Source organism: Moschus berezovskii, chromosome 15 (assembly GCF_049115385.1).
Source record: "Moschus berezovskii isolate FMDL1 chromosome 15, NW_MosBer_1.0, whole genome shotgun sequence".
Lineage (NCBI taxonomy): Eukaryota > Metazoa > Chordata > Mammalia > Artiodactyla > Moschidae > Moschus > Moschus berezovskii.
In genome coordinates, this window is record NC_142474.1 from 32,016,849 (window position 1) to 32,284,412 (window position 267,564).

Below are 267,564 nucleotides of genomic sequence, written 5' to 3' on the forward strand. Positions count from 1 at the left end.
ATCTCTTTAACCCAAATCCCTAGCCTGGGTCCCCTAGCCGAAAACCCAGAGACAACAAGGGCAGAGCTCCTGAGAACCCTGGAGAAGGAAAGGCCCAATCTCATGAGCTTCATTGTCCCCGATTGCTGTCCTAATCCTAGTCTATTATTCCATTCTTCCTAAGGTAAAGAGCTGTGTTTTGTGAGGTTCTGTCAGCCCACTTTGGACAAGTCATTTTCTGCGGTGCAAACGTCTCTATTACCTTTCAGATAGATATTTTCTTCTTAAAAATAAAAGAATTTAAGAGGTGTAGCTTTTACCATATTTTCTGGCCTGTGTCTTCAAATGTCTAACCAAAATATTTTTTAAAACTGATATGTGATAATGTATACTTAAAAATATTTGTAACATATATGAGAGTTGTAAAGCCCTCTAAGCCCAAAGATACCACATCCAGCTAAAAGCCAGAAATAAGAGGATAGAACCTCTTTCTTCATGTTCATCTTCTGATTTGTACCAGCCAGAATTCCCAGACAATGACATATGGAAATGCTGCTCACTGGTACCTTTGACTTGATCCTGATTTTGAAAGAACTGCTTCTAAGTTTCCACCATTGAGAATTACTGTCAAGTTTTGATAGTTCACCTTTATCCAGTCAAATTCCTTTCTATTCCTAGTTTGCTAGCAGTTTTGATCATGAGTGGAGGTTGAATGATAAAAATTTTTTGCTTCTACTACAAGGACTATTTTGTTCAAAATTCTCCAAGCCAGGCTTCAACAGTACGTGAACCATGAACTTCCAGATGTTCAAGCTGGATTTAGAAAAGGCAGAAGAACCAGAGATCAAATTGCCAATATCCATTGGATCACTGAAAAAGCAAGAGTTCCAGAAAAACATCTTCTTCTGCTTTATTGACTACGCCAAAGCCTTTGACTGTGTGGATCACCATAAACTGTGGAAAATTCTGAAAGAGATGGGAATATCAGACCACCTGACCTGCCTCCTGAGAAATCTGTATGCAGGTCAAGAAGCAACAGTTAGAGCCAGACATGGAACAACAGACTGGTTCCAAATAGGGAAAGGAGTATGTCAAGGCGTGTATACTGTCACCCTATTTAACTTACATGCAGAGTACATCATGCAAAATGCCAGGCACAGGCTGGACTCAAGATTGCTGGGAGAAATATCAATAACCTCAGATATGCAGATGACACCAGCTTTATGGTAGAAAGTGAAGAACTAAAGAGTCTCTTGATGAAAGTGAGAGAGTGAAAAAGTTGGCTTAAAACTCAACATTCAGAAAACGAAGATCATGGCATCCAGTCCCATCACTCCATGGCAAATAGATGGGGAAACAGTGACAGACTTCATTTTTGGGGGCTCCAAATCACTGCAGATGGTCGCTGCAGCCATGAAATTAAAAGATGCTTGCTCCTTGGAAGAATAGCTATGACCAACCTAGACAGCATACTAAAAAACAGGGACATTACTTTCCCAACAAATGTCTAGTCAAGGCTATGGTTTTTCCAGTAGTCATGCATGGATGTGAAAGTTGGACTATAAAGAAAGCTGAGCAGCGAAGAATTGATGCTTTTGAACTGTGGTGTTGGAGAAGACTCTTGAGAGTCCCTTGCACTGCAAGGAGATCCAACCAGTCCATCCTAAAGGAAATCAGTCCTGAATATTCATTGGAAGTACTGATGCTGAAGCTGAAACTCCAATATTTTGGCCACCTGATGTGAAGAACCGACTCATTGGAAAAGACCCTGATGCTGGGAAAGATTGAAGGTGGACGGAAAAGTGATGACAAAGGATGAGATCACCAACTCATCACCAACTCAATGGACATGAGTTTGAGCAAGCTCCAGGAGCTGGTGATGGACAGGGAAGCCTGGCGTGCTGCAATCCATGGGGTCACAAAGAGTCAGACGTGACTGAGTGACTGAACTAAACTGACAAGGACTGTTTATTCTGCTTTATTCTGTTTATGTGGTGAATTAAATACTGTTAAACCACTACTGGAAAGAAGCACATCCTGTTTTTCTTGTTTGTTTGTTTTTTGGCTGCACTGCATTACTTTCGTGATCTCCTGACCAGGGATTGAACCCAGGCCATAACAGTGAAAGCCCAGAATCCTAACCACTAGTCCACCAGCCACCAGTGAACTACCCTAGCTCCCTTTTAGCTTGCATATAATTCATACATTTTACATACAAATAAATGCACAAGTATTGAGGGTATGGTTCAGTAAATTTTTACATATTTGTCTGTCTGTGTGTGCGCCCAGGTAACTACCACCCAGATAGAACTTTCCCATTGTTCCAGAGAGTTCCATCATGCCCTTTCCCAATCAGTATCTCCCTCAAAAGGTAATCATGATTCTGATTTCTATCAGCATAGATTGTTGAAACCTATGCAGAATCTATGCAGCCTATTGTTGAAATTGTGCAGAATAAAATTATACAAAATGTACTCTAGTGTCTGACTTCTTTCAGGATTACATCTGTGAGATTTACCCATATCTTTGCATCTATCAGTATTTTGTTTTCCTTTATATCAATCTCATTGTATGGGAAAACTATTTACTCTTGTTGATGGACATTTGGCTTGTTTCCAAGTTTTGGATACTAGAAAAAACATTCTATGAATATTCTTGTGCAAGTTTTTTGGTAGATCTATCTAGATGTACAGATCTCTTGAAGTGAAATTGTCAAATCACAGAGAATGTAAATGTTCAACTTTAGTAAATGCTCCCCAATAATTTCCAAAGTGAGTTGTACCATGCAATGGTTCCACTGCTTTTTTTCAGCCTATCCAGCTAATTCATATGGTATTTACATTTCTGTTCCTTTTTTTCATTTTTGCTTGGGTGATTTCTGAGAGAAGGAAATAGGATCTTTACTTTATCACCTTCAGACTGTACAATTTCTTTTTTTTCTTTTTAGTGGCACAGCATACGGGATCTTAGTTCCCCAACTGGGGATGGAATCTATGCCCCCTGCAGTGGAAGCTTGGAGCCTTAACCACTGGACTGCTAGGGAAGTCCCTCTCTTTCATTTTTAAAGCCAAGAATGCGTGATTGGTTTAACATTCAAATATAATCAATGGACTTCACCATATTATCAAACTGAAAAGCATACATGATTATTTCCATAGACATAGAAAAGACATTTGGCAAAATACAATATCCATTCCTGATTTAAAATAAAAACAAAACCTCTTAGCAAATTGGCAGTAGAAGGAAACTTCCTCAACTTTATAGAGGGCATCTATGATAAACCTACAGTTAATCTCATACTTAATGGTGAAAAACTGAGTATTTTTTCCTCTGAGGTCAAGAACAAGACAAGTATGTCTGTTCTCACCATTTCTATTTAACATTGTACTGGATGTCCTAGCCAGGACAATAAGGCAAGAAATATAAGTAAAAAGCATGCAGATTGGAAAGCAAGAAGTGTCTTTATTCACAGACAACAAAATTGTGTAAGTAGAGAATCCTATGGAGTCCATCAAAAAGCTACTAGAATAACCAAATGTAGCAAAGTAATATGTACATGATCGTAGTTATGTCACAAGGTCAAAATACAAAATCAATTGTATTTTTCTGTACTAGCAGTGAATGATCAGAAAACGATACTTTATTTTTTTTAAGATTTTAATTGCACAATGCCAAAAACATTAACAGTTAAAATTTCACCAAATGAAAAAATACTATAGAATACACAGTTGTAAAAAGCTACATTATTTTACAACTGCCTCAAGCTGCAAAAAGAAAAAAACCCCAATACCATACCTAAGTTATCCCTTTCTCAAAGTAATGCCATTTATGTTGTAAACCATGAGCACCCCATCAAAAGACGGGAACTGCTTTTGTTATTTCATATATATATATATATGACTGTATCACTTTGCTATACACCTGAAACAAACACAACACTGTAAATAAAATACAGAAAAAGATACTTTAAAATCTCTCACAATAAAATAATGTGGGACTTGGGGGTATCTGACAAAAGATATGACAGATCTATACATGGATAACAACAACATATTGCTGAGAGTAATTAAAGAAGACAAATAAATGGAGAGAGATATCTTGCTTATTGGGTTGGATGACTCAATATCAGTAAGATCTCAAGTGTTCCCAAATTGATCTATGTGTTCAATACAATCGCAAAATCTCAGAATTTGTGTAGAAATTAATAAGCTGATTTTAAAACTCATTTGGAAATGTAAAGGTCCTAGAATAGTCAGAATAATTTTGATAAAGAAAAACAAATTTGAAAGACTAACACTACCTGACTCCAAGACTTATCATAAAGCTATAGAAATCAAGGGAGCTGGTACTGGCATTAAGTTAGACAAATATTAATAGATAAATGAAACATAAAATCCAGAAATAGATCTACATGTCATACATACATGATTTTTTACAACAATGTTAACAGAATTTAGTGGAGAAATATCAGTCTTCAACAAATGGGCTGGAACCATTAGATAATCATATGCAAAAAAATGAATTTCAATTCATACCTTATACCATGTACAAAAATTAATTCAAAACATATCATAGACTTAAATGTAAAACCTATAACTATAAACCTTCTAGAAGCAAGCAGAGGAAAATAGCCATGACATTGGATTAGGTAGAGATTTCTTAGATATGACACCAAAAATATAATCCATAAAAGAAAAATTGAATAAGCTGTCCTTGACTAAAATTTCTGTTCTTCAAAAGACAAGCCACACTCTGGGAGAAAGTATTTGCAAAATATATACCTGATAACAGACTTGGATCCAAAGTAAAGAACTCTCAAAGCCCAGTAATGTTTTTAAAAGGGGGCATGGTGATGAAGAACAAAAATTTAAACAGAAACTTTACCAAAAAAGACATATAGATTGCAAATAAGTACAAGAAAATGTTCAATATTGTTAGTCATTATGTAAATGCAAATTAAAACCATACCTTCCCCCTATTAGAATGGCTAATATTAAAGAGATAACTGATACCAAGTGTTGTCAAGAGTGTGGAAGAACTTCAATCCTCAGACACTGTCAGTGCGAATGTAAAATGGGACAACCACTTTGGAAAATCATTTGGTAGTTTCTTAGAAAATTAAACATATATCTTCCAGACATTTTATTCCTAGATATTTCCCCAAGAGAAATGAAAGCATATGTCCATACAAAGATTTATACAGAAATGTTCATAGCAGTTTTATTTGTAGAATCAAAAACTGAAAATAACTCGTGTCCCTCAATAGGTAAATGGATAAACATAGATATCGCATTAAATGGAATGCTGCTCAGCTATAAAAAGGAATGAACTACTAATGCATACAACATGGAGGAATTTCCATGAATTAATTCATTGGGCTGAGTGAAAGTGGCCAGATGAAAAGAGTATCTACTGAATGACTCCATTTATTAAAGCTCCAGGAAATACAAATTAATCCATACTAACAGAAAGCAGATCAGTTAGTACAAGTTGCCTATGGATGCGAATGTGAAGATGTAGGAGGTTGTGAGGAAGGGCTTCAGGGAAGGATTATTAAGTGTAAGTTTGATTGTGATGCCAGTTTCATGTTGTATATATGTCAAAATTATATTGTGCATTTGAAATATGTGCAGTTTATTGTCATACTTCAATGAAGCAGTTTAAAAAAGTTTAGATCCATTTCCTTGCAATCAAAAAGTTTATCTTTCACCAATGTATATGGTAGATGTACTTAAACACTAAAATGAACTCAACACACAGTGCATGCAAATTAACTGGAGAATGTGACAGAAAACAAGTTACCTGCTTTTGTTAGGAGAACTCTAATTGGGTTAAACTTGTTGTTGTTTTTAGGTTTTGGCCACACTGAGAGGCATGTGGGATCTTAGTTCCTTGACCAGGTATCAAACCTGGACCCCCTGCATTGGAAGGCAGGGTTCTAACCACTGGACCACCAGGGAAGTCCCTGGGTTAAAGTTTTTTGAAAAAAACAATCTTCCAAATTTCTTAAGACTTTTCTCCCCTGAAAAATAAAGGCTTGTGTCACATGTTGTGCTGGTGCATCTTTTAACCCTTTCAGAAATAACTTGTTTTGGCAAAGAAAAGAATAATGGAGTCACTTCTAAAAATCCAAGATTCCATGAATGAGAGGAAGTCTAGGTACACTTTTCTTCTTAAACGATTTGTCAGTGAAGTTTGAGTTCTGTCATGCTTGACTAGTCTACATACTATGTGCCTACATACTGGAGAAATAGAAGATTTTGTTTTTACAATCTCAAAACAAAATTCAGGAAACCATTTAAATTCATGTAATGACTTGTATGCAGCTATTTTTGAAGTTTCTTGTTTCCCAGTCACAACTTAATAAAAAAACTGTTAATAGAGGAGTCAAGTGTACTATGTGCTTACATGACAGCAAACTAAAAATAATTTATCCCCATTTTATCCTTACAATAGATTTCAAATCTACATTGGGATGCTGAGGAAAAGGTTATAAAACCTCACTGTGAGCCATGGGAGCCACATAGCAAGATGGGGTGCAAATGAGAAACACAGAGGTAGATCGACAGGGATATGGAGCACACTGGACAGTCTCAAAGTGCTTACAGTGCAAGAGAGACAGATTGGGATGGGGTTGGGAGGGAAAGGAAAAGCCTAGACAGAGGAGCCTGGCAGGCTACAGTTCTCGAAAAGAATTGGACACGACTGAAATGACTTAGCACGCACACAAGGTTTTCTTAGAGAACAGGATGGCAAGCAACAGAGAGGGCTCCGTGAAGCGGGGTAACTCATATTACTTTCTTCCACAAACCAGTTTAGGAGTACAATTTTCCACGGCAACACTGAGAAGCCCCAGTTTCAGAGGTGCAAAGAAAAGGGTTTTGTGTCAAGGAATAAATGACTGAACAAGAGATTTGCCAAACTGATGAAAACAAAACAAAAAGCTTTTGCAATAAAAATTATCTAAAATTTATCTTCCTAATAAGAGGCTTTCTTTCACTTATGTATGTTCCCATACACTTTCTGTCTAACCAAAGAAAACCAAGCTCATTTCAAGCACTCTCATAAAGTCTCAGCAGCCCTGATGATATTACTCTCTAAAGGGTTTTATTAACTCATGTTGTCTGTACCAGTTTCCCCAGCACCAGTGTGTGTTAATTTAGGAGAATCCTTTCATTTGCACTTAGTAGTTACCCACCAAGGATCAACACTTCTTTGGTCCGCTATTTCCATTTATGTAAGGTGTTACATCCTTTGACAAAGTAAAATTTCAATAAAAAGTAAGGAAAGATAATGCAGTAATTCTGCATCCTCTTCTCCAGCCTATTCTACTTAAGGTTTAGTGGGTCTCTGTGTCTCCTTATTTTTCTGCTTCACGTCACGTATCAGTGTACTGCGTTTCAGCCCCGACCTCATACTACACCCAACCCAGTGTCAAGATCATTTGTCAAAGCTGAGAGGCTATACTTTTTAAAAATTAATTAATTTGGCTGTGCCAGGTCTGAGTTGCATGTGGGATGCAGGATCTTTAGTTGCAGCATGAAGTATCTAGTTCCCTGACCACAAACTGAACCCGGGCCTCTGCGTGCGTTGGGAGCATGGAGTCTTAGTCACTACCATCAGGGAAGTCCCTGAATTCTTTTAACTTTCTTAAGTTTGGTACAGCTTCCTACTCCCTACTCCCAACCTTGGAATTCTCTCTCTGGTCCTCTTCTACTGCCCACCCACGAAATAGGTTTGTGTTCACTTTGCTACTACTGCATATTGTATCTATTAAGTAATGGTTTTCTAATCAGTCTCCCACTTGAGAGACTGGGAACTTCTTGTTTAGTTCCAACCACTTTTGAGTATCTACCATGAGCCAAGAAATTGTGCAAGGCAAGGCTGGTATATCTCCAGGAGTAGGTGAACACTGAACACACATATGAATGGGTGAGACTAGTACAGGTGAGAACTAGCCAGATTCCAAACTCCATATAAAATATTGACAGTTTCTATTACAAGTCAGCCTTTGACATTTCCCAATCCCAAAGAGCTGCTGACAATGGGCAACCCCTCCAGGGTCTTTGTTAAGTACACATGTGTTCTGGTAGGAGTATAACTGAGTGTGTGAGACAGTATGAAAGATGCAGTCAATGATTTCTAAACAGTGTGAACTGAAAGGTCCAAGGCTGGACAGAACCCAGAGGTAGCCTCCCCAACTCCTAAGATCACAGTTTTAGAGACTCACTCCCTTTCACAAAAAGATGTCACTCTGTTTTTCCATGCCTTTATTGGTGACAACAATGGACAACAACAATGGCAGGCATAGTAGGTGCCACACCAACACCTGGCGTGGCAAACAGGCACTGCAGGGCCACTGGCACACACAGCCAAAACACAAGAACCAGTCTACCCCGGCCATGTACCCGAATGGGCATGAGGCTGTCTATCCAGTTTGTATGTGTGGATCAGCCTGTCTGAGTGTCTTGGACGCTGCCTGCAGGGTGCCCCCATCCTTGGCACATGGTAAGGACTGTTGTGAACACAGCGTGACATCCCCCGGTGGACAGCCAAGCCCCGATGCTGACCATGGGGGACAGGGCTGGGGACTGGAGGAGGCAGGGGGCCAGGCACAAAGTTCTCTCCAGGGCCACATCCTACAAAAGAACCAGCCATTATCAGAGTGGGCTTCTGGCCATGGTGAGCGCAACTCTGCCTCAGGCAGTTCTGGTTCTTGAGGGTGACTTTTTCTGGCCTTCAATTTCCCCATTTACAAAATGGCAATACCACTTCCTGCACTGCCAAGTCAGGAAACTGACAATCAGTGAGCTAATGTCTACTGATGCTGTTCCAGACTTGTGACAGAACCCAATCCCAGGGGGGCACACGGAGTCCCTGACTTCTCTCAGCCCATCTGGACACAGGAGACTAGGTTGAGGGAGGTTCAAGAAGAGGCTGGAAAAGGTGTGCTGGGAAGCTGTGGGGGCACATACCTAAGTGGGGTGGTATCGAGAAGTCTTCCATTGGATTAAAATTGAAGAATTCACAGGGTGGGAAGGGCTGGCCTGGGAAAAAAGGGGGTTCCTGGGGCAGGGGTGGAAACAGAGGAGGTAGGGAAGGCTGAGGAAGAGGGTAGGGAAAAGGCATGGGAGGAGGTAAGGGAGAGGGTGGGGGCAAGGCTGGCTGCTCGCCGAAGTCTGAAGGCTGCCCCTGGCTCCCCTGGAAGAGATGATCCGGCTCTGGCCAGTCTTTAATCCATGGGTCTAGAAACAGGATGGTTGTTTTAGATAGGCCTGGGAAGCCAGGTCGCCCTGAACTCTGGCAGCCTACTCTTCTAAACCTTTACTTCCTCCTCCTGGAGAACACAACACCTTCTACTTCCTACTCAGGTTTCCTCATCCCCTCTCATTTCAGGCCAAGCCCAAGCTACGCTCCTTCTTCCCTGTGTCTCAGTAGTCAGTGGATCTTTGTTCATGATCCCCTCCAGTCTGACCTCATGATCCCTTCCAGTCTTCTCCCTCTATTGCCCTGCTTGTCTATCTCTCCTCTCCTAGCTCTTCCTCAAATAACTAAGTTCAGTAAAGTTCTGTTAAAAACAAAGATCCTATCACTTCCTTTTCCCAGCAGGTTCGGGTTCCTTTCACACTTTCTCCCACAAAGAGTATTTTTACCCAGACACCATTCCCTTTTCAACTGTTCACTGTCTCTTTTAACCCTACTCCACTCCTTCAATACTTTTCCTACAAAAATGTAACCACTTCCTCACTTTCTAACCATCACATGACATGGCCAAAAGTCTCTCCCCTCCCTGAAAGTGCCTCTATCCTTATCTCCTTTTCTTTCCTCCATCAGTCTCTCTTCTCTTCCATCTCTCAAACACGGCCACTGTTTTGCTCTTTCTGTCACTGTTCACATTCATGCCCTTAGCGGCCATCTCCCTGTTGGGCACCACTGACTCCAAATCTACTCAACATTTCCATAGTACTTCAAAGAGATCTACCCTCATCAAACTCACCAACTCATCCTTCCACCTAACTCTTTCTTTTGATGTCGCTATTTCTGGGGCCCCAAATTGGGTTCAGAAGACCTGAAACACAACAAGCTAGCCTTACAACCTTTAGAGCATCCCTTTCTCTGTTAGGGATCAGTTCTCCAACTGATTTAGATGAGCTTTGTGTGCGAGTTGCTCAGTCGTGTCCGACTCTTTGAAACCCTATGCACTGTAGCCCACTAGGATCCTCTGTCCATGGGATTCTCCAGGCAAGAATACTGGAGTGGGTTGCCATGCCCTGCTCCAGGGGATCTTCCCAACCCAGGATTGAACCCATGTCTCCTGCAGTGCAGGCCAATTCTTTACCATCTGAGCCACCAAGGAAGATGAGATTTAGTTCTCACCTAAAAAAACAAAGAAATTGGACCATTTTATGATCAAGGTCCTAATTCACTTTCCTGATACTCCAACTCCAGGCTAAAAGTGACATTCTTGGCCATTCTGCCATCACATCCTCCAGTGCTACTACAGCCTTCTAATATGACTCACGTCTCCAAATCAATAAACACCATCCTGCAGGTACTATATACAAAACAATTGTGCTAAATACTGGGGCTGAAACGGATGAATTATCAACAAGTGAGGAAGGCACTTTACCCTTGCAGGACATGATCCAGGGCAGAAGCAGACATGGAACAATCACCCATGATGTCCCCTTTAAAAGCAGGCAGAACTGAGGGTTTAACAGTCCCTGCCAAGGGGCTTTGTTGCTTCTACCACTCTACCTGAATTACCTTTCCTCCGCTTCTGCTTTTCCACACCCCACATCCACTCCTATCTAAAAGTACTCCCATTCTTTTCCTGTTTATCTGTAGCATATGGGTCTTTTGACATATTGCCTTATGTACTCAATACTCATTCGTGTACGCAGAGGTGACTAGACTACACTCATTCATGTACGCAGGGCTAGACCAGGGGAAGGAAGGCACACTCAGGATTCACAATGGTCCTTCAAGGGGCTCTACTCCCCTTGAGGATCTCTGTCCTGCTGCAGACCTATGCTCTGAGGGCCCTCTTTGCATCACTACCCTCCCCACCTGTGATAGGGCTCACCACGGGGATAGTCCCGCTTGGGCAGCTCCACACCCCAGGCATCAGCCACATGGGTCAGAAGCAAATGTGAGAGGTGGCGGTGGGCATGCTGGTCCCAGTGAACACCATCCCGGTGACGGTGCCGTACTGCATGCCGAAAGTGAAAATGGAGGTCCAAGACATCGAAGCAGTGGTTCCCAGCCAGAGTAGCACTGTAGAAGTTCCCTTCAACCACATCCCGCCGCAGAGAGCCTGCCAGGGGCTGGAGCTGAGTGAGAAAATGTAGCATCTAAGAGCCACTGAATGACGCAGAATCGGGAGGGAGGGTCCTCTATCTACCAATTGGCTGCCCCATCTTCTACCCTGAGGTGCTCCAGTCACTTGCCTCAGGCAGGAGGAAACCCCCAGTGACACGCTCTCCTAGGGGCATTGCCATGTTCCACACCAGCAGGCAGGAATCTGGCAACACCTGGTCCATGCGCACGAACACTCGCTCCAGGTTCTCTCGGTAGCTCTCCATTGAGCAGCGGCCATACCTGTTGGGTAGCAAAAAGGGTGGGCAAGAACACAGGGGTGGGTGGCCTCTGAGCCATACCTCCACCCCCAATCAGTATTTCCCTCTCCCCCCGCCCCAACCTGGAGAGATCCCAGAGGCAGGAGTTGATGATCACCAGGTCCGGGGCAGGCCCATATGTCAGCTCCTCCAGGACTTCCTCGAGGTACTCGGAGTAAACGCGGGTGAGGAAGTAGAAGCGTACAAGGTGGTGGCCAGAACCCGAGCAGAACTGGCGGACCTCCCGGTACTGTGTCCCGTTGTGCAGCTCGCCCAGCTGACCCCCAGCGACCAGCTGGTCCTGTTCAAAGCTCAGCTCCCCCTACCCACCCCCCCCACCCAGCTGGTCAGACCCAAGCCAGGGAGGAGGCCCCTACCAGGCCAGAGTCTGTGCCCGCCCATCACTGGCATGGCCACCAAGCTTCCCTCACCTTGGCTTTCAGCTGGGCAGCTGTGAGCAGTGAGTCTTTCTGGAGCAGGAGCACCAGGTCTTTATACACAGCCCGCTGGACTGAAGGGAGACAGAGATCCTGAGGCTGAGGCAGGCCTTACTCCACCCCCAGCTTTCAAATCCTAGGCCTCTTGCTGAGGTGGCCCAGCACCACCTTTGTGGAGTATTGACTTAGAGGTATGAGAAAAGGTGAAGTTAAAAAGTCCTGGCACTGACTTTGTTCCTTCCAGGTGTATACCTTTGAGGTGTACACAGCGACCTGGCAGAAGTTGGCCAAGTCACCCAAGAAACAGACAACACAATACACTGCTTCCTGAGGATACTGTGGGGGACTGTCAGGAAGAAAAATGCTGAGCAAGGTGGGGGTGAAAAGCCTGACAGGCTACATCTGTCAGGACACCTATGGAAGGCGTTAGGGAAATAAACCTTCTGTACTGGAACGGACTGGGGATCAGGAAAGAGGTTTGAGATGGAGACAAAACGTCCAGACACAGAAAACAGACTGCAGGTGCGGGACCATAAAGTGTGATTCTAGAAGGGCACTCACTTGAGTCCCCCAAGATGACCACGAACTTGTTGTGTAGCAGCTGCTGGACTTCCGAGGCCTGGAAATGGACCATGTTGCTTCGCTGCGGGCGGCACGGCTCCTCGTTCTCCAGACAGAACACCATGCTGCCGCCAACAACGACAGGCTGCAGGGAAAGGCCACTGAGCTGCACGAGGGAGGGAACTCAACTAGCTCCAGGGCCCACTTTGGGATAAAGGAAACCTGCGCTGGCCCCTTTCAAGCTGCTCAGGGATACAGGTATCAGGTGGCGGCAGCAGAGTGGGGTCCATGGTGGTACCAGCCTCTGTTACACTTGGCACAGTGAGCCAAGGCCTTCTAACCTCCGGCATACCAGGCCGCTTCCCACGCGGTGCAGCCCTGCGCCCCGCCACGTGCCCGTCGCCGCCCCGCGCATGCGCGCGCTCGCTCGCGCCAATTACCGAGTCCCGGGGCTCCGCGCTGTTCACCAGTGACTGGGGCAGGCCCGCACGCTGCGCGCGTTGCCTGCAGCGGGCGCCAGGCCTAGCCTCATGTTCCCGTGCCCGAAGAGCTGGTCGCTTCAGCACTGCTCCTGCCTCGCAGAGCTTGTGCGTCCCGGTTAGTGGTCGGTGCGCAGCCCGTCGCCCAGCTCTCTCCATGCGCGAGTCGCGGAGGCCCGACGACGCCTCGGGCCTCCCCGCCCCGGGCGACAACGCTCACAACTCCCACTTCCGGTCACTCATGTCCTGCCCTGCCCGACCCCACAACGTCCGAGGGGACAAGAAGGCAGCGCCGGTGGCCGCCGTAGGGAGCAGGAGCCAGGGCCGAGCCCGCCCCCGTGTGGGCGGGGGCACAGCGACGGCCAAGTACAGCCGCCCACAGCGGTGAAGGCCGGTGGCCGCGGCCTCATCACGTGACCCGGCCGGGCGGAAGCGGAAGTGCCTGCCTGGAGCCCAAGCTGGGCGGGTGTACCTGGCGCTGGCAAGCACCGGCTTGAACCAGCCATGGACTGCTACACCGCGAACTGGAACCCACTCGGGGACTCTGCTTTTTACCGGTGAGCCGCCCAGCCCTCCTGCCCACGGCCTGGTTACCCGGCTAGCCCGCGGAGCCGGCGGCGCGAGACCCCGCTGCTACGGGCGGTGAGTCTGCCCCTCGCTCGCTCGCCGGCTCTCGCCCTGCTTAAGGCGCAGCCTCCTAGGGGCGGGCCTTCCCCTGCTGCGGAGAAGGAAAATGAGGCAAACCTGGTGGTCACACAAGTAGGGGCACAGCTCAACTCAACGCCAGGGCTGTCACCCCCTGGAAGAATGCTGACATCACACTGTGGGTGGCCCCCCTCTGGAGACAGTGAGCGCTTTATCTCTTGTCGGGAAGTGCTGCTGAAGTCAGACCACTGGATGCTCCTGGGGGGCGGGGTTGCACAGCTTGCAGGTGACATTACTGACCAAGGCTAGGAGAAAGCGAACGGTCAATAAATCAGACGGCGAGTGATCTCTCCCTGCTAAGGTCAGCCCTCTCATGGGAGTTGTGGAGTCCTTAAACCACTAATATTTCTAAATGTAGACTAGTCATATCATTACCCTAATTAGAATTTTTTGCAATACTTTCCCTTATAAGATAAAGTACAAACTCTTTATCATGTTATATCTGTAAACCGGCCCCATTTGTCTTTTCAGCTTCCTCATCTGTCACCCAAAGCTGTGTTCAGTTGGGCAGAACAATATCTCGACACACCATGATGTTTCCTGGCTCCCTGTGTTTGCACCAGCCTGCAGTTCCTTCTGTGTGCACTGCCATTTCCCTCTATACTTCACAGGAGAATTCTAGCTCATCCTTCTGGGTTTAGTTTAGGGTTTTTTTTCTGAAACCTTCCCTGATCCAATCCCAATAGAGTGACTTTGAGCTGACTTTCCTTTGGGTCTCAGTGCTAAGGTGTTACTTATGACACATTAGGGCAATATTTGTATAGATTTCTTCTGCTGGACCAAATTCCTTGAGGGCTGAGTGCATATGTCTTGCATCCCTTTGTCTCAATTATGTATTTAGAACAGTGCCTGCTGTGTGCATGCATGCTGCGTGCTGAGTTGCTTCAGTCGTGTCTGACTCTTTGTGGACTGTAGCCCTCCAGGCTCCTCTGTCCATGGGATTCTCCAGGCAAGAATACTGGAGTGGGTTGCCATGCCCTTCTCCAGGGGATCTTCCCAATCCAGGGACTGAACCCTTGCCTTCTGTGTCTCCTGCTTTGGCAGGCAGGTTCTTTACCATTAGTGCCATAAAGTTTTTTAAAAAATACTTTATTGATTGCAACTGAAGATCACAAAGAAATCACATTGGAGTCTTATTTCAATAGAAGACAGCTGTTCATGGTAGTGAAACCATGTACCATTGCTGTTCACATATTAAAACTTTTCAGTGTAATTTTTGATGCATGAAATGTGAGCACTTAACACTTCTGAAATGGACAAATCCCTTGATGGAATTTTTAGAGATCTGTTGCATTTGTCTTTTGTTTCTAATTCTTATAAATATGCCTGTACGTTGTGAAAAAAAAAAAAGACAAAAATTTGGTGTGAAGTCAGTAGGAAATAACAGTGATTTAAACCATTTTTGTGGAGAATGGATGTCACTTGACATGGGTTGCCATGTAATTTAGTATTTACAACACAGAATATACTTTTAAAAGTATTGATTTGTATTACTTTTGAAAATATGTGTTGCATACACAGGCTTGTTATAGTACTGAAAATGATGACCTCATTACCATAGAACTTCTGTTTATCATATGAAGTCTTAGCTTTGTTTATACACTCATAAAATTTTAAATGACTGTAAGTGTTGAGTGCATGCTATAGACATGACCACTGTTGCTAGCCTACCCTAGCCTACCCTGTACTTGCAGAAAGGAGTAGAAGTGTTAGCCCTGCTATAGAAGGTGTATTATTCTTGGTAATGGGTGTTGAGCCTTTCTGTGTACTCGACAGACAGACGGAAGTATGCTCAGTCGTGTCAGACTCTTTGGGGACCCCATGGACTGTAACCCACCAGGCTCCTCTGTCCATGGAATTTTCCAGGCAAGAATACTGGAGCAGGTTGCCATTTCCTACCCCAGGGGATCTTCCTGACACAGGGATCGAACCCTGGGTATATCTCTTGCATATTCTGCCTTGGCAGGTGGAGTCTTTACCACTATGCCACCTGGGAAGCCCTTATAGGTTCTCTACCGGAGTAAACAAAAATTTAAAGTTTAGGTGCAGATACTTGGTTTTATTTGTATTTGTGCATAGTCTTATATCAGGACTTAAATGTTCAAATAAGTGAATGAATGATAAACAGGTGGCACATATTTCAAGTTCTGTCTACAGGATAGGATTCTTTTGCACTGGAAGTGGTGTTCTGGAAAAATGACTAATTTGGGAGGTCAAGGAGAGGGAATGGTGTTGATTCTTGTGAGACTCCAGAATTTTAGCCACTTTTATCCTAAAAACCCAATTTGGGATAATACCATTAAATAATTTTGCCCAACCCATTGCCAGGCAGAATGTATATTGGGTCAATAAAAAGACATGGGCCCTTTCTGCTCTTAGATCTTACAGCCAGTATGGAGACAGTTGGTAACCGCTAATCATTTTATTTGGGGCTTCCTTGGTGGCTCGGTCAGTAAAGAATCTGCCTGTGATACAGGAGACCAGGGTTCAATCCCTGAGTCAGGAAGATCCCCTGGAGAAAGAAAGGGCAACCCACTCCAGTATCTTGCCTAGAAAAACCCATGGACAGAGGGCCATGGCGGGCAACAGTCCATGGGGTCACAAAAGTTGGACATGACTTAGCAACTAAGCCACTACCACTAATGACTCTATTTGGGCTTCCCTGATGGCTCAGTGGTAAAGAATCCACCTGCAATGCAGGACACATGGGTTTGATCCCTGGGTTGGGAAGATCCCCTGGAAGAGGAAATGGCAACCCACTCTAGTATTCTTGCCTGGAGAATCCCATGGACAGAGGAGCCTGACAAGCTAGAGTCCATATTGTCACAGAGAGTTGGACATGACTGACTAACGTTTTTCACACTTTACACTGAGGTAAAAGGTTATGTAGGACCCTCAGAAAGCATATAACAGTTTGGTAAGTGAGAGGTAAAGAAGACTTTCTGAAGTAGACAATACCCCATCCAGAAGATAGGAAGATTTAAATGCAGGGAATGGGATCCAAGAATATATACAAAAGTCCTGAGGAGGAGGAGATAGGGACACTCTCAGTGACCTAAATAGAGCCAGTGTGGCCACAGTGTCACACTGTTGGATTTGCGCTTTGTTTCTAATTCTTATTAATATGCCTGTACATTGTGGGGAAAATTGCCAAAATGTTAAGTCAGTGAAGTCAGTGGGAAGTAACAGTGTTTTAAACTATTTTTGTGGAAAAGGGATATAACTTGACATGGGTTACCATGTACTTTAGTGTTTTCAACACAACATATACTTTAAAAAATATTGACTTGTATTAATTTTGAAAATATGTGTTTTTCAAAAGGCAAGGGGCCAGGACAAGAGACAGGTAAATGTCGTCTTCTCCCAGCAGCCATACCCCGCAGGGCCTTATAGACCATTTTTATTTGAAGAACAATGGGAAGCCTAAATGAAAGGATTAATGTGATTGCATTTGCCTCTGTGTGTCTGTGTGTTTGTGTTTTAAATTCATTCTGGAGGCAATGGGAGTAAGCAAGAATAGAGCCAAGGGAGACTGGATTGTTGTCTTAGGTTAGGCGGCTCCTGGACTAGACCAGGGAGAAGTTGATGGTGGTGAGCACTAGAGATGGAGAGAAGGGGGCGGTCTGACCGATGGTAAGGGCGGAAAAGTGAAGGAGACTGTGGTGAGTTGCACTTGATAGGGAGGAGGAAGAGCAGTGAATCTCGGGATGACTTATATTTGAGTCTTAAAAATAATGAGAAAGGAAGCGTGAATTTGTTGGGGAAGAGAATGAGCTTGGTACTGAATACAGTGTTTCAGGTACTTCAGAAACGTCTATATGGTGAAAGAAAGGAGACTGAAGATACTACATTCGTACTTTTCATAGAAGAAAGGTTATCTATTTTAGTAGGTTTTACGGGTTGGTATGTTTGTTTTGCATGTATAAACATGAACTGTTAAAAAAACTGTGGTTAAATACACATAATATAAAATTTACTATATTACTCATTATAAAATATGATCTAGGAGTGTTAAGTATATTCACATTGTTGTGTAGCCAATCTCCAGAACTTTCTCATCTTGCAAAATTGATACATTAAATACTAACTCCTCATTCTCCCCTTGCCCCAGCCCTGTCAACCACCATTCTGCTTTGTGTTTCCATAAATTTGACTAGATAGCTTGTGTAAGTGAAATCATAACAGTATTTGCTTTCTTATGGCTGGCTTATTTCATTTAGCATACTGTCCTCAAGATTCATCCTTGTTGTATAATATATCAGAAGTACCTTTTTAAGACTGAATAATATTCTAATGTATGTATACACCACATTTTATTTGTTCATTCATCTGTCAGTGGACGCTTGGGTTACTTCCGCCTTGTGGCTATTGTGAATAATGCTGCTATGAACAATGGTGTGTGAATATCTCTTTGAGATCCTATTTTGATCCAGAAATGGAATTTCTGGATCATATGGTAATTCTGTGTTTAATGTTTTGAGGAACTATTCTACTGTTTTCCATGACAGCTGCACCATTTTACTTTCCAGAAACAATGCACGAGGATACTGTAGCCGTTTTTTTTTTGTCTTTTAAATTGTTTATTTTTGGTATGCTAGGTCTTTGTTGCTGTGCATGGGCTTTCTATAGTTGCAGCAAGCAGGGGCTGCTCTTTGTTGTGACACACAGGCTTCTCAATGCGGTGGCTTTTCTTGTTGCAGAGCACAGGTCTAGGGCACTTGGGCTCAGGGTAGTTGTGATGCACAGGCTTAGTTGCTCTGTGGCATGTGGAGTCTTCCCAGACCAGGGATCAAACCCATGTACCCTCCATTGGTAGGTGGGTTCCTATCCCACTGGACCACCAGGAAAGTCCAGTAGTATTTCTTTTGAAGGCAGTCTGGAATCAAGGGGTTATAAAGAATCCATCCGCCTGTCAGTGCAGGAGACGTGCTTCAGTCCCTGGGTCAGGAAAATCCTTTGGAGAAGGAAATCGCAACCCACTCCAGTATTCCCAGTATTTTTGGGAAATCCCATGGACACAGGAGCCTGGCAGGTTACAGTCTATGGGGTTGCAAAGAGTCAGGCATGACTTAGCAACTGAACAACAACGAAGGGGGTCTTTCTTCAGGGCCTGGGCATTTTGGAATTGATGGACTATTCCCCACGCTAGAGTTAACGTGTTTCTTCCTCCTCAGTGTTCCGATAGCCCAGTCTGAACAGGCCGAGGTCATGTTTTCACACAGCTCTTCTCTTACTGCAGTGAGTCATGCTTTTCCAGCAGTTCAGCTGCACTGCAGCAGGGATTCTGTCAGTGCTTCACGGAGCGGCTGGGATTGAAACCTGCCCTGCTGGCAGAGGTCGTCTAGTCAAAGCTGTGGTTTTTCCAGTAGTCATGTACAGATGTGAGAGTTGAACCATAAAGAAGGTTGAGCGCTGAAGAATTGATGCTTCTGAACTGAGGTATTGGAGAAGACTCTTGAGAGTCCCTTGGACTGCAAAGAGATCAAACCAGTCAATCCTAAAGGAAATCAACCCTGAATATTCATTGGAAGCACTGATGCTGAAGCTGAAGCTCCAGTACTTTGACCACCTGATGCAAAGAGCTGACTCGTTGGAAAAGACGTGACGCTGGGAAAGATTAAAGGCAAAGGAGAAGGGGGCAGCAGAGGATGCGATGGTTAGATAGCATAAGCAGCTCAATGACCATGAATTCGAGCAAACTCTGGGAGATAGTGAAGGACAGGGAAGCCTGGCATGCTGCAGTCCATGGGGTCACAAAGAGTTGGACACAACATAGTGACTGAACAACAACAGGACCTGCTTCAGTGATTTTCTGGTATTCAAATCCAGGCTTCGTTTACTGCTACTATGGGAATTTCCACTTCCAGGACCTGCAGGTAGAAGAGAAATATGTAGCTGGCCTTCCTCACTGAAGATATGACCTATCCTTACAAAATTCTCACTTCTAGACTTTTCTGAGATGCTGCTGTCTCTGCTGCTCTCAGTCTGCCCATCTGTACCCCATGCCAAACTTATGGCATAGCTTGAGTCACCTCACTGTCCCTGAGAAGCCTTCTTTACCTTGAAGGCTTGAGGAGGTGGCCTGTGCTTTGTTCCTCTTCGCTCCCTGAACCTTACTCCTGCACTCCTCGCCTCTTTCCCACTCCACTCTATGTCAGGGCTAATGTCCTGGACTGCAGCCGAAGGCTCCTTGATCCTGCCTCCCAATTGCTGACTTCACCTCGTGCTTCCCAGAGAGCTGGAAGCCTTGGCCTAGAAGGGCCTAGGCTTCCCTGACAAAATCTGCCTGTTGTGTTCCCAGCCTGCTGAGGAGATATGCCCCCATTTCTCTGTCTTCTGAGAAACCATGCGCCATCTACCCACTGTCATGTCACCTCAGCTTTCTCTAGCCATTCTTGTATAGGACTCACTGCGTTAAGGTCACCCAAGGTGCTGCTGCATGTAGCTTCCTAGGGCAGATCTCTGTTGTCTCTGGCATGGGTCCTTTGATTTTGATCTGTATTTTAATAAGCAGCCAGGTGTTTTTTCAGTGTAGAAGACCTCTATATTGTTTTCCACCATCCCTACCCTCAAGGGCTCCCTATCAGGTCTCAACTACTGTATTCAAATCTCCCCAGCCTAACAGAAAATAAAGTTCCTATTCAAAAAATCAACAAATCCCTTTTCACCTCACCAAGGGTCTGGAAACTGCCATCTTTACTCGCTTCCATTTTCTTTCTTCCCACCAACCACTCACTCAGATAATCATTCACCTAGAGCCAGACATCCTGGAATGTGAAGTCAAGTGGGCCTTAGGAAGCATCACTGTGAACAAAGCTAGTGGAGGTGATGGAATTTCAGTTGAGTTATTTCAAATCCTAAAAGACAATGCTGTGAAAGTGCCGCACTCAGTATGCCAGCAAATTTGCAAAACTCAGCAGTGGCCACAGGACTGGAAAAGGTCAGTTTTCATTTCAGTCCCTAAGAAAGGCAATGCCAAAGAATGCTCAGAGTACTGCACAGTTACACTCATCTCACATGCTAGTAAAGTAATGCTCAAAATTCTCTAAGCCAAGTTCAACAGTGCGTGAACTGTGAACGTGCAGATGTTTAAGCTGGTTTTAGAAAAGGCAGAGGAACCAGAGATCAAATTGCCAACATTCGCTGGATCATCGAAAAAGCAAAAAAGTTCCAGAAAAACATCTATTTCTGCTTCATTGACTATGCCAAAGCCTTTGACTGTGTGGATCATGATAAACTGTGGAAAATTCTGAAAGAGATGGGAATAACAGACCACCTGACCTGCCTCTTGAGAAACCTGTATGCAGGTCAGGAAGCAACAGTTAGAACTGGACATGGAACAACAGACTGGTTCCAGATAGGAAAAGGAGTACGTCAAGGCTATATATTGTCACCCTGCTTATTTAACTTACATGCAGAGTACATCATGAGAAACGCTGGGCTAGATGAAGCACAAGCTGGAATCATGATTGCCGGGAGAAATATCAGTAACCTCAGATGTGCAGATGATACCACCCTTATGGCAGAAAATGAAGAATTAAAGAGCCTCTTGATGAAAGTGAAAGAGGAGAGAAAAAGTTGGCCTAACATTCAGAAAACTAAGATCATGGCATCCAGTTCCATCACTTCATGGCAATTAGATGGGGAAACAGTGGAAGCAGTGTCAGACTTTATTTTTTTGGGCTCCAAAATCACTGCAGATGGTGACTGCGGCCATGAAATTAAAAGACGCTTACTCCTTGGCAGGAAAGTTATGGCCAACCTAGACAGCATATTCGGAGAAGGCAATGGCAAGCCACTCCAGTACTATTTCCTAGAAAATCCCATGGATGGAGGAGCCTGGTAGGCTGCAGTCCGTGGGGGTCGCTAAGGGTTGGACACAACTGAGCGACTTCACTTTCCCTTTTCACTTTCACACATTGGAGAAGGGAATGGCAACCCACTCCAGTGTTCTTGTCTGGAGAATCCCAGGAATGGGGTAGTCTGGTGGGCTTCCGTCTATGGGGTCACACAGAGTCGGACACAACTGAAGTGACTTAGCAGCAGCTTAGCAGACAGCATATTAAAAAGAGACATTACTTTGCCAACAAAGGTGCATCTAGTCAAGGCTATGGTTTTTCCAGTGGTCATGTATGTATGTGAGAGTTGGACTATAAAGAAAGCTTATTGCTGAAGAATCGATGCTTTTGAATTGTGGTGTTAGAGAAGACTCTTGAGAGTCCCTTGGACTGTAAGGAGATCAAACTAGTCCATCCTAAAGGAGATCAGTCCTGAATATTCATTGGAAAGACTGATGCTGAAACTCCTATATTTGGCCACCTGAGGCGAAGAACTGACTCATTGGAACAGTCCCTGATGCTGGGAAAGATTAAAGGCAGGAGGAGAAGGGGACAACAGAGGATGAGATGGTTGGATGGCATCACTAACTTGATGGACATGAGTTTGAGTACGCTCCGGGAGTTGGTGATGGACAGGGAAGCCTGGCATGCTGAAGTCCACGGGGTTGCAAAGAGTTGGACACGACTGAGTGACTGAACTGAACTGAACTGTGTGGTGTTCATGCTGCATCACAGCTATAGGCCATTGTATCAGGTTGTCTGTTACGAGGGAAGGGAAGTTGAGATTGGCAAGTGTTCTGAGGCTGATGGCCTCATCCTCCGCCGTATATTTGTGTTTCCCCCTTGTGACAAGCAAGTAGGCTGTGAAATGTGACACTGGTAATATTTCTGTGATTCTGGTTAGGAGATACCATATGGTGACTACATAGGGGAAGTTTAACATAAAGAACTATTAAATTATGATAGCAAAGTAGCCATAAGATAAAACTGTCCTATCCTGGGGGCTGAGGATAAAGGAAGGAGAAGTTGGAAGTGGGGTGCCCTCCCCAAGCAAGGTTCTGACCTTGCTGGAGAAGGTATAGTTGCAGCACACTGAATGGTGGGAGAGTTGCTGGTTTGCCAGGCCAGAGCTGGTCCACAGTCACTGGATAGGCAGGCAGCAGCCCTCTTGGGCATCGATAGGGCACAGGTGAGCATAGCTGGTGGCCAGGGAGCACCAGGCTGAGCAGGAGACCTAGAGCCTGCAGCATCTTGTGTAGAGAACCACAGGAAGGTGGATGGCCAGTCCAGGCCAAGGTTGTGAGGGACTGTGTGCTCTGGGTGCATGGATGGGTCAGAGTGTCCCCAGATACCCTCATGCCCAGACTGCTGACTGATCTTTCAGCTGCTGGAAACAGCCAGAGGCCCCCTTCCTCCTACAAAGACCCTTTTCTACAGGGCCAGCTACTGAGAAAGCTTAACATCTAGCTCGCTGTGGAGCACATGTTGAAGGTTGAATTTGGATCTGGGAGGTAATAAATTGATAACTAGCAGGGTCCTTTCTCTGACTGATCAGCTTCAACGAGCACCCTCTACTCACTTTTCAACTCCCTCACAATAACCAAACAGCTCTGTATTTCTGCTTCACGGGATACTACCATCCTTCTTACAAGTATACTACTCTTTCCCCAAATGAGGAGACATACAGTCTTAAGTCATTGTATCAATCACTATATTAGTTACTCCTCAAAATGAATTACAATCTTACTGAATATTCTGTTACCTAAAAATTGAATTTAAAAATTAACCTTCAGTAATTTGCGTATAAAATAAAAATGGCAAGGAGAGAAGATAATGGCTCGTATATACATATGAACACAAGGACATAACAAGCACAGAGAAAATGCACGAAGTGGCTACAGTCTTCATTTCTGTAGCTATTCACAAGAGCACAGTTAATACCTATGGCTTCCTTCTACAGCTGCCTTTGCCCTTGGCCAGAACCTTCACTGCTCTGTTCTTTACGTAGTGAAGTGACCCATACCTCAGTCATTCTGCTTTCTTTTGATTGCTGAGGTTTTTCACTAACCTTTCCCATTAGACATGGAGGTACCAAGAGGTGCCCCAGAAAGAAGATCCCCTGGGTTTTAGACAAAGTTCTCCTTGCCTCCATTATGTAGTAGCAACTTGATTTCCCCTTGGCCCTCAGGATAATTACTTCAGCCAGTGGATTAACCCCATTTTCTTGCCTGTTGCTTCAGTGGCATAAGGAGCCCCAAATGGCAAGGTTGCACTCTTACCTTCCAGTTCAGTGAATCCATTGTTTTTATCCCCTGGTGGAAACATTCTTCCCTTGGTGACTAAGCTTTATAAATCAATAGGTCTCAAAGTTAGTGAAACTTGAAGCAGCATTTAAAAATTTTGTTACAAACATTGCTAGCTGCCCTGGGTCCTCATTGCTGTGTGAGGCTCTCTCTGGTTGTGGTGCACGGGCTCAGCAGTTGAGGCTCAGTCTCTAGAGTGTGGGCTGAGTAGCTGTGGTGCACAGGCTTATTAGTTGCCTCATGGAATGTGGAATCATCGAGGACCAGGGATCGAACCCATGTTCCCTTCATAGAGGGACGGGAAGTCCTAGAAGCAGTGTTTTAATAAGAGAGTCATTAGATTTGTAGTAGTGAGAGGAGCCACTCGCACTTTCACCCCTTGATTCCCAATCCCCAATATTGTCTGTCGAGTTAATCCCATGTGATGGTCTTTGATGCAAAGCCTAGACTTGCATCCTGTAAGACAGAGCCCCATATTTTTAGGTTACTGTCTCCCAGTTGGTCCTATTATTGAGTCATCAGTACCTTTAGACCAGTCACTTCTGGGTAATGGAATGTAAGGTAAGACTAGTTGATTCCATGTACCTAGCCCACTGCTGCACTTCCTTTGCTGTGCAATGAGATCCTTGATTAATTGCAAGGCTTTGCAGACTGCTGCAGTGGTAGATGAGACATTCCTTAAGTACATAGATGATGGAAGTTTGCTAGTGCAAAGGCATTAAAGGTAAAGACAAATCTACATTCAGAATATGTATTCCAATGAAGACAGATCTTTGGCTCCTCCATGATGGAGGAAGTCCAGTGTAATCGACTTGCAGGCTTCTCCCCCAGGAACAGTGCCATACTGGGGCAACGTATTGATCTCTGCTCTTAGCTGGTAAAGAATATACTTGCAATGCGGGAGACCTGGGTTTGATCCCTGGGTTGGGATGATCCTGGAGAAGGGAAAGGCTACCCACTCCAGTATTCTGGCCTGGAGAATTCCATGGACTATACAGTCCATGGGGTCCCTAAGAGTCAGACATGACTGAGCGTCTTTCACTTAGCTGATAACCACTCAGCAGTAGTGTTAGCCAGGTCAGCCGTGGAGAGGGAGGCTCCCAAGATATCTGCCTCAAGTGAAGTCATCACAGGGTTTTCAAGCAGAGGAAGGCTAGTCTTCTCAACACAGGAGGGCAAGCTGCTTCCACTGGTGAGGAAGACCCACGATGACTTGAGGGGTTCAAGACTGGCAGCTTCTTCTAGGTCTAACCAGTTCTGTTCCTTCCATGTTTCAAATTAGTGCCTTAACTTTCACATGAGAGATGGTGTGCTGTAGAATTTAACTGTTATTGTTTAACAACCCATACAGTTAAACTGTCTTTGAGTCTCAGCAGTAGCAGCTGTGTGACTACAAGAAATAAGAGATTCTTTTAGGCTGTTATAGAAGTTTTCTGCTTCTCAGACCATGACTTGAGCTGAAAGTTAATGGACCTAACCATGTCATTTTCTTTTTGTAAATGTTCAAGTGCACTCAAAATAACTCATCTATACCATGGCCCTTATAATCATCATTACTGCCATACAATCAAGCACAGAAGTCATTCCCAAAGCATGTGTTTGACTTGGCATTTTGCCACATTGAACTGAAGGTTTGATTAATTGTGATGCTGCTGCATGCAGTGGGTTACTATGCTAGCATCCGTTTCTCATCAGTAGAGAACAGCACTGCACCCAAGCCTAAGCACATGACCGTACCAATCCTCAAATTCCATCTTTAGAGTCAGGAAGATCCCCTGGAGAAGGAAATGGCAACCCACTCCAGTATTCTTGCCTGGAAAGTCCCATGGACAGGGGAGCCTGGCAGGCTACAGTCCATGGGGTTGCAAGAGTCAGACATGACTTAGCAGCTAGACTACCACCACTACCACTCCTGGGGCCACTCCCTGCACCAGTTAGTCTGGGTCCAGTGAGGAGCTGTAAACTGGGAAATTTTAATAAATATAAGGGATTATTACACTATGATAAAGATTAACTATATGAGAAAGTTTATATGGTAGCTTAGGACTAAGGGAGAGTACTCAAGGAACAACAAACTTGGGAGGGAGTCCCTTCCCCAGCTGAACCACAGCAGTTGCAGGCCACTGGATGGCCATGAAGTTTACTAGTTTCCCTGGGCCAGAGCTTCCCTGATAGCTCATTTGGTAAAGAATCCAGCTGCAATGCTGCTGCTGTTGCTGCTAAGTCGCTTCAGTCGTGTCCGACTCTGTGCGACCTGGGATTCTCCAAGCAAGAACATGAGTGGGTTGCCATTTCCTTCTCCAGCCTGCAATGCAGGAGACCCCAGTTCAATTCCTGGGTCAGGAAGGTTGTCTGGAGAAGGGATTGGCTACCCACTGTAGTATTCTTGGGCTTCCCTTGTAGCTCGGCTGATAAAGAATCCACCTGCAATGTGAGAGACCTGGGTTTGATCCCTGGGTTGGAAGATCCCTGGAGAAGGGAAAGGCTACCCACTCCAGTTTTCTGGCCTGGAGAATTCCATGGACTCTCTAGTCTGTCGGGTCACAAAGAGTCAGACATGAGTGACTTTCACTTTTCACTTCACTAGGCCAGAGCTGGTCCACAGTTGATTGGCAAGCAAGAAGCAGCCCTCTGGGTTTCAGAGGATGGGGGGCACAGGGGAACTACAACTGGGGGTCACTGGTGTGGTCGTGTAGAGAGTTGGGGACCTGATGCTGGTAGCCTGGAGCATACAGTATCTGTAAGGCAAGCCACAACTAGTGACTTGGGTGCATGGTTGTGCAGAGAGAGTCAGTGGAAATGCTCGAGGGCATGGGCAGGGGAGCCAGTGGCCAGGCATTGTGGCATGCAGAGGAAGTAGGCCCTGGTGGAGGCAAGAAGCCAGAAATGCTATGTCTGTCCAGGGAGTCAGTCTGGGTGAGCCTTGGAGGTTGCTGCATGGCGGGGTCAGAGCATCACCAGATGTCCTTACAGCCTGGCTGCTAGCCAGCTGCCGGGCTGGAATCAGCAGGAGAACTTGTTCCTCATGCAGTGTTCCTCCAGCACCCTCTGCTGAGAAGGCTCAACATCATGCTGTGAAGGAGAAATGCTTAAAAGAATACCATCTGTTATCACAGAACACATATGGAAGGGAGCATCAGTGAATTGATAACTGGCATGCTAAGGTCTGTTTAAATATCTCTATCTTTTCATCAGATTTCATCTAAGGATTTTAGTAACAAAATGTCAGAAGAAATGCATATGTGGTATAAAAGTTCAAATAAATAACAAAATTATATGGGTAAAGCAGTAAAGAATCTGCCTGCCACTGCAGGAGATGTGGGTTTGATCCCTGGGTTGAGAAGATACCTGAAGAAGAAAATGGCAACCCACTCTAGTATTCTTGCCTGGAAAACTATGGACAGAAGAGCCTGGTGGACCATAGTTCCTGGGGTCGCAGAGTCAGACATGACCTAGTGATAAAGACCAGATATAGCCTATATAGCCAAACTGTCCGTCTTTTTATTCCCCTCCCCCATTTACCACCCTCTCCAGAGGCAACCACTGTCTCTCCACACTGGCTTAGTATGGCGGCCTATGAGAGTTTTTCTTTGTATTGACACACATACAAGTGAGTATATATAAATATGTCTGTAAAAATGTATGCTGTTTTTTTATTGCATAAGTGGATTCATGTGGTTCAAAATACTACACTGTATTTTGTCTTTTTTTTCCTTAATATATTTTCAAGGTCACTTCATGTCAATATACATTGATCACTTTGTTAACGGGCGCAAAATATTCCCCAGAATGGGCACACAATAGTTTATTTAACCAGTCTTGTTTGAATGGGCATTTAAGGAGATTTTTTTCCAGGATTTGTTTTTTTGGAACTATTTTGAACAGTGCTGCAGTGTATTCATACTTTTGTGTACTTGTGCAAGTAGTTTTATAGGTTAGATTTTTGAAAGGAAATTGCTAAATTAGAGTGTGTACACATTTAAAAGTTGGATACATAGTGCTTCATTTTCTTCCCTAAGGGTTGAACCATTTTACACTCCCAATATGTGAGAAAGTTTTCATTTTTCCATACCTTCAGCAATATTGCATGTTATTTATTAACCTCTTAATTTTTCCTATTCAGATGGCCAAAACATCAAAATAACTTTTAAATTCATATTTACCTAGTTGTTAAGTATGTCTGTTCATATCCTTTGTTTATTTTTCTGTTGTGTTGTTTCTGTTGATTTGTAAAGGAGCTCTTTACATATTCTCCATAATAACTCTTTGTTACAAATTTTCTCACTGTGGTCACTTGACTTTTATGTATCAATTTTTATGGAGTGCTCATTTTATTTAACCTGTGCTCATTTCAAAGTGAAAGTTTCTCAGTTGTGTCCGACTCTTTGCGACCCCATGGACTATATAGTCCATGGAATTCTCCAGGCTAGAATATTGGAGTGGGTAGCCTTTCCCTTCTCCAGGGGATCTTCCCAACCCAGGGATCGAACCCAGGTCTCCCATATTGCAGGTGGATTCTTTACCAGCTGAGCCACAAGGAAAGCATGTGTATTAATTTTTAACATACATATGTTAAAAGTCCATGTTATAAAGTCTATCAGTCTTTTTCCTTTGTAATTTCTGGGTTTTGTGTCTTGTGCTGAAAGAATTTTCCATGGTTCACATTATAAAAAGATCAGCTTTTATAGTCTCAAGTTTTTTATGTTTCATTTTAAAATATTTTCACAAAAAAAAAATATTTTCACATAGTTATGATACAACCTTTGATCATTTTTCTTTTCATTTTTTTTTACAATTAATTAGAGCCTTTTGTATTTTAAAGAACAGCAATCCTTTTTCACATGTGTTACATTTTTTCATTTTTTTCCCCTTCTCATAGTTTGTCTTCCTAGTTTATTTTTGATAGATTTCTTTAGCATATAAATTTTTTTTTTTTGGCTGTGCTACATGGCATGTGGGATCTTAGTTCCCCCAACAAGGGCTGAATTGTGGAGTCTTAACCACTGAACCGCCAGGGAAGTCCCTATAAAAAATTTTTAATGTTAATTATTTTAATAAATAACTGTGACTGTAGTTTAAAAGCTCAGTCTCATTCCCATCTCTTCTCTTCTTCAACTGATTCCACCCCTCACCTGCAAGTAACCACAGTTATTCTTAGAACCTTTTCCAGAGTCTCTTTTTTCAAGTAGAAGTAAGTATAAATATGTATTGTTTTTACACCTTTTACATACAAGTATACAGAAGGTCTTAATTTTTATTTAGAAGCACTTGTTATTTCTCTTAGTGACTTCCAGACTTTATATCATGTTTAGGAAATTTTTTTTCTACTTCGAGATTATAAAAATAAACAAGATTTTGTTCTGATATGGCTTTATTTTTTAACATTTAAATCTTGAATTTTATCTAGAAAATTTTATTATAGAGATTAAGTAATGAAATAGCATTTGTTGTGATTCTTCCTATATGGCCCATTGTCTGATTGCAAGTATCAATTTGCCCCAGTTTGAAATGCCATCTTTATTATTGGGATGGCCAAAAGGCTCCTTCAGTTTTTTCTGTAAGATGGTTCTAGTAGCACTTAGTTGTCTTTAACTTCATTTGAAATAAGTTTGTTAGATTGTATTGTGACAGCTGTCATATCAGTGTTCATTTTTTAAAAAAAACAATGAAAATTGGTGAATTTTTGTGTAACCATTTTAATACGGATCATGGAAGAAAAAGCAACATTTTCAGCATGTTATAATTTATTATTTCAAGAAAAGTGTGAATGCATCTGAAACACACAAAAAAAGGTTTGTACAACATATGGAAATGGTGCTGTGATTGATTGAACGTATCAAAAATAGTTTGTGAAATTTTGTGCTGGAGATTTCTCACTGTATGATGCTCCATGGTCCCGTAGACCAGTTGAAGTTGATGGCGATCAAATCAAGACATTCATTGAGAATAATCAATGTTACACCATGAGGGAGATAGCCAGAATATTAAAAACATCCAAATCAAGCATTGAAAATCATTTGCATCAGCTTGGTTATGTTTTGTTTTGGCTGCATTGGGTCTCAGTTGTGTTTCATTGCGTCGTATGGGATCTTGTGTTGTGACACATGGACTGTATCATTGTGGTTCTCGGGTTCAGTTGCTCTGTGGCATGAGGGATCTTAGTTCCCTGACCAGGGATCAAACCTGTGTCCCTTGCATTGCAAGGCCGATTCTTAACCACTGGACCACCAGGAAAGTCCCCAGCTTGGTAATGTTAATTGCTTTAATGTTTGGGTTCCCATAAGTTAAGTGAAGAAAAACCTTCTTGACTGAAGAAAAACCTTCTTGACCGAAGAAAAACCTTCTTGACCATATTTCCACATGTGATTCTCTCCTGAAATTTAATGAAAATGTTTCGTTTTTAAAACAAATTGTGACAGATGATGAAAATTGGATACTGTGTAGTGATGTGGAACAGAAGTGATCATGGGGCAAGCGAAATGAACTATCACCAACTACAGCAAAGGCTGGTCTTCATCTAAAAGGTGATGATGTGTATTTGGTGGGTTGGAAGGGAGTCCTTTATTTCAAGTTCCTTCCAGAAAAATGATTAATTCCAAGTACTGCTCCCAGTTAGACCAACTATACTCTGACAAAAAGCATCTGGAATTAGTCAGTAGGAAACACATAATCTTCTATCAGGATAACACAAGACCATGTATTTCTTTGATGACCAGGCAAAAACTGTTACAACTTGGCGGGAAGTTCTGAGGCATCCACTGTATTCAGCAGACATTGCACCTTTGGATGTCCATTTATTTTGATCTTTACAGAATTCTCTTACTGGGAAAAAATTTCAATTCCCTGGAAGGTAAAGGACACCTGGAACAGTTCTTTAGTCAAAGAGATAAGTTTTGGGAAGGACTTCCCTGGTGGTGCAGTGAATAAGAATCCACCTGCCAGTGTAGGAGACACGGGCTCGATCCCTGTTCTGGGTAGATCCTACATGTCTTGGAGCAGCCAAACCTGTGTGCCACAACTATAGAGCCCACTCTCTCCGGCCTGAGAGCCACAACCACTGAGCCCCTGTGCTGCAGCTACTGAAGCCTGCTCGCTTAGAACCAGTGCTCCCCAGGACAAGAGAGGCCCACCGCAGTGAAAAAACCAGGCACCGCAGTAAAGAGTAGCCCCCGCTCACTGCAACTGGAGAAAGCGCACACTCTGCAACGAAGACCTGCCACTGCCAAAAATAAATAAATACATTTTTAGAGTTTTGGGAAGATGAAATTATGAAGTTACCTGAAAAAAGGGAGAAGGTAGTGGAACATAATGGTAAATACATTGTTCAATAAAGTTGTTGGTGAAATTGAAAATTGTGTTTTTTATTTTTACTTAAAAAGCCAAAGGAACATTTTGACCAACTCGGTACAACCTCTGTCTAGTTTCAGGTCTTTTTCTGGACTGTCTTCTCTTCCATTGACCTGTTTGCTTATTCCTGTGCCAAAGCAAGTTTTAATTAACTTTAGCTTTTAAGTGTATTTGGTATCTGATGTATATCTGTTTTCATATTTTCAAATATTCTTAAATATTTTCTCTTCAGATGATCTTCCTCCTCCACCCCTCAAATGAACTATCGAATCAGTTTGTGCTGCCCTGCCCACCAAAAAGTTGGGCTGATTTTTATTGGAATTTCTTAACCATCTATCAGAGAAGGAAGTGGCACCCCACTCCAGTACTCTTGCCTGGAAAATCCCGTGGGCGGAGGAGCCTGGTGGGCTGCAGTCCATGGAGTCACTACGAGTCGAACACTACTGACTGACTTTACTTTCACTTTTCACTTTCATGCATTGGAGAAGGAAATGGCAACCCACTCCGGTGTTCTTGCCTGGAGAATCCCAGGGACAGGGGAGCCTGGTGGGCTGCCGTCTGTGGGGTCGCACAGAGTCAGACACGACTGAAGTGACTTAGCAGCAGCAGCAGCAGCAACCCATCTATAGATCCTTTAGAATATTTCCCCATGTCTTCTCTATCCTTGAGTAAAGCAATTTGATTTTGCTGAAAATTTTTATTAGGCTTATTCTTGGATATCTAATAGTTTTATTGATATCGCAGTTAGGGTCTTTTTAAAAGTTATGTTTCTAATTAGTTCTTGCTATGGTATAGAAAACTCATTGGTATAGAAAATATATTGATTTTTGTTCATTATTTACTGAGCTCGCTCTTCTCATTGTTTGCTTTGGATTTTCTAAGTAGGTAGTCTCATTATTTGTATTGATAAATAGTAGCAATCTCTTTCTTTCTTCAAAATGGAAGCCTGTTTCTTTTTTTTTTTTCTCTTAAATTATTTTGTCTAGAATGCCATTTTTCTCTTGAATTATTTTGGCTAGAATTCCAAGAACAATGTCAATAGAGATGATGGAGCCTCTCTTACCTTCTGAAATGACCCTACTCTCTGTAGAGTGTGTTGCTTTCTAAATAAATCCAATTCTTACCTATCCTAAAATAAAAGAGAGAGACGATGGGCATCTTCCTGATCTTTAATGGGAAGGCTCCTGAAATGATCCTAGCTGAAATACCTTCCTTCTTGAACTTTGTCTTCTCTTGTATTATGGAGTAGGTCCACTCATTCTCTGTACTCTTTTCTACAGCTCCAACCATCAAATTATGGCATTCCTCAAGCCTACTCTGTCTTCTCATGCAGCACATGTCTTGGTGATCCGTATACATACATAGTCATCTTGTGGCAGTTTGTAATTTCAGTTACCTCCTGTGAGTCAAGCATTCACAGATTGGCATCTGTAGCCCACGACTCTCTGAGCTCTGGGCTCACTAAGGAGCTCCTCTTGGATTTCTTTCAGGCAGTGTTCACTTAGTACCTCTAAAATTGAGTTCATTATCAACAGGCTGGAGCCCTGGGTATAAGGCCCATAACCAGATTCAGTGTTAAGAACCAGAAATATAAGAAAGGCTGCCTAAGCTGAGAGGCCCTCCTGCAGGGTCTTATTTTCTGCCAGTGGAGACCCAAGCCAACCCCCTCACCCTAGTCCCACATCACTCTGTGCTCTACATACTGACCACATAGCCTGCCCTCCCAACACCCTCTGCTTCCTCACCTGCTGTCCCTAGGATGTCCCTTGCAGTTTCTAATCATCACCCTCCTCCTTTCCCCTGAGGGGACCTATGGAGGACAGTTGGAAGCATTAGGGGACTCCTCTGGTGCTTACTCCATGTGGATGCAGGGTCATGACGAGACTGATCTCTGCTTGTCTCCTTGTGGGCAGGAAATATGAGCTGTATAGCATGGACTGGGACCTGAAGGAGGAACTGAGGGACTGCCTAGTGGCTGCTGCACCCTATGGGGGCCCCATTGGTAAGTCACCCCTCTGCCACTGCTTGCTTTGGGACCATGGGATGAACTCAGGGTCCTTGTTTCCTGGGGGCCTTGCTGTTGCGTGGTTCTTGCTGGCCTATGCTACCCATCCCTATCCCACCTTACTGAGATGTTTTTAGTTGTGAGGCCTGCCACATGTGGTGTGGGCCTTTGGAACTAGTTCATAGGCCTGCTTAGCATGGAGTGGGCCTGGGCAACTAGGACAGAAGGTTTCTGCTCAAACCACAGCACTGCTGAGGAACCCCTGGCGGAAGGAGAAGCCCGCCAGTGCCCGGCCGGTTCTCGAGATCTACTCAGCTTCTGGGGTGCCTCTGGCCAGTCTGTTGGTGAGCACCCTGCCTTCCCTGTGGCTGGGGGCTTTACAGGATTCTGCATCCTGAGGACAGCCTCTGGAGCCTCTCTCTCATCTACAGTGGAAGAGTGGGCCCGTGGTGTCCCTGGGCTGGTCAGCTGAGGAGGAGCTGCTCTGCGTGCAGGAGGACGGAGTTGTGCTGGTTTACGGGCTGCATGGTGACTTCCGGAGACACTTCAGCATGGGCAATGTAGGGGGCCCTGGGGGCTGGGGAAAAGGGATGGAGACTGGGACTCTCTCACTCCCTCAACCCACGACCCCTCTCTCCAGGAGGTGCTCCAGAACCGGGTTCTGGATGCCCGGATCTTTCATACTGAGTTTGGTTCTGGGGTGGCCATCCTCACAGGAGCCCACCGCTTCACCCTCAGTGCCAACGTGGGTGACCTCAAACTCCGCCGGATGCCAGAGGTGCCAGGTGAGCCCTGACACCCGTGGAGCAGCATTCACTGCCCACAAATGTGCCTCCTGTCCATGGGACCATCAGAGGCAGAAACTGTGGGCTCTGGGCAGTCTAAGGTTGTCCTTTTCCATGACCACAGGTCTGCAGAGTGCACCCTCATGCTGGACCACAGTGTGCCAGGACCGAGTGGCGCACATTCTCCTGGCTGTAGGACCTGATCTTTACCTCCTGGACCATGCAGCCTGCTCTGCTGTGGTGAGGAGCCTTGGTTGGGAGTGAACTGGAGGAACTGGGGGAGCCAGTGGGAGACCCTGAAAAGTCAGTCTGTCTGGTGTTCCCCCTGGCCCTGCCCCAGACACCCCCTGGCCTGGCCCCAGGAGTGAGCAGCTTCCTGCAGATGGCTGTCTCCTTCACCTACAGACACCTGGCGCTTTTCACAGACACTGGCTACATCTGGATGGGGACGGCATCTCTCAAGGTATAGCGCACATTTCTCAGGGCTCTATGCCTTGTCTGGGAAAGATGTGTGGGGCGTAGGGGAAGGACTTTCCAACCAGACTGGTGACAGCTGGGATAGAGCCATGACATTCCCTGCCCTCTTTCAGGAGAAGCTTTGTGAGTTCAACTGCAACATCCGGGCCCCCCCGAAGCAGATGGTCTGGTGAGGATGGGGAAGGGGTGTTGTTCTTATGGGAGTGGACGTGCACATAGCCTTGTCTCTTGGGACACATTGATTCATCCTGTCTACTGACCAGAACAAGCGGAGCTTGAATCTTGTCTTCCCTGCTAGTGCACGTTTGAGGGAAACCCCAGTTCCTGGTAGGCCCCAGGTGTGCCAAGAAGCTGATGGGCACAGGGAGAGAGGGAAGCAAATATGTCAGCCAGAGAAGTGAATAAAGGGCAGCAAACCTGTGCAGAATTCCCCAAGGCAAAGTGATATAGACAGCGATGTGGGAGACGTGACTGTGGGCCAGGCCTCCTGTGTATTAATCCCAGATGTGTGTATGTGTGCACACAGGTGCAGCCGTCCACGCAGCAAGGAGAGGGCCGTTGTGGTGGCCTGGGAGAGGCGGCTAATGGTGGTGGGCGACGCACCTGAGAGCATCCAATATCCTTGGAGGGCTGCCAGGGGATAGGGGAGGGTGGCCAACCCCGCCCCATCCCTGGTTACTTTTAGGAACCTTGACTGTGCTCAGGTTCGTGCTAGATGAGGACTCCTACTTGGTGCCTGAGTTGGATGGGGTCCGGGTCTTCTCCCGCAGTACCCATGAGTTCCTGCATGAGGTTCCAGGTGAGGCCCTCGTAAGAGCACTGAGTGACCAGGACAGGGGCTCCTCAGCACCACAGCTGCCAGACCAGTGCCCCAGAGCAGAAGCAGGGCACTGAGGCAGGGCTGAGGATTTCCTGACCCGCCCCCGTCTCTCACTCATGATTTTCCTCCCCCAGTGGCCAGTGAGGAGATCTTTAAAATAGCCTCGATGGCCCCTGGAGCGCTGTTGTTGGAGGCTCAGAAGGAATATGAGGTAAAGCCCTGGGCTTCTTCTGGGGCCCCAAGCCACTCGCCTTCCCCTTCCCCTAATTGACCCAGCTCCTGTTTTCTGCAGCCAAGTGCTACCTTTCATGATAGGGGTTCAGGCAGGACATGGGCTGGGCCGGGCTGGGCTAGAGAGAGCTGGCTCAGTTGGAGTGAAGGGACTCGGTGTCTTCTGTGTGGTGATAGGGAGGGTCAGGGAGCCCTTCCAGTCTAGTCACAAATCAGGGCTCTATTGAGAGATCTCAGGTCCTCATAGGCAACTGCGCTGATTGGGGGTGTGTGTGGATACCTTGGGTGGTGGGGCTGAGGGGATTTGGGCTCCGGCCTCTGCAACCTTCCAAACCTGCCACCACAGCCCAGTGGGTTGGGAGCCAGACATAGAGGTGTTCTCGGTCATGACACACTGTCTCTGGCACTTTCCGTCCACCCCAGAAAGAGAGCCAGAAGGCGGATGAGTACCTGCGGGAGATCCAGGAGCTGGGGCAGCTGCCCCAGGCTGTGCAGCAGTGCATCGAGGCTGCAGGACACGAGCACTGGCCAGATATGCAGAAGAGTCTGCTCAGGGTTGGCCTGGATGGCAGGGCTGGAGGGAGGACAGGGTTTGGCTGGCAGAAGGGAAAGCCCTCCATTGCTCTCTGGCTCTTTTCAGGCGGCCTCCTTTGGAAAGTGTTTCCTGGACAGATTTCCACCTGACAGCTTTGTGCGCATGTGTCAGGACCTTCGTGTACTCAATGCCGTTCGGGACTATCACATCGGAATCCCGCTCACCTATAGCCAGTATCCTCAAGTGTGCTGACAGGATGTTTACTTAGGGGTGGAAGGGCAAGGGGATGGAGATGCCACCTAAAGGTCCTTGGCAAATAGGACTTATCTCCCAGCTGGATCCTTAACTAAATGAAATACAGATACAAGCAGCTCACCATCCAGGTGTTGCTAGACAGGTACGGCAAGCCCAAGGGTGCTGGGCGGAGGACTGTGGGTGGGTGGACGTTACAGTGCCTGTTGGGCTCCTGTGGTCACTGCTCGTGATCCGTTTCCTTGGGATCAGGGAGGCTGGGGTTATAGGCTGGGGCCACTCCGTCCTCTTTCTGCCCTACTCTATCCCATGTGCCCTTTACCTCCCTTGTCTGCCAGGCTTGTGTTGCGGAGGCTTTACCCCCTGGCCATTCAGATATGTGAGTACCTGCGGCTTCCTGAAGTGCAGGGCGTCAGCAGAATCCTGGCCCACTGGGCCTGCTACAAGGTGAGGATATAGAACAGAGTCCAAGGGCCATTCAGGGTTTACAGGCCATGGTGAGGTGTAGGAAATAAGTGTAGAGCTGAAAGAGTGGGTCTTGATCAAGGCAGCGGGGGTCGGGATTAAGGGGTGAGAGCCAGGTTGGTGACACTTCCTTCCTTTTCCAGGTACAGCAGAAGGATGTGTCTGACGAGGATGTTGCTCGGGCCATTAATCAGAAGCTGGGGGACACGCCTGGTGTCTCCTACTCTGACATTGCTGCACGAGCCTATGGCTGTGGCCGCACGGAGCTGGCCATCAAGGTGTGGGCGCTTAGCCGTCCCTGGATGCTCTGATATGGGTGTTAGAGGCCCCCAGGCTAGCTCTTTCTCTCTGTGCCTTCCTCCTCGTCCCACAGCTGCTGGAATATGAGCCACGCTCCGGGGAGCAAGTTCCGCTTCTCCTGAAGATGAAGAGGAGCAAACTGGCACTGAGCAAGGCCATCGAGAGTGGGGACACTGATCTGGGTGAGCAGGGTTTGGGCGAGGACGAGGCTGGGGACCCTGGGCTCAGGAAGGGGCTGGGTTGGATCCCCGTCCCACCTTACCGTCCCACAGTGTTCACAGTGCTGCTGCACCTGAAGAATGAGCTGAACCGAGGAGATTTTTTCATGACGCTTCGGAACCAGCCTGTGGCCTTAAGTTTGTACCGCCAGGTGTGTGCAGGGGCAGTGTGGGGTGGAGCCTGCGGAGCCCCCGAGTTGGCCTTGCTGACTGCCCACCTGCTGCCCCCAGTTCTGTAAGCATCAGGAGCTGGAGACGCTGAAGGACCTTTACAACCAGGATGACAACCACCAGGAGCTGGGCAGCTTCCACATCCGAGCCAGCTACGCTGCAGAGGAGGTCTGAGGGCCACAGGGCAGGTGGGGCCCACAAACTGGGCCATCGGTCTGGCTGCTTCTCCAGGAGTCTAGGCCTTGAATGTGTCACACACCCCATTTGGTCCTCATTGTGGAGGGAGAGCTTGAGAAGACGTGAGGCACCACAAGTTGGCCCCAGAGGAGCTAGTCATTCCCATTAGGGGCACCGGCGCAGTGCTCCCATCGGGAGGAGCTGGCACTGGCGACCCTAGGCACAGGGACTGGGGAGAAAACTGCAGCATGAGTGGTGACGGCCGAGGTTCTTTGTGCTGTGAGCTCCCTTTTGGCCTTTGCAGCGAATTGAGGGGCGAGTCGCAGCTCTGCAGACGGCAGCCGACGCCTTCTACAAGGCCAAGAATGAGTTTGCAGCCAAGGTTTGGCCCATTCTTCTCTAAGAACCTCCTTTCCTCACTTCCCAGTCTTCCTTCCTTGTCCCTCTCATCCCCGTCCCACCATATCCCTGTTCCCAGGCTACAGAGGATCAGATGCGGCTCCTACGACTGCAGCGACGCCTCGAAGATGAGCTAGGGGGCCGGTTCTTAGACCTGTCTCTACATGACACGGTCACCACCCTCATTCTCAGTGGCCAAAACAAGCGCGCGGAGCAGCTGGCACGTGACTTTCGCATCCCTGACAAGAGGTAGATGAGGGCCTGATCTGCATGTAGGTCCTGGGACCCCCTGCCCCTCCTGCAATGCCTCCATGCCCAGCTTTCATACAGGCTCTGGTGGCTGAAGCTGACTGCCCTGGCAGATTTGGAAGACTGGGAGGAGCTAGAGAAGTTTTCTAAGAGCAAGAAATCACCCATTGGCTACCTGGTGAGGTGGGGCCCTCCCTCCAACCCATCTCCAGTAAGGCAGTGCTGGGGAGGCTGCCAGGCTCCAATGGTCTGTTCACACATCTGCTCAGCTATCCCACAGAACTGGTGGGCACATTTCTGAGTCAGGCACAGGGTAGGACTTGCCCAAGTCTGCCTGCAAATGTTGGAGGAAAGGAGACTGAGCTGCTTTTCCCCAAGGAGGACCACAGGGGACACTAGTGCCTGAAGGAAAGTCCTGTTGGCAGGGAGGAAGGGGCATAGGAAGAGTACATTTGCAAAGCAGTGGAGGATGTTGAGCGGTTTGTTTTCTGTAGCAAGCAGTTCAGAGGTGTGGTAGGTTAGGCAGCCATAAATTTCCCAAAACTCAGGCCCTGGGAAGGCGGGAAATGCCTGCTGTGAGGGGTAACAGTGGATGATTGTGTGGACGCATGGAAATAATTTATCTCAAAGCTCTAATAGAGTTTGGGGTAGGTTGTTTTCACCCAAAGAATTTTGAGATCACAGCTGTTGTGTGTGTGTGGGATAGGAATGGGGGGGAGGATTATACAGACAGAAGGGTATATAAGATACATTGGGATAATATATCCACTTGGCTTTGCTCATGGACAGAGGAGCTTTGAGAGCTATGGTCCATAGGGATGCAAAGAGTCAGATACAACTGATGTGACTTCACACACAGGCTTTGCTCATAAGAGAGAATAGGAGGGCTTTACCTGATCTCTTTCTACCCTCTTCTCCTAAGCCCTTTGTGGAGATCTGCATGAAGCAACACAATAAATATGAGGCCAAGAAGTATGCTTCCCGTGTGGGTCCTGAGCAGAAGGTCAAGGCCTTGCTTCTCGTTGGGTGCGTCAGCTGAGAACCCCGGGGTGCTGGGTGGCAGAGCCAGTGGGCTGACGAGAGGCACAGTTTGTGCCCTTGGGCAGCTCAGCACTATCTCCCCTCTTGCTCAAACTGCAGGGACGTGGCTCAGGCTGCGGACGTTGCCATTGAGCACCGGAATGAGGCTGAGATGAGCCTCGTGTTGTCCCACTGCACTGGAGCCACAGATGGGGCCACGGCCGACAAGATTCAGCGGGCCCGGGCACAAGCCCAGAAGAAATGAGGGGCCTACCTGCTCATCTTCCTGAGCCCTGGACCTGTCAGAAGTGTCCCTGCTCATCTAGCTCTTCCCACAGAGCAAAGCCCGAAAACCTGGGGTGGGAGCCAGGGTTCTGGTTGTAAATAAAGTTGAACCATTTTATAGCAGCAGTCCCCAACCTTTTTGGTACCAAGAACTGGTTTCGTGGAAGACAGTTTTTCTACAGACTGGGGGTGAGGGGATGTTTTCATGATGATTCAAGCGCATTACCTTTTCTTAAATTTATTTTTGGCTTCACTGAGTCTTCATTGCAGTGCGTGGGCTTTCTCTAGTTGCAGTGAGTGGGGGCTACTCTTCCTCGCAGTACTCGGGCTTCTCATTGTGGTGGTTTCTCTGTGGAGCATGGGCTCTAGAGCAAGGATTTCAATAGTTGTGGTACACGGGCTTAATTGCTCTGCAGAATGTGGGATCTTCCTGGACCAGGGATTGAATTTGTGTTCCCTGCATTGGTAGGCGGATCTTTAACCATTGGACCACCAGGGAAGTCCCTCAAACGAGTTACATTTACTGTGCACTTTACTTCTAATCTAATGCCGCTTCTGATCTTACAGGAGGTACCAGTCCATGGCCTGGAAGTTGGGGACCCCTGTTTTAGAGCACTTGTTTCATGCAGTCCAGTCTGAGCAAAAACAGCTTGGAGGCAGAACCATCCAGATACTTCAGCAAAGCTTCATGTGTTTGATTGTGGGGGTCTGGAGAGAGAGCTTCTCCAGTGATATTCACAGACCCCTCTCTACAGTTACCAGGCAAAGTCCTCTCAAACTCCCAGCCCCTGGGAAGATTATGGGGAGTGATAGCACACATGATAAGCACCACGCTGAAAGCATTACCCACACATGCACACATGATAGAAGCTCAACACTTTACCTCGCTTTCATTTATTCTGCAAGACAGCCCTATGAGAGGTAATACCGCCCCATCTTACAGAAGCAGATTGAGGACTGGGGAGCAACTAGGCGGCAAGACTGGGATTTGAGACCATATTGGACATTTGGAGAGTTTAGAGCTGCTCCTTGGCTTTGTGACAGCGGAGGGATGATTCAACCAGACCTGAAACCGGGCCCTTTGAGCAGAGGATCCTGAGGCAAGGCCCCTGGTTTGCCCTGCAGTGAGGATTGGAAGACGGATGAGAAGCATGTGGCCATTGGGTTGGAGGGATCGAGAAGGAGACTTTGGAAACCCTGCCCACTGAATAGTGGTGAGCAATTCCTGAATGGTCACTGGACTGAAGAGAAAAAGAATGGAATTCTCCCTTATGGCAATTCTGCCAAGGAAGAACTGCAAGCTGGAGATCCCTGGCTCCCCAGTCGGCTCAGTGGAGGCCTTCCCTACAGTCAGTGAGAATGCCTTCATGGCCCTCCAGGCTCCCTGCCTCTCTAGCCTCTGCACTCCAGTGTACTTTGTCTTCATACCCCAGCAGCGTTACCCAACACTGAGGGCATTACGTTTCTTCCTGTTGCCCTCATTAGTCTAGATGGAAGACAAAGGAGGAAACCAAAGCTGAGAGAAGGCAGACCTCTTTGACACCCCTAGGGCTGTGTTTAAAAAGAGCGAGAGATTCAAGCTTGATAAGATGTTTATGTAAGTTTGTGAAAATCCCACATGCACGCGTGCTAAGTCGCTTCAGTTGTGTCCGACTCTGCGACCCTTTGGACTATAGCCTGCCAGGCTCCTCTGTTGGCATTCTTGGGGATATAAATCAAATTATAAAAGAATCATTTGTTACGCTCACCACTTGGAGAATTTGAACAGGATAAAACAGGATGGTTTGTCTGCTCCACAATGTCTACGGCATTAGCTGGAAGACTGAAAGGTTGGGGGTGACTTGACAGCTAGGCACTGGAGTCTGAAGGCTTGGCAACTCACACGTCTGGCAGTTCAAGCTGGTTGTTGATTGGAACCTTACTTCTGTCAGCCAGAACACCTGCCTCAAACACCAGCAGCCAGGTCCCAAGGGCAGCATCTGAGAAGATCCAGATAGAGCTGTACTGCCTTCCCTAACGTGGTTTTAGAAGCCATAGTATCATGCCTGCCATATTCTGTTTGTCAAGGCAGTTATATGGGCCTACCTCACCCAATTTCAAGGGGAAATAGATTCTGCCTCTAGATAGAGGAGTAGCAAGGCTCTGGACCAGTATGTAAAACTGGAAATGTGGCCAGTTTGGGGAGTCACAATGCACAGAGTATCAGCCTTTTCAGAATCAGCAGACCCTTCTAGGGACAGGACAGGAGATTTCCAATACTGAGGTCATTCTGGGATTTTTGTTTTCTCCTCAGTCTTGGCACCACACTTCTTCCCTGCCCTGGTACCTCTTCACTGCTTTTTTTATCCATGCCACATAGCATGTGGGATTCGAACCTTTGCCCCCTCCGGTAGGAGCACAGAGTTCTAACCACTGGACAGCTGGGAATTCCCTTCAGTGCCTTTAACAAATGTTTTCTCCAGCTTTTCTAACTAGAAAAAGGGCTGGAACCATCCAACTCAGACCTCTTTTTCTGGGAAGGAGGCCCTGGGCAGTGCATTTAGAAGCTACACAATTAAAAGCCTATGTTAGGACTTTCCTGGCTGTCCAGTGGTCAAGAATCTGCCTTGCAATGCAAGGGATGAGGATTTGACCTCTGGTCAGGGAAATAAGATCCTCCATGCCGTGAAGCAACTAAGCCCATGCATCACAACTACTGAGCCCGCATGCTCTGGAGCCAGAGCATCACATCTAGGGTCTTTGCATAGCATGAAAGATCCCACATGACAAGGAAGGAAGATCCTGTGTGCCACAAATAAGACCCAATGCAGCCAAATAAAAATAAAACTCAGCCTGCATCAGAAAAAAGCCTACGTCTCCAAACATGCAGCATATTATTGTGCAGTGTGCAAACATTAAGCATTGTACACGTGAAGTTTTAGAAATACATGAGAAATAACAATGACTATAAACTGATTACGACTTTATAAAAAGTGTATGCATGTGGAGAAGCACAGGAATTGTGCATGAGGAGACGTGTTTGAAAATTCAAAGCAGTTTTGTATATTTTCTTATGAAGTTAAACGCTGATTCTCCCCCACCAACATTTTATCCTGAAAACTTTCAAACATACAGCTAAATTGAAAGAATTTACAGTGAACACCTGTATACCCACCACTTAGATTCTACAATTAACATTTTACTATGCTTAATTTTCATATATGTCTATTCCTCTATCCATTTTATTAATTCATGTTATTTTTGACACATTTCAAAGTTGTAGTCATTAGTTCAGTCGCTCAGTCATGTCTGACTCTCCGCGACCCCATGAATCATAGCACGCCAGGCCTCCCTGTCCATCACCAACTCCCGGAGTTCACTCAAACTCCTATCCACAGAGTCGGTGATGCCATCCAGCCATCTCGTTCTCTGTCGTCCCCTTCTCCTCCCGCCCCCAACCTTTCCTAGCATCAGACTCTTTTCCAGTGAGTCAACTTGTCGCGTGAGGTGGCCAAAGTATTGCAGTTTCAGCTTTAGCATCAGTCCTTCCAATGAACACCCAGGATTGATCTTTAGAATGGACTGGTTGGATCTCCTTGCAGTCCAAGGGACTCTCAAGAGTCTTCTCCAACACCACAATTCAATTCCCTCCAAATACTTCAGAATGCATTTTGTTAACTAGAGTTCATTATCTGTGCAATTTTTTTCTTTTCAGACTAAAAATATATCGTTTTCATCTCATAAATGTATATTTGCTGAGTTTTGACAAATCTATACACTTATGAATGGTTGTGGGGGGCGTCGTCAGCACACTGTTTGGCATGTGGAATCTTAGTTCCTTCAGCAGGGATCAAACCCACGCTCCCTTCCAGGGAAGTCTCTAAATAGTGATTTTTTCATTTAAAAAAAAACTAGTTCATGCCTCACCTGCAATACAAAAATAACTCGGACTCGTTTTTCAAATCTTGGTTTCTTAACTGTGCTTAGTGTAAAAATGCCTCCTCTACCCTGAGCAGTTTGAACCGCAGGCCTGGGCCTGACTCACAAGAAGAGTCATCTTGGCCAATGGATGGAACTAGAATTGAGCCTTGGACCAGGATTTGGGGCCTGAGGGTAGTGAATCTGGAAACATTTCTACTGCTTTAGGATATCAATGGCAGTCCTGAAGTGGAAATTGGGGCAAAGGCTCCTGTAAGCCACCTTCTCAGGGTGAGGGGGCTGCAGTTTCTTTAGGTACTGAGCTCCAGCAAATGATCCTTAGGAATAGAACAGTGAATGGCCTGGTAAGTCCCTAGGCTCTCATTTACTTCAACTTTCTGTCATACTGTCTTGCTTTATTTTCATTACTCCATTTAGGAAATTTTCTTGTGCACTTGTTTATTGTCTGTCTCCCCATCTAGATTGTAAGTTCCTAAGAGCAGAGACCTTTGCTATCTTACTCCCCTGCTGTGTCCAGCACACCGTCAGCACTCAGAAGTATTTGTTGAGAGAATGATTAATTGTTCCATTGACTAGATGGGGAAAGGAGGCCATGAGAGGAGTAGTGACTTGCTTGGGGAAACAGGAATCCTTTACTCCCGCCCTCCAGCTCTCCTTCTAGTCCAGTCCTCCTCTCATGAAACCTGTGACTTCTGGGGCACCTGTGTGGTGACTCACAAGTGCCTGCCACTAGGTGTGTGCTCCTGTGGGCTGGGATTAAATCAGTATCTGGAGCAGAAGGCTGCCTCCCTGCCCTCTCTCAGTTCTTCTCTTCTCTTTGAAGATAGCCCTTTGCCTTGTGATGATGGGGGGAGCTGTGGATACCCTTAGCATCAGGTAGGATGGGGAATATGGACAGGTCTCCGCAGCTGGGCAGCTGAGGATAGGACTCTGTCCTCTCTCATTGAAAATAGGGTATGTGTGGTCACCAAACTGAAATTTCCTTCTCAGGGTCTCCAGGATGGAATATGCAAGGCTCCTTGGTGTGAGGTCCTGTCACTTCTGCACACACCCCACACATGCTCTGACCCCACTGCAGCTGTCTCCTGGAGAGAAGGAACTGCATTTCCTAAGAATGGGCTACTTGCCAAGCCCTACATGCCTGTAATTCATGCAGCCTTGGGAGGTTCCCGGAGGAGTAGCAGAGGGGGACTCAGGTCAAGCAGCCAGTGGCAGGGCTTGAACTTCAGGGCTCACCCACAGCATTTTCCCAAGCGTGGTCAGATTGGGTGGGGATCTTTCAGATGATCCCAAGGATGAATGCTTTTTATTATAATAGCTATTTATTTCCATATAGATTAGGAAATATAAGTAGCACATCAAAGCCTTTTATGAGACTGTCCAGGTGTCTCCAGCACTCAATCATTATTTTTCCCAAGTTCAGGCTTTTTCACTTTTGCGTTCAGTTTGTGGATAGAGTGAGTTTTTCTACTTCCTGGGTAACTGATCGGTTGGTGTATAGAAGGTCCTGCCCTCATTGGCTGGCCTTAGGCTCTAACAGGCGGAGAAGGCAATGGCACCCCACTCCAGTAGTCTTGCCTGGAAAATCCCATGAGTGGAGCAGCCTGGTGGGCTGCAGTCCATGGGGTCGAGAAGAGTCGGACATGACTGAGAGACTTCACTTTCACTTTTCACTTTCATGCATTGGAGAAGGAAATGGCAACCCACTCCAGTGTTCTTGCCTGGAGAATCCCAGGGATGGTGGAGCCTGGTGGGCTGCCCTCTATGGGGTCGCACAGAGTTGGACACAACTGAAGCGACTTAGCAGCAGCAGCAGCAGGCTCTAACAGGAGAGACTTGGTGTGTGGGTCTTTCCGCTGTAGGATCTGTCCCTCAGAGACGTCTAGGATTCAGTCATTTCACACTTCTGGGTCAGCCCCGCTGAGAGGTAGTGGGAGATACACCTCCCTCTCAAGGAGGGACTTTCCAGTGATAGAGGGGATGCCTCGAAGGAGGCCCGCTGCACCCCGTATTCCCAGGCCGTGGCTCTGGTCAGCACACACTGATTCTACAAATATGGGTAGCGGGGTGCATACAGTCCCAAGTTGACGCCCCAACTGCTGGCGGTGGTACGAACTTTAGGTGCTAGAAGCACCAGCCCTGTGGAAATGGCAGCTCATGTGGGCTCCTTCTCCTTTGCTGAAATGTCCCCTCCAAGAAAAAGCATTACTACCAGGAACAGACCCTTCCCCTTGGGAGCGCTGAACGTGCGACTCTGCCCAGCCACGGATGGGAGAGGGAGGCTGGCCGCCGCTCACCCCTGGCAGCTCAGGCTGCGAGTCAGCAATGAAGGGTCTCCCAGCAAGCTGTGCTTGCACACTGCTGAGCAGCGTCTCCCGCCTACGGACTTATGGTCACTCCTGAGCCGGTCCGGCTGCGTCCAAGGGACCCTGCCTGAGGACTACAATCTGGGGTGTCTTACTAGCCACCCACCACGACTGTGTAATCGGCCTTCAGCGATTCCTTAAGTCCTGCCTGGGAAGCCACTTGCCGGGCATACCCACGGATGGCTTTGAGGTGCTCATGAGCGGCGGGGAGCGCTGGGGAGGAGGTCTGCGCCTCCCGCCAGGTCCCAGTCCTCGACCCCAGGGGGAGACGCGTCTCCAGGTCCGCTTGGAGCTTTGAGACTCTGCATCCCGGCCAGACCTGTCGCAAACACCCTCCGGAGAGCACCGTGTGTAGTGTTTCTACCCAGCTCGACGCGAGTCAGTCAGGCCTGGATACGCGCATCTGGAAAGCCGCGGAGATTTCCCTTGGGCTCGGGTGGGGATGGAGTGGGCTGACTTTTGTTAAGATGACAGCCACGGTGCTAGGCGTCTTCCAGGGGCTATGCACGTTCACCACCTTCAACACCGAGAGCCTCTGTCTTTTAAATACATTGCACAATTAAAAAAGCGGAGGGAGGGGGAGTTCTAGGGAACCCGAACCCGTTTGGAGAGAGTGGAAAGAAGATTTTTGAGCTCCAGGTCGCCCCGATCGCTACACACTGGTGTAACTTGTGTTTGGTCTCAGTTTTCGCATCTGTAAACTGGGAAGAAGACCTACGTCCAGGTGGGACCGTAGAGAAACGGAAGGTGTTGGTGCACAGTCGGCCGGTGCTCCCAGGGTCCTGTTTCCTCCAGGATTGGACCGCGGTGGGGGGACCGCCTCCCCGGCGGTCAGTGAGACGGTGAGACAGAGTGACCCTGGTCTGCGCCCCAGGCCCACAAGGAGTGAGGGTTCGGAGGCGCGTAAGGGCGGGGCCACGCGGGCCAGGGGAACGCCCGTTCGATCTGGGCCAACCAGCGCCCGTCTCTGAACCGCCAATGAGGAAGCTCCTTACAGCCAAGGCCGGCTCGGGAGCGAGGCTGCGGCGAGTGCGGCGCTGACAGAGACGCGCGCGCGCGACCCAGCTCGGACCCCGGACCGCCGCCACCATCGCCGCCGCCTGCCCAGTTAATCCTCAGCCGCTTCTCCTCGCCATGGAGGCGAGGCCGCCACCGCCGCCGCGGGGTTCCGAGCCGCGGGCCGGGCGGTGGCCCTGAGGGCGTGTGGCGGGCCGAGACGCCGTCGCGGCACCGAGGCGGAGCCGCAGTCCTCGACCCCAGCGGTCCCGCCCAACGCTGGACTCGGTGAGTGTTCACGGCCGCCGCCGCCCCGACGGGCTCCGGAGGTGGGGCGGCGGTTCCCGGGCGCGGGTGGGAGGGGGTCCCCGGCCTGAGCCCAAATCCCTCTTTTCCGGGCAGGATCCATCCGGCTTCTCCAGGGATTCCACATCCTTGCGCTGTCCGTGGGGCTGGGGCGGGGGAGGGGGAGAGTCCCCGGAAACGCGCCGGCCCAGGCGCCGACCCCTCTCCACAGCCCGGGAACTTTCGTGCATCCTCCTGGGGCCGGGTCGCTGCCATAGTTCATTCTGAAAGAAGAAATTTGGACAGTGAGAACAGAATTTGCTCAGGTCCATTTAATGGGAAGAAAGAGGACAACTCCTGGCATGAGAAAATTTGCTCTTGCAGTGACCAACTTTTCTTTCCCCGGTCCCTCTCTTTTCTGTCCACTCCCTGCAGTTGAGGCTGCTAAAGAAGGAAAACGGGCTCAGAGCTGCCCGGAATTCAAAATGAGCCAATTGGGAATGCATGCCCCCTCCTTTTTACTTTGGTGAATAACACAAAGAATATCGTTTCTTGAAAAATTAGTTCCTAATTGTATTTCCTTTAGATAAAAATAATAATGGCAGAGCTGAGCCCAGTGTTGAGCTTTTCTTTTTTTTCTTTTTTTGAGGTCAGTGAATGATGTTTGTAAGACAGGAAAAGAATAATATTCAAAATCTCTCTAGGAGGGTGAATGCCTTTAGAAGCCTTTGCTCAGGGATCCCTGCTTTAGAACCAGTCACATCTCCAGAAAGATCTCTTGCCACCTGCTTGCTGTTAGGCAACTCTAGAACCAGAAGATGGTAGGCGAGGAGAGGACTGATGGTGAAAGATGGATGAGCATCATGTCCTACTGTTTGTGACCCCATGGACTGTAGCCTGCCAGATTCCTCTGTCTGTGAAATTCTCCAGGCAGTAATGTTAGGGTAGGAGCCATTCCCTTTTCCAGGGGATCATCCCAACCCAGGGATAAAACCCAAGGATCGAACCCAGGTCTCTTGCTTTTGCAGGCAGATTCTTTACTGTCTGAGCCACTAGGGAAGCCCCTGGCCTGGCCACTCCTTTACAAAACACAGATCTGATGCTATCACTTGTTTACTTAAAACTCCCTTGCTTTCCTTTTGCCATAGGATGAATGAAGCCCCAAATGCCTTAACAAGTCATACAAGGCCCTTGAGAGCCTTACTTACTCTTTTATTTTTAGATTAATCCTTCAGTTCTCCTTCCCTTCATCCCCTTCTCTGTTCATTCAGAATTGCTTGCCTGCCTCTTTTCATATTTGGATGCTTTTACTTGCTCTTTCTTCCCCACCTTTACCTGCTGAGCTCCACCTCTTTCTTTAAAGCCCTTTTCAGTTGAGAGGCTTGATGAAGGTAGGAGCTGTGTCTTGTTTAGCTGTTCATCTCCCATGTTGAGAGCTTCTTCCTCCCAGTTGTCTTATAGGTCCTGTCCCATCTCTTCCCCTTATGTTTACTTCCAGGTACCCACTTCCTGAGAGAATCTTTCTTGAGTGTTTCCTGCTTGGCGTGCAGCCAGGCAGATGGTATGTTGAAGCCAGGACTTTTAGTACCTTGATTCCCCATCTACCCATGTCCGTCCCATCCAGCCCCATAAGTAATTAGCAGGTAGGAACTGACAGGTCTCATATCCCACTGGCCTTCAATCTGCTCCACTGTCCCTGAAATACCAAAAGCCCCACAGTCTCTTTTTCACCTTTGCCTATCTGAAATACCCTGGCTAACGTATGCTCTGAGGCAGAGTGCTATCTAGGAGGTTGTTCACTGGGTACTTTTTAGATGCTGATTTACCATCTAGGTGAAATCCAGAACCAGAAAAACCAATTTTCTGACTGAACTACATTCATGGCATTCTGTTTGCCAGAAGAAGTGTTTGGGATACAGAATAAAAGTGAAGAAGTCACATCTTTACCTTTGAGGGGCTCACAGCTTAAAGCAGGGCAGGTGGATACAAATACTTGTCACGGATACTGTGAGGGTGTGATAATACCTTTTATTTGCCTTGTGTTAGGCTAGATAATAAATGCTTTCCATGAATTATCTTGCTTACTCCTTTCTACCCTCTAATGGTGGCTAATTCCTACTGGACAAGGGTGGAAACTGAGCCCATACAATATGCTGATGAGGGGATAATCATTATCTGAATCTTGGCAGTCTAGTTCCAGAGTATCTACCTGGCTGTAAAGACAGCATTCCTTCTCTGGGTGGCCTGAGAAAACTTGACTGGGAGGAGGCCTTGGGTCATGAGGATGGATAGGAGTTTACGTGTGGTGGACAGAATACGGGAAAGAGGGAACAGCACATACAGGCTTGGAGGTGGAAGGAATCCGTTGCCCTTGGGGAACAGGAGAGATTGGGTAGAGAGAAGGGTGGGAGATGAGATTAGGTCAGCTTGAAGGGCTGTGAGTGCTGTGTTTAAGTTTGGGTGTGCATGCTCAGCTGTGTCCAACTCTTTGCAACCATCAGGCTTCTCTGTTTATGGAATTTTCCAGGCAAGAATATTGGAGTGGGATATCATTTCCTACTCCAAAGGATCTTCCTGACCCAGGGATTGAACCCACATCTCCTGCATTAGCAGGCGGGTTCTTTACCATTGAGCCACCTGGGAAGCCCCAAAATTTGGGCAGTGGAGACTTTAAAGGAGGATTTTAGAGGCGGTCAGGGACTTGGGCAAACCAGGCTTTGAAAAAGTCACTCGGGGGCAATGTGGGGACAGATGCTTATGCCCTTCCAATTCAAGAGGCAGTGGCCAGGCTGCACAGAGGGCGAATCATGGCCTCTTAAACCCAGAGTGAGGTCCAAAGAGAATACTGCGGAGTTTTGAGAAAAAGATAATACTTAGAAAAATTTCAGCTGTTTGAAAGTATGTAATAGAGAAATATCTTCTACCTGACCTCCCCAGAGATGGTTAAAGTTTAGAGTGCGTGCTAAGTTGCTTCAGTCATGCTTGACTCTTTGCGAACCTGTGGACTAGCCCACTAGACTCCTTTGACCATGGGATTCTCCAGGCAAGAATACTGGAGTGGGTTGCTGTGTCCCCCTCCAGGGGATCTTCCCGACCCAGGGATTGAACCTACGACTCCTGCCTTGCAGGTAGATTCTTAACCTCTGAGCCACCAGGGAAGCCCATTGTGCTTATTTATCCTCTCTCTAAAGATGTGAATGGAACTCAAATGAATCTTTATCAGGGTATATATCAGGATAGCCTGGGATGCTTTTCCACATGCTTTCCCTCACCTAACCTTCTCCCCCCATTTGATTTTATCCTGTTTCTTTCAATTTGCAGAGGGAGACATTGAGTCTCAGAAGGATAGAGTGACTTGTGTAAGATGGTGGGTGGTGGTGGTTTTTTTAAGCAGCCCTGTTATTTGTATTTGCCCAGCATCTTTCATTGGAAGTTCTCAGAGTTGATTTGTAAACATTACTGCATTGTTTTTCTCCACCTTCTTGTGGAAAAAATGAGGTCCATCCAGTGAAGCTTAAGTTTTAAGCAAGGATTTGGCCAAACGTAGAGCTTTGTCTTTTTACTTCTTAACAAATGCCAAATCCGAAGAAATTTTTTTAGTGACTCTGAATACAACGAAAGTAGCAATATTGTAACACTAGCAATATAATTGAGCAACAAACCCATAAATAACCCAACATTAAAATTTATTTTAATATATTCTGTATAGAAAAGAGAATCCATTAAATATGAAATTTTATGTACTTTAAATTCACATCTGTTTGTGTCATTGTATAGACATAGATTTTTTTTTATAGTTATTACCTTTTATCTGTATTTGGTAGGTAAAGTACATGCAGAATATGATTTTTATATTTTTTGTAATTTATTGATTTTTATTTTTGACTATTCTAGGTCTTTGTTGCTGAGTGTGGTCTTTCTCTAGTTGCAGAAAGTGGGGGCTGCTCTCTAGTTGCAGTGCACAAGCTTCCCGTAGTGGTTGCAGAGCATGGCTGTAGGGCGCGAGAGCTCAGTAGTTGCAACGGATTCTTAACCACTGGACCACCAGGGAAGCCCTGATTTTTGTATTTTTGAATACCATCAAACATTTTATCTTCACTCATTTTGTTTATTATTTAAAATCACAAAATAGCAGTCTGTGCATTGATAACTGTAGTTGGTACAATCGTTTTTATTTTCCTTTTTTCTCTCCTTTTTACTATTATAAATGGTACTTCTGAGCACCCCTGAAACACTTCTTTTGGATTATTTTCTTGGATTCTTTCCCTAAAATGGGTTCACTGTATCAGAATATGATTTCATTGCCGAATTGGTGTCTAGAAAGGTTGAACTAGTTTACAGCACTATTAACAATTTATGTGGCTCTGTATCCTTACAGTATAACCAGTGCTGTTAAATGTAACCTAAAAATCAGTTTTGCTAATTAAAAAAAAATGTAATAGTACTTTGAATTAGGTTTAATGTATGTTTCTTCAGAAAAACTTTAGAAAACTAAATGAGCTACTAAATGAGCTTTATTAGCTCATTTATATTTTGAATTAGCTATTGTGCTGTGATATATATCATATCCAAGAGTTATGTAGCTAAAGCCAACTTATTTTTGAAGGACATAGTTTATGACAGAAATATTGAGGAAATTTAGTATAAGATCATATTAGTATGAAATAGAAGACTGGGTGCTATTCAGTAGAAAATATCCAACATTGTGCTGTGAGTTAGGGATACCTCAGAGTAATATGGATGTGTTTCACCTGCTAGCAAGGTAATGCTCAAAATCCTTCAAACTAGGCTTCAACAGTATGTGAATCAAGAACTTCTATATGTATAAGCTGGATTTAGAAAAGGCAGAGGAACCAGAGATCAAATTTCCCACATCCATTGGATCATAGAAAAGGCAAGAGAATTCCAGGAAAACATCTACTTCTGCTTCATTGACTACACTAAAGCCCTTGTTGATCACAACAAACTGTAGAAAATTCTTAAGGAGATGGGAATACCAGACCATCTTACCTGCCTCCTGAGAAACCTGTATGCAGGTCAAGAAGCAACAGTTAGAACTGGACATGGAACAATGAACTGCTTCAAAATTGGGAAAGGTGTATGTCAAGGCTGTATATTGTCACCCTTGTTATTTAACTTATATGTAGAGTACATCATGAGAAGTGCCAAACTGGATGAATCACAAGCTGGAATCAAGATTGTCAGGAGAAATATCTATAACCTCAGATATGCAGATGACACTACCCTTACGGCAGAAAGTGAAGAGGAACTAAAGAGCCTCTGGATGGGGGTGAAAGAGAAGAGTAAAAAAGTTGGCTTAAAACTCAACATTCAAAACACTAAGATCATGGTATCCTATCCTGTCACTTCATGGCAAATAAGATGGGGAAACAATGGAAACAGTGGCAGACTATTTTCTTGAGCTCCAAAATCACTGCAGACAGTGACTGCAGCTGTGAAATTAAAAGACGCTTACTCCTTGAAAGGGAAGGTATGATACACCTAGACAGCATATTAAAGAGCAGAGACACCACTTTACTGACAAAGGTCCGTCTAGTCAAAGCTGTGGTTTTTTCAGTAGTCATATGGATGTGAGAGTTGGACCATAAAGAAGGCTGAGCGCTGAAGAATTGATGCTTTTGAACTGTGGTGTTAGAGAAGACTCCTGAGAGTCCCTTGGACAGCAAGGAGATCAAACCAGTCAATCCTAAAGGAAATCAGTCCTGAATATTAATTGGAAGGACTGATGCTGAAGCTGAGGTGGCAGTCCTTTGGCCACCTGATGTGAAGAGCTGACTCACTGGAGAAGATCCTGATGCTGGGAAAGATTGGGGGCAGGAGGAGAAGGGGGTGACAAAGGATCAGATGAATGGGTGGCATCATAGACTCAGTGGACATGAGTTTGAGGAAACTCCGGGAGATCGTGAAGGACAGGGAAGCCTGGTGTGCTGCAGTCCGTGGGGTTGCTGAGTTGGATACAACTGAGTGACCCAACAACAACAACCTGAATGTGATGTCTATCCTATGGACTAATTCAGTAGACAGACATTAATTACCTTATGGTAATTACAGATACGATCAGAGAGGAAGAATAGGATGTCTTGGGAGAGCCAGAGAAGTTCAGCAGGTAAACAACACTTGCAGATGAAACAACACAAAATCCTGAGCTAGGAAGGGGGTTGATACCTTAGGTACCTAACTTGAGAGTTCACATGAACCATCTTAGGGGTCTTGTTCAAATACCAAGTCTTGATTCAGCAGGTCTGAGGTGGGACTTGGGCTTCTCTGGTGGCTCAGTGGTAAAGAATTTGCCTGCCAGTGCAGGAGACGTGGGTTAGATCCCTGGGTGGGGAGGATACTCTGGAAAAGGAAATGGCAACCCTCTCCACTATCCTTGTCTGGAAAATCCCATGGACAGAGGAGCCTGGCAGCTACAGTCAATGGCCTCGCAAAGTTGGAAATGACTTAGCAGCTAAGCAACAAGGTGGGACTTGGGGTTCTGCATTACTAAGTGGCTCCCTGGTGAGGACGATGCTGGTGGTGGGTGGACCATACTTGAGTAGCAAAGCCTAATTAAGAGCTTGGTTAGCATCAAAAGCCGACTGACCATGGTGAGTAGTAGGAGGTAGTTCTCTATCCTGGCTGCACTTTGAGTTTACCTGGGGAACTTAAACAATCAGGGATGCAGATAGCCCACCCCCAGGAATTTTTATTACATAATAGTTTTGGCTAAGGGACTGAAAGAGTGTATATACATATATTTTTTTAACTCCCTGGGTGATTCTAATATGCAGCCAGAGTTGAGAACCATTGGATTAGAGAGAGGCAGGGACCAGAGTTCAAGGCCCTGTATGCCATGTAAGGATTTTGGACTTGATCCTTAAGGCAGAGCTTAGCCTTTGAGAGATTTCAAAGAGGAGTGAAATGATCTGATTTGCAGTTGTGAAAAGTTCACGATGGCTGCAGTCCAGAGCAGTAGTTTTCAGAGTGAGGTAGATAAGATGCTGGGATGCTGAATTTTTAATTATTTTTATCTAAAAATTAATAAAATATTACATTAGAGTCTGTCACTGGCATCTTCTTATGTCTATAGGTCAAACAACGTTAACATGTTAACTGCAGAACTTTAGATGTCCAGAAGTAAGAGAAGGGAGTTCTGCAGTGATCAAGCAGAGCTGTATAATACATTAATAACAGTTTATATTATCAAGTTTTATTAAACTGACTTTCACAATATGAACAAGTGGCTTAAAATGATCCCTGCCAAGAAACCAGTGATTGAAGAAAATATTAGTAATGCAAGCACAAGAAAACAAGCAAAATGGCACAGTTGACCTTTGTCTCGCTCTTATTATGAAGTCTTAGTGAGCTAATAAATCAGCTTGTATTACATTGGAAAGTATGAAGAACCCTATGGATTTACATCCTCTGTTATTATAAGAATCTTGCTTTAAGATTGTGTAGAATCTGAGATATAAAATAATAAAATATGAGGCCATTGCTAGTACCAAGCCATTTGAAAACTAAGCATCTGGAGCATAAAGAGAAGCTCTGCATTTTCTTTCTCCTAATGATTTTTTTTTTTTTAATTTATTTACTTTTTGGCTGTGTTGGTTGTTTGTTGTTGCGCTGGGATTAGTTGGCTGGGCGGGTGGGTTTGGGAGCAGGTGGGAGGTAGTTTTCATTGAGGTGCCCTGGCTTCTCATTGCAGTGGCTTCTCTTGTTGCAGAACATGGACTCCAGAGAATAGGCTCAGTAGTTGGAATGCACAGGCTTAGTTGCCCCACAGCATGTGAAATCTTTCTGGACCAGGGATCATATCCCCTGCATTGGCAGGTAGATTCTTAACCACTGTACCACCGGGGAAGTCCTCCCTCTATGATGTTTAAAGTCACTGGCTGGATAGTTCCCTGGCCGTCCAGTAGTTTGGACTCCATGCCTTCACTGCCCCGGCCCAGGTTCAATCCTGGGGGGTACTAGTTCCTACAAGGCCTGGCAGTGCAGCCAGAAAGAAAAGAAAGACATAGGCTATTCAATCAGATGCTGTAAATAATTTTACTAACCTAGTGATGAAAGTATCTATATTAGGGTTTTCTGTTCTTAGAAACAACAGAAGGGCACATACCATTGGCAGGTCTTCCTGTCTGCACTGGCGCCTCCCCCCCCCCAAAAAAAATGCTGATATTGTATGTGGAAAATATGTCAAGAAACTGAAATGTATTCCTTCTAACTCTTGTAAGATGCATAGAAAATATTGCTGAAGATTTAAACAAGCAATATTACAACAAATTTTTCAGTGTGGGAAGTTTGCTACATGGTTTTAAAAGTATAGAAGCTTGTAGCATGTCTTAGTATTTGCTAGATTCTCTTTATTGAAAGAAATCCAAAAAAAGTCACTTCTTTTGTGGGCTACTGGAGGAACATTATACTGGAGAAGACATTCTAAGAATAAATGACTGCCTTCATAACATTGCTGTATGGAATAATTGTTTAATGTCTTTCTTAGAAGTGTGCTATGGGATAATGTTTTCCTTGTAATTAAGAGAAAGCTTTATTGTGATATAATTTATATATTATAAACTTCACCCTTTTAAAGTGTACAGTTCGGTTCAGTGATTTTTAGTATATTTGTGGAGTTGTGCAAACCCTCACCATTGTCTAATTTCAGAACATTTTCATCACATCAAGGAGAAGTCCTGCAGCCATTACCTTCACTCCCCATTCCACCCTCCCTCCAGCCCCTGGCAGCCCCTAGTCTTTCTGTATTTGTGAATTTGCCTCTTCTATACAGTTTTATAAATTGAGTCATATAAAATGTAGTTTTCGTTGACTGACTTCTTTCAATTAGCATAATGTTTTGAAGGGGAGTTCATTCATGTTGTAGCATATATCAGTACTTCATTCCTTTTTATAGTTGAATAATATAATCCATTGTATGGATATATAGTTATTCATCAGTTAGTGAATTTTGGGGTTGTTTCCACTTTTTGGCTATTATGATTAATCTGCTGTGAACATATGTGTACAAGTACATGTGTGGACACATGTTTTCTTTTGGATACTGAGTGGAATTGCTGGGTTAAATGGTTCTGTTAAACTTCTGAGGGGGAATTGCCAAACTGTTTTCTAAAGCAACTGTGTCATTTTACATTCCCAGCAGCAGTGCGCAAGGGTTCCAGTTTTTCCACATCCTCACCCAACATTTGTTATGCCGTCTTTGACTATTAGTAGTGTTAAGTAATAGCTCATTGTAGTTTTGATTTGCATTTCCTCAGTGACTCATGATCTCATTGTGATTTTGTTGCAGCCATAAAAACTCTCACATTTTTACACATGAAGAACCTTGGAAACATAAATTTCTTACCTGATAGACATACTCAAATATATTTCTAAAAATTTTCCAGATGAGCTTCTAATGAAGTAAATGATCATCAGCTGCTATTAAAACCAGTTGGGAACTTTATAATAGAAGGATCAGACAGATAGTCTTCTAATCAGTCTTAACATCTCTAAAATGGGTACAACCAAACTTTGTTCCTCTGATGTGGTACAATAGGAAAAATATAACACCATTCATGAAATATTCTTTCTCTGCCAAACCTGACTCAAATTAAGCACCTAGATCTAACAGTCAGCTTACAGAATGTAAGTAGAAAATTCAGAGTGGGAGGGATCTGATAGGACAAATGAAGCCAGTTACCTCAAATAAATGGCAAGGGAAAAAGTGGAGAAATAGTACAGGTTAGAGAAGATTTGAGACATATTAACTAAATGTAATGTGGAGATCTTGATTAGCTCCTGTTTGATACAAACCAACTGAAAAATATTTATGAGACATTGGGAGTAATTTGAATACCACTTAGTATATTAAATGATTTTTAAACAATTGTTTTATTATCATATAGTCATTTTTTTATTTTCATAAAGAATTATGAAATTTTATTTTTTACTTTCATATTTTATTATCATAAAGGTATAATAGTATTATGTTAAAAGATTCCTTTTCCTTAGAGATAAGTTCTGAAGTATTTATGGATGAAATGATATGATGTCTGGGATTTGCTCTAAGATAACTCATTGTGTCTGAGGGTTGTAGATTATTTACCATTATTGATAAATCATTGACACTGGATACTTGGTATATAAGGGTTGGTTATCGAGTTTGCTCTTGCTTTTAGTTTTAGTGGGTTTCACATCCATTTGTTAGAAAAAGTAACATCTTTTGACTAGTTTTCAAGAGTAATTTTAAGAGCAGTTTCCTTTTCAAGGGAAGGTAGATACTTGCTAGCCAGATTTAAAGGGAAATGTTTGTATAATTAAATGGGTTGGAAAAATAAATATCATGATTTAGTAAGCACAGCCATAGTACTTCTTCCTTTTGGATCCATATTTCTTTTTGACTGTGATAGCTGTTAAAACCAACTATTGGGACTTCCCTGATGGTCCAGTGGTTAAGACTTTGTCTTCCAACGCAGGGAGTGTGGGTTTGATCCCTGATCTGGGCGCTAGGATGCCTCATGACCAAAAAAGCCAAAATATAAAACAGACAGTATTGTAACTGATTCAGTAAAGAGTTTACTGGTCCACATTTAAAAAAAAGTCAAATACTGGTTTGAAACCAGACTTGCAGATTGCTTTGTCACAAAATATTAAAATGAGATTTTTCAAGCATAATGAGAAATATTTGATCCTATGGATCACACTAAATATTTTTAAAACAAGTTTAATATCTTAGTAGTAGTAATAATGGTTGAACCATTATTGCGGTCATTATTTTATTGCATTTGGAAATGAATGAGTGTTTCTGTAGTATTTGTATATATTAGTACCTTTGTCATATTTATTGGGAAACATTTTGAGGATGTGCACATTGATTGATTGGCCAGTGTGCTGTCAAAGGTTTGTCCTTACTGTGGATAATGAATTGAACAGAGCATAGACACTTACTTGGTGATTGTATATTAAAAAGCAGAGACATTACTTTGCCAACAAAGGTCTGTCTAGTCAAGGCTATGGTTTTTCCCGTGGTCATATATGGATGTGAGAGTTGGACTGTGAAGAAGGCTGATAGCCAAAGAATTGATGCTTTTGAACTGTGGTGCTGGAGAAGACTCTTGAGAGTCCCTTGTACTGCAAGGAGATCCAACCGGTCCATTCTAAAGGAGATCAATCCTGGGTGTTCATTGGAAGTACTGATGCTAAAGCTGAAACTCCAATACTTTGGCCACCTCATGCGACGAGTTGACTCACTGGAAAGGACTCTGATGCTGGGAAAGGTTGGGGGCGGGAGGAGAAGGGGACGACAGAGAATGAGATGGCTGGATGGCATCACCGACTCGATGGACATGAGTTTGAGTGAACTCCGGGAGTTGGTGATGGACAGGGAAGCCTGGCGTGCTGTGCTTCATGGGGTCGCAGAGAGTCGGATACGACTGAGTGACTGAACTGAACTGAAAGCAAGTTTGGCTAGGGATGATGGTGTTCTGGATTGCACTTAGTTTTTCTTTAGTCTTGTTATTATAATTTTTGTAATTAGCGTTGCAGTTTTTGTAGCGAAATAAGACCAATAACTCTCACTTGCTCTTTGTTAATTCAGCTTAACTGATTAAATTCCTTCATACTCCTTTGTTAGTGAATTTAATTTTCTTAGATATTTAAAAAACTTTTATACTTTTAATCTGTCAAATACCACCAGTCCTTGACAAGTTAGAGTTATCACCTTAAGCAGAATCTCCTTAAGTACTTGAGCAGTACTAAGAAATTAAACTTAGAAATGTAGTAAAACAGATTCTTTTAAGATTTCCTGTGCTTTTCAATAGCTGAATCTAAATTTGTTATTATTGTTCAGTTGCTTATTCGAGTACAGCTCTTTGCAACCCTATGGATGGCAGCACACCAGACTTACCTGTCCTTCACTGTCTCCCAGAATTTTTTCAGACTCATGTCGATTGAGTTGATGATGCCATTCAACCATCTCATCTTCTGTCACCACCTTCTCCTGCCCTCAATATTTCTCAGCATCAGGGTCTTTTCCTGTGAGTTGGCTCTTTGTATCAGGTGGCCAAAGGATTGGTGCCTCAGCTCCAGCATCAGTCCTTCCAATGAATATTCAGGGTTGATTTCCTTTAGGATTGACTGGTTTGATCTCCTTGCTGTCCACGGGACTCTCTTGGACAACAAGGAGATCAAGCCCTCTCCAGCACCCGAATTACCAGCATTTAAAAAACACACATCCTAAACTTAACTCAGAAGAACTGTGAGTTTGATATACCTCATCTTGTTGCTAACACCTTTTTCTGCTGGAGTTGTAATGCCACTTACCCAATTAAGGAGGACAGCTTTACCATCTGTAAGAGAGCCTGAGTTACTAGATTGAAAATATAGAACCACAATGCAGTTAGCTATTGGTCAAAGGATCAAGACTGAGAAAACTAAAGGCTTTATGTTTCCAGGATAATTCTTAAGAGGTGCCCTTCCCTGTATTAGAGTTCTGAATTGGGCATCAATAGGGGAATCAGTGTTTGAGGTTTGTTTTACAACCCTCCATGTGTTTTATTTTGTATTTTTTCAAATTAACCTCTTAATATTTTTTTCTGAATCAGATTGGGCTTTGTTTCTTTCATTTTTCCTTGTCAGATCTTATAGTTATTTTTTTTATTTACTTTTAATTGGAGGATAGTTGCTTAACAATGTTGTGTTGGTTTCTGCCAAACAACACTGTGAATCACGCATAAGTATACACATACCTCCTCCGTCTTGAACCTCCCTCCCACCCCACACCCCCATCAGTTCAGTTCAGGTCAGTCGCTCAGTCATGTCCGACTCTCTGCGACCCCACGAATCACAGCACGCCAGGCCTCCCTGTCCATTACCAACTCCCGGAGTTCACTCAAACTCATGTCCATCGAGTCGGTGAGGCCATCCAGCCATCTCATTCTCTGTCGTCCCCGTCTCCTCCCGTCCCCAATCCCTCCCAGCATCAGAGTCTTTTCCAGTGAGTCAACTCGTCACATGAGGTGGCCAAAGTATTGGAGTTTCAGCTTTAGCATCAGTCCTTCCAATGAAACACCCAGGACTGATCTCCTTTAGAATGGACTGATTGGATCTCCTTGCAGTCCAAGGGACTCTCAAAAGTCTTCTCCAACACCACAGTTCAGAAGCATCAATTCTTCGGCGATCAGCTTTCTTCATAGTCCAACTCTCACATCCATACATGACCACTGGAAAAACCATAGCCTTGACTAGACGGACCTTTGTTGGCAAAGTAATGTCTCTGCTTTTTAATATGCTATCTAGGTTGGTCATAACTTTCCTTCCAAGGAGTAAGCGTCTTTTAATTTCCTGGCTGCAATCAGCATCTGCAGTGATTTTGGAGCCCAAAAAAATAAAGTCTGACACTGTTTCCCCATCTATTTCCCATGAATTGATGGGACCAGATGCCATGATTATTTTAATTTGGGGAGTTGAAAGTGACTAGAGTTCATGTCCTATACCTGATGCCAAAAACTTGAGTTAAGTAGAAAAGAGTAGCTTTATTACTTTGACAGGCAAAGGGGGCCACAATGAGCTAATGCCCTCAAAACTGTGTGTCCCCACTTGGGGAAGATAGTGAGAGGTTTTAAGGTAATTGTTCAAAGAGAGCATAATTGGTCCTTGGACATTCTTCTGAGTTAGTGGTAAGGTAAGTAGGAGTCAGCATCATCAGCCTTCAGGTAGATCCAATGGGTTTGGGCTCTTCATGCTTGTGGACAGATTACCATCTTTAACTTCTCCCACCTGGAGGGGGTTTCAGTGTCTGCAAAATAGCATAAAGATACTGTTATGCATATCTGTTGATGGGGAAACAGGACCCTGCCCAAAAGCTGCTTTTGACTGTTTCTCCCTGATCTCACATCTCCTCCCATCCCTAATTAACAACTGCCTGAATCTGCCCACTGAAACTGGAGCTGGAGACTGAATGAAAGCTATTGCCTATAATCAAAGAAATGGGGGAAACAGAAAGGCCTTGTGCCCAGGAGCCCTACAGGGCCCTGTGCCATACCATTACTTGCTGTTCTTTGTGAACATGGCCAAAATACTTAACCTTAATTTTCTGGGACTGTTTCCTCATCTAATATATGGGTTCAGCAGTAGTACTCTTTTACTGCATGTTTGTTTTAAGGATTAGATAGTGCACCCCAAGTGCTTAGCAGAGTTCTTTGTGTGTAGTAAACTTTGAGTAAATGTTTTACTGAAATAAAGTTTTCAGTATTATAATGATCTTGATTTTGTCTTTCCTCCCTAGTAGTTGATGAGGATACAGTGTTGCTCTAGCTTTATAGTTGATCACAGAGTAACCTTTATCTTGAAAGAGTTTCAGTGCTTTGTGGCAGGGATGGGAGAGGAAGAGACAAGAGAAGAATGGAGTAAATGAGATAAACTGTACAACATTTGCTCCCTGAACCATCTTCCCTGGAGTTCTGTGCTACACTTTGTTTTTCTCTTCCTTTCTTGCCACATGTCAGTTTCCTTAGGCCTCACTTTGACCACTCTTTGACTTAACAAAGAGTACCCTTGTGTTTTAAGCTACATGCCTATGCCTAGGGTTTCAGCTTCCAGTTCTTTGCTAATTAGGAGAAAATTCGTCCTTAGCACTGGATGATGACCATCAGCCTACTCTCATCATCATTGGACAGTTTCCCAGGAACCTGTAACAGGCTCAGAACTGACCCCATCTTCCCTTTAAATGTGTTATTTTTATATTCTCTATCCGGATGAGTGAAACAACCCAGTAAATCAAACCAGTAAACAACCCAATAAATCAAACTTGACATTGTTCTTCTAGTTGGTGATACAGTCCTGTCTGTTTTAACTTTAGTATTGCTCAGAGTTGCCTGCTTTCCCCACCTCTTCTACCGTCAGTTCTGGTTTTCTTCTCACTTAGATGAGTGCCCATTATTATTTCCTTATTCCAGATCATGTGTCACATTGCTGCCAAGAGTGATCTTTTTGACTTCCTTATCTAATCACAGCACTCCCCAGTTTGAAATACTCTGGATAAAATCCAAAGTCCTTATCAGAGCAAGTTTTTGTGACCAACCCCTCTTAACCTTTTAGCCTTAACCTTTCCCTGTATCCATGACTGTGCTGTGCTCTTTCAGACTCTCTGTCTTTGACTGACTGCTCATCTCCCTCTTTTTTACCTCACATAATTTCTTAGGTAAGGATCAGCTCCTCCAGTCAGCGTTGTCTGTCTGTCTCAAGACTGATCTAGGTATTTTGTTGTTTAGTTGCTAAGTCATGTCTCTCTCTTTGCGACCCCACGGACTGCAGCATGCCAGGCTCCCCTGTACTTCACAATCTCCTGGAGTTAGCTCAAGTTCATGTCCATTGAGTTGATGATGCCATGCAACCATCTTATCCTCTGCTGTCCCCTTCTCCTTTTGCCTTCAATCTTTCCCAGCATCAGGTTCCTTTCCAGTGAGTCAGTTCTTTGCATCAGGTGGTCAACGTATTGGAGCTTCAGCATCAGTCCTTCAATGAATATTCAGGGTTGATTTCCTTTAGGATTGACTGGTTTGGTCTCCATGCTGTCCAGGGGACTGTCAAGAGTCTTTTCCAGCACTGCAGTTGGAAAGCATCAGTTTTTCAGTGCTTTGACTATGGACCTTTGTTGCCAAAATGATATCTCTACTTTTGAATACTTTTGACTATGCTGTCTAGGTTTGTCATAGCTTTCCTTTCAAGGAGAAAGCATCTTTTATTTTTATGGCTGCAGTCATCATCTGCAGAGATTTTGGAGCCCAAGAAAAGAAAATCTGTCAACTGCTTCCACTTTTCCCCCTTCTATTTGACATGAAGTGATGGGACTGGATGCCATGATTTTAGTTTTTTGAATGTTGAGTTTTAAGGCAGCATTTTCACTCTTATCTTTCACCCTCATCAAGAGACTCTTTAGTTCCTTTTGGCTTTCTGCCATTAGGGTGGTATCATGTACATACCTGAGGTTGTTGATGTTTTCTCCTGGCAATCTTGATTCCAGCTTGTGATTCAACAAGCCTGGGATTTTGCATGATATACTCTGCATATAAGTTAAATAAGCAGTCTCGTCATACTGCTTTCCCGGTTTTTGAACCAGTGAGCTGTTTTATGTCCAGTTCTAATTGTTGCTTCTTCACCTACATATAGGTTTCTCGGGAGACAAATAAGGTGGTCTGGTATTCCCATTTCTTAAGAATTTTTCAGTTTGTTGTCATCTATATATTCAAATGCTTTAATGTAGTCAATGAAGCAAAATTAGATGTTTTTCTGGAATTCCCTTGCTTTCTCTATGATCCAACAAATGTTGACAGTTTGATTCTGGTTCTTCTGCCTTTTCTACACCCAGCTTTGACATCTGGAAATTCTTGGTTCACGTATTGCAAAAGCTTAGCTTGAAGGATTTTGAGCATAACCTTACTAGCATATGAAATGAGCACAATTGTGCGGTACTTTGAACATATTCTGGCATTGCCGTTCTTTGGGATTGGAATGAGAACTGACCTTTTCCAGGATGTCTGACTTCAGGTGAATGACTGCACCATCGAGGTTATCTCGGTCATTAAGATCTTTTCCGTATAGTTCTTCTGTGTATTCTTGCCACTTCTTAATTTCTTTTGCTTCTGTTAGGTCCTTACTGTTTCTGTCCTTTATCGTGCCTATCCTTGCATGAAATGTTCCCTTGATATCTCCAGTTTTCTTAAAGAGATCTCTAATCTTCCCCATACTGTTGTCTTCCTCTATTTCTTTGCATTGTTCATTTAAAAAGGCTTATCTCACCTTGGACTTCCCTGGTGACTCAGAGGTTAAAGTGTCTGCCTGCAATGTGGGAGACCTGGGTTCGATCCCTGGGTCGGGAAGATTCCCCTGGAGAAGGAAATGGCAACCCACTCCAGTATTCTTGCCTGGAGAATCCCATGGACGGAGGAGCCTGGTGGGCTACAGTTCACGGGGTCGCAAAGAGTCGGACACGACTGAGCGACTTCACTTTTCTCTCCTTAGTATTCTCTGGAACTCTGCGTTCAGTTGGGTGTATCTTTCCCTTTTTCCCTTGCCCTTCACTTCTCTTCTTTCCTCAGCTTTGTAAAGCCTCCTCAGACAACCACTTTGTTTTCTTGCATTTCTTTTTCTTTGGGATAGTTTTTGTCACTGCCTTCTGTATGGTGTTCAGAACCTTCTTCCATAGTTCTTCAGGCACTCTAACAGATGTAATCCCTTGAATCTATTTGTCACCTCCACTGTATAATCATAAGGGATTTTATTTGGATCATACCTGAATGGCCTAGTGATTTTCCCTACTTTCTTCAATTTAATCCTGAGTTTTGTAATAAGGAACTGATGATCTGATCCACAGTCAATTCCAGGTCTTGTTTTTGCTGACTGTATAGAGTTCTCTATCTTCAGCAGCAAAGAATATAATCAGTCTGATTTCAGTATAATGAATGTCCATATGTAGTCATCTCGTCTTGTTGGAAGAGGGTGTTTGCTATGACCAGTATGTTCTCTTGACAAAACTCTGGTAGCTTTTGCCCTGCTTCATTTTGTACTCCAAGGCCAAACTTGCTTGTTACTCCAGGTGTCTCTTGACTTCCTACTTTTGCATTCCAGCCCCCTCTGATGAAAAGAACATCTATTTTTGGTGTTAGTTCTAGAAGATCTTGTAGGTCTTCGTAGAACCAGTCAGTTTCAGCTTCTTTGACATTAGAATGGTTGAAGCAAAGATTTGGATTATCATGCTATTGAATGGTTTGCCTTGGAAATGAACTGAGATCATCCTGTCGTATTTGAGATTGTACCCAAGTACTACGTTTCAGATTCTATTATTGACTATGAGGGCTATTCCATTTCTTCTAAAAGATTCTTGCCAACTGTAGTAGATAACAGTGGTCATCTAAATTAAATTTGTCCATTCCTGTCCATTTTAGTTCCCTGATCCTAAGATGTTGATGTTCACTCTTGCTATCTCTTGCTTGACCACGTCCAAGTTGCCTTGATTAATGGGCCTAACATTCCAGGTTTCTATGCAGTCTTTTTCTTTATAGCGTTGGACTTTACTTTCACCACCAGACACATTCACAACTGACCATCATTTCTGCCTTGGCCCAACGGCTTCATTCTTTTTTTAACTATTAGTAATTGCCCTCCACTCTTCCCCAGTAGCATATTGTACACCTTCTGACCTGGGGGACTCATTTTCCAGTGTCTCATCTTTTTGCCTTTTCATGCTGTTCATGGGGTTCTGTAGGCAAGAGTACTGGAGTGGTTTGCCATTCCCTTCTCCAATGGGCCATGTTTTGGCATAACTCTTCACTATGACCTGTCCGCCTTGGGTGGCTCTGTACGGCATGGCTCATAGCTTCATTGAGTTACATTAGCCCCTTCTACAGGACCAGGCTGTGATCCATAAAGGGGGATCTAGTTATAGATCCTGTGCTTATTTCTGTCAAGTCAGTTAATCATATTGTGTGATAATCCAGACATTTATAATCTGTACGTTGACACTTGCAGATTAACAATTTTAGAAGGATCCTGGTGGTCCAGGATGTGTCGCAAATTTTGTTGGGCATGGATTCATATTACTTGGACTTTGAGTTTGATGGCAGCAGTTGAGTTCACTTAGTTCTTCAGTGAGCCTAACCTCACTCCGGATTTTAAGCTGTCTTTTTTTATTTCCTGCTTTTTCATGTTCGTTTTCTAGTTTTGTAGGTTTTATTTTCTGATTCCAAAATTCCAAAATTGGAAATAGAAAACTAAGTCCCTGTAATGACTTGAAAATCCAGGTGGTTTTTAAGATGTCTTTTTCTTCTCTCCTCTTTCTATCTCCCTTATCTTTGGCACTAAAGGGATACAAACTCAAATATGTCTTTGGAAGTCAGGCAGCTTATGTGAACGAGAAAGGTAAATCTGTTGGGTCTCGTGTTACACTGGAGTTTCTCCATGGCCTATCTAAAGGAGTTCATATTTAACATTTTTATTATACACTGTGCTGCCATTTTGAAACTTCAGTGTAATTGCTAAAGATTGTACCTATATGATTTAGTTTATCTTTATGAAACTAAACTCATTAAATAAATAAAAACTTAAGTAACCATACCACTACTTAGTCTTCTAGACCCAGCTGAAGTATTACCTACTAGTGAAGTCTCCTGAATTCTCCTAGGAATTGTTCTTTCCTCCTTTTGGGGTTGGAATAACAAGTATTGATCAAAATGTATTTTAATTACTCACTTTCATGTCTAATTTCCTGTTAGTTTATTGAAGACAATTATGTATTGAGGAACATCTTATTGATTCCATTAGGAGTTCAATACATTGGTATTTAACATTGAGCAAAGTGCTAGGATATAGTAAACAGACATATTTATCAATGAACAGATAGTGATTAAAACCGAAACGTGGGAGTCTATAACATTTCCTTCTCTTCTGATTCGAAGGGCTGTGTGGCTACACTAATTTCAGCTTTGTTTCTTGGAAATTACCAAGAATGTTAGTCATGATCGATATGTGTTGCTCTGTTTGGTGCAGACAGATCTGTGTACAGATGGTGACTAAACTTAATTCCAAATAATCAATGGTTCAGCCTCCTGAGAAAAGATCCTTACAAGGGGAACTTCCTGTTCTAATTTCATACAGTTAAGACTCATTAATCACCTGATAATTGTGGAAAATATAAAGAAATTTGAGTAGACCTTGCATAAAGAAAGGGTTTGGAATAAACAGACCTCAGTTCTATTTCTGGCAGTACTAATTAACATTGTGACTTCAGTCAAGTCTTTCCTGGTCACAGTTTCTTCCTCTGTAACGTGATAAGGGACTTGATGGTTTCAAATCTTTCCCTAAAATTATTTAATTCTGAAACACTCTAATTTCCAAAATATTAGGACCAATGAAGGAAATACTGTTCTTTCGAAGAATTTGAAGGAGTTTACTGAAGTTTGTATAATACCCATTGTGTATGTGTTTCTGGAGAGATTGTATTTAGGAGCTCTCTAGAAAGACAAGAAACTCAGTTCAGTTCAGTCGTGTCCGACTCTCCGCGACCCCATGAATCACAGCACGCCAGACCTCCCTGTCCATCACCAACTCCCAGAGTACACTCAAACCCACGTCCACAGAGTCGGTGATGCCATCCAGCCATCTCATTCTCGGTCGTCCCCTTCTCCTCCCGCCCCCAACCTTTCCCAGCATCAGAGTCTTTTCCAGTGAGTCAACTCGTTGCATGAGGTGGCCAAAGTATTGCAGTTTCAGCTTTAGCATCAGTCCTCCAATGAACATCCAGGATTGATCTCCTTTAGAATAGACTGGTTGGATCTCCTTGCAGTATAAGGGACTCTCAAGAGTCTTCTCCAGCACCACAGTTCAAAAACATCGATTCTTCGGCGATCAGCTTTCTTCACAGTCCAACTCTCACATCCATACATGACCACGGGAAAAACCATTGCCTTGACTAGACGGACCTTGGTTGGCAAAGTAATGTCTCTGCTTTTTAATATATTATCAAGGTTGGTCATAACTTTCCTTCCAAGGAGCAAGCGTCTTTTAATTTCATGGCTGCAGTCAGCATCTGCAGTGATTTTGGAGCCCAAAAAAATAAAGTCTGACACTGTTTCCACTGTTTTTCCATCTATTTCCCATGAAGTGATGGGACCAGATGCCATGATCTTTGTTTTCTGAATGTTGAGCTTCAAGCCAACCTTTTCACTCTCCTCTTTCACTTTCATCAAGAGGCTTTTGAGTTCCTCTTCACTTTCTGCCATAAGGGTAGTGTCATCTGCATATCTGAGGTTATTGATATTTCTCCCGGCAATCTTGATTCCAGCTTGTGCTTCTTCCAGCCCAGCGTTCCTCATGATGTACTCTGCATATAAGTTAAATAAGCAAGGTGACAATATACAACCTTGACGTACACCTTTTCCTATTTGGAACCAGTCTGTTGTTCCATGTCCAGTTCTAACTGTTGCTTCCTGACCTGCATACAGGTTTCTCAAGAGGCAGGTCAGGTGGTCTGGGATTCCCATCTCTTTCAGAATGTTCCACAGTTTATTGTGATCGACACAGTCAGAGGCTTTGGCATAGTCAATGAAGCATAAATAGATGTTTTTCTGGAATTCTCTTGCTTTCTCCATGATCCAGCGGATGTTGGCAATTTGATCTCTGGTGCCTCTGCCTTTTCTAAAACCTGCTTGAACATCTGGGACAAGAAACTAGTCAATAATAATCATTACTGAGACGTGGGGAACTGGATTACTGGTGGGAAGGATACATTCTATTTAGCATATTTTCTTTGATATTCTTTGACTTTATAGTGTGTGGTTCATTATCTACCCAATAAGGACAAATAAATTTTAATACGTAAATATCCACATAAACAAGTCAGAATAAAAGGAAAGTAAGGGTCTTATGGTAAGAGAGAGGCACGGGAATGATAGTGCAGTTCATTAGATCCTGTGCATTTATTTAAAGAAGACTATACATTGAGATGGAATTCCAGTTGAGCTATTTCAAGTCTTGAAAGATGATGCTGTGAAAGTGCTGCACTCAATATGCCAGCAGATTTGGAAAACTCAGCAGTGGCCACAGGACTGGAAGAGGTCAGTCTTCATTCCAATCCCAAAGAAAGGCAATGCCAAAGAATGCTCAAACTACCGCACAATTGCACTCATCTCACACGCTAGTAAAGTCATGCTCAAAATTCTCCAAGCCAGGCTTCAGCAGTATGTAAACCGTGAACTCCCAGATGTTCAAGCAGGTTTTAGAAAAGGCAGAGGCACCAGAGATCAAATTGCCAACATCCGCTGGATCATGGAGAAAGCAAGAGAGTTCCAGAAAAACATCTATTTCTGCTTCATTGACTATGCCAAAGCCTTTGACTGTGTGGATCACAATAAACTGTGGAACATTCTGAAAGAGATGGGAATCCCAGACCACCTGACCTGCCTCTTGAGAAACCTGTATGCAGGTCAGGAAGCAACAGTTAGAACCGGTCATGGAACAACAGACTGGTTCCAAATAGGAAAAGGTGTACGTCAAGGTTGTATATTGTCACCTTGCTTATTTAACTTATATGCAGAGTACATCATGAGGAACGCTGGGCTGGAAGAAGCACAAGCTGGAATCAAGATTGCTGGGAGAAATATCAATAACCTTAGATATGCAGATGACACTACCCTTATGGCAGAAAGTGAAGAGGAACTCAAAAGCCTCTTGATGAAAGTGAAAGAGGAGAGTGAAAAGGTTGGCTTGAAGCTCAACATTCAGAAAACAAAGATCATGGCATCTGGTCCCATCACTTCATGGGAAATAGATGGAAAAACAATGGAAACAGTGTCAGACTTTGTTTTTTTGGGCTCCAAAATCACTGCAGATGCTGATTGCAGCCATGAAATTAAAAGACGCTTGCTCCTTGGCAGGAAAGTTATGACCAACCTTGATAGTATATTAAAAAGCAGAGACATTACTTTGCCGACCAAGGTCCGTCTAGTCAAGGCAATGGTTTTTCCCGTGGTCATGTATGGATGTGAGAGTTGGACTGTGAAGAAAGCTGATCGCCGAAGAATCGATGCTTTTGAACTGTGGTGTTGGAGAAGACTCTTGAGAGTCCCTTATACTGCAAGGAGATCCAACCAGTCCATTCTAAAGGAGATCAATCCTGGATGTTCATTGGAGGGACTGATGCTAAAGCTGAAACTCCAATACTTTGGCCACCTCATGCGACGAGTTGACTCACTGGAAAAGACTCTGATGCTGGGAAAGGTTGGGGGCGGGAGGAGAAGGGGACGACGGAGAATGAGATGGCTGGATGGCATCACCGACTCTGTGGACATGAGTTTGAGTGTACTCCGGGAGTTGGTGATGGACAGGGAGGCCTGGCGTGCTGTGATTCATGGGGTCGCGGAGAGTCGGACACGACTGAGCGACTGAACTGAACTGAACTGAACTGATACATTGAGCTCTCAAGTTATAGTAGCCAAAGATTCCAAGATATTGACTTGACTTAGAAGATATAAACTATCATCAGCAGTGAAAAACAGCCTTTCCTGGCACTATGGTTTGAGGCATTTCCCTCTTAAAAGGGGTGTTGTGTGATACGGTGAATATTTTCAATAGTACCTCTGCAGTCATACTGTAGTGCAGTTTCTCAAATGGAAGGCCTTGGATATATTTTGAAGAGAAGTTTCTCTGAGTAGACTATAATAGTTTTCAAAGTTTCAGTAATTTGAACTATAAGCATGTAGATTGCTGACCTTGTAACTGAGTATTGCCACACACTTTCAGTACCCCTGTTCGTGTGTGCTTAGGATCAAGCTACATCTTTATTTGTAAGTAAGTAGTTTGTGGGACCAAGGGAAGGCCAAGTAGTGCTGGGCACAGTGGGCAACTTGCTTGTAGTTGTTTGAATGGGAAAGTGGTGGGAGAATTGGTATTATATGACATATGTGTTTAGGCTGCCAAGCTTAAACAAACACACAAAAACCTATAGTAGGTGATACAGTAGCTATGAGTGGTGATTTAATTTCAGCATTGAATTTATTATTATCTAGTAATATTGTTAATTTAAATCTTGTTGGTTTTATATTTATAAATTTGTTTTGGTTTTATAATTGTGTAATAGTACAGTGTTATGTTTATATTTAATCACTAATTAATTAGTGAAGTTGTGTTAAAAATTTTGCTTCATTTAAAAGGTAGTCCATATCTCTCAAATTTGAGAAATCCTGCAGTAGTGATTTTTTAAAATTATTTTTGACTATGCTGGGTCTTTGTTGCTGCTCGGGCTTTTCTGCGGTTACGACAGGGAAGGGCTACTCTATAGTTGCAGTGCTTGGGCTTCTCATTTTGGTGGCTACTTCTGTTATGAGGCACAGGCTCTAGGGTGTGTGGGCTCATTAGTTGTGGCTCCCGGGCTCTGGAACACAGGATCCACAGTTGTGGCTCCTCAACATGTAGGATCTTCCCAGATCAGGAATCGAACCTATGTCTCCTGCATTGGCAAGTGGATTCTTTAGCACTGAGTCACCAGGGAAGCTCTGCAGTAGTGATTTTGCCGTAACCTTATTACAGCTTTGCTTATTCTCAACAGAGTCCACAGGTGCCCAAATGAGAGGCAGTTTTCTAAATGTCGTTTCTCATAATTGAATTTTGTTGATTAGAAAAAGACTTTGAAATCATGAGTACAGTTGCTGATTAATGACAAATCCAACTTACTTTGAAAATAAAGAAGTCTGAAGATAATGGTGGTTTTCATAGATGGTGACTCCATCTATTTACATGAAACAACCATAGGAAAGGCTGAGATGGTTATCAGGAAAGTGTTCACCTGCTCTAACCCACAAATGAATGGATACACCAGGCTCCAACCCTCTCAATTGAAGAGAGCATGACTTGAATGAGTTTAGTCTGAAAAAATGTCAAAGTTGATGTACTTGGCTATTCATTTTAGCTATAGAAAGATATCAGTAATTACCTAATTTCAGGTAGCATAATTTTCTGGTGAGTCCTCTAATAAGGACAACTCTTTTGGAAAAGTTTTCTCTAGAAACAGAATTGGGCTTCCCTGGTAGCTTAGCTGGTGAAGAATCCGTCTGCAATGCAAGAGACCCGGGTTCAATTCCTGGGTGGGGAAAATCCCCTGGAGAAGGGATAGGCTACCCACTCCAGTATTTTGGGGCTTCACTGAAAGATTGAAGGCAGGAGAGTAATCCAAAGGCATTTGTCTTCAGACTGTGTCATCATCAGAAAGTTAAAAATTTCCAGATCTTACCTTGCAAGGATGATGGGCATACATTCTTCACCCTTGACAACGGGAACACCAAATTCTCTGACCTGATCCAGCTTGTTGACTTTTACCAGCTGAAAAAAGGGTTCTACCTTGCAGACTGAAGCACCACTGTATCCGAGTGACCTTATGACCTCAGATCTACCCTGGCTGCAGGCCGGTGGACGCTGACACTGGGCTGTGAAGAGGCCTGTGCATCGCTTAGAACACACGTCTGTCTGCACCTCCGGGCTGGAAGCAAGATGGTGTGTTCTGCGCTGGCCGACCACAATCGGCTAGTCTGTTGGATTTGATGGGGATTGGCTGCTGCAGATTCGGCAGGGCCACGCCTCTCTCGCTGTCCTCATGGGGAGGGCGGGAGAGAGCAAATTCGAGAATAAACTGGAATGATGGTCTTGGCTGGGCCACGGAGGAATGCAAGCCAGAGAGAAGTGATTGGAAGTGAACTCTTGCCCTGGAATAATTTTGACAATTAAAGCTGATATGTTTTAAAAAAAAAGATTGAAGGCAGGAAGAGAAGGGGATGACAGAGGTTGAGATGGTTGGGTGGCATCACCGACTCAGTGGACATGAGTTTGAGCAAGCTCTGGGATATGGTGAAGGACAGGAAAGCCTGGCATGCAGCAGTTCATGGGGTCACAAAGAGACACAACTGAGTGACTGAACAAGAAACAGAATTGTTCTGTTCTTTAGAATTGTTGGCTGTTGGGAGCTTCACAGGTGATCCAATGGCTAAGACTCCATGTTCACAATGTGGGGGGCCCAGGTTTGATTTCTAATCAGAGAACTATTAATAGACCCCACATGCTAAGACTAAGACCCAGTGCACACAAACAAATAAGTAAAAATAAATATTTAAAAATTGTTGGATTTTATTAAAATTAAATATTAAAAATTGCTGGATGCTCAAAATGGTTTTGATTTTAAAGTTGATCTGAACCCACTTTTTTTGTTAGTTGCTTAAAAGAATCACTTTTCTGTTAAGATACTTGTTCTTGACATCAAAACAGTATATATCAGCACAGAAGAGATAACTGTATTTTCTGTCTTTACATTTCAAATAATTCTAAAAGAATTTTAAGAGTGCAAGATTTTATATGCTATGCCACGTTATCTGATCTGGCATTAGTTTTTTGAATCTTACCCTATGCTTTTAGGGCAGTTTGGCTGTGGACATGGTCAGATTAAGGAACTTCCCATTTTTTCCTTGTAAAAAAGCTTTTAATCAATGGATGTTGAATTGTGTATCATGCTTTTTCTGCATCTCTTAATGTTCATATGATATTTCTTTAAATTGTCAATTACATTAATCAACTCTTCATGAGAAAATATGGTTTTATTTTTTATTTTAGACGCATGTAATTTTTATTGTAAAATATACATAACAAAATATACCATTTTTACTACAGTTTGGTGCACATTCATATTGATTGTTGTGATATCATCACCACCATTCATTTCCAGGACTTTTTCATCATTCCCAACTAGAACTCTATTCTTTTACCAGTATGTTCCTGATTCTCCCTCCCTCTAGCCCTTGGCAGCTATCTTCATTAATTAAAAAGGGAGTTTTTAAATGAAACACAATTTGATCATGGTGTCTACAGTAGTATCTTTTTATCTTATACATTGATGGCATCAGATTACTAGTATTTTGGTTGGAATTTTTTCAATTAACAGTTAAGGCTATTTTCTAATTTCCATTGTGGTTTTCTTCTTTGATCCATGGGTTATTTATAAGTGTGTCTTTTAATTTTCAACTGTGAGGTTTTTTAATATGGATTAATAAATTTAACTGCATTGTGGTAAAAGGATTAGTCCTTTAGTATTTGTTTGCTGTTTGGCTGAGTGTGTTCTCCACATTGTTAATGTTAAATTGTTAACATTTCACAATAATTGCCTTATCTTTGTCACTATATCCTTTTAGCTATACAAGTTTTCTGAATCATTTAAGAAATAAGTTGCAGACAAAAGGCTCTGTAACTTTTAAATCAGTGTATATATCTTAAAAACAAGGATACTCTTCTGTTTAACCACAGCACACTCTTTAAAATCAGGAAATAAATATTGATACAGTACTGTCTAATTCACAGACAGCTCTCAAATTTCACTGATTTTCCAATTATGTTTTTTACAGCAAAAACAAAAAAAAGCTAAAAGAGCAACCAAAAACCCAACTCGCCCTCCTAAAGGGCTTCTCAGGTGGTAAAGAATCCTCCTGCCAAGCAAAAGACCTGGGTTCGATCCCTGGGTTTTGAAGATCCCCTGGAGGAGGAAATGGCATCCCACTCCAGCATTCTTGCCTAGAAAATCCCACGGACAGAGGAACCAGGCAGCTACAGCCTGCGTTCTCTGGGTTGCAGAGAATCGGACACGACTTAGAAAAGAAACAGCAAGAGCAGCCCCTCTAGAAAGAAAACCAGGGAAAGCTCTTCCCTCCTCATGTTTCCAGTTCAGAGGCCGCCTGGGAACGTGCCTTGCATTTCGTTATCATCTCTCTTCAGTCAGTTACAGTTAGCTCAAAACTATTTTGCCTTTTCTAGTAAATAATATACATTTTTGTGAAATGATAACTTTGAGGCTGTATGAATAGTTCATTTCTCATCAACTTCTTACCTACTAGTTTTAGCACCCATTCATTGATGATCTGTGCCTAAGTTAGTTATTAATATAGTGGTTACCAGATGATAAAATTTATAAAATTTCATCACTCCTTTTGAGTTCATCATTTGGCATTTCACTGTAAGAAAAAGCTTTCTCTACCCCTCTCTTCTTTTTTTTATTTATATATTTACCATGCTGCCTGGCATGGGAGATCTTAGTTCCCTGACCAGGGATGGAACCCATGCCCCCTGCAATGGAGTCTTGACCACTGGACCACCAGGGACGTTTCTCTTTTCTCTTTTAAAATCATTTAGGAGCTTCCCTGGTGGCTCAGTGGTAAAGAATCTGCCTGCCAGTGCAGGAGATCACGGATTCGATCTCTGATCTGGGAAGATCCCACATGCTGCAGAGCAATTAGGTCCGTGCGCCACAACTCTTGAGCCTGCGCTCTAGAGCCTGCATGCTGCAGCTGCTGAAGCAGAGAAGTCACCACAATGAGAAGCTCTCGCACTGCAACTAGAGATTAGCCCCTACTCTCCACAACTAGAGAAAAGTCCAAGCAATAACACTTCGGCACAGCCAGAAAATAAATTTATTTTAAAAATCATTTAAACATATCAACATGAACTCCTGGATTCCTATGTTATTCATTTATCATTTATTTGATGCTCATATTGTGCTTGGTTTGGCCATAGACGCCCTTTCAGGCTGGCTCCTGTGGCCTTTTTTCATGTCCCCATCATTCTTTGATCACTTACTTTTCCTTTTACACAGTAAGATTTTCCATGCTCATCTTGTACTTTCACTGCCCCAGTCCTGGAATCAGCGATGTCTATCAGGGAGCTCTGGTTCCTTTTATTAGGAGATATATTTAGGAGATAAGATCTAAATACCAGATGTGTTCTTTGCTTCTGAGATGTCATTGCTCTTAGGCTCTGTTAGAGGTCAGAGATAGGATAGTGTTTTTAAATGTACCTAGGATTTAATTTATAAGTATGACTGAGTGATGGCATGAAGAGGTCAGTGCCATTGAAGGAAGTTCATTGCTCATAGTTCCCCAGAGGCAGCAGGCACCAAGCTATCATGCAGGGTTACATGGGAGAAGCACTAAGGTCAGTCAGGAGGCAGAAGCGTGAGGGGAAAATATGGATAAGTGCCTTTATCATTGTGGTGGTGAGAATTGTTAGGTAGAAATGACCCCTGTTGGGCAGAAAGTGAAACACAGATGTTGGGTTTGTGGTTGAAGGGTTTGTAGTGGTTTATGCATGTACATGCGTATCAGATGGTAAAGAATCTGCCTGCAATGCAGGAGACCCAGGTTCTGTCCCTGGGTTGGGAAGATCCCTTGGAGAAGGGAGTGGCTGCTACCCTCTCCAGTATTCTTCCCTGGAGAATCCCATGGATAGAGGAGCCTGGCGGACTGCAGTCCATAGTGTTGGAAAGAATCAGACATGACTGAGTGACCGACATTTTCACTTTGACATAATGTGTGTATACACAAACATACACAGACATCGATATCTGCCTGTGAATATTGAAAGCCATGATTTCACTTTGATACCTTTAGTTTTGTTTCAGTACCATGGATTTTTTCTAGTCTTTTTCTGAATTTGTACCTGCTTTCTCTGACATTTAGAATCTGGCATTCCAACTTGTTCCCTCCAGCACCATTGTGGGTAACAACCTCCTGACCACAAAGGCTATCTCATTGACCCCAGTCCCACTGAAAGTGCTGGCTGAGCACTATCTAGTGCCATGAGTCACTTTTATATACAGAAAATTCTCAATTTGCACAGTTCCCACATGCATGAATTTCTGTTACCGACCAGTCCCCAAATAACAGTTAATGTAACTAAAGATAACTTGTGATCAGAAATAACGTCTCCAAAAAATTAAAATTTGCTTTCACTCTGTAATAGCTGATTACTATCTCCCCTGAACAATATTCAGTTGAAGGTAGAGTGTTTTTGTTTTTTTTTTAATGGAAAATTGCAGTCTCTGCGTTGCTCTCAGCCGAACTTTACACAGCTCTGCATTTCCCTCTGTCAGTTCCTCTTGGAATGGTGGTGGGTAGAGAAGAGAGGATATGTACAAAAATGTATTTTTAGTTCTTTTGAACAGAGGGCTTGCTCCAGCCATTGCTGTTGATGACAGGAAGTATATTTATAGCTCCAGGGAAGAAGGGTCCTGGTTTTAAGAAAACCTGTGAGGCTGTACTTAATATAAAGCTCATTTGCACTTCGTAAGAAGTAAAGTTGAGATGAATGGACTTGTAGCATATGTTATGAAGTATAGTTATTTTCATAAATATATTCAGTCTGTTCCTGAATTTGGAAATAAAAAGCTTCCATTTTGAAGTTTCACAGTTTGTGACACCTAAAACAAAGGACCCTTCTAGAGTATATGGGATGTGTGTGGAGAGTTCAATGATAGTATGCAGTTGTGCACTTGAGGGTTACCAAATATGGCTCCCAGTTAGATATCATCTATGAAGTTCTTACTGGGGGAGCTTCTATTGTGATCTTTTTTTAAAGACTGAAACCAAAATAATTGTTTTTGGGTTATAAAATAATCTCTGTAAAATCAGTTTGGGGTTTTCCACTAACATCATATAATTTTCTCACAGATTTGAGTGGGACAGAACTTTTGCCATTGATTATCATGCACAGTGAACACATTAAACACAAGTTAAATTATTCTAAAGCCTTTTCGCTCTTTTTTTCCACTCCTTTTCTTAACTGAGGGAAGCAAAGAGTTGGTTTCCAAGGATACATCTTCTCTCTTAACACTGGTCTCAGATTGATGTAGTCCTGGAAACCAAGCAGTAAACTCATTCTTGGCAGCTGCCACCACTGGTCTGATCCTTTCTTTTAAAAGCATGAGATTCTTTAATAGTTCATTTTGGGAAGATTGAGGCCAAATGATTCCAGCTCATCCCAGAGAGGGGTTGAGAATGTTGTCAAATAGATGCAATTCAGTTAAGTACTAACTACCCATTCCCGTATTTTTGGGCTTCCCGTGTGGCTCAGCTGGTAAAGAATCTGCCTGCAGTTCGGGAGACCTGGGTTCGATCCCTGGTTTGGGAGGATCCCCTGGAGAAAGGAAAGGCCACCCACTGCAGTATTCTGGCCTGGAGAATTCCATGGACCGTATAGTCCATGAGGTCACAGACAGTCGAACACAACTAAGCAACTTTCACTTTAAGTATTAGCAAGTTGCTAAACAAAACTACAGTGATGATGAGAGATTTGTATGCCTAATTTAAGCAGGATTATAAAGTATAGAATTATTAATATTTAGTCCTTTTAAAAATAATTTTATTTATTTTTATCTGTGCTATGTCTTTGTTGCTACTCTGGCTTTTCTCTAGTTACAGCGAGCGGGGGCTACTCTCTAGTTGTGGTGCTTGGACTTCTCATTGCCATGGCTTTTCTTGTTGCAGAGCACGGGCTCTAGAGTGGGCTTCAGTAGTTGTGGCAGGTAGGCTTAGTAGTTGCGACTCTCCGACTCTAAAGCACAGATTCTATAGTTGTGGCCCACGGACTCTGCAGTATGTGGGATCTTCCTGGACTACATGCAGACAGGATCAAACCCCTGTCTCCTGCATTGGCAGGTGGATTCTTTACCACTAAGCCACCAGGGAAGCTCTGGTTAGTCCTTTTAAAGAATATTTTAAAACATTCCTAAGTATAATTTGAGAATTTTATTTTTTGCTTTTAGCTTTATGAATTTAAAATGTTAAGAGTTGTAGATATGCTGAACTTTTTTTTTTTAGCACAATGAAAGTTTTCAACTTAGGGTTTTCCTTGGTGGATCAGTGGATAAAGAATCCACCTGCAGTGCAGGAGATGCAGGTTTGATCCCTGGGTCAAGAAGATACCCTGGAGAAGAAAATGGCAACCCATTCCAGTATTCTTGCCTGAGAAATCCCATGGACAGAGGAGCCTGGCAGCTTATCCAAAGGGTCACAAAGTCAGACACGACTGAGCGACTGAGCACACACAAGATTTTCAACTTACCCACGTAACGCTGTTTACTCATGAAATAAAAATATGAAATAATGTGCTCTTTAAAATATTTCTGTGGATTCTGAAGCCATCTGCTAAGTTGATTAATCTCTCTGCCACAGTTTCCCCTCTGCAAAATGGGACATAATAATATCCACTTCATAGGGTTGTAGTGGGGAGTAAATGAGCTAAATTATGTAACATACCTAACTTATCAGAAGTATTAAACTAATATTGGCCATTCCATTTATACATAAAGAGTATAATTATCGATGAGATTGTAAAAGCTGAAAAATAACTAAATTCAAAGACGATTTGTACTGAGTTCATTTATGAAAGACCTTAAAGGGAACAATGATGCCTTTTGACATACGTACTACTTTTTAGGTTAACAAGGGTGATAGAGGATTTAGGAATCTCCTCCCTATCCCGAATGACTAAATCATCTGCTTTCTTCTCCCTTTTAAACATTTAGTAAGATATTTGTCAGTTTGGGAAATAGTCATTGATTGATTGCTACATACTAGGTAGGTGCTAAGATTTCAAAGGTGAATGAGACACATTCTGTTTGGAGGGGTGTGAATGGCAAAAGGTGAAGAAGTGAGAATGACCTATTCTTACAAAACTTCAGTTCAGTTCAGTCGCTCAGTCGTGTCCAACTCTTTGCGAACCCATGAACCACAGCACGCCAGGCCTCCCTGTCCATCACCAACTCCCGGAGTTCACGCAAACTCATGTCCATCGAGTCAGTGATGCCATCCAGCCATCTCATTCTCTGTCGTCCCCGACTCCTCCCACCCCCAATCCCTCCTAGCATCAGACTCTTTTCCAATGAGTCAACTCATCGCATGAGGTGGCCAAAGTATTGCAGTTTCAATTTTAACATCAGTCCTTCCAATGAACACCCAGGATCGATCTCCTTTAGAATGGACTGGTTGGATCTCCTTGCAGTCCAAGGGACTCTCAAGAGTCTTCTCCAACACCACAGTTCAAAAGCAGCAATTCTTCGGCGATCAGCTTTCTTCACAGTCCAATTCTCACATCCATACATGACCACAGGAAAAACCATAGCCTTTGACTAGACGGACCTTTGTTGGCAAAGTAATGTCTCTGCTTTTTAATATGGTATCTAGGTTTCCTTCCAAGGAGTAAGCATCTTTTAATTTCCTGGCTGCAGTCAGCATCTGCAGTGATTTTGGAGCCCCCAAAAATAAAGTCTGACACTGTTTCCACTGTTTCCCCATCTATTTCCCATGAAGTGATGGGACCAGATGCCATGATCTTTGTTTTCTGAATGTTGAGCTTCAAGCCAAACTTTTCACTCTCCTCTTTCACTTTCATCAAGAGGCCTTTGAGTTCCTCTTCACTTTCTGCCGTAAGGGTGGTGTCATCTGCATATCTGAGGTTATTGATATTTCTCCCGGCAATCTTGATTCCAGCTTGTGCTTCTTCCAGCCCAGTGTTCCTCATGATGTACTCTGCATATAAGTTAAATAAGCAGGGTGACAATATACAACCTTGACGTACTCCTTTTCCTATTTGGAACCAGTCTGTTGTTCCATGTCCAGTTCTAACTGTTGCTTCCTGACCTGCATACAGGTTTCTCAAGAGGCACTTAATTCTTTATAAACTGTGTTAAAGGGCTTCCCTGGTGGTTTAGTGGTAAAGAATCTGCCTGCCAGTACAGGAGATAAGGTTCTAGCCCTGATCCAGGAGGATCCCACATGCCAAGGAGCATCTAAGCCCTTGCACTACAACTACTCAGCCTGTACTCGAGAGCCTGGGAGCCGTAGCTGCTTAGCCTGCGTGCTGCCGCTACTGAAGCCCACTCTAGAGCCCATGCTCTGCTCTAGAGGCCACTGCAAGGAGAAGCCTGCACACTGTAACTAGAGTAGTCTCTAGTACTACTAGTAGTAGCTCGTCACAACTAGAGAAAAGCCCACACAGCAACGAAGACCTAGCACAGCCATTATTTTTAAAAATTGTGTTAAATGCTACACTAGTAGAATTTTAAATTTTAAAAAATTATGTGATGGGGAGAGTACAAATTAACTTAATAAAAACTATGTAAAATTAATGTGAAAAAATGAAGACTTTTTAAAAGAATGTAAAAGATTTTTTAAGAGATAAATAAGTTCAGTATTGGTGCTGTGTTCCTGAACGTGAGGGACTAATAAAGTATTATAAAGATATTATATCGATGTCAGTGCTCTCCAAGTTATTCTGCAGATTTAATGCAAATTTTTTGTAAGCAGTGGGGTGAGCCTTTTCTAGAGCTTAAAAAATTGCATGTATGGTTCATTTGGAAGGATGAATTCAGTAGTTGAAAAAAGTTTGAAAAACTTTGATAAAGAACAGTAGTTGGAGGTCGGTAGAAGTGGGAAGGCTATGTGACATTTGACCCTCCAGATAGTAACGTATCAGAAGGTTAAAGGTATTTAAGGGAGCATGGCATTTGTGTTAGAATAGACAAAACAAGTATTTAGAGCAGATCAGTAAGTTCAGAAACAGACCTGGGTATGTTGGGAATTTAGAATGTGATAAAAATAACATTTAAAAATCAAGGAGATGCCACAAATTGGGAGCCCACGCACTGTAACTGCTGGGCCTGTGCTCTGCAACAACAGAATCCTGTGCACTGCAGCTAGAGAAAAGCCTGCATGCTGCATCACAGAGCCCGTACACTACAATGAAGATCCAGTGCAGCCACAATAATAAATAAATAAAAATTTAAAAATCTGGATGAGAAGGATGGAGTATTCAATGAATGGTCCTGCAACAGTAGGCTATTTTGGAGGAAAATAGATAAAGATTGCTAATTTAGACTATGCTCAAATAATCATGAGATTATAGAGTATGCATCAGTTCAGTTCAGTTGCTCAGTTGTGTCCGACTCTTTGTGACCCGATGAGCTGCAGCACGCCAGGCCTCCCTGTCCAACACCAACTCCCGGAGCCTACCCAAACTCATGTCCATTGAGTCCGTGATGCCATCCAACCATCTCATCCTCTGTCGTCCTCTTCTCCTCTGGCCCTCAGTCTTTCCCAACATCAGGGTCTTTACAAATGAGTCAGCTCTTCACATCAGGTGGCCAAAGTTTGGAGTTTCAGCTTTAGCATCAGTCCTTCCAGTGAACACCCAGGACTGATCTCCTTTAGAATGAACTGGTTGGATCTCTTTGCAGTCCAAGGGACTCTCAAGAGTCTTCTCCAGCACCACAGTTCAAAAGCATCAATTCTTCAATGCTCAGCTTTCTTTATAGTCCAACTCTAACATCCATACGTGACTACTAGAAAAACCATAGCCTTCACTGGGTGGACCTTTGTTAGCAAAGTAATGTCTCTGCTTTTTAATGTGCTAAATTAGTATGCATAATACTGAATTAACTAGACTTTTTTGACTGTGCCACACAGCTTGCAGAGTCTTAGTTCCTCAACCATGTTATGACTTGTGCCCCCTATAGTGGACCACCAGGGAATTCCCAGTCACACTTTTCATTCTTTAGAATATACTGAGTGATTCTTAAAATAATCTGAACGCTCATGGCTGATAGACTACTCTGTAGTATACCTTGCCTTCTACAATCACTAGTTGAATTTATACTTGCAGCGATCAGTGTGTTCTAAACCTGCTAGTTACACTTATTGTAACCTAAGTAAATATTATATAAACCAATGAAATATATAAAGATAGTTGTTTTTAAGAAAGTTAAGTTGAAATCTGTAAAGAATTGGATAAATACAAGTCCCTTCCTCCCTTTTTCTTACTAGTCCCCCTCTTTCTTACTAGTTTTGGGCATTAATACTTTAAAAGATTAAGGGAAAGAACCATAAAAATATTAACTAATGCTTCTGTATTCAGTTGTCTCACAGATGTCTAAATTTTTGTTCCACTCTAAAGAAATTGCAATTTAAAATCATAGGTATGTATTAGGGACATGATGATCTATGCAGGAAAGAACATGTGAAGCATTAATTAGTATATCTGTACTTAAAGAAAATGCCATGTATGAAAGTAAATGGGTTTAAGTAAAAATCAAATATTTCAGTTACATATATACACATATATATATATATATTTATTTCCTGATTTTGTGTTTTTTCATGTAACCAACCAGGCCCGGGTCCTGTTTGTGTTGGATAAAAGTTTTTACCTGTCCCTGGAAGAAACAGAGGTAGTGCTTTTATATGCTTAGGCTAAAGAAAACCTTTCTCCAAAGCATGTTCATCAGACAATTTCTATGAAGAGCCAAAGACTAAACATTTTAGATTTTGCAGTCCAAAAAGCAAAATTGAGGCTCTTATGTAGGTACATAACAAGAGAGAAAATAAATTTCCACAAATTTATTACTGATGAAATTCAAATATGATAAAAATAATGATAATTACCGTTACTACTGAGTACACTTTTTGTAATATAAGTACACTAATGAGAAAAATGGTGATACGTTTTCCTTAATTGGGGTTCAGAGTTAGTGTTTCCTGTCATCAGAATTGATTGCAAATGTTCATCTGTTATTGTTGATCTGTAATGAGATTTTACAAATTTCATCTTTGGAAATATCTTCACAGAGATGTATAGCCAATTGATATCAGCCTACAGTTTTAAGCATATGATTTTAATTGGGCATATTAATCTGTTGGGAAGCATTTATAGAATTATATTGTAGTTTTCTCTTAGTATTTGCCTTTTAGTGTATCGTTACATTGTAGATTAATTACTTCCAATTGAAGGTTAGATGTCAGTGCCATAATTGCACTGTTAAATAGATTTTGAGACATGGAAATTTTCTTTGCACTTGCTTTTAAGTCTTAAAAATGCTTCCAGAATTATAATTTAATCTAAAAATATGTATTCACTGCAAATTTATTGAGAATTGAGATCTCACTTTTTGTTTTAACTTTTGACAGCATTGGAAGTGTATAAAACAGCTTGACATTACTTACAATTTAAATAATAGTTTTTGTCTAAATGAATTAACTACAGTTTAGATGTCACGTGTAGTTCTGCCCTATAATGTATATTAAATTTATTAAATATTATAAAACCTACAACAGATGCTAAGTTTCAAAGCCATCAGTGATAATAGTGACTGAAAGGGTCTTAGTGTCCTGAAACTGTAATCTCAGCCCTGAGCTTTAAAAAAATTTTATCACAGTAAGACTTTACAGTTGCTAAGCCATAAAACTCCTGCATGAGCAGGCAAGACAGGTTATTCTGCTTCTGTTGCTGACAGTGATTTAGCCCATGACAGCGAATTAAGTTCACCATTGACACTATTGGTTCATTCAGTAACATGATCAATTTAGATATTTTCCAGAGTACCTGCTGATGAAAAACAATAAATAACCACCTTACATCTTCACAAGCTTTCTAAGTTATCCAACTAAGCTTTTTCTACTCCATATATATTTTTACAAACATCAGTTATAACTCATCTTTCTACTTCAGCTTGTTGCAAATTAGTATTTCCTCATTTTCTCACCAGAGAAGGAAATGACAACCCACTCCAGTGTTCTTGCCTGGAGAATCCCAGGGACGGGGGAGCCTGGTGGGCTGCTGTCTATGGGGTCGCACAGAGTCAGACACGACTGAAGCGACTTAGCAGCAGCAGCAGCAGTTTCTCACCACACAGACTATTCATAGAAGCTAATTCTTCAAATACTTTAAACTTGGCATTAATTCCTTGAGGAAACAACAGCAACTGAGCTGTATTAGTAACATCTAACTTATCAACAGATAGGGTATCTACTTGAAATCATTTGCCTTAAAAAAAGATGACAAATTTTATTTCCATTGTCTTCAACCTTTGGAGCAGCTGGTTTTGCTGAAAGGCTAATAATAATCTCAAGCTTAGTTTCTCTGAATACATTTCTTGAGCTCCGGCAGTCAAGCATTATTTTATTTTGCTTTTATTTTTGGTCATGCCAGTTGGCTTTCTGAATCTTAGTTTCCCGACCAGGGATCGAATCAGGACCCCAGCAGTGGAAGCACAGAATCCTAACCACCAGACCGCCAGGGAACTCCTAGGTGCTTTTTACTAACTCACAGTTGGCAAATTACTTTCCTTGCTTGGCTAACAAATGAGCTGCTTGGAAATTTACTTTTGTTGCAGCTTAATTTTTTTTTTTTATATTCCTTCCCTTTCTTCCAGAAATTCTGCTGTGATGAGGTATGCTACTTCAGATTTTCTACTTTTTTTGACGATTGCTTTCCTGTGAATTGGGAATATTGAGATGACTACTTAGTCTGGTAATGTTTATATATATTGAATTCTTCTACCACAAGCTGTAGTGTCATTGCATAATAAACAATGTTTTCTCATCTGACTTAATAGCAAAATAATCCACACTGTCCACTGTGCATTAAAAAGAGCCCACTTTTTTCTTGTTTTAACTTGACAGCTACTGGTAATTAAAAAAAAAAAACAACTATCACAGTGTGCCAATATGTGTGTGGCACTCAAAATGCTGTTGACTTGTAACTTGGTCACTGTGACTGTGGTACACTGAACAGCAGTGTGAAGCTCTGAGCACCACATGTACAGGGAGCTACTTGATTCTGCTGTTGCAGTGATGAAGCTAGCCATACATAGCCAACATGTAAATAAATGAGTACAACTGTATTTGATATTATTTGTGGACACTGGAGTTTGAATTTCATATAGTTTTCATATCATGAAATAATACTTTATTTTTTCTAAACATTAAAAAATGTAAAAATGTTTCTTAACTTGCAGATCTTACTAAAATCAGATAGTTTACTCATCTTTATTTAAGGTAAAGCATTACACAAGGCCAAAATCAAGAAGGAAAAGGTTGCATATAATGTGACTGCTTAAAAAGATAATATTAAGCAAAATTAGATGATGAACTGCAAATTTTTGCATCAGTGTGTCAGGAAAGAGTTAATATCATCCTAGTATGAAAGAGTAGCCACAGAAAAGAAACAGACCAATACTGTATTAGAGAAATGGGCAAAGACAGTTTACCAAATAAATACAAATGTCAGTAACTGTGAACTATTGATCCAATACTGAACCAGGAAAGGCAAATGAAAACATGGCAGGCTTTCACTTTGCAATTAATACAACTTGAATATTGCTTGAGACTTTTAAAGGAAGCAAATACTACTACATTTGTCTGTGTTTAAAAACCAGCAAGCAAGTAAGCAAAAGTTTTCTTATAATTTTTGAATTGATGCTTGTTTTTCTGGTCCCTAAGTTTTCTTACTGGAGAAGGCAATGGCAAGCCACTCCAGTACTCTTGCCTAGAAAATCCCATGGATGGAGGAGCCTGGTAGGCTGCAGTCTGTGGGATCGCTAAGGGTCGGACACGACTGAGCGACTTCACTTTCACTTTTCACTTTCACACATTGGAGAAGGAAATGGCGACCCACTCCAGTGTTCTTGCCTGGAGAATCCCAGGGACGGGGGAGCCTGGTGGGCTTCCGTCTAGGGGGTCACACAGAGTCGGACACGACTGAAGTGACTCAGCAGCAGCAGCAGCAGGTTTTCTTAACATGAACAGCAGTGTTTACTAACAGTTACCGACCGCTTCCTGGGTTGCCAGGCATAGCACCAAACACTTCACGTATCAACTCTGTAATCTTCGATTCACCTAATGTGGGATAGATACTGTTAAGAGGATGGGAAAGAGGAGGCGGGGAAGGTTAAATAATTTGTTCAGAGCCAAACAGGGAGTGATGGAGGCAGGGTTGTGAACCCAACAGATCTGCCTACAGAGATACCTTCTTTACCACCAAGCCATGCTGATGGTGTCACTTGACTCTGCTGATAAGAAATCTCCACATTTGTAAACAACTGCATAGTATGTGGTATTAATTCTGTTCTATTTTCTCCGTAGTGATTATCATGCTCTGAAATTACCTTGCCCATCTACTACTTGTTTATTTGTTCATCACTTGAGTCTCATTTACCACACTATTAAAACAGAAGTTGCTTGTGATGGGTGCTGGGGAAACATCCATGATTAAAGCCCTGTAGTAAAAGAATATTTATACCTGTATCTGACACATAGTAGGAACTCCAGAAATATTTGTCTAACAAGTTAAGGAAAAATTGTGGCAACTGAAACTTCCCTTCTGTCCCTCAGAAAGTATTAACAAAGTTTACAAGTGAAAGCATATTTAACATCAGTTAATATTAAGGTATTGCATGGACCACAGCCTTGTCTAACTCAGTGAAACTGAGCCATGCCCTATAGGGCCGCCCAAGATGAATGGGTCATGGCGGACTGTTCTGACAAAATGTGGTCCACTGGAGAAGGGAATGGCAAACCACTGCAGTATTCCTGCCTTGAGAACCCCATGAACAGTATGAAAAGGCAAAAAGATAGGACACTGAAAGATGAACTCCCCAGGTCGGTAGGTGCTACTGGAGATCAGTGGAGAAATAACTCCAGAAAGAATGAAGAGACAGAGCCATAGCAAAAACAACACACAGTTGTGGATATGACTGGTGATGGACGCAAGGTCCAATGCTGTAAAGAGCAGCATTGCGTAGGAACCTGGAATGTTAGGTCCATGAATCAAGGCAAATTAGAATTGATCAAACAGGAGATGGCAAGAGTGAACGTCAACATTTTAGGAATCAGTGAACTAAAATGGACTGGAATGGGTGAATTTAACTCAGATAACCATTATATCTACTACTGTGGGCAAGAATCCCTTAAAAGAAATAGAATAGCCGTCATAGTCAACAAAAGAGTCCGAAATGCAGTCCTTGGATTCAGTCTCAAAAACAACAGAATGATCTCTGTTCATTTCCAAGGAAAACCGTTCAGTATCACGGTAATCCAAGTCTGTGCCCTGACCAGTAATGCTGAAGAAGCTGAAGTTGAACGGTTCTCTGAAGACCTACAAGACCTTCTAGAATTAACACCAAAAAAAGATGTCCTTTTCATTATAGAGGACTGGAATGCAAAAGTAGGAAGTCAAGAAACACCTGGAGTAACAGGCAGTTTTGGCCTTGGAGTAAAGGGCAAAGGCTAATAGAGTTTTGCCAAGAGAATGCACTGGTCATAGCAAACACCCTCTTCCAATAACACAAGAGAAGACTCTACACACGGACATCACCAGATGGTCAACACCGAAATCAAATTGATTATATTCTTTGTACTAAAGATGGAGAAGCTCTGTATAGTCAGCAAAAACAAGACCGGGAGCTGACTGTGGCTCAGATCATGAATTCCTTATTGCCAAATTCAGACTTAAATTGAAGAAAGTGGGGAAAACCACAAGACCATTCAGGTATGACTTAAATTCCTAACAATTGTACAGTGGAAGTGAGAAATAGATTTAAGGGACTAGACCTGATAGAGTGCCTGTTGAACTATAGAGGGAGGTTTGTGATGTTGTACAGGAGACAGGGAGCAAGACCATCCCCAAGAAAAAAAAATGCAATCAGGCAAAATGGCTGTCTGAGGAGGTCTTCCAAATAGCTGTGAAAAGAAGAGAAGCAAAAAGCAAAGGAGAAAAGGAAAGATATACCCATTTGACTGCGGAGTTCCAAAGAATAGCAAGGAGAGATAAGAAAACCTTCCTCAGTGATCAGTGCAAAGAAATAGAGGAAAACAATAGAATGGGAAAGACTAGAGATCTCTTCAAGAAAATTAGAGACATCAAGGGAACATTTCATGCACAGATGGGCTCAATAAAGGACAGAAATGGTATGGACCTAACAGAAGCAGAAGATATTAAGAAGATGTGGCAAGAAAACACAGAAGAACTCTACAAAAAAGATCTTCATGACCCAGATAATCACAATGGTGTGATCACTTACTTAGAGCCAGACGTCCTGGAATGTGAAGTTAAATGGACCTTAGGAAGCATCACTGTAAACAAAACTAGTGGAGGTGATGGAATGCCAGTTGAGCTATTTCAGATGCTGAAAGATGATGCTGTGAAAGTGCTGCACTCAATATGCCAGCACATTTGGAAAACTCAGCAGTGGCCACAGGACTGGAAAAGGTCAGTTTTCATTCCAATCCCAAAGAAAGGCAATTCCAAAGAATGCTTAAACTACCGCACAATTGCACTCATCTCACATGCTAGTAAAGTGATGCTTAAAATTCTCCAAGCCAGGCTCAGCAATACGTGAACTTCCAGATGTTCTAGCTGGTTTTACAAAAGGCAGAGGAATCAGAGATCAAATTGCCAATATCCGCTGGATCATCAAAAAAGCAAGAGAGTTCCAGAAAAACATCTATTTCTGCTTTATTGACTGTGCCAAAGCCTTTGACTGTGTCGATCACAATAAACTGTGGAACATTCTGAAAGAGTTAGGAATACCAGACCTCCTGACCTGCCCCCTGAGAAATCTGTATGCAGATCAGGCAGCAACAGTTAGAACTGGACATGGAACAACAGACTGGTTCTAAATAGGAAAAGGAGTACATCAAGGCTGTATATTGTCACCCTGCTTATTTAACTTATATGCCAAGTACATCATGAGAAACGCTGGGCTGGAAGAAGCACAAGCTGGAATCAAGATTGCCGGGAGAAATATCAGTAACCTCAGATAGGGAGATGACACCACCCTTATGGCAGAAAGTGAAGAAGAACTAAATGACCTCTTGATGAAAGTGAAAGAGGAGAGTGAAAAAGTTGGTCCCTTGGACTGCAAGGAGATCCAACCAGTCCATCCTAAAAGAGATCAGTCCTGGGTGTTCATTGGAAGAACTAATGTTGAAGCTGAAACTCAAATACTTTGGCCACCTGATGCGAGGAGCTGACTTATTTGAAAAACCATGATGCTGGGAAAGATTGAGGGCAGGAGGAGAAGGGGACGACAGAGGATGAGATGGTTGGACGGTATCACCGATTCAGTGGACATGGGTTTGGGTGGACTCCGGGAGTTGGTGATGGACAGGGAGGCCTGGCGTGCTGCAGTTCATGGGGTCACAAATAGTCCAATACGGCTGAGCGACCGAACTGAACTGAACTGAATGGTGTTTCTCAAAGAGCAGAAAGTTGTAATTTTGATAAAGTTCAAATTATCACTTGAAAAAATATCTATTTATTTATTTTGGTTGTGCTGGGTCTTCATTGCTGCACATTAGCTTTCTCTAGTTTCTGCGAACTAGGGCTACTCTAGTTGCCATGCAAGGGCTTCTCCTTGTGATGACTTCGGTTGTTGCAGAGCTTAGGCTCTAGGCATGCAGGCTTTAGTAGTTATGGTACATGGCTTCAGTAGTTGCTGCTTGTGGACTCCAGAGTACATGCTCATTAATTGTGGCACATGGGCTCAGTTGCCCCAAAGCATGTAGGATCTTCTCAGACCGGGGATCGAATCAGTGTCCTTGTATTGCAAGGTGAATGAATTCTTAACCACTGAACCACCAGGGAAGCCACAGATTACTTTTTTTTAATGATTCATGCTTTTTGTGTCCAATCTAAGAAGTCTTCGTCTGTCCTTGGTTGACAGAACCCGAAAATGACCCCCGATGACCCACACTTGTGTAGAATTTCCTTCTTTTGAATGTGGACTGGACCTGTGAATTTGCTGAAATTTTATTTCAGTGCTTAATGTTACATTACATTACAAAAGAGATATTAAAGATGCGATCATGTTACTAATAAAGTGACTTTGAGTCAATAAAAAGGGAGATTATGCAGAAAGGCCTAACAATCACATGGACCCTTAAAATTTGGGTCCAGAGTCAGAGCAAGAAAGAGTTGGGTGAGTTAAAACATGAGAAGAATTGAATTAGAGGGAGATTTTTCCATTGCTGACTTTGAAGATGAAAGAGTCCATATGACAAGAATTGCATATGACCTCTAGCAGCTGAGAATGGCCCTTGTGAGATAGGAGGGAAACGGGCAGGGCCCAATTGTTAAAGAATGACCCAGCCATTGAGCGTATGACAAAAACTAGTTTGGCCCAACTAAGCCCAAGATGGTGTAAGTTGTCCTAAAGTAGACCTTGAGCCTCATTATATGCTCATTGTAATGTATTATGCTAAATAACACACCCAACCAGCACCAGGACAGTTTGAAGGCTGGCCATAAAAGGCCAAAAAGTGGACAGTGGCCCAGTTCCTGGAAATCCCTACTCCTTCCCCCCAATAGTTGGAGTTACCTAGCCCATAAAAACTAACCACTCTTATCTCACCTTCTGAGATGGGCCACCTTCTGTCAATGGAATGTGTATCTCCTAGGACCCTGTAGCCTTCTGATACAAGCCCATATTCTATCTGTGGGGTGTGATTCTCCCTGAATAAATCTGTTTTCACTCTGCTTCCGACTTGCTGTTAAATTCTTCCCTGTACAAAGCCAAGGATTCTCACTTAGCGGCCTATCCCAGGGACTCTCCCCTAAGACCTAGGATGTGACCATTCTCTCATGCCCCCTTCTGCAACAGTTGAATAAGAAGTAACAAAGAAATAGGGCCCATTGTCCTACAGCTACAAGGAACTGAATTCTACCACAGTTGTGTGCACTTGAAAGAGGTTTATTTGAAGATAAAAAAAGATTGTGTGCTTTAAAGATTAAGTTTAATATACGGAAATATTGGGTGTCATCCAAAATATAAAATTGCTTTTACATATTCATTTATTAATTTTCAGTTTTAAATGGCAACTTCCTCTTTTAAAAAACGTCAGGAGCCTGATTTTCTTGTCTGTTTCCTGAGGAAGCAAAAAGGCAGAAACTTGGTGAATAGCAAGACTAGTGGTTGCTATGGTAAGCATGGAACTTCCTGACAGTGGCTCTATTAACAGTAGGAAATGGAACCATGGGAGTGTTCTAATTTGCCATAAGATTTTGTTTCCCATCTTTAGAGTAAGAAGTTCTGCTATACCAAGGAATTGACTCTTCCAGTTTATTTATTTAGTCAGACAGTGATTAGAAAGCCTCACTGTCCGTGTACATTGTACCATACTTAGGAGTTTTGTAATTATATGACAAGTATGATACATTTCAAATGGAGCTTTGAAACTTTCCTTCTGAAGGAAGCTTTTCCTCCAGTGGATATTGATGTACCTTGGTTATAGGCCCTATTCAACCAGTGGTGAGAGCATAGATTTTGGACTCATATGTGCCTGAGCTGGAGAAGGAAACCACAACCCACTCCAGTATTCTGCCTGGAAAATTCCGTGGACAGAGGAGCCTGGTGGGCTATATAGTCCATAGGATGACAGAGTCAGACATGACTTAGTGACTAAACCAGCATACCTCAGTTTGAATCTCAGTCTTGTCACCTACCAGTTGTTTGACTGTGGACAAGTTATTTAACTGTTCTGTGCCACGGTTTCTTCATCTGCAAAATGAAGCATCTATTTTCTGTGCTTGTTTTGAAGGTAGGTTAAATACCATGCATACTTTGATACAGTGCCTAACACATACTAAGCATTAGCAAATGGTTATTATTACGATCTTTGTTGAGCTGCTATTTTTTTAGCTATATCTGGTTATGTCTTTTTTTTTCCGTTTACTATGCCTTGTTTTTCTTTGTTTAATTGAATGACTTTGAAGATGTGATTATGGTTGAAGGTGCCACATAGAAAGGAGAGGTGTGTAGAAGGCATAAAGACTGCTCATAGACCCAACTGTAGTGGTAACCAGCCACTGTATTGGCATCTCAAATTCATTGTTTCAAGACCCATACAACATTTCAAGGCCTTGGAAAGCACAAAAAGCACCCAGAAAACAAATGGAGCAGTTACTGAAGCAATGAATAAAGATCATTATTATTTGTACTTAATAAATATGTTCCACGTTTGCCTGAGCCTTTAGACAATGCATTTTAAAATTTGCTGTGTTTTTCTTTTTCCTTTAAACATTACTGTTAAGTTCAAGAATGAGCCAAGCTAAAAAGAAACTGTCGTCTTAGAACAGACATATTTCTTACCTTCAAGGATCTTACTGTCAGTTGAAGGAGGCCATAAATACTTAGAATAGTGTGTGACAAGTACTTTACTAGAGGTAATGATTGACTCTCATGACTAAGGGAGAAGAAGGAATTGGGACACCTAGGATCTCTTGCTTTGGTAAGGGGGAAGACCAGAGCTGGCAAACTGATAGTTTTTGCACAACCCACAAACTGAGAGTTGTTTTAACATCCTTAAATGGTTGGAAAAAGTCAAATCAAAAGAAGAATGATATTTTATGACATACGGATATATGTAAAATTCAAATTTCAGTGTTCTGAAATGAAATTGGACTATAGCTACATTTGACCTTTTGTCTGTTGCAGCTTTTATGCTACAACAGCAGAGCTGAGTAACTGTGAAAGAAGCTGTATGACCTCCAAAGCCAAATGTTTACTGTGTGGCTTTTCACAGAAAAAGTGTGCTGATTCCTGGGATAGATGGTTTTTATCCACTATTGTTCAGTCACTAAGTTGTGTGCAACTCTTACGACACCATGGACTACAGCACACAAGTCTTTCCTGTCCTTCACTATGTCCCCAGAATTTGCTCAAGTTCATGTCCATTGAGGTGGTGATGCCATCCAGCCATCTCATCCTCTGTCACCCCCTTCTCCTCTTGCCCTTAGTCTTTCTCAGCGTCAGGGTCTTTTCCAGTGAGTCGGCTTTTCACATCAGGTGGCCAAAGTATCGGAGCTCCAGCGTCGGTCCTTCCAATAAATGTTCAGGGTTGATTTCCTTTAGTATTGACTGGTTTGATCTCCATGCTGTCTAGGGAACTGTCAAGAGTCTTTTCCAGCACCACAGTTTGAAAGCATCGATTTTTCAGTGCTTAGCCTTTATAGTCCAACTCTCACATCCATACATGACTACTGGAAAAACCATAGCTTTAATTATACGGACCTTTGTTGGCAAATTGATGTCTCTGCTTTAAAATATGCTTAGGCTGGGTTTGTCATAGCTTTTCTTCCAAGGAGTAAACATCACCATGATCTTAGTTTTTTAAATGTTGAATTCAGCACCATGATCTACGTTTTTGGAATGTTGAATTTTAAGCCAGTCTTTTCATTCTCCTCTTTCACGAACTTCATCAAGAGGCTCTTTAGTTCCTCTTTGCTTTCTGCCATTAGGGTGGTATATCTGAGCTGCTTGATATTTCTCCCAGTAATGTTGATTCCAGCTTGTTGATTCTGGTTGAGTGATGATGGGACTCGTGGCAGTGGTCAAATTCACAATTTGGTGGTATAAATAAGGATTGTGAATCTTCTTTGAAGATTGTTGTTGACTGTTTATCAAGAGGAGTTCCTGTGGAGACAAAGTGAGAGTGTATGTCAAAGGGTATGAAGTAGAGGCGGAGAGGCACTAACTGTGCTGTTGAGACGATTGGCAGGAAAGGAAAAGGGAGAAAGTGATGGCTGGGAATGGAAGGCATTAGAGATTTCGTTTGAAAGGTTAAGATGATAAAGGCTTGTGTCTGTTCATGCACTGAAGGAGTCAGCACTTGGTAACTGCCTGGAATAGTGGTACAGAGAGATACATTTTGAACAGTTCTTGGGATAATCTTTACCCTTTTTGGAATTGTATGTTTAATGTGCTTCCTACATTTAGACATATTACCCCTTTAGCTGGAAAGAGAAATGGACATAGGCATTGAGAAACAAGGCCAACAAATGTTTTTCCCTCATCCTATCTGGGGCATTGATCTCATCTATAAAAACATGACGGTGAATGAACAGGCTCCATTGTCTCTTCTGAAAGGCTTTGTAAACAAACGAGGAACCCTATGAAAAGTCTGTGAAGCCCAATGCCTGATCTTTCAGTTCCTTGGTACCTGGGCATATGCTTTTTTTTTTAAGAACACCAGCAATTTGTTTATGACTCACTCCTTAGTGAATTTTTGGACACAGTGTGTACAAACTATACCAATTTCTCCTACCATTAGAGTATTTCCTTAGGAGCAGAATTTAGTATAGCACTTCTAATGGTTTTTATTATTATGTATAAGTAACAGATGGTGGTTACCAGTCCATCCTAAAGGAGACCAGTCCTGGGTGTTCATTGGAAGGACGGATGCTGAGGCTGAAACTCCAATACTTTGGCCACCTCATGCGAAGAGTTGACTCACTGGAAAAGACTCTGATGCTAGGAGAGATTGGGGGCAGGAGGAGAAGGGGATGACAGAGGATGAGATGGCTGGATGGCATCACTGACTCAATGCACAGGAGTTGGTGATGGACAGGGAGGCCTGGCATGCTGTGATTCGTGGGATCGCAAAGAGTCAGACATGACTGAGCAACTGAACTAAACTGAAGGAATATTTCCCTGCTGAAGAATCTGCCTGCAGTGCAGGAGACCCAGTTCAATCCCTGGGTTGGGAAGATCCCCTGGATCTGCAGTATTCTTGCCTGGAGAATTCCATAGACAGAGGAACTTGGCGGGCTACAGTCCATGGGGTCACACAGAGTTGGACATGACTGAGCAACTAACACTAATAAGGAATACTTAAATCGTACAGAGGTCCCACCATTGCTAACAGTTTATTTAATTGGGAGTCTTATTTTTCCCCAATGGTTTTTGTTACTCCATCAGTGTAAATAGTACACTTAATATATGTGCCAATTGTGTTCTCCGGGAATTAGATTGAGATGGAGTAGGAGAGTAAAGGGCTTTTTGAGGAGTGATGCCGGTGAAGTAGCAGAACAGATTAGGTTGGGCATGGGAGGCCATCAGACTGCAATGCACACCTGACAAAATCTCTGTCAGCCCAGATCGCCAAATTGCCTCACTGGTTGGAAAGGTCTAGGCCATTGTACCACCCAACATTGTCCACTTGTTGGCTAGGGGCAGTCCTGAAGAAAGCATACCCTCTATTTGAAAACTAAGGTGAATTCTAAAGGGATTAACAGAAGGAAACTGTCAGCTAACCAGTCTCCACAGCTAAATAAAAAGTCCCTTCTTGAAGAGGGTTCTGAGCAGTAAAGCTTTGTGTCTGCTAGGACATAAAGTGATTGTCCTGCTCACATCAGTAGGGTGGCTACTGTCAAACAAAGCAGAGGACAAGTGTTGGTGAGGATGTGGGGAAATCAGAACATTGTGCACTGTTGGTGGGAATGTCAAGTGGTATCGAGCAGCTGTGGGAAACGGTTTGGAGATATTTTAAAAACTAAACATATAATTACCACATGATTCAGCAATTCTGCTTCTGGTGTATGCCCAAAAGAATTGAAAGTGATCCCAAAAGCTCTCTGTACACTGGTGCTGAAATTTTGGGTGATATAGAAAATGGTAGCTTTATTACTTTGTCAGGGAAAGGGGCCCATAGTGGACCATGTGTCCCAACTCGAGGAAGATAGTGAGAAGTTTTATAGTAATTGTTTAAAGAGGGCGTGGTTAGCTTGTGGACATTCTTCTGATGGGTTCAGTCAGTTCAGCTCAGTCATGTCCAACTCTGCAACCGCATGGACTGAAGCACGCCAGGCCTCCCTGTCCTATCACCAACTCCCAGAGTTTACTCAAACTCATGGCCATTGAGTCAGTGATGCCATCCAGCCATCTCATCCTCTGCTCTCCCCTTCTCTTGCCTTCAGCCTTTCCCAGCATCAGGGTCTTTTCCAGTGAGTCAGTTCTTTGCATCACGTGGCCAAAGTATTGGCGTTTCAGCTTCAGCATCAGTCCTTCCAATGAATATTCGGGACTGATTTCCTTTAGGATGGACTGGTTGGATCTCCTTGCAGTCCACGGGGCTCTCAAGAGTCTTTTCCAACACCACAGTTCAAAAACATCAGTTCTTTGGCGCTCAGCTTTCTTTATAGTCCAAATGTCACATCCAAACATGACTAGTGGAAAAACCATAGCTTTGACTAGACAGACCTTTGTTGGCAAAGTAATGTTTCTGCTTTTTAATATGCTGTCTAGGTTGGTCATAGCTTTTCTTCCTAAGAGCAGGCGTCTTTTAATTTCACAGGTCCAATAACCATCTGCAGTGATTTTGGAGCCCAAAAAAATAAAGTATCTTACTGTTTCCATTGTTACCTCATCTGTTTGCCATGAAGTGATGGGACTGTATGCCATGATCTTAGTTTTCTGAATGTTGAGCCTCAAGCCAACTTTTTTGCTTTTCTCTTTGACTTTCATCAAGAGGCTCTTAAGTTCTTCTTCACTTCCTGCCATAAGGGTGGTGTCATCTGCATGTCTGAGGTTGTTGATATTTCTCTCGACAGTCTTAGAGTCGGACATGACTGAGCGTCTGAACTGAACTGATCTTGATCCCAGCTTGTGCTTCATCCAGCCTGGCATTTCTCATGATATACTCTGCATATAAGTTAAATCAGCAGGGTGACAATATGTAGCCTTGATATACTCCTTTCCCTGTTTGAAAACAGTCTTTAGTTCCACATACAGTTCTAACTGTTGCTTCTTGACCTGCATACACATTTCTCAGGATGCAGATAAGGTGGTCTGGTATTCCTATCTCTTTAAGAATTTTCCACACAGTCAAAGGCTTTGGCATAGTCAGCAAAGCAGAAGTAGATGTTTTTCTGGAACTCTCTTGCGTTTTCAATGATCCAACAGATGTTTTCAATTTGATCTCTGGTTCCTCTGGAAAAGGTCAGTTTTCATTCCTATCCCAAAGAAGGGCAATGCCAAAGAATGTTCAGGCTACTGCACAATTGCAGTCAACTCACACGCTAGCAAAGTAATGCTCAAAATTCTCCAAGCCAGGCCTCAATAGTACATGAACTGTGAACTTCCATATGTTCAAGCTGGAGTTAGAAAAGGCAGAGAATATTGAATGCAGACTGTGTAGTCTTTTTCCAAGGGAGAAAACTGAGGCTTAAGGAGGTTTATAGATGTGGGCTGGGACAGTTAGCTAGACACTTAGTTTGCAGAGGTTGGATCCGAGGGTGTTTTTGACCAATGCTGGGGTTTTCAGCTTTGGCCTGTGGGGATAATTCTTTGTTTTGGAAGGGCCATCCTGTGATTTGTTAATCAAAACTGTCTTCAGACATTGCCAAATGTCCCCTATGGGAACATTATGGTACATAAATACCCCTACCATGGAATAGTCCAGGTTTTTGGACAAGGGAGGAGTGTTCCGTCCTATCTCCTCCAGTAAGGACCTAATATATTGTTGAATTCATTTCTCATGAGCTCGTCAGTGATCTGAATTAACTATTTAAGATGAAGTCTTGTGCTGTGGCTCCTGGAATGTTCATTACAACTCTGTGAGATATCTTGGTAGAGTGTACCCCTCTCCCCCAGAACAACCGGTGCTCTTTAAATAGGGCTGTTTCATCTTTCTAAAGGTTTTTTTTTCTTTAGTTGCAGGTGGCACAACTGAGAAAAAAATTAATGGAATTCCAATGAGTGTTGATGGATGATGCAGTTCAAGTAGCTAAAGAGGTAAAACCTGAAGTACAAGGAAACATTTGTCACCCAAGTTATTGTCTTCACAAAATATAGCTAAAATCAGATTTTCCAAGCTATAAGAGTAGTTTTTTTTTTTTTTAACAGAATATTTATTTTTATTTATTTGTTTGGCTGTGTCAAGTCTTACTTGCGGCATGCAGGATCTTGAGTTGCAGCATGAGAACGCCTAGTTGTGGCCTGTGGGATCTAGCTTCTCCAGTAGGGATCGAACCTAGGCCCCTGCTTGGAAACACAGAGTCTTAGCTGCTGGATTACCGGGGAAATCCCAAGAGTAGGCTGGGTTTTTTTTTAATGCTTAAGAATGTTATAATTATCATTGGTTAAGACACTGGTTCTCAACCTGGTCATGAATCAGGATCACTTAAAGAGCTTTAAGAAATAAATGACCAAAGTCTGTACCCTGCTGTCCTGCCCTTGTTGAATCAAAGTTTCTGTGGGTAGAGCAGAGATGATCCTGATGTCAACTACAAATTGGCACTTGCCATTTGCCTCTGCAAGCATCAAATTACAAGTTGCGACCGTTGACCTTCAACCCCACCCTGAAAGGATTGAGGGTGGAGATCAGGAATGAGGCACTCTGTGCTCTGGGTAAAACTGGCAGAACGGGCCTTCAGATAGTTAGATATTTTCAGGAGAAGATTTTATGAGCCCACTTCTTGCATCTCCTCATATCTAGAAAAACACTGAAATCTTTCATGGTGACATGTGCTCCTCGTGACTAGCAGTCACCTTTACGAGACTGGCAGCAACATTCTGCAGAAATGTGTGCCTGATTGCATGTGTTCTGCCTTCACCAAAATCACATAATAGACTGACCTTCCTACCACCTCTTCAGAAGGGTTTCTCAGAGCTGTCTGAATTGCTGCCTCCTAGGTTATAGTTGTCATTTTGCTCCAAATAAAACTTAACTCACAACTCACATTGTGCATTTTTTTTTTAGTTTACACTGAAGAGTTGATGCACTGAGTTTCAAAGAATTCAGTACTCAGTCTGTGTAGCATTAAACAACAACTTGTATTAAAAAGGAAAAGCAGATTTTCATTATCAACTTACCCATCATTCTAAGTTTTAAACAGCATTGTAAACCAGCACTACAGTTTTGGAAAATCATTGAGTATTTTCTACAAGCTAAACATTAGTTCAGTTCAGTTCAATTGCTCGGTCGTGTCCGACTCTTTGCAACCCCATAAATTGCAGCACGCCAGGCCTCCCTGTCCATCACCAACTCCCAGAGTTCACCCAAACTCATGTGCATTGAGTTGGTGATGCCATCCAGCCATCTCATCCTCTGTCGTCCCCTTCTCCTCCTGCCCCCAATCCCTCCCAGCATCAGGGTCTTTTCCAATGAGTCAACTCTGCGTGAGGTGGCCAAAATATTGGAGTTTCAGCCTCAGCATCAGTCCTTCCAATGAATACCCAGGACTGGTCTCCTTTAGGATGGACTGGTTGGATCTCCTTGCAGTCCAAGGGACTCGCAAGAGTCTTCTCCAGCACCACAGTTCAAAAACATCAATTCTTTGGCACTCAGTTTTCTTCACAGTCCAACACTCACATCCATACATGACCACTGGAAAAACCATAACCTTGACTAGACAGACCTTTGTTGGCAAAGTCCTCTGCTTTTTAATATATGTATCCAATAATCCAGAAATTCTACCCCTAGGTATTTACCCTTGAGAGATGAAAATATATGTCTACATAAAGACTTGTATGTAAATATTCACTGTAGCTTTATTTATAATAGCAAAAAAGAAAAAAAAAGGAAATAATCAAATGTCTAAAAACGGGTGAAAAGATGAATAAATTGTGATACATTCATACAATGGAATTGTACTCAGCAATAGAGAGGAATGAACTACTGTGCAACAATATGGATGAATCTCACAGATATATATAAGAAGCCAGACACACAAAAAAGTAGATACAGTTCAGTTGCCAGGAGATATGATGATAGAAGTCAGACTAGTGGTTCTTCTGGCAGGAGTTGGGAGAAGGAAAAAGTATGAAAGAGCAGTACTGAAAAGATGTTACATGTTAAAGTATTCATATACATATTTTTTTCTTTGTCGTACAAAAATACGTAACATAAAAATTAACCATTTAAATCAGTTTTGTGTGTACAAATCATTGACATTAAGTCTATTTATATTGTTGTACAGCCATCATCACCACCAGCAGTCTCTAGAACTTCATCTTCCTCAACTGAAATTCTGTACCCTTTATAGCTAACTCCCCATTTCCCCTTTTCCTGAATTCCTGGGATCCACATTCTGCTTTCCCTGACTACTTGGACTACTCTAGGTACACATGTAAGTGGAACCGCACAGTATTTGTCATTTTGTATCTAGCTTATTTCACTTAGTATAACATCTTCAAGGTTTATTCATGTTGTAAACTGAACTGAACATGGGTCAGAATTTCCATCCTTTTTAAGGCCAAATGATCTTCTACTGTGCATATATGCCACGTTTTGTTTATTCATCCTTCAGTTGACATTTGGGTTATCTATACCTTTTGGCTGTTGCGAGTAATGTTACTATATGAATTGTTATTGTTCAGTCGGTAAGTCATGTCCAACTCTTGAGACTCCATGGAGGTTATACCAGCCTTCCCTGTCCTTCACGATCTTGTGAAGTTTCCTCATATTCATGTCCACTGAGTTGGAGATATTATCTAACCATCTCATCCTCTGCCAACCCCTTCTCATTTTACCTTCAATCTTTCTCAGCGTCAGGGTCTTTTCCAATGAGTCGGCTCTTCACATCAGGGGCCAGAGTATAGGAGCTTCAGCATCAGTCCTTCCAGTGAATATTCAGGGTTGGTTTCCTTTAGGATTGACTGGTTGGATCCTTGAAGGCCATGGGGCTCTCAAGAGCCTTCTTTAGCACCATAGTTCAGAAGTGTCAGTTCTTTGGCACTTAGCCTTCCAGCTCTCTTATCTGTACATGACTACTGGAGAAAGCATAGCTTTGACTATATAGACCTTTGTCGGTGAAATGATGTCTCTGCTTTTTAATATGCTGTTTAGGTTTGTCATAGCTTTTCTTCCAAGAAGCAAGCATCTTTTAATTTCATGGCTGTGGTCACCGTCTGCAGTAATTTTGGAGCCCAAGATAAAACCTGTGACTGTTTCCACTTTTTCCACATCTATTTGTTATGAAGTGATGGGACCAGATGCCTTGGTCTTAGTTTTTTGAATGTTGAGTTTTAAGCCCACTTTTTCACTCTCCTTTTTCACCCTCATCAAGAGACTTTTTAGTTCCTCTTCACTTTCTACGATTAGAGTGGTATTATCTGCATATCTGAGGTTTTTGATACTTCTCCTGGCAGTGTTGATTCCAGCTTGTGATTTATCCAGCCTGGCATTTCACATGATGTACTCTGCATTTAATTTAAATAAGCAGGGTAACAATATACTGCCTTGTCGTACTACTTTCCCAATTTTGAACCAATCTGTTGTTCCATATCTGGTTCTAACTGTTGCTTCTTGACCTGCATACAGGTTTCTCAGGAGGCAGGTGAGGTGGTCCAGTACTCCCATCTCCTTAAGAATTTTCCAGTTTGTTGTGATTCACACAAAGGCTTTAGCATAGTCAGTGAAGCAGAAGTAGACATTTTTCTGGAATTCCCTTGCTTTCTTCATAATCCAGCAAATGTTAGCAGTTTGATCTCTGGTTCCTCTGCCTCTTTGAAACCCAACTTGTATACCTGGACTTTCTGGGTTCACTTACTGCTGAAGCCTAGCTTGAAGAATTTTGAGCATAACCTTGTTTGTTTCACAGCATCATCTTTTAGGAATTTAAATAGCTCAACTGGAATTTTCTTTCTGGAGTTCCTGATTTTCTTTTTTCTTGTCTTTTTTTTTTGGTCTATCTTTATTTTTATCCTACTGCTCCCCATGCTGTCAATCATATACATTCTAGTCTATTATTCTTGAGGTCATCTGCATGACTGTTTTCTTGGGATTTTCCTCATTGCATTTTTTAGTTGGATCCTTCCCCCTAATCTTAGATCTCAGGTTTTTTTTTTTTAATTAAAAATTAAAAGCTTTTTTTTTTTTTTCTGAAGTTCATTCTCAAGTACAGAGAAGGCAATGGCAACCCACTTCAGTACTCTTGCCTGGAAAATCCCATGGACGGAGGAGCCTGGTAGGCTATAGTCCATGGGGTTGCTAAGAGTCGGACACGACTGAGCGACTTCACTTTCACTTTTCACTTTCATGAATTGGAGAAGGAAATGGCAACCCACTCCAGTATTCTTGCCTGGAGAATCCCAGGGACGGCAGAGCCTGTTGGGCTGCCATCTATGGGTTCGCACAGAGTCAGACACAACTGGCGTGACTTAGCAGCAGCAGCAGCAGCATTCTCAAGTAACTTCTTAAGAGAAAGAGTACCCAGCAGATACACTGATTCTTCTGATGTCTGTTCTCCCCTCATGTTTGGGTGATGGTTGGGTTTAGAATTCTAAGTTGCCAGTTATTTTCCCTCTGAACTTTGAAAGTCATTGCTCGGTTTTTTTCTGGCATTCATTGTTCATCATAAGGAGTGAAATTTAGTCTCATTTTGTTTCCTGTAGGAAATTTATTTTCTCATTTCTCTGAAAACTTCTCTTTTTTCCATATATAGTTGATCATGAACCGTACGGGTTTAAACTGCACACTTGAACTCTTATACACAAATTTTAAAAAATAAATACAGGTATACTTAGAAGATATTGTGGGTTTGGTTCCAGACCAGTGCAATAAAGTGAATCACATAATTTTTTTCTGGTATCTCAGTACATATAAAAGCTATATTTAGGGGGAATTCCCTGGTGGTCCAGTGGTTAGGGCTCCACTCTTTCACTGCGGAGGGCCCAGCTTCAATCCCTGGTATGACTATGCACAAGCCACATGATACAGTCAAAGAAAAAGAAAAATTTGTACTAAGTGTGTAATCACATTAATGCTAAAAAAAAAAAATCTAAGTACCTAAATTAAGAAATACTTTATTGGTGAAAAATGAGCTTTTGGTCAATCATAATCTTTTTGCAGTAGTAACATCAAAGATCACAGATCACCATAACAAATATAATAATAATGAACACATTCAAAATATTGCAAGAACTAACAAAATGGGGTGCAGAGAAACAGAGTAAGCAAATGCTACTGGAAAATGGTACCGACAGACTTGCTTGATACAGGATTGCCACAGACCTTCAATTTGTAAAAAAACAGTTTCTGCAAAGCATAGTAGTGTTGAGTGCAATAAAAAGAGGTATGGTTGAATGTACTGTATAGCACCATATGATGGTTGATTCTGAGGATGCCAAACCTAGGATGTGGAGGGCCAACTATACAAAGTTATGCATCAATTTTTTTTTTGGCTGCGTTAATCTTCCTTGCTGTGTGTTGACTTTTTTCTAGTTTCAACCAGATGTGGGGACTGCTGTCTAGTTGTGGTGCCTGGGCTTCTCATTGTGGTGGCTTTTCTTTTCTTGTGCAGCACAGGCTTTGGGGCGCAGTAGTTGGGGCACATGGGCTTTTTTGCCCCAGGCCATGTGAGATCTCCCAGGACCAGGAATCGAACATTGTTCCCTGCATTGGAAGGTGAATTCTCAGTCACTGGACCACCAGAAGAGTCCTAGGCCCCTTAATCTGAAGACTCTTATTTTTCATGTTTAATGGTTGCCTTATGTTTTTCTCAGATGATATCCTCTGCTTCATTTTCTTACTTCTTTCTCTCAGAAATTCTAATTTGGGCCTCTTGGATTGCTCTTATAATGTTCTTATCTATTCTTGCCTGTTTTCAAACTCTTTTTCTTTGGTTTCCTTTTTTCAGGTCTCTCTTCTGGGAGATTGTCATGATTTTGTCTCTCACTCTTTCTATTGAATTATTTTCAGTTTATTTAAAATTTTTCCAGAACTGTTTCTTGTCTTATGATTTTGCTTCTATTTTTGTTTTATCTCTGAAGATAGTTTTTTAACGTTTTATTTTTTTTCTGGAATTCCTGTTTCCTCCAGTCATTTTCTTTTCCTATTTATCTTTGGTGATCCTTACCTATTCTTTCATTTTTAAGAATGAAAGTTTAGAAAAATTGAGTAAGAGCTTTGAATACATAGGAAAGACTTGTCAGCTGGCAGAGTAAGTGGGCATGAGCTGGCTGTTAAACTTTGAAGAATGCAGAGGACTTGACCATAGCATTAGCTCTCTTTGTTTTTCCTGTTCTCCCAACTTTAGTCCCTGCTGTATGTTTAAACAAATTCTTTATTATTTACTTAATGTGCATCACTGGCTTTGAACAGTGTTATCATTAATGAGGGTGAGGTAAGATTGTGTGTGCTGACATCAAAAAATGACTATAGTGTAGGATAAAAAAAAAAAAGAAAAATCAGGTTACAGACTCCTGGTTCATGATGCCAGATTACAGACATTTATTTGATCTTTCTTTCTGATAGCACCTCACTGAAATGATAGTGGAGGAATAATAATAAAAGTAAATAAAAAATAATTTAACAATGAGAAAGTTGCAGTAGGGCCTGTAGTAGGTGAAAGAAAGGGAATTGGGAGAGAAGAACTAAACAGAGGAAGCCACAGCCCAGAAAACTCATGGGATTAGCTCTCGATCAGGAGGGATCTGTAGTGGGAAAGGCTCAAGACGTGGAAATGTTGCCAGTGAAGCAGGTACTGACTGAGGACAGTTTACTTAAACGTTTGTGGATACTCTAACCCCAGGCTGCTAGGAGTCTGAAGATTTCTAGTTTGTGGCAGCAGGAACCCCAAAGTAAGCTCCCAGCCACTGATCACATCCCAGAGTGGCTGTCGAAATGAGGAGCAGAGTGAGCTGTTACTACCAGCATGATTACAGTACTGTTTTCATCCTCATCACTACATGTGCAGATTTTGAGATTCAAGGAACCTATAGAACGCTTCTTAAGAGAAAAGTTTAAGTGTAAAGTCTTACAAATTTGAGTGTTATGATATTGAGTTATATAGAATTTGAGATCCTCATCTTGAAGGTGTATGTTACGGTGAGGGCTTAATTGAAGCCAGAAAAGTCAAGGCAAAGAAATGTGTAATTTGAGTGCAAATGGTCATTTTGGTCATAGTGAAGGATTAGTGAATAAGGAACAGGTGTAAGGGGAAACTTGGAAAATGCCTGCTGTGTACTAGATTTTATGATGGAGTTTTATGTGTAGATATATTTACATTTATATTACTTTTTTTTTTTGGCTATGCTCTGGCATGTGGGATCTTAGTTGCAGGTCCTACCCACTGGACCACCAGGGAATTCCCTATATTATGTTTTTTATAGTACTCATATCAGTCCCCTGTTAGCAGTGGGAGACATTGCTGTTTTAAAGATGAGGAAATGGAAACTCAAAACATAAAAACCAAGAGCTTTTTCTGCTGTAGTCATCTCAGAGCTAAGATTCATATACAAGTTTGTGTGACTTCATGGTCCATGTTTTTTTCACTCTGTTGGCTCTCTAAGGAAAAGAATTGCTTTCTCTATTTCTCATGTATGATGAAAACTATAGTATGTTTCTAAACCAAGCATTGTTAGTCTTTTGTTCTTCATGTATTGGGCATTTGCTGAGTGAAGATTCTGCTTTCAAGTAGTGTATAGCATAAGTTAGGGACACAAAAAAGTAGTTTGCCTGTGGGCCATGAGCTCATTGAAAGCAAGAACTGTTTTTGTTTTGTTTGTTTTCCTGTTTTTTTGGCTGCTGGATCTGCCTACCAGGCATCAACCCCTGCAGTGGAAGCGCAGTGTCTTAACTACTAGACCACCAGGGAAGTCCCAGAGAAGAACTGGTTTTAATTGACTTTATGAACCCAGCACTGAAATTTTATCAAATTGTATACAGTACTGTTCCACCACCACAAAGAAAAAAAATCCCTCTTGCTACCCCTTCATAATCACAAGATCCTCTCCCCAACATAACTGTGGCAGCCTATCACTGTGAAAGTCGCTCAGTCATGTCCAGCTCTTTGCAACCCCATGGACTGGACAGTCCATGGAATTCTCCAAGGGGTCTTCCCAACCTAGGGATCGATCAAATCCCTCATCGCAGGTGGATTCTTTACCATCTGAGCCATCAGGGAAGCCCAAGAATACTGGAGTGGATAGCCTATCCCTTCTCCAAGGGATCTTCCTGACCCAGGAATCGAACCAGGGTCTCCTGCATTGCAGGCAGATTCTTTACCAGCTGAGCTACCAGCGAAGCAACCTATCACTGAAATGAAAATCACAAGTTTTTCATTTCAAGAGTGGTATATAAATGGAATGTGTGTAACCTTTTGAGATTGGCTTTTTCACTCAGCATAATGCCTTTGAGATCCATCCAAGTTTTTGTGTATATCAGTAATTTGTTCTTTTTTTGTAGCTCAGTAGTAACACATTGTATGAATGTGTTACAGTTTATTCTTCTTCTTGTTGAAAGACATTTGTATTAAGTCCAGTTTGGAGGTATACAAAAAACTGTTATGAACATTCGTGTATACATTGTTCGTGTGGACATGTTTTCCATTTCTCTGGGATAAATGCCCAGAAGTGCCATTGTTATGTTGTGTGGTAAGTGTATGTTTAGTTTTTAAAGAAACTGCCAAACTACTTTCTGGACAGGTTATACAAATTTTGCATTTCCACTAGCATTGTATGAAACATGAAGTTTCTCTCTATCCTCACTATCATTTGGCATTGTCAATGTTTAAAAAATTTTGGTCATTCTGAAAGGTGTTGTAATAGGATCTCATCATGTCTTTAATTTGCATTTCCCTGATTTCTCATGATAGTGAACATCTTCTTGTCCTTATTTGCCATCTGAATATATTCTTCAGTGAATATTTCTTCATGTGTTTGCCCATATTCTACTGAGAGTCTTTGTTTTCTCACTTTTGCGTTTAGAGACTTTCTGGATAAGTGTTCTTTATAAGATATGTGTTTTCTCCCCAGTCTGTGTCTTATCGTTTAATCTTCCCAACAGGGTCTTTGATAAACTTGATTTTTAAGTTTGATGAAGGCCAGTCCTCTCTTACAGGTCTTGCTTTGGTGTCATGTCTAAAAACTGTTTGCTCAACTCTAGGTAACAAAACTTTCCTCCTGTGTTTTCTTGTACCATTTTTTATAGTTTTACCCTTTATCTTTGCATCTAAGATCCATTTGCAGTTAATTTTTACATAAAATTTGGGTCTTGGTTTTACTTTGCCTGTGAAGTCCATTTGTTCCCATTTATTGAAAAAACTATTCTTCCTTCATTGGATTGCTTTTATATCTTTGCCAGAAATCAGTTAGGCAGACTTGTGAGTCTATTTCTGGTTTCTCTATCCTGTTTTATTGATCTCTGTGTCTGTCCTTTCTTCAGTACCATACACTCTTGATTGCTGAAGGTATATGGTAAGTTTTAAATTCGATAATATGGTTCCTCCAAGTTTTCAGTATTGTTTGATTCTGAATCATTTATCTTTTCATATAAATTTTAGAATTAACGTGTCTGTCTACTAAAAAATATTATCTATAACTTGTCTGTATTTACAAAAAAAAAAAATTGCTGTGGTACTTCCCTGGTGGTTCAGTGGTTAAGACTCTGCACTTCCACTTCAGGAGGCACAGTTTCAGTCCGTGGTGGTGGAAGATCATCATGCTGCATGGTGTAGCCAAAAAAGGGGGAAAAAAAACTGCTATGATTTTTTTATAGGATTTGTGTTAAATCTATAGGTAATTTTAGAAAGAGTTGACAGCTATACTAATGTTGAGTGGTCCAAAACGTGCACACAGTTTGTCTTTCCATTTATTTAGGCCTTACTTCATTCAGTTGAGTTCAGTTCAGTCGCTCAGTCGTGTCCAACTCTCTGCGTCCCCATGAATCACAGCACACCAGGCCTCCCTGTCCTATCACCAACTCCCGGAGTTCACTCAAACCCACCTCTATCGAGTCGGTGATGCCATCCAGCCATCTCATTCTCTGTTGTCCCCTTCTCCTCCAGCCCCCAATCCCTCCCAGCATCAGTCTTTTCCAGTGAGTCAACTCGTCGCATGAGGTGGCCAAAGTATTGGAGTTTCAGCTTTAGCATCAGTCCTTCCAATGAACACCCAGGATTGATCTCCTTTAGAATGGACTGGTTGGATCTCCTTGCAGTCCAAGGGACTCTCAAGAGTCTTCTCCAGCACCACAGTTCAAAAGCATCAATTCTTCGGCGATCAGCTTTCTTCACAGTCCAACTCTCACATCCATACATGACCACGGGAAAAACCATAGCCTTGACTAGACGGACCTTTGTTGGAAAAGTAATGTTTCTGCTTTTTAATATGCTATCTAGGTTGGTCATAACTTTCCTTCCAAGGAGTAAGCGTCTTTTAATTTCATGGTTGCAGTCAGCATATGCAGTGATTTTGGAGCCCAAAAACATAAAGTCTGACGCTGTTTCCACTGTTTCCCCATCTATTTCCCATGAAGTGATGGGACCAGATGCCATGATCTTTGTTTTCTGAATGTTGAACTTCAAGCCAACTTTTTCACTCTCCTCTTTCATTTTCATCAAGAGGCTTTTTAGTTCCTCTTCGCTTTTTGCCATAAGGGTGGTGTCAGCTGCACATCTGAGGTTATTGGTATTTCTCCCGGCAATCTTGATTCCAGCTTGTTAGTGCTTTATAATTTTCAGCATACCAGATTCTAAACATGCTATGTTAAATTGATACTTACATATTTTATGTTTGGGGGAGTGATTGCAAATGGTGTTACATTTAAGTTTGTTTCTTCTTTAGTCATTCTTAGTATACTAAAATGTTACTGATTTTTCTGTGTTGATCTTAATATCTTGTGACATTGTTAAACTAAGTAGTTTCAAGAGTTTTTAAATTGATTCCCTGGGGTTTTCTATGAGGTTAATCATGTCCCCTTCTTTACAATCTGGAAAATTTTATTTCCTTTTCTTGCCTTATTGTACTGGCTAGGACTTGGGGTACTGTGTTAAATAGGAATGGTGAGAGCAGGTATCTTGGCTTTGTTCATAATTTTAGGAGGAAGTATTCAGACTAGGTTTTTTGTTTTTTGTTTTGTTTAGATGCCTTTTATCAGGTAGTGGGAGAAATTCCTTAAATTTCAAGTTTCCTGAGCGTTTTTCTCATGAGTGATAGTTGGATTGTGTCAAATGTTTTCTCTGCATCTGTTGATAAGACCTATTGATGGATAGTTTTTTTTTTGGAAGCAGCCTTACATTCCTGGGATAAATCCCACTTGTTTATGGCATATTTTTATTTTTATGTATTGCTGCATTTGGTTTGGTAATATTCTGCTGAGGATTTTTGTTTCTATGTTCATAAGGGAAATTGGTCTGTAATTTTGTTTTTGTTTACCGTCTGGTTTTATCAGGATAATATCAGTATAAAAATGAGAATTGGAAAGTGTTCGTCTTCTATTTTTTGGAAGAGATAGAATGGATTTTATTATGGCAAGTGTAGAATGGGTATTATTTACTTTTAAATATTTGTGGGACTTGCCATTGAAGCCATTTTGGCCTTAAGATTTGTTTTTCTGAAGTTAAACATGTCTTTAAAAGTTATAGGAGTTAGTGATTTTCTGCATTTTGTCTGAGTTGTTGGATTTTTGTATACAGAGTTGTTCTTCAGTTCAGTTCATTTCAGTCACTCAGTCGTGTCTGACTCTTTACGACCCCATGAATCACAGCACGACATCACCAACTCCCGGAGTTCACTCAAACTCGTATCCATCGAGTCAGTGATGCCATCCAGCCATCTCATTCTCTGTCGTCCCCTTCTCCTCCTGCCCCCAATCTTTCCCAGCATCAGAGTCTTTTCCAGTGAGTCAACTCGTCACATGAGGTGGCCAAAGTACTCGAGTTTCAGCTTCAGCATCAGACCTTCCAATGAACACCCAGGATTGATCTCCTTTAGAATGGACTGGTTGGATCTCCTTGCAGTCCAAGGGACTCTCAAGAGTCTTCTCCAGCACCACAGTTCAAAAGCATCAATTCTTCGGCGATCAGCTTTCTTCACAGTCCAACTCTCACATCCATACATGACCACTGGAAAAACCATAGCCTTGACTAGACAGATCTTTGTTGGCAAAGTAATGTCTCTGCTTTTTAATATGCTATCTAGGTTGGTCATAACTTTCCTTCCAAGGAGTAAGCGTCTTTTAATTTCATGGTTGCAGTAAGCATACGCAGTGATTTTGGAGCCCAAAAACATAAAGTCTGATGCTCTTTCCACTGTTTCCCCATCTATTTCCCATGAAGTGATGGGACCAGATGTCATGATCTTTGTTGTTCTTAGTATCCCCTTATCCTTTTGATGTCTGTGGTTTCTATAGTGATATCCCTTTTTTACAGTTGTGAAGGTTTGCTTTATGACCCAAGATGTGGTCTGTCTTACAGAGTATTCCATAGGAGTTTACAAAAAAAGTCTAACCTGCTGTTGGATGGAGTGTCCTATGAATGTTAGTTAGGTCTTGTTGGTTGATGGTAGTGTTCTTTCTGTTGCTGATTTTCAGTCAAGGTTTTTTGTCAGTTACTGAGAGGGTGTTAATGATTTGTCTTTCTCTGCTTTCAATTAGGTCAATTTTTGCATCTTGTATTTTGAAACTGTTTTCTGGTGCATACACATTTAGAATCTTATGTCTATTTTAAATTGGCCCTTTAATCATTATGTATTATTCCTTTTTGTTCCTGATGATTTTCCTTGTTCTGAAAAATACTTTATCCAGTGTAACATGGCTACTTCAGCTTTCTTTTGTTCCATAATTACATGGTATGTCTTTCCTTATCCATTTTTTTTTAAAAATTGACAAAAAAATTTAGGCAGTTCAAAGTAGAAAATACAGAGCTCCCATATACCCTCTTCTTACCAACTCCCGCCAGTTTCCCTTATTAACATTTTGCATTAATGTGGTTGATTTGTTACAACCGATGAACCAATATTGATACATTATTATTAACTAGAAGCTCATAGATTACATTAGGGTTCATTCTTTATATTGTACATTTTATGAATTTTAACAAATCCACAATGACCTATGTCCATTACAGTATCATACGGAATAGTTTCACTACCCTAAAAACCTTCTGTGCTGTACTTTTTTATCCTTCCTTTTCTCCTCCTAAAATATGGAATCCATTTATTTCTAACCTTTCTATATCATTATATTTGAAGTAAGTTTATTATAGACAGCATATGAAGTGAATTGAAGTGAAAGTTGCTCAGTCATGTCCAACTCTTTGCAACCTCATGTACTATACATGGAATTTTCCAGGCCAGAATACTGGAGTGGGTAGCCTTTCCCTTCTCCAGGGGATCTTCCCAACCCAGGTCTCCTGCATTGCAGGCAGATTCTTTACCAACTGAGCTATCAGGGAAGCCCCATAGACAACATATAGTTAGGTTTTTTTTCCTTCTTTAACCAATTCTTCTTATCCTTGTCTTTTTAGTTGGTGTATTTAGACTATTTATATTGAATGTAATTTTCAGTGTTTTGCATTTGTTTGCCATTTTATGAATGGCAAAATTTGCCATTTTATGAATTCTTTTTCTTAGTTTTCTTCTGTTTTCCTTTCCTTGTATTCCTGTGGGTTACTTGAACATTTTCTTAGTACTCCAGTTTGGTTTTTCTGTAATGTTTTTAATGAATCTATTTATACAGTTTTTTTATGTGATTGTTCTAGGGATTAAAATATGTGTACATAATTTATCACAATCTGCTAATCGATCTTTTGCCACTTTAAGTGGAAGGTGGAAACCTTACTATCTTTTAGGCCCTTACCCCCTTTGTGAAACAGTTGTCTTAAGTGTTACCCTTATGTATGTTAAAAACCACAGGGCATTGTTAACAATATTTACAGTTTTTACTTTCAACCATCAAACATAATTTAAAAAACTGAACAAGGGAAAAATTGTTTAATTAGTATATATGTATTTATGTATATGTTCACCCTGGTGGCTCAGATGGTAAAGTGTCTGCCTGCAGTGCGGGAGACCCGGGTTCGATCCCTGGGTTGGGAAGAACTCCTGGAGAAGGAAATGGCAACCCACTGCAGTACTCTTGTCTGGAGAATCCCACAGAAGGAGGAGCCTGGTAGGCTACAGTCCATAGGGTTGCAAAGAGTCGGACACGACTGAGCGACTTCACTTTCACTTTCACACACAATACGTATATAGCATATATACACGTGTGGGCACATACCCTTTCTACTGCTTATTATTCCTGATATTTGAGGTTTCTGTCCTTTATTTCCTGTGTGAAGAAATTCCTTTAACCAATTTTTTAGAGCTGTTTTGTTGATAACACATTATTTCCTTCATCTGCCAGTATCTTTTTTTCATCTTCATTCCTGAAGGATGTTTTTACTCTAATGTAATATGAAGAACTGTATAAAAAAGATCTTCACGACCCAATAATCACGATGGTGTGATCACTCACCTAGAGCCAGACATCCTGAAATGTGAAGTCAAAAGGGCCTTAGAAAGCATCACTACGAACAAAGCTAGTGGAGGTGATGGAATTCCAGTTGAGCTATTTCAAATGCTGAAAGATGATGCTGTGAAAGTGCTGCACTCAATATGCCAGCACATTTGGAAAATTCAGCAGTGGCCACAGGACTGGAAAAGATCAGTTTTCATTCCAATCCCAAAGAAAGGCAGTGCCAAAGAATGCTCAAACTACCACACAATTGTACTCATCTCACACACTAGTAAAGTCATGCTCAAAATCCTCCAAGCCAGGCTTCAGCAATACGTGAACTGTGAACTTCCAGATGTTTAAGCTGGATTTAGAAAAGGCAGAAGAACCAGAGATCAAATTGCCAACATCCGCTGCATCATGGAGAAAGCAGGAGAGTTCCAGAAAAACATCTATTTCTGCTTCATTGACTATGCCAAAGCCTTTGACTGTGTGGATCCCAATAAACCATAGAAAATTCTGAAAGAGATGGGAATCCCAGACCACCTGACCTGCCTCTTGGGAAACCTGTATGCAGGTCAGGAAGCAACAGTTAGAACTGGACATGGAACAACAGACTGGTTCCAAATAGGAAAAGGAGTACATCAAGGCTGTATATTGTCACCCTGCTTATTTAACTTCTATGCAGAGTACATCATGAGGAACGCTGGGCTGGAAGAAGCACAAGCTGGAATCAAGATTGCCGGGAGAAATATCAATAACCTCAGATATGCAGTTGATAACACCTTACGGCAGAAAGTGAAAAGTAAAAAACCTCTTGATGAAAGTGAAAGAGGAGAGTGAAAAAGTTGGCTTGAAGCTCAACATTCAGTAAATGAAGATCATGGCATCTGGTCCCATTACTTCATTGGAAATAGATGGGAAACAGTGGAAACAGTGTCAGACTTTAATTTTTTGGGCTCCAAAATCACTGCAGATGCTGATTGCAGCCAGGAAATTAAAAGACGCTTACTCCTTGGAAGGAAAGTTATGACCAACCTAGATAGCATATTAAAAAGCAGAGACATTACTTTGCCAACAAAGGTCCGTCTAGTCAAGGCTATGGTTTTTCCCGTGGTCATGTATGGATGTAAGAGTTGGACTGTGAAGAAAGCTGATTGCCGAAGAATTGATGCTTTTGAACTGTGGTGCTGGAGAAGACTCTTGAGAGTCCCTTGGACTGCAAGGAGATCCAACCAGTCCATTCTAAAGGAGATCGGTCCTGGGTGTTCGTTGGAAGGACTGATGCTAAAGCTGAAACTCCAATACTTTGGCCACCTCATGCGAAGAGTTGACTCACTGGAAAAGCTCTGATGCTGGGAGGGATTGGGGGTGGGAGGAGAAGGGGACAACAGAGAATGAGATGGCTGGATGGCATCACTGACTCGATGGAAATGTGTTTGAGTGAACTCCAGGAGTTGGTGATGGACAGGGAGGCCTGACGTGCTGTGAGTCATGGGGCTGCAAAGAGTTGGACATGACTGAGCGACTGAACTGAACTGAACTGAACTGAACTGACTCTTTATATCTTCCTTTTCCTGAGTGTTTATGATTTCTTTTTGGAGCAAATAATTTAAAACCTGTATTATCTAAATATTGTATTACAATATTTATTGTATTATTTTATTGTGATACAACTGGCCCATCTCTCATATTCGGCTTACTTTTTTTTTTTTGGTATGACATATGAGCACAAAATGGGTTTTACATTTTTGTTTATAATACAGTACAATAATATATATTGTATTGTTTATTTATAATTATTATTATCTTTTCTTCATTCAAGTTGAGACTTTCATGGTTCCTATTGATTTTGAGCTGGTTTTCATGGTTCAAGTGATTTTGAACTACATCCTGTCCATTTTGAGTGTTCTGTTCCCATTTAAACCTTTTAATTTAACAGGCAGTCACCCTGTTTAGGTTTGGAGCACACACCCTAGCCTACATTTGTTGACTGGTTCAAAAGTCACTTTAATTTTCTAAATCTTTCTCTGTTATTCTGCTCTGCCCTACTTGTGTGCTACCAGGAGACCAACATGAAACCTGGGCCTTATTTTATACCAGAGTTTAGTACTGAAACCTTTTACTGTGTTGTTTCTGGTCACTTTTATGCATAGGTTGTTCAGAGGTGGTCTAGGATTTTGTACTGATATTTAGAAGATTCGTTTTTCTAGTTCCCTCCTCACATAATCTTCACCCCATTTTCTAGCTGGGCTGGGTTGAAGTTCCACCTTAATATTCCAGGGTAGAAATGGAAGACAGAGCTCTGCTTACATTCTTCAAAGCTGCAGCCTGATGGGTGAGGGGGAGGTGCTGCCTCATTGATACTCATTGATACATTAGACAGGATTGGGAAACAGTGTCTAGTGAGGTGGAGGGATGCCACTTTTTTGTTGTTTGCCTGGATTGTGTATGTCAGAATGTTTCTGTCTTGCTGTGTCGCCTTTTTCCTGGTCTTTTGTCTATAGAAAGCAGGCTTTCCTTGGTACTTTTTTGTTTGTGCTCATTTTTGTTTTCAGGTTGTGGGCCTCTCCAGAGCTCAGGACAGGACATATTAGGAGTCAATCCGAAGCAATTCAAACAAAAAATAGGAAACTTCCTGTAGGAAGTTCTGTCCTTGCATCAGTCTTTGTGTCCCATGGTCCCTAGCCAGTCCACCTTATTTTTTCTCCTTTTTGTAATCGTCTGTCAATTGCTTCATGAATTTTGTGTGAGTTTTTTGTTGTTGTTCTCATTGGTGGGAGGAATAGGAATGCTTATTCCGTCTTGTCCTGAACTGAAAGTCCAGTTTGTTTTAAATTATAAACTTGAGTTTATGAACACTAGTTTAACACCTGTATACTTATTTTTCATAAGTGCACAGCCTTGCATCTGCTAAGTTTAGGTGCAGTTCCCCAATAGTTACAGCTCATTTTGTTTTCTCACCTCATTATCTGGAACTGCTAGAACAGAGGTCAGCAAACTGGCCCATCTCCCATATTCAGCCTACTTCCTTTTTGTTTTTTTGGTATGACATATGAGCACAAAATGGGTTTTACGTTTTTAAGTGGATGGAAAAAGACTGAAAAGAATACCATAGGAACACTATATGAAATTTAAGTGTTCATAAATGAAGTTTTTTTTAAATACAACTATGCTCCTTTATTTTCATATTGTCCACAGCTTTTATAGTACAGCAGCAGAGTTGAGTAGTTGCGACAGAGATTGTATGCCAACCTCTATTGTAAAAGATTAAATCATTGTAGTGATAGCTTATGTTCTTTTTTTGTCCTGGTTTAGTGATAAATGAAAATGATTTCAGTGTTTTACTTTTCAGTATGTTGTTGACCATTATTTTGAGATATTTAATTTTCTCAGTTGAAAGATTCTTTTGTTTCTGGTTTTTAAGGATTTCTGAGAACTTTCCCTGACAAATGTGATTATTTTCCTTTGTTCTTTGACTCATCGAATGGCACAAACTTGGTAAACCAGAAATCCAAGGAGTAGCATTTGATGCCTTCCTCTCTCTCACCTCGAGAAAATCCACTAATCAAGTCCTGTGCAGTTTACCTTAGAAATGTCTCCTGCTTGTAATACTTTACATCTTTGCCAGTAGCCTGACTTTCTCCTCACATCCTGAACTCTGTCTTCTATACAAGCGGTCCCCACAGTACCGGTCCATGGCCTGTTAGGAACCAGGCCGCACAGCAGGAGGTGGGCATTGGGTGAGCAAAGCTTCATCTGTATTTCATTGCTCACATTATCTCCAGTCAGATCAGCGGCGGCATTAAATTCTCATAGGAGCATAATAAATGTAATGCACTTGAATCATTCTGAAACTCTTCACCACCATCACCACTCTGGGTCCTTGGAAAAATTATCTTCCATGAAACTGGTCCCTAGTGCCAAAATGATTGGGGACCACTGCCCTATACCCAGCCAAAGTATTCATTCCAAAATGCCCGACAGGTAAGTTACCCTCTAGTAGAAATAGAATTCATGCTTCTACTCTACAAAGGCTTCTTAATGCTCTCAGGACAAAGAAAAATCCCCTATATTTTGTCCTGACCTGGATTCATCTCCACCCTTCTCTGGTACCATGATATTCCTTGTTCTTTGTGCTCTAGACACAGTGGCTGCTTTCGGGCTTTGTTTCCACCATCTCTGAGACCATTGGCTAGATGGAATAGGGTTCCCTAACCTCCTTGCCTGCTCAACTCCTGTTCATCTTTAACTTCTCAGTCCAAGAGCCAGTCAGCTTTACTGAGCTCCCTGAACTAGGTCAGATTTTCTTCTTATAGGCTGTTAAGAGTCTTGTAATTCTCTCATGTTTATCTCTGAGGTGAGTTATTTAATGTCATTTTTTTTGCTCCTAGACTGCAGTTTCATGAAGGCAGGGAATCAGCTAGGTTTTGCTTATTACTATTTCATTTCTAGTACCAGGAGTAGGACCTGGCACAAAATGAGTGCTCAGTAAATGTTTTTGTCTAATGAATGCATTTTTAAAGATGAAGAGTTTTACAAGGAGCTTTTCTGGAAACCATCAGAGTAATCATGTGGCTTTTATATTTTGAATTATTTTTGTGAGAATGTTTATTAATATGTTTCCTAAGAACAGATCATTGCTAAATTTCTGAAGTAAGATTTACTTGGTCTCATTGTAGTATAATTGTAACATGTGCTGTATTTTCTTGGTTAGAATTTTAAGATCTTTACAATTATTGTGTGTGTGTGCGTGCACGCGCGGAGGCGCGCGCGTGTATTTTTGCACATGCGTGCTTTGTCAGCGATCGATACCAGAGTTATTTTGTTTTCATAGATTATTTTATTCTGCTTTTTTATTTTCAACTTTTATATGTGTTTATATTTTAAAGTTTCTTACAAACAGCACGTAGTTCATTTTTTTTGCTTTTAGGTCTTATAATTTCATATTTTAATTGGAACATTTAGTTTATTTAATGGGAGAAGGCAGTGGTAACCCTGGAAAATCACATGGATGGAGGAGCCTGGTAGGCTGCAGTCCATGGGGTAGCTAAAAGTCGGACATGACTGAGCAACTTCACTTTCACTTTATATTTTCATGCATTGGAGAAGGAAATGGCAACCCACTCGTGTTCTTGCCTGGAGAATCTCAGGGATGGGGGAGCCGGGTGGGCTGCCCTCTCTGGGGTCGCACAGAGTAGGACACGACTGAGGCGGCTTAGCAGCAGCAGTTCATTTAATGTAATTAATATGGTTGGTGGCTTAGTCACTAAGTCGTGTCTGACTCTTTGCAACCCCATGGACTGTAGCCCACCAGGCTCCTCTGTCCATGGGATTCTCCAGGCAAGAATACTGGAGTGGGTTGCCATTTCCTTCTCCAGGGGATCTTCCTGACCCAGGAATCAAACCTGAGTCTTCTGCACTGCAGGCAGATTCTTTACCAACTGAGCTAAAAGGGAAGCCCATAATTAATATATTTTAATTTAAATCTGCTGTCTTACTCCTTACTTTCTGTTTGACCCATTTGTTCTAGGTTCCTTTTTCTCTCTTCTTGCTTTTGTATTGATTGACTTTTTTACTACTGCATTTCCCCCTTCTTATCCTTAAAGTTATAGCCTCTATGTTGTTTTGTGGTTACTTTAGAGATTACAACAAGCTGGTTAGACTATCAGATTAATGTTAACAATATATTGGTACATTGGTTCTTAAACAATGTAAAGACTTTTAAACACTTGACCTCTTCAGTCTCCCTCTCCGTGTATATCTATTTTTGTTTTAAGCTCCAAAAGACATTATGATTGTTTTATATGGTTGGTATACATTTAGATGTATCTACATATTACCATTTTCATTTCCGAGTCTTCTCTCAGACTCTTTTTAGAATTGTTTTCCCTCTGCCTGAAAAAAATGTCATTTAGTACTTTCTTACTGTAGTTTTGCCAGTGATGAATTTTGTCTGCTTTTCTTGATCTGAAACTTCTTAAATTTCACCTCAAGAGTCTTGATATTTTTGCTGACTATAGAATTGTAAGATGGCAATTTTTTTTTTTCTTTTGCCCTTTTATAATTATCATTACATTGTCTTCTGGCTTCTGTCTGTAGTAGTCAGGATTCTCCAGAGAAACAGAACCGGTAGGTTGCATGTGCACGTATGTATAAAAAGATTCAGTTTAAGGAAATGACTCACCCAATAGTGGTAACTTGTCTAGTTCAAAATCTGATGAGGGGTTGGGCAATAAATTAGAGACTCAAAAAAGTTGAATTTTGAACGTAGTCTGTTAGAGAATTCCCTGACTTAGGGAATCAGGTTTTTGTTCTGTTCTTAGGGGATCAGCTTTTTGTTCTGTTCATGCTTTCAACTGATTAGATTTAGCCACCCACTGTATTCAGTAAGTTATGTGAGATATTCAATACTTTATTATAAAATTTTGCTCAACTATAGGCTAATGTTAAGTGTTCTGAGCACATTTAAGGTAATTCATGGGGTCGCGGAGAGTCGGACACGACTGAGCGACTGAACTGAACTGAACTGAACTGAAGATAAGCTCTTATGTTTAGTAGGTTAAATTATTAAATGCATTAAAATTTTTTTAATGTATTTTTGTATCATTTCTTTTTAAATTCCACATGTAAGGGATGTCATATGATATTTCTGCTCTGTCTGACTTAACTTCACTCAGTATGACACTCTGGGTCCATCCTCAAATGCATTTTTGAATTGGACTTTTTTCAGCTTATAGTAAGTATATCTAGACACAACCCAACTATAGGTTGAGGAAGATCTGCTTATGATTCTGTGAATCAGCAATCTGTGCTGGGTTTGCTGTTTAGTTCCTCTGTGGTATTGACTAGAGTCATTTGTGTAGCTCTGGTCAGCTAGTGGTTAATCTGGGACTGAGATTGTTTTAAGTACATGTCTGACAGTTGGTGTTACCTGTTTGCTGGAGCTGTCTATGTAAAGAGGTCAGCATGGGCTATTTCACACTATGGCAGCAGTGTTCCCAGAGAGCAAAATGAAAGCTATAAGTTCTCTTTAGGTCTTAACTTAAAAATTACACCATCACTTCTGTTGCATTTTATTGGTTCAGTCAAGTCACAAATGAAAGTGAAAGTCGGTCAGTCGTGTCCAACTCTTTATGACCTCCTGGACTATACAGTCCATGGAATTCTTCAGGCCAGAATACTGGAGTGGGTAGCCTTTCCCTTTTCCAGGGGATCTTCCCAACCCAGGGATCAAACCCTGGTCTCCCGCATTGCAGGCAGATTCTTCACCAGCTGAGTCACAAGGGAAGCCCAAGAATACTGGAGTGGGTAGCCTATCCCTTCTCCAGCTGATCTTCCTGACCCAGGAATTGAACTGGGTCTCCTGCATTGCAGGTGGATTCTTTACCAACTGAGCTATCAGGGAAGCCTGAGTCACAAAGCCAGCTTAAATTCAAAAGAGATGGGGAAATATATTTCACCTTTTGGTAGGAGGAATACTAAAGTCTCATTATAAAAGATATATATACAGAAATGGGAGGAATGTTTGTAGCCATCTTTGCAGTCTACCATGGTGTCTTTTTTTCTCCTTAATGCTTAATTTTTTAAAAAATTCTTTTTCAGAAGTATTACTTTGGTGTATCTATACATAGATTTCATGTTTGTTTATCTGCTTGGGGTTCTTGGAGCTACGTAAATCTGTGGCTTGGTGTCTTTTATTAGTTTGGGGGAATTTTTAGCCTTTGTCTCTTGAAATATTCTGTCTCATTTCTCTCTTTCCTCTTATCTGGGACTCATATTGCATGTACATTAGATCACCTCACTCATATTCTCTATACCTCTTATCCTCTCTTGTATGTTTTTTATCCTCTTGCCTCCCTCTGCTTTATTATATACATCCTTTTGACCTATCTTCCATTTCACGAATTTTCTCTTCAGCTGTATTTTATCTGTTCTTAAATCCTTCTATTGAGATCTTTGTTTCAAATATTGTGTTTTCTCAGTTCTAAAACTTCTGTTTGGTGTTCTTTGTTGTTCTAGTTTTTCTCTTACATTTTTTAGTAGCACTAATGCTTGGCTGAAATTCTCAATGCTATGGTACTGTTCTTGTCTGTTTTTTACTGTTTTTCTTGTTATTTTCTCATGAACTGGACATTTTATTTTAAAAATTGCTTATAGAAATAATATGAGACCTAATATGATACTTTTTCTGGAGGATTTACATTTGTTACCAGTCTTTCTTGGGGGTCTTGAATTGTTTTAATCCAGTTTCAGGGTTTGTGTTGCTTTTAAGCAGAGGAAGTCCACTACCTGAGATACTTGTTACGTGTGGGAAACTTTGCTAGGTGCTGGGCAGATCCTGTGAGCAGAGTAGTCATAGTGTTTGATTCACAGGGAGCACAGAGTATTGATTATAATTCACAGGTAAATATGTATGCAATTAAGTTTTTGGAAAGCAATGAATAGATCTTTATGGTAGTGAATATTTGGTCCTGTTTAACTAACTGGAGCAATTTTGTTAACACCGAGACCTGGCTGATGTGACAAGACTGGGAGCAGAAGTGTTCAAACAGCAGCAGTGCCAGTTAGGGAATGGATGGCAACAAAAAACTTGGGCAGGGGGAGAGAGTTGGGATTGATTTGAAAGTGAAAGTTTCTCGATCTTGTCCGACTCTTTGCGACCCCATGGACTATACAGTCCATGAAATTCTCTAGGCCAGAATACTGGAGTGGGTAACCTTTCCCTTCTCCAAGGGATTTTCTCAACCCAGGGATTGAACCCAAGTCTCCCGCATTGCAGGTGGATTCTTTACAAACTGAAAGGCAAGGGAAGCCCCAAAATACTGGAGTGCGTAGCCTATCTCTTCTTCATTGAATCTTCCCAATCCGGGAGTTGATCTGGGGTCTCCTGCATTGCAGGCAGATTCTTTACAAACTGAGCTATCAGGGAATCCCCAGATTGATTGAGATTGATTTAGAACCATAATAATGAGTCTGGGAGACAGCACTCCCCTACCCTGCCTCCACCACCATTTTACTTTCATTTTGTTTTAGAAAGACTAGTGAACTGGGAATTGACAAATCTAGGTACTAGATCTAGATTTGTGATCTTAGACCAGTTATCTCATTCTTCTTTCAGAGCAAAATGGTGGGAGAGAAGGAGGGGACAAACGTGGAGATGGAATGGGAAGTAATGAAAGAAACTTTCTTTATATTCCTTAGAAGTGTTTGCACTGTTTGGTATGTATAGTAAGCGCTGCACCTATTGATTTGGCAAAATGAGAACAGATCAGTTTATGCTTTTAATGGGGAATTAATCATAGCAGAGAAGAATGAGAATTTTCCATCTTATTCCTTTACTTAAAGGAAAGAAAATAGATGAATCAAAATGAAGAAAAGCCATGTTCATCTACCTCCTGGAGTACAAGGATTTTATTGACTAACCTGAAATGTTTTGGGTAACATGAGAATGGTGGGTGAGAGAACACTTTAGATGTGAGCTCCTCAAGAGCAGGAGCACCCCTCTGCTTTGCAGCCCCACTTGGCACAAGATTTTGCCTGAACAAATTAGCAGATGAGTGGTTCCCTGTTTTGAGGCAACTTTGGTTTGTCCTTATCTTACCATACAGTTTAGCATCCCTTTGCTTTGTATAAATTCCAGAGAGGGATTAAGAAACTATTTCCTCTCATAATATTGTTAGCCCAAACTTCTAATCTGATTGATGGATATACAACTTAGATTTCTTCATAGCCAGCAGTCAGAGAACATATTGTTACACTGAAGTAAACAAGATCATACCTCTTAGAACCTTAGGAAGTATTCTGTCTCTGGCCACAGACCATCAGGCTTGAGCTGATGTTTGAGAGGGAAAGATTGTAACTTAATAATTTGAGTTAAATTCCCTGTTTCTTCATTTTACAACTATTATGTAAAGTTTCCTTTTTCTAGAAAGAGACTAAACTGGAATGAGAATGAATTCTCATCAGTAAAAGCAAAGCTTTAAGTGGGTCACCTGACTTGGCTTTTGTGCTCCACATTCACCCTGGTTATAAAAGGGCCTTTCATGAGTTTTCTAGGCTTTCACACTGCCAGACTCTGCAGGCATTATAAAAGAGTTAAACTACCTCCTGCCCCATGCCTGTCTCATGGATTCTTTCATAGAGTACACACTGCCCTATGTTTTAGTTCAGCAGGAACTCTGCAGACCCTGAATATATGAAAAATCCTCCTTCCGGACAAGAGAATTCAATATTAATTAGTGTCCTAGCCACAAAAGTCAGTGTCCACTAGTATCTAATAGATATAAGTGACTTGCAGCCTAATTTTTGCAAAATTACTGGGCCAGAGCTTATATATAAAATTATATATAAAATTTATATACATATACTATACTTAAATATATAAATTTATATATATATATAAATTATATAAGCCAGAGCTTATATATAAAATTGTCCTATAGATAATTTCTGTATAATCAGTTGAATAAAAGATTGATGAATGCTTCAAACAACCTACATACTGATAATTAACTTTTTTTTGCTTTTTTTTTTTTAATTTTTTATTGAGATGGAATTTACATAACATAAAATTAACCTTTAAAACTGGACAGTTTGAGGTACAGCCACTATGGAGAATAGTGTGGAGATTCCTTAAAAAACTGGAAATAGAACTGCCATATGACCCAGAAGTCCCACTGCTGGGTATACACAATGAGGAAACCAGAATTGGAAGAGACACGTGTACCCCAGTGTTCATCACTGCACTGTTTACCAGGTAGGACAAGGAATCAACCTATGTGTCCATCTGCGGATGAATGGATAAGAAAGCTGTGGTACATATACACAATGGAATATTACTCAGGTATTAAAAAGAACACATTTGAATCAGTTCTAATGAGGTGGATGAAACTAGAGCCTATTATTCAGAGTGAAGTAAGTCAGAAAGAAAAACACCAATACAGTATATTATCGCATATATATGGAATTTAGAAAGATGATAGCGATTACCCTATGTGCGAGACAGCAAAAGAGACACAGATATAAAGAACAGACTTTTGGACTCTTTGGGAGAAGGCGAGGGTGGGATGATTTGAGAGAATAGCATTGAAACATGTATATTACCATATGTGAAACAGATCCCCAGTCCAAGTTCGGTGCGTGAAATAGGGCACTCAAAGCCGGTGCACTGAGACAACCCTGAGGGATGGGATGGGGAGGAAGGTAGGAGGGGGGTTCAGAATGGAGGACATAGGGTACACCCATGGCTGATTCATGTCAATGTATGACAAAAACCACTACAATATTGTAATTCTCTTCCAATTAAAAAAAAACTGGACAGTTTAATAGTATTTGATACATTCACAGTATTGTGCAGGCATGACCCCTATTTAGTTCCAAACATCTTTATTACCCCAAAAGAACCCCATACCTATTTAAAGTCACCCTCCATTTCCCCTTCCTTCCAGTCTCTGACAACCACTAATTTGCTTTCTGCCTCTATTAATATACCTAATCTTGGGTTCTGTTTGCTAGTATTTTTGCATACATGTTCATCAGTGACATTAACCTGGTAATTTTCTTTTTTGTGTAATATCGTTGTCTGGTTTTGATATCAGGGTGATGGTGGCCTCCTAGAGTTGGCTTGGGAATATTCCCTCCTCTTCATTTTTTTGGAAGAGTTTGAGATGGATGAGTGCTAACCTCTTCCCTGAATGTTTGATAGAATTTGCCTGTGAAGTCATCTGGTCTTGGACTTGGTTTGTTGGGAGATTTTTAATTGTAGTACATTTTATTACTTGTGATTGATCTGTTTATATTTTCTGTTTCTTCTGGTTTAGTCTTGGAAAGTTTACTTTTCTAAGAATTTGTCCATTTCTTCTGGGTTGTCAATTTTATTGGCATATAGTTGCTTAATTATTTACTTAGGATCTTTTGTATTTTTGTGATATCAGTTATAATTTCTTTTTCATTTCTAGTTTTGTTGATTTGAATCCTCTCCCTTTTTTTGCTTGATGAGTCTGGCTAAAGGTTAATCAATTTTATCTTCGCAAAGAACCAGCTTTTAGTTTTATTGATTTTTGTTATTGTTTTCTTTGTTTCTATTTCATATGTTCAGTTCAGTCGCTCAGTCGTGTCCAACTCTACGATCCCATGGACTGCAGCACACCAGGCCTCGCTGTCCCATCACTAACTCCCAGAGTTTACTCAAACTCATGGCCATTGACTCGGTGATGCCATCCAACCATCTCATCCTCTGTCATCCCTTTCTCCTCCTGCCCTCAATCTTTCCCAGCATCAGGGTCTTTTCAAATGAGTGAGCTCTTCGCATCAGGTGGCCAAAGTATTGGAGTTTCAGCTTCAACATCAGTCCTACCAATGAACACCTAGGACTGATCTCCTTTAGGATGGACTGGTTGGATCTTCTTGCATTCCAAGGGACTCTCAAGAGTCTTCTCCAACACCACAGTTCAAAAGCATCAATTCTTTGGCATTCAGCTTTCTTTATAGTCCAACTCACATCCATACATGACCACTGGACAAACCATAGCCTTGACTAGATGATCCTTTGTTGGCAAAGTAATGTCTCTGCTTTTTAATAGTGCTGTCTAGGTTGGTCATAACTTTCCTTCCAAGGAGTAAGCATCTTTTCATTTCATGGCTGCAGTCACCATCTGCAGTGATTTTGGAGCCCAAAAAATAAAGTCTGCCACCGTTTCCCCATCTATTTGCCATGAAGTGATGGGACCTGATGCCGTGATGTTAGTTTTCTGAATGTTGAGCTTTAAGCCAACTTTTTCCACTCTCTTCTTTCATCAAGAGGCTCCTTTTACTAACTTTGTCATTTATTTGTTCTTCCTCTAGTTGCTTTAGGTGTTAGGTTAGGTTTATTTGAAATTTCTCTTGTTTGTTGAGGTAAAACTGAATAAACTTCCCTGTTAGAACTGTTTTTGTTGCATTTTATAGGTTTTGGATTATCGTGTTTTCCTTGTCATTTGTTTCTGTTTTTTTATTTCCTCTTTGATTTCTTTATGATCTCTTAATTATTTGGTATTGTTTAGCCTCCATGTGTTTTGTGGTTTTCTGGGTTGTTGGTTTTTTTTTTTTAGTTTTTCCCCAGTAATTGATTTCTAATCTCATACTGTTGTGGTTGGAAAAGTTGTTTGATTTCAATTTTCGTAAGTTTATCTAGGCTTGATTTGTGACCTGAGATGTGAGCTATCCTGGAGAATGTTCCATATGTGCTTGAGAAGAAAGTGTATTCTGCTGCTTTCTGAATAATTGGCTTTTTAAAAGAAGATAATGAACACTAAAATATTTTTTGCCTACAGGAGTAAAGGAGGAAAGTAAGCATGAAATTTTAAAGGGATATTAAGCAAGCTGCTTGTGGCATTATCTGGTAGTAAAGGATTTGCATTTTACTGACATCCCATATGCCTCAAGGAAGCTATAATTGCAATTAGCTGTTGAACAACATGGGTTTGAACTGCATGAGTCCATTTTTGCATGGATTTATTTCTATAGTAATTCTGTAATACGACACAATCCACAGTTGGTTGAATTCCAAGGGTAAGGAACCACATATACAGAAGGCCAACTATAATTTATATGCAGATTTTCAACTGCATGGAGTATTGGTGTTCCTAACCCCCATATTTTTAAAGGGTTAGCTGTATGTAAAGTTAACCATGCATTTATTGGTTTTCCAAGGACTACAGTCTGTCGTTTACAGTGAATTCCAAGCAACTCTGATGAAATTAGTTTCTTGGAGGGTGGGAGACTTCCAGTTTATTTACTCTGTTGTTCCCAATATAAAATAACCTCCAATAGCTTCTGAGTTGTAGTCATTTAAATCCTTCATTTTCTCAAATCATCTGTAACGTCTGCCATCCACTCCTGTTAAGTATAGACTGTTCAGCAATTCAGCTATTCTAAAATCCCGTGGATGGAGCAGCCTGGTAGGCTGCAGTCCGTGGGGTCGCTAAGGGTCGGACACGACTGAGCGACTTTACTTTCACTTTTCACTTTCACACATTGGAGAAGGAAATGGCAACCCACTCCAGTGTTCTTGCCTGGAGAATCCCAGGGACGGGGGAGCCTGGTGGGCTTCCGTCTATGGGGTCACACAGAGTCGGACATGACTGAAGTGACTTAGCAGCAGCAGCAGCTTGCTAGTATAACTATAACCCTGTTACTTATAGTATAACTCTCTTGCTTATAATTGCTTATAGTGTAGTATAACTATAACTCTATTGCTTATTGTTATATTGCTTTCACCCAGCAAAATCTCAGTTCTATATGTTTTCTAAGCCATTACTAAGAGCATTTTTCCAAAAAAAAAAGAGTTCTTAAAAAATGAATTTCATCTTACCTGGGCCCTCAGGGCTTCCCAGTGCCAACACATACTGCCTCTTTTGGCTGCAGCAGTATTGGTCTTATCACTTCTTAAAACTTTATCCCACTGTCTCTTCCTCCTTTTTAGCTTTTAATTTTGCTGTGTACTTCACAGGAAACCTTGAAAATGAAAGCTCCCTCCGTTTTCTACTAGTTCTCTTTATCTCTTCCTATCTTTCTTACATATTTTCTTTTCCTTCCCTTCTGATTCCTTCTTACCAGCATTTACACATGATGTGTTCTCTTACAGTAACAAACAAACCCCATCTTGTGCAAATCAGTGGCTATTTTGTAGGATATAAAAACCTGTATCTAGTCATGTTGATAACCCCCTAATAATTTGCGTATAGGTTCTTGTGAGTTTTCTATCTAAATGATAGTATTTCCTATAAATATGTGATTTTACCAATTTTTTATGATTCTGATTTTCTTATTACATAGACTGGGATCCTCATACATTACTGAATAGAAGAAGTAGTAATGCATCACTTTGCCTTATGCTTCATTTTAAAGAGATTGCTTTTAGTGATTCCCCTTTAAAGATGGTAATTGTTAAGTTTCGTTGTTTGAAAATTACTGTTTTTACCAGGTTATGAAATTTTCAGTTCTTAATTGAGGGTTTCTTTTTTTGATTGTGAATTCGTGTGTTTTAGTCCAGTGCTTTTTCTACATTAATTGAAAAGATTATATGATCTATCTTCTTTAATATAGGTGAATTTTAGTATATAGATTTTATGTTAAAACATCCTTGTATACCTTGGGTAAACTCAGGTTGATTGTGGGTTTTCTTTTTCATATACTGAATTCATTTTGTTAGTATTCCGTTTAGGATTTTTTAATCTATATTGAGTCAAAATAATCTTATTTTATTTCTTATAATATTTTTGTCCAACTTTAATGTCAGATTTTCCTCATCTCTTAGAATGAATGTTTTGTTCCTTATCTTTTTATCTGTTTTGTTAGTTTATCAAAGAACAATCCTTTTGCTTTATTTCATTTTAATTGTATATTTTATGTATTTTTATTGTGTTTATTATTATTTCTATAATTTTTAACAACTTTATGATTGAATACAATAAACTATACACATTTAAAGTTTAAAATTTAGTAAGTTTTGACATAAATATATAGCAGTGAAACTCACCATAATCAAGAGAGTGTGAACATATCCATCACCCCTCAAAGTTTTCTGGTGTCTCTCTGTAATCTCTTCTTGCTCCTGCCTACTCCTCCATCTCCAAGCAATCAGTGACCTATTTTCTGTCACTGTAGGTGTTTTCTAGGTTTTTATATAAGTGGATCATGTGTTGTTGTTTTTAATAATTTTATGTATGTATGTATGTATTTTTGGCTGTGCTGGGTCTTCATTGCAGTGCTCAGGTTTCTCATTGTGGTAGCTTCTCATTGCAGAGCACAAGTTGTAGCCTCTCTGGTTTCAGTAGTTGTGCCGCACGAGGTTAGTTGCTCCAAGGCATGTGGGATTTTCCAGGATCAGGGATAGAAACCTTGTCTCTTCTATGGTGGATTCCTTACCAGTGAGCCACCATGGAAGCCTGATAATGTGTTTCTAATGCTTTGACATCTGGAGCCTTGCTGACCTTGGAGAGACTGCACTTCCCGGCTTAGCCAGTTTCTAGAGATAGTAAAAAAAAAAAAACCACTCACCTTCTAGAGTACCTTTCGTATGCAAACCAACCAGTCCAGAGCCCACACCCTAAATACCATACTCTTTCTTCCCTGGGGGAGGGCATGACAATCTACTCCAGTATTCTTGCCTGGAAAATCCCGGGTACAGAGAAGCCTGGCGGGCTGCAGTCAGGAGGGTCACAGAATCAGACACTGAAGCAGCTGAGCACACACACCTGTAGTCACTGTTGACCTGGTCAGTTTTCCCAGGGCCATGTACCAGGCGACTGAGGACAGCCATAAGCCCCAGAACTAATCTTAAACCTGTTTGCTTCTGTTGTCCATTCCTTCCTGAAGAAACAACAGTAATGGCTCTTACTCAGGTTTTCCCCACTCCCTCTTTTTGAGAATTGTGAGTAACAAGCAAGTCTTTGCAGGGACAGTCCTCTGATTTGTTGGTCACAGTATGTGTGAATAATAATGAAACCTATATTACAAGTATGAGCTCTTTTTTTCTTACTGTTTTATTCAGCATAATTATTTTGAGATTCCCTGTGTATCAACAGTTCATTCATTCTTTGTGCTGAGTAGTATGTCATTATATGTCTATATGTAGTATTTCATTATATGTCTATACCAAATTTGTTTTTCTATCCATCTTTTAATGGGCATTGAGTTATTTCCACTTTGGGGCTATTACAAATAAAGCTTCTGTGAATAATAATGAAGAAATTTTTATATGAACATTCCTTTCCTCTTGGATGAATACCCAAGAGTAGAATGGCTGGATCACAGTATATTATCTCCAGGGGTGCCCATTCACCTTGATGAGGTCGTTACCTCATTTGCAGTACACAATGGCTGTGACTGTCTTTTTGCATCCAAAGACCTGCACCAGCTTTTGAGACAGAGCTCTTGGTCTGCATGGCTGTGGGTGTAAGCTAGAGCTCCTAACCATGTGGTGCCGCAACCAGAAAAGCACAATTACTGTTTCTGACGTCATATTTTTATCTCTTTGTTCTGTGTATCCTTTGTCTACTTACTGTGTATACAGATGACTTCGTTACTTTTGTCTTTTAACTTCCCTAGTAGCTTTGTTAGGCTGTAGTCTGTGGGGTCGCTATGGGTCGGACACGACTGAGCGACTTCACTTTCACTTTTCACTTTCCACTTTCACACATTGGAGAAGGAAATGGCAACCCACTCCAGTGTTCTTGCCTGGAGAATCCCAGGGACGGGGGAGCCTGGTGGGCTTCCGTCTATGGGGTCACACAGAGTCGGACACGACTGAAGTGACTTAGCAGCAGCAGCAGCAGTAGCTTTGTTAAAAGACAAAAGTAACAAAATCATCTGAATACACAGTAAGTAGACAAAGGACTTCCCTAGTAGCTTTGTCCGAGAAGGCAATGGCAACCCACTCCAGTGTTCTTGCTTGGAGAATCCCAGGGACGGGGGAGCCTAGTGGGCTGCTGTCTATGGGGTCGCACAGAGTCAGACACGACTGAAGTGACTTAGCAGCAGCAGTAGCTTTGTATATGGTTTATTTAATTTTTTTTTGTTGTTTATTTGCCTTTATTGATAAGCTTTTTCCTTCCATCATTTTTATGTTTCTAGTTGTTTTGTTTTTAAAGAAGTGCCTTTAACACTTGTTATAAAGTGTTTTGGTGGTGCTGAATTCTTAGCTTTTGCTTGTCTATAAAACTTTTGATCTCTGTCAAATCTGAATGAAAGCCTGGCCAGGTAGAGTGTTTTTGATTTAGGTTTTTTCCCCTTTCATCACTTTAAATATATCATGTGGCTCCTTTCTGGCCTGCAGAGTTTCTTTTGAAAAGTCTGCCAATTGGAAGTCCCCTTGCACATAGCTTGTTGCTTTTATTTATTTATTTATTGCATGGTCCAAGTTTAGTGACCTGCTGATGCTAAGTTGTACAAAATTGCACCATTTTAATTAGGGCTTGTAGTTGGCCAGCTTAAAAGTAATTGTGTCATTAGTCTGGTCAGTTTAAATACTGTAGCTCGCTGTTGAATAGATGCACAATCATTACACCCAAATATTAATGCATGCAAAGCAACATGCCTTGGCTGCTTTTAATATTGTTTCTTTATCTTCTGTTTTTGCCATTTTATTTACAATGTGTCTTGATGTGGTCCTCTTTGCATTGATCCATTTGGAGTTCTCTGTGCTTTCTGGAAGTATAGAGAATGTCTGTTTCCTCTCTCAGGTTAGGGAAATTTTCAGCTATCATGTCTTCATATGTGTTCTCTGTGCCTTTCTCTTTTCTAGGATCCCTGTAATGCAGATGTCAGTACTGTTGTTCTCGCAGTCTCTTAAATTGTCCTTATATCTGTTTATTCTTTTCTGTTGTTGTTCAGCTTCAGTGATTTCCACTATTTTGTCTTCCAACTTTCTGATCTGTTCCTTTTTATCATTTAATATACTGATCATGCCTTCTAGTGCATTTTTCATTTCAGTTATTGTACTCTTCATCTCTGGTTCTTCTTTATATTTTCTAACTCTTTGTTTTAAACTGCTGACTTCTCACTCTTTTCATCCATTCTCTTCCCAAGTTCTTTGATCATTTTTACGATCATTACCTTGAACTCTCTACCAGGTAGACTGCCCATCTGCACTTCAGTTAGTTCTTTTTCTAGGGTTATATCTTGTTCATTCATTTGGAACAAGTTCCTTTGACACCTCATTATGCCTACTATGCTGTTTTTATTTCTGTGTATCTGGTAGGTTATATTTCCCAACCTTGGATATGAGGTAAAGTTTCATAGGACATGTCCTGTGCGTCCCAGCAGTGCACTCCTCTCCAGTCAACAGAGCTGTATGCTCTAGGGGTGCCCACTGTGTAGACTGCATTGATCCTTCTGTTGTGGTGGTCAGGTAGATGGGGCTGGTCCCTGGTCCATTTGGTTGCAGGCCCTGCCTTGTATGGAGGCTACTGGCCAGAGGTTGGTTGGAAGAGAGCATGAGGCAGCTGGTTATGGAAGCCTAAGGGGATACCACGGCTAAAGCCAGATTCTGGGGTGGGTGGTTGCAGGACCAGGGTTCCTGGATATAGTGTAGTCTCCTGGTAAGTGGGGCCAATTCCTGACATGCCTGACTACAGGTTCCAGGGTGTTGCAAAGCTGGTGCTGCCCCACTGGTGAATGGGGCTGGACCCTGGGAAACCTGGGTGAGGAGTCCAAGGCTTCTGAGAGCTGGTGTTCACCTTTTGGCGTGTGGGCCCATGGCTGGTCACCAGCCAGTAGGTGGAGGGAGACAGAGCCCAGAGATTCCTGGGGCTAGTGCCGTCTTACTGCTAGGAGGAGCTTGGTCCTGGGGTCTCTTGAGTGCAGGGCCCTAAGGTCTCCAAAGGTGGTTCAGCCTGCTGGTGGGCCGGCTACTGGCTGAGGGGCCCAAGATGTCCCAGAGCTAGTTTGACCTACTAGTGGGCACAGCTGGGTCCTGGGTGCGGGCGTCCCAAGGTTGGTACCAGCCTGCTCACTTGTTAGCTGGGTCCTGACAGGGCACACTGCAGGGCTGCAGTGGGCCTAGGTCTGGTATCCATCAGCTGGTGGGTAGGATTGGGACATGAGCTCCCAGGACACATGGCCTGCCCACCAGTGAGTGAAGCCGGGTCCCTGGATCTCTGGCTACAGGGCTGAGTGATCCCAGAGCTGATGTTGAACACCTGCTGCTGTGCTTTCTGTTGCAGGGCCATGAGGTTCCTGGTATTGGTGTGGGTCCAATTCCCAAAACAGCTGACTGTTTTCTTTGGGTTGTCCTGAGGCTTATGCCTTCCCTCTGCTGTATAGACCAGATACCAGGTTGGCGACCTGAGGGGCCCAAGGTTTCTTGGAGTTGATGTTGGCCTGCTGGTGGTTAGAGCTGGAGCCCAGGGGGTCCTGTAGCTAGTGCCTGCCTACTTGTGTCTCCCAGGGTCTCTGGCTGCAGGGCTCTGGGGGTCCTGGAGTTGGTGTATTGTCTCACTGGTGTGCCTGCCTACTGGTGGATAGAGCTGGGTCCTAGGGTCTGTTGAATCTCAACATTAAAAAAAACTAAGATCATGGTATCTAATCCCATCACTTCAGGGCAAATAGAGGGGGGAAAAGTAGAAGCAGTGACAGATTTAGTTTTCTTGAGCTCCAGAATCACTGCAGATGGTGAATGTAGCCTTGCAATTAAAAGATACTTGCTCCTTGGGAGGAAAACTATGACAAACTTAGACAGCATATTCATAGCCAGCGGTCCGTATAGTCAAAGCTATGGTTCTGTTACTTATTTTTATTTTATATTGTACTATATTTTATTTACAGTGTTCTGTTTGTTTCAGGTATATAGCAAAGTGATACAGCCATATATATATATATATATATAGATGAATTAGCAAAAGCAGTTCCCGTCTTTTGATGGGGAGCTCATGGTTTACAATATAAATGGCATTATTTTGAGAGAGGGATGACTTAGGTATGGCATTGGGTTTTTTTCTTGTTGCAGCTTGAGGCAGTTGTAAAATAACTTAATGTAGCTTTTTGCAACTGTGTATTCTATAGTATTTTTTTCATTTGGTGAATTTTTAACTGTTAATGTTTTTGGCATTGTGCTTTGTACCATTTAAATTAAAAAAAAAAAAGCTATGGTTCTTTCAGTAGTCTTGTACTGTTGTGGGAGTTGGACCATAAAGGAGGCTGAGCACCAGAGAACTGATGCTTTCAAACTGTGGTGCTGGAGAAGACTCTTGAGAGTCCCTTGGACTGCGAGGAGATCAAACCAATCAATCCTAAAGGAAATCAACCCTGAATATTCATTGGAAGGACTGTTGCTGAAACTGAAGCTCCAGTGCTTTGTGGCCACCTGATGAGATGGTTAGGCAGCATCACTAACTCAGTGAAATTTGAACAAACTCCAGGAGATAGTTGATGACGGGGCAGCCTGGCATGCTGCAGTCCATGGGTTCAGAGAGGCAGGCACTACTTAGCAACTGAACAGCAACCACCTACTGGTGGGTGGGGCTGTGTGTCCTGCCTGACTCGTTGCTTAGCCTGGGTTGTCCCAGTACTGGTACTGACAGGCTGGTGGGCAGAGCAATGCCCCAGTGCTAATAAGGTAGAGGGAGGATTCCAAAATGGTACTTGCTAGCACCAGTGTGGATGTGGTAGAACAGTTTCCCCCAAATGGCTGCTGCCAGTGTCTGTGCCCCTAGGGTGAGCTCTAGTTGACTCTTGCCTCTCTAGGAGACTCTCCAAGATTAGCAGGTGGGTCGGACCAGCGTCCTTTCAACTTATTCCTTCTGCCCTTCATCCTGAAGCATGTGAGAGTTTTATGTACCCTTTAAGAGGTTATTTCTCACAGCTCTCTGAGACTCCGACAAGTAAGCCCACTTGGCCTTCAAAACCAAGCACTCTGGAGACTTTTCCTGGTGCAGGCCCCCTGGACTGGGAACCCCAATGTGTAGCAAAAACTGGTTGCCACTTGGGGAAAACCTCTGCAATTATGATTATCCTCCTGTTGTGTTTTGCCCACCTGGGTGTATGGTTCTGTTTTATAACTTTGTATTATATATATATATATATATATATATATATATTTAACAGTGTCATGATAGTTTCAGGTGGACAGCAAAGGGACTCAGCCATGCATATACATGTATCCATTCTCCGCTAGAAGGTATGGGTCTTGACTATGTCATAGTGCCAGCCCTCCCGCCCATCTGGTTGTGGTTTCCTTCTTATCTCTGTAGATCTTCTCTACTAGATTCTGGTCTTTCTCATCAGTGATAGCTCTGGAGATAATTCTGATTTTGGTATGCCTGAAAGAGGAGGTGCTCAGGACCATCCTACTTCACCATCTTGGCCATGCTCTGTCTCTGATTTGTTTTTAAATTTTATGCATATAACCTGTACTATATTTTGGTTCTATATATCCAATAGTTTATTCCAATATGTGATTTAAGTAGGACAAATAGTTTTCCATATTGTTCTTTGTCTTAATCTGCAGTATAAGTTTATACCAAACTATTTTATTTATTGAAGTAGTCTAATTGATTTCCTTGTCTCCGGGACCCAAATTGAATCTTGCCCTAGGTGTAACTCAGAGATAATAGAGTTTAACATTCTGTTTCGCAGCCTTAGTGTTTTTGTGTTGTTGTTTTCATTCTCTGTATAGGCTTATCTCTGGAAACGGGCTGCTTCTAGAGGTTCAGATTCCTATTAATTTTTCCTCTATCATGTTGTCTTTCTCCATGGAAGACCTATAACAAAAGTTGATTTCTGGTGTCCCAGGACTCATTGAGGAGCCCTTCAGCAGTTTTTCAGGTTCTTTTTTTCTCACTAGCAAATATTCAGTGTGTGCCATTCCTACTCCACCCTCCCTTAGTGACATGTGTCAGTTTTTTATTCATCAGCACCCACCTTCTCCTGCCTCCTGTGTTTGTCAGATGTCTCCTGCCTGGCTTATTCACTGCTGCTTTTGTCAGGCTCTACAGCTGTCTTCTTCCTTTCTCTGGCATACTGCCTGACTTCCGTGGCAGCTGCTGTATCATTGCTTGTCTGCCATTCTGCCCCATCTCCAGCCTTTCACCCCCTCATCCCTTCCCCCTTAGGTGCAGCATGTACTGTAGTACTGTGTCATTCTCAGTGTTCAGAACTAAGTTCATCACCTTCCCTGCAGTATGTCCCAAAGCAATCATCCTGCTGCGTATAGCATTGAGATTCATCTAAGTTGGAAACCTGGGCCTTCCTTACTTCTGGCATCTCATTGTTAAGTTTTTAGTTCTGCCCCTGTACTCTGAGGTCTGTACCCCTATACTCTGCCGCTGTAGCTCTGAGGTTTATTGGCTAGGTTCCTTTGGAAAGCTTCCGTCAGCGGCCTTCCAAACTTTCAAACTACACCAGTTGATCCTCTGCCCTACTATCAGTCATTGTTTTTAAAATCCAGATTGTTATTGTCAACCTCCCTGTGTTGTCAACCTGCCTTTGGTGGTTCCTCAGTGAGTTTAGTGGAAAGTCAGAACTTTTTATTATGTCCTATCAGGCACCTTTGTGATCTAGTCATTGCTCCTTCTAGCCTCATCTCCTGTATTTCCTCCGTATATCGTCACAGACCCCACTCTTTCATGCTTACCATTTTCACATTCATTCAGCAAATGTTTATTGAGTTCCTGCTTGATACTTTTCCTGCTTTGCCATTCCTGAAGCAAGATAGACTTTTTCAAGTTTCAGAGTCCTCTTTACTGTAAAGACTATTTCTTGTTTCTGACCCTTCTCTTGGCTAACTACTCTTTATCCTCCCAAGTTTATCTCAAGTATTACCTCCTCTGAAAATTCTTTCTCTGGTCTATAGTTTTACTACCTCATCTTAGTGTTCATTGATCAACATTATGCCACAGGATAATTCAGGGTTTGAACAAATAGCTTATTCGTCCCTCACCACTTGACAACACCTATATCTAGTCCATATCTAACCTGTGTATCCCCATTATGGTGAAGTACAAAGCACATGAACTTTGGAGTTTTAAAAGCCTTGAGTTTGAATCCTAGTAGGTAGGTACTTAATGGATATGTGGCAAAACAAATTTCTTGACCTCTTTGATCATTATTCATTTGTAAAATGGAAAAACAATACCCAACTCAAAAAGTGGTTGTGGGAAATAATTAGGTTAAAGTATACAGAATGCCGGAGAAGGCAATGGCAAGCCACTCTAGTACTCTTGCCTAGAAAATCCCATGGACAGAGGAGCCTGGTGGGCTACAGTCCATGGGGTCACTACTGTCCATGGGGTCGCTACTAGTCAGACAAGACCGAGTGACTTCACTTTCACTTTTCAGTTTCACACATTGGAGAAGGAAATGGCAACCCACTCCAGTGTTCTGGCCTGGAGAATCCCAGGGATGGCGGAGCCTGGTGGGCTGCCGTCTATGGGGTCGCACAGAGTCGGACATGACTGAAGCGACTTAGCAGCAGCAGCATACAGAATGCCTAGTGCAAGTGCCTAGCACATAGCAGACAACCAAGGATTATAGTTGTAAAAATAGTTTTTGTTCTTAATAATAAATGATGTTGATTGAGTAACAGTTAGCTGAAGGAACTGAACTCTCCATCTGGGTGCCTTTTTCTCAAAGTGAACCTGAACAGCTCTAGAAGAAGGCTCGGATAGAGCTTAACACTCCTAGCTGCCACTTCTTTGTTTCTTTCATGCCTGGAAGTATCTTTCAACGGTCTGTAAACTTTTTGAATTCTACAACTGCCAGTCATGTGACTATCTCTCAATTTCTGTATCTTCAAAATGGTAGTAAGAATATCTCTCTTGTAGAGTTGCTCTGAGATTTAACTGAGGTAAAAGGCCAAATATTCAGATAAATTATACCAGACACTTGATCATAATTTATCAATGTATTGAATACTGAATGGTTAACTTTGTATATAGGAAAAGGTGTACGTCAAGGTTGTATATTGTCACCTTGCTTATTTAACTTATATGCAGAGTACATCATGAGGAACGCTGGGCTGGAAGAAGCACAAGCTGGAATCAAGATTGCTGTGAGAAATATCAATAACCTCAGATATGCATATGACACTACCCTTATGGCAGAAAGTGAAGAGGAACTCAGAAGCCTCTTGATGAAAGTGAAAGAGGAGAGTGAAAAGGTTGGCTTGAAGCTCAATATTCAGAAAACAAAGATCATGGCATCTGATCCCATCACTTCATGGGAAATAGATGGGGAAACAGTGGAAACAGTGTCAGACTTTATTTTTTTGGGCTCCAAAATCACTGCAGATGCTGATTGCAGCCATGAAATTAAAAGACGCTTGCTCCTTGGAAGGAAAGTTATGACCAACCTTGATAGTATATTGAAAAGCAGAGACATTACTTTGCCAATCAAGGTCCGTCTAATCAAGGCAATGGTTTTTCCCGTGGTCATGTATGGATGTGAGAGTTGGACTGTGAAGAAAGCTGATCGCCGAAGAATTGATGCTTTTGAACTGTGGTGCTGGAGGAGACTCTTGAGAATCTCTTGGACTGCAAGGAGATCCAACCAGTCCATTCTAAAGGAGATCAATCCTGGATGTTCATTGGAGGGACTGATGCTAAAGCTGAAACTGCAATACTTTGGCCACCTCATGCGACGACTCACTGGAAAAGACTCTGATGCTGGGAAAGGTTGGGGGCAGGAGGAGAAGGGGACGACAGAGAATGAGATGGCTGGATGGCATCACCAACTCTGTGGACATGAGTTTGAGTGTACTCCGGGAGTTGGTGATGGACAGGGAGGCCTGGCGTGCTGTAATTCATGGGGTCGCGGAGAGTCGGACACGACTGAGCGACTGAACTGAACTGAACTGAACTTTGTATAGGTGGACTTTTATTAGAAGCTATCACAGCCAGAGTCCAGAGAATGTGCATGTTGGAAGAGCTCTCCTTTGCTACTGTGTAACATTTTTTTTTTAGCATATATTTATGCAGCCTTGTGCTTCCTAACAAGAGCACCAAGAAAAAAGAGTACCCTCATCATTTCCATTCCTCATCCATTACAAGTCATAGTTGGTCTTATTCTTTATCAGGATTGGGGTTGGTTATATATATCAGAGTATAGGTTTATTTCTTTCTTGTATATATGAAATCTGAAAGTAAGCAGGGCTGGTATGACAGTTCAACAGTGTCATCAGAGAATTCAGTTTCTAGCTGTCTAATTCTGTTATCCTGGAAGTCACTTCAGAGTTCATAATGGCTGCTGGGTCTCTAATCATCACATCTGAATTCTAGATTACAAGGAAAAGGACAAAGGAAAAAAAAAAAGCCCCTCCCTCCCTCTTAAACCACCTTCCTAGAGATCTCATAATATACTTTTCTCCTGCATTATATACTTAAGCTTATACCTCCTTGGCCAGAATTTAGCACTTGCCCACCCCTAACTGAAGAATGGATGTGTTCTCCTAGCATCCAGTTTTCTTTCTTTCTTCCTCTCCTTTTCTTAGGAGAGGATGGCATGTCTCTCTGGACTTCTGGGTCCACTGATGGTGAGTGTATATCTGGGCAAGGAATGTTCCTCTTTGGCCAGAAGCTCACAAAATCTTTCTCTACAAGATATTCAACATACCTGTGATGGTTCCTTCATCTCGAGTGCAGTACATATATTTCAAATAATACACCCCTGAAATGTGTGTAAGCATATATAATTGATTGCTTATGAATTTCTGTGATTCAAGAGAGACTCCCTTTAAGAACATTTAGGAAATATTGTTAGACTCTCAATATCAGAAAAACAATAGCTGTAATTTTTCAGAACTTACTTTGTTGTTTGTCATAAGGCTTTTAAGTATTTGCTGTTGGTATCTTGGTTTTCCTTTGTTATTTGAATGTTAAATTTTCCCAGTTTATCTCCCTAATGTCCTGTAGAAACCGATTTTTTTAAGTAAGAAATGTTTTTGTAATTAAAAAATAATGATTGTGTATTAGCCCTTTGTCTGGGTGTGGTGGGGTAGGCAAAAGGATGCAGTGTGTATGCCATTGTGTCCAATAAAACAGGGAATTGCCCAGAACTTCATGACTCATCTCCCGAAGCCTCCCTGATTATTTGTACTATATTCACATAACGAAAAGCTTATTATTCACAGGCGTGTTTGAAAAATGAAAAATGTGTAAGTTTGAGTTTCTTCCCATTTGGCTTTCCCAGAGTATATAATTCTGTCTTTATTCAATCCACTGTTGCCGAATCAAAAATAATGTGTAAGATAGATGAGGAAATCATATACAGTTATCTCCTACCTAACAAAAATAGAAAGACTGGTTAAAATAATCGTATATTAACACATATATGTGGAATCTAGAAATATGATATTGATGAACGTATTGGCAGGGAAGGAATGGAGATGCAGCTATAGAGAACAGGCTTGTGGGCACATTGGGGAAGGAGACAGTGGAACGAATGTAGGAAGTATCATTGACATATATACCCCACCACGTGTAAAGTGGATAGCTGGTGAGAAGTTGCTATATAACACAGGGAGCCCAGCCTAATGCTCTGTGTTGACCTAGAGGGATGGGATGAGGGAGGGGAGGGAGGTGATATAGGTATAATTATGACTGATTTGCATTGTTGTACAACAGAAATGAACACAATATTATAAAGCAATTAAAAAATAAATTGAAAAACAAATAATTGTGGTATACCAGTGTGATGACCTACTACGCAGCCATTGCAAAGAAAGGTAACTAGAAAGTATTGATGTGGAAGATATCCAGGATTTATTTTTTTAAGTAAAAAATGCAAGCTGTGGATAGTATATCTACTATCCTATTTATTTATTTTTTAAGTATGGGTATCTATTTCTAAAGGATATGAAGGAAAGTATTTAGTGATCACTTTTGGAAAATGGGACAGGCAGGCGGTGAATGAGAGTTTCAGAGTTTTCTTTATATTCCTCTGTTCTTTTTGATATCTTTGTTTTGTTTTGGGCTGCACCACACAGCTTGTGGGATCTTAGTTCCCTGACTAGAGATTGAACCCAAGACAATGGCAATGAAAGCCCCGAGTCCTAACCACTAGATTGCCAGGAAATTCCCAGGTTATATGTCTTGTAATGAACATGCTTTATTTAATAGTTTATAATTTCAGTGAAGGGAAGGAGGACCAGTGTCCTTCCTATATAAGAAAAGTAATCTAATTTGTTGTTGTTCAGTCATTAAGTCGTGTCCAACTCTCTGACCCCATGGACTGCACCTGTCCTTCACTTTTTCTCAGAGTTTGCTCAGACTCATGTCCATTGAGTCAGTGATGCTGTCCAACCATCTCATCCTCTTTTGACCCCTTTTCCTCCTGCCCTCAATCTTTGCCAGCAACGGGTTTTTTTCCAGTGGGTTAGCTCTTCACATCAAGTGGCCAAGGTACTGACGCTTCAGCTTCAGCATCAGTTCAATGAATATTCAGGGTTGAGTTCCTTTAGGATTGACCTAGTTTGATCTTCTTGCAGTCCAAGGGACTCTGAATGAAGTAGTCAGTGAAGCAGAGTAGGTATTTTTCTGGAATTCTCATTTTTTTATAGTCCAGCAGGTGTTGGCAATTTGATCTCTGGTTCCTCTACCTTTTCTAAATCCAGCTTGTACATCTGGAAGTTCTCAGTTCATGTACTGCTGAAGTCTAGCTTGAATGATTTTGAGGATTACCTTGCTGGCATGTAAAATGAGCACAACTGTGTGGTGGTTTGAACATTCTTTGCTATTGCCCTTCTTTGGGATTGGAATGAAAACTGACCTTTTCCAGCCCTGTGGCCATTGTTAAGTCTTCTAAATTTGCTGACGTATTGAGTGCAGCACTTTAACAGCATCATCTTGTAGGATTTTCAGTAGCTTAACTGGAGTTCCATCACCTCCACTAGCTTTGTTTGTAGTAATGCTTCCTAAGGTCCACTTGACTTCACACTCCAGGATGTCTGGCTCTAGGTGAGTGACCACACTGTCATAGTTATCCAGGTCATTAAGATCTTTTTTGGACAGTTTTTCTGTGTATTGTAACCTCTTCTTAATATCTTGGCTGAGTAGAGAAGGAAATAGAATAGAGATATTGGAATGAAAATTAGAGGATCAAGGGACTGAAAGCCTGAGTGAGGTCCCAGGCTTTAGTAGTAAGGGAGTATGGTTGGAGAGTGGGAAAGTAAGATTCAGTATGAGCATTTTTCCCAGTGCTGACAAAGTCTAAAGTACAGCCATTGTCATGACCGGTCTCAATGGAATGGAAGTTGTATAAGAGTTGTCGGATGGGGGACCCCTTCAGAGCTCAAAGGTGGGCTATTGTCTAACACTCAGAAATGAGTTGTCTGAGTAGATAGAGATGCTGACAGAGCAAGAGACTTTGTTGGGAAGGGATGCCCAGGCAGAGAGCGAGAGGGTAAGGGAACCCAGGAGAACTGCTCTGCCACATGCCTCAAAGTCAGTCTCGGGTTTTATGGTAATGGGGTAAATTTCCAAGTTGTCTGGCCAGTCGTTCTAACTCAGGGTCCTTCCTGGTAGCACATGCATTCCTCAGCCAAGATGGATTCTAGCGAGGAGGATTCTGGGAGGTAGTAGGACACATGGCCTCTCCTTTTGACCTTTCCTGAACTCTTCTGGTTGATTGTGGCTTATTAGTTCTGTATTCCTTACTGGAACCGCCTGTCATAAAATAACTGATGCAAATGGTTACTATAGTGCCTGGCCAGCGTGGCAGTTTCAATCAGTGTGTTTCCCTTAAGATAAGGTCATTGGAGTTGAAGTCAGAGAACTCAGAGATGTGTCTGGATGTGAATTGTGGCTGTCATCTGTGAGGATGTTGAAAAATCTTCCAAGAGAATATCAGGACTTTGGGATGAGAAGAAAGCTGTGAGCCACACTGTATTGTCTTCAGTGAGTGCCAGGAAACCAGTAGGCCAAAAAAAATCCCTCAGTAATGGGCTATTCAGTTTTTATCTGACTGGCTTTTAATATTTATTTTTATTTTTTTGGCTTCCCCAGGTCTTTTCTTTCGCAGCATGTGAACTGTTAGTTGCAGCATGTGGAATCTAGTTCCCTGATCAGGGATCAAACCCAGGCCTCTTGCGTTGAGTGTGTGATGTCTTAGCCACTGGACAACCAGGAAGTCCTGATCTGACTTTTTTTTTTAAGCTTAAAAATGACAGGCTTGTTCCATTTTCTTAAATTCTTGAAATTCTCCAGTCAGGAATACTGGAGTGGGTAGGCATTCCCTTCTCCAGGGGATCTTCCTGATCCAGGGATGAAACCTGGGTCACCTGCATTGCAGGTAGATGAGCCACCAGGGAAGCCCATAGCATACCAAATAGCAACAATTATTGTTTGGACTAGCAGTGTGATACTCACTACCAGCTTTTCCCTATTTTTGGGTATTTGGGTTTTTTTTCTGTTTTTCCGCTTAATGACTAAATAGCTCTTTATCGTTTTAATCTTAAGTTTCAGATTATTTACATATACTCAAGAATAGAACCTTGGAAATGGGTCAGAAAACGATGTGGGCACCCTTAACATTCTTGTATAATCTTTCTGGAAAGGAGTTTGTTATTATAGGCTAATTGGTATTTCCATCATTATTTCAGTTCTTTTCATTTGACTCTTCGAAGCATTGTATTTTCATGCCATTGGTCTTTCCTGCAATTAAAAATGTTCTTTCGTTATTATTTTCCTTTGATTAGTCAGCACTTTTTTGTGTATTTTCTTAGCTGTTTCTTTTTCTCTTTTGTACATTATGTTTAGGTTTTTCACATTTTTCAGAATTGGAATCTTAATGTATTCCATATTAATATGAGTTCTTGTTTTAATTATTTATTTTGTGACAGTTTTCCCAGTTCATTACCTTTTTTAAGAAATAGATTTTATTTTTTAGAGCAGTTTTATATTCACAACAAAATTAAGCAGAAAGTATAAAAAGTTCCCAAATTTTCCCTGTTGCCATACACATACAACCTCCCCCACTGTTGACATCTTGCACCACAGTATACACTTACTACAGGTGATGAGCCTACATTGACATCATTATCACTGAGAGTCCATGGTTTCCATTAGAGTTCACTTCTGATGTTATACATTTTCTGTGTTTGGACAAATGTATAATGACGTGTATCCACCATTGTATTACCATACGAATAGTTCACTGCCTTAAAATCCTCTGTGCTTCACCTATTCATTCCCCTCTCCTCCCTAACCTGGCAGCCACTGCCTCTGTCATACAGTCAGAATCATACAGACTGTTGCCTTTTCATATTGGTTTCTTTTACTTAGTAATACGCATTTTTCTCCATGTTTCTTCATGGCTTGGTGGCTCATTTCTTGTTAGTGCTAAGTAATATTCCATGTTCTAGATGTACTACAGTTTGTTTATTCACGCATCTACTGAAGAACAGCTTGCTTGCTTCCAAGTTTTGGCAGTTATGAATAAAGCACATTTCTACATGGGTGTAAGTTTTCAGTTCTTCTTGGGTAGATACCAAGGAGCACAATTGGTTGGATCATATAGTAAGAGTAAGTTTAGTTGTGCAAGAAACCAGCAGACTACCTTCCAAAGTGTCATTCCCACAGTGAAGGAGAGTTTCTGTTGCTCCACAGAAGCACTGGGATTTGGTGTTGTCAGTGTTTGGTATTCTGATAGGTGTGTAGTGGTGTCTCATTGTTTTACTTTGCAATTCCCTAATGACATATGCTGTTAAACATCTTTTTATTTGCTTGTTTGCCATTTGTATATCTTCCCTGGTGAGATGTCTGTTCAGGCTTTTGACCATTTTTTAATCAGCTTGATAATGGTTTTATTATTGAGGTTTTAAAGTTGTCTATTTTGGATAACAGTCCTTCGGCTAATGTGTCTTTTGCAAGTATTTTCTCACAGTCTGTGGCTTGTCTTAACATTCTCTTGATTTTGTCTTTTACAGATCAGAATTTTTTAGTTTTGATGAAGTGCAGTTGATTATTTTTTGATGGCTCTGTCTTTGGTGGTGTATCTTAAAAGTCATTGCCATACCCAAGGTCATCTAGATTTTTCTCCTGTGTTATCTTCCAGGAGTCTGTTGCATTTACATCTTGGTCTGTAATTCATTTTGAGTTAATTTGTGTGAAGAGTATAAGATCTGTGTCTAGTTTTTTGTTTTTGTTTTTCTTGGTATGTGTATGCTGAGTTATTCCAGCACCATTTGTTCAAAAGACTGTCTTTGCTCCATTGTATTGCCTTTGCTCCTTTATCAAAGATCAGTTGACTATATTTGTGTGGGTCTTTATCTGGGTTCTCTTGTGTTCCATTGGGCTGTTTGTCTCTACCACACTGCCACTCTTTGCTGTATCTTTCTTTGCTTTTTTATATTATTATTTGCTTTTATTTTTTAATTTTTATTTTTATTGGAGGCTAATTATTTTACAATATTATATTAGTTGGTTTTGCCATACATTGACATGAATCCGCCCCGGGGTGTACATGAGTTCCCCCTCCCGAACCCCCCTCCCACCTCCCTCCTGCCCTTATCCTCCCTCTGGGTCATCCCCGCATACCAGCCCCGAGCATCCTGTAACATGCATCGACCCTGAACTGGCGATTCGTTTCACATATGATAATATACATGTTTCAATGCCATTCTCCCAAACCATCCCACCCTCACCCACTATTAAATTAATAATAATTCTCTGACTTTACTCTGCTTCTTCAGTATTGATCTGGCTGTTCTCTATCTTTTGCATTTGCATGTAAACTTTACAACTAGTTGTTGCTATCCACAAAATAGGCTGGTAGTATTTTGATCAAGATTGCATTGAATCTGAGAAGACTGAGAAGAACTGATGTCTTGACAGTATAGAATCTTCCTATCCATGAACATTGCTTGATTGATTTCCTTCACAATTTTTTCTATTGCCAGATATTCCATTTTTCCTTCATGATTTTTTAAATTAATTTATTTTTCTGTTGAAAGATAATTGCTTTACACCTGTGTGATTTCTTATATTGCCTTTATGTCTAGAAAATTCTTCCTCATTATGAACATATTCATTTATTTCCTCTTAAAATGTGTCTGTAAACATTTAATTCTTCAGCCCATCTGGATTTTATTTTAATATATGGAATGAAGTGATGGTCTAGCCTGCTTCCTCCAAATACATTGTTATTTTTCACAAAACCATTTCCTATTGATTTATCTAGAGTATACTTGAATACATACACAATAATCAGCTTTCCAATCTGTTTCCTAACCTTTATGGAGGAAATGGTGTGCTCTCCCCATTTTGGGTAACAGTCAGGTGGGAAGAGTAGGAAACTGGTCAAATCACGTATGGTTCTACCTTCGGAAGACCATTGGCTGAACCCAGTTTCCTGCTAAGCATGACTGCTGGTATTAAAGGCAGTCTCCTGGGGTGTGTATAAACCACCTACATCTCTCCACCCACCCTCAGAGATTTTCATGTTCCCGTCGGAGAGGCATGTTCTGATTGCCTTGGAGAGTCACTGCCACATTAAATTACCTCTGTGCTATGAGTCCCATGAAAATGGGACCTTGGAGTATATTGTTCCCTAGTTGTTTCCCTGATAGCTAGCTTAGTATCAGGCACAGACATCTGAATGGATGAATAAACTTCTGTTACCAATGTAAATGGGCCGCAGCCCTCTGATACGGTTTGAAGGGAAATAAAGTTTGAGGACAGCTGTATAATGTCTGTTTTGAAGGTCAGTACATCCTTGCAGTCAACCTACCTTCTCCACGCTTCTCATTCTGAAGACACTAAAGCTGCAATTACCTAGGAAGCTTTTAAAAGGACTGCTCCCTACCTCTCACTCCTGGAGATATAGTCTGGCACAGAATTTTGTTGTTATTAAGTTCTTTGAGTGATTCTAAAGTATAGCCAAGGTTGAGAATCACTGCTCTTACTTATAGTTGTATAAACTTTCAGTTAAGTAGTTGGATTGCTGGAGAGTTGTGCTTATCAGACTCCTAAAAGATCATTGGTCCTGTGTGTGTACCTTAATAGCTAGGAAGAATTTGCCCAAAATACTCCTTTGGTGAATTGTTTGGACATAGTTTTACAGTATTTCAGTACTGTATCTAAAATGGCTCTCTATTTTCCAGGTCAGCATGGATTCCTGGTTCCTTCTTACTCTGCTTGGCAGTGGTCTGATACATGTTGGTGCCAGCAACACTACCATAGGTAAATTGCTATTTGATAAGATTGGTACTTGGAATAGAATTTTGTATTTATTTTTAGTGACCCAAGTTTGAAGGCCTTGGTGGTATTAAAGAAAGAAAAAATTAATATTAATTAAGTTTTACTTAAAAGTGATGGCAAAATAAGTTGTCTTTGGGAATCTCTGGGTCATATTGTATGCTACACTCATCATTGTTCTAGATACCCCATTCAGTTCAGTTCAGTTCAGTCGCTCAGTCGTGTCCGACTCTTTGCGACCCATGAATCACAGCACGCCAGGCCTCCCTGTCCATCACCAACTCCCGGAGTTCACTCAAACTTATGTCCATCGAGTCGGTGATGTCATCCAGCCATCTCATTCTCTGTTGTCCCCATCTCCTCCCACCCCCAATCACTCCCAGCATCAGAGTCTTTTCCAATGAGTCAACTCATCGCATGAGGTGGCCAAAGAGTAGCATGGAGAGATAAGAAAGCCTTCCTCAGTGATCAATGCAAAGAAATAGAGGAAAACAACAGAATAGGAAAAACAAGAGATCTCTTCAAGAAAATTAGAGATATCAAGGGAACATTTCATGCAAAGATGGGCTCGATAAAGGACAGAAATGGTATGGACCTAACAGAAGTAGAAGATATTAAGAAGAGGTGGCAAGAATACACAGAAGAACTGTACAAAAAAGATCTTCACGACCAAGATAATTACGATGGCGTGATCACTTACCTGGAGCCAGACATCTTGGAATGTGAAGTCAAGTGGGCCTTAGAGACCATCACTACGAACAAAGCTAGTGGAGGTGATGGAATTCCAATTGAGCTATTTCAAATCCTGAAAGATGATGCTGTGAAAGTGCTGCACTCAATATGCCAGCAAATTTGGAAAACTCAGCAGTGGCCACAGGACTGGAAAAGGTCAGTCTTCATTCCAATCCCAAAGAAAGGCAATGCCAAAGAAAGCTCAAACTACCGCACAAGTGCACTCATCTCACACGCTACACAACTGAGCGACTTCACTTTCACTTTTCACTTTCACACATTGGAGAAGGAAATGGCAACCCATTCCAGTGTTCTTGCCTGGAGAATCCCAGGGACGGGGGAGCCTGGTGGGCTTCCGTCTATGGGGTCACACAGAGTCAGACACGACTGAAGTGACTTAGCAGCAGCAGCACACGCTAGTAAAGTCATGCTCAAAATTCTCCAAGCCAGGCTTCAGCAATATGTGAACCGTGAACTTCCAGATGTTCAAGCAGATTTTAGAAAAGGCAGAGGCACCAGAGATCAAATTGCCAACATCCGCTGGATCATGGAGAAAGCAAGAGAGTTCCAGAAAAACATCTATTTCTGCTTCATTGACTATGCCAAAGCCTTTGACTGTGTGGATCACAATAAACTGTGGAAAATTCTGAAAGAGATGGGAATACCAAACCACCTGACCTGCCTCTTGAGAAACCTGTATGCAGGTCAGGAAGCAACAGTTAGAACTGGACATGGAACAACAGATACCCCATACTATTTCAAATAAAGAGATTATATTCATTCCTGAAAAGTTAAAGGAAACAAAATGTTTGCTATTTAAGCCTCCTGTATATTGACTCTGAGGAACTAAGAGACCAGTTTTTCCCTCCATTAGACAGTAAACTTTTAGAAGTAGAGGAAAGGATTCACTGTTTAAAGAGTGTATCCTCCTTTCCTGGAGAAAATTCTGCTTCAAAAAGATACATGCACTCTTCCGTTCATAATAGTACTATTCACAGTAGCCAAAACATGGACGCAATCTAAATGTCCATCAACAGATGAATGAAGATGGGGTACATATGTACAATTGTATACTACTCAGCCATAAAAAAGAATGAAATAATGTCATTTGCAGAAGCTTAGAAATTATCATACTAAGTGAAGTAAGTCAGAAAGAGACAAATACCATATATCACTTATATGTGAAATCTAAAATATGGCATAAATGAACCTATCTACGAAACAGAAATAGACTCACAAACATAGAGAACAGACTCGTGGTTGCCAAGGAGGTGAGGGGAGGGATTGCCTGTTAGTTTGGGATTGGTAGACACAACCTACTATATTTAGAATGGATAAACAGCAAAGTCCTACTATTATAAAGCTCAGGGAAATATGAGCTGGGACAAACCATAATGGAAAAGAATATTTAAAAATAAATGTGTGTGTATGTAATTGAGTCACTTTACTGTGCACCTGAGATTAGCACAACATTGTAAATCAACTATACTTTAATTTTTAAAAAAGATAATAAAAAGTGTGTGTGTGGTGTGTATATTGGTCTCCAAGTGTTTGAGGTGTAGTAGGGCTTGCTGCTTTGTGTCTCATAACTTCTAAGATCTCAATTCTTTGTGTGATGTTTTCTTGGTTTTTTTGGTGTTTGTAGTTTCACCTTCAGTAGGCGTTACAAGATCTATGAAAGCATCTACAACAGAATCACTTAAAGAAGAGACCAAAACTTCAGATCCTCCTCCTTCAGTAACTTCTTCCTTGGCACCAACATTCAGCCCAAATCTAACTCTGGGACCCACATATGTAACCACTGTCAATTCTTCAGACTCTGACAATGGAACCACAAGAACAGTAAGCACCAATTCTGTAGTCCCTACAATGTCACCAAACGGAACATGGCTTCCAGATAAGCAGTTCACAGATACCAGAACAGAACCTTGGGAGGGGAATGCCAGCACTGCAGCAACCACTCCAGAAACTTTTCCTCCTTCAGGTACTAGAGATGGTTTCTGTTTGTTCTTTCTTTGGCTCTTTGAGTTTATTCACCTTTTTATTGTTATTGTTTGTGTTTTCTAGCCATAAAATTTCTTGAAATAAATAAAATTGCCCAAGCAAAGTAATGAAACCTAGATATAGGGGATTCTCAAGAATATCTGGTTAACATAGAATTAAGAGGAAAGAAAATAGGGGACTTCCCTGGTCATCCAGTGATTAAGACTCCATTCTTCCAGTGCAGGAGGCGCAAGTTTGATCCCTATTTCGGAAACAGATCCAGCACACTGCATGGTATGGCCAAAAAAAAGGAGGAAAGAAGATAGATTCTGGAGGATATTCTGCTTTGCATGGAATCCTGGTTAGACTAAGGATGCTTAATGTTTAAAGATAGAGAAGAAGGTTGAAAATATAAGAGAAAGAGGATAGGTAATTGATGATGCTAGAATCTGAGGTTGAAAGGATAGTATAATTGAGTAATAGGATTAGCCTTGAAAAGGAAGGAATCCCTGGAGACTATGGGAAGGAGAATGGGCCTTATCTATAACAGTTAGATAAGAGTGGAAGGCCTATGGCCAGGAGTAGAATTATTAAGAGAAGATCAGGGAAACAGTTAAGTTACAGTCCCAGTTTGTTCAGGACATGAACCCAACCCACTTCTCCTCGAGTCAGTCACTGAAGTGGAAGTGGCTTTGAAGATAGAATCAAAGACCTGAGTATGAGACCACGTAGGGTAGGGCAAATTTCCAAGGATTGGGAAGGTCCCTCTTAGGGCTTCTGTGAGTAGTAAAAGAAAATAATTATTCCTTTACTTTACAGCTGTATAATTGTCATTCCTTTTCTAGCAAAAATCAGTTACCCTTCTTTGGTCTCATCCCCTTGGCTCATGTTTTTTACTTGTTAGATGGTGAGTGCCCCTAGGCGGAATCACATATGGCTCATGAACTGAGTGTCATTTGCTGATGACATCTTTTAGCTAGACCCTACAACTCAGACCCTGCACCTGCCAGCTTTAATCCCATATTTTCCACTTGAGTTTGAATCCTAACTCTGCTATACCCTAGCTGTGTGTCAGTAGGCAAGTTTGTTTAACTTCTGTACCTCAGTTTTGTCATCAGTATATAAGAATGAATGATGTTGATAGTGCTTAATTCATGAAAGAGCTTATTTAATGAAACAGGTTAATATGGCTAAAGCATTTATAGTGGGACCTGCATGTGGTAAGCACTAATTTTAAATGTTAGGCCTTGTACTAAGATTTTTATAGAAGTAATTCATATGGATTCTGTTACGTTGGTTCTGTTTTGTTTTATAGGTGAAGGAGTTTTACTGTGTTTTTCAAAGTACAAATCGTGACTGATTCATGAAATCAGTTTAGTGGGCCTCTACAAATCCGTGTGTGTGTAGATTGTCCTTTTCAATTTTTATTCTTTTCATGTTAACTTATTTTGTAAAACTTCTGTTCAAGTTATACACAAACGTATGCTAAGTAATGGTATAAAAATGTATTTCTTTATGTAAATTATGGCCATTGCTTAGAGAGGAAAAATACAATTTGTGCAAGCTGAATTAGTAAATGGAAAAGGTGAGACTGTCAGTAACTTCACAGGGTGTTTTTGTTGGTTTTTTGGCTGTGCTGGGTCTTCTTTCTCTAGTTGTGATGCACAGGCTCTAGAGCACGTGGGCTCAGTAGTTATGGCGCACGGGCTTACTTGCCCCACAGCGTGTGGAATCTTAGTTCCCGGATCAGAGATGGAACATACGTCCCCTGCATTGGAAGGTACTGGACCACCAAGGAAGTCCCACGGCTTATGTTCTTAACTTCTGTTCTGTGTTTCATTTAATAATCCTTGAGATGACCAGTGGTAGTTATCTCTTTTTTTTTAGTAGATGTTTGATATAAGACCTTAGAGGTTAAATAATTTGCTTTAGATCTGAAGGCTGTCAGGTAACGAATTAGACCTATTTCTCACTTCAGTGGTCTTTCCACACTGCTACAGAGTTTTCTGTAATCTGCTGTAGGTCCAAATTATGCCGTAGTTGAGAAGCGAACAGTTAACACATTTCGTATCTCAGAGGAAGTTGAGACTGTATTTCACTGGTGACTGTTATTCAAGATCAGTAAAAGGAAAACTTTTTGGTACATCAGGATGTTAACATTCTGTAACCCCACATCCTCCTCATTTACCACCATTTTACCAATCCTCCCATAATTGTTACATCATAACTTCTGTAATACTATTCCCTGCTGAGCTGTGGGTATAATGTGAAATTGCCTTTTATTTGTTTAGTTTTCTATTTACTGTTGATATCCAGTTCTTTCTGCACTTTCCATAGCTTCATAATACAGTTTTCCATAAAGTCAGACTTACTAGATAATCTGTTATTTCTTTTTTACTTGTCTAAAAATATCTTCAGGAGTGTGTATAGAATTTGAGGAAATATTTTTTTCCCTAGAATTTTTAAAGCATTGTCCTGACTTCTAATTTGCAGGCTCGGAGAATTGTACTGCTGTCTTGATTCCTAATTGTTTGTGCGTTTTTGAAGATCTTCTCTTCATCATTGGTGCCTTGAAATCTCACAGAAATGAATCTTGATGTGGGTCTTTTTCTTTCGTTCATTATTTTGGGATAGGACCTTTGGAGTTTTCATCCTTCGGTCCTGAAAAATTTTCTTGTATCTGTTCAGAAATATTCTTCCCCCTTCCATTTTCTCTGTCTTGTTCTAAAAATCCTTATTATTTGGATATTGGACTTATCCTGGATTAATTTTTTAATCTTAATTTTTCTTTCCTATTGACCTTTGAGTTTTTTCTTTTTTAAAATAAGCATACATACATACATAATTATAAATAGCTTTTTTCTTCCATTTATAACACAGATAATAAATGTACTGTGTATATTTCTTCACCTTACTTCTTTTCAATTAGCCTGTCATACTTTTTCTATGTTATAGTAAGGAGCTGCCTCATTGTATGGCTTTACTTTGATATATTTATCCAGTCTGCCATATTAACCATCATTAAGGCTGATTTTACACTTACCGACAATAGTCTTAGGAGACTATAGGTTGAATAAATTATTTTTAGTGCACATTTGTAAATTTAAATTGAATATTGTGAGATCTCCCTCTTTTAAGCTGTGTGTCAGAATGCCTGTTTTCCTATGTTTTCTTCAGTGCAGTAAATTATCAAACACCTGGATCTATGTCAGACTGACAGGTGAAAATTAATATCTCAGTGTGACTTGAATTTGCCTTTTACTGAGTGAGGTTGAGCATCTTTCCATATTTAAAAGGATCATTTATATTTCCTTCTTTCTTTTCTTTTTTTGAGAAAACTTTGTTGCTATCCTTTACCCATTTTTTTTATTAGTGTGTCAGGCTTATCACTAGTTTCTGGTTCCAGCCCTTGGGAAGGCGGAACAGAGGAAATAGTACAATTTCTTTTCCAGAGGATGTGACCCAACTCATTTATAGAAGGTCTTTGATGTTAGGGAAATGAGCCCTTTTATGAGCTCTATAATAAGATTACAGTTATTTCCCCTAGTTGTTCATCTAACTTTTCTGCATTGTAGAAACTGTTACTGTCAGCTGTTAATTTTTTTAATTAAAAACTTACCGGTTTGTGGGTGTTTAAAGTTCTGCGCTGCCGCTGCAGGAGACACAGGTTTAATCCTGAATGGAGAAACCAGAATCCTGCATGCTACGCAGTGAAAAAAAAAAATGGATTTGTGTTAACTAAATGTGTTCTAGGTATTAGATCATATATAAAAAGCCATTCCTTATGCCAATATTATAAAATGGTTTTTTAGTTTTTTCTTTTATACTGTTACAGTTTTTTTCTTCTGTGTGTGTGCATGTGCATGTATGTGCCTGCACTAAAATCTTTGATCCATCTGGAATTTTTTCTGACGTAAAGTGTGAACTGTGGATATATATTATTTTTTTCCTAAATGACTAGCTGATTGTCCCAAATACCCTTTAATGAATAATCTGTTTTTCCTCAGTGTTTCAAAATGCCACCTTTATCATATATTGAGTTCTGATGCATATTTAGACTTCCATATGTATTTGAGTTCTGTTTCTGGGTGTTTGTATTTTCTATTAATTTTTTTCTCTGATCTTGTACAGAATCCCACTGTTTTAATAATTTTAACTTTATAAATTACTTACTATCTGATAAAGTGAGTCATCCCTTGTTAATCTTATTTTTCAGAATTTTGCTGGTAGTTCTTGATTATTTTTCTTCATGAACGTTAGAATCAACTTATATAGCTGGAAAAAGTTCTTATTGATCATGTTAAGTTTTTAGATTAACAGGGACAGTTGATATCTTTAATTTTTCCTATCTAAGAATGCTGTATATTCCATTTGCTGAAGTCTTTTATTTTTTATTTCTTGGAAGTATTTTAAAATTTTTACCACTTGTGTGGCACGTGTTTTATTCAGTTTATTTCTAGATATTTATCAATTCATTCCTATTTCAAAGAGTATTTAATGTTAAGAAAGGGTGTTAAATTTTGCCCGTTGCCTACTCAGCGTCAATGAGCAAGATCTGTATGATTTTTTCTATTATATGCTACAGTATATCATATTAATTGATTTCCTGTTTTTCAACTGTTTACATTTCTGCACAAACAGCTCTACTTGGTCTTATATTTTTGACTGAAGTGTTGTGATTTATTTGCTGTTTTCTATTGTAAATTTTTCCATTGATATTTCCAAGTTATTTCTAAATGAGCTTGGTATATGTGTTTCCTTTGTATGTAGCTAGTTTTGATAAGTTTTATTAGTCGATGTGTTCCTTTGCTTTATGAAAAGAATTGAAGTTCACTTAAAATTTTCATTTTGTTCAGGTTTTCAAAATTGCTTAAATAGATTTCAGGAGAAGTCATCCTTTAGGGTTAACTTCTTACATCCCTATGAGTATTTTATATATTTAAGTCCTTTTTCCTGTTTAGGTTGACTAACCTATTTCATCATTTGTTGCTTTTTCCTTCTCAAAAATCTGCAGTAAATATTGTATATTTTATTAGTTCTGTCATTTTTCAGTTTTTATTTCATTAATTTCTCTTTTATTCTTATTCTTTTCCTGCTTTTCTTAGATTTAGTTTACACTTTTTCTATCTTCCCTAATTGAATGCTTCATTTGTTTTCATTCTTAATTAATATGTATGTAATGCTATGAATTTTTAATAAACACAGCTTAGACATAACCCATAAATGCTCCTATAGGTAGATAGTTAGGATGTGGTCTAAGCTGTTCTGACAAAGACATACCAAAATTCTTTGGTCACACAAAAATGTCCTTCCCCTGTCACATTCCATAAGTGGGGGCCTGGGGGTGGCTGGTGCTTTGGCTTTGTTAGAAACCAAGTTTTTCCTTTTTTCTTGTGGCTCTGGCATCCTGACAGTGCCCTCATCTGCTTGATCAGAGATGGCTCTTACCACTGGATTCTGGTTTCAGCCCCTGGGAAGGGGAAACAGAGAAAGTAGTACAATTTATTTTCTAGAGGGTAGGACCCAGAAGTTACTCTTCTCCCTTTTGTTCACATCTTGTTGACTGGAATTCTTCTTATGATTACACCTAGAGTATCAGAAATTAAGTCTCTAACTGGATAGCTTTGTGCTCACCTAAAAAGGAAGGATATTCTTTACGAAGGGCAAAAAGAGGAAGAGACTAATTGATATTGGGGGAAAGGTCGTAGATTTCTGCCGCAAGTGTGATTTGTTATTTTTTAGATATTTTGCAGTTTATTTTGTTGTGTTGGTTTATGCCATGTAACAGTGTGAATCAGCCATAAGTATACATATGTCCCCTCCCTCTTGAACTTCCCTTGCAGTTTGGTTTTGATTTTAATTTTCAAGTATTTTCCTACTTTGTTAATTTCTAATTTTACTGCCTCATGATAAAAGAATGTTGTCTGTGCTGTTTCTCCTGTGAGGAATTTATAAAGGCTTGTGGATATTCCATAAGCCTTTGAAAAGGTTTTCTCTGTTAGTATATAGAGTTTGATTTATGCCATTTAGATTTCATTATCTATTATCATTTAGGTCTTTTATATTTTTAACTTAATTTTACCCTGTTGCATTTTGATGGCCTAAAAGACATAAAGACCACAAGAACCATGGTGTTTATATTTCTCTCTGCATTCTTTTACATTTTATGAACATTGATGCTGTGTTGTTTTTGTCCTCAGGGAGAAGGCCAGATCATTGATAAAAGTTTAATGAATCTGAGCAGTCTTATTTCCCAGTTGTTTGGGGGTGCCTCATTCTAGCTCCAGCATATACAAGGGAAAAGTGTCCATATTCCTAGAGCTTATTTTGACTTACATTAGGATGAATAATAATGTTTTTCTTTAATCTGAGTGAACATTTCTGTTTTTTTACTTATTACACAGGTAATTCTGACTCGAAGGACAGAAGAGGTGAGCCATTCACCTTATGTCTCTTGTCCTTTTTACAGTATACAGTATCTGTTGTGTTTCCTCTGCTCAATCTGTGTAACTTTGTGCATCTCTGGCTGTTACGTGTTTATTTTTCCTTAAATTGTTTCTGTAATAACCTCATGGAGAAGAGTAACAGAAACAAATATTCATTGTTTTTAAATGTAGATGTTGCTTTTTCCATAGTCTATAAAATGTTGGCCTTTTGTCACTTTATATGGATTTTCAGCCCTCTCAGGTAAAGTCCCTGTGGCGGAAGATGCTGTGTCAGTGGTCAAAGCAGGACTGTGGAATCCCTGGTCACCAGAGAATAGAATACATGGATCCTCATGTATAGAAATGCACATTTCGATTAGGGAATAGTAAGGCTGCCATCATGGAGTAGGAAATGGAAACCCACTCCAGTATTCTTGCCTGGAAAATTCCATGAACAGAGGAGCCTAATGGGCTTCATTCAGTCCATGGGGTCACAAAGAGTTGGACATGACTGAGCAACTGAGCATGCATGCAAGGATACCAGTTTAAGGTAGATTATCAAATGGTCTAAAAAGTGATCATTACATTTGTTTGGAAAATATTAATCTGTAAACCAGTTTTTCTCATTCTGACTTCCTATTTATCAAATCAGACTTCTTGAGATTTTTCTGATTCCATTATTTAGCCATGCACAGTTTTTCTGCATAAGTAAGGGAACACTTTCATGCTTATGAAGTTCTATTAAGTAGAGAACACTTGAATCAGAAAAGTAGATAATACTCTGTATAGCGACTATAATTTTTTTTTAATATATTAGGAAATAAAAGTAGATACTCCAGCCCTTTATTTGTTGTCTGTCTACCACTGTGTCTGATGAGGAACAGTGAAGTGTTACCATATTATATACAGATTTCCCTTGATTTTCCAGCTCTTGCTTTTTTAAACTCTGGAACTTGGTTTGACTAATGCAGTGCCCTTGTTATTCACTTTCAGTTACTCGAGTCTCACTATCAAGTGTAGAACTTAATTAGATTTATGTTGCAATACATACTTGAATTTGCTCCCTAAAACTGCTCTTTTAACCAATTGTACAATAAAATCAAAAGTCAAAGTGATAGGCTTCAAAATTAAACATAAGATCTGTGATTCCTTCCTACTTCCTACTTAGTGTATATTTTGGTGACTCAGATGGTTAAGAATCTGCCCGCAATGTGGGAGACCTGGTTTGATCCCCAGGTAGGAAAGATCCCCTGGAGAAGGAAGTAACAACCCATTCTAGTCTTCTTGCCTGGAGAATTCCATGGACAGAGGAGCCAGGCAGGCTACAGTCCATGGGGTCACAAAGAGTCACACAACCGAGTGACTAACACTTTCACTTTCTTTTCTTACTCTTCAGCTTTTTTCTTGCCCCAGATACTATCCCTGTTTTATCTACCTGACTAATACAGATTTTAAAACTCTGATTAAAAAGAAATAAATTACTTTAATTATCTAGATTATTGCTAATTGTGACACACTAAAGGTCCATCTGGGCTTCCCTGGTGGCTCAGATGGTAAAGCATCTGCCTGCAGTGCGGGAGACCTGGGTTTGATCCCTGGTTTGGGAAGATCCCCTGGAGAAGGAAAAGGTAACCCACTCCAGTACTCTTGCCTGGAAAATTCCATGGACTGAGGAGCCTGGTAACCTACAGTCCATTGGGTCGCAAAGAGTCGGACACGACTGAGCGACTTCACTTCATTTCACTTCACTTCACTTCAAAGGTCCATCTAGTCAAAGCTATGGTTTTTCCAGTAGTCATGTATGGATATGAGATTTGGACCATAAAGAAGACTGAGTGCCGAAGAATTGATGCTTTTGAACTGTGGTGTTGGAGAGTCCCTTGAACTGCAAAGAGATCAAACCAGTACATCCTAAAGGAAATCAGTCCTGAATATTCACTGGAAGGACTGATGCTGAAAGTGAAGCACCAGTACTTTGGCCATCTGATGTGAAAAGCCAACTCATTAGAAAAGACCCTGATTCTGGGAAAGATTGAAGGCAGGAGGAGAAGGGAATGACAGAGAATGAGATGGTTAGATGACCTCACCGACCCAGTGGACATGAGTTTGAGCAAGCTCTGGGAGATGGTGAAGGATAGGGAAGCCTGATATCCTGCAGTCCGTGGGGTCTCGAAGAGCTGGACATGACTGGACGACTGAAGAACAATGTAATAAATGTTTTAAGTTTAAAAAATAATTTTGTGTAACTGCCTTTAACCAAATAGTAAAATGAAGACGCATACATAGTGTCAGCCTCATATGTAATGATGATTTACTAGAGCCTCTCTTTAGAAGTATTACTATAAATTTTGATATCACATTCTAATTTTAAAGCCAAGTGCCTTTTTCAAGTGACAAATGAGGCTGTTGTTTTGAAGCATCTGTATTATGTTGGGTTTGCTAAGCGAGTGATGTCTTATGTAGGTGATTAAGGGTTATAAATTTTTACGCATTGATCTTTGATATGTTTTTGAACAGCAGGAGCTGGTGTTTTAATTGACAGAGCATAAAAGAATAAAAAGAGAGGAAGGGCGGCAAGCTTCTTTGCTTCCTTTCTTTCAAAGTTGAAGAAGCTATTTAGTAGGCCACAAAGTTCCTTCAGTTTTTAAGTAAAAATAAAAGACATATTTTTCATTTTTACCAAGAACTTTACTGATAACATATTCACTGTTTTGTTCCACCGTCTTCTGCCATTTTTTGAAACTTATGAGACAGTTTCATAATTCCATCTTGCCCAAACTTTTATCTTTTTGAGCAAAGAACTGTTTCAGGTGCCTTTTACAGTCTTCAGGAAATTGAAATTTCTTCCGTTAAGAGAATTTTGTAAAGACCAAAATAAATGGAAATCTGAAGGTGCAATGTCTGGTGAATACAGTGGATGAATCAGAACTTCCCAGCCAAGCTTTAACAGTTTTGGCCATCAAAGAAACATGTGGTCTTGTGTTATCCTGATGGAAGATTTTGCATTTTCTGTTGACTAATTTCAGACGTTTTTTGTTGAGTGCTGCTTTCAGTTGGTCTAATCTGAAGCAATACTTGTTGGAATTAATTGTTTTTCTGGAAGGAGCTCCTAATGGAGAACTCCCTTCCAATCCACCACGTACCCACATTACATTGTTTGGATGAAGACCAGCCTTTGGTATGACTGATCATGGTTCATTTCGCTTGCTCCACAGTCACTTCCGTTCCACATTATTGTACAGTATCCACTTTTCATCACCTATCACAATTTGTTTTAAAAACGGAACATTTTCATTACGTTTCAGTAGATAATCACATGTGAATATGCAGTCAAGAAGGCTTTTTTCCGCTTAACTTATGTGGAACCCAAACATCAAAGCAATTAGCATAACCAAGCTGGTGCGGATGATTTTCAACAATTGATTTGGATATCTTGACTATGTCAGCTATCTTCCATGTGGTGTAACGTTATGTCTCTTAATCACTATCAACTTCAACTGGTCTACTTGACCGTCAAGCATCATCCATCAAGAGATATTCAACATGAGACTTTGCAAACCACTTTTGACATGTTTGATCAGTCACAGCACCTTCTCCAAATCTTCTGCACAAATCTTTTTTTGCGTTTCAGTGGCATTTTTACCTTTCTTGAAATAATAATATGTTGAAAATGTTGCTTTTTTCCTTCCGTCTTCAGTATTAAAATAGCTACACAAAAATTCACCAATTTTGGTATTAAAAAAAATGCACATTGACATGAAGCTGTCACAATACAGTCTTAACAAAATTGTTTCAAATGAAGTTAAAGACAACTGAGCACTACTAAAGCCATCTTACCAAGAAAACCAGACAAACTTTTTGGCCAACTCAGTAATTATTTTCTCATTTGTATTATTTATTAAATGTATTCCAAATTATTTTGGTGCAGCCTGCCTTTTCCTAATTTTGAAAAATATAAGATTTACCATTTTAACCACATAGTTCAGTGGCATTAAGTACATTCACATTGTTACACAATCATCACTACATCTGTCCCCCCAATTTTTTTTTTAATCATCTCAGACTAAAACTCTTTCGCATTAAGCAGTAACTCCATGGGAGTTACTAGTTTCTTCTTCCCCTAGCCCCTGGTAACCACTAATATATTTTCTATCTCTATCAATTTGTCTGTTCTATATACCTCATTTAAGTGGGTTCACAATATTTGTTCTTTTATAACAAGCTTTTCTCTCAAAACATTTTCACTGGTGTTAGTTTGTGACTGGATGATTTGTGTCATATACAGTAATGTATTAGACCTATTTCTGGCATTACTTCCCAAAGTACAGTGGTCGTGAGTATACTCTCCAGTTGTTATTTAGTCATTGCTAGTTTGAAATCCCAATTTTATTAGTTTTGTTTCAGGGGAAGTAGACTCTCAACAGAGATTTCACGTACCTGTGAGGCAGTGATGGCAGGAGAATTGGGTAGGGGGTGGGAAATAAGATGCCAGGATATCAGAGTAAAGGCATTAGTCTGTGTGGGCTCTGGAGCTAGACCGTCTGAGTTTGCATGTTGACTCTACCACTTGTGGCAGGGATGGGAGTAGGTACTTTAACTCCTCCGTCTTCTTTTGCCATTTGCACGATAGGATGGGAACAAAATTTCCTCCGTAGGGTTGTCGTGAGAAATGAAGTGGCATTAAAGTAGCGCTGGGCCGCATGTAGCCGTTGCTCAGCAACTCCTACTACCACTGCCACTCTGTCACTGTTGCTTAGATGGGTGACTCAGGGATCAGGAGTCTCAGCTGTCCAGTCAGAACTGTGGGAACAAGGGTGCTCCACGGAATCCCAAGGCAGGGTCACACTGCAGCTTACAACCACAACTGTAGACATTAGGTCTTCTCTGTCCTGTATCTTTTCAACAAACTTCTGCATAAACTTGTCTCATCTTACTTTTTAATGTGCTGTGTGCTTAGTACTCAGTTGTGTCTGACTCTTTGCAACCTCATGGACTGTAGCCCACCAGACTCCTCTATCCATGGAGATTCTCCAGGCAAGCATGCTGGAGTGGATTACCATGCCCTTCTCCAGGGGATCTTCCCAACCCAGGGATCGAACTCAGGTCTCCCGCATTGCAGGTAGATTTTTGACCATCTGAATGTTTTTAAAAGTCGAGTTTTTATATGAAGACCTTATAACTGATATTTGTTAAATAGCAAGAGTACAGGCTAAAACTTTTCTAACCATAAATTATTTTAGATGTAATCATTTATATAACTTGAGGGTTTTATTTTTTAAGATCTGGAATAGTACCGTTAGTATTTGTGGAGGAGTTCTTGAACTGCAGAGTTCTACAATCAGGCAGGATAAACATTCTGTTGCATCCTAGAGAGGCTCCTTAAAGTTTCTCAGCTCTCAGATCAGATCACCTGCTCCCCCTGGCTTTCTCTTTCAATTCTCTTCTAGAGTTGGAATCTAGAAAGGGGCTGACATTCTTGTTAAAGAGATGTCTTGATCTAAGTGACATTATTAAGTGAACTTCATTTATAATGGCTTTCTGTTTTGGTGGTTTAGTCACTAAGTCATGTCTGACTCTTCCCCGGTTCCTCTGTCCTTGGGATTTCCCAGGCAAGAATACTGGAGTGGGTTGCAATTTCCTTCTCCAGGGAGTTTTCCTGACCCAGGGATGGAACCCGGGTCTCCTGCATTGCAGGCAGATTCTTTACTGATGAGCTGCCAGGGAAGCCCAGTGGTTTTCTGTAAGCACCTTTAATAATATATTCACTCAGCACCTATGAGATGTTGAAGATTCTGTGGGCGGGCAGTGTTCCCTGTCTCATGGAAGAAGCATGTGAACACCAAGACTCAGAGTCTACTCAGCTACATACTATGGGATATACCATACAAAGTGCTATGAGGAGAGCTTAAAAGGCTCGCTATACATGGGGAGTGGGAAGGAGGCATGATGGTGAGTTCTGAGCAGTTTAAATTAATATAGTAACTGAGGAAAACGAGGGCTCATGAGATAGGGTAAAAGCTAGGAGACATGAAAGAGCTAGTCATGTGTTTGAGGAGCTGTGCGTGGTTAACTTGCAAGAGGTGGGAAGTGGTAGGAGGTAGCCTTAGTGGTGTGTTAAGCTCAGGGTGTCTCCTGGTGATGTGATGGAAGGAAGGGAGGTGGTCAGATTATTGTTTAAGAAAGCTAACTCCAGAGGCCTTAGGGAAGATGGATGAGTAATAGAAATTAAGGCTTCCAAATGGTAATTTGGCCCAAGAAAACAGTGATTGGGTTCACCCCAGAGGTTTGGGCACTTGAGGCAACTTGATGACTTTAACTGTTTTTAGAGCACTTTACAACCTATGAAGAAGCTCTTAAAACGATGGTGCCTTTGAGAGTTGATAAATATTTCTGCCAAAAAGTATGAAGACAAGACAAAAAAATTGGGCCTTAAGAGTTGAGGCTAGAGGAGTATGGCCTTCACTTCACTGATTATGTTGCAGTTGACCAGGGGGTGTCTTAAGACCTTGGATGATTCACTTGTCTACATATGCTCAGTCACTTCAGTCATGTCCAACTCTTTTGTGACCCCATGGACTGTATGTAGCCCACCAGGCTCCTCTGTCCAAGGGATTCTGCAGGCAAGAATACTGGAGTGCGTTGCCATTTATGAGCAACTGTTGTCCCAGAACACCATTTTAGTACTTTTAAAATGCTGCCCTTTAAATGCTGAACTTCTGCTAGAATGGATGGTTGGGAAGTGGGGTTTTGGGGTGGGAGTAGCAGGGAATGGGCCACCATTCCTGCCTTGGCTGCATCATATAAGGCCATATCTCCAGAGAGTCTAGACCAGGACAAGGCTAATGAGCATAATGAGATGATGAGTCTGTCTGGTTTGGGAGGAGCCCTATCTAATATGGTGACTGGATTATGAGCCTGTCTCCAAGTCTGAGATTTGATACAGGGAGCTGTAAATTCTCTCCTCTTTTATTAATAGATCTGAGTCTCCTTCCGTCACACAGGGCTGGGACATCTTTACTATCTGTATTATCTTTTAACTATATTTAAAAAAACATGGGTATAATTCAGATGTCAAGAGGTAAAATCTGACTTTAATGATAGAGGACTGTTCTGGCGTGAAAGCTTGGGAGAGATAAAATGTTTTTCCAGCAAACTCATAGAAAGAGATCAGATTTTGGTCACCAGAGGTGGGGAGTAGGAGGAGGGGGAATTGGATAAAGGCAGTAAGTCCTAGGGATGTACATAATTAGCACTTGTTATTGTCGTTCAGTCACTAAGCCGTGTCCAACTCTTTGCAGCCTGCCAGCCTTCCCTGTCCTTCACTATCTCACGGAATTTGCTCAGACTTGTGTCTGTTGAGTCTGTGATGCCATTCAACCGTCTTCATCCTCTGTTGCCGCCTTCTCCTTTTGCCTTCAGTCTTTCCCAGCATCAGGGTCTTTTCCAATGAGTCAGCTCTTCACATCAGGTGACCAAAGTATTAGAGCTTTAGCAGCAGTCCTTCCAGTGAATATTCATGGTTGATTTCTTTTAAAATTGACTGGTTCCATCTCCTTGCTGTCCAGGGGATTCTCAGGAGTCTTCTCCAGCACCACAATTCGAAAGCATCAATTCTTTGGCACTTAACCTTCTTTATGGTCCAACTCTCACATCTGTACATGACGACTAGAAAAACCATAGCTTTGACTATACAGACCTTTGTTGGCAAAGTGATGTCTCTGCTTTTGAATATGCTGTCTAGGTTTGTGGTAGCTTTTCTTCCAAGGAGCAAACTGTCTTTTGACTTCATGGCTACAGTCACTGTGCGCAATGATTTTGGAGTCCAAGAAAATAGAATCTGCCACTGTTTCCATTTTTTTCCCCATCTATTTGCCATGAAGTAATGGGACCGGAGAAGGCAATGGCACCCCACTCCAGTACTCTTGCCTGGAAAATCCCATGGATGGAGGAGCCAGGTAGGCTGCAGTACATGGGGTCGCTAAGAGTCGGACACAACTGAGCGACTTTCACTTTTTGCTTTCATGCATTGGAGAAGGAAATGGCAACCCACTCCAGTGTTCTTGCCTGGAGAATCCCAGGGACGTCGGAGCCTGGTGGCTGCCGTCTTTGGGGTCGCACAGAGTCGGACACGACTGAAGCAACTCAGCAGCACCAGTGGGACTGGATGTCATGATCTTAGTTTTTTGAATGTTGAGTTTTAAGCTTTTTCACTCTCCTCTTTCACCTTCATCAAGAGGCTCTTTAGTTCCTCTTCACTTTATACCATTAGGGTGGTGTTATCTGCATATCTGAGGTTGTTGATATTTCTCCTGGTAGTCTTGATTCCAGCTTATGACTCATCCAGCCCAGAATTTTGCATGGTATACTCTGCATATAAGTTAAATAAGCATGGTTACAATATACAGCCTTGACGTACTCCTTTCCCAATTTGAAACCAATCTGTTGCACCATGTCTGGTTCTAACTATTGCTTATAAGTGGCACTGCTGTATGTTAAATACAAAGTTAAGAGAGTAAATTCTTAAGTGTTCTCATCACAAGAAAAAAATTTTTTCTGTATATTTAATTTTGTGTCCGTTTAAATCATGGATGTTCCCTAAACTTACTGTGATAATTGTTTCATGATGTAAGTCAGATCATCATCCTGTACACCTGAAACTTTCTGTGAGTTTCACTGCTCTGGGTACCTCATATAAGTGAAATACCGTATTTGTCCTTTTGTGACTGACTTATTCACTTAGCTTAAAGTCTTCAAGATTCATCCCTATATTGTAACATATGTTTCCTTACTTTTTAAGGCTAAAAATATTTCATTGTATACATATGCCATGTTTTGCTTATCCATTCATCTGTCAGAGGACATTCGGTTGCTTCTACACTTTAGCTATTGTGAGTAATGCTGTTATGAATGTGGATATTCTTTTGAGCATATACCTGGAAGTGGAATTGCTGGATCATATGGTAATTCTATTTTTTGTTGAACTGCCATACTGTTTTCCACAGCAGCTACACCATTTTTACTTTTCTACCAATGCTGGCCAACACTTATTATTTTCTAGGACCTTTTATAATAGCCATCCTGATAAATGTGAGATGCTCCTTATTTTATAGAGGCTATTTTAAATTGATAACAGGGTCCTCTTGCACAAATTGCAGTATATTTTGAAGATTTACCCTATTTCTTATATTACCTTTTCTGTCCTTCATGTTTGTGATGGTCTCCTGTAGGATTCTGGTTGAACTTTGCTCTGGAGCACTGACGGGATTGAAATGTGCTCACAGTAGGGTAATGGCATTGTAAATATGTTAAGAATTCTTATCTTTTAGTGATACATACTGAAGTTACTACAGTTGAAATGATTTGTCTCAGATTTGCCTTAATATATGCAACGGGTATACACCAGTGGTTCTCAGTTCAGGGTGACTTTTCTCTTAGAAAACACTTGGCAACATCTGAAGGTAATTTTTGGGCTTCCCCTGGTGGCTGTGTTGCTAAAGAGTCCACCTGCAATGCAGGAGGCCCATGTTCAACCCCTGGATCAGGAAGGTTCCCTGGAGAAGGAAATGGCAATCCACTCCAGTATTCTTGCCTAAAAAATCCCATGGACAGAGGAGCCTGGCAGGCTACAGTCCATGGGATCCCAAAGAGTAGGACACGACTTAGCAACTAAACCACAGAAGCTGATTTTGGTCATCACAATTAAGGGTTTTCTACTGGCGTCTAGTAGCTAGAGACCAGAGGATGCTGTTAAACATCCTATGGTGCACACAACAACCCCCTACAACAGAGAATTAGTCATCCCACAGTGTTAATTAGTGTGCAGCTGAGAAACCCAGACCTGGTAAAGATGAAAAAACTGGCATGTGATGATACTGTTGAAGTGAAATGAGAAGTGCATAGGGATTTATTGTAGTGTTCTCTTTTCCCCTGTGGGAGTTTGAAAGTTTTCCATAATAAGGTATAAAGTATATATTCAGGTTCTTTATTTATATATATTTAACAAAGGAGCCATCAGCACACTTCCTCTCTGTATAGAGCATTGTTTTTCCAACTGAACCAGAATTAGATACCACAGCACCGACAAGCTGTGGTTGGTGAGCCTTTGGTTAAATACCCTGCTACCTCAGAGCCTACTTTTACCCCTAGTCCCGGTTGACTCTGAGTTTGAGGTGTTTCTCGGCCCAGGCTGGTAGAACTAGTGCTACCTCTCAACTGGAGTTTCTTTAGCTCTCGTCTCTTTAGCAGTCTAATTCCATCTGCTTTGTCTTCCACAAATCCCTCAAAGTTTTTGGCCTACTGATGCCACTCTATTTCTTCTATCATTTCAGTGTCCTTTTGGCAAGAGAAAAAAATAAAATTATGGATTCAGCCGACTATCTTGAGCCAGATGTCTTCTAATTACCTTCTTTTAATACCTGATATACAGCCCTCTGTGATTGGCATTGAACTGAGACATAATATGGTGATAAATCATTAATTCTTTTATTCATTCACTCAGTGTAGTCCATCTAGTATTTGTTCAACATCCACTATTTGTGAAATTCTGTGCTAGGTGTTAAGTATATTATGAGAAGCAAAGCAAGTATATAATCCTTGCCTTTGTGGAATTTAGGGTATAAAGGAGGGATAGTCATAATCAACTTTACTGAAATAAATACAGAATGTGAAGGGTATTTTCAAAGGAAATAACAGTGTTCTGTGCAAATAATAAAAAAAAATAATAGCTAACGTTGACTGTGTACGTAATTGTGTGCAAGTTACTGTGCCTAGAACTTTACGTGGATAATCTCATTTAATCTTTAGAATAAGTGATTTTAGAGATAGGGTGGCTCAGAGGTTAAAGCGTCTGCCTCTAATGCGGGAGACCCGGGTTCAATCCCTGGGTTGGGAAGATCCCCTGGAGAAGGAAACGGTAACCCACTCCAGTATCCTTGCCTGGAGAATCCCATGGACGGAGAAGCCTGGTAGGCTACAGTCCACGGGGGTCGCAAAGAGTCGGACACGACTGAGCGACGGAACGGAACGGAACAGAGATAGGGAAACTAAGACCTACCTAATTTAATGTTAAGTCAGAAAAGACCTCTCTGGAAAAAGTAACGCTTGAAATGAGAACTGAACCAACAGGAGTTCAGTTCAGTCACTCAGTCATGTCCGACTCTTTGTGACCTCATGGACTACAGTATGCTGGGCCTCCCTGTCCATCACCAACTCCCGGAGTTTACTCAAACTCATGTCCATTGAGTTGGTGATACCATCATCTCATCCTTTGTCGTCCCCTTCTCCCACCTTCAATCTTTCCCAGCATCAGCGTCTTTTCAAATGACTAGGAGTTAGCCAGGTAAAGAATGGAGGGAGGCTAAACACAGCAGAAGGAATAGAGTTCAAAGGCCCAAGGAAAGAGCGAACCCAGTATGGAAGACTGCCAGTGACTGAAGTTTAGTGAGCAAGGAAAGAATGGAGGAGACAGAAGAAGCAGGGGCTAAATGGGGGAGGTTGTTACTGGCCAAGGTAAGGATATTAGATTTCGGTCTAAAGGCCTGGGTAACCTAGGAAGGTTTTACATAAATGGGGACTATGATCTGATTTGCTTTCTTCAAGATCACTGTCCCTGCTTTGTGGAAAGTGGACTGGCAAGGGATAGCAGCTTACTGTGATTCAGATGAGAAAGGACAGAGATTTAGACTAGAGTGATAGCAACAGAAGGGAAAAAATACAGACAAATTTGAGGTGTTGGTTTTAGTACCAAGACATTACTTGCAGGGACTTCCCTGGTGATCCAGTGGTTTAGAATCTGTCTTGCAATGCAAGGGACAGAGGTTCAATCCCTGGTCAGGGAACAAAGATCCCGCATGCCACAGAGCAGCTAAGCCCACACCCCACAACTAAGACGCAGCACAGCAGAATAAATAAATAAGATGAGAGAGTATTTTTTAAAAATAAAATATTACTTGCAGCTGAGCTGCATATAGAAGATAAGCCTAAGGAAGAAATTTAAGGGAATTCTTACAATTCTTAGGTAAGCAATAGGGTGAATTTATGGCAGTGCTAACTACTGAGTTACTGGTGGAGGAAATTTTTTTTAATGCAGGAAGGTGGCATTGCCTGTGAAATTTAAAGTAGAGGTAAGATAATTTCAGAAAAGTTTGAAGAAAAGTCTGACCAAGCAGTGCCTATGTGGAAATTGCTAGCATATAACTTGAGCTTCCAGCCTGATCTGATCAACTGGATAAGTATTAAGAAGAGTGCCAAGGACAAAGCCCTGAGGAAATCAGACATTTAAAGTTCTGTGTGAGAAAAGGAACAACTGATGAGGGAAAATATGAAGCAGCCAAGGGACAGAAAGAAGAGTGCTTTCTCTGGAACTGAAGAGAAGAAAGTTCTTCAAAGAGGAGGGAGTAGTCAGCCAGTTTGAATGCTCATTTTAATATGAGATTCACATACCAGGGTATGTTTGAAAACTGCAGTCAACAAAGAAGCATGGTATAGTATTTCCCATCTCTTTAAAAGCAAACTTTCCATCCTGCGTCTGCCTCCAGCTGCTGCTTTTCTCTGCATCTCTTGATGATGAAAGTCCTCACCTCAGATAAGGAATCAGTGTATCACTATCTTTTCTTTCCATCTTTATTTCATACCATTTGGCCTTTCTCAATAACTTAACTGAAACTACTCTTTTGAAAAGATTACCAATAACTGCCCTCTTTTCAAATCAAGTGTCACTTCTCTGCTTTCATCCTACTTAATCTGTCTATAGTATTTGATTGAGTTGGTTACTCCCACCGTCTTGAAAAACTCTTCTTAAGACTGCTACTTACAAGTTAGTTTGACTACTTGATCTTTTTAAGAATGTAAATCTATTTATATATCTCCCCTGTTCAAACCCCTCCAATCACATAGTGTTTCTCATCACATTAGAATTAAATCCACACTCATTCCTGTGACATGCAGAGTCTTATTCCTGCCCACCTCTCCAGCCACATCTTGTACCAAAACTTGTCTTTGTGCTCTTTCTTGAACCCACCAAACTATTAAGAACTCTTAGGCTCACTAGTCCCTGGGCCTAGAAAGCTCTTTGCACAGACCTTTTTGTGATACGCTTCTTCACGTTATTTACACCTCTGCTCAGTAACTACTTCAGACCTTCCCAGACTGCTCTAACATAGCCAGCCACTGCCCTCTCCCAAAGCCCATCACTCTGTATCCCCTTACCCTTCTTTTCATCATGTATCTTATGTCTGAAATTGTTTATGATCAGTTTTCTCCTTCTCACAGAATGTCAGCTCTCTGTCAGTTGTCTGTTTAATCACTTCTCTGTTCCCAGTAAATGGAACAGTGTTTGGCATACAGTGCGGGTCCATAAATATTTTTTGGATGAATGCTAGTAAGAAGTTGAATCAGGTGAGGGTGGGAATGCTTCCGTTGGATTTGGTAATATGCCATTTGTTGGTGTCCTTCATGAGAAATTTAAAGGGCGCACTCAGGGTAGATGTCAGAGCAAAACAGAGTATGGAGTACCCAGAGGAAAGAGGTTAGAGAAGACAACTGTTTTGTAAGATAACTGTTATGAGAAGCTGACTGTGAAGAGAGACATGGGACTGGCTATTGGTGGTAGGAAGAAGGTCAGTGAGGTCAAGAAGACAGATTTTTGAGGTGACAGTAACAGAAGTAATACAGACCACATGTGACAGGATTGACTTTTACATGGAGGGATCTGCTGCAGAGGGCAGAACGTGATGCTGCTAGAAGGGGTGGAAAATGGTGAAGATAGTTACAAATTCATACTGGTTGTGTAGTTCGTGGCAGGGGCATGAAAGTGCAGGACGAGGGTGAAGCTCATTATGGGGTGGAAAGTAAGCCAGGCCCTGTGGAATGGAGGGCAGAGTTGCTGTATCTCCTCCAGGCTAGATGTTGCTGTAGTTGGGGTCCTGGTGGAAAGAGGTAGAAAAGAATAACCAGCCGTTTTTGACACACAGTGCTTAAAGATCCAATAATGTCTCTTTGCTTTAATCAGGAACGGTATTCTCTGTTCCAGGAAACTATTTGCATTTATGATAGGAAAATTGTCCTTTTTCCTTTCTCTCCCATCTTCATGGAACCCACTGAGCCTGGGAGAAAGTACACTGTTGGGCCTACACCCCAGCTTACCATCAGGATTGGTTGTGTTTATGCTTACAAATATTTGAGTATTTCTTACATGCTGAGCACTGGTTTTGTCTTAGGCTCTATAGCAATGAAAAAAGCAGTCTCTGCCTTCAAAGAACTTTCATTCTAATGTAGGGAAATAGAGAATAAACATATGTATGATTAGTCAAGTCAGGTGGGCATGTGACCCTAGGCCTTTCCCTGCTCTACCCTCCTCTTCACCCATTAGCCCTGAGCTGGCACTCTTCTCTTTTCTCCCTCTCCTCCTCCCCATGCCCAACCATCTGTCAATAAATAAGCATTTGGAAGAGCTGTTCTTCCTCATCTGAGTGTTTCCCTGAGCAGCGGACTCAAGCCTTCCATTACCTACAGTGGTTAACAACATGTTTTGTTCTCTTGATTTCAGATGAGACGCCAATTATTGCAGTGATGGTGGCCCTGTCCTCTCTGCTAGTGATCGTGTTTATTATCATAGTTTTATACATGTTAAGGTGAGCATGCTGATGCTTCTGCTTTCTTGTGGACTGTTTCAGTACCCCAGGTTCTCAATAAGCCCACAAGTCCAAAAGACAGTAGGATAAGACAATGAGTGGGATAGAGGGAATGACTCATGGTAGCTTTCCCTGAGATTAAAATTCTGCTTAAAAATGTTTAAAATTTTATACAGCAGTCTATGGGGTCGCACAGAGTCGGACACGACTGAAGTGACTTAGCAGCAGCAGCAGCAACACCCAGCCCCTTCCTTTTGCGTCCATCTGTCCTAAGTCCAGTCCCTCAACTCCAGTTTATCCTAAAGCCCAGGACCGTGGTTTAGAGATTGAGGGAGGATGCCACAGTCTGTTGTTACTGATCGGCATTTTAAGGTCTTCAGATCTAGCCCTATTGAAACAACCCCTGAAAGCGCCCCAGTGGAGATTATGTGTTCAGTAAAGGTCTACTTTATTTCTGGCTGGGGCTTTGACCCCCAAACCCCTTTAGGGCCCCTGACTTGGCATGCTGAACTGAACCATGTAAGCACAGGGTTCCTCTTCCTGACTTTCTTCCAGGGTCTTCTAGATACTACTCAAACAGGGAGCAAAAGCCAGGAAGGGAAACCTAAGGGAGGGAAGTGGGAGGTACATTTGATCTTTTCCTACTGGAGTCACTGCCATTACTGAGTTTAACTCTGCCCTTGTTTTTGGCTTAAGCAGCTCTGGGCTCCCTCTGTTATTCTGTATGGATAAAGAGAGGGGAACTTCTCACACCCCTGTAGTTTGTCTTGTGTCTCCTATCTTTCTGCAGGAGACTTGTGGCCAGACCTGTGCCATCAAGTCTGAAGCTCTGAGTTTCTCTCTTGTTACACCCAGAAAGTACCAGAATTTTTGTTTGATACTCTTTTATCTCCCTCCCCTTTATTATACCCACATATCCTACCCAGTGTCTCCACCTGGTGTGGCTGTGATTTGCAGCAAATCCTGGAACTGGAACTGTGCAAAGGAGCCATTCCAATGAGAACATACTGTGGGGTCCCCTGGGTTGAATTCTAGTGTGCTAAGCAAGAGCACACTGAGGTGCTCAGTCTCCACTGGAGCTGCTTCAGTGTGTAAAGGCTGAATTGATAAGTGGAACTACAAACCAGTGATTGGTCTCTCTGACTCCATGCTTAGTGTTTCACTGTGAACATTTTCTCATTAGGTTTAAGAAATACAAGCAAGCTGGGAGCCATTCCAATTCTTTCCGCTTATCCAATGGCCGCACTGAGGATGTGGGTAAGACACCCCTGAATGATATGGGGGACTTTCACAGAGAAGAAAAATCAAGAAAATAGGAGTTTCCCTGTTCTAAAAGAAAAAAAGAATTGAGAGCAGCACTAGTGTTTGACGCCTGGCCCATAAGCTAGAGCCCATAATTTGGTCTCCAGAGAAGGGCTGTGTCCCAAAGGCACCTGACCAACCTTACCCCTTATGCACTGCAGAACCCCAGAGCGTACCACTTCTGGCCAGGTCCCCAAGCACCAACAGGAAGTATCCGCCCCTGCCTGTGGACAAGCTGGAAGAGGAGATTAACCGGAGAATGGCTGATGACAATAAACTCTTCAGAGAGGAATTCAACGTGAGTTCTTTGCTGAGGCTGGTGTATCAGCAGGGAGAAAGGCAGACCTAAGGTCAAGCCTTTTGAGTGATGGGGTAGAAAACAGGTTTCTAATGGGTTGAGGTGAGGAATTTTTACCAGGTTCATCTGACTTCTTTCCTATGTGATCATGGACAGGAAATGAAAAAAAAAAATTACCTTGCCTCCCTCATCTACCCATCTATCCATTCATTCATCATTGTGTCTGTTACTTTTGTTTACTTATCCAGAATCTAATATATGTGAGGTGCCAGGGGCTTGCGAGGGGAGCAAAAGCAGATAGTCTCTGCATTCAGGGAACTTGGTTTGTAAGTTCAGACAGCAGTATAGAACATGAAGAACTAGAGGACATGAAGAACTGGTGCTGAGGCATGGGAACCTGTATTAAGAGTTGTGGCTTTTAGAGTCTAGAGCCAAGGGGTCCCAGGGTATCTTGAGTAGACAATAGGAGGAAGTCATTGTGGAAAACAAGGACCATGGCAGATTGCAGGGCACAGGCCTCATCTTGGGTAGCATTTACATTTGTATGTTTTATAAATCCCTCAAGAAAGCAGACCATGTTTGTGAATCTACTAGTTGCTGATCCAAGTCCACTAATTCAGAATTTACTTTTAAAAAAATGATGTTTTAATTGAGACCCAATAATAGGCAAGGGCATTGGGGAAAGGCAGATGGGGAACATTCCAGGTACTGGGAATATCAGAATCAATCTGTCAGTAGTGACGGTGGGTGAGGGAAAGCACATTCAAAGAATAATAAAAACTGCGAGTGGATGAAAGGCAGAGACTTGAGGGAGATGAAAATGTAGAAGACTGAGCCAGACTGTAGATCCTGTAGACTGTTGTGAGAGAGGTGGAAAGCCACAGACCGGCCAGGTTTGTATTTTGAAAAAAATGACTCAGGCTGGTGGTTAGGGAATAGCCAGGATAGAAAAGAAAATGGGGATCCCAGGATAGAAACAGGAAATACAGTTAGGGGCTGCAGCATTTAGACCAGAGGTGCTGATCAGACTGATGTAAAATGGTAGTGATTAGGGAGAGGGGAGTGGATCTGAGGACACAAGAACAGTTCCGTAATTGCCAATTCATCAACCTGGGCATTGCCGAACTCTCAGGCTCATTCATACCTTTCCACTCAGCTGTGTGTCAGCCCTGTTTCTTAGGCTGGGTCCCCTCATGATGCCAGAATGGCTGCCCAGGGAATTCCCTGGTGGTCCAGTGATTAGGACACTGCATGTTCTGTGCTGAGGGCCTGGGTTCGGTCCTTGGTTGGGGAACTAAGATCCCATAAACCATGCAACACGGCCCCCCAAAAATGTAATGGCTGCCCTAGTTGTAGGCACAGATGGAGGTAAACAGGGCCGGGGGAAAAGGGTGACTGTTTCTTCATGTGTGTTTCCTTTTATTAGTGAGGAAAACTTTCCCAAAAGCTTCTGGAGACTTACCTGGTCACATATTCTTTCACAAACTAGTCATAGGCAAGAGATAAATAGACTTACTGCAGCTGGTGGAGACCAATCCAGATTATTCCTGTGTCATGTAGAAGATGGGTAGATAACCCATAGAATGGGAGCTCTTGTAACAGGAATGATTTTTGGGATATTTGCTCCACCACCGAAGGGCTTGGAGTGGAGAGTGATGTGGTCAGATTTACAGTCAGAGAAAATCACTAGCTACAATTTGGAGAATAGATGGGAGGGAAGCAAGAGGTGAAGCAGAAGACCATTTACCAGGGAAAAGTTAAGGAGTAACTTGGACCCCTTTTTCTGGCTGTTAGAAGAACACCACCATTTAATACTCATTATTAATTAAGAACATTTCACCGTATCCCACAAGATAGCACCCTAGCCTCAACACTATAGCTAGGTCTCCAGTAGGCATTCTGTTGTTTTGTAATTATGGTGTAAGCTACTTCTGAGTAATGAGTAAGTGACCTTGTAACCATATTTTTTCTGTGAAATGAGTTCTTTGTTTGGAGATTATTCCCTGAAATCCTATAACAAATATCTGGGTAGAGGCGGTGTTTCTAAGAGGCACGGTAGGCAAATTCAGATAGGTATTGTGACAGCCAGTTGTCGTGCTACCATGGCCACATACGTGCAGTTGGGGTGGTGAGGGAAAGAGCTGATCAACATCTCTTGGCTTCTTACAGTGAGTGCCATCTGGTGAGCATACACAGGGAGTGTAATAAATATTTCCTGTCTTTCTTGTCCCAGTTATCTACTACGCAGGGGTCAGCTCAGATCCTGACATCCAGTGAAGTGGATAGTGTGATACCTTGCTTGAAGTTCTGTTCACCAGATGAATTTCTCTTTTATTCAGAACGATACCTAAGTAGATTATCCCATAGCAGTCTACCTCCAGAGTGGGCTAGCATGACTCACAGAGCCATTTGTATACTAGGCTGGACTTTTTTCTCCCTTAGTCAACTGTTAGTATCATCAGGAAGTCAGTGGAATCTATTGAAGGAGTGGGTGTGTGGCATGTGTTCCGTTCACATCCATTTCAGCTGAATTCTGGACATGTCCCAATTTATAGCTTATAGACTTAACATAATACTAAGTTTGGGCTTCCCAGGTGGCTCAGTGGTAAAGAATCTGCCTGCCAATGCAGGAGATATGGGTTCGATCTCTGAATCAGGAAGATCCCCTGGAGAAGGAAATGGCAACCCACTCCAGTGTTCTTTTTTAATTTTGCTTTATTTGGCTGTGTGAGGTCTTGGTTGCAGCATGCGGAATGTTTGATCTTCTTTGTAGCATGCAGGATCTTTTTAGCTGTGTCATGGGAACTCTTAGTTGTGGCATGTGGGATCTCGTCCCCTGACCAGGATCAAACTCAGGCCCCCTACATTGGGAGTGTGGAATCTTAGCCACTGAACTTCCAGGGAAGTCCCCCCACTCCAGTATTCTTGCCTGGAAAATCCCATAGACAGAGGAGCTTGGTGGGCTACAGTCCACGGGGTTGCAAAAGAGTCAGACATGACTGAGCAACACTAAGTTTATAATGAGCAGTTAAAGTCATGGATATCTAGTGTCCCATGGCCAGGCTTACATCATTACCAGAGCCCAATGCTAAACTAGAAGGATGATGTTGCTGACAGGATCATGATCTTGTCCCCAGATTCTAAGGTTTTTTCATTACGGTTCTCCTGCTCAGCTTTAACCAGAGACACTTAGGGCCCCAGAAACCTACCAGAATTCATTTCTCTGGCCTGGATCAGCTAGAGAGCCTTCTCTTTTCGGATCACTCAACAAATGAGTCAGAGCAGGACACCAACATGAGGTAGGTGTTGTCTCCAAAATCTGTAATGGCCCAGCAAGCATCACTCCTCCTCCTTAAAGTGGGCGGAGGTTGGGGGCACAGGGGCAGGGAGTAGCAACTTGTTCTTTACAGTAGACGGTGATGTGCTGTGGGCCTTTGACTTTCAGAAAACTTGGCCCAGGTGGCAAGCCACTATATTTTTATCTTTATGTCTATCATGTACATCTAAGATACATAATATCCTGTTCTTCAAGTCCTGTTAGCTTCTTGTTATCAGCATAGTTGTCAGGGTGATGTCCTGTGAAACTAAGACAAAACCCCAATGAACCAGATCACAGCAGAGAGAGGTCAAGATGATTTATCACTGAAGCTGCTCCTGCCATGAGGAAGGGAAACTGCATCGTGTAGTCTTTGTGCATCATAAAGGAAAAAATAAGTACACTTGCCTTATTAATAGTGAAATTCCAGGTACCGGGGGTTATATTAATCTTTAGGAAGGCAAGCACATGTGGAAAAGCAGCTGCAGATCTGCAGCTCCACATGATTTGTGTATGCTATATACTGACATTCCTAAAAACTGTCATCTCATCTATTTGGTAACTCATATGGAGAGTAATAGGAAGCATCAGAATAGTTAATACTCGTAGTTACTGAACACTTGCTTCATGCCATCACTAAACTCACACGTGTAAATGGGTTATCTCATTGTTACCCACAACTTTTAAGTCTCCTGTAGCAGTTAGGATCTCTGTGACTAGCCTTTTGATAAAGGGAGATTATTACTCCAGCAGCTTGCATTTGTTCTGGAGGTCATAGTGTGGCCTCTGAAGCTTTTTTCATCTCACTAAGATCAAGAATCCCATTTTGATACAGTTCCTTCTTCTAAAAGATTCAGGTGCTTTCCTCACCAATGTGCACCCTGTATTAAGTCATGCATTATAGATCCCATCAAGGACATGATGAAGATGTCAGTAAGAAGGTTGAACCTGTTGGATCCCCTATAACACTGATCTCCTCTACTTTGTCCCAAGGGCTTTCTGGCTTTTCATTGAACCCAGCTTTCAGTCCAGGTTCCCACTTGCCACTCCACCAGTAGAATTGTGGCCAGTTTCATAAGCAGGTACACTAACATCAGAAGTTCAGTTAACCATGCCATAACTAGAAATCTGACCCTATTCAAAAATTAGAATTAGATCCCTCCTTGATCTAACATTCTCAAAATCCTACATCAACAGTTATTCCTATGGTTTTTGATGATCCAATTCAGTGAATTCCTGCAGTTTCTTCTGGGTGTTCAGTTCAGTCGCTCAGTCGTGTCTGACTCTTTGCGACCCCATGAATCCCAGCACGCCAGGCCTCCCTGTCCATCACCAACTCCCGGCATTCACTCAAACTCATGTCCATCGAGTCGGTGATGCCATCCAGCCATCTCATTCTCTGTCGTCCCCTTCTCCTCTCGCCCCCAAGCCCTCCCAGCATCAGACTCTTTTCCAGTGAGTCAACTCGTCGCATGAGGTGGCCAAAGTAGTGGAGTTTCAGCCTTAGCATCAGTCCTTCCAATGAACACCCAGGGCTTTTCTACCTTCTTTATGTGTATTTCTTCCAGATTGTGTTATGCTTGCATCCTGATTATCCATGAGCAATGAGAACTGGGTTGTGAGGCAGTTTTCATCATGAAAGCAGGATGCAGTGAAGAGCACAATAGCAATTTTTAGAAGTTGGTTTTCTCCAACTGTTCTGTTTCATTTTTGCATCACTTCAATTATCTGACTTGATAATTGAAGAGATAATTTTCTCACTAGGTAATTGAAAGCCTTGTCTTTCACATGACCAACCAGGAAAAGATGTGAATTCCATCGGCATTAACATTTAGTAATCAGCAAAATTCTGAAACCTTAACTTTTGGTTCAACAAAATACATAGCATGGTCATAGAAGGGCCCTGAGTTTTATGGTGTCTTTGGAGATGAATATTTGATGTTGGAGCTGGTCTTTTTCTTGTTTTGTTGCCTAAAAATGTTAGAAATAATTCTATTACTTGGTTTCAATGTCTCTTGTCTCCTTTTAATTGGGACTCCCCTCTCCCTAAATTCCTTTACCGTCAGCTGGAACACATCCCAAGTGATAGCAAGTCAGTAACTGAAGTAACTGTTGTAGAGTCATGAGGTATAAGTGGCTTGCTCTTTCCCATAATGAAAATTGACTAACAGTTCCTTTCCTTTCATCTGAACTTGGTGATTAGGTTCACATCACCCACATTTCCCCCATCAGTCTCTCACCTACAACCTCACCCTCTGTTACTAACTGCTAAGTGAGTTTAAAAACAAGAGAAGTCATCTCAATTAAGCAAAAAATTAAAGCCATCACTTGGGAAGATACTGGGGAAGCTGGCAGAATCAAAAGATGAGATAGACAACCAGCCCCTGGTCAGAGCAGATCCTATCTTGGTGGTTCTGGGCCCTCTAGGGAAGCCTCTGCTGCTTCCTGAGTTTCAAAATCCTAGAAGAGAGAATTTAGATGGCACAGTGTAGGTACGGTGTGGCTGTGCTTGCATTGGTCAGCCCTGACAGGAAAGAGGAGAAATAACCATAGGACAAGCACACCAGTTTGTGTCCACTATCATAGAACAATATTCTTGAAATCATAGAGTGAGGAAGGGCTTTGTAAACAAAACACAAAATTCAGAAGCTAGAATGGAATAGATTGAAAGATAATGAATATATTAAAATGTTAAGTTTCTCTTAAAACTGACACCTTAAAAAAGTGGCCAACTGGAAGAAACTATTTGCCACAGGTAGACAGAGAATTTTCCATAATGTACAGAGATTCTCCAAACCTATGAGAAAAAAGTAAACGTTTCAGGAGAAAAATTGGCAGTTCAGGAAAGAAAAACAAATGGTCTTTAAACATAGGAAAACAAACTCAGCTATATCTAGTAATCAGGAAATCCAGATTAAAACTAACCATTTTGGGGGGCCTGTTAGATATGAAAATTTTCAAAGATTGATATCTTGCATGGACAGAGGTATGAAGGTAAAGACAGTCTTACACACAGGTAAGAGGAGTTTAAGTTGATAGAGCTTTGGGAGGATAATTTGGCAGTATAAACCAAATTTCAAATGCTTATACTATCTGACCTAATTTATGAGACTCTAACAAGAAAAACCACACATATTTTTACAAGGATGTTCATTATAGCATTACTTATAATAGCAAAGAAAATAAAATGAAAAGTATTTGTTAGATAGCCAAGTGGCTAATTGATTTCTCTCATCTATTATGAAATTCTGTACTGTCATTAAAATAAATGTCAACATAGAAAAATATGGGGGGGAAATCACTATGGCAACTTTACATGGTATAATCCCCTTTAAAAAATACATGTATGTCTTCGTGTGAGTGTATTAATGCTTTTATTTATTTTATTTTATTTTTTTAAATCTGAAGGAACACTGTGAACTGTAATCAGTGGTTGCCTGGAAGGATGGGTAGAAGATAAAGATGATAGGGAACTTCCACTTTCTACTGAACTTTGACTTTCTTTTACAGCGAGCATAGTTTTAGATAATATTTTTAAAAGCAGGCTTTTTTTTAATATAGTAAGTAAATCTATTCAAGCTTATTAGCTTTAGCATAATATCCATCATGCTTTAATGGATAGGAAATGGCAACCCACTCCAGTGTTCTTGCCTGGAGAATCCCAGGGACGGGGGAGCCTGGTGGACTTCCATCTATGGGGTCACACAGAGTCGAACACGACTGAAGTGACTTAGCAGCAGCAGCATATAGATAATTTGGCCACCTCATGCGAAGAGTTGACTCACTGGAAAAGACTCTGATGCTGGGAAGGATTGGGGGTGGGAGGACACAGGGACGACAGAGAATGAGATGGCTGGATGGCATCACCGACTCGATGGACATGAGTTTAAGTGAACTCTGGGAGTTGGTGATGGACAGGGAGGCCTGGCGTGCTGTGATTCATGGGGTCGCAAAGAGTCAGTCACGACTGAGCGACTGAACTGAATTGAGCATATAGAATAAAGAGTTGTGTACTCAGAGTGAGCTGTGCCAAGAGTCTTGTGATTAGGTCTCTGTGAAAAGGAATAACATTAAAAGGGAATTTGTTTTAGAGAAAAACTGGACTGTGGAGGTGAACAGCTGAAGAAACAATAAGCATAGGAAATGACAGCTGTTTTCAGATATCTGACAAACCAGAGAGTGTGGCCTTTCATTTCTATGAAGCCCCACCACAGTTGAAAGTTATGGGTAATGGAACTTTGTCCTAAAGTTATAAGCTGGAACTTTTTTACTGACCAGCATTTGTCTCAGAAGAAAGTATTGAATTTTTTTTTTAAAGCATGAGTTTGAAAAGTCACTTACTGAGGTCCCTAAAGCATGTTTAAGGTTTAATAAATAGGTAGAATTTAGTTAGCTCCTGAGGTGAAAGGGATAAGTGAGGAAAAAACTGGAGGGGCAGTGAGGTGGTCAAAATTTGTGATTTGTGAAATGTGAACCACACCTCCCCTCAACCCAGTCAGGACCCTGCATCTTTAGTAGAGACAGCTTAATTCTTGAATTTCCAAGTAAAGACACATTTATGTGCAATATGGTAACAGAACTGTGTGGCTTCTGAATGAATCAGAAGCAAAATAGCCTCTACCTGGATGAGTTGTCTCCAAATAAATGAATCAGAGCCAAAGGCTACAGGAGTTATCAGTAGCAGTCAGGAGCTTTGGAATTGGGGTTTCAGCAGGGAATTGGGGGTTCAGGATTTCCAGGGGACAGAGAATGCACCAGCTGCCCACTTGGGTTTTACAATAGTCAGTACAAGGGAAAAATGAAGCAAATTGTGTATTGAGGTGTTAAGTCCTTCTAAACCAAACTGTTCCAAGATAAGGGAAACTGCCTTGGAAGGTAGTAGGATCCCCATCATAGCAGAGTGTTCAGACACTGGTGAGGAGTCAGGGTATTTGGAAGGGGATTCAAACTTAAAGTGAACGAGATTCAGTACTATACTAGAGATATTAGCACAGTAAGGCAAGAAAAGAGATGAAAGGTATGAAGGATTGGAAAGAAAGAGATAAATCAGTTTTGTTTTTTTCCCACAGAGGAACTTATTGTTACAGAGAAATTCAGAGATTCACCAGATAAATTATTAGAATTAATGTTATTTTAACAAGGTTAATAGATACAAAAATAGCATAACAATTAATGCATTTCTATACATAAAACCACAATCAGGAAGTCTAATACTTTTAAAAAGATGTCATTTACAGTAACATCAAAAATGTGAAGTATCTAAGAATAAATTTAATAAAATATTTATAAAATATTTGGAGACAATTATAAAAATGTTTGAATACATTAAAGAAAAAAGCCTTAATTAGTGAAAGAGATAAGATCAATGAATTGGAAGGCTCAATATTGTAAAGTTGTCAATTCTCCTCAAACTGATATATAGATTCAATGCAATTCCAATAAAAATCCCAACAGGTTTTTTGTGGAACTTGACAAGCTGATTCTAAAATATATATGGAGGAGAAAAGATTCAAGAATAGCCAAGACATTCCTGAAGAAGAAGAACAAGGTGAGGAGACCTGCCTTACCAGATATAAAGAATTATTATAAAGTTTAGTAAGTAAGACAGTTTTATATTGGCATTGGAATAGATGGATTGACCAGCAGAAAAAATAGAGAACCCAGAAGCAGATTCATGTGTAAAGGGAAACATATTGGTGATTTTACAAAGGCTGTTGTAGTTTCTCAGGGGGAAAGGAGGGTCTTTACATTAACAGTGCTTGGACAACTGGGTGAACCCCATAGGGATAAATGAAACTGAATTCTTGTCTCATACCAAAAATCAATCCCAGTTGATGTAAACACTGAAATTTAAAGGACAAAATGTGGAGACAATAATGCAGGAAAATATACCATGATCTCACATAGGAAAGCATTCTTAAGATTTAAAATGTTTTTAAAGGGAAAGATTGATCAACTTGACTACATTAAAATGCAGAACTTCTCTTTATAAACAAATAACATAAAATAAAAGGGCAGGCCACAAACTTGGAAAAAAAATTCTTGTAACACTTCTAACTGATAATAGAATGAGTATCCAGAACACATAAAGAACCCCCTACAAATTAGTAAGAAACAGTCCAGGTAGAAAAATGGGGAAACACTCAACTAGGTTCTTCACAGAAGAGGAAAGACCAGTAAACTGTGAAAAGATGGTTAATAATTAATAATAATCAGAGAAATGTAAATTAAACCTATATTGATACATTTAAAGTCTGATAATAGCAAATGTTGATGAGGATACATAATAGCTGGAACACATTGCTAGCGGGAGTGTAAATTGGTATGGCTACTTGGAAAAACTATTTGGCCTCTTCTGGTAAGGTTACTCGTAATCATACCTAAAACTCATGTGCCTGTTGAGGAAGCACAGTTAGTGCTCAAAGCAGATTGTTAACTGTAAACAACCCAAATATTCATCAGTAGGAGAACAGAAAAATAAATGTAGGTATGGACTAAAAACAAAGGACTACCAAGTAGTTAAAATGAATGAACTTCGGCTACATGGAACAACCTGAGTGAATCTTAAGAATGTAATGTTGGGCAAAAAAAGCAAGTCACTACTTGATAATCATTCCATTTTTATACAAACAAATAGACTGAACAATAAAAAATATATTTTTACAGATACAGGATGTTTGGGATACAAATAAAGGGATAATAAGTACAAAATTCCAAATTTACTTGTGAGAGAAGGAAGAAGACATGATGAGGAAGGGCCTAAAGAGAACATCTTTCTAAGTTAAATTGGGTGGTAGATATACTTTTTTAAAAGGTAGATGTAAAAATTGAAGAAAAAGCAATTTTTAACTGACATTTAAAAAAAAAAAAAAAAGCCTTGCATCCAGTAAAGGCTGAAGCAAGGGATGAAATGGTCTTTGATGCCACCTCCTGTTTGTGGAGAATTTAACATCTTAGAGCCTTCTGGTTTAGCTGCTTCTGTCCAGTCTCCAGGCTCGGTTTGTCAGAGTAGAAACTGAAAGAAATAGGATTCCCCTTGTTTTCATCCTTGACTCTTTAGTGTGACATTTTACATCTAGCACGTGTTCTCTGAAGGAAACCTTTTATTTTCTCTTGTCAAACAGTGGCTCCTGTTTCTTCCTAACTTTGCTTTTTGGAGCCTCAACCGACCTGGAAACCTGACTTTTCTTCATCAAGACTGGGGGAGTTAGGGATGCTGACAGGACTCTGAGATGTGGTCACTGTCGTTACTGACCTTGAGGATTATTTTCAAGAATCTTGTTGTCTCTACATCTGTTCTATATCATTTTAGACAAGGGATGTAAAAGTAATGCGTTACGATTAGTTGTGAGGGCTTTTAAAATCTTGTCTCATCCTATCCTGCTTCAAGGTGGAAATCTAGCCTATCTTAGTGAAGAGAATGCAAACTATGGGTGAATTGGGAAATTCCAGTCTTCCAACCCAGGAAATGTTTTTCCCCTTTAATGTGTTGACAGCCCTGGGTTTAAATAAATTGCTTTTCTTAGGAAAATACCATGCAGGACCTCTAGGGTTTTAACTGTGAAAAGAAAATCTCTTGAGTAAGTGAAGGTAGGTGGACTTTGATGATTATTGTTATCTTGTGATCTTTCACTTTAGTTTCTCCTACCACTATACTGCTGGTTCCCAGGAAATATATTTGCTCCTTTATAAAAATCTTGCTTCTGACAAAATTGATTCTTTTTAGGCTCGCATTTCCTTAATTTACTCTTTATTATTATTATCCAAGCTGGAAACCTGCAGGTATCTTTCATTCCTGTCTCTTTCTCTCCCCAACTTACCTTTTGTTCATTCCATCTCTAAATCTAGTAATTCTAACCGTGTGATATATTGCAGATGTGACTATTTCCTTGTACTATCGCCTTTCTACATTCTATACTTGCCTTCCTCCCAGCCCGTTTTCCATGCAGCAGCCAGAGTGATTCTTTAACATGTAGAGTGAACTGCAATTTAAAAACTTTAAATGGTTTCCTCATGCACTCAAAGTAAAACTCAAACTTGTTATTAAAGGACCTACATGGAAATACATGATCAGTACTCTTGCCTGGAAAATCCCATGGACGGAGGAGCCTGCAAGGCTGCAGTTGATGGGGTCGCTATGAGTCAGACATGACTGAGCGACTTCACTTTCACTTTTCACTTTCACACATTGGAGAAGGAAATGGCAACCCACTCCAGTGTTCTTGCCTGGAGAATCCCAGGGACGGGGGAGCCTGGTGGGCTGCCGTCAATGGGGTCGCACAGAGTCGGACACGACTGAAGTGACTTAGCAGCAGCAGCAACCTTGTTAAACTAAGCTCCTCCCACTTCCTCTTGCCATTCCCACCAACCACACTTTGTGCATAACACCCTCACTGACACTTTATTTCCCCACACAAACGAAGTGTTCTCCTGCCTCTGGATCATCACACATGCTCTTCTCTGTGTCTGGAATACTTTTATCCATACTCATCCTTCCTCATAGTGACCTACCCTCAGTTTGTACTGGGGTATTTCTTGGGCTTTTGATTCTTTCTCTAGAAATAACTGTTCTTTCGTTGCATATACCTTGGTATGTAACTTTATATTTGTTTTATTTAATATCCATCTTTCACCCACGAGTTTGCATTGTTCATGAGAGCAAGAGCTGTGTATATATGATTGATTTACCACTGTTTGCTCTGTACCTAACCTGGTACCTAAGAGGTACACATTATATGTTTGTTGAAAGACTGAATGAAAAGTAACACACAAACCATAAATAAACTATTCCCCTACTGCTGAATACTAAGGTTGTTTTCAGTTTGAGATCATTCTAAACAATGATAAAGTAAGTAATTTGAGCATTGAGATTTTTATTTAGACTAGAGTCCAAAGTTGTTAGGTCAAAGAGTGAATATTTTTAAGGCTTGTAAAACATATTTCCAAATCACTTATCAATAAGGTTGTCTAGGTTATAATTTTAAACTATTTCTTTTTTTTTTTTTTGCTTTCTTAGTTTTGAATATATAGAACATAGAAGAAGAAAACAATTCAAATAATGAAGTTTAGCTTCCTACTCCTATAAAACTAATTTATTGAATGCTTATTCTATGCCAGACATGAGATTATCTTATTTACTCTTTATGTAGCAGATATTATCCCAATTTTATGGGAAACTTTGCCCAATTTGCTCAAGTTCATGCAGTCCAAACTATCTTATATCAAGCCATTTATGCTTGTTCCATACCTCCCAGTGCCAGCTAATTTGCTCCAAAGCTGCTGCAGATTCCATGTCACGTCATCCAAGTCCTCTGCTTCCTAACTGCTCCATCCCCGTGAATGCCATCTCACCCACCAACCTTATCCACATGATGCTAGAGGCTGGGCTGCCATACCTCCTTGTCAGGCCTCTAACACAGCTGACCGTCCAGACCCCTCCTGTGTGGTTTACTCTTGAAATGCATCTCAACTTTGCATGGTGGTCAGCATGGGTATAAATGGCCCATGCCTTCAGTTATGCCGCCCACTCCTATATACAGTAGGGTGAGGGGGGATGCCTTTTGATCCAGCTTTGTAATGGGCCCTTAACCACATAGTAATCATGTAAAGAGCATGCTTATAGCAATGGAAAGGGCATTCAGCCCTCTGGGCATTCAGACTCTAAGTAGCTTAGGAACTATTTAGAAAAGAGGTGCACTGTCTTTATTAGGCTGCAGCAATTCATGTGGGCACATTTTTTCTCCCCAAGAAAAGGTAGAACTTGCTGCCAGGTCAGAGTATGGGGCAGCGGTTTGCATGTCTGGTACTTAGCCCTGTGAATAACTCCTGTAATTTCTCTTAACCTTTTAGGCTCTCCCTGCTTGTCCTATCCAGGCCACCTGTGAAGCTGCCTCCAAGGAAGAGAACAAGGAAAAAAATCGATACGTAAACATCTTGCCTTGTGAGTATTTGTAGGGTTTCTTGGGATATAAACTGAAACTGCATCTGTAGCCGGGTTTTCTGAGGATAGAAGGAATCTGGTGATTGATCATGGGAAGACTAGTAATAAGAATAGAGTGAAAGAGCCTTTATGGCTCCCCATGCATCCCCAGGTTCTCATCAAGTCAGTTGGGGTACTTAACCAGGTTTTTTGTGGCATACCTAAAGTTTCTAGGAGGTTAAAGAGAACAATTTCACTAAGACCAGATAGGAAGTGGTTGTTGTGGAGTTTTTTGTTGCTCATTGCAAAGAAATTCCAATTTAGAGTTCTCTTTATAACTCCTTCCCAGAGTTAGTCATTATGAATCTGTTTATCTATAACTTAATGGACATTTTTCTAGGCTAGTGGCCTCCAGAATAGAATATGCATAATTCAGTGGGATGTGAGAGCAAAATGTTTGAACTTTGCTTTATTTTTATAATTGCTTTTCTAAAAATTCATCCTTTTAAAAATTCCTGGTGTATTTTGGGGTGCATAATATAATTCACTTTATAATATAATTAGAGGCTACTATACTAGCCATTTTGGAGATGGCAGTGGCACCCCACTCCCGTACTCTTGCCTGGGAAATCCTGTGGAGGAAGGAGCCTGGTAGGCTGCAGTCCATGGGGTCGCTAAGAGTTGGACACGACTGAGCGACTTCATTTTCACTTTTCACTTTCATGCATTGGAGAAGGAAATGGCAACCCACTCCAATGTTCTTGCCTAGAGAATTCCAGGGACAAGAGAGTCTGGTGGGCTGCTGTCTATGGGGTCGCACAGAGTCGGACACGACTGAAGCGACTTAGCAGCAGCAGGAGCATACTAGCCATTTATAAATTCTTTTGTCTTATTTGTGTATAAATGTGTATTTTTTTTTAGTATAACTGGTATGCTGTATACATTGCTCTTGGAAAATTAGAGAAAGATAAATACTGTATGATTTCACTCATGTGAAATCTAAAAAACAAAACAAGCACAAGCTCATAGATTCTGAGAACAGATTATTGGTTATTGGAGAGGAAAGGGGTTGAACGTGGGTGAAATGGATGAAAGGGAGGGAGTCTATTGCATGATCATGGATGGTAGCTAGACTTGCGGTGGTAATCACTGTAGATATTACAGATGTTGACTTATAATGTTGTATACCTAAGACTATAATGTAAAGAAATGTAAAATAAAAACTAATATATTTTGGCAGTTGTCAAGAAACCAGAATATTCGCTTTCCTTTTTATCATCTGCATACTATTCCGTATTATGGTTGAGGTATGTTTGAATTTTTGCTGTTATAAATAGTGCTGCAGTGACAGCTTATACAACTTCTACATCGTCACAACTGGCCTGGTTGCATTGAGACCAGGGAAAAATAAAATTGAATTTAATTGAAAAAAAGTTTTTTTTTTCTAGATGACCACTCTCGAGTCCATCTGACACCAGTTGAAGGAGTTCCAGATTCTGATTACATCAATGCTTCATTCATCAATGTAAGGAACTTGAGTTTTTCTCATTATTACCTTGACTGACCATTGGCTCTTTTCCAGCTGCATGTAAGGAGGATTACTTGTCATTACAAGTTTTCCCTGAGGATAATTTTTCTAAGAGACTGAAAAAAATTTTTTTAAAGATCAAACAGATAGTTTAAAATGTATTCTTATGTTTACCTGTCATCATTACCAAAATTTTCCCATGCAGAAATCAGAATCTAAATGTATACGTCACAGTAGGAGTCAGTGAATCTTTTATTGAGCTTATTCGGGTAATAGAATAATAATTAGAGGCTACTATACTAGCCATTTTGGAGATGGCAGTGGCATCCCACTCCCGTACTCTTGCCTGGGAAGAGCAAGCAACTCTTCTGCCAACAGAAGGTGTGATGGACACACACACCTTGCCATCTACAGTAAAAGTAGGGAATCAGGACAAGGATATCTGACTCCAGATAAATCTGGCTAATCATGTCTACTTCAAGAGAAGAGCTGAGATTGGAAGGAAGTTTTTAGGGTGATTTAGAGAATGTTTATAGAGATGGTATGAGAGACATGAGTATGTTTTATAGGCTCACAGGAAGGAATCAGTAGAGGGAGAGTTTGAAAAAAAGGAGTAAGCAAGAGAGCTAAAAAGAGCGAGCCTGACTACTGAAGCATGAAGAGAATATTGATGAAATTTTTACACTTGTGTTCATAACAGCGTTAATCACAATAGCCAAAAGGTGATTGCAGCCCATCAAGGGAAGAATGAATAGGTTAAAATGTGGTATATACATATAATGGGATATCATTTAGCCTTGAAAAGGGAAGAAATTCTGACATATACTACAGCATGGATGAATTTGGAAAACATTATGGTAAGTGAAATAAGCCAGTCACAAAAGGATAAATATTTTCTAATTCTACTTATGTGAGGTAGCTGAAGTCGTCAAATTCATAAAGACAAAAAGTAGAATGATGGTTGCCAAGGACTAGAGGGAGAGGGGAACAGGAAATTATCATTTTATGGGTATAGAGTTTAGGAAGATAAAAATGTTTTGGAGATGGATGGTGGTGTTGGTTGCCCAGCAGTGTAAGTAAACTTATTTATTCAGAACTGTACACTTAGAAATGGCTACAATGATCAGTTTTATGTTGTATATATTTTACCACTTTTTTTTTTTTTTTTTTTACAAAAAGCTGATGGAGAGATTAGCATTGAACATAAAAAAGGAAGTTTTTCCTCTGAGTTTGCTGGTAAAGGAATATAGAATAGATAGAGTTGGTTTGTAACTGTGAAAAAATCAAGCTGAAGGAACTCATCTGTTTTTTTCTGAGAAGTTAAGTCAGGGTTATCTGCTGAAAAGCGGGGATGGGACTGTGACATGAGAGTACTGAGATCAGTAAGAAAGAACACAAAAAAAGGCATGAAAAAAAACATGTTTAGCTGCACTGAGGACCTACCTAAGATGGAAATCATTGATGTATAAGGGCCTCAGTTGTGTGATTTTCTCTGGTTGTACCTAGAATTGGTGATATGCAGAAAACATTTGGTAACTCAGTTAAAAGGACTGGAGAAGTCAGTTGCTGCTTTAAGTAGTCAGCTAAGTTCTTCAGGTTTGGTGGAGAAAGGAAGGGATCAAGGACCCGGTTTCAACAAATTGAAAGAGCAGTCTTGAGATAAAAAAGGAGAAAGGGAAGAAAAGAGGCTGTGGCTAAAAAATAGATTATAAGATGGAGTTCAGAAATGGAGCAGTGCAGGCATCCTCACTAGAGTGGATTTGCTGAAATTCCTGTATATATGTTTCATAGGGATGGTCATACGTTTATAGTTAGAAGGAAAAGAACCCTATAAAAAATGATTGCTGTGGTAGATAAGGAAAATGGAAAAAGGCTAGTAACCAGCTAAGAGTCCCAGAATTTAGATCAAAGATTATGATGAACAGCTTAGGAGGAATAGATTGAGTTTGATGTTATATGGAAGAGTATAGCAGTATCAGTCAAAATGTTTCCATCTTAAGGTAATAGAATATTCAACTAAAATTGGTCTGGACAGGAACATTTACTTCTCATGTAATCTGAAAGCAAATATACAGCAGTTCCAGGGTTGGCTGAGTCTGTGACTCAGTGACATCCTTAAGAAACCAGGTGTTTCCATCTTTCTACTCAGATGTCTTCATTCTGTTGGCAGTGTCTCTTGGTCACAAGATGGCTGTAGCAGTTTCAAACATTTCTTACACACAACAAGCAACACAGAGGAGGAAGAGGAGGTGGAGAATTTCTACATATGCTTTTCTCTTTATTCGGGAGCATGACCTTTCTCAGAAGCCTGTCCCGTACAGTGCCCTTCAGAGCCAACAGGCCAGCATCAGATCACATGCTTACACCCTCTCTCTAGTCACTGGCCAAGGCACTGAGAATTATCTTGATTTACCTTTCTGGGGCTGAGGAATTGTCATCTTCCAAGCCAGTAGAAGGTAAATGTCCAAACAAAAGCATGGTTTTGATGGCAAGGAAGAATGGGGAGGAATAGCTTTTGAGTTAGTAATCAGCAGTGTCTATCACTGTAATCAGTTTGGATCCTTCCCACATTGAAGTTGAAGACAGACAAAAGTAAGTTGGATGTGAAGACTGGTAAGCAAGTAAGGTGGATCTGTTCATGGTCATAATAAGCAAGGCACTAAAAGGAAACATGCCTTCTGCTTTGGCCATGCTAAATTAGAGCTCACAGTAGGGCATCCTATAATGCTGTGGTGTTTATTGGAGGTTATTAATAGGTGAAATGAAAGTTTAGATGAAGAGATTAAATTGGGGGCACTTACAAATTCAGTGAAAGTAGAAAGGCAGAAAAAAGCTATGGTGAACCATGAGTAAGAGTCAGGGATTAAAGAAGATTTAGGTTTATTCAATTCAGTCAACATTTTTTGATTTTTGTGTGGTAAGCACTGGGGATAGGTTCAGAGGTTACAGAGACAGGATGTAGTCCCTAGTGTGATCTACCTACAGGCAGATCATTATCTTTAGTGTGCAACATGTGCGGAGATGCTGCCAGATTCTTTGGGACTTAAGAGAAGGAAACATTTGGCCAACCTGGTGGTCCAGTAGAGCTGAATATTAAAGGGTAAGTCTACATTCAAGAGAAGAAAGATAGGTAGAAATTTTAAAGCAGAAAGAAAAGTATGAGTGACGTCAGAGACTGGAAATAGTAGTCTTAGTTATAAGGTACAAGGTGGGAAGGAACGAGGCTTGAGGGATTGGTAGGAGCTCAGTCTTAGAAGGCACTAAATGTCAGGTGTATGTTGGGGTTCTTAGTTTCAGACAACAGTGTCAACTTTCTATTCTTTTAAGCAGAAGGGGTTTATTATTAGATACTAGGTAGCTTACAAAATCTGAGAGAGTTGCAAGGTGGTGTTCAGTGAGGAACAGAGCAGCCATAGATGTACCCAGCTACCCCGTATGACTCTCGGGGTGGAACTCCTTTGCAGGTGCTACAGAAGAACTCAATGCTTCCACTGCCATGCTTGCCCAGAGACTACATCTTCCTAGCACAGTCACCATCTCACATTTCTCACTTCTATCCCAAGTCTTATGTGGGACTGCTAGGAAGAAACTGAGTTCTTAGGCTGAACAGACCTGCAAGAGAGTCTGGGGAATTCAACTTTTAGTTTCTCAGCCTCTATAGAAAGGAGGTCAGGCTGTTAGTGGGTGGGACTGGATGCTGATTGAGCTACCTTAAAATATCTGCAAATTTTCAGTATAGCTGAGTTTTGATTCTAGGCAGTGGGATAACACCGAAAGGTGTTAAAGACAAGGAGTGACATGGCCACATTTGAGTATTGATCACTCAGGTTACTGTGTGCAGCATAGACTTAGGAAGGGCCATTTAGACGCTGTTACAGTATCAGGCTCTGGATGGTGAGGGTAGAAGGGTTGGAGAAGAATTATCAAAGTAAAAACCACTTTGGAGGTAGAATTTAGTAGGACATGATCGATTATGTATGAGAGAGTGTAGGGTGATACTCTGTAGAGTATATTGACCTAAGCTGGAGGAAACACCTGAACGTGTGAAATCCCAGTGCTGGGCAGCCAGGGTCACATCCACACCTGCCTAACATTGAGCACCCTAGAGGTTGCAATCCTGCTCATCCACCACCTGCCAACACTACCTTTCCTCCAGGCCCCCTTCCCACTTCCCCAGGAGGACCCCAGGGGAATCCAACTTTTCTCCCTGGTGGGCCCTGTTATCCTGTGCCACAGCCAGGGTCTTCAGGATGCCAACCCTCAGGTCCCTACCCCCGCCCACACCCACCACCTGCCCCTGGCATGTATCCTGTGAACCCATTGGCTCTTGGCGTGGTAGCACCAGGAATGGTGACAGACAAAAGGATGCAGAAGAAAATGAAGAACACTCATAAAAAACAGCAGAAACACCACAAGCATGGCAGGCGTCACTCCTCCTCCGCCTCCTCCACTGCCAGCCATGACTCTGACTGAATACAGGGCCTGGACCCTTCCTCAGGTCTCTCCAGTTCTGCTCTTCCGTCAAGCTTCAGATGCCATCTTGTTCTAGGGGAAATTAGCCCTGTGTCCCCTCCCCTCACCCCTACCACCTGTGCCTCACTCTGCTGTTCAGCCCCAACTGGTTAGGGAAAATGGGAGAAGAATTGCCATGGGCTAGCAAAGACCATCTTCCTACTGCCTGGATAGAACTTTAGCTGATGAGTTTTGCAGGAGAAATGTTTTTTGAAGATGGTGAGATTTGAACTAAATGCTGAAGACAAGTCTAAAATCTGTAAAATGTGATTTTTTTTTCACTTTCTTTTGAAATACTTGTGACTGGAGAGATGCTGTGAAAATTTAATTATGGAGAAAGAAAACCACCCTGTACCTTTCTTGTATAGGGTGATCCATGTGGATGTATCCAGCATAGTTGGGCATTGATCTTAGCTCAGGGGAGAGATTCCAAAGCCATTAGAGACAGAAGAGTAAACCCTAGAGTCCAAAAACCTCTGCCAAGGCACACTGGGCAAGAGGTGCTCATGAGTGGGACAGAAGACCAAGAGAGAAGAGCATCTCAGAGGACAAAGAGTAAAGCATGGAGAAAGATGTTCAGTGGTCAGCAGAGTTGAATGCAGATGAGAGATCCAGTGGGAAAGAGGGAGCACGTGTGCTCTGGACTGGGAGGGTCCAGCAGCCTTTGCTGAAGCACATTGAGTCCATTTGTTGTGGGCTGCCAGTTACACTTACCAAACCCTATTTTTTCTCCCAGCATGACTGAGGTATATAAGGTAAGTTTATATAAATGATACCTCAGTCATGTTGGGAGAAAAAATAGGGTTTGGTTAGTATTATATAACAGTAATTCAGACATTATAGAATTCCTTGAATTTTAGTAAGTTTACCAAGTTAATGCCTCCATTGCATGCTAAGTTGCTTCAGTCGTGTCTGACTCTGTGCGACCCTGTAGACTGTAGCCTGCCAGGTTGCTCTCTCCATGGGACTTTCCAGGCAAGAATACTGGAGTGGGTTGCCATTTCCTTCTCCAGGGGATCTTCCTGACCCAGGGATCGAACCCACATCTCTTAGGTCTCCTGAATTGGCAGGCAGCCTCTTTATCACGCACCACCTAGGATGGCTTTATTGATGTAATTCACATTCCATAATTTTCATCCACTTAAAGTTTACAATTCACTGGTTTTAGTCTGTTCACAGATATGTGCAACAGTGATCAATTTTAGAACATTTTCATCACCTCAGAAGAGAAACGCTGTACCTCTTAGCTATTGCCTCTTAGTTTTAGAACTTTTTGCTTAACCCCAAAAGAACCTTCTCATCAATATACAGTTACTCCCCATTCCCAGTCCTGGCAATCACTTACCGAGCCCTTTGTGCACACAGAGAACCAAGATCACACATGAATCCTAGAGAAGTGGTGTCAGGTACCAGGAAATGGTGGCAGCAGTTGGGGAGGGGTTGAGACCTGTGGTTTGGAGACTACAAAGGTCCGAAGTGAACCTGACATAGTTAAGAAAAGATGAAATAGACAGTGGAACAGGTGGCAGCTGGGCTTCCTGCCTGAAGTCTTAGGAGAGAACAGTTTCCTCACTTACTCTTAGATGACTAAGAGTATTTAGAGGATTTTTAGAAGTGTTTTGTTTTTGTTTTTAAGCTGGTAGAAATGTAGATGCCACATGGAGCCAACTTGGCATTTAACTTTCAGAATCCAAAGATGTCTCAGGAACTCAGGAGCCACATTTCTTCTTTCCCTTGAATATAACACAGGAAGATCAGTAGTTTGGCCTCATTCTAGTTTTACCTTATTGGTTAAGCAGTGTCACCATATCATTATGTAGGCATATTTTCATGGGGAATATATAGCATACTCCTAATGAAGATGGAGCAGGAAGCACTTGGGGGCTGGGCCCTCCAACTGTGCTTTTAAGCTATTCATGACCCACACACTCCAGTGAGAATTTGGCAGCTACTTCTCCTGGAGCAGGGATATATTATAGCTTAACATAATCTAAGAACTTCTTGGTTTTAATTACATGTTTAGTGCTATAACCAAAGTGCAGCATCCTGAATTAAGGTTTTATCAGTTTCCATCTTCTAATGATTAAAACCATTTGGAAAAACTTAAATTGCTCTTCTAAATAAAAATTTTAATAAGCTTCTTGTTAACTCTAAACCATCTCCATCTTGAGGCCTAAAGCTTTTTCCAGTGCTGAGCAGCAGTTCTGCCACTGCCTTGCAGATTTGTATTTCACATTGTCACCTTGGTGTGACATGGTGTCCCATCCATGAAACTGTCTTCCTCATTGCCCATCTTAATGCTGTCTGAAAGAAGCAGAGGTTATTTACAGTCTTTAAGTCAAATGATTTTTTCATTTACCTAGGACTTCTCAAGTGAACACTACATTTAAACAATGAGGTTGAAAAAGTGTGTGACTAAACAGTAAATACTGAAAAAGAAAGTTACTGCTAGTGTCAATTTCTCAGAGGATCCTTATCATTTTTTTTTAACTGAAGGATAATTGCTTTGCAGTATTTTGTGGTTTTCTGTCACACATCAAGAATCAGCCATAGTTACAAGCTTGTCCCCTCCCTCTCCCATCTCCCTCCCTGTTCCACCTTCTAGATTGTCACAGAGCCCCTGTTTAAGTTCCCTGAGTCATACAGTAAATTCCCATTGGCTATCTATTTTACATACGGTATTGCAAATTTCCGTGTTACTCTCTATATACATCTTACCCTCTCCCTCCTCCCCTTTCCTCCCCCCGTGTCCATAGGTCTGTTCTCTGTCTTTCTCCATTGCTGCCCTGAAATAAATTCATCAGTACCATCTTTTTAGATTCCATATATATGTGTCAAAATATGATATATAAATCTTATTAAGATATATATATATATATGATAATATATGATATCTTATTAAGTGATGTCCCCAGGCTGCTTGGCCTCTTTGTCTCCCACTTCCTGTAAAGGAGAACCCTGTTGTCAAACACCTGGGAGCTGTTAACCATACCCATGGACTGTTCCCAGAAATCTTCTGCACCTTGGTGAAGCATTGTCAAGCAAAAGACTTTTTACCTTCTTAGTGTGGGCTCAGCCTCATATACTTCTGACTTGGAAGTTTCCTATCCATTAACACTAAGACTCAGATTGTCAGCAGCTGAGAGAGCATCAGAACAGGATCTAGCCTAGCAGTTGTTATTTGGATGTTCTTATACTAGCGTTCATTAATAATTCACTTTAAGAAGACTGCCTAAACCATGTAAGCTTTGCTTCCTGCTCTCCAATTAAAAGATGCTTGTTCCTTGGAAGAAAACCTATGACAAACCTTGACAGCATATTAAAAAGCAGAGACATCATTTTGCTGACAAAGGTCTGTATTGTCAAAGCTTTGGTTTTTCCAGTTGTCATGTATGGATGTGAGAGTTGGACTATAAAGACGACTGAGTGCCGAAGAATTGATGCTTTCATATTGTGGTGCTGGAGGAGACTCTTGAGAGTCCCTTGGACTGCATGGAGATCAAACCAGTCAATCCTAAAGAAAATCAATCCTGGATATTCATTTGAAGGACTGATACTGAAACTCCAATCCTTTGGCCATGTGATGCGAAGAGCTGACTCATTGGAAAAGACCCTGATTCTGGGAAAGATTGAAAGCAAAAGGAGAAGGACCAGCAGAGGATTAGATGGTTAGATAGCATCACCAACTCAATGGATATGAGTTTGAGCAAATTCCGGGAGATAGTGGAGGACAGAGGAGCCTGGCATGCTGCAGTCCTTGAGGTTGCAAAGAGTTAGACATGACTTAGCAGCTGAACAGCAACAACATTCAAAGCTTGATGTTGTTTCAAACATCAATACCTTGAAAATTTCTAGAATGGAAATTCTTATTAATTGCCTAGACCTTTTCACAACGGAGCCTTTGTAAACTGGTTGGGAGTCTGGAGAATTTCATTCTTATCCATGTTTGGATTTTCACTTTCTTTTTCTCCTCTATTTCCCCCCACCCCACTCGCAGGGCTACCAGGAAAAGAACAAATTCATTGCTGCACAAGGTAAAATAAGATAATTTTTTACTCTTGGGTTTAACCAGGAATGGGCTTGGGTTTTTCTTCCAAATCTGTATTAGCTTTTCTGTAATTATTGCCACCTGAAAGAAAAGCAATCTTCCTTGCAGGTTTGTAACTAAGGGGCTTCATCTTGATGACTTACTTAGTGTCCAGGGGTCCTTTGAAATAGATTCTTTTTTATATGTACATAAAAAATACTGGATAACACTACACACATACACACACACACACACACACACACACACAACAGTCTAGTGAGGTTCTCCAAAGAGGATTGGAGACTCACAGGTCCAGGCTGACTCATCTCCTCCACCCACTCATGGGCCTGAGCTCTACTATTATTCACAGATAAATGGTCTAGAAACCCTCAAATCAGGGACCCAATGTGCTATACATGCTCTGTACACATTTCCACAGCCTAAAGTTCTAATAAGTGTCCTCACCTTTAGGATCCTAGCGAAAACTATCTTGATGTTTGCAGCACTGTAAAGTAATTGATGTTATTATGGTCCATCAAAGCCCATTTAATTAATCATTCAACAAATTTATTGACCATTTATTGTGTGCCACGCACTGGCCTAGGTGATGGAAATATGTACAGGAATAAAATAGAGTATGGTCTCTGCCTTTAAGGAGCCTTTAGTTGTTAGAGGATGCCATGCTGTGCTAAATCGCTTCAGTCATGTCCTACTCTGTGCCACCCTGTAGACTGTAGCTCCCCAGGCTCCTCTGTCCATGGAATTCTCCAGGCAGGAATACTGGAATGGGTTGCCACTTCCTTCTCCAGGGGATCTTCCTGACCCAGGGATCGAACCCACATCTCTTAAGTCTCCTGCATTGGCAGGCAGGTTCTTTACCACAAGTGTAAATAGCCACAAGTAGCTATTTAAAACAAGATTTTAGGGAGTTCCCTGGCAGTGTGGTGGTTAGGATTCCACACTTTCACTGCTAAGGACATGGGTTCAGTCTCTGGTCGGGGAACTACGATCCTGCAAGCCATGTGGTACAGCCAAAATAAAATAATTAAAATTAAATAAAATTTTAAATTCAGTTCCTCAGTCTCACTAGTCACAGTGGCTAGAGCCTACCATATTAGTGCAGATATGAAACATTTCCATCATCGCCTAAAGTTCTGTTGGACAGTACTGTGAGCATGATAGAATAGGGATAGAGGTAAAATAAGGTGGAGTGGTCAGGAAAAGCCTTATATCCTCCTTTCTCCTGCAGTCTCCCACCAGGGACTAGCCCTTGCCTAACCGAGCTCACTACCCTCCCTCTATAGCCATCTGTCAATTCAGGGCCACTCTCTAAGGCCCAGCTCAGCTACCATCTACTCAGTGATTTTGGCACCAACAACCACATACAGTCTCTTCCTCTGTCATGGTGCCTTTTTGATGCTAAAATATTTGTTAAAGTCACATATGATTTCCTTGTGGGCCTTTTCTCAGACTCCCTTTTGAACTTAACAGAACTTCACAGAACTTCACTCTCCTTGAAACTCTGTGTTATTTCCAGATATTCTGTTCTCTTGATTTTTCTCACTTTTCTAAGTATTCTCTCTCTAGCTGTTATTCTTCTTTCTGCGTCTTAAATATGGTTTCTCTTGAAAATTGTAGATGGCTACTTCTTTGACATTCCATTCTTGTCTTTCATGGCACATTTCTGTCCATTCTTCTGCCTCCTCGGCTTTTTGTTCTGTCTGAACTTGAATGATGCTCAAAGATCCCCAGCATTCTGTGTTTCCACAGAATTCTTTACCCCTCTTGACTCCCCAACCCACTCCCTCTTTGAGAGACCTCATCTAATTCCCACCTTTGTTTGACTGGCTGCTGCCTCTCTTGAGCTCTGGAGCCACAATCTAACTTTTTTTCAATCTAACTTTATCCCCCTCCACTTGAATACTCTCACACACTCTTTAGATTCAACATCAGAAGCTGAAGTATGATTTCCTCAGCCCCAGAGCTGCTTTTTCTCATCACTTCTTTGGAGACCTAATCACCAAGTCTAATTTAGGATCATCCAGATGTCCTACCTGTCCCTTGCTTTAAATATGATTAGTCCTCCGGTTTCTATCTCCAAAATCGGCCTTCTCTGACACACAACCTTGCTCTCAGCTCTTCCAGTTCTGTTGCAGTAGCTCACTGATTGATCCCTGTAGGCCCTAGCTTTGTTCCTTGCATTTCTTCCACCAGAATGACCTTTCTTAATGTAAAACTTTTGTTAGACTCTCGTGAACATCCTACAATGATTTTTCGTTATCTATAAAACAAGCCTGTGTAAAGAGCTGGCCTCCAGCTCTTTAGACTCTGGTACTTCATCTATCTTTCTTGCTTCGTCTTCTCTCCTCCACACCACCAACACAGTGAGCTCACCTTCAGCCCTTGTGTGTCTCACACTGTTAACCCCCAGCACCTCTGCCTGGAGCGCCTCTTCTCCCTATGCCTCCTTTCTAAACTCAAGTCTGCTTTATCTGTCCTAACATATGGCTCAGATGTCACCTCCTTCAGGAGATTTTTCCTAACCTTACCAGGCAGTGAAACAGTTTCCCTCTGTACATCTTTCTGGCATGTGTCCACTTCTGACATGATTTGTTTCTCTTAATAGTTTTCTTTTTACCAAAGGGAGTACAAAATTTCTTGAAGAAAGTCAAAAAAAGTATTGCAAGATCTATAGAAACAAGTTCTCCCCTCAAAATTTTATCTTCACCTTTTTAGTCTAATTCAACCATTTTTATCTGTTGACTTCTTATACTAATGCATGCTGCTGCTGCTGTTGAATAGCTCAGTCATGTCTGACTCTTTGAAACCCCATGGACTGTACCCGCCAGGCTCCTCTGTCCATGGGATTCTCCAGGCAAAAATCCTGGAGTGAGTTGCTATGTCCTTCTCCAGAGGATCTTCCCCACCCAGGGATCAAACTCCAGTCTCTTATGTCTCCTGCATTGGTAGGCGGATTCTTTACCACTAGCGTCACCTGGGAAGCCCTATTGTATTATTATATAACTTTAATCTTACAAACTACATCACACTCAAACGTGTCCCTTTTCCCTATTCTCCCAGTGGCGTTAAATCACAATTTGGAGTGAAAATAATACTTGTTATTTACATTCTTATTACTGTGCCAGTGTTATTCACAGCTAAAGGACATAGTAGTATATGATTTTTTTTTTGGATACAGTTTTTAGTTTTCTTCTTTCCCAAGTGTTAATAATTACCTTTTTTCCTTATTCACTTAATTTTGTGTATACCTAGCACTGATTTTGTTTTCCCTCCAAAGTCTTTGCTGGAAATACATATTTTCTCTTGGTACCCTCAGATACATGAGGCTTAATTTTTTTAAGTTTTTCTCTTGGGATCCTTCTAGAACCTTCTTTCTTTCATTCCATTCTGGGTTGATTGCCCTTTAGCCTCTAGCAGTAATTATCCTGAGCCTTCCCTTTTCCAATACCTTGGGGATTCTGTTAGTCTCTGTCCTATATTGGACTTCCCTGGTGGCTCAGACTTACGCCCTTTTAGTGGCTTTCTGGAAAAGGCTGTACAGGAAGTAAATTTTTTAAATTTCAGCCTAAGCAATTTACCCAACCTGTCTCACTAACGATACCCACCTCACAGCATGGTAAGAAGAGTAAATGAGATACAAAGCACATAGCTCACTATCTCGCCCTTAACATTCAGTAGGAGTCATGATTCCTAATCCTCAACTGTAGTATCCTTGGGAAACATTGTATGTGTTCTCTTTTTATTTTGACAGCCTCACACCCCCACTTCACTTCCTATTGAAGTGCCTGACATATACATGGTGGAAATGTTCAGTTAGGTGGGTGGATGGGTAGATGGATTCTATAATTAACTGGGGACATGTGGGCACAGGCTTCCAAAAATCAGGAATGAATGTTCCTAATTTTCTAACATCTTTCTTCCTCTTGCTCTGTGTCCTCATCTTTACTGTTGGTTATTGTAGGACCAAAGGAAGAAACGGTGAATGATTTCTGGAGGATGATCTGGGAGCAAAACACAGCCACTATTGTCATGGTGACCAATCTGAAGGAGAGAAAGGAGGTGAGTGGAGAAATGAGATAGAATGGCCTCTGATACAGGCATGATGAACAGAGGGACTGATTTTTTGTGTGTTCTGTGTTTGAGCCTAGGGTGTCCACCTTTTTTGGTTTCTGTGCCAGTCATTCATGCAGACAGAATCCAGGCCAGGGTGCCCATTACATTTTCCTGTGGCCTGGAAGCCTTTGATGATCTGAGGGTTATTCCTAAGGCACGCCCTGTGTCTGGTAACCAAATAACTCACCTTAGATCCAAAACATCTTAGAAGAAAGACTTGGACCATTAGCCAAAGGGGAGGCTTTTCTCCCCTGGCTTCTCTTGTCCCTCATTCCCCTGGGTTTCTTGCTTTTGTTTTCTTTCTGTCCCTCCTTCCGAGTCAGCAGAGGGAGCTGTTTGGGCCCAAGGAAATGTGAGCCCCTGACCTGATCCTTCAGGCAAACCTTCTGACTGGCCCTTTGCTTTCTGTGACTGCTAAGTCCATGCCTAGTCAGCTCCATCACTGGGCCACAGCCAACACCAATCCTGAGTCCTGGATCAGGCCCCAGAAAGGAATCCCAATTCATGACTGTCTCTCTCCAGGATGGTGCCAGAGTCAACCTAATATCCACACTGGACTGGTGGGTGTATTGATCAGCTTAGGAGGGTTAGCTTTAAAGCTGGACTTGAAGTTCATTTCCTCCATCCCTACCTGTGGCTCTTGGGAGCTGTTCTAGGCCTAATCCCCAGAGAAGGCCTTGGGCCTCTCATGGCATGTTTACAGTCTGTATCAATCCATACTAATGACTTCCTCATAGCAGCTTGCTCTTTCCAGGGGATCGGTGGACTTGCCCTTAGAGCATGACCTGAAATATTGTGGAAGTACAGATTTTATACATAAAATGGCTTCCGATTTGCCCTGAATTGAGACACTAGATTTGGGAAAGAGGGAGGAAATATATGGCTGGGGCTATGTGTAAGTTAAGAGATTGTGCTAAATGGGATGGAAACTAAAGAACTTAAAGAACAGGGAGTTTATTGCCAGCATAGTGATTAGGATTCCAGGCTTTCACTGCTGTGGCCTGTGTTCAGTCCCTGGTTGGGGAGCTGATATTCTGCAAGCCTCATGGCACAGCCAAAGAAAAAAAGGGAAACAGTTAAAGTTTGCAGCTGACGGAGGTGAGAAAAGAGGCCAGAAGGCTTTCTGAGGATTTCAGTCTGGGCTTTTGTGGTCCTTTCCTTTAGGGCCCTTTGCATCTGCTAGGGGTGGGAGGCCTGAAGTCAGAGGGACGCGTGTCTGTTCCTTTCCAGTGTAAGTGTGCCCAGTACTGGCCAGACCAAGGCTGCTGGACTTACGGGAATATCCGTGTGTCAGTAGAGGATGTGACTGTGCTGGTGGACTATACAGTGCGGAAGTTCTGCATTCAACAGGTACTGTCTGCTACCTCCTTTCTTGGTTTTCATTTAGGATCTGCTGACCATTAAGAGGGCAGAACAGGCTGGGTCATCCCCCTCTTACTCAGAGTGGTCAGGAATCACTGAGCATGCAGTTTGTTTGGACTCTGAAATCAGAGATCTAGGCTCTCAGGATTTATCTTTTTTTTCCCCCTTTTGGTCAAAGCCAAGGGAAGAACATTTTCATGACTGGGAGAAAAAGTATTACTGAGGTGGAGTTTGGTCACCTTTGGTATGAACTGGGTGCATCAGGAGGTAGTGTAATCATCTGGGTACTTGACTCATCTCCTCCTTTCTTACCCCAAAGACTCCTAATATCAAGGATATGGGCCCTGCTCCTGACCCTTCATAGTGACCCTGGAGGCTTGAGCAAAGATTGTCTTCAGCTGAGGGCAGTGTGCTGCTGTGAAAGGAGAGCTTACCAAGAATTAGGAGACCTGCACTTTAGTTCTGACCTTGCCTTTTACTAATCCTGGGCTCATAACAAGGTCATATAACTTTTCTGAGTTTCACATTCCATGTCTGTAAGAATAAATAATAGAAACAGCCTTGACTACCCCATGGGGTTCCTGGGAAGGTTCTCTGTCCATGGTTAAAGCTTTCCTTCTTTTTAATGTTTTTATTTTTAATTGGAGGATAATTATTTTCTTGAGAAGTTTATTACTCTTCACTTCCCCATTGTCAGTGACAGCTACAGTTAACCCTGGCCCCTTCAGTCTCACCCTCCTTCCCCTGGTGCTGCCCTACCCCAGGGTACCAGGGCCAACATGCAAGATCTCTTCAATTCACAGGTGGGCGACGTGACCAACAGAAAGCCACAGCGCCTCATCACTCAGTTCCACTTTACCAGCTGGCCAGATTTTGGGGTGCCTTTCACACCGATTGGCATGCTCAAGTTCCTTAAGAAGGTGAAGGCCTGTAACCCTCAGTATGCAGGGGCCATCGTGGTACACTGCAGGTCAGTGTGGCCTGACCCTTGGCTCCCCACTCATACCACATTCTGTTCCCACGCTGAGAGCAGGGAAGGCATAGGAGCCCTGGCCAAGGAGGCTGGCACAGAGCAGATGAACTACCTGGGCCCCAGAGCAGCAGCCAGAGAGATTCTACAAGTTTTGGTGCTAGATAGAAAACACTTGAAGAAAGAGGGAAGGGCAGTCCTCCAAGATTGGGGGTGAGGGGACCACTGCTATGAAGCCAGTAAGCTAAGCTGAGTGCTGCCTTGTGTACGTGGACTCTGCACACCATTCTAGGTGTCCCTGGTCCTGATAACTCGAGGTAAGGAGTTCACAATACAGTGGGGTTGTTGGTTCCATGAGAGTCCCAACTCTGCTCCATAAAGAATTAGAAAGTAAAGGCTTGAAGAAAGAGCTCTACCCTGTGCTGCCCCCTCCCTTTGTGTTCCCCCAAGGCATGCTAGCCATTCCATAATACTTCTGCTCTCTGGCCACAGTGCGGGTGTAGGACGTACAGGTACCTTTGTCGTCATTGATGCCATGCTGGATATGATGCATACAGAGCGGAAAGTGGATGTTTATGGCTTTGTGAGCCGGATCCGGGCACAGCGCTGCCAGATGGTGCAAACAGACGTGAGTGGTTTGTGTGTGAAACAAAGGTGGGGGGCATATTAGGACAAAAACATCTACCCACCTCACGGATTAGTCACTCTCCCAGGTTATTGTAAATGACCATCATACAGTGTGACAAAGGGCCTTATAAATTATGTAGTAAAAGAACATGGAGCACAGAGAAGGGTATGCCCTTAGGGAGTCAGGAAGGTGGGCAGATGTCACTTGCGCTAGGCCCTAAGGATATCGAACAGGTCCTGAGGGAAGAGGCATTGCCCCAGAGTGGTTACACAGCTCAGCCAGGTCCAGGAGCAACAGTGTGATCAACTCTGTGATAACAGAATGGGGTGCAGGGGGCACATCACTGGGAGGGGGGCTGGCATGGGCTTTGTGTGTCACTGGGATTTGACAGCCTCTTAGTCTATCCATCTATGCTCTGGATGTGGATGAACGAATGGACTGGATCTGTCCTTCTCTCCAGGAGAGTATCAGAGTAGGACTCTCACTCCCAAGTTTAATCACCCCTAGAGGAACTCAGGCATTTTGAGTCCTGCCTCCTTGAATTTGGACAAGAGAAAATCATTTTATATGTGCTGGGATCAAAGAAGTGGATTGAAGTGAAACAGGAGTGTGGGAAGGAGTGCTCTGGCACCACCAGTGTGTAACTGGGAACTCTGCATCATCCATATTTCAGATGCAGTACGTCTTCATATACCAAGCCCTTCTGGAGCATTATCTGTATGGGGATACAGAACTGGAAGTCACCTCTTTAGAAACACATCTGCAGAAAATTTATAACAAAATCCCAGGGACCAGCAACAATGGACTAGAGGAGGAGTTTAAGGTGAGTTGGAGCTGAACTGTCTGTTTCAGAAAGAAGGACCTGTGTGACCTGTGGAATACAGAATGTTTGACTCCTTTTGAATTTACCAGCAAATGGTAAATCCTCTTTCAAGGCATGTGGGTAGTTAGGGAGGTGTGTCTGTGGCCAGTTACTCATACTCTAGTCATTCTCAATCCTGCATGTTAGAATCACTTGGGTTGCATTTAGGGAGTGGGTGAGGAAACAAAAACAGGCAGTGGTATTTTTTTTTTAAGTTCCCCCAACTCCCTCTCCCAGGTGATTACAATGTACAGCAGGAGCAAACTTTTTCTGCAGAATAAATATTTTTGGCTTTGCAGGCCATATGGTCTATTCACAGCTACTTAACACTGCTGTTTTAGCACAAAAGCAGCCATAAATACCACATAAACAAATGAACATGGCAGTGTTTCCATAAAACCTCGTTTATAATCAGTAGACAAGCTTGGCTCATAGACCGTAGGTTGCTGACCCTGCCATATTCAAACAGACAATGATTCTAAGCACACTTATGGGATGTGTCATATTCTCAGCAATAAAAGTGCTCCCAGAAGCAAGAGATTTCTGGGTTGGGATGGGAAGGACCACTTAAGCACTCCTGAAACTAAGAGGTTACCTCAGGGCTCTGATTCAGCAACTCTGAGTTGGGGCCTGACATTCTGCATATTTGACAAGATGAGACTGATGCTTCTGGTTTATGGGATACACTTTGAGTAGCAAAGATCGGGAAGAAACCTTGGAATCAGGAGAAGGGAAGATAGCCATTTTAATAAGGTTTTTCTAAAGAGTGTAAGACAGCCTCTGGGAATAGAACAGCAGGGAGGGAAGGAGGAAGGGCACACTAGATTCCTTGCTCCAGGATCATAAAGTACCAGTTCAAGGAAATCCCAGAGTGGTCCACAGGGCCCGGGAAAGCAGTGTTTCCCAGACATTCTTGTCTTATTCACTGATCTTAAAGTTGAAAAAACAATGTTCTGATAAGAGCATGTGGAAATGGAGGTCAGGGCTCTGATGAGAAGAGCAGTGTGCAACCAGTGTGGCCTGGATGCAGGTCCAGTGACAGACATAATCTTGTCAAGTTCAGTTACTGAGACCAGTAATGTTTTCCTTCCCCTTCCCAATTCAGAAATTAACATCAATCAAAATCCAGAATGACAAGATGCGGACCGGAAACCTTCCAGCCAACATGAAGAAGAATAGGGTTTTACAGATCATTCCATGTAAGAGCCCTCTCTCCACCCCAAAGCCCTAATGCCCATCCCCCTTTCCCTTAACCCTTCAGCCTTCTTCTATACTAGTTAATGATCAGCTTGGAGATAAGAATTATGGCATTGTCTCTTATTGCTCCCAGTTCTTCAGTGGCTTTTGCAAAGAGCATGAAGGCCAAAGTTTTCTGCCTCCTGGGCTAGGCATAGGCATGTTGTTACCCAGCTGGAATTACATCTGCCCAGAGCCTGCAAAGAGGCGGGGATAGATGAAAAGAGGGAGGAAAGGAAGGTGATGCTGGGGAGCCACAAGCCGCTGTCGTTCTTGCAGATGAATTCAACAGAGTGATCATTCCAGTTAAGAGGGGTGAGGAGAACACAGACTACGTGAACGCATCCTTCATTGATGTAAGTTGTGGCAGTGTCCCCTGAGCTCCCAACACTTCACGGAGATTGAGCTGGGCCTTGCAGTGCTGCCCTCCCACTGCTTGAAAGGATGGTCTTTGAGTCAGTCATCAAATGCAGAACTGATACCCTTTCTGTGCACTAGGTCTGTCAGACCCCCCAAGAATAGAAGGTGGGGTAACAGAGGGTAAACACCAATATAAGAGCTGGAAGGAAAAGTTCACAGCACAGACCAAAGGCTAAAAACACTAACCTCTGGGCCTTCCCATTCGTGCTCTCCATCCTAACCCCAGCCCCACTTCCCTCACCCTCATACAAGGAAACCAGTGTGCCTTCCAAAATTTGGTCCTTGACCAAAGAGGAGCTCTGCCGGGGATTTGTTTGCCTCTAGGCAGCCCCCTTCCCAGCCCAGTGGCCTGTCTTCTCTACTTGCCCCTCCTTGATCAAACCATCTTACTCACATCTCATCTCACATTGACCTGGCCTTCATAGGGGTACCGGCAGAAGGACTCCTACATTGCCAGCCAGGGGCCTCTGTTCCACACAATTGAGGACTTCTGGCGAATGATTTGGGAGTGGAAATCTTGCTCTATTGTGATGCTAACAGAACTGGAGGAGAGAGGCCAGGTGAGTTTGAAAGATCCTGGGCTATGGGAGACAAGCGACAAGGCGAAGGTGGTGGGGAGGAGCTAAGAGGTTTTTCTCTTTGATTTAAATTAATAAAATAGCCATTGCCCAGCCTCTTGGTACCTGAACAGTCAGCTTCTCTCAAGACTGGTCTGAGCTTCCATTCGATTCCCAAAGCTCTCACTTCTCTTCTAAGTATGGTCTCCCCAAGCCTAGCTTTGTACCCTCTACACCCCACCTCCATGGACAGAGCAGAGCTAGCAAGATGAGGGATACAGAGTTAGACTGCAGCTCTATCGGAGCTTGTGTGAAGTCCCTTAAGGAGCCTTCCAAGCCAGAGAAATTAACTAGAAGACTGATGGGAAGATGGGTCACCTCTTTGCTAACCGCCCAAAAGAAAACAATAGAATTTGAGAAATAAAAACAGGAAACTTATTTTTTAATTAGATGATGGAGAATAAATTAATATTATGGTTTCTTCATATATATACAACAGCTCGATCCATAGCTCATTTGCTGACCTGTTTGTAGACCTGTTTATATACCTCATGCTTTTTTTCTTTTTCCAGAAGCAAGAAACTTACAAGTTAACAGTCAATAACAAGGAAATCTTTTTTTAAAAGCCCCAAGTCAATTAAAAATTAGAATTGTCAGTGAACCAGAATATAAAGGGACCTTAGAGGCCCCTAGGCCAGCTCACATTCAGTGTAGGAAATCTCAAACACCATTCCTGAGTCAGAACCTTGCAGCCTCTGCTGAGCACATTCAATCTCTGGGGTCGCTCTTTCTCTGTCCACTTCCCCTGCCACCTCTCCCAGTATTACAGAGTGGCCCAGTCTGTGTTCAGATAGTGCTTATTATGTTCACACTCTCTCTGCTGTGGATGACAGTGCAATAAATGGTTGCTTCGTGATGCCTTAACAGTGGGCAGAATCGAGAGAACAAGCAGAAGAGGCCAGCAAGGGCCCTGGGGAGAAGGTCCTTCTAAGCCAGAGTGAAGAGTTTGAATTTTGTAAAGCAGTTTATGAACCCTTGGTAGTCTCAGATTTGTAATTTTTTTAGAATCCCTCTGACTGCAGTTAGAAGGACACATTAGAAATGAGCAAGCCAAAAGCAGAGAGGAAGCTGCTGCAGGGATGCTGCTGGACTGAACTGGGACTGGGGAGTGGGGATTTAAACACATTTTTTATGTTAATTTTTCCAAACCACATCATTTCCATTCAGTACTTGGACAGTTTGTTTATTTTAACCTTAATACAGGCTTTGTATCTACTTACTCTGATGTTCTGATTTGTCAAGATTTTTTTCAAATTTAATCATTTAAATTTGAATGATTTCTCTTCCTGGATTTGTATCATGTACCTAATCAACAGACATACGTAATAGATCTTCAGTCTTCCTCTATCATTATTAACAATACTGATGAGGTGAGAGATTTGGGGGAAGTGTACACCTGCATAACAAAGGCCAGTTGGGGGGATGAACTCCTTTATTGTCAGGAATGAGCTACAGTATCCTGGCTCTCTCTGATAAGCTGTGATGGAACGCGCAAATAGGGACCTACATGCGGTTCCATCCACACTTCTACCCCCTGGATCTGTGGCAGTCAGATCCAAAGAGTAGGCAAAAAATGCTGGAGTGATGAGCACAGTCTCAATCCACTGCCCCGTAATAAAAAGTGGCCCAGTGAATACCTCAGATTCTGTCTAGTCAGATTTTCAGGCTTTTCTATCCTTGAAGCAGACCTAGTAAGAGTACAGGGCAGAGAAGCAAGAAACATTTCTTATGGGTAGAGGTGGGGAGAGGGGACATGCACACACTGGTCTCAGGTGGTGCGGCCCATTCCCCTCTGCCTACTCAGTTCAGTTCAGTCGCTCAGTCGTGTCCGACTCTCTGTGACCCCATGAATCACAGCACGCCAGGCCTCCCTGTCCATCACCAACTCCCGGAGTTCACTCAAACTCATGTCCACACAGTCGGTGAGGCCATCCAGCCATCTCATTCTCTGTCGTCCCCTTCTCCTCCCACCCCCAACCTTTCCCAGCATCAGAGTCTTTTCCAGTGAGTCAACTCGTCGCATGAGGTGGCCAAAGTATTGGAGTTTCAGCTTCAGCATCAGTCCTTCCAATGAACACCCAGGATTGATTTCCTTTAGAATGGACTGGTTGGATCTCCTTGCAGTACAAGGGACTCTCAAGAGTCTTCTCCAGCACCACAGTTCAAAAGCATCAATTCTTCGGCGATCAGCTTTGCCTACTAGCGTTGTGCCTTATGTTCTGTCTTAGGGCCAGTGAAACAGAAGCTTCTGAAATGGATCAGTACAGGTTATAGTAACATTCTTTACCAGCCTCATTGACTTCTCAGGGAAAATTTTACTTTGTGTTCCACCTCCCATTCGTCTTGTCAGAGGTAGCTCCCAGAGATATTAACACAATAAGCCTAAATGAGACAGTAAAGAGTGTCTCCTTTAAGACCACTCCCCATCCCCAGTTTAAATTCCCAGAGAAAAAATCTGATACAAAAATGTAAATTCTATATATTAAAATTCCAAAGGAATTAAAACCAAAAATTCTCTTCTCCCTGTTTTATTTGTCTCTGCCATTTTAACTGTAATGGTCCACCAAGATGTTTGGTAAGGCCTGAGTTCCCTCATCAGCTGCAGCTTGGACCATGATCAGAGTGAGCAGAGCAGTCCTAGCAGTTTCTGCATGGGGTCAGCTCAACCCAAGGACACATTCTACTTCTCCAGAGAGACAATAGAACATGACCGCATGTGACCCCAGCCCACAAAGCTCTGTGTCCCCATCACTGTTGTTAGCCCTAGACCATAGCAAGAGACTTAGTGCTATATAGTGGAAGGAAGGTAAACAAAGACAGCAGGGATTTCAATAGCTAGAGTCCATAACCTGACAATGTAAATTTTAGATTAAACCCCAGTTTCCAAGCATTCATCTACTAGACTTGAACACCTACTCCTCATTGCTGATCTCTCATCCGGTGATGACTGTAACACCTGGCTTGCTGCCTCTTTTTTGGTTCCTGTTCCTGTCTCTGTTCTTGGAGGCAAATATTTGTATGCGGGTGATCCATCTACCCTTGTCTTTCAGCTTCTCAGCTTCCTCATCCTTCTAGGCTTGAGTCCTCTGGGAACTACTTCAGTCAAGGTCACCAGAGACTGCCATCTTGACAATCCAAAAGTTATTTCTCTTTTCTTGTCTTTCTTGTTCCTTTGTAGCAGTTCCTTTGTATGCCAGCACACACTCCTTCCTCCTCAGAACACTTTTTTCCCTTGACTTCCATGTCACTCCTGTACTCACTGGCCTGGCAGCTCCTTTGTTATTCTTTTGTGACTTCCTCCTCCTCTGAATGACCTCTAATTATTGAAGTGTCCAACACTGATGCCTTAACCCACTTTTGTTCCCTTTTGACATACTATTCCTTGGGGATCTCATCCAGTTCTGTGGGTTTAAATACTATCTATATGCCAGGAACTCTCACATCTGTGTCTCTAGCCCAATTACCCCCACCTTCCCAGTTGTTTGGATTCGATCCCTTGATTGGAAAGATACCCTGGAGAAGGAAATGGCAACCCACTCTAGTACTCTTGCCTAGAAAAATCCTATGGACAGAGCAACCTGGCGGGCTGTAGTCCATGGGGTTGCAAGAATCGGACATGACTTAGCAACTAAACAACCACCAGTCCCAGTTGTTGACCACATAGCTATGTGATATCTTCTCATGGGTGTCTGTTAAGAATCTCAAACTTGACATGCCCCAAATAAAATTTGGTTTCCTCCTTTCCTTCATACTGGTTCATTCCATCCTTACTCTTCTCAGTACATTGTACCATCTTTCACCCATATGCTCATATCAGAAGTCTAGGAGTTACCTTTATTCCTCTCCTTTTCTCACTCTCCACAACCAGTTTGTCGATGAGTCCTGACATAGGCTGAGTATTGTATTCACTTCTCTTCAGTGTAACTCCTGTCACCCCAATATAGACAATCATCTGTCTCCTCCATCACTCAAGTAGCCTGGCAGCCGGTCTGCCTACTCCCATTCCAATCCCCTTTTAGTCACTTTTCCACATGGAGGCCAGCAATCTTGTTGAAAATATAAATCTAAATACATCATTCCTTGTTTTAAAATCCTCTTTGAGCTTCCTTATCTTGAGGGGAAAATGTACCCATGCATACAAAATTTAGAAACTTCCTGAGGTATCCAATCCAAGGCTTGAATTGGGTCTTTCTTCCTCTCTGTTTCCATTGCTTCTTTTAGGTCTCCTAGGTTCCATTTTCCCTCATCCCTGTTGGCCCTCACATGCAGAGGGGAGCTTGGGTTCTAAGAAGTCTTAGCCTTTACTCATTGAGAGTAGGGTCCTGTATTTGTCACAGCCTTGCATTCCCCAACTGTGTGCTCTCATGTCTCCATTCTCAGCAGGACACCAAGGCATTTTATTTTAGCTTTGGGGAACGGTGGGTACTGGCACTGCTGGCCCCTGCTCTGGATTCTGTTACAGCTCTTTTTGCCTTATCTCTCCCCACACCCTTGAGAAGGCATCATGGGAGTCAAGTCCCATTTAAGCCCCACTTGATTCTTCTGTTTCTGTTGTGGAGCCCACACAGAGGCTAAATTCAGTAAGCCTTCACCTGGCTGAGTAGGATAATTTCCTGCCATTGATCCAACATCTAAAATCAGCTTATGTGCCTTTTCTTTATCTCTTCAGTTCAGTTCAATTCAGTCGCTTAGTCGTGTCTGACTCTTTGCGACCCCATGAATCACAGCACGCCAGGCCTCCCTGTCCATCACCAACTCCTGGAGTTCACTCAAACTCTTGTCCATTGAGTCGGTGATGCCATCCAGCCATCTCATTCTCTGTCGTCCCCATCTCCTCCCACCCCCAATCCCTCCCAGCATCAGACTTTTTCCCAGTGAGTTAACTCGTCGGATGAGGTGGCCAAAGTATTGGAGTTTCAGCTTTAGCATCAGTCCTTCCAATGAACACCCAGGATTGATCTCCTTTAGAATGGACTGGTTGGATCTCCTTGCAGTCCAAGGGACTCTCAAGAGCCTTCTCCAGCACCACAGTTCAAAAGCATCAATTCTTCGGCGATCAGCTTTCTTCACAGTCCAACTCTCACATCCATACATGACCACAGGAAAAACCATAGCCTTGACTAGACGGACCTTGATTGGCAAAGTAATGTCTCTGCTTTTCAATATGCTATCTAGGTTGGTCATAACTTTCCTTCCAAGGAGTAAGCGTCTTTTAATTTCATGGCTGCAATCAACATCTGCAGTGATTTTGGAGCCCAAAAAAATAAAGTCTGACACTGTTTCCCCATCTATTTCCCATGAAGTGATGGGACCAGATGCCATGATCTTTGTTTTCTGAATGCTGAGCTTCAAGCCAACCTTTTCACTCTCCTCTTTCACTTTCCTCAAGAGGCTTTTGAGTTCCTCTTCACTTTCTGCCATAAGGGTGGTGTCATCTGCATATCTGAGGTTATTGATATTTCTCCTGGCAATCTTGATTCCAGCTTGTGCTTCTTCCAGCCCAGTGTTCCTCATGATGTACTCTGCATATAAGTTAAATAAGCAGGGTGACAATATACAACCTTGACGTACTCCTTTTCCTATTTGGAACCAGTCTGTTGTTCCATGACCAGTTCTAACTGTTGCTTCCTGACCTGCATACAGGTTTCTCAAGAGGCAGGTCAGGTGGTCTGGGATTCCCATCTCTTTCAGAATGTTCCACAGTTTATTGTGATCCACACAGTCAAAGGCTTTGGCATAGTCAATGAAGCAGAAATAGATGTTTTTCTGGAACTCTCTTGCTTTCTCCATGATCCAGCGGATGTCGGCAATTTGATCTCTGGTGCCTCTGCCTTTCTAAAACCTGCTTGAACATCTGGGAGTTCACGGTTCACATATTGCTGAAGCCTGGCTTGGAGAATTTTGAGCATGACTTTACTAGCGTGTGAGATGAGTGCAATTGTGTGGTAGTTTGAGCATTCTTTGGCATTGCCTTTCTTTCCCTTAAATCCTATCCCCATAAGTGTGTTTGTTTTTTCTCGGCAGACCATACCTGCTTCCCTGGAGTAGCTGTGTCACCTTGACATTCTCTCTACGATAGCACTAATCTGATTTCTCGGGCCTGCCACAGATAACCATGGCAGATTGTCCCCATTAGTCAGCCTGCTCTGGCTAAATGCTTTCATTGTTGACCCAGTCCTTGTCCATAGTTTGAAGAGGGGACTCTTTTTTTTTGCCATGCCACAAGGCTAGTGGAATCTTAGTACCCCAACCAGGGATCAAACCTAAGCCCCCTTGCAATGGGAGCATGGAGTTCTTTCCACTGGACCACCAAGGAACTCCCTGAAGAGGGGACTCTTGATGGTTCAGTGGTACATCCCTGGGAGTCCTCCTTCCAGGCTGCCCCTTTTCTTCTCTGTTTATGCCTTTTTGCCTAAACTAAGAAGATCTTAAATATCTGAAGGCTGTAAAGTATGGAACCTTAATAATTTCTTGTCATAGTGTGATTCTGGCTCGTATAGTCTGTTGCTGTCAAGCCCTTTGTATCTTAGTGTTTCTAATGGTTTTAAAGCCCAGTCTTTAGTTTTGACTGATAAACTGTATAAAGGTAGTGTTGGGAAGGAACTGTGATAGCAAAACTCATTCTGCCCATAAATCCCTGAAAAGCAGCATAGTCTCGTTTAAGGTGAGCCTTAATTAGGGGTTTTGGTTTTTCAGAAACCTTAATTAGGTTTGACTTTTTTCAGACTGTTCTGTTGAAGAGAGGGTCCAGAGCTCTGACTCTTAGGGTATCCCCAGGGCTCCTAGTCACATGTTGAAAAGCACTGCTCTGTGGCATTTCCTTGATCCACCACTTTAATAATCCTGTGTTTTAAAATGAGCTCAGGGTCATTTATAAAGGGGGTAATGAATGATCACACATATGAAAAGCAAGTCATTAGGGGACTTCCCTGGTGGTCCAGTGGCTAAGACTCTGAGCTCCCAATGCAGGGGGCCTGGTCAGGGAACTGGATCCCACATGCTGCAAATAAAGATCTCTTGTGCTGCAACTAAGACCCAGCACAGCCAAATAAATATTTTTTAAAGTCATTAAATTGGACTTTTAATGTTGATTTTATTTGGACTGTGAAACTATTGGTGATTTTTATTTTTGTATTTTCCCAAATCTTTCCTAGTGAACATAGAGCGTAGAGTACATTTATGGCTGAGTATCTTTAAATTGTCAACAGTGAAGTATCTAGGATCTCCACTAAAATGCCCTAAAAAATGGACAGCATAACTGTATTTTGTTTATGTATTTATACCCTGGTTTGTTCTATAGACATTAGAAGTCATTTACCAGATACTTACTTCATACATACTAAGTTCCTTCAGTCATGTCCAACTCTTTTTGACTCTATGGACTGTATGGCTAGGCTCCTCTGTCCATAGGATTCTCCATGCAAGAATACTGGAGTGGGTTGCCAGCCCTCCTCCAGGGCCTCTTCCCAACCCAGGGATCTAACCCGTGTCTCATTATATCTCCTGCATTGCAGGCGTGTTCTTTACCACTAGCGCCACCTGGGAAGCCCTGATGCTTACTGAGAAACTACTACATGCAGGCAGTGTACACGGTGCTGTAGAAGGAACTGAGCCAGGTGCACGTAGAGATAACGCAGCAAGCCACCTTGTGCTAACAAGAACGGAAACACAAGAGCTAGCGATTGTAAGGTGCCACTGCAGATTAGAGTTAAAGAGGAGAGGGATGAAGGTACACTGTAGACTGGGCTTTGAAGCACCATAGCTGGTGCTTTTTTATGGGTGAGCAGTCTGACATATAAGCAACTACAAATGTGGCAACACCCCAAGGGGGTTGTGGAGAGAAGAAATTGGAACAAAGACATTCACTCCTCCTGTCCCTCCACCCTGTCATTAAATGTTAGATGCAGCTATGAGCTGATGGTCGGAAGTCTTCATAAATCCTGTCTGTGTTGCAAATTAGACTATAAATAAGTAACAGCAAAAGGTTAAGTGATTATCTCTTAAGTGATTGGTAGACTTAAGTTGTTAAATATGGACGTCCTGCTGAGGATCAAAAGTTAATTACAGTGATGTTAAGTAATGAGTGGAATGACCCTCTGAGTTTTTGATACCTTGGCGAAGAAGTGTGTCGGTGTAAGAAGGACTGTATTAAGAGGAGCAGTCTGCTTATAGAGCAGCCCTGCTTTTACCACACGTGGTATTCTGAGCCTCTCACCTCTCCCATTTGTCCCCCAGGAGAAGTGTGCCCAGTACTGGCCCTCTGATGGACTGGTGTCCTATGGAGACATCACAGTGGAGCTGAAGAAGGAGGAAGAATGTGAGAGCTATACCGTCAGAGACCTCCTGGTCACCAACACCAGGGTAAGATGCCTGGTGGGTGGGCTCCTCCCATAGGGAAAGCAGGGTTGCACCTACCTTTCTGATCCTCCTTCCTCCCAAGGAGAACAAGAGCCGGCAGATCCGGCAGTTCCACTTCCATGGCTGGCCTGAAGTGGGCATCCCCAGTGATGGAAAGGGCATGATCAGCATCATTGCAGCCGTGCAGAAGCAGCAGCAGCAGTCAGGGAACCACCCCATCACCGTGCACTGCAGGTACGCCCACCCCAGCCCTCAGGGGGAAGGGAGAAAAAGACACAAGAGGCAGGCAGAGGGGCAAGATGGGAGCCTCTTATCAGACTCTGATGAAAGCCAGGCAAGAGCGGGATGTTGGTGAGACATGGAAATCAAGTTTAGTGACTAGGACAGGCCCAGATGATAACAGAGGATCTTGGAGTTTGAACTCGACACTTCAGTGCTAGGCAACAACAGTCCCTAAGTTAAGATACTGGGCAGGGAATAGTGCTGGGGAAGGGAAACAAAGGGGAGACCAACAGTAGGGAAGACCAGCTGGGCAACATGGGAAGGCCTGCCTCCTTAAGAAACACAGGAAAAGAGAAAAGGGCAGCTATTTTGAGAACAGTTTGAAGAAAATAAGACATAGTTGTGAAAAAGAGGAGTATCCTAGGTTCAAGGCTGGTGTCACTGACAGAAGAAAGATAGTATGGGAACTCATGGGGGAGGGAGTGGATTTTGTTTGGGGCACATTGTTTGAGACTGCATTTTAGAAATAAAATTTTACCATGCATTTGTATTGCTTTTATAATTGGGGGAAGGGAGTCTCTCTTAAAGGGGAAGAAAGTATATATTTAAAATTTCTGCAAATTTGTTCTGAAGATAGAATAATGAGCAAAGGAACTTCTAGAAATGACCCAGTAAATGTTCTTCAGATGGCCAAAATGAAATTGTAATTACAAGAATTGAAGCACTGTTTATAATAGTAAAAGATGGTAGGGACTTCCCTGGTAGTCCAGTGGTTAAGACTCCATGCTTCAATGCAGGGGATACATGTTCAGTCCCTTGTCAGGGAACTAAGATCCCACATGCCACACTGCACAGCCAAAAAAAAAAAAATTTTTTTTAAATGGTAAATAATCTGAACATATTAATAAGGGACTGGTTCCATAAGCTCTGATACATCTTATACTACATAGCTTCAGAAAATTAATTAGAATCTGTTTATGTACTGGTTTGGAATAATCCTCTAGATTTATTGCTTAGTGAGGAAAGCAGTGGGAGACAGAAAAAATATGTGTGGTATATGCATAAATTATCTTTGGAAGGACACACAAGGACTTGATGACATTGGTTGTTTCCCAGGAGGAAACTGAAAGGATGAAGAAATGGCGTAGGAAGGAGACTTTATATGTTTTGAACCTTTTGAAATTTGAACTGTGCTAATTTATTACACATACAAAAATCATTCAAAAAAAATGTTTATAAGAGTGCTGGAGAAGACTCTTGAGAGTCCCTTATACTGCAAGGAGATCCAACCAGTCCATTCTAGAGGAGATCAATCCTGGATGTTCATTGGAGGGACTGATGCTAAAGCTGAAACTGCAATACTTTGGCCACCTCATGCGACGAGTTGATTCACTGGAAAAGACTCTGATGCTGGGAAAGGTTGGGGGTGGGAGGAGAAGGGGACGACAGAGAATGAGATGGCTGGATGGCATCACCGACTCTGTGGACATGAGTTTGAGTGTACTCCGGGAGTTGGTGATGGAGAGGGAGGCCTGGCGTGCTGTGATTCATGGGGTCGCGGAGAGTCGGACACGACTGAGCGACTGAACTGAACTGAACTGAACTGAAGAAGAAAAAGTGGCAAAGTACATCAACTGATACCATTTGACAGTAAACATGAAAAGATGCTAATTCTTATTAGCAATATGAGAAATGGAGATGAAAACATGGCTTTTAGCCCATTGGATTGACAAATTAAAAGGATTCCTTGACCTCGAAAAACACTTCCTTGCCCACACTTTTCAGTGTCCCATACCCTTCTCCCCCTTGGTCACCCTCTTTTGGCTAACCCCAGATGCTCTAGCAACCTTGCACCACACAGGTGTGATGAGTGTATCTCTTTGTTACAGCGCTGGGGCAGGACGGACAGGGACCTTCTGTGCCCTGAGCACAGTCCTGGAACGGGTGAAAGCGGAGGGGATTTTGGATGTCTTCCAGACTGTCAAGAGCCTGCGACTGCAGAGGCCACACATGGTCCAGACACTGGTATGCTGCCCTGCCTCTTTATCCATGCCACCACACACCATCCACAGCTCTTTTCTGCCAGAGCCAGCTCAGGGGGAGGCTGTTCTGAGGGGCCTATCTGGTAGACAGAAAGTTGTGTAACCACAGACTCATCCTTCCCCAAGGTGCCTCAGAAAAGCAGAATAAGCTTTGGGAGGGAGGAGAGCATTGGGGGCATCACCTAGCCCCAAACCAGTAAGAGATGCTGGTGGTCTCAGTGAAGACTAGAAGGGGTGCCCGTCAGGGCTCTTCACTTCTCCATGGGTCTGAGGTGGGGAAGACTCAGGAGTACCTCCTTTCCTCAGCTCCCTTTCAGCAGTTCTCTTGATAGTCTAGATGACCAGTAAGCACTGAGTATGAGGACAGATGTGAACTCTTGTCTGACTTCTGAAGGGCTAGGACTACCATCTGCACCTCCAGTCTCTGCTTTCTGGAGAAGGTGGCTTCACTCAGCCCAGAAAAGAATGCTGTCAGAACTCTGCAGGCAGGCAGATCAGGGCTCAGGTGGAAATGCAAAAGTACTTATTTATTCTTAATTTTCCATTTTTTAAAGAACGGGTTTGTCAGGAGCTACAGGTGCATTGCTCTCTTCAGTAACCCTGGCCTTTTCCCCAAACTTTCACTCTACAGGAACAGTATGAGTTCTGCTACAAGGTGGTGCAGGAATATATTGACGCGTTCTCAGATTATGCCAACTTCAAGTGAGAGGCGATGAGGCCCCGTGGACAGGAGAATTGCCTTTAATATTTTGTAATATTCTGTTTTGTTAATATACTCCAAATTGTGTATATATCTTACAACTGTTTTAGAAATTGGTACATAGGCTTCTATTACCTATTAGGTGGAGATTTTATATGTAAATGTGTTAGCACTGATAGTCCTTTTTCCAATGTTTTATTGGGGAATTAAATAGTGTGATGTTTGAATTGATATCATGAAATCCTCTGCCTGGAAATTGGGCTTGATTGTTCTTTGGTTTATATCGCTACATCTTTTCCTAAAGAAGAAACACAAAACTCATTCCGGGTAGCTAGGCATTAACTAAGAAAAAAAAGCACAAAGTCATTAGAGCTCTTGAGGAAATTGGTTGTCCCAGTGCCCCCAGTCAGACCACTGTCCCCTCCTGCTCTGTAAATAATCTCTCCCCTCTCTACCCTTGCCCCTTTCTCGTACGCCCACATCCCACCATGGGGAGTAAAGGGACCAGAGTGGTATCTCTGGCACCACACTAGGGATTATCAGGTAATAAAAGCTTTGACTCCCTGAGGAATGTCTCTCCCTTTGTGTGGGCTGGGGCAGTCATACCAGGGCTGGGTTCTCCTGCGCCACTCCTAGCCCACTGTTACCCATCTGTCTTAGCTGGCTGCAGAGAGAGCACAGTCTGCCTGTCTTTTTTCCAACATACACAGCCCCTCTACGTCTTAGGTAGCTGCCAGCACCCTTCTTTCACTCCCAGCATATCTTTGGTACAGTTGTCCTAGCCAGCCTCACTCCCTAGGGAAGATGGCCTGAGTCCTCACTCTTTCCCTAAGTGTAGGGGCATGGAGGAGAGGGGTGGCTTGGCTTTTGGCTTTGGGTCAGTTTGACCTCTCTAGTCCTTGGTGCTCTGCTGCAGAACTATCTGGATCATGTCACTTTGTCCAGAGTAGGTGTTTATATCCTCATTTATTGTGTTAAACAACTTCCATTTCCTTTCATATCTGTCCTCATTTCCAGAACTCTTAGGTGGAAGTGTCTCAGATCCAGAGGTCACGTTGGTGGAAGTCTTAGATCCCAGTTTGAGTTTGAGCATAACTGTCAGACAGAGTGTGTTAAATAAAATGGATGCATAAAAAGGAGGAAAGATCAGCAGAGCAGCTGATCAGAGGGCCTCGGATTCCAGGCAGACATTGAACATCCATTTCATTTATTTCTCATGTAACAGTCTGCCCAATCTAGAGACCCAGTATCCTCCATCTCATGGTCCCAGTGACCCTTAGGCTGTTGTTCTCATCCTCATAGTTGAGGTCACTGTCTTTTCCCATGGAGAAGCAAAAAGAACATGGGTAAGCAATTTAATTTTTAAGGACATGAAATAAAAATTGCACTTTTCACTTCCACTCATACCCTATTGGCTAAACCCTAGTCATAAGCCCACACTGAGCTACAAAGGGCGATGGGAAATGTGGTCTTTAGTTGAGGGCAGAGCTGGGAGGGCGTGTCTTTTTGTGGTCTCTTCTCCTTATGATCAGCCCCTCACAGGAACAGGAGAAGAAACCAGTTGCCATGACTGTAAGTACAGAGCTGATAAAGCCGTGCAGCCCTCAGGGCATTTCTTGAGGAGCCAGGGGCACCTTGGGGGCTGTCAGAAGTGAAAGGTAGCACTCCAGCCTGGCCCATGAAGGCATGCTCAGAGATCAGTGGTGCCATGCTTCCCGGAGTAGGTAGGACTTAAACTGGACCTGAGAGATACTGGAAGCTCAGATCAGTGAAAAGGAAAGGTCAGTGGAGCAGCCGATCAGAGGGCCTCGGATTCCAGGCAAACAAAGACACACTAAAGATGGGACCCGAGTTCTGCCCCACATATTCAGGATGTCTGCAGGGAACAGGGGCGCCGTAACAGATCACCTTCTGAAAGCTTGCATGAGGTAAGTAGTATAAGTCGGTACACGTACTCTGGGCCTCCTATAGGAAGCAAGGAACCGCAAGGGACAATAAACTCAAAAGTCAATAGGTTTATAAGAAGTGAGGATAAATTAAGCAAAGACAAAATCTCAAGAATTTCTGTTGCGGGGTGCTATGCTTGGGAAGGAAACCCTGTCTCTTTGCATACTACCTGTTGGTGCCTCTGTGTGACCATGTCCAAGCCCATGGAAGAGGGCAAGCCTTGGGGTCAGCAAGGCATGCAGCGAACATATCCCCAGGTTGCTAAACAGACATCTTCAAGCGGGAGTGATCCAAGCCCTTTGTTCCCCTTCTCTCCCTCATCGCTCCTTATCCACCTCTCTCTTCCTGTTATTCAGGGCTCATCTGGCATCAAGAGACATAAACCCGACAGGCTCAAAGGGAAGTGTATTGAGGCTCACGTGGCACAATTATGTGGGAGGGGAAGGGGAACCCACTTCACCCAGTGCCTACCCCTCAGCCTGTCACCTGTGACCATGCGCAGCGCACTCCCCAAGCCTCTGGGACCTGCCACACTCACAGAGACATCACTGCATCAGATAGTCTCTGTGTTGGGTTTTCCTTCATCTACCCCCACCTCAGTTCACTCCCACACATTCTTTTTTATCCCTTCATCCCCAGTGCTGAGCCCCAAGGATCCAGTCTTCCTGTGCACTAGCTCCCCCCTTGATGTAGCGACTGCCTTCCTCCACAGCCCCTTCCTCAGAGGTCAGGCATTCCTGCAGTCTGTATTGTGGACCCTGAGCCTTTCTCCAGTCCTGAGCTTCCAGTCCACACACCCTGCTTCCTGCTGTGACTCCACAGGGTAGCCCAGAGGCAGCAGACTCAGGCTTCCCACACTCAGGGGTTTGCCCAGTCACCATAGCCCACCGCCCTTTGTGCAGCCTCCAGCATCCTCTGCCCCGACCCCCGACCCCAGCTCTACTCCTACTGGGCACCAAACCCACAGACCTCCCCCCTGCGCACGCACACTCTCCCCCAGTAGTTCACACACACATAGATACACACGGCACCAAACCCACTACACACACACACACACACACACAGACAGGCCACCTGCTGAAGGGGAGGGGAGAAGGTGCCTCAGGGAAGGTGCTGCTCTGCTCCTGCAGCACCTGAGCATTCTACAGCAGCCCCCAGACTGGAATGATGTGGCCTCAGGGCTGAGTATGAGTTAAGAGTTCAGTGGTGAACAAATGACTTTCTGTGTCCTGTTGAGAGGGATACAAGGATGAATTCCATTCCAGAGTTTATAATCTGGAAGCGGACAGCAAATATTCCTAAAAGGCTGAGTATGTGGCCAGAGAGAAAGGGACCAGAGCGTGCCCTGGGAAACTTACTTCGTGTTTGGATTTTTCAGGCAAGATAACACTCAAATTACAGAAAAAATAAAGGCACTCCATTCCTCTTTTAAAATAAACACCAGGGCCTTTAAATAAAACATTTTGTAAACCCATACCAGAATTAAGCTAGTTTACTGAACTTAGTCATTTTCACTAAACCCACAAAGTAAATGTTTCCAATCCCGAAGAAAGGCAATGCCAAAGATGGTTCTAACTACCATACAATTGCACTCATCTCACACTCTAGCAAAGTGATGCTCAAAATTCTTCAAGCTAGGCCTCAACAGTACATGAACCTAGAACTTCCATATGTTCAAGCTGGATTTAGAAAAGGCAGAGGAACTAGAGAGCCAATTGCCAACATCCATTGGATCATAGAAAAAGCAAGAGTTCCAGAAAAACATGTTTTATTGACTATGCCAAAGCCTTTGACTGTGTGGATCCCAACAAACTGGAAAATTCTTCAAGAGATGGGAATACCAGACCACCTTACCTGCCTCCTGAGAAATCTGTATGCAGGTCAAGAAGCAACAGTTAGAACTGGACATGGAACAACGGACTGGTTCCAAATTGGAAAGGAGTATGTCAAGGCTGTATATTGTCAAACCCTGCTTATTTAACTTACATGCAGAGTACATCGTGGGAAATGCGAGGCTGGAAGAAGCACAAGCTGGAATCAAGATTGCCAGGAGAAATATCAATAACCTCAGATATGCAGATGACACCACCCTTATGGCAGAAAGCAAAAAGGAACTGAAGAGCCTCTTGATGAAAGTGAAAGAGAAGAGTGAAAAAGCACTCAACATTCAAAAAACTTAAGATCATGGCATCTGGTTACTTCATGGCAAACAGATGGGGAAATAATGGACAGTGACAGTCTGCAGTGACAGACTTCATTTTCTTGGACTCCAGAATCACTGCAGATGGTGACTGAAGCCATGAAGTTAAAAGACGCTTGCTCCTTGGAAGAAAAGCTATGACAAACCTAAACAGCATATTAAAAAGTAGAGACATTACTTTGCCGACAAAGGTCCGTGTAGTCAAAGGTATGGTTTTTCCAGTAGTCACGTATGGATATGAGAGTTGGACCATAAAGAAAGCTGAGCACCAAAGAAGTGATGTTTTTGAACTGTGGTGCTGGAGAAAAGACTTGAGAGTCCTTGGACTGCAAGGAGATCAAACCAGTCAATCCTAAAGGAAATCAGTCCTGAATAATCATTGGAAGGAGTAATGCTGAAGCTCCAATACTTTGGCCACCTGATGTGAAGAGCTGATTCACTGTAAAAGACCCTGATGCTGGGAAAGATTGAAGGCGGGAGGAGAAGGGGACAACAGAGAATGAGATGGTTGGATGGCATCACCGACTCAACAGACATGAGTTTGAGCAGGCTCTGGGAGTTGGTGACGGACAGGGAAGCCTCATGGGGTCACAAAGAATCAGACAGGACTGAGCGACTTAACTGAACAAAGCAAATGTTATCCTAAAAGTTTCTTGGTTAACCAATACATAAAGGAAAAAATCTGTTTCCCAAACAGTTTAACTTATTATACAGTCCAAATGCTCATTTCCAGTAAATCAGTTCGGAAATTCACCCGTGCCCTCCTGCCTGGGCGGCAGAAGTCTAGGTATTCATGATGGCATGTCCCCCATCTTTGCCACAGGATTTGATGCACCTGCTCTCCTGATGACTGGCCACTGTGAATGCCCAGCCTGACCCTACCCTTGCACTTGCTTTTCAAACTGCTGTCCAAAGAGAGATAGGCTATTAACCCCATAAACTGGCCTCTGCCCCTCAGAGACTGGTGACTGGCGGCAGAAAGCTGAGCTGACGCAGACTAAGGCGGAAGCCTGTTTCTAGCATTCCAGAGCAGCTGTGCCCAATTCCATGAAATGGTCCTGGGTTGAGCACAGGATGAGGAGTGGTTGGAACCTTGAGAGGCAGAATTATTCCTACCACCTGCAGATAGACCCACAAAGGCCACGTTGCCCCTTTAACTGGGCCCCCTGTTGGGGGCCTGCTTGGAGGAGAGGCCATCTGTGGGATAGCTATGCCCCACCCAAAGCTCCTTTCACTGGAGAGACCCAGCCCTGGTGTCCAGGTGTGAGGAGGACTATCCCACCCAACCCATTTTACAGGTGGGCAAACAAGCCCTCAGGAAGGGTGGTCATAGATCTCCCCAGACTTATTAACAAGCTGCTGGGCCCCTCCCTCTTCGGCCCCCAACCTTTCTACCAGGGAAAGCCCTGAGCTAGGTGGGACTCAGGGAGACCCTAGGAGTTGCCTCTCTTAGGGCCACCATTTGGTGGGGCTGTGAAAGGTCTAGATCTAAGGGCAGGAGCTTGAGAAAGCAGCCAGGGAAGTGGATAAGACCTTCTGGGCACAGGCCAGGCTGAAGAAGGAGTCCAATGATTTCAGGTCCCTGGGAAATGGGAGGAGGAGGCATCTGATGACCCCAGGGCTAGCAGCTGAACATACACTAGGAAGGGAAGAGGATTGGTGCAAGCTGTCCCCCACCAAGACGTCATTGGAGCCTGTGGGTTCAGAGCAGGGGGTGGAACCACCTGCTCAATAAATCTCGGGGCTGCCTGGCTGGGTTCCGCTGCTGCCTGGAAGAGCCACCTGCAAGGAGCCATTTGGCCCACAGTCCTCCCCCGGTGAGTGAAGAGCCACCCTCCCCCAGGCTGAGGCTTGTCCAGATGCAGCTCTCTTCTAGGTGCATGGCACACTGCTCCTCTTCCCCTTCCTAAACCCATCTACCCCGGTCCATGCCCAGAAAAGCCCTCTTTCCTTCATCTCTTGCCAGCAACACTATGCCTGTGCCCACTGCCCCTGGTGTGGTGGGACAAAGGATAGAAGCCCTTGGCCCTGTATCCACACACCCATTTCCCATCCCCAATTGACATGGAAGGAAGAGAGAGCAACTCACAAGGAAAAGGGTCTCCCAGCACAGGGGGGCAGGGGGCCCAAGTGCCTCCACACTGCTGCCTGTCTCTTGGACATCTCCCCTATACCCTCTCTAACCTCACTTCTAGGATCCCTGAGGAAAGAAAGGGTAGGCCTGCCGTACTGGGGCGAGGGTTGGGGGGGGGGGGCGGTCCTCAGCTGGCAAAGTTGGGAGCCTCTGTGCCCCAGGGGCTCTAGGAGGTGGCTCGTTGCCAGGAGCCCTCAGAGTCCAGACCCCTGTAGTTCTGGGATAAGAAGCAATAGCAGGATGAGAGAAGAACATTAGGAGACACTAAATCTGCCCTAGAAGTGCCAGTTGTCCAAGGGGACCCTGGAGGAAGAGGTCTGGGAATGTCAGACTCAAACGCTGTCCACTGTCTATGGGAGCAGCCCTGCTATGGCCAGCTTTGGGCTAGGCCTCCTGCTTCTACAGCTGCTGCTGCTGACCACCCACCCTGGACCCTCAAAAGCTCAGCACTGGTCCCACGGCTGGTACCCTGGAGGAAAACGAGGCTCCAGCTTACCCTGGGACCCTCAGCATCCTCCTAGGCCCCCAGGTAGGTGAAGAATCTCCCCAGTCTAAGTGGAAAGAAGGTGCTGGTTGGGGTTCTTTCGCCTACCTCAAGGTTTGGGTGGGGGTGGGGGAAGGCAGGCCACAGCCTCAATTCCCTTCTAAGAAAAGGTTTTGGGAACTGCAGCTCAAAGCCCAAGCCAAATTGCCCATACCTTCCCAACTGATGCTCTGGTTTGGCCTGAGGACAGTGTGCCCTGGAAGAGCAGGACCATGACCCGGTGGCTCCTCCGTGGGAAAGCAGCACCTGGTGCAGACACTGCCGGTAAGTAAAGTGGAAGGCCGCCACCCTTGGCCACTACAGGGCCAGCTAAGAACTGCGGGGGTCAGGGGATGATACTCTACTGAGATGCCTCCTGGTACAGCTAGCTGTGGACGCCGGTATCTGATACTCCAGAATTCTCGACAATTTATGATATACTAACAATTTATGGTGATATGACAGCAACAATTTATGACAATTTATGATGAGATGCCCCCTGTGTCCCTGCTGTTGGGCTTCCCTGATAGCTCAGTTGGTAAAGAATCCGTACGCCCAATGAGCTAGAAAACCCGCACGTTGAATCCTCTAAGAGGCAAGGGGCAACGACAGGACGTGGGAGTCGCAAAACTAGCGGTTGGCCGATCCTGCGCAGAGAAGCCAAGCCGGGAGGGGAGAGAGAAAGAGGGAATAGAAACAAGAGGGGCGGAGAAGAGGGAGCGGGTAAAGCCACAGTTCGGCGGTCAGATGACCAGAACGTCCACTGGAATGACCGCCCCCTTCTTCTGCAGACTGGACCCAGAGCGCCCCGCCCCGCCGCCCTCCAATAAAGGTGTGAGACCCCTAAAGTTCTTGCATCGAGTTCTCTTTTTCCTCCTCTCTCTCACCCCTGCTGACACTTCTCTCTCTTTGTCTCCTCTCTCTCTCATCCCTACTCCTTGCATGGGAGCTGCATGGGAGCTGGAGGGATGCGGGTGGCGGGCACGCAAGGCGGGAGCCGACCCCGCGGAGGGAAATACCCTGGTTCCGGGCCGGGGGCGGAAGAAAAACTGCGGGCTCCACAGGGTCGGGGGGAGGAGCCCGCGGACTACATGTCCCGTGGTGCCCAGCGCCCACTTCCGGGCCCCCATGATGCCCTGCGGAGTGCCAGAGACTGGGCCGTCTCGCCATGCTGCGCGCGCTGAGCACCCTGGGCGCGCGGCCCTTGGGCCGCCCTCCTGCTCAGTTTCTGCTTCTCGCGCGCGGCCGAAAAACCCGCCACGATCCGCCGGCCAAGTCCAAGATCGGGCGCGTGGCGACCCCGCCCGCCGTGGATCCTGCGGAATTCTTCGTGCTGACGGAGCGTTACCGGCAGTACCGCCAGACGGTGCGCGCCCTCAGGTATGTGTGATGGATGGGGAGGCGGCGCCCTCTGGCGTGTGTGTTAGGGCAGGCAGTTGACGGTGCCGACCCTGGCGCGTTTCCGTCCAGGCAGGAGTTCGTGACCGAGGTACGCAGGAAGGTGCACGAGGCCCGGGCCGGTGTCCTGGCAGAGCGCAAGGCGCTGCAGGATGCTGCTGAGCACCGCGAGCTGATGGCCTGGAACCAGGCGGAGAACCAGCGGCTGCACGAGCTGCGGTGAGTGGGGCAGGAGGCGGGGCGGGGCCGCCTGACCGGCCCCGAGACACCCAGCCGCGCTCAGTCTGGGCCTCTCGCCCCTCCCAGGATGGCCAGGCTGCGGCAGGAGGCACGGGAGCAGGAGCGGCGGCTAGCGGAGGCGGCGGCCCGGGAAGCCCAAGAGGCGGAGGCCTGGGCCCAGCTCAAGGAGCGGGAAGTGCTGCAGCTGCAGGTGGGCCGCGTCTCCAGAGGGTTGGGCTGCTAGACCAGCGCGCGGTGAGCGGGGGCGGGAGGTGCAACTACGTGCAGAGGGAAGAGAGTAAGTAGCCTTGAGTCTTGAGAGGGGGCTCGCAGGTGAGGGTTTGGGCGAGGAGGCGTGCAGCGAGAGCGCCTGTCAAGTTGCCACTGCAGTGTTCACGTGGCTAGACGGTGTCTGTGAGACGGGCCTCCGCGTTTCCCTAAGAGTTTATACTTTGTCCTGAAGGTGAGAAAGTCACCGAAGCTTAAATGTTTTGGCATGAGATGGCAGGTGTGAGACTTAAAAGCAGCGAGGCCAGTTAGCAGTGATCCAGAGAGAATGGATGAGGCTTGATAGAGGGAGAAGGACGATTTGAGAGACCTAGACAACTCTGACTGATTCCGCCCAGTGAAGTGTCACAGCTGGTGTGCCTGGGTTTTGGCCTAAGTGTTCAGGGAATGATTGTCTTAAAACAAGGTGACAAAGCTGCCTAAAGTCTTTCCACAGGAAGATCAACGGGGCTCTCAGAGAATACCTAGGCTCCAGACATCTTTCCCGCGGGAGAGCTGGAGCCCCTCCCTCAGTGGGCTAAAAGCCAGCAGGCTTGTTCTGGGGGCTCCCATTCAGCTGATTTTCTCTTTTCCAATTCAGTTCAGTCGCTCAATCGTGTCCAACTCTTTGCAACCCCATGGACTGCAGTACGCCAGGCTTCCCTATCCATCACTAACTCCTGGAGCTTACTCAAACTCATGTCCATAGAGTCAGTGATGCCATCCAACCTTCTCATCCTCTGTCATCCACCCGCCTTCAATCATTCCCAGCATCAGGGTCTTTTCATATAAGTCAGTTCTTCGCATTAAGTGGCCACGGTATTGGAGTTTCAGCATCACTCCTTCCAACCTTTAGGAAGGACTGGTTGGATCTCCTTGCTGTCCATGGGCCTCTCAAGAGTCTTCTCCAACACCACAGTTCAAAAGCATCAATTCTTTGGAGCTCAGCTTTCTTTATAGTCCAACTCTCACATCCATACATGACTATTGGAAAAACCATAGCTTTGACTAGACAGACCTTTGCTGGCAAAGTAATGTCTCTGCTTTTTAATATTCTGTTTAGGTTGGTCATAACTTTTCTTCCAAGGAGCAAGTGTCTTTTAATTTCATGGCTGCAGCCACCATCTGCAGTGATTTTGGAGCCCCCAAAAATAAAGGCTATCACTGTTTCCCCCGTCTGTTTGCCATGAAGTGATGGGACCAGATGCCATGATCTTAGTTTTCTGAATGTTGAGTTTTAAGCTAACTTTTTCACTCTCCTCTTTCACTTTCATCTTTTCCAAAAGGAGGACGCAAAAAACTTCATCACCCGAGAGAACCTGGAGGCACGAGTGGAAGAAGCTTTGGACTCCCCCAAGAGCTACAATTGGGCCATCACCAGAGAGGGGCTGGTGGTCAAGCCACAGCACAAGGGCTCCTGAGGTCCCAGTGAGGACAGTACCCACCCAGGGACCATGGAAGTAAAGGGGTTGGGCCTGATCTGAAATAAAACAGTTGGTGTTTCTGATGAAGGAAAAGGTTCTACCTATTCCAGTGCAGCCTTCACTTTGGGGCCTCAGCGCCTGCCGCTTGGTCAGAAACTCCACACACGCAGTACTGTATTCTGCACCCATGTGCAGCTCTCAGCAAAGCACCAGATCTGAGAAGTTTCTGTCTCACCGAGAAGCTTGGTCCCCTGAACAGCCAGGTTGCCTCCTGAGTATCCTCAAGATCAGTGGTTGGCATATTGCAGTCCTTGGACAAAATCTGGCCTATCACTTCTTTTGGTGAATAAAATATATTGAAACATAGAGACTTCCCTGGTGGTCCAGTGGTTAAGAATCTGCCTTCCAATGCAGGGGATGCAGGTTCAATCCCTGGTTGAGGAACTAAGATCCCGCATGCTCAGGGCAACTGAGCCCCCACGCTGGGACTACTTAAGCCCCTGCATTCTAGAGGTCACATGCTGCAACTGGAGAGTGCACTCCACAACCGAAGATCCCGCCTGCTGTAATGAAGAGAGTATATTGGAACACAGCCACGCCCATTCATTGACTGCTTTCATACTACAATGGCAGAGATGAATAGATGCAACAGAGACCTTATGACTTGCAAAGTCTAAAATGTTGTTACGATTTTTTAATTCAAATATAGTTGATTTATGTGTTTCAGGTGTACAGCAAAGTGATACAGTTTTATATACACACACACACCTTTTAGGTTCCTTTCCATCATAGGTTATTACAACATAATGAATATAGTTTCTTGTATTATACAGTGGGTCCTTGTTACCTATTTTATATATAGTAGTGTATATATATTTTAATCCCAAGCTCCTAATTTATCTCCCACCCCGCCATTATATGATTTTTTTTTTTTTCTATCCTGTATGTCGAACTTCCCCTCCCAGGGACTGAACCCATGCTACCTGCAGTGGAACCATGGAGTCTTAACCACTGGACACCTGGGGAAGTCTTATATGACTACAGAAGTTTTGCTGACCCCTGATACGGGGCTTTGAGGCTCCAGTCAGATATCACCCAGTAACTGAAACATAAAGCAACCACTGACCAAAGACCTGCTCCTGCTTGACACTGAATTTTGCTGGCCAGGGAGTGGTGTGCCCAAGACAGAAGACAAGAAGACCCCATTTGTCAAATACTTGGAGCAAACGAATACTTGTGATTCAAGTTCACAAGGTTGAATAAGTGGGCATATAGGTCCACGCCCCTTACTCAGATGCAGGCCCTCAAAGAACATCCAGGATGAGGAAGAGAAATATTTCTCTGAACCAGAGCTTCTGTCCCTTTGCCACCATTCACTGAATACCACCAGAGGGAAAAAATCTTTCCCTAACTGCCACGTTGTAAATAGGGCCTGAGAACCTCACAACACAAAAACCTTTGCGGGAATGTGGGTAATTGCTCACATTCAGGTAGGAAGCAGCTAATGAGGAATAAGCTGAGGACCTAGGACTCCGTCCCCGTCAGGGCGCTGCACCGTTGAGGGCAGTGGCCTCCCTCAGGCTGATCAACTCTTCTCTTCCCTGGCACTGAGCCCAGGCACAGCATAGTGGGGCCCTGGATTTCAGGTGCTCAGTGCAGTTTCTAGGGTGAGGGCTGATGGGCACACGTTGTGGACCAAGATTGTGCCCACAGCCTTGACCTTTGAGGAAACCTTTGGTAAACTTTGACATGGGACATTGAGCCTGTTGGGGGAAGTTCAGTTCCATTTTGGGCAAGTCCCTGGTCCTCTAACAGGATCCAGACAAGCCATCTGTCTTCAGGTACAGGAGAGTGTCATAGCTTCTTGAATCTGACTTTGGGCCATTTTTCCTTTACTAGTGTCCTGCATATAGGGCTGTCATTCCTTATTATTCACTGCTGATGTCAGCATGTCATGCAGAGCTACCTGTAAAGCAACCTTGAACATTTTCTCCACCCACAGCCATCTCATTGGTTTAGGTACAAATAGGCAGTTTAGTAACTTGAGGGTTAACTCAGGCCCAATCTCAACTGTACCCACATCTAATGGATTGTAGAATGCTGCTAGGTGCACAGGTAAGCTGTCACATCATTCCCAGTCCACGTTGCAGATATATGTGTCCCAGGAAAATGCCTCATCTCCAGTAGAATCCGGATAGGTAACCACGGTCTCCGATTGTTGACTTCAAGTTGCAGATTCAGTTTGTATGTGCTGCAGTGTGAACTTGTATCACGTAGAGAACCTCTTGTTTGAGGCCCCACTTGTGAGTAGTAGATTTGAGGGCTACCCAATAAATGCATTTGAAGCACAATACCCAAATGTAAATGCTTTCACCAAGATTTGAAGAGGTCTACAATGCAGTGCAGAGAGGGTAGGGAACAAGCAGAACCTGTGTTTGACTGGGGAGAGGTATGCTGACCCCCAGAGTTTTGCTGAGTGAGCAGTTTTTTCCCAGGCGGTCTAGTGGTTAGGACTTTGCTGTGGCCTGGGTTCAATCCTGGTTGAGGTGATACACTGCTGCCAGGGTGGTATACTGCTACTATATTGCTGGTAGTAGTCCAAGTAGACAGAAAAAGAATGAACTTGCCACATGAGTGGGTGCCAGATGCCTCCTTATACTGTTCCATCAAGGAGACCATCTAGGCCTGAGTAAGCCTAACATCATTCCCCCATATTTTTCCAGAATACACAAGATTTTATGTATGTATCCACTATCAATATTCCCAGAAATCTTTGGGAAAGTTCCCCCTGAACTTAACCCTGTGATTATTTCCCCAACAAATACTGAAGTGAAATGGATACCTAGGATCCAAGCCTAGCTGACTGCTGAAATCCAAATAGGAAATTAAAAGTGATATTTGCAATCCCAAATCTTGAGACAAGCAGGCACTTCTCTTGAGGGGTGCTTTGATGACTTTCCTCAGTGCAGGTAAATGCATATAAGCTATAAATGTGAACATCCATATCAAAAAACAGCATTGTCTGGATAAGTTTGAAGTGCAGTTTACAAGGCCTTGAGATCAAGAACCTGTAAGGAGGAACACCATCCTGCCACAGGGCCCAGCTAAGTGACACGAAGGGCAGAGCTGCATAACCTCCACCCTCACCAGTACTCCACGGTGACTGATCACTGATACTCAGTAATCCTCCACCATTCTTTGGCATTTTCCCCTCACTGAGGGAAATGTTATATTCATGCTCTTCTTTGCTTTTTTTAAATTCTGGCTACTGGAGGAGGTGGTCTGAGTGGGGCCTTGTGTCTGAGGTATAAACGTCAACCTTGGCTACTGCACCTTTGCCTGTCAGTGCCAGAGCCGAGCCTGCAAGTGCTGGCGCTGCTGCTGGAACTGCAGTGCCTGTGCAGGAAGGAATGCAGGAGCCACACTTAGCCACCTTCACTGCTGCTGCAGCTGCCAAAAGTGCCAGAGCTGAGGAGAAATGTGCATTTGCCCTTTCTCTGTCCTTAGATCTTGTCAGTGACTCCCATGTTACTGTCATAATGGAAGCCAGCTGTCAAGGAAAGCTGGGAAACATTTGCAGGCCTCCAGCCTCCTGTGGAACTGAAAGCTATGGATGAGTAACTGGTGTGTTATGTGCTCTGTCGCTAAGTAATGTCTGATTCTTCGTGATCCCATTAAGTGTAGCCCATCAGGCTCCTCTGGCCATGGGATTTCTCAGGCAAGAATACTGGCGAGAGTTGCCATTTCCTTCTCCAGGGGATCTTCCCAACCCAGGGATCGAATCCAAGTCTCCTGCATCAGCAGGTGGATTCTTTAGCACTTGTCACTAATTACTAGAGAAATGCAATCAAAATTACGATGAGAGATCACCTCATACTGATCAGAATAGCCATCATCAAAAGGTCTACAAATAAGTCCCTTGGCTCAGAGTAGGCCTTCAATAAATCATTATTCCCTCACATTTAAAAAATCTACAAATAATAAGTGCTGGAGAGAGTGTGGAGAAAAGGAAACTCCCCCTCCACCCCTACACTGTTGGTGGGAATGTAAGTTAGTGCAGCCACTATGGAGAACAGTATGGAGTTTCTTTAAAAACAAAACTGAAAACAGAGTTGCCGTATGATCCCACTCCTGGGCATATATCCAGAAAAGAGGAAAACTCTAATTAGAAAAGATACACGCACCCCAATGTTCATAGCACTATTTACAATCACCAAGACATGAGCAACCTAAGTGTCCATCGACAGATGAATGGATAAAGAAGATGTATATATATATATGTGTGTGTATATATATATATATATAGTGTCTGTGTGTGTGAGTCGCTCAGTTGTGTCCCATTCTTTGTGACCCCATGGACTGTGGCCTGCCAGGCTCCTCCATCCATGGAGTTTTCCAGGCAAGAATACTGGAGTGGGTTGCCATTTCCTTCTCCAGGGGATCTTCCCAACCCAGGGATCGAACCTGGGTCTCTCACATTGTGAGCAGGCTCTTTATAGACTGACCCAGGGATGTCATTTTATATATATATATGGCTTCCATTATATATATAATAATATATATATGGCTTCCAATATAGATATTGCATCTTATATAATGGAATATTACTCAGCCACAAAAAAGAATGAAATAATGCCATTTGCAGAAATATGGATGGACCTAGATATTATCATCCTAAGTGAAGTAAGTCAGACAAGACAAATATGATATTAATTATGTATGGAATCCAAAGAAAAAAGATATAAATGAACTTATTTACAAAACAGACCCAGACATAGAAAGCAATCTTATGATTACCAACGGAGAAAGATCAGGGGAAGGAATAAATTGGGAGTTTGGGATAAGCAAATACACACACTGCTGCTGCCGCTGCTGCCAAGTCCCTTCAGCCGTGTCCTACTCTGTGCGACCCCATAGACGGCAGCCCACCAGGCTCCTCTGTCCCTGGGATTCTCCAGGCAAGAACATTGGAGTGGGTGGCCATTTCCTTCTCCAATGCATAAAAATGAAAGTGAAGTCGCTCAATTGTGTCTGACTCTTCGAGACCCCATGGGCTGCAGCCCACCAGGCTCCTCTGTCCATGGGATTTTCCAGGCAAGAGTACTTGAGTGGGTTACCATTGCCTTCTCCGAAATACGCACTACTATATGTATAAAATAGATAACCGACAAAGATCCATATAGCACAGGGAACTATATTCAGTATCTTGTAAAAACCTATAATGAAAAAGAATACAGGATTTCCCTGGTGGTTCAGTGGTTAAGAATCCACCTACCAATGCAAGGGACAAGGGTTTGACCCTGGTCCAAGAAGACTTCACATGCCTCGGGGCAACTAAGCCTGTGTGCCACAAAAGCCCACATGCTGTAACTACTGAAGCCCACGTGTCTAGACCCCACGTTCTGCAACAAGAGAAGCCACCACAATAAGAAATCCACATAGTCTGCAACTAGAGAGTAGCACCCACTCGCTGTAACTACAGAAAGCCCACATGCAGCAACAAAGACCCAGCACAGCCAAAAATATGAATAATGTTATACATATATATTTATTTATAGTTGGCCTTCCCTGGTGGCTCAGTTGATAAAGAATCCGCCTGCAATGCAGGAGACCCAGGTTGATCCCTGGGTTGGGAAGATCCCCTCGAGAAGGAAATGGCAACTCACTCCAGTATTCTTGCCTGGAAAATCCCATGGAGAGAGGAGCCTGGCAGGCCACAGTCCATGGGGTCGCAGAGAGTTGCACACGACTGAGTGTCTGAGCATGTTATACATATGCAAAGAACAAAGGTTTGATCCCTGGTGAAGGAAGATTCCACATACCACAGGACAACTAAGCCTATGTGCTGCAGCTGCTGAGCCCACATGCTGATTTGGATGTATGTGTCTGAATCACTTTGCTGTATACCTGAAACTAACATAACATTGTAAATTAATTATATACCTTAATAAAAACAAATAAAAATCATATAGCCAATAATAGTAAATTGCTAGTATTTCAGTTACTTCCTGACCTGGCAAAATTTAAGTTTTTACTTTTGGATGATTTTTTCAAGTAGATGGCTCCAGAAGACTAATTTGGGGATGACTTGAGCTAATTGGGTCACACCTTGTGACTTTCTGGACACTTTTGTGAATTTGTTGGAGAAATAAAAAATCTCCAAGAGATATGAGAGCGTTTGCATGATTGCCTCACTCACTGCTTCAATCCAGAAATCAATATGAATAAATTAAAAATGGAGAAACACCGTGAGAGGCTACATTGCCTAGTGGTAACAAACCTGGTGCAGTCTGCCTGGATTTGAATCCCAGCTCCCCTTCTTACTACTTTGAGTGTTTTGAGGAACATTTCTTAGTCTCTCTATTCCTCAGTTTCCTAAAGTAAAGTAGAAATAATACTGAAGCCTGTAAGATTGTTGTGAATAAATCAGACATTCATGTAAAGCTAAGTTCAGTGCTTGGGGCTTGGTGCTCAATACATGTTAAATACTACTTTTAGTAAAACTAGAGAATGACCTCCGGAAAAGGCAATGGCAAGCCACTCCAGTACTCTTGCCTAGAAAATCCCATGGATGGAGGAGCCTGGTAGGCTGCAGTCCGTGGGGTCGCTAAGGGTCAGACACGACTGAGCGAGTTCACTTCCACTTTTCACTTTCACAGATTGGAGAAGGAAATGGCAACCCACTCCAGTGTTCTTGCCTGGAGAATCCCAGGGACGGGGGAGCCTGGTGGGCTTCTGTCTATGGGGTCACACAGAGTAGGACACGACTGAAGTGACTTAGCAGCAGCAGAGAATGACCTCAAACTCATACCATGAAGTGAGATAGTATGCTGCTGCTGCTAAGTCACTTCAGTCGTGTCCTACTCTGTGCGACCCCATAGACGGAAGCCCACCAGGCTCCCCCGTCCCTGGGATTCTCCAGGCAAGAACACTGGAGTGGGTTGCCATTTCCTTCTCCAATGTGTGAAAGTGAAAAGTGGAAGTGAACTCGCTCAGTCGTGTCCGACCCTTAGCGACCCCACGGACTGCAGCCTACCAGGCTCCTCCATCCATGGGATTTTCTAGGCAAGAGTACTGGAGTGATTCCTCAAAAGAATTATATGCCAAAACAGTCAAATTGAGAATCAATTGCTGGAGGAAACTCAGATCCACTCTGCAGCTGCCCATGTGGCCAGCAGAGGGCAGCCTCACCAAGACAGTGACAGAGCCTTCAAAAGTTGGTACATTTGACTACATATTTTACAAAGAAATGACAGAAGGAAGGGTATCAGAAACCTAGGTAGTTGTTCTCTCAGTTTGTTTCCTCTAATACCACTCTGTTGCTTAAATCAGTTGCTTTCTGTGCATTTGCATTCTGCCTCTATCTCTCATTTGAAAGTAAGTTGCAGCCATCATAACTCTTCATCTCTAAACACTATATGGTTTCGGAATAAGGTCATTTTCCAAAATAACTATGACATTATCTACCCAAGAAGTCAACTCTCCATTTCTCCCTCTTTCCAGCCTCTGGCAACTACCATTCTATCTGATGTCTCTAAATTTGACTTCTCTATATAGCTCATATAAGTGAATTCATACAAACTCATACAGTATTTGTCTTTTTGTGACTAAGGCTTATTCACTTAGCATGGTGTCTTCAAGGTTTATCCATTTACATCATGTGTCATAATTTCCTTCCTTTTCTCTTTTTCGGCCACGCCGTGGCGTGGGGTCTTAGTTCCCTGACCAGGGATCAAACCTGGACCCTGGCAGTCACAGTGCTGAGTTCTAACCATTGGACCACCAGGGAATTCCCTCCTACCTTTTAAGCAAAAGTTGCACTAATGATTGAAATACAGTGGTATTCCTTTGCATATATATACCACATTTTGTTTACCCATTCATCTATCGGTTGCTTCCAATTTTTTGGCTATTGTGAATAAAACGTTGGTATGGACATGGGTATGCCAATATCTCTTCAACACCAAGCTTTCAATTGTTTGGGATATATACCCCACAGTAGAATTGCTGCATTATATGGGAATTTTATTTTTCAGTTTATTGAGGACTCAACATACTGTTTTCCATGGCAGCTGTACCATTGTACAGACCCACCAGCAGTGCACAAAGTTTCGTTTATCTGCATCTTTGCCAACACTTGTCATTTCCTGCTTTTGTTTTTGCTTGTTTGGTTGGTTTTGATAACCATCTTGAGGTAGGAGATAGATGGGCTCCAGGTTGGAAATTTACTGTCAGTCAGCCTCCTTTTTATACAATGGATTACATCTTCCTTTGCCCTCCTTCATTTTGGACTCCAAACTTGCCTGTTACTCTTCCCCCAGGTCAGATAAGGAAGGCTCTGATAAAGTAGTCTCCCTTGAGGGCAGGCTTTTGTTACAGACAGTGCTCTGAGTGTATTTCAAAATGGTTACCCAATTTTTCTCCAATCTTCACTGTGATAATGGATGGAAAAACTCACAAAATGCTAAGGGCCTTCGCTAAATCTTATCCTGAGGCAGGAGGTAGACTGCACCCCGCCCCCTCCACCGCTGCCACAGGCAAAGTGATTGGAGAGTCATTCCCTGTGGACCAGAATTCAAAGAGGAGAATCAGTTCAGTTCAGTTCAGTTGCTCAGTCCTGTCTGACTCTTTGCAACCCCATGGACTGCAGCACGCCAGGCCTCCCTGTCCATCACCAACTCCCGGAGTTTACTCAAACTCATGTCCATTGAGTTGGTGATGCCATACAACCATCTCATCCTCTGTCATCCCCCTCTCCTCTTGCCTTCAATCTTTCCCAGCATCAGGGTCTTTTCCAATGAGTCAGTTCTTCTCATCAGGTGGCCAAAGTATTGGAATTCCAGCTTCAGCATCATCACTCCTTCCAATGAATACTCAGGACTGATTTCCTTCAGGATGGACTAGATTGATCTCCTTGCAGTGTGTGGGCTTCTCATTGCCACAGCTTCTCTTGTTGTGGAGCACAGGCTCTAGGGCTTCAGTAGTTATGATGCACGGGCTTACTTGCTCCAAGGGAAGTGGAATCTTCCTGGACCAGGGATTGAAACGTTGTCCCTTGCATTGGCAGATGGATTCTTTATCACTTGCTGTCAAGCGAGTGTATGCTCCTCGGTTCTGTCTCATCACAACAAAGATTTGGAGTGACGGACATTAAAGCCCTCAGCGCGTCACAGCTCTTGGGTCTTGGACAGCCCGTGTCATAGCTCTTAGACAAATCAGTGTTACAGCTCTATTTTATTTAGAAAATAGCAAGAGAATCCATTCTCAAGGCGTGAGGGTATGCCAACCCAAAGATGGGAAGAGAAGAGAGTGGGGGAGCACGCCAACGCGCGGGAGAGAGTGCGCATTGGTTCCTTTTTTTATGTCTTTTTTTCCTCCCCCTTGGCCTGCCCTGTGTAAATTGGGCTAGCCAGGAGTGCTGTTTGTTCTACCTGAGGTCCTCACTCAGGTCCTCAGACCTTCCTTTGACCTTCCTTTGTGCTATTTTTGCAGGCTTTTCCCCTCCGTGTCTTTTAGCCACCGCCATTCTGGACTCCTGTTTCCTATTCTAACTAAGGCAAGTGGAATCTTCCTGGACCAGAGAGTGAAACTTTGTCCCTTGCATTGGCAGATGGGTTCTTTATCCACTGTGCCACCAGGGAAGTCTGATTTTAGTTTTTTTAATGTTGAGTTTCAAGCCAGCTTTTTCACTCTCCTCTTTCACCCTCAAGAGTCTCTTTAGTTCCTCTTCACTTTCTGCCATTCAAGTGGTATCATCTGCATATCTGAGGTTGTTGATATTTCTCCTGGCATTCTTGATTTCAGCTGTGATTCATCAGTCTGGCATTTTGCATAATGTACTCTGCAAAAAAGTTAAATAAGCTCGGTGACAGTACACAACCTTATCATACTCCTTTTCCAATTTTGAACCAGTCTTTTGTTCCATGTCGGGTTCAAACTGTTGCTTCTTGTCCATCAACTGATGAATGGATAAACAAAATGTGGTCCATCTATGGACTACTTCTCAGTAATACAGAGGAACAAACTACTGACACACACAGTCACTTGGATGAGCCTCAACAGCGCAATGGCAAGTTAAAGAAGCCAGACACAAAAGATTACATACTGTGTATGGTTAAGTTTATAGGAACTTTCTAGAAAATTTGAATCTATGTCAGTGGTTTCCTGGGGCTGAGGGTAGGAACAGGGAGTAATGGCAAACAGGTACGAAGGACTTCTTCCTAGAATGGAAGCGTTCTAAAATTGGATTGAGGCGATGGTTGCGTAACTGTTTACTGTAATAAAAATCATCAAATGCTGCTGTTACAATAGGTGAATTTTATGTTGTATAAATTATGTTGTTGTTTTTGTTTAGTCGCTAAGTCATGTCTGACTCTTTTGTGACCCCATGGACTGTAACCAGCCAGGTTCCTCTGTCCATGACATTTTCCAGGCAAGAATACTGAGTGGGTTGTCGTTTCCTTCTCCAGGGGATCTTCCCGACCCAGGGATTGAACCCACATCTCCTACGTTGAGGATTCTTTACTACTGAGCCATCAGGAAAGCCCTGTATAAATTATACTTTATTGATGCTGTTTAAATAAGGAAGTTCAACTTTCATGTCAAGCAACATTTGCACAGCTTATCAATTCCTCCTCCTTGTGATTCTGTCTTCATACTCTTGTTTTCTCCTACCTTACTTGGGGTTCAAATCACTCCCCCTAAGCCATCTCACTCAGGTCTGTGCCTTTAAATATTGGTACTGATGATTTCCAAATTTACATATCTGCAGCCCAGTCCTCTCTTCTAAACTCCAGATTCTAAAACCCAGATGCCTGCTCAGTCTCCTTGGGTGTGTGATGAGCATCTGTTAGTCCACACTAAGCTTCATTCTTCCCACTGTTTGACTCTTTTTCTATCCCACCCATATCCAACCCATCAGCAAACCTCAGTTGGTATTTTCTCCTAAATACATCCAGAACTGGGTCACTTCTACCCCCATGCACCCTACCACCTTGGGCCAGCCCACCATCATCCCTTGCAAGCATTGCTGCAGTAGCTGTCTCTTTCCTGCTTCCACCTTTTCCCCACAGCCTTTCTGCAACATGACATCCAAATTTGTGCTAATAACATGTAAGCCCAATCACACAACACCTCTTCACGTCTCTCCTCTTCTCAGAACCCTCTCTGGTTTCCCATTTCATTTGGTCCTATGTGACCCAGTCCCATGTGGCCATTCTGACCTCGGGACACAGTCACTCCACTCCAGTCCCAGGGGCCTTCTTGCTGTTCCTTGAACATGTCAGACATTCCACCTCAGTTCTTTTGCACTTGTTCTTTTCCCTCCCTAGATAAGTCTCCCTCCAAAAGAAAGTTACAGGTCTGGCATAAGAATTCTAAAATGGCCCTGGGATTCCCATCCCTGGTACCCCTATGTGTGTGTGTGTGCACACGCTGAGTCACTTCAGTCCTGTCCGACTCTTTCTGCCCCATGGACTGTAACCCACCAGGCTCCTCTGTCCTTGGGATTCTCCAGGCAAGAATACTGGAATGGGTTGCCATGCCCTCCTCCAGGGGATCTTCCCAACCCAGGGATGGAACCCTAGTCTCTTATGTCTCCTGCAATGACAGATGGGTTCTTTACCACTAGCACCACCTGGGAAGCCCCATGTATCCACACCTTTGCGTAATCCCCTCCTGTTGCATGCAGGTATGACCTGTAACTTTCTTCTAACCCATAGAAGAATACAGTAAAAGTATTGGGAAGTCACTCTGATGATTACATTATATGCTAAATATGAAAGGATTTTGCAGATGTAATTATGGGCCCAATTATCCAAATTAATCACTTTAATTTTGAGTTCAAAGGTGATCCTGTGCCTGGCTTAATCAGGTGAGACCTTTTAAAAGAAGGTTGCTTGCACTTAGAGACTTGAAGCACCAAAGACTCTTTCTTTCTATTGCTGGCCTTGAAGATACAAATCACATGAGTTCTACAGCTGTAAGCGATGCATTATGTCAACAATATCCCAGACTCCAGAAGGGAATGCAGCCTGGCTGACACCTTGACAATAGCCCTGTGACCCAGAGGACCCAGCTGAGCAGTGCCCAAACCCACAGAAACTGTGGGATAATAAGTGGATACTGTTTTAAGCTACTAAATTTGTGGTCATTTGGGACTTAGCGATAGAAAAGCAGGCCACCCTCAGATATCCACGTGGCTTCTTTTTCAACTCCTTCAAGTGTCAAGATGTCACCTTCACAAACAGGCCTAGACTGAAGACTTCAGGAAAACTGTGATGTGTCCCCCGCTTTCCTCCACAGCACTTACCGCCCCGAACCTACTGAAATATGCTTACTGCCTCTCCTCTTCCACTAGGATATAAGCCCCTGAGGGCTGGGATTTTTGTCTGCTTGGTTCACTGGTATTTCCAAGCATCTGTCCTGGGACCTGCTGCGTCTTCAGATGACAGCTGCTGAACAGATGAAGGAGCATCAGCCCTGTGAGGGCCATGAGGCCAAAGCAATCTCTGTGCATTTGTTAACTTGGGTGAGGTCAACATCCCCATGGGGCAGGCGGGACTTTCTGGGGCTGCCTCCAGGGTCAAGCCCTTGGCCATCTAAACCAGCCATGCCAATGAACTGATTTGGGTGAGAAACAAGACCAGCTGCTGACTGATAGTCCAGGTCAGCTTGACCTGCTCAGCTTGGCACCCTAGCACCCCCCTCTAAGAGGGTCAGCAAGAGTGCAGAGGAGACTGCTTCTCTTCCACGAGTGACAATGATCTCATCTTTTCCTCTTGCACGTTGAAGTCCCCAGAGAGCAGAGTGAAATGAAGTCTAACATGCAAGATGCTGATTACCCCTGGAGAAGGAAGTGGCAACCTGCTACAGTATTTTTGCCTGGAAAATTCCATAGACAGAGAAGCCTGGTGGGCTACAGTCCATGGGGTCTCAAAAAGTCAGACATGACTGAGCAACTAACACATACATGCTTATTACCAAGGACCCTTGGGACCCACACCTGTGAAAGGGATGGGCTGGAAACAGAGCTAGACAGAGAGAACTTTCATGCAGGCCTCAGTTGACCCCACAGGGATGTCCTAAGCTGAAACAGTCCTTCAGAGTTGTCCAGCATTGGGCCAAAATGGACCAGTCATTGAATATGGGTCACCGGAGACTGGTGTGACCATGACCTTGGATGAGGCAGCTCTCTGTAGCTGAGGCAGGCCTTGGATGGGCTGTCAGCCAAAGGCTATCTGCTGACCACTCTGCCAGAAGCTGGGTGGCAAGTCCCTTCTTGAAGGAGGATCATGCTGAGCACCTCCCTGTTCATGGCAACACTGACCAACACTCCACTGAGGTAGTCTCTCTTTCAATTATTTTCATTTTAAGATACTGTACATTAAAAATGCAGAACAATCAAACAAAAGGCATGAAATTACAAAAGAAACCAGCTATATTTATGATCAAGTATCAAAATATTAAAACATTTGAGATACAGTCACAAATGTGCTGCTTTATTTAGATAACAAGATCTAGAGGCAGGTCAGTCCAATAACCCATAATTTCACAGTGATAATGAGCCTGATGTTTAGAGACATTTGCAATAGCTGTTGTAATGGGATGGGAGGATATCAGCCATTTCAATCTGTGACAAAGTCACAGGTATTGCAAATTCCACGGTGGTTTGTTGACTACCTCATAGTTGAAGGAAAGGCTGAATTTCAGTTAGAAAAGAGAGAAAATAAAATCTTTTCATATCCAAGTGCCTGTTGCAGGTTAATGAATGTTGGTGTGGGGAGCCGGGCTGAGGTTCCAGGAAATCAGAGTTCAGGAAGAGAACTTGCTTGCAGAGGGGAGCTAGGGGGTGTGTGTGGTTGGCCAAGAGGGCAGATGGGGGAGTCCTGCCCGAGTCTCTTCTGGCCTGGAGGGCCCGAGTGTTCATCCTGACCCCTCACCCCAAGGGATTGAGAGTGGGGTCCATAGTCCTCGGTTGGGCCGCAGCCCCCATACTCCCTGTCCCACCCTAGGACCCAGGCCACCGCACAGGCTCCCTGCCCAGAGCTGCTTGCTTCCCCTAGCGGCACTCGCTATCATCTCCTGGTCCATTAGCCATTAGCCGACATAACCTTGACCCGGCCCAGCCCCTGCAAATGAAGGGGCGCGCCGGGGGCGCAGGGCCTGACCCGCAGCGGCGCGCTGTGACCAGTCATGCGGCTGCCCTCTTAGACGCCGTTCCGCCCACGCGGCCGCCGGGCTTAAAAGGCCAGACCCGAGAGACGGCCGCAGTCCCCGGCCCGGAGCCCAGCGCGTCTACACCATGGCAGGTTCCAGCCTCGCCTGCTGCCTGCTCGGCCTCCTGGCGTTGACCTCCGCCTGCTACATTCAGAACTGCCCCCTGGGCGGCAAGCGCGCGGTGCTGGACCTCGACGTGCGCACGGTGAGCTCCCCGCCCTGGTCCCGTGGCGCTCGGGGCGGGCCGGCCCGCTGCTGCTGGGTCGCCCCCGCCGCCCCCTTTCCCGCGCTGGCCGCGTACCCGCCCCACCTGGCCTGGGGATCGCGGGAGCGGAGGAGCTTTTGCCTGCCCTCCTTCGACCGCTTTTGGGCCCAAAGAGAGCCGGGGAGACCCTCCACCTCCCGCGCTCCTCCGGCCGCCCTCGCCCGCCGGGCTCAGCCCCCCACCCCGCAGGGTCTCCCTCCCCGGCCGGTCCCCTCCCGCCCCCAGCTCATCCCCGCCCTCCCGCCAGTGTCTCCCCTGCGGCCCCGGGGGCAAAGGCCGCTGCTTCGGGCCCAGCATCTGCTGCGGGGACGAGCTGGGCTGCTTCGTGGGCACGGCCGAGGCGCTGCGCTGCCAGGAGGAGAACTACCTGCAGTCGCCCTGCCAGTCCGGCCAGAAGCCCTGCGGGAGCGGGGGCCGCTGCGCCGCCGCCGGCATCTGCTGCAGCCCGGGTGAGCTGGGCAGGGGCCGAGACGGGACCGGGGCTCCGGGACCAGGCGGGCCGGGCCGGGGCGGCCCTGACTCGGCGTCTCTGTGCAGATGGCTGCCGCGCGGACCCCGCCTGCGACCCCGAGGCCGCCTTCTCCCAGCACTGAGACCGGCCGGCCCCCTACACCGTCGGAGCGCAGCCCCCACTCCCTCTGTAATCATCCCCAGGAATTACGACAGTGAAATAAAGCCGTTTTTTTTCCCTCCAACAAGCCTCGCGTCTGAGTGTCGGAACGGGGAGGGGAGGGCTTTGAGGAATCGAAGATCCTCGGCTCTCGGCGCTTAAAACGGAATTAGAGCCGCGGTCCAGGGCGCCATCCTATAGGGGCGGATGGAGGAAGGGGTGGGGGGCACTACACGGCGGGCTCCCAGGGAGACGGAAACAGCCCCCAGTTTCCAACTCGAAACAGGCTGGACATGGGAGGAACCTGGTGGCGCAGACGGTAAAGAGTTTGCCTGCAGTGGGGGAGATCCGAGTTCGATCCCTGGGTTGGGAAGATACCCTAGAGAAGTGGCAACTCACTCCAGTATTCTTGTTTGGAAAATCCCATGGACCGAGAAAACTGGCTGGCTACAGTCCATGGGGTCGCAAAGCGTGGGACACGACTCAGCGACTTCACTTTCTTTCTTTCACTTTCTGAGGACTAAAGGGAAAGTTGGGCAGACAATGACAAGGGTCTGACAGGGGACCAGAGGAAGGACTGGCGGTCAGTCGTGGAGAGTGAGACTTGACTTCTGGAAGTAGGCTTGAGTCACACTAGAGGGCTGGCCGGGGGCGGGGGCGGAGCTTGGCGGGGGCAGCTGAAGGGTCTTCCAGTTTTCAAGGAGCTGGCCTCTCAAGCCACAGGAGGCAGCCGGTACTCTCAGAAGGGGTGGTGGTCAAGAGGGGCTGGGCTGGAAGACCCTGGGTCCCCAGTGTTGTGAGGAAGCCAGGAGCCCTGCTCCTGCCTGTGCAGTAAAGGAATGTGACAGCACTGGGGACCCTGAACGACAGGGGTTCCTGAGAGCCCATAGCCACAGAAATGACCACAAAAGGCAGAAGACACAGAGGGATGCTTGCATCCTTGCTTTCCGTCTGTTCCTGGGTTGAAGACCATTTTGGAGAATCTATAAGAGCCTAACCTCTCTCCCCCTGAAAGTGTCTCCCATTCACTTACTCGTGCTGTGGGACCAACGATTTCAGAAGGAACACACCCACTCCAGATAAAACAGGAGCCTGTCTCACTCTGCTCAGTTCAGTTCATTCAGTTCTGCTCAGTAGTTCAGTCGTGTCCTACTCTTGGCGACCCCATGGACTGCAACATGCCAGGCCTCCCTGTCCATCACCAACTCCCAGAACTTACTCAAACTCATGTCCATCGAGTCTGTGATGCCATCTCATCCTCTGTCGTCCCCTTCTCCTCCCGCCTTCAATCTTTCCCAGCATCAGGGTCTTTTATTTCAACTCCTAGCAGTAATACAGAGAAAAGGAAGGTAATTTAGTACAAAATAACATTATTTTAATATGTAGCTAAACAGATCAGGCTACACTGGGTGACATACACACAATAAGGTCATCTCATGGTTATGCCTTCTTATAACAAATGCAGTAAAAAGAAATTGGAAGCCATTCTCTACAAGACGTTCAGGAAAATAAGATGGCTGAAGCACCATGAAAATCAATATTCTCTTTTGTACCTTAAAAAAAGATGGACTCAAATAATGAATCACTCACACAGAATGTATTCATGGGACACCTGGGGAAATTTGAACAGTGCCTGAATATTTGATAATAATATATATTATTGAATTTGGGCTTGGGGCCTGCAAGTGTGTGATAATAGTCTATGGCCATATCTTAAAGAAAAGTCCCTCTCTGGAAGCAACCTAAATGACTATCAACATAGGAATGGATAAAGAAGATATGATACATATATGCAATGGAATTATTACTCAGCTATAAAATAAGTGAAATTGTGCCATTCTCAGCAACATGAATGGACCTAGAGATTGGCATACTGAGTGAAGTAAGTCAGAAAGAGAAAAACAAATATTGTATCATATCACTTATAAGTGGAATCTAGAAAAATGATACAAATGAATATATTTGCAGAAATAGGGACAGAGACATAGATAACAAATGTATGGACACCAAAGGGGAGATGGGGGGATGAATTAGGAGACTGGGATTGACATACATACACTACTATGTATAAAATAGATAACTAATGAGAGCCTACTGTATGGCAGAAGGAACTCTGCTCAGTGCCCTGTGATGACCTAAATGGGAAGGAAATCCAAAAAGAAAGGGATATATGTATACATATAGCTGACTTACTTTGCTGTACAGCAGAAGCCAACACTACATTGTAAAGCTACTATACTCCAATAAAATTAATTTAAAAGATAAACAACTTTTTAAAAAGCTCTCTTATTTGAGATACACACTGGAACATTTATAGATAACATGGGATGTCTGCTTGGGAGTGGGAGGAGGGGGCGGACGTAGAGATGAGAAAAGGATCTTGTGCTGATAACTGTGAGAGTGAAGGAGAGGAATGGATACCCCATGGGTCTTTATTTAGTGGCTATATTTTTTTGTATGTTTGAAATTTCTCTTATAAAAACTAAAAAACAAAAAGATTGTGGTAGAGGTAAATGTTCTGATATGAAGAGATATCCCAAATTTACTCTGTTAAAAAAAATGTGAATTAGTATCTATACATGATGAAATAATACTCATTTGCAAAATAAAAATGCATATGCGTGCATGACAGAATTCTGCGGGCAACCTCAGCGATGAGCTCTTCACAGCTGTGAGAAGCTTTAGGACAGAACATTCCAGTCTGAAAAATACAATCATCACTGAGCATTCACTGCTGTGATTCATTTTTATGTCACTCTGTACTATTCAGCTCCTCCAGTACCACACTGAAGGACAGCAATCTTAGTCTTCAGTAGGGTCTATGTGGAAAATAAGTTTGCCCTACTTCCATACCTACTAAATTTAGTGTAGTGTAGATTTTAAACTAAACTTTTACTGTGTGGATCACAACAAACTGGAAGATTCTTCAAGAGATGGGAATACCAGACCACCTTACCTGCCTCCTGAAAAATCTGTATGCAGGTCAAGAAGCAACAGTGAGAACCAGACATGGAACAACAGACTGGTTCCAAGTTGGGAAAGGAGTACATCAAGGCTCTATATTGCTACTCTGCTTATTTAACTTATATGTAGAATACATCATGCAAAATGCTGGGGAGGATGAAGTACAAGCTGGAATCAAGATTGCCGGGAAAAATATCAATAACCTCAGATAAGCAGATAACACCACCCCTATGGCAAAAAGCGAAGAAGAACTAAAGAGACTCTTGATGAAAGTGAAAGAGGAGAGTGAAAAAGTTGGCTTAAAACCCAACATTCAAAAAACTAAGACCATGGCATCTGGTCCCATCACTTCATGGCAAATAGATGGGGAAACAATGGAAACAGTGACAGACTTTATTTTCTTGGGCTCCAAAATCACTGCAGATGGTGATTGTAGCCATGAAATAAAAGATACTTGCTTCTTGGAAGAAAAGCTATGACCAACCTAGACAAAATATTAAAAAGCAGAGACATTACTTTGCCGACAAAGGTCCATCTAGTCAAAGCTATGGTTTTTCCAGTTGTCATGTATAGATGTGAGAGTTGGACTATAAAGAAAGTTGAGTGCTGAAGAACTGATGCTTTTGAACTGTGGTGTTGGAAAAGACTCTTGAAAGTCCCTTGGACTGCAAGAAGATCCAACCAGTCCATCCTAAAGGAAATCAGCCCTGAATATTCATTGGAAGGACTGATGCTGAAGCTGAAACTAATATTTTGGCCACCTGATGTGAAGAACTGACTCATTGATAAAACCCTGATGCTGGGAAAGATTGAAGGCAGGAGAAGAAGGGGATGACAGAGGATGAAATGGTTGGATGGCATCACTGACTCGATGGACATGAGTTTGAGCAAGTTCTGGGAGTTGGTGATGGACTGGGAAGCCTGGCCTGTTGCAGTCCATGGGGTCACAAAGAGTTGGATATGACTGAGCAACTGAACTGACCAAACTGAGTTTTAAAATCTGGAATGGTTTGAAATTATACCAGAAGTTTTTCCAGCATCATAAAGGATGATTATCCATGGGGCAAAGGTCAGAAATATTTTCTCCCTTTCCCAATATTTTCTTCCATTATAGAGAGCTCTCCCTGAGGTAACACTCCTCCCAGAGAGCAGCTGATCTGGGGAGGGGGAGGGCGAGAGGAAAGGAGAAACCATAATCCCACCCCTTCCTCTCCAGTCCCTCTTGGGATGAGGGTGCCCTGCCAGGAAGCAGGCTGTCACGGTGCAAATGCAGGAACTCGGAGTGGGAGGAAAGGGTTGTGAAGGTCCAGCGCCTTGTGTCCTGGGTGGTAAACAGCTCCGTTATTCAGTTCTGTGAAGCCTCCTTGCCGGCAGATAGAAGTTGCATTCTCTAGTATCAGTTCTATCAATAATGAAGGTAGTCTTCAGGGCTCCAAATGTCACATCCTTTTGTTTCATTTTTTAATTGTTTCAGAACTCAGGAGTTAAGGTAAAGCTAGGCTGTTATGTTAAAGACACCAAAGGGGTAAGGAGAGGTTAGGGACTTAGAGAAGGTCTCTGTTAATTACATCTGTCATATCAGTCCTCAGTAAGCATTCCTGGCTCTGCTCCACTTCTTCATTTAGGGACTTGGGTTTCTTCTGTCATACAGTTCTGTCATCCCCAGGCCTCATCTTTGTCTGCATGTCTCAGACCAGTATCCTGTGGATTCCACTGGGTGGGAAAGCTCACACTGTCTTAAGATCCCCAAGTTCACTATTCTTTTCACTCATGCTTTATTGACAAGGGCTTCCCCGGCGGCACTAGTGGTGAAGAGCCTGTCTGCCAATGAAGGATACATAAGAGATGCCAATTTGATCCCTGGGTCAGGAAGATCCCCTGAAGAAGGAAATGGCAACCCACTCCAGTATTCTTACCTGGAGAATCTCATGGACAGAGGAACCTAGTGGGCTACAGTCCATGGGGTCGCAAAGAGTCAGACACACTGAATGACTTAGGACATACACACCAGTGATTAAGACTCCATACTTTTCACTGCCAGAGTTCAATCCCTGGTGGAGGAACAAAGATCCTGAAAACCATGTGGCCAAAAAAAAAATTAAAACAAACAAATAGAGCTGGAACAAGTGAATATCCAGATGCAAAAAAAATGAACTTCAATTCATGACTTGCACCCTATATAAAAATTAACTCAAAATGGACCACAGTTAAAATTCTAATCTGTTTAAAACTTAAAAAGTTTTGATGATTACAGTAGAGGCACCATAAATATTCACATACAGCTTTTTGTGTGAATATAGATATTTATTTCACTTGGACCACTGCCTGTTAATGGGACAGCTGGGTTAGTGGTAATAATAATTTTATGAGAAACCATAGAACAGTTTTCAGGAGTAGGTGAGAGATTTTGCATCCACATCAACAAACAATATGTGAGGGTTACCATTGTTCCATATCCTTGTCAACACCTGATATTGGTAGCCCCCTCTTTTCTTAACCATTGAAATGGATATATCACTATGGCTTTAATTTGCATTTCACTAATGACTTTACATGTGTTTATTTGTCATTTGTATATCTTATGTGCTGAAGTGTCTCTTTAAATCTTTCACCCATTTTAAAAGTTGCATCATCTTCTTATCACTGAGTTTTGAGAAAGGTCTTTATATATCCTGGGTATAAGTCTTGTATAAGCTGTGTTACTTGTAAATAATTTCTTCCAGTCTGAGGCTTGCCGTTTCATTCTCTTAACAGTGTCCTTTAAAGAGAAGTTGTCGCCTGCTGTCAGGGTCCCATCCATACCTCTATAGTCCAATCTCCCTCTGCCACTTTCTCTGTCATAGAAACACTGAGATGACAGGGAGGGACCCCCTGGATAATCCAGTCATCTTAACTAACTTCATTTCCACATGCACAGAATCTTTTCTCATGTAACAGAATTTCATGAGTTGAAAGGAGTAGACTTAGGATAACTTTAGGGCAGTTCTCACTTTAACAAAGTATGATAAGAACTTCAGAATGTTCTATTTTCATATAAGTTCAGTTCAGTCGCTCAGTCTTGTCTGACTCTTTGCAGCCCCATGGACTGTAGCACGCCAGGCTTTTCATATAAAGTTTAAAAAACTGTCCTGTTCCGGCCCTGTGTACTTGATCAGGGCAAAGTTTCATCCTTGCAGCTGTACCTCTGCATGCTCCCCAGTCCTGTGGGAGGGTCCCTTTGCCTCTCATATCCCCTTAGATGTTTATTTGCATGGTTAGCTGTCTTTCCCCCAATCTGGCTGGGGGATTGTGACATTGGAATGGAAATGGGTCTGGGGTGTCAGTGCACTTTTTCCTTGTCCAGGAGCACTTCCTCTGGGGGTGTGGCAAGCTCAAGTCAGACCTGGACAGTCTAAGAGGTAGATTTTCCAGATCTGAAGTAACTCTTGCGACTGAAGCTAACACAAGCTCATCATGTCTTGTCTTCCAAGAAAGCAGTTACTACAAATATGAAAGACAAAACTGTAGAATTTCTACAAAGTAATATGGCTACATGGTCATGGATAAGGTATGCATATTTCTGACAGACAAATTTTTTAGTGACATATTCAATAATACAGTCATCAATATTCTTAAAGCAGATGTCTATTCTTTGAAATTTTAAAAAAATATATTTAGTGGGCAAAATTTTTCTAGTTGTACTCAAATTGTCATTCTGCTATAAAAACATTATATATTTTCTTAAAGATGATGCAAGGACTTTCCCGGTGGCACAGTGGATAAGAATTCGCCTGCCAATGCAGGGGACATGGGTTCAACTCCTGGTCTGGGGAGATTCCACATGCAGCGCCACAACTCCTGAGCCTGAGTTCCAGAGCCTGTGCTCCTCAACAAGAGAAGCCGCCACAATGAGAAGCCGGTGCACCACAGAGAGGAAAGCCCTCGCTTGTCACAACCAGAGAAAAGCCCAGGAACGAAGACCCAGCACAGCCAAAAACAAATAAATTTTTTTTTTTAAATAAAAGATCATGATGTGATGCATCATGAACAGAAAATAAAGAGCAGAAGTTTTTAATTTTGGCAAATTCCAAATGTATCACATTTCTTCTTCTATGGATCTTGTGGAGTCAGAGTGTCAAGAGTGTTTTACATAACTTGAGGTCATAAAGAATTTCTCCTATATTTTCTTCAAGAAGTTTTACAATTTTAGATTCATTTAGGTCTATGATCCATTTTTTAATTGAAGTATAGTTGATTTACAATGTAATGTGTTAATTTCTGGTTTACAGCAAAGCGGTTCAATTTTACATACATATATGAATATGTATATATATTCTTTTTCAGATTCTTTTCACTGTGGTTTATTACAAGATATTGAATATTTTCCCTATGCAGCAGTAGGTCCTTGTGGTTTATCTGTTTTGTACGTAGTAGTGTGCATATTTTAATCCCAAACTCCTAATTTATCCCCCGCTTCCCCTTTGGTAACCATAAGTTTGTTTTCTATGTCTGTGAGTCTGTTTCTGTTTTGTAAATACATTCATTTGTATCATTTTTTTAGATTCTACATATTTGATATCATATGATATTTGTCTGATTTACTTCATCTAGAAGGATAATCTTTAGTTCCATTCACGTTGCTGCAAATGACATTACTTCATTCCTTCTTATGGCTGAGTAACAAACTGTCCATGTGTGTGTGTATATGTATATGCGTGTGTGTATATCACATCTTCTTTATCCATGCATCTGTTGATGCACACTTAGGTTGCTTCCACGTCTTGGCTGTTGTGAATAGCACTGTTATGAACACTGGGGTGCATGCATCTTTTCAAATTAGGGGTTTTGTCTTTTCTGGATCCATTCCCAGAAGTGGGATTGCTGGATCACATGGAAACTCTATTTTTAGTTTTTTTAGGGAATTTCCATACTGTTCTCCATAGTGGCTACACCAATTTACATTTCCACCAACAGTGTAAGAGGGTTCCTTTTTCTCCACACTCTCTCCAGCATTTATTATTTTCATACTTTGTGGTGATGTCCGTTCTGATTGGCATGAGGTGATACCTCACTGTAGTTTTGATTTGCGTTTCTCTAATAGTTAGCAATGTTGAGCATATGATCCATTTTTAAAACACCAACTTGCCTCTTCCCATCTACCTGTCTGAAAAAATTATTCAATTCCTATTAGGTCTGGTCCAGGTCAGGGAAGACCTAAATACTGGCCCTGAGCTCACCACACTAGGGCAGAGGGTGAGGCCATGGCAGGGAGAGAAGCCGGAGTGTGCCCTGCCCCAGCCAGACTTAATCATGCTGGACAATGAGGTGGGTCAGGGTGACAGCAGAGCAGAGCTCTAAGAGCAGAAGAGAGCCTGGGGCTGACAGGACTGTGTCACTAGGTTCTGCCCTGAGGCAGGGGCTTGGGCTCAGGGCTCAGAGAGAATTCTCTTTGCCTGTGCTCCCTTGGTGGCCTCCAAGTCTCAGAAGATTCCAGAGGAGATGCAGCCCCTTGTGGTCCCAAGACCTGGAGCTAAAATCCCAAGATAAGGATGCAAAGAAGAGAGAGCAGGGAAAGACAAAAGGATGGGAGGTAACAAAGGGAAGAGGGGTGAGAAGACGCTTGGAAGGGATATAGGGGGGAAAGGAGAGAAGCAAGAGGCAGGAGAGGGCCAAAGAGCTGGGGTGGGGGCAGTGGAAAGAGATGAGTGAGGGGAAAGGGAACAAAGGGATAAATGGGATAGAGGGGACAAAGGATTGCGGGACATAGAAGAGCATCTGTCAGATGCTAGCAGACACCTGCCCTGAAGCTGCATAGTCCAGGCAGGAAGGTCCTAATGTGAGTGTGTGTGTGTGTGTCTGAGTGCATGTGCCTGTGTGTGGGCCAGTCGGCTAAGTTTCTCTGCGTGTGTCTCTGCTTCTGAATGTGTATCTCAGGTCCATATCTATGACTGTGGTCAAGGATCATGGGGCACGTCCCTAATGATTTCTTTTCTTGACTCTGTGTGTGTGTTGGAGGAGGCAGGGGGTTGGGGTGGCTGTATGGGGGCGGGGAATGTACCCAGGGTTTCTGTAGGCTCCGTCTCTCACCCTGGCTGAGTGGCCTGAATGGGGGTACTTAGTCTCCTCCTGGACAGACAGTACCTGGCCCTCCTCTTTGCTGGATCTGGGGTGATAATGTCCCCCACACTCGGGCACATAAAACAGTCTCGGATGAGAAAAGTCCGGGACTTCCTGGAGCTGTTTTTGCCCCAGTCACCTGGGATGCGAAGAGTCAGGAACTCCTGGTCACCCTTGGCTCATGCCCTTGCCCCTCATTCTTCTCTCTGTGACTCTCAGCGTCTCTCTGCACCTTCCTGCTATCCCGCTCTCTCTTGCTATCTTGCCCACCAATGTCTTTTTCCCCTCTCTCTGTTTTTATTTCCATCCTATTGCCAGAGCCCCAACCCAGGCCCCTCCACGGCCTCCCTCTCCGCGCTCCCCAGGTCTCCCAGTCCGTTGTTCTGTCTAGAATCTAGAATTGTTCTATCTAGAATCGTGCTGGCCCAAGATCGCTTCCCCCAGCATCTGTCCCTTTTCTGGGGGTGGATCTGCGCGCGACTTCGGGTCCAGGAACTGATCCCCCGCCCTCCCTTCCTCTCCCCTCTCCACCCCCAGAGGCAGAGACGCACGCTAGCAGTGCCTTTAAAACCGTTTATTTTTCGTGCTGCGAGGGCGGGGAGGGGTGGGGGGCTCGCCTCAGTAGACGCCGGGCTGGGCGGGCTCCGCGGGCTCCGGCGCCCCCGCCAGCTGCACCAGCCGCAGCAACAAGGCCCGGCTCGGCCCGTCCAGCAGAGTCGCGTTGCTCCGGTCGCTGGCGCGGACACGGCGGGGGAAGCCGATACCTTCCCGGCACTCGGGCTCGGTCACGCAGCTCTCTGCGGGGAGCACAGGCGGGCGCGTCTCGGGGACCCGGCCCAGCAACAGACCCGGACCCAGATCAACCCAGCCCCGCTCCCGCCCCGCTCCCCGACCCCGACCCCGCTTCAGACCCGGACCCACGTCAACCCGGCCACGCCCCCCGCCCCGCCCCCCGACCCCGACCCCCGACCCCGACCCCCTCCAGAACCGGACCCAGGTCAGCCCGGCCCCGCCCCGCCCCGCCCTCGCCCCGCCCCCGGGCCCCGCCCCCGATCCCTCCAGACCCGGACCCAGGTCAACCCGGCCCCGCCCTCGCCCCGCCCCCGCCCCACCGCCCGGGCCGCGCACCGTCGTTGCAGCAGATGCCGGCGGCGGCGCAGCGGCCCCCGCTCCCGCAGGGCTTCTGGCCGGACTGGCAGGGCGACGGCAGGTAGTTCTCCTCCTGGCAGCGCAGCGCCTCGGCCGTGCCCACGAAGCAGCCCAGCTCGTCCCCGCAGCAGATGCTGGGCCCGAAGCAGCGGCCTTTGCCCCCGGGGCCGCAGGGGAGACACTGGCGGGAGGGCGGGGATGAGCCGGGGGCGGGAGGGGACCGGCCGGGGAGGGAGACCCTGCGGGGTGGGGGGCTGAGCCCGGCGGGCGAGGGCGGCCGGAGGAGCGCGGGAGGTGGAGGGTCTCCCCGGCTCTCTTTGGGCCCAAAAGCGGTCGAAGGAGGGCAGGCAAAAGCTCCTCCGCTCCCTCGGTTTTCAGATGTCTGAGAAACAGCTGTCAATCACAGCCCTCAGCGTCCTCCTGCTTTGTTAAAGGGAACCCTCATGCGCTATTTGGGGGAGACTTTCCCGCTCAGCTCTGGGGCCTCCTGGTGATCACCTTTCTCTCAGCTGCCCACTACCCCCCCCCCCCCGAAGCAGACCTTCCCTCTGCCCTCCCTCCCCCGCCCCCTGGCCAGAACACACCGGGCCCTCCTTGCCCTGTCCTGTCCCCTCTGCCCTTGCCCTGCCCCTCAAGCCAGTGGGTCTCACTGGGACCTTGACTTCTGCTAGCCCATCTAAGGACTGACCCTGAGTGGCAAGGATCTGAGCCCTAGAGGAGGGTATGAGGCACCTAGGTGACTCCAGCTTCCAAAACTGCCGAGTAGAGGAAGGGTGGTCAGTGGGGGCTGCCCACCTTCCCACGCTAGTTTGTTCAACAGCTCAAAACTGGCCGCTTGTGACCATGGCAGAATTGAGCGTGGTTATTGGGTTTCCTTTAGTTCTGCTGAAGATGGATTAAGAGGGACTCATTGGACATGCAGCATGAAAGAACTGAGCTAGGTACCCAGAAGAACTTCCTTACAGGATGTTTGAGTGGCACCTCTCACTCAGGCAAGCTCAGGGCAATGGCCAGCTTTGGAGGCAGGGTGAATGCTGGGGCCCATGGCTAGGAGAAGCTGGACGCTGAACGGGGAAGGCTTCGAGTGCTGGGAGGACAGAGCCTCTGAAGCTCCAGCTGGTCCTGGAGGAGAGGCCCCATGGGCACAGAGAAGGCCTTGCTGCCCATTCTCCCTGCTGCAGCTCCAAGCCCAGTAACTAGGGAAACCTCTTGCCAGCATCCCTTCTCTGGTGGGGACAGTGTTCCGGAAGTCCTGCAACCTGTCCTAGCCTGCCCGACAGCCTGGTCCCCTTTGTCTGGCCATGCCAAGCCTCCCTTCTTCTCCTGGCCACTTCCCCTAAAGCCTGCCTCTCCCACGACTTCCCTTATTAGCCCCTGCACGGTGGTACCGTCCCTGGGCCTCTGCCCCTTCCTTGCAGCTCTGAGAGCGGTCATGGTCATACCTGTCTCAGCTCCAGGTCGGACATGGCCCTCTTGCCGCCCCTTGGGCAGTTCTGGAAGTAGCAAGCGGAGGTGAAGGCCAGCAGGCCGAGGAAGCAGGCAGGCAGTGTGGCGTCGGGCATCCTGGCACAGGTGGGCACAGTGCGCAGTGCTGCTCCGTGGACTGTGCTGCGATGTCTCCGCTGGCTTCCTATTTATGTCTGCAGGTGTTCCCTCTGAAGTGACGTGGCCGCCACCCCCTCCCCAGTAGCTTCCCAGGAGCCCATGGCCTCCAGGTCCCCAGGCGTCAGCAGTGATTCAAGCATCTGGGGACGCACGTGGACCTGTGCAGGGGACAGTGGGGGAGGGGTACCGGCCTCCAGGCTGTCACAGGCAGCGGTGTGGCTGCGGTATGACAGGAGCTGCCACGTCTGTGATTGCGACTCTCTGAACTCAGGGAGGTGGACAGACGGGGAATGGGGAGATCACCTGGAGACTGTCTCCAAGCTTTCTGGTGTCCAGAAGAGGCTGAGGATCAACAGGCCCTGTCCCCTGACACAGACCCCAGAGAAGGGGGTAAGGGGACCCCAGGGGCTGCTGTGTAAGGAGTAGGTCAGGCCCCAGCCCAGGAGTGGTGGGCAGGGCACAGTCGGTATGCAGGATCCCATCTGGGGGATTAGTCCCGTGAGACGACAAGGGACCAAGAATGGCACATACCCTCGGTGGTGCTGACAGAGGCCATTGTACCAGCTGCCCTAGAAGAGAAAATGCTGCCTGCAGCCCCGTGTCATGGAGGCAAGGGACCAACCTGGAATCAGGAGCCATTCCACTCAGTGGGTGGGGCAGTTTCCTGGAGGGACTGGGGACCTTGGGGACAGCTTTTTGGCATATCCCCACCACTCCCCTTCCAGGCAGGAGTAGAGGGAGCGTCTATGGGGAAAAGAAGAAATCCAGACCCAGCAAGGTTCAAAGGTTGGGGGAGAAACTGACAGCCAGCACCCCAATTCCTACCCTGACCAGTACCCTAATTTGTGGGGACCAGGGCAGATACCAGCTCAGGCCTGGGGCCTCAAGGGGATTTGGGGGAGGGGCAAAGCCACAGCCAAAGGGGCCCAGCCTGAGAAAGCAGCCTTTGGTTTATGACCCCAGGCTGGTGGGCTTCAGGGATGGAAGTCTCCCTGGGCCACCTAAGTGGCCCTCTGATCCTTGGACCTAAGCTAGCCACCCTGTACCTCTCAGGCTCTGCACAGCCCCTGGCACACCCCGCCCCCAGACTCTTGGCCTCCTCTCCAGGGTGCCAGCGGGAAGCTCCAGCTGCCTCCTGCCCACCAAGCACAGTACGGGGTCCCAGGTCCCAAGGATGGGAGGCTGTGAGGATGTTGGAGCCCAGCAGCCTGTTGGAATCTGGCCTCTGTTGCTCGAAACATCCTGACTAGGGTGGATCACTTGACTTCTCTGAGCCTCATTTTCCTGCAGGTGAAGTAGGGAAAATACTTGCACCCACATCACCAAGTTGTCATGAGGACTGAGATAATGTATTATATGAGACCTTTGGAAAAGTGCCTGCACCATTGTGAAGTTCACTGTAGTATTGTTAATGCCATATTATTATTAATAAGACCTTAAGAGATTTTTCCAGAGAGAGTAGCTTCCTGAGTTAACCCAGGATGAACCTTTTCATTCCATTCATGGCCAAAAAATAAACTTGGTCCGGTCATTGCTCTCCTGAGTCTCTGGGTTGTGGCAGACCCAGGGAGAAAGTCAGAGGCCTGGCTTAGTCCAGTTGTGTGGCCTTGGTCCAGCTCTTACCCTCTCTGCACTTTAGGTCTGAGTTACCAACTGAAAACGGAAGGGGCTACAGGAAATAAAGGGCTCAGGCTCTGGTACAGGTTGTGTGCTAACCAGCCGTGTCTACCTGGATCATCATTCTAAGACTTGCCTCCCACACTAGGGCCCCTTAAAGACCCCAAACCCCACCTCCACACAGATGCCAGAGGGCCTGCTTCTCCCAATACCACCTTCTTGGAATCCACACTGGCTGGAAAAAGTTCTAATGGTTGGGACTGGTTGCATTACCAATATAACACCTCACAGGTCATGTGGACCCTCAGGACACTCCCACCCCTTCTTCACTTTCCTTATATGTTCCCTTTCCAAAAGTACTTCTTCACATATTTGCCACCTTTAAATCTTCTACACCTTAGCTCATGATCTTGATTCAATGTCACTTAGAAACAGAGAATTCAGCTCTTTCACCTGTCCTTCCCTACCCCAACTCACAACAGGTACCCTCCCATTCACCATTTTCTTGATATAATAATGTCATGGCTATGGTTTTTCCCGTGGTCATGTATGGATGTGAGAGTTGGAACGTGAAGAAAGCTGATCGCCGAAGAATTGATGCTTTTGAACTGTGGTGTTGGAGAAGACTCTTGAGTCCCTTGTACCGCAAGGAGATCCAACCAGTCCATTCTAAGGGAGATCGATCCTGGGTGTTCACTGGAAGGACTGATGCTAAAGCTGAAACTGCAATACTTTGGCCACCTCATGCGACGAGTTGACTCACTGGAAAAGACTCTGATGCTGGGAAAGGTTGGGGGCGGGAGGAGAAGGGGACGACCGAGAATGAGATGGCTGGATGGCATCACCGACTCTGTGGACATGAGTTTGAGTGAACTCCGGGAGTTGGTGATGGACAGGGAGGCCTGGTGTGCTGTGATTCATGGGGTCGCGGAGAGTCGGACACGACTGAGCGACTGAACTGAACTGAACTGAACTGAATAGTTAGATCACTATAATGAGTTAGACTGCAAGCTGAACCTCCAAGCTAAACTATATGGTATCTTATGAGAACCTTTCCATTGCTGAACAACTTTTTGTTCCTTCGAGTTAACGATCACCTTTGTTTTTCATTGTCATCCAACTGCCATTTTTATTCAGAAGTCAACATTTACTCTTCAACTCCCTCCACTCAGGCTTCTGCCCAAACCAGCCCAGAAACTCCTATTATCAATGTCATAAAGTACCTCTGTGTTACCAAATTTGGTGTCACGTCCATGTCCTCATTTTACATTATCCCCTAGTAGCATCCAACATGGTTGGGCAGTTGTCCTTTTTTTGGTCATGCCTCCTGGCTTGCAGAACCTTAATTCTTCAACTGAGGATTGAACCCAGGCCCCAGCAGGGAAATTGCTGATTCCTAACCACTGGACTGCCAGGGATTTCAAATTTGCCATTGTCCTTTTTAAACATAGGCTTTAAAAATCTACCACACTGGATGTTCTTTCTCAGTCTCCTTTTCTGGCTCTAGCTCTTTGACCTTGACTTCTAAAGATTGCAGAATCCCAGGACTCAGTCTTATGTCTCTTCTCTTCTTTTGTTAGGTGATTGCTTCTGACCCCATAGTTTTTTTATATTTCCTACAAACTAGTGATTCTCAAATCCATACCTCCATCCTGGGCCTCTCCCCCAAGTGCCCAGTGATGCCTACCCTTGGATATTCGATAGGCCTTTCCAACTTAACATGGACAGACTCAACTCCCGAGTCTTAGTTTCTCGTCTGCTCTCTCCCAGGGTTCTCCCGCTCTGCAGTCACACCAGCATCCAGCCAACTGGTCCTCCCAGAACCTGGGACTCACCCTGATCCAGTGCTCTCCCTCACTCTTTGTTAGTCCTACTTATAAAATCTATCTCAAACTATCTGCTTCTTTCCACCCCTGCTTTGGAATTTCAGAGCTTGCTGTCTCCTTGTCCTAAACGATTTGCCTACCATCACCCATCCCCAGGGCTCACCTGGTTGCTTTAAAGTGTCACCTCCCAAGAGGAGCCTTCCCTGAGCATCCACCTGGAGCATCCCTCACACCTACCTTAGTTATTTTCTAACCTGGGTCTATGTTGATGGGTTTAATAGCACCTACTACAATTTGCAGTTCATATGTTTGTCTGTGTATTATTATTATTTTTTTGTATATATGGCTCTGCCCCCCTCTAGAATGAAAGCCCACTCCTGGTACAGTGCTTGCCACACAGTGGGTTTTCAATAAATTATGAAAAGAAGGAAAGGCTCTCCAGGGAGTTACTCTGAGTTTGAGTGAGTCACATCTGTTCTCAAGGTTGCTTGATGTACTGACCCCATGTCTTACCTCACTGAGGTCTTTTTTTATTTCGTTACCTATTTTTGACTGCGCTGGGTCTTTGTTGCTGTGTGTGGGCTTTCTCTAGCTGGGGCAAGCAGGGGATACGCTCTAGTTGCGGTGTGCAGGCTTACTGAGGTGGCTTCTCTTGTTGCAAAGCATGGGCTATAGGGCAGGGGTGCTAAGTAGTTGTGGCACACGGGCTTAGTTGCCCCACGGCATGTAGAGTCTTCCCAAAGCAGGGATGAAACCCATGTCTCTTTCATTGGCAGGTGGATTCCTAACCACTAAACTACCAGGGAAGTCCTCTCTGAGGTCTTAAGTGACTCAGATCTGAAGATACTATAAGATGTTAGAATTGTCTGAAATCTTTACATAACAAGGAGTTGCAAACCTCCAGATTAAACCTGAAATCTCAGAATGTTCTTAAAGTACCTCCTTACCATGAGACCATCCTTTCTGAGAACAGGTAACAATTAACTTCTCCCCACTCCTGTTTCTTATTCCTATTTTCTCAGGGTCAACCGAGTGCTGTACTCTAATGACATCTCTGCCACCCTTGGAAAGGGATGGCCTCATTCGCAAACAGGTCTGCTAGCATCTCATCTCCTTCCTATCAGTCTGACTCAAGGACCCTTGGCAGTGTGGTCACACAAATGCTCTGTGAGCTATGCAGAGGACCGGAAGAGAGCAAACACTGTAAGACCAGAAGCGAGCAAACACTGTAAGACCAGAAGCAAGCAAACACTTCTGGAGCCCAAGAACCACGACTGAATTGACTCCAAGAGGGTGTGTGGAGCAGCGGTGACAAACAAGGAAAATGCTGGGCTTGGTATGAAACCGCCTTGGGTCTGCACTAGGAGTAAGCTGGAAAAAAGGCTTTCACTTCTTCATCAGACAGGAGGGAACTGAATGTGGATATTTATCAGATCTCTAAGGGGGTTACATTAAACTTAAAAGATATCAGAAATGAGAAGACATCATAAAAAGGCTTACTTGCAAAAATAACCTAAATAAAAAGCAACATAACCTAGGGAAATTATTTTTGATAGACTTTTTCTATCAAAAGCCTGTACGATGGTCAAGTGAGTGAATTCCCTTCTGGGATCTGTGGGCTCCAGTTCCAGGGCCCACGAGGCTGGCCTGGCGCACCGCTGGGCACAGTGGCTGCTGCTCTGGGGCGACTAAAGTGGCTGCCTTGGGTCGGCTGGGGAGGAGCCAGGGGAGGACCACACGCCCTTCCCCGACGCAGCCAGATGACTGACCAGGAATGCTGCGGGCCGAGATGAGCAGAAGCGCAGTCAGGAAGTTTTGTGGGCCGAGGGGACCCGATGGGGTCGAGCGCAAATCGGGCGGCGCTCCTGGGTCACGGCAGGCCGGCCGGCTGGCTGGGGCTTCCAGAAGGCACCTCGTTGCGCCCTCGGCGATGCCGGCCGGTCCCGCCCGGCGCACTGGGCAGAGAGACGCGCAGGCAGCTGGGCAACCGCGCAGGGCAGGTCCCGGAACACCTTCCATACCTGTAGTTTGGGGAGTGAAGGCTGAGTGGAAAGCTCTGAAAGAGAGGATGCAGCTGGCCCGGATAAATAGCCTGTGTGTGCAAAGGTGTGAAGGAAGTGGATCTGTGTGTGTGTGTGTGTGTACACGCGCGTGTAAGGACATAACACAGGACAAATAGGCCTGTTGAGCCCCAGTCAACAACAGCGACTTTCATTGCACTGTTCACAGCCTTTTAAGAACCTTTCCTCTTTGAATCCCCATAAAACCCTTGGAAGGAGGAAGTCATTTTTATCTCCATTTGTAGACAGGAAACCAGAGGAAGGAGAAGTTGCCCCAGGAGGCCCAGGTAATAAACAGCAGACACAGGCCCCAGAGTCTGTGCTCCTCACCACTCCACTGCCTGAAAACCCACAAACGTGAATAAACCACCAGGACATTTACAACTTATTTAGGATTCAAGGCTGAAGGCTGGTGATCCTATGCTTGGCTGGGGTTCAGGGATGTCAACTGGGAATTCCTTACTCCCTTCTTGCACCTACTTTATGTCTGGGTGTCCCTCCCTATGGCAAGGGAGGCAGCACAAAATGGGTCCCCTCTTCCAAGCCTCTGCTTTCCCAGGGAGGAGAAACTTATCTGTCCATCTTCTGCACTAAACAGAGAAAATGCCTAAACAGGGATGATGGAGAGCGGCTAACACTTACTGCAGGCTGACTGTGTTCCCAGCACTACCACTGTAAGCTGTGTAACAATGTCAGGAGATACATTTATCACCATCTTATTGATGCAGAAACTGAGGCCTAAATGGGTTGAGCAATTTCCTGAAGTGACACAGCCAGCGAGGAGCAGGACCCCAATGCCAGAGCACCCTGAGGGAGGCGGTCCCCAATCCTGCGCCTTTCAAAGCTTGAATGGGTTATCCCAGGTTGTGATTTGCTGTTTTGTTGGGAAGAGGGAACTCCAGGAGCTCCTACACATCATGTCCTAAATGTGTTAATCTGATGCTGTCCTAACGTGCTTCAAAATAACTTGAGAAGGGTGAATCAGGTGAGGGCCAGAAGACTTCCCAGGTGGCACTAGTGGTGAAGAACCTGCCTGCCTGCTCTGGAGACTAAGAGGTTCAGGTTTGTTCCCTGGGTCAGGTTTGATCCCTGAGCATTGCAACCCACTCTAGTATTCTTGCCTGGAGAACAGAGGAGTCTGATGAGCTACAGTCCATACAGTTTCAAAGAGTCGGACATGACTGAAGCAATTTAGCACACACAAAAAAGTAAGAAGAAGCAAGACTAACTATGAATTGAGGATTGTTGAAATTGAGTGATGGATACATGAGAGTTGATTATACTAATCTGTATTTTTGTATGTATGTGGAATTTTCTGTAATAAAAAGGTTTGGTTTTTTAAGTGTCAGCCCCACCTTTTTAGGCCCTGTGGTAAAATATGACTAAGTATATAAAAGTTGTAAGTTAAACTAACAAAATGTTAAATCAAACGTGTTCTGTCCTCCTACCTTGACAAATATATGTTCACAGTGATCTGAAACCCACCTTCAAGTAGCAGAACCTGGCAACCTGGGGGGCTGGTCTCTCCCTACAGCTTTGTTCTGTTCTGCATCGCCAGGACAGGCACACAGGTGGGCATTCTGGGCTCTGCCTGTGGGCCTCACAGATTACCTCCTCTTTCCTCTATGCAGGCACATTTGTGCCCCCGAGGTGCAGTCCACCTGGGCCACAGACCCAGGGAAGAGGACACTTCCAGCAGTAGACGGTCACAGGAAAGTTAGGCAGGGCATTCCAGGCCAGAACCTGCAGTGCGCAGATTCTGGGTGAGCATATCCCCCGGTCTTATCCTAAGGAGATCCAGAGAAGGGTTTCTAAAGATTTCTCTTGTCTGGGTCTTAGGCATTACTGGTCCTCTGAATTGCCAGAACCCTGCCCTCAGTAGACATGTGGCCCCAACGACTCAGCTGCTTCCTCTTCACCTGCCTTAGGACATGAGGGTCCAGATCAGAATATAAACACCCATTTCACTGCCTTCTGCCCCTTCCTGACCAATCCTACCTGTCCCTCATGTTCTTGAGAGTCATATGTCCACTGCTTAGGCTATAGACTGAATAAAGCTCCCTCAGTCTTGTAGCCAACAGAGAAAGGGTAGTGCCTTAAAAGAAAATCAGGATGAAGGGACTTCCCTGGTGGCCAGGGCTAAGACTCCACCCTCCCAGGGCCTGGGACCTGGGTTGGATACCTGGTCAGGGAACTAGATCCTGCATGCCACAACGGAGCTCCTGAGTGCCACAACTAAGACCTGCTACAGCCAAATAAATAATAAATAAATATTAAAAAAAAATCAGGATGCTATTGTGACAGGTCAATGGAGGCCATCCCTCAAAATCCACTGAGACATTTCTCTGAAATTGGTACCAGAGTCCCATCTGCTCCGCCCTTGACCTTAGCAGAACTAACTCTTCTTGCAGGTCTATGTGTTGCCCTACATAGACATCCCTTAATCATGTGCTTCACCATCTCTCTTCCCCACTAGACAGTTCCTTTCATCGGTGTGTCCCCAGGACCCTGTGTCTGGCCCTATGTTGGCTTTTCAGCAAATGGCCGATCTAGTGTGCCAGTCAGCCCAAGGGTGTCATGGTCCTTCTGTACTGGCTCCCATGGTCAAGTACAAAGTATTAGCACAGGAATGTTTTCAGGCTTTCCCCTCCCCTCTCTGCTAAGAGGATTCTGGCTTTGTCCCCCTGGGCTCTCCCCCTTCTTCCCCAGCTCCCTCTGCAGCAATTGTCTAGGATGTTGTGGTTGTTCTGGTTCTTGCTGCTGTGGAACAAAGCATGCATGACGCAGTGCTCCAGATGACCACCATTTCATTATGCTTGTGGATTCTGAAGGTCAGGAGTCCCAGTAGGGCATAGCAAGGACACCTTTTCTCTGCCCACAATGTGTGGTGTCCCCACTGGAAAGAATGAATGGTTTGGGGCTGGATTCATCTGGAGACTCCCTCATGGACATGCCTGGGCTGAGATGACTCAGAGGCTGGGCTAGGTTGGGACTACAGACTGGAGTGCCTGCTTGCCTATGGCCTCTCTGTGTGGCTTCTCACGCCTGGTGGCCTTGGGATAGTTGGACTTTTTGCTTGGTGGCTCAAGGCTTCAAGAGTGAGTGTTTCAGCAAACAAAGCAGAGTGTCAGCCTCAGAAATCACAAAGGGTCACTGCTACCACATTCCATGGGCTGAAGCAGCCACAAGCCTGTCCACAGGGTCAAGAGAAGGAACAAAGAGCTCCCTTGGGTGGGAGGAGTGCTGAATAATTGGCAACCCATCATTTGAAATCATCCCAGTGGTGTGAAGTCAGGAGGCAAGTCTGGAATAGACCCTTCCGGGAAGCACTGAAAAGAGGGATGGGAGCGTGAGCACAAAGTTCTGCGGGAGGGAGATGGGGGGGTAACAGCGGGATTTGAAGAAGAGTTGCTGACTTGACATCACACATCATGTGAAACTGCATTTTGGCAACTGAATCTATATATTTGCTCCAGACCGAGCCTCGTGGGCCATGGCTTTCAGGCCTCAAACAGACCAAGCTTGAACAGATGCAGCCAGGCCACCCAAACCTGCCCAGGGGTTTCTTGAGTCAAGGAAACTTTCAGGAGCTGAGACACCATCATTTCCGTCGTCTCATTACAGAAGGTCAATCTGCCGAGGCTGCCTGGCGCAGAAACGCGTGCCCCGGCATCTCATTTCCTGCCGTGTTCATGCTTCCTCTCCCGCTCCTTGTTCCCAGGGGCCAGATCCCCTCAAGCCTGATCTCATTCTTGGGGTGGGAGGGAGAGGAAGGCAGGTGAGAGGGGCTCTCTCTGGGGGATCCTGGTCTCTGAGACAGGCTAATTACAGACTTCCTAATTAATGAGCCGTGGGGTTGCATTTAATCAGCTGAGTTGAAGTCTGGGTCTGGGCCCGAGGGGAGACTCGGAGGAATCATGGGAAGGGGAGGCTAGCCTGTGTCTCTGCCTCCCCCATGCTGATTCTCCAGCCCCTCTCTTTCCAAACCCAGTTCTTCTTACCAGTTTAGAGGGTATCATCAGAGGGTGTCCCTACTCCCACCTCTGCTTTCTGATTCCCAGGACTGTCCCGCAGTCTGTCCATGCCTTATGCCTGCCCACCCCACCAGGACCACATAGGTTACCACATTGATTACTGTTTCCCAATCACCCAGTTTCTCTTTTAAACTGGATCTCGCTCAGCCACATACATCACACAACTGGAGCGGCTGTCTGTACCATGGCAGCTGCATCTCAGGATCCTAGCACCCACTGTGCTGGGCACAGCGAGCTAGAGGCCATTCCCAAGCCTCTCTGCCGTCTGCCTCCTTGCTCCTTCCCACACCCTCCTCTTTCAGTATCTGTACTTTTCCATTAACATTTCAACCAAGAGATGTATCCATTTACATGAATTTAATGCTGCTGAGACTTTATGGGGACGGGAGGGGAATTCTCTTATTTTGGGGCCTAGAGGTGTAATATTTTTGAATTTTCAAAAGCTGTGCTGTAGCTTGGTCATGAGTTGTTATTCCATACTTTTTTATGCCTTCAGTTCTGAGTCTCATGATGAACTTGGGCCAAAGTGGACAGGTTTCTATAGGTGGTGGAGTTGGATGGTCTCCCACCAGATCAGCGCTGGCAGTGCCCCTGTGTCTTGCACTAGGTTCCCATTCAATGGAGGAATCCTTAGAGGCTCTGTGGTGACAATATCCAGGCCACCTCTGTAGAGGGAACCTGAGTCTGCTCTTTCACAGCCTCTACTACCTACAGAACATCACAGGGGTTAAGTTGGTGACCTTAGAGTCAATGAGATGAGTTCTTCATGGAACTAGGCCTCAGCTTCCTACTTCTACTGAGAGTTGTGAGGATTAAATGAGATAATACATATGAAGCACTTAGCATGACGCCCAGAACAGGTGTGCTCAATAGAAACTTTCTAAAAGACTTTTGAATGCAAAGGTCTTTTGTTTGTTTGTTTTCATACCTGGGTGGGCTTCACAGTCTCTATAACCTCTTAGAGAACACATGTAGAATCCTGTGTGTATAAACCACTTGTTCCTGGGCCTACCTTCTGGAACCACTGTCCCCTCCCACAGGGGGAATGTGGCTCTAAGCCCACAGGGATCAGTCCTGGCTGCTCAGGCTGCCTGTGGATGGGGCTGGAATTTTTCTCTTCAGTTTTTGCCAAGGAATCTTTGGGCTGGAATCCTATAGGGGGGATGGTGGGGTCAGAGGGATCATGTGTTTGTAGCTTTGTTAGATATTTCCCTCCATTCCGACAGCCTCTTGCATTCCCTTGAATACTGCTTGCATTCCCACAGCCTCAACAGCAGATTGTGGTCAAATTTTGAGATTTGTGTTAATCTACTAAGCAAGAAATGGTATTTCAGACTTTTCTAAAAGTTTCATCATATTATGAGCAAGGTTGAGCATCTCTTGACATGTTTAAAAGGCCATTTCCTTTTCTTTGTGTGTCTTTCTTATATTTAGAAGCTATATATTGGTCTAGCTTGTAATTTATGTTCTTACTTTGCTAATAGTGGATTTCTTTTTCCATATATGTTGTTTTAATTTTTTATGTAGTCAAATTTATCAGTCTTCCCCCTTACTATATGTGGATTCTGAAATCAGGAGTTTTTCTCATTTTCAGGTTTGCAGGAGTTTCCTCATTTTCCATTTTCTTCTAGTTCTTAGATGATTTCCTTCTTCCAGTGACTCTGGCACCACTTACTGGAAGATACCCACCCCCCTCAATCTCCATATGCAGTTGAGCCTGTTTCTGGATTTTTTTTTTTTACTTTTTCACTGGTTTGTCTGTATATTCTTTAGTTTTCCCAACCCCCAACTCAAACTGTTCATTTTAAAGGTTTTTTTTTTTTTTCGTTATTCTGGCCTGTTCTTCCAAATGATCTTTATAATAAGAATAGTGTGGGACTTTTCTGGTGGTGCAGTGGATAGGAATCTGCCTGCCAGTGCAGGGGACACGGGTTCGATCCCTGTCCAGGAAGATTCCACATGCCATAGGACATGTGTGCCACAACTACAGAGCCCGAGCTCTAGGGCCCTAGAGCTGCAACTACTGAGTTTGCGAATGAAACTACCGAAGCCGATGTGCCCATGAACCACAACTAGAGAAAGCTGACACACAGCAACAGACTCAATGCAACCAAAAAAAAAAAAAAGAATAGTGTGTATGACAAGGGCAAATGTCCACTAAATAATGTTAAGGGAGAAAACAGACAACAGAACCACACAGTATATACAATGCATTTTTTTCCTTACAGAAAAATAGTGGAAGGGAAAGAGACAGGCGAGTCTTGTTTGAGTGGTTATCTTTCAGTAACAGGGCCGTGGGTAGCATTATCTTGTTACTGATGCAAACCTTAATGGGAAAACTCTGCAGCCGCCACGTGGCTGTCTCATCCTCCTTCCTCCTTACCTCCTCCCTGTGCCACTCTGGAGAGCTTGCCATGGCTTGGGGCCACAACATCTCTTCGTAAAGGAGGGAGCACATTACAGCCCAGACGAGCCCGGGGTTATGGCCTCTGCCAGATCTGGGGTGGGTGGTAGGGAAGGTTCAGGCATGCCTGATTCCCCACCCCACTGTCCTGCTCTCCATTAAAAGCTCTACAGCCCCATGTTCCTTATCGCCCAGGAGGCATATTCCTAAGGGTTAAGGGAACACCAAGGGCCATTCTCACCAAGTTCCTACTTCAGCCCAGCAATGTACAATAGAACTTTCTTTGATGGTGGAATGTTGTTTTCTGTGCTGTCTGACAGGGTACCACTAGCACATGTGACTATTAAGTACTTCAAATATGGCTGGTATGACTTTTTAAATTTATTTTTAATTAATTTAAATAGCCACTCTACTGGCCAGTGCCTCTTTGGCCAATTCCCAACCCAGTCACTCCCCTTCCAACCTAGAATTGGAAGGAAAGAGCCTGCCTGTGTAGGTGGACTGAGAAGCCAGGCAGGCTGGTGGAGGCTGGAGAGAGGCTGGAGAAGGGGGCCAGCACACCAGCAGCCTGCCCAGCATCACAACACTGCAGGTGGGAGGTGAGCAGGAGCCTGGCAGCCAGCTTCCTCCAGGGGCAGGTCTCTTTGTCTGTAGACCTACTTACAGCAACCCAGGCATCATTGTTTCCTGGGGAATGGAAAAGCACCCAGCAGCTGAGCGGCCTCAGGCTGAAGACTCAAGGGAGGGAGCAGGACTGAAGAGGGGCTGGGGGAGCCCACCTGGCCCCAGGACCCAGACGCCGCCTGGAGGTGGAGTACGCTGGGTACAGAGCCCATCTTCTCGGCGATTTGGTGTTCCTACTTCTACTTCAGGAGTGTGAGTGGCCCTCCCTTCTGTTTGGGGCTGGAGGATGATGGCAGAGCGGGCATGAACGATGGCAGAGTAGCCAAGGACTGGGGCCTGGGGCCCCCAAGGAGGACGCCAGGATGTGGGGCAAGATCTCACGCTGCACTTTTGAGGGTGATTTGGAGACCAGCCACTGGGGCTGTTTCCTGCCCTCAAAGGGCCCAGGGTTGCATGTCCTCAAAATGAACTTTGTGTTGAGAAAGTGCTACCGAAAAGGGGAACTGTGCCCCTACAGAACCTCTGGTCAGGAGAGAGGGCAGAAGGGTCACATCAAGGCTTTGAAGTTCTGAGTCTTGTCAGTAGAGTCCACCTCCTTGAGTTTGATGGTTAGCTGCTTTGTGCCTGGCCCCAAGCTCTGGTGAGAAACAAACTACCCTTTGAGTCTAGCTGGCAGCAAGAGAAGGTATCCTCATTTGCTGGGGGAGAGGAACTCAGTGTGTTTCTGCAAGGATGGTGAAAAGAACACTTCATTCTGGGGACTCCTTGAGATACAAATGGATGCATCTCCAAGGATATGGATGTGTCTCCACCTGTCCATCACAGGGGCTCCCATGCCTGCTTTCCCCCCAGAGCTCCCGGGGGAGCAGAAGTGTGTTCAAAATGCAGATCACCAGACCCCCTGCAGGAGGGGAGGCAACTCTGCCCTCATCTGGGCACTCTGCGCTTTATGCTGACCCGGTGCTGGAGCCTCCGCAGGCTCCCAGGTTGTGAGAGACTGGACAAACCCCAGAGGGAAGGCCTCTCAACAGTGAACTTGCTCTTGGAGAACTAGGCTGTTAGTTCCCCAAGGCAGTGCTTTTGCTACAAATGGTGGAGCTTTTCCTAGAATACAAACACACAAGGAAGATAAGGAAAGAATCTGGAGTGTTTCAGACATTTAAAGCCAAAGGACACACAGGAGCCTCACCAGCCAAGAGGAAAGCCCACCAAAGTAGACCCTGGAGTCTCACAGTCATGTGAGGGGTCAAGGGAAGTGTCACCAGGAGGCAGAGGGGAGGGTGGGATTGCCTCTCTGCAGCCACCTTTGTGGACATACACACCTTAAAAACACGTTCTGTAACCCCAACCCCATCTCTCTCTAGAGTCTTAGACATGGAGTCCAAGAATGGAATTTTTAATAAGCTTCCTCCTTCCCCCATTAGTCTAAGGAGTATAGTTCTCTCTGCCCTGTGTTCAAAGCACAGAAGCTAGTGAGAATGCAGGCCTCCTCCCATGGGGGTCCCCCTAGAGCAAAGTGGAGGCAGCAGGCCTGTGGGAGTTGGGGAGATCAAGTGGCTCAAGACCCTGAGTGGCTTGAGAGCCCCCATGCCTGTCCACAGGTGCTCGTGATGAAATCTCAAATACAAAATAAGAAGCATCGCTTCTCGGCTCCTCCTTCCCCAACATGCACAGAAGGGAACAGAGAATAGCACACTGTATATCCTTACTGATATTCTTCCATGACGAGGACCTACTCCATACAGTAAACAG

At 43.3% G+C, this 267,564-nt stretch overlaps 8 protein-coding genes across 17 annotated transcripts; 6 read left to right on the plus strand and 2 right to left on the minus strand.

The window, feature by feature from the left end:
* Positions 1 to 8,057: 8,057 nt before the first annotated feature.
* On the minus strand, positions 8,058 to 13,412 carry PCED1A (PC-esterase domain containing 1A). Of its 4 annotated transcripts, none has more exons than XM_055432708.2 (8): positions 13,036 to 13,412; positions 12,596 to 12,761; positions 12,029 to 12,108; positions 11,681 to 11,766; positions 11,430 to 11,580; positions 11,066 to 11,312; positions 8,955 to 9,224; positions 8,058 to 8,618 (listed from the first exon to the last, which is right to left on the minus strand). In XM_055432708.2, exons 1-8 carry the CDS (start codon positions 13,231 to 13,233, stop codon positions 8,371 to 8,373), a joined length of 1,446 nt encoding a protein of 481 aa, XP_055288683.2. In that variant the 5' UTR covers positions 13,234 to 13,412; the 3' UTR covers positions 8,058 to 8,370. The 4 variants fall into 4 exon arrangements, with proteins under 4 accessions (XP_055288683.2, XP_055288667.2, XP_055288689.1 ...); XM_055432692.2 differs by having other exon boundaries at positions 11,681 to 11,919; XM_055432714.2 differs by having other exon boundaries at positions 8,061 to 8,618; positions 11,681 to 11,919; positions 12,596 to 12,720; positions 13,036 to 13,174.
* Positions 13,413 to 13,432: 20 nt separating this feature from the next.
* Positions 13,433 to 39,774, plus strand: VPS16 (VPS16 core subunit of CORVET and HOPS complexes). 4 transcript variants are annotated; one of them, XM_055432723.2, is made up of 24 exons: positions 13,483 to 13,631; positions 33,181 to 33,269; positions 33,519 to 33,616; positions 33,704 to 33,832; positions 33,913 to 34,057; positions 34,182 to 34,297; positions 34,398 to 34,520; positions 34,648 to 34,703; positions 35,061 to 35,150; positions 35,239 to 35,333; positions 35,489 to 35,565; positions 36,009 to 36,140; positions 36,226 to 36,353; positions 36,482 to 36,517; positions 36,711 to 36,819; positions 36,981 to 37,115; positions 37,211 to 37,319; positions 37,410 to 37,507; positions 37,587 to 37,694; positions 38,008 to 38,085; positions 38,182 to 38,351; positions 38,433 to 38,529; positions 39,274 to 39,377; positions 39,492 to 39,774. In XM_055432723.2, exons 1-24 carry the CDS (start codon positions 13,579 to 13,581, stop codon positions 39,634 to 39,636), a joined length of 2,520 nt encoding a protein of 839 aa, XP_055288698.1. In that variant the 5' UTR covers positions 13,483 to 13,578; the 3' UTR covers positions 39,637 to 39,774. The 4 variants fall into 4 exon arrangements, 3 of the variants coding, with proteins under 3 accessions (XP_055288698.1, XP_088700074.1, XP_088700075.1); XR_016039154.1 differs by lacking the exon at positions 39,492 to 39,774 and having other exon boundaries at positions 13,433 to 13,631; positions 38,422 to 38,529; XM_088843948.1 differs by lacking the exon at positions 33,519 to 33,616 and having other exon boundaries at positions 13,484 to 13,631.
* A 7,162-nt stretch (positions 39,775 to 46,936) lies between these two features.
* Positions 46,937 to 216,460, plus strand: PTPRA (protein tyrosine phosphatase receptor type A). 4 transcript variants are annotated; one of them, XM_055432645.2, is made up of 23 exons: positions 46,937 to 47,224; positions 97,836 to 97,916; positions 145,913 to 145,991; positions 148,384 to 148,722; positions 155,126 to 155,152; positions 169,692 to 169,776; positions 170,960 to 171,033; positions 171,240 to 171,376; positions 184,542 to 184,632; positions 186,060 to 186,136; positions 194,649 to 194,685; positions 198,661 to 198,758; positions 200,043 to 200,162; positions 200,978 to 201,144; positions 201,637 to 201,772; positions 202,446 to 202,595; positions 203,740 to 203,833; positions 204,150 to 204,226; positions 204,716 to 204,850; positions 213,143 to 213,268; positions 213,348 to 213,499; positions 215,377 to 215,512; positions 216,161 to 216,460. In XM_055432645.2, exons 2-23 carry the CDS (start codon positions 97,887 to 97,889, stop codon positions 216,233 to 216,235), a joined length of 2,442 nt encoding a protein of 813 aa, XP_055288620.1. In that variant the 5' UTR covers positions 46,937 to 47,224; positions 97,836 to 97,886; the 3' UTR covers positions 216,236 to 216,460. The 4 variants fall into 4 exon arrangements, with proteins under 4 accessions (XP_055288620.1, XP_055288635.1, XP_055288644.1 ...); XM_055432660.2 differs by lacking the exon at positions 155,126 to 155,152; XM_055432669.2 differs by lacking the exon at positions 97,836 to 97,916.
* Positions 190,187 to 191,275, plus strand: LOC148775409 (proline-rich protein 13-like; the record flags this gene model as incomplete). The annotated part of the gene is made up of 1 exon (XM_088843951.1): positions 190,187 to 191,275. A coding segment is annotated over one exon (426 nt), but the record flags the coding sequence as incomplete, so codon positions are not given.
* Positions 216,461 to 222,779: 6,319 nt separating the features above from the next.
* Positions 222,780 to 224,030, plus strand: LOC129560479 (progonadoliberin-2). The gene is given in 4 exon segments (XM_088843952.1): positions 222,780 to 223,039; positions 223,181 to 223,287; positions 223,289 to 223,318; positions 223,825 to 224,030. Coding segments are annotated over 4 exon segments (336 nt in total). The 5' UTR covers positions 222,780 to 222,879; the 3' UTR covers positions 223,864 to 224,030.
* Positions 224,031 to 224,158: 128 nt separating this feature from the next.
* Positions 224,159 to 226,707, plus strand: MRPS26 (mitochondrial ribosomal protein S26). The gene is made up of 4 exons (XM_055432621.2): positions 224,159 to 224,413; positions 224,504 to 224,650; positions 224,738 to 224,861; positions 226,204 to 226,707. The coding sequence occupies exons 1-4, from the start codon at positions 224,202 to 224,204 to the stop codon at positions 226,336 to 226,338; spliced, it is 618 nt and encodes a 205-aa protein (XP_055288596.2). The 5' UTR covers positions 224,159 to 224,201; the 3' UTR covers positions 226,339 to 226,707.
* A 13,920-nt stretch (positions 226,708 to 240,627) lies between these two features.
* OXT (oxytocin/neurophysin I prepropeptide) lies at positions 240,628 to 241,504 on the plus strand. The gene is made up of 3 exons (XM_055425010.2): positions 240,628 to 240,763; positions 241,071 to 241,272; positions 241,361 to 241,504. The coding sequence occupies exons 1-3, from the start codon at positions 240,644 to 240,646 to the stop codon at positions 241,414 to 241,416; spliced, it is 378 nt and encodes a 125-aa protein (XP_055280985.2). The 5' UTR covers positions 240,628 to 240,643; the 3' UTR covers positions 241,417 to 241,504.
* A 9,557-nt stretch (positions 241,505 to 251,061) lies between these two features.
* Positions 251,062 to 253,204, minus strand: AVP (arginine vasopressin). The gene is made up of 3 exons (XM_055424995.2): positions 253,085 to 253,204; positions 251,622 to 251,823; positions 251,062 to 251,290 (listed from the first exon to the last, which is right to left on the minus strand). The coding sequence occupies exons 1-3, from the start codon at positions 253,202 to 253,204 to the stop codon at positions 251,112 to 251,114; spliced, it is 501 nt and encodes a 166-aa protein (XP_055280970.1). The 3' UTR covers positions 251,062 to 251,111.
* Between the last annotated feature and the right edge of the window lie 14,360 nt (positions 253,205 to 267,564).

Bases quoted from the DNA above. Each gene is read 5' to 3' on its own strand.
- PCED1A (XM_055432692.2), bottom strand. From the start codon at position 13,233: ATGGAGAGAGCTGGGCGACGGGCTGCGCACCGACCACTAACCGGGACG. The intron at 11,313-11,429 runs GCAAGTGACTGG...TTTCTCACTCAG, and splicing joins GGGGTTTCCTCCTGCCTGAG to CTCCAGCCCCTGGCAGGCTC. The intron at 8,619-8,954 runs GTATGTGCCCCC...GTTCTTTTGTAG, and splicing joins CTCGATACCACCCCACTTAG to GATGTGGCCCTGGAGAGAAC.
- VPS16 (XM_055432723.2), top strand. From the start codon at position 13,579: ATGGACTGCTACACCGCGAACTGGAACCCACTCGGGGACTCTGCTTTT. The intron at 33,833-33,912 runs GTAGGGGGCCCT...CCCTCTCTCCAG, and splicing joins GACACTTCAGCATGGGCAAT to GAGGTGCTCCAGAACCGGGT. The intron at 34,058-34,181 runs GTGAGCCCTGAC...CCATGACCACAG, and splicing joins CCGGATGCCAGAGGTGCCAG to GTCTGCAGAGTGCACCCTCA.
- PTPRA (XM_055432645.2), top strand. From the start codon at position 97,887: ATGGATGATGCAGTTCAAGTAGCTAAAGAG. The intron at 186,137-194,648 runs GTAAGGAACTTG...CCCCACTCGCAG, and splicing joins TCAATGCTTCATTCATCAAT to GGCTACCAGGAAAAGAACAA. The intron at 213,269-213,347 runs GTAAGATGCCTG...CTTCCTCCCAAG, and splicing joins TCCTGGTCACCAACACCAGG to GAGAACAAGAGCCGGCAGAT.
- MRPS26 (XM_055432621.2), top strand. From the start codon at position 224,202: ATGCTGCGCGCGCTGAGCACCCTGGGCGCGCGGCCCTTGGGCCGCCCT. The intron at 224,414-224,503 runs GTATGTGTGATG...GTTTCCGTCCAG, and splicing joins CAGACGGTGCGCGCCCTCAG to GCAGGAGTTCGTGACCGAGG. The intron at 224,651-224,737 runs GTGAGTGGGGCA...CGCCCCTCCCAG, and splicing joins CAGCGGCTGCACGAGCTGCG to GATGGCCAGGCTGCGGCAGG.
- OXT (XM_055425010.2), top strand. From the start codon at position 240,644: ATGGCAGGTTCCAGCCTCGCCTGCTGCCTGCTCGGCCTCCTGGCGTTG. The intron at 240,764-241,070 runs GTGAGCTCCCCG...CCCTCCCGCCAG, and splicing joins TGGACCTCGACGTGCGCACG to TGTCTCCCCTGCGGCCCCGG. The intron at 241,273-241,360 runs GTGAGCTGGGCA...GTCTCTGTGCAG, and splicing joins CGGCATCTGCTGCAGCCCGG to ATGGCTGCCGCGCGGACCCC.
- AVP (XM_055424995.2), bottom strand. From the start codon at position 253,204: ATGCCCGACGCCACACTGCCTGCCTGCTTCCTCGGCCTGCTGGCCTTC. The intron at 251,824-253,084 runs GTATGACCATGA...CCCTCCCGCCAG, and splicing joins CCGACCTGGAGCTGAGACAG to TGTCTCCCCTGCGGCCCCGG. The intron at 251,291-251,621 runs GTGCGCGGCCCG...TGCTCCCCGCAG, and splicing joins CGGCATCTGCTGCAACGACG to AGAGCTGCGTGACCGAGCCC.